The 288,358-nt window shown below is 45.7% G+C and overlaps 1 protein-coding gene across 3 annotated transcripts; it reads right to left on the reverse strand.

Annotated features, from left to right (window-relative positions):
• Positions 1-13,280: 13,280 nt before the first annotated feature.
• On the reverse strand, positions 13,281-229,332 carry CACNA1A (calcium voltage-gated channel subunit alpha1 A). 3 transcript variants are annotated; one of them, XM_037505963.2, is made up of 47 exons: positions 228,976-229,332; positions 191,181-191,286; positions 188,831-188,970; positions 129,193-129,284; positions 126,181-126,333; positions 122,123-122,316; positions 106,694-106,797; positions 105,488-105,603; positions 104,342-104,398; positions 103,040-103,129; positions 95,084-95,293; positions 91,952-92,064; positions 90,792-90,904; positions 90,518-90,649; positions 90,168-90,240; positions 88,328-88,445; positions 88,118-88,185; positions 84,898-85,004; positions 81,262-82,071; positions 72,845-73,308; positions 71,268-71,406; positions 69,584-69,713; positions 65,281-65,340; positions 64,664-64,770; positions 55,959-56,058; positions 54,013-54,173; positions 52,539-52,676; positions 50,894-51,095; positions 48,478-48,642; positions 46,191-46,301; positions 42,305-42,388; positions 34,719-34,835; positions 34,345-34,410; positions 34,062-34,177; positions 32,373-32,523; positions 29,800-29,927; positions 27,562-27,658; positions 25,063-25,168; positions 20,775-20,882; positions 20,520-20,620; positions 19,288-19,397; positions 19,045-19,183; positions 18,773-18,886; positions 17,354-17,389; positions 16,112-16,298; positions 15,630-15,880; positions 13,281-14,865 (listed from the first exon to the last, which is right to left on the reverse strand). In XM_037505963.2, exons 1-47 carry the CDS (start codon positions 229,266-229,268, stop codon positions 14,134-14,136), a joined length of 7,509 nt encoding a protein of 2,502 aa, XP_037361860.1. In that variant the 5' UTR covers positions 229,269-229,332; the 3' UTR covers positions 13,281-14,133. The 3 variants fall into 3 exon arrangements, with proteins under 3 accessions (XP_037361860.1, XP_037361861.1, XP_054549279.1); XM_037505964.2 differs by lacking the exon at positions 27,562-27,658 and adding an exon at positions 28,487-28,583; XM_054693304.1 differs by lacking the exon at positions 17,354-17,389 and having other exon boundaries at positions 14,838-14,860; positions 103,040-103,131; positions 104,341-104,398; positions 228,976-229,331.
• Positions 229,333-288,358: the final 59,026 nt, after the last annotated feature.

Genomic DNA, 288,358 nt, shown 5'->3' on the forward strand with positions numbered 1-288,358 from the left:
TGGCTGCGGATTGCTTCATAGGTTGCGTCTTAACCCCTTGAGCAAACCAGGGAGGCCCCATCTACAATGTCTTTGGAAGCTCTTTCCAGAGAATGGCCAGGCATTTGCATCTCTGATGTCCCAGCTGGTCCTGCTTCTGTCCCTGGAACAGAAAGTAGGGATGCTCTCACGCTCCTGCTTCTGCTACTCCTGGCTGAACCTTGGGTTTCCTGATCAGTTACAGCTAGCAGGCCTGTGGCCATTTACCATCTGGCCTCCAGGGGGTGCTGCCTGCCTGTACCTTGAGTGGTTTCGTTTATGCAATCCAACTCACCCACAACCGCCCTGCGAAGGCCTTTTCAGGAGTCAGGAGCTGGGGCTAGAGCTGGGAAATTAACTCGAACAAAGCCAAGGCCTTGGTTTTGGAGAGATCTGATTTTAATTTGGTTGTCCAATTGAATGATTATTATAACGAATCAACTGAAAAATAATGAGAGTTTATTATGTGATCAGCCAGGCAGACCTAGGTCTCAGGAAATGCTTTTTGGAGACCAAGGTGTCAAGGCATCTCTAAAAATTAGTTCCAAATTACAAAAGGGATTGTGTGTTGTAGAATTAACTCAATGCAGTACTAAAGTCTATATATCAAATCACCCCCATCACGTGCCTTCTGAGACCTCTTCTGGGGTAACCACCCTCCATAGTCTGTTGTGTCTCCTTCTTTTCTCCTGTTTAAGAGCTGAGGCAGGGTGGACAAGGGAGGGAAGCTTGGAGGGGGCTGGCACTTGGCAAGCTCACAGGGTCCTAGGTGCTGGATATGATGCGGGACCACAGAGTAGGTACTAGAGACAATGTAGGCAGGGATGGGAGGCAGATGGAATGTGGGTGTCATGTTTAGAGGAGGGGACTGTCATGGCAGATCCAAGACTAGGGTGGCATGACAACATCCCCACGTTCACCGCTTATGGAGCCTTTACTCTGGCCAGCAGTCCCTTTCTGCTCACCCTCTGCAGCATCCCCACTGGACCTTTAGCAGCCTCCAGCGATGGGCCAAATGGCTGGCCTTAGTACATAGGGGCTGCTAAATAACAGAATACCATAGACTAGGTGGTTTGTGAACAACGTACATTTATTTCTGCAGTTCTGAAGGCTGGGAAATTCAAGATCAAGGCCTACAGATTCTGCTTCTGGTGAGGGCTCTCTTTCTGCTGTCCTCACGTGGTAGAAGGGGTGAGGAAGCTCTCCAAGGTCTCCTTTATGAGGACACTGATCCCATTTATGGGGACTCCATCCTTCTTGACCTAATCACCTCCCAAAAGCTCATGTCCCAATATCATCACATTGGGGGCTAGGTTTCAACATGTAAATTTTGGGAGGGAGATGGAAACATTCAATATATAGTATCAACCAGCACTTCAAGTACATGAGTGACATTTCATCACAGTTATATCCATGAGACACAGCTTCAGGGTGAAGCCGGCTCCTGTAACACATAGTGGGTGACAGAGTCAGGGCAAATTCTTCCTGGTCAGACTGTTTCCCAGGCTTTGGCTGTTCACGGGCACCATCTCAGTTTTTCACACTTTACTGCATGTTTTACTATTGTGGGTTGAATAGTATCCCGTAGAATTCAGGTCCACTTGGAGGAAACTCAGAGTGGGACGAGGATATTTTCTCATGTCAAATATGTGTTGTCAACCAATTCTGATACCAATGGCGTGTCCAACAATTCAGTTCTGTTCTGAGTCCACCTGGAGTCAATGTTACAAATTAAAGGACACAGTCCCACGAGACCACTCCAGTACTGAGTCCAGGGTCACTCATGCTTCTTACCAACCACCTGTACATTGGGGACTCCTGAGACTTCCTCCTCATGTCCCCAGAATTTCTACAGTGGTTCACATAATTCAGGAACACACTTAACTGATGGGTCTGATTTATCACAAAGGATACAAATGAGCTACCAAATGAAGAGCTACACAGGTTGGGGGTCCCAGATGGTCACAAGAGCAAGAACTTATGTCCATGTGGAATTGGGGTGTATTACCCTCCAGGCACATTGATGTGTTTGCCACTGGCAGTTCTCCACGCCTTTGATGGAGGCTTAGAGCAGAAAATTTGGGATGAAGGCTATACAAAAGCAGAAAGAGGAGGTGGGAGTACGAATAATTAACATAGTTTTATTTTTATTATTTTTTTAAAGATTTATTTATTTATTTATACAAGCACTGGGTATAGTCAGAAGTGCGGGAGGGTGAGAGGATTCACCAGAGCCAGAGCAGGGAACAGAACAGGCAAACTGGCAAAATACACTGCTGAGGGGTGCAGCAGGCAGCAGGAGAGGTCTGCGCGCCATGTGGCCAGCGGCTGGGGATCGAACCGGCGCTGCACAGGTTGCAAGCAGCTTTGCAGCCCAGCGCTCAACCGCTGCGCCACCAGGAGAGGCCCTAATTAACATAGTTTTAGACCAATTATAGAAATGAAAACAATTCTTTTAAAAAAAAATATTTTATTGGGCTTCCCCTGGTGGCGCAGAGGTTGAGCGCTGGGCTGCAAAACTGCCCCCTGCCTCTGCAGTGCCGGTTCTATCCCCAGCCACCAGCGAGTGTCCCACATGGTGGGCAGACCTCTCCTGCCACACCCGCTGCTCCCCTCAGCAGTGTATTTCATCAGTCTGTCTGTTCTGCTCCCCGCTCTGGCTCTGGTGAATTCTCTCACCCTCCAGCGCTTCTGACTGTACCCACTGCTTGTATAAATAAATAATTCTTTAAAAATATATATTTTATTTATTTATACATATAAGAACTGGGGTGTAGGCCAGAGGTGCAGGGGTGAGAAGATTCACCAGAGACAGGGTAGGGAGCAGAACAGGTAGATCTATTAAGGGGAGCAGCAGGGGAGCAGCAGGGAAGACAGGAGAGGTCTGCTGCGCCATGTGGGTTAGCTTCCTGAACCTTTGCTACAGAGGCTTCCCATAACTTGATAGCGCTGAGACTTTAACCCCTGTGCCACCAGGGAGGTTTGAAATATAAAAAAAATTCTTAGGCGCAGGAAATCTGAGAAGCTGACTGATATAGAAAAATATCTGTTGGCATGAGGAAAGGAACTTGCCAAACTATTCAAGGATATAATTGAAGAGAACTTCCCAATCATGAAGAATGAAATGAAAAATAGACATATAAGAAGCTAGAAGAACTCCAAATTACCACAGTGAAAGGAAAACTATGGCAAGACACATCATAGTAAAGTTCCAAAAGTACAAGACAATGAAAAAATAATGAAACTGATGAGGGTGAAGAAACAGATAACCTATAAAGGAAAACCAATCAGGCTGACATCAGACTTCTCTGAAGATACACTATGGGCAAGAAGAGAGTAGTGACATATTTAACAAAATCAGAGTCAACAAATTCCAACCTAGAATACTCTACCCCAGAAAGCTCTCCTTCTTCTATGAAGGAAAAATAAAAACCTTCTCAGATAAACAATATCTCCTGAAATTCCTAACTACTAAGCTCCCACTCCAAAAAATATTATGAGAAACCCTAAAGCCAAAACCAACAAAGACATGAAAAGTAAGAACAGAATAAGGAATAAAATCAGGGCCTCCCTGGTAGTGCAAGGGTTAAGATACATCCTATGAAGCTATCCGCAGCCACTGTAGCATGAGTTTGATTCCTGGCCAGCCAGGGAGCTACCCATATGACACAGCAGACCTCTCCTGACTTGCCCTGCTGCTCCCCTCAGCAGTGTACTTCGGCCATCTGTCTGTTCTGTTCCCCACTCTGTCTCTGGTGAATCCCTTCACTACCCCCCCACACCTCTGGCCTGTACCCCAGCTCTTGTATGCATAAATAAATAAATCTTAAAAAAAAATGGAATAAGGCATAAAATCACAAAAAGACAAACACAATGGCTAATATGGATGCCAATGTATCAACATTAACTCATCAATAAAAAGACACAGAGTAGCAGGCTGGATTAAAAAACAGAACCCAATCTTTTTCTGTCTACAGGAAACACATTTAACTACAAAAGAGAAACACAGATTGAAAGTAAAAGGTTGGAAAGTAATTGTACAAGGTAATGGACCAAAAAAGAAGGCAAGAACAGCTACACTTGTATCAGATAAAATAAACTTCAAACTAAAAAAAGTAAAACAAGACATATATGGTCACTTCATTATGATTAAGGGGACAATACATCAGGAAGACATAACACTCATCAACATATACTCACCAAATAAAGGAGCACCAAATTATATCAGACAATTATGATATCTGAAAACAGACATTAGACAAAATACATATGTAGTAGGAGACTTCAACACACCACTCTTGCCAATGGACAGATCAATGAGACAAAAAATAAGGACACTAGAGCTCTAAATAAGGATCTAGACTTCATGGGCTTTTATCTAGATATCTATAGGACACTGCACCATAGACATGTATAGGACACTGTACCCCCCAAAAAATCTGAGTATACATTTTTCTCAAGTGCACATGGATCATTCTCCAGGATCAATCACATACTAGGAAACAAGACAAATATCAACAGATACACTATACTAAAATCATACCAACTATCTTCTCTGACCATAAAGGCATTAAACTAGAAATAAACCAGGAAAAGAAAGCAAAGAACCCTCCTACCTCATGGATATTGAAACCCACACTACTGGAAGACCATTGGGTCAATGAGGAGATCAAATTAGAAATTAAAAAATACATTGAGTTGAACAGCAAGGAGGACACCAATTTCCTAAATGTATGGGACATAGCAAAAGCAGTAATAAGAAAATATACAGCAATTCAGGCTCACATCAAGAAACAAGCGAGAACTCAAAGAAACAACCTCATCTCTAACCTTAAAGAACTGGAAAAAGAAGAACAAAGAAACCCAAAAGCCAGTAGAAGAAACGAAATAATAAAAACCAAAGCAGAAATAAATGAAATAGAAATTAAGAAAACAATCCAATTTTAGTATATGTGCTGCCGAAGCGAGCACTAAGAAAACAATCCAAAAGATCAATGAAACCGGGCCTTCCCTGGTAGCAGAGGTGGTTGAGCTCAGCTGTCCTCAGCCTCGGCAGTGCCAGTTTGATCCCAGCTGGCAAGGGTTCCACCTGGCACGGCAGACCTCTCCTGTCTCGCCTGCTGTTCCCCTCAGCAGTGTATTTCGTCAGTCTACCTGTTCTGTTCCCCCTCTGTCTCTGGTGAATCTTCTCACCCTCCTGTGCATCTGGACTATACCCTGGTTCTTGTATCAATCAATCAATCAATCAAAAAAAAAAGATCAATGAAACCAAAGGTTGGTTCTTTGGAAAAATAAAACAAAATAGACAAACTGGTAGGCAGGCTCATGAGGAAAAAAATGTGAGAAAGCACAAAAAAATAGAATCATAAATGAAAGAGGAGAAATTACAACAGACACAGCAGAAATCAAAAGAATAATCAGAGATTACTATGAAGAGTTATATGCAAATAAGTTCAACAATACAAAAGAGATGGACAAATTCCTAGAACTATATAATCATCTAAAGCTAGATAAAGAAGAAATAGAACATCAAAACAGACCAATTACAAGCAGTGAAATTGAAACAGTTATCAAAATCCTCCCCCAAAATAAAAGGCCGGGACCAGACAGCTTCATAAATGAATTCTACCAAACATTCAGAAACGAACTAATTCCTATTCTACACAAACTCTTGCAAAAACTGAAGGATTTCAAAAAGGAAGGATTACTACCAAATACATTTTATGAAGCCAACATTACGTTAATACCAAAACCAAACAAGGATTGTACACAAAAAGAAAACACAGGCCAGTCTCTTTAATGAACACTGATGCAAAAATCCTCAATAAAATCTTAGCCAACAGAATCCAGCATGCATCAAAAAGATACTTCACCATGACCAAGTAGGACTTATTCCAGGGGCACAAGGATGGTTCAACACCTGAAAATCAATTAATGTGATCCAACACATCAACAAAAAGACAAATAAAAATCATATGATCATATCAATAGATACTGAGAAAGTATTTGACAAAGTTCAACATCCATTTGTGATGAAGGCCCTCGAAATTCTTGGGATAAAAGGAACATACCTAACATAATAGAGACAATATATGTCAACCCCATAACCAATATCATTCTCAATCATGAAAAGCTGAGAGCCTTTCCCTTAAGATCTGGAACAACACAAGGATGTCCACTCTCACCACTGCTTTTCAGTATAATACTGGAAGTCCTAGCCAGAGCAATAAGACAAGAGAATGACATATAAGGAATCCAAATAGGAAAAGAAGAAGTAAAACTACAACTATTTGCAGATGACACAATAATATACATAGAGAACCCTAAAAACTCTGCAAAAAACTAATTAAAATAGTCAACCAGTTTAGTAAATTAGCAGGATACAAAATCAACGCGTAAAAATCAGTAGTCTTCCTATATGTAAACAATCAATATGAAGTAGAAATCAAGAAAACCACCCATTTTATAACTGAAACAAAAAAAAAATCAAATACCTGGGAATATACCTAACAAAAGACCTGAAGGATCTATACAAAGAAACTTATAAAACTTGGTTAAAAGAAATAGAAGAAGACACAAAGAAATGGAAAGACATCCCCTGTTCATGGATTAGTAGAACTAACATTATCAAAACAGCCATCCTATTGAAAGCAATTTACAGATTCAAAGCTCTTCCAATAAACATTTCAATGACATTCTTCAAAGAGATGGAACAAATATTGATGAAATGAATATAGAACCACAAAAACTCTTGAATAGACAAAGCTCTCCTGACCAAAAAGAAGAAGAATGGAGGTATCACACTCCCAGACTTCAAACTATACTACAAAGCCATAATAATTAAAACTGTATGGTACTGGAATAAAATAGACACACAGACCAAATAGAACCAAATAGAAAATCCAGAAATAAACCCACATGTTTATGGACAACCAATCTTTGACAAGGGTGCAAAGAATATGCAATGGAACATGAATAGTTTGATCAATAAATAGTACTGGGAAAACTGAACTGCTACATGCAAAAAATGAAGCTAGACTACTACTTCACACCATGTACAAAAAACAACTTGAAATGGATAAAAGACTTGGGTATAAGACCCAAAACTATAAACTATATAGAAGAAAATATAGGCAAAAAACTACATGACATACATCTCAGTAACATCTTTTTTTTTTTTTTTTTTTTTTTTTTGTGGGACCCTCGCCGGCGGCCAGGGAATGAACTAGCGCTGCAGAGGCTGCGGGCAGCCTTGCAGCCCAGCGCTCAACCGCTACGCCACCAGGGTAGGCCCAACATCTTTTTTTTTTTAAGATTTATTTATTTATGCACATAAGAACTGGGGTACAGGAGAGGTGTGGAGGGTGATAGTATTCACCAGAGACAGACTGGGGAACAGAACAGGCAGACTGATGGAAATACACTGCTGAGGGGAGCAGCAGGCAAGTCAGGAGAGGTCAGCTGTGCCATGTGGGTAGCTCCCTGGCCGGGGATCGAACACATGCTTCAGCGGCTGCGGATAACTTCATAGGTTGCATCTTATCCCCTTGAGCCACCAGGGAGGCCCTCAGTAACGTCTTTAAAGACACATCCCCCAGGGCCTCCCTGGTGGTGCAGGCTGTTGAAAATAGATGACTGGATCAAGAAGATGTGGTGCATATACAAGATGGAATACTATTCAGCAATCAAAAAAGATAAATTCATGCCCTTCGAAGCAACGTGAATGGAGCTGGAAGGGATTATGCTCAGTGAAATAAGCCAGGAAGAAAAAAGAAAAAAAAATCAGATATTTTCACTTATAGGAGCAATGTAGGGGAACCAAAATAATTATAATAAATTAAAAAACAAAATTAACAGGAAACTATTAATCAGAGACACTCTGTATGGGATGGGAAGGGAGAGGGATCAAAACAGGGGAGGGAATGTATTCTTACACAAGGGACTATGGTGATGGTACACAGGTGAATTGGTGATGGGAATTTTTCAGGGACTACACCTGAGAGGAGAAAGCAAGCATTGTACAAAAAAGGAAGAATGATGTAAAATATATATAAAATAAAATAAAATTTAAATAAATAAACCAAGCTAAATAAAACCCCCCGAAAATATCTGTAGGCACAGACCAGAGGTGGGGATATAGAGATTGAGCCCAGTATAGAGAATAATGGGTCTTATTAAATTAATCATTTCTAGGATGTGATCAGGTTAATTTGTAATATTTAACAACTTCAAAAAGGAATGAACCCTGCTCTTAACTGTAGTAGAACAATTCCCACCCTGGCAAAATATGCAGCTCTCCATCCCAAGACTGCCCGCCTGTGTCTATGCAACCATCTTTAAACAAACCTATCCTTTTAAATGCAGCTTTTTCTGCCCACTTGTCTGTGCCAGTGTCTTCTCCTTCTCTTTTCCTAACAAACCTGTCCTTTTAAAATGTAACTTCCACCTGCCTTTGTCTGTGCCAAAGTCTTTGTCTCTGGGTAAACTCACTGTGCCCCACTGAAAGGGGAGATCTGCTGAAACTTCTCAGAGGCAACCCAAGGATCCTGCTCACTGAACCCATCATCTCATCAAAATGACATCACCTTTGTTTTTATGATGAATCTCTAGCCCCACTGCCTTCCCCAGAGTGGGAGGTGGGTCTGAAAGCTCCAACTCTCTAATCACTAGGTCTCTCTGGTGACTGCCCCCATCCTAAAACTACCTAGAGACCCTACCCTAAGTCACCTCATTAGCACAAACTCTGGTGTGTTCAAAAGGGGTTCCTTATGAATGACAAAAGACACTCTTATGGTACAGGAAATTCACAGGGTTTTAGGGTCTTTGTTCCAGGAATCGAGGACAAAAAACAAATACAGTTCATATTAGACCATGGGATCCTTATTTGGAAATAAGGTTTTTGTAGATGTAACTAAGGTGAGGATGGAGACGGGATCACATTGAGTGCTGGAGGAGGGCCAAAACTAGTGGCAGTGGCCTCCTATGAGACAGAAGAGGACACATACAGAGACACAGGGAGCAAGGCCATATGAAGACAGAGGCAGCGACAGAAGTGATGTAACCATAAGCCAAGGAACAGCAAGGATTGTGGGCCTATCAAGCAGCTGCCAGAAGCTGGAAGAAGCAGCGGGCAGATTCTCCTTCAGAGCCCTTAGTGGGAGTCTACTCTGCAGATGCCTCCAATTTCAGACTTCTGGCTTCCTGAATTGGGAGAGAATATATTTCTGTTGTTTTAAATATCTCAGATTGTGTTCATTTGTTTCTATAGTCTTTTTTTTAAAGATTTATTTATGCATACAAGAACTGGGGTACAGGCCAAAGGTGCGGAGGGTGAAAGGATTCACCAGAGACAGAGCGGGGAGCAGAACAGGCCCATTGACTGAAATATACTGCTGAGGGGAGCAACGGGCAAGACAGGAGAGGCCTGCTGCACCATGTGGGTCCCCTCCCTAGCTGGGGATCGAACTTGTGCCTCAGTGCTTGGCAGTAGCTTGATAGCACTGACTTTAACCACTGGTTTTGCTGGGGAGGCACAGTGACATAAACAGTGTCCATTGGCTGAGTTTCCTGTCCCCTTGTCTTCCAATGGTTGCTTCCCTAAAATCAGGTTTTTATCCTAGTGCATCCCCAGGTTCCTGAGGAGCCATCAGCCCTGCAGTTGGGGTGCTCTAGCTGGCACTGCACAAATCTGGTTCTCCCACTTACCCTGGGGTACAGTGTGGTCACCCATCCATCACCACATCCCCAATCCTTTGATGGAGCTGAGGGGTTCAGAATATGCCATTCCCAACACCCCCCCACTTTGTCCTAAGGGTTATTTTGAGTCCAGAATCAACAGATGCAGAAAGAGTTCTTTCTCTGCCGTCACCTTTTCTACTTCAAAGCAGTGGATAAATTTCCCTTTAAGAAGGTGTTATAGTGGCCTCCCAGGTGGTCCAAGGGGTTGAGAGCAGCGCTGTGAAGCTATCCGCAGCCACTGCAGTGCAAGTTCGATCCCTGCCCAGGGAGCTACCCACATGGCACAGCAGACCTCTCCTGACTTGCCTGCTGCTCCCCTCAGCATTGTATTTCAGTCAAGCATCCTGTTCTGTTCCCTACTCTTTCTCTGGTGAATCCTCTCACCCCCCCACACCTCTGACCTTCACCCCAGTTTTGTATGCATAAATAAATAAATCTTAAAAAAAAATAAAATGGAGTCGGGGTCTCTTGGGCCCCTGCTTCCCAAGAATGGAGTTGCCCAGGGATTTGCATCGCATACTTGGCACTTAGCCTATTTCCTTGCCAGCTTCTCCAGGTTTCCAGATGACGCAGCCCAGGCCAGGGGCTGAGGGGCCACGAGATCGGGGGCTAAGTTAAGTCCTCTTCTGTCTCCCTGATTCCCTGTCTCCCCTGATTCCTTCTACCCCACATCAACTGGGCAACTTATCCTTGCTCTGGGGCAAAGGTGTGGGCCATGAAGGCCTGGGGTCCAGCTTCCCAGCACTCAGCCACAGGCTTAGCCTTTGGGTCCAGTGATTGTGGGGGCTTCCAGTGCAGATCTCATTTTCTGGTAGACAGATACTGCAGCTACCCTGCCTCCAGAGGAAATTATATGGGTACACGTGCTCTGGTTTATTGGCTGGCACTGCCTTCTCACCCGCTTTTGATTGTTTCCTGGTGGGTAGTGGTAGTGATGGATGTTTGTCAGCGATCAGACAAACATCTTGGGCAGTCAGCTGGCCTGGAAGTTGTAATTGGTCAGTCTACTTGGTTAGGAAGTTAAAAACCTCTTCAGTTTTGGGCCTCCCCGGTGGCGCAGCGGTTGAGCGCTGGGTTGCGAAGCTGCCCCGGCTGCTCCCCGGCCACCGGAGGAGGGTCCCACATGGTGCGCAGACCTCTCCTGCCGCCCGCTGCTCCCCTCAGCAGTGTACTTCAGTCCTTCTGCCTGCTCTGCTCCCCGCTCTGGCTCTGGTGAATTCTCTCACCCTCCACGCTTCTGACTGTACCCAGTCCTTGTATAAATAAATAAATAAATAAATAAAAAATAATAAAATCTTTAAAAAAAAAAAAAACCTCTTCAGTTTTTTATTGGACAGATTGCTTCTGAGATGCCATTATTATTTTTCTCTATTTTTAAAGGTTTATTTTTATTTATTTATGCATACAAGAACTGAGGTGTAGGCCAGAGGTGCAGGGGATGAGAGGATTCGCCAGAGACAGAGTGGGGAGCAGAATAGGCAGATCCACTGAAATACACTGCTGAGGGGAACAGCGGTTGAGACAGGAGAGGTCTGCCACGCCATGTGTGGGCTAGCTCCCTGGCCAGGATTGAACTCAGGCCATAGTGGTGACAGTGCTGGGACTTAGCCCCTAGGCCACCAGGGAGGCCCCCCACTGCCCATTTTTATAAATAAAGTTTTATTGGAACACAGTTACGTACATCCATGTACATATCATCTGTGGTTACTGTCCAGGTATAAAGGCAGATTTAAAGAAATGTGACAGACACCATCTGGGCCACAAAGCTGAAAATATTTACTCTCTGATCCTTAAAGAAAATGTTTGCTGAATGCTGACATACAATGCATTTAATATCCACAAACAGCCCTATTATTATTTCCATTTTACAGATGGGAGAAGAGGCATGGAGAGGTTAAGCCACTTTTTTTTAAAAAAAGATTTTATTATTTTTTATTTATACAATAGCTGGGGTACAGGCCAATGGTGCGGGAGGGTGCGACGATTCACCAGAGACAGAGCGGGGAGCAGAACAGGCAGACAGACTGAAAGAACTGCTGAGGGTAGCAGTGGGCATGACAGGAGAGGTCTGCCGCACCCTGTGGGAATCTCCCTGGGAATCAAACTTGCTCTGCAGAGGCTGCGGACAGCTCCACAACGCTGTGCTCAACATGCTGTGTCACCGGGGAGGCCCTTAAGCCACTTTTTTAAGGCCACACAGCCAGTGAGCTGAGTTGGGAAGAGGTTAAGGCAAGGTGGTAGTGCCAAGTCTCAAGATGACTGACTCCAAAATTGGGGTGTGGTAGATGTCTATGGTTACCCTCCTTCTCTGGCCTCCAATCTCCCCTCTTCTGTTGACAGCACCCCAATCTCCTTGTCTGCAGATTTGTTGGGATTCTCTGAAGTCTTTTCTAAGGAGAACCAGAAGCTGTTTTTTCAGATCAAAGGGATCAAAAGCTGCCTTTCACTCCAACAAGAAATATAACCGGCTTTTTGTTTGTCTGAATTGATGCAGTCCCCTGACATCTAATCTGCTAGCCTACAGTTTTATGGCTATAGACCGTATTCACTGAAGCAGTCACAGAATAGGCAGGGAGGTAAGGCCCTGGGCTTGGGGGGCCTTCTACTATCTTGGAGGGTGACTTGTAGAAGGTTGGAATGGGGGTGTATGGGCAGGTATGATGTGGTAGGGGACAGCATACTGGGTGAGGATGAAGGTGAAGGGAGGACAGGCTGTGCCTTCATAAGAACCCGGCCCCCACCTGTACCTCAGATATGTTGCTGCCACCTTGAACTGGCCATGATCATTCCTTACCACTCTTGGGTTGCCCTGATCTTTGACTTCTAGAATTCCCCGTAAGTTCCAGAGGGGATGTGTGGGAATTGAGGGGCATCATAGGAAAGTCTACGCAGTGTTTTAGGGAAGAGCCTCTCAGAAGCAGCTTTTGGTAGGGGGATGAGCAGGAGCAGGGCTCACCTTCTACAGGGGAAGGAAGGAAGCTGTCTGGACATGGGGGCCCTGAACCCCAATACCCTGGGGGTGTTGCCAATAGGAATTTTGAAGTTTGGGGCTCCACAGGTGCTTCCTGGGGCTCCCCCAGCTTGGTCATGTAGAACAGACATCAGGATGGTTTCTCATTCAGATGGTTGCTCACAGGTAGACCCTGGACTGCAGAACCTGCAGCAGGTAGACTGTGGGAGACCTGGTAGGAGGCAGGGGGTGGCACAGGGTACACTGCCCAGTACCCTAGCTGGGACAGCTGGCAAGGACCTGTCTAGTATCTTCAGTCTTGCTTTTCCTCAGCTGGCCTAACGGAGAATGGACCAAGAGTTCTCTCCACTGAACTCTGTGAGCGATGGAAGTTATCTGCCTTGGTTCCTGGGGACAAAAACCAGACATTGCAAAGAGCAGATGGGTGTGGATCTACAACTTTCTAATTCTTAGCCACTTTCAAACATGTTCAAAGAGCCTCCTTCCATGGTTCCCCCAAAGAGGCCTGGGGAGTGCTTTGCAGTAGGATAAAGACCACTCCAACCAAAGGCCCTTTGATTCAACTTTTTTATTTTTTTTTTCTTTTTGAATGTCATGCAATAATTCACAGTCCCAAGCCCACAGTTTTCAAACAAGGTAGGAAAAAGGAAAAAAGAAGCAAAGGAAATCGGTGGTGGTGTTTTTTCTTTTGTTATTTCAAGCAGGACCAAATGTCAGAAAAAAATGCTTCTTTTCTCAATCATTAATTTTTTTGTCCTTTTAAAACTGTTAATTTTTTTTAAATTGATTTCTGCAGGCAGTAATAGTAGGGTTTGGTATAACCAGCAAGCACTCCTGTGTGTGTCTGAGAACGAGTGTGTTGGGTGTCTGGTGGGGTGAGTGTGGGACTCTGGGTTCCGCTTCTGCTTTAGGCTTCTTCATCACACAAGAGCCACCAGCTCACCATCACCAGGGAAAGGAAAGATTCAATTGAGATGATAAAACTCATCAATAGAAGCTATTTTTTTCTCCCCATTTTTTCTTTTAAAAATGTTTTTTTTTTTTTTTTTTTTCCATTTTCCCCAAGGTTCTCCAAAAATGGCTGAGTTAATTAGAATCCCTTGGCTGTGTGGTTTGTCTGCCCCCTCCCCCAGGGCCCCCATGGTGGTGGGGGTTTGGGGCTGGGTAGGGGCCGCCATCACTGCCCAGGAGAGGCTTTTCCTGTCGAGGATCTTTGCGGGACACCCTGGTGTGTCCCCACCCTGGTCCCTTCAGAAACCAGGGTCGTCCTGTAGGTCCTTCCCTGGGCCCTTCCGGGCCTCCCTGTGCCGGGCAGGTGGCAGCGAGGTGGCCCCGCGGGCTCCTCCCCGTGGGGCGTGTGCGTGGGGTGCGTGGGGGGGCCGGGCGGGGTGCCACCTCGCCCGGGCTTAGCACCAGTCGTCGTCGTCAGTCTCGCTGTAGGCTTCGTGCAGGCCTTTCCGGGAGCCCGGTCCGCGGGGCCTGGCCAGTCCGTGGGCCGGGTAGTAGCCATTGGGGAGTCGCCGGCCGTGCCGGGAAGGCGAGGCGCACGCCGGCCCCGCGGTCCGGGGAGTCCTGGGCGAGCGCGCGGTGGCGCCCGAGCACGCGTGCCGCGCGGGGGGCGGCGCGTCGTAGGGCCCGGCCCGGGGCTCCTCCCCGCCGCCGCCCGGCCCGTCGGTCTCGTCGTAGTCGGAGCCCCGGTAGTAAGCGTGGTGCCGGGGCCCCGGGGGCCCCTCGGGCACGTGCGGGCCAGAGGTCGGCCACCGCGCCCCGCCGTGGCGACACGCCCTGGGGGACTCGCTCCGAGCTGCGCCCGGGGCCCTCCGCTCCACCCCGGGCGACCGGCTGCTGCCGTGGCCCCCTGCGGCGGGCCGCTCCCCCGCCAGAGGCTCGGGCGCCGGGCCCGGGTACCTCCGCGGCCCGCTGGGGACGGCCCGGCCGGACCGCGCCGCCGGTTGCTGCTGCTGCTGCTGCTGCTGCTGCTGCGCGGGGCCCGAGCCGCCGGCCTTACGGATCACTGGGGAATAGGACACGTGTGGCCGGGGGGTGGAGGGGGTCTGGGGGAGCTGGCGGCGTCCCCGCCGCGGAGTGCTGGTACCAGATGTTGAGGGGGCTGGGCTTCCACTTACGGAACTACTGCCCTACACGAAAATTGAAACAAAGGAAATCAAAAAAAAAGATACAACAAAATCAACCAGGAGACGGAAGGAGACATGGGGGTGGGGGAGGGCGAGGGCGGGCGAAGGAAAATCAAAGGAGAACAGGGGAGGGACCGGGAAGAGGAAAAGAGGGGACACAGGACGTTTGAATGGAAAAAAAGGAGAAAAGCAACAGCCACAGGGAGGAGAGGACGAGGAGGAGGGGGAGACAGGGGGAGTGAGAGAGACAAGGGGTGGGGGGGAAGTCAAAAACCAACACAACAAAGTGAAAAGAGAAATGAGAAATGGAGTTTTGTAAGTTTCGGGGTTAAAATAGCAGAAGTTCCAAAATTTACTCACAAGCGTCCAGTGGACAGAAATCATAATCGAAACAAAAAACGGAAGCTGGGTTAAAGGAAAGCGAAAGGCAGCGGGCAGCAGGAGTCGTAAGGACCGAGCTGGCCAGAAACTCAAATATGATCCACAACCAAAGAGGAAGCAGCTGCGAGGGGTGGGGGGAGTGGGGGGGCAGGAGGGGAGGCAGGGGGGCAGAGGGGCTGGGGGCAGTGGGGGCCAGAGTGGCAGGGGCAGTGTCCACCCCTCCTCCCGGGACCCCCACCCTGGCTTGGCGAGCCTGACGGTGGGCAAGGTGGACTGTTAGAGCAGGGAGTGGGGTCTCTGCCCAGAATGGCTGTATGTTGGGGTGGGGTGGAGTCTCCTCTCCTGGCCTGTGGTTTCCACCCAATGGTGCCTCATGCCACACCCACCTGCCGGTGTGCCATGTGTTCTCGGCCCTCACTGGGAGAGCGGGACCAGCGTTGGTCCCGGGCCCTGGCTCGGCAGTGGTCTGGCCTCTCCGGGGCGTAGCGCTCCTTGTCTGGTGGTGGTGGGTGGTGATGGTGGTGGTGGTGATGGTGCTGCCGGTGCTTCCGGTCCTTGGGTCTGCCCCGCTCCTGGTCACGCTCTTTGGATGGCAGGTCCCCGGACTGGGTGGTCATGCTCAGATCTGTTCCCAAGCCTGAGCCGGGCAGGGTCAGACAGAAGATTGTGAGAGAGGGGTGCGGTGGAGTGTACATAGGATGTGCCACCAAAGAGGGCCTGATGGTTCCCAGGCCCGGAGCAGCAGCAGGCATTGGCTTGGGTTCCCAGTCTTGTCCTTCACAAGGCCTATTCCTCTGCCGGTCCCTCCCTCCTTCTTTTCTCCTATCCCCTCAGTCCCCTCTTACAGCCTCTGGTCACTTGGGCCCACCTGTGTCCACATCCGTATAGCGACCCAGGGAGCGTTCAGAGGCACGGTGGCCACGGTCGCGACGCCGCTGGTGGTGTCGCTGGTTCTCCTCTGGTGGCACCCTCTCCAGTGAATAGTCGTCCAGGCGGCGGGCCTTGGGGCCCAGCACGGAGGCCGAGCGCTTCATGGGGCTGGTGTCTGAGATGGTCTGGGGGGGAGGGGACAGGCCAGCAGGCCAGGGTCAGTGGCTGGTACCAAGTGGTCCTGCTCTGTCCTGTCACATTGGTCATCCATGACCAGAGTATGACCCTCCAGGGCCTGTGTGTGAATGACCAGAACCCCAGGACTCCTCAGTCCCCTCCCAGGCTCATCCTGGTTCTGTCGAGGAGGCCCTGTCTGATCCATCCCTATCCATCCATCCATCCATCTCAGTGTCCATGGTCCCCGAAGTCCAGCTGGGGATAGGCAGGCCACAGAAGGGAATAGCTCCCCCAACCCCCCTTTTAGAGTGCACTGGGCAGCATGGCCCTGCCCTCAGCTCTCCTTGCTCTCCCAGGAGGATGAGAAGCGGCTGCCTTCCATGGCTGTCAGGCTGCCTGGCTTTGGGCCAGGTGTCTAGCACCCAGCCTGCTGTTTTCCTGGGCCTGCTGGTGTTGTGCTTTCCTGACTGCCTGAGCCTGGCTCCTGGAGGGAGCCCTTGAAGGGCCACCCTGGCAATGAGGCCCTGGAGGACCTCTTCTCATCCTTGGTCTGTAGCCTGACAGCTTGCATGTGCTGCACCCCTGGGGTCAAGCCCTGGAGAGAGAAGGTCTGTGGTTCTCCCCCATCAGGAGAGGAGAGGAGGAAAGCAGGGCCGACATCTCTGGGCTGACACTGGCCCAGCTGAGCTTTGGTGGCACTGCCTAAGGCAGGACCAGAGAGTTAGGGGTGGTGCTGGGGCAGTGAGTCCGGAGAAAGAGCGAACCTGGTGGGGCTGCAGGTCAGGCTTTTTGGAATGATGGCCCCACCTGGCTTGGGGGCTTTGAAGAGAAGGGGTGTGGGTAGGGAGAGGGTGGGGCTGGCCCACCCCACCCTTCCACCCCCACCCCCAGGGCATCACACACGGGGACACAGAGGACACAACACAAGAGGGTGGGGCTCCTGGTGGAGGGTGCAACGTAAGGGTGGGGTCTGAGGACAGCGAGAGATGACAGGACTCCCACGAGGGGGGGTGGGCAGGAAGAGGGGGCCGGAGCCGACCTGGGCGGCGGGCGAGGTACATACACTGAGGTTATTCCCACGTGGCCGGCCCCTTCTCCTCTGTCACAGCCCCACGGGATGGTGCACACAGAAAAAACAGAAAGAAGAAAATAAATATAAAAGCCAGGAAGGAGCGTGAGAGGTGGCATATGGAGTTTTCAGGGCCCAAGGAGAGGAACCTGAGGGAGGGAGTGGTTAGAGGGAAAGAGAGGTTAAAGTTCCCTGTGCATGGGTGACCCCAGGCCTAGTGGCCATTCTCCCATGGGCTCAGAGGAGACAGACAAGAGACAAACAGATGGCAGAGGCACGAGACTGACAGATGGGACAATGTGGCTTCAGGCGCCTGGCCTTGGACTCTGCCTCATGCAATGCGCCCCAGCCCTGGCTTCAGCTGACACTAGAAGCTTGGGGGAATTGGCCACTGGTTGGGCTCTCCTGGGGTCCAGCAGTTCCGTTCTGGGATGGGGGTGAAGATGAGGCCCAGGGGGATGGGGCTGGGCAGCTACATGCAGGCTGGGTGCTTCCCTCCCAAGTCCCCAGCAGCGAGGCCAGATCCCTGTGTGACCCTGGACAGGCCAGGCACAGCACAGCCGTCTACCTCGAGCAGACACCACAGCACAGCAGCAGGAAGCCCGTCACAGCCAGCCATGCTGGCCCATCTCTCAGGCTGGGAAGGCAGCCAGCCAGCCATGCTTCGGGTTTCTCTGTCCCCATGGGCCAGAGGCAGTGGAGTCACCCCCCAACACCACTGAGTGGGCCCTGCAGCTAGATAAAGCAGCCACACACAGACACACATCAGGCACACGCCTCTGGCCCTCCCCAGAAGCCCCCACAGAGACCAGACAGGATGAACCCCAGTTGCTCCCAGGCCCACCCTAAGTTCAGCTACCAAGTTCTCTAGAGCAGACCTGTAGGTGCATGTAAGTACACGTGTGATGCAGGTATGTGTGCAGGCATATGTACCTGTGCATGCCACTGAGCACATGTGCCGATGTATTTGTGTGTATGAGTGAGTGCATGTGTATTCTTCATTGCAGCTCTCACCTGGGCCTGACATCACTTTCTCATATTTCCCTCCCCAACCCCTCCCCAGGCAAGTGTCCTTCATGTCCCTTTCAGGCCCCCCAGACAGAGCAGAGAGAAGCACTTGGCAGGGGCCAGCCTACCCTGCCCCAGGGGAATCCCTTCCCCTCTGCTTTCCATCAAGGAGTTGCTAAGAGGACCAGGATCTCCAGGCGTTTCAGATGTGGCCAAGAGGAGCAGAGGAGCCTGCATGCTGCTGTTGGGGGCACAGGCTGCCTCCCACCCCCAGGCTGGGTTCTGGAGGAAGGAGATGCCTTGGACTGTGTGGAAGGGGGGAAGCTGATGGCATCATAGTCACTGGGCCCGGCTCGGACTCCAGGGGCTGAGTCCAGCCCCAGTGGGGTGGGTGAAAGCCCTCACCTGGTTCTCCGCGGGGAGGCGGGGCATGGAGGCGGCCCGGGCCTGGCCTTCCATGGGGAGGTAGTGCTCACTGTCCGAGTAGCCATCTCTGCCCATCTCTTGCATCTCCACAGACTGCGGGGCATATGGCGAGGCCAGTGAGCCCTGGGGCCAGACCCCCGGACCCCATGGTGGCCTGGTGTTTGCAGAGCAGTGGGCATGGGGGCCCGGATCCCTCCCTCCTATACTGCCCAGGGCCCAGGAGCTGTAGGGGTGGTGGGTGATAGAGGCACCTGAGAATTGGGCTGGCTGTTGGGTATGTCGGTGGGGGGTCCCCGCTCTGGGCTCCATGTGCCTGTCTTCTGGAACATCTCTTGGGCTCGCTGGGTCACCCAGGATGGACTTTCCTTGAGGCCACCTTCATGAGCCATCCTGTGTAGGAGACAGAGGCCAGGGTGTTGGTGGGCACTGTGGGGGCTTCCACACCTGGGACTGGCATCCCTCCCACCCTGCCTACTGGCCAGAGGGACACTCACAGGCCTCCTCCTGGTTCCAGCTGGGTGGAGGGGAGGGCATTCTGGCCGGGTCCCCCCTCCTGTGTTGGAGATGGGGGCTCCATGCGCTGGAACATGAGGGGTGTCCGGTTCTGGGGAAGCAGAGAGCAGCATGTGTGCACGAGACAACATGGGGGAGGCCAGGTGAGGCAGGTGCCTGAGGCTCAGCACTGGCCAAGACTGCAGCTAAATGGGAGAGTGGGAAGGCTGCGGAGGGGAACCTCAGTCCATTCCCAGGGCAAATTCCCAGGAGTGCTCTTGGCATATTCCCCTCCCCCCGCAACATACACTCATTCTCAGATCTGATCTATCAGCCAGCTGACTATACTCTTCCTTCCAGTGCATGCAAAATGGGATCATTTCTGACCTCTCCACAGCCCCCACACCGTCCCATGCCCCCATCTCCCACCTGGACCCGTGTATTAGCCTCCTCCCAGGCCTCTGGCCTCCAGACTTTATGCCCACAGTCACTAGAAGGTGCGTGTGAACGCTGGGTGAGGTCACGTCCTTCTCAACAGCGGCATTGCCAGGGCCCTTGCCTCACTCTCAATAAATGTCAAAGTCTTTTCCACCACCCCAAGGCCTTGAATAATCTGCTCCATCACCTACTCACCCCTGTCTCCTCCCACTGCCCCTCTTGCTCAGTCTTTTCCACCATAATGACCTCTTTGCTATTCCCCAAACTCAAACTCTCCCAGCCTCAGGGCCTCTGCACTGGCTGTTTGCTCTGCTGGGAATGCTCTTTCCCTAGGTACCTGCTCCTCTGGCTCCTCTCCTCAGCTTTCTTTGTTTACATGTCACCACAGGGAAGTCGCCTTTGACCACCCATTTCAAATTACATTCCTCCTGCCCTCCTCTCCTTCCACGGCACGTACTATTGTCTGCTACACTACACAATTCAGTCATTTGTCATTGTTGGCAATTTGCCAACTGGAATGTCCTTTCCTTGGGGGTTTTGGTCTGTTTTGCTGCACCCCCAGAACTGAGAACAGTGCCCCGCGCAAAGCAGGCACCCAGTATATGTTGGTAGAACAGGTAAATTAATCCATGCTATGTCTCCTTGACATGGATCTGCTTTCCAGTGATCTGTAGGGGCCTGGCCATAACACCTTCGCTCTAGCAGCTCTCCACAGTGACAAGGAGGCCACTGTCTCCTGGTCTGCCTGCAGTGCCAGGGGCTTAGGGGGGGAGGACTGTTAGGGCCCAGGTCGCACCTGCTCCTCACGCATGGCCTGCAGCTTCTTGGCTTTGCTCTGCCGGTAGTATTCCATGATCATCATGGCTGCATAGATCTTCCCCACTGTCAGGTCCGTGGCTGGGGGCACAGGGTAAGCTCAGCACAGGCAGGGGTCTCCGTCAGGCCCCAGCCTGGGCCCCTATTTACACAAGTACTGTTCTATCCACACCCACCCTCCCCAGCCCTGTCCTTATGGGTCAGAGCCTGGGAAGAGGACAGGCTCTGCTCTTACACTTGTGAGGAGTGACCAGCAGGTCCAATGTCTTCTGGGACAGGTTGGGCCAGATGGCCATCATCTCCTTACGCAGCTCGGCATCCATCTGCTGTTTGTCGGCACCTCCTGCAACAAGGGCACAGAGAGGCCTTGACTGCCTGCTGGGGCGTCAGCCTCAAAGCTGGCAGCTCCTGCTGACTCACTGCTCTGGAGTCCTGGGTCCCATAGGGTCTCCAGTTCCCTGTGTGTCTGGCCCAGAGAGGAATGGCTACTGGGCTCTGATTCTGGGCAGGACTAGGGCTCTGGAACAGCTGTGTGGGGGCACATTCTAGATTCTGAGCCAACTGTAAAGTTGGATGTTAGGCTACTGCTTCATGCCTCAGTTTCCCATCTGTGGAGGGGCATGACTGCAATAAATCTGCCTCACTCAAAGTAGTTAATGTATACATAGGCTTAGGACAGTGTCTGCCACTGGATTATTATAGCAATGAATGGGTTACAGGTAGTGTCTGGGTTGAGCCCCAGGATGTTGACACCCAGAGAAGTCTTGAGAGGAGTCTTCTCCCTCAACCAAGTCTCCCTCCATGAGTATGACCTTTAGTCACAGCTGATCCCTGGTCCCTGGTTACTCTAGCTATGGTGGTTATGAAGGCTCTTTGCAGTGATTCCTGGTCCCTTTGCTTAAAGAGGTGTGAGTGTGGCTCTTCCTGAACCCTGTGGTTGGCTGGGGCAATATGAGGAGTTTTTGCTAATGAGGTGTCAGTAGAGTGAGGTGTCACTTTGGGATCAGGGCATTTAGTACCCAATGTGGAACCAATCTGAGTTCTCTTTCCCTATCATGGTGGCTGGTGAAATTATGGACGGTGGTTGCTCACTCTGGCCTCGTCTCTCAGTGACTGATGAACAGAGCCCCTTGCCAAGCCAGGAAGGACACATCATGGAAGCAGGAGGTGAACCTTTGTCAACTGGATACCTTGGGGATTTCTTACAGTAGCAGCGCTCACCTGTCCTAGCTGATATACCAGCCTTGTCTCCACTTTATTTCTTTTTCAGAGTCCTCAACCTCTGCACTGTTCCAAATATTTTCTAGCAAGCATGGAAGGGACATGGATGACAGAGTGAGTGCAAGGGCGCTAAGGTCCCCTGATAGGTCACTTTTTTTTTTTGAAGATTTATTTATTTATTTGTACAAGCACTGGGTACAGTCAGAAGCGCGGGAGGGTGAAAGAATTCACCGAGCCAGAGCGGGGAGCAGAACAGGCAGAAGGACCGAAGTACACTGCTGAGGGGAGCAGCGGGCAGCAGGAGAGGTCTGTGAGCCATGTGGGACCCTCCTCCAGTGGCCGGGGAGCAGCTGGGGATCGAATTGGCACTGCAGAGGCTGCAGGCAGCTTTGCAACCCAGTGCTCAACCGCTGCGCCACCCGGGAAGCCCTGATAGGTCACATATTACCCTGTAGTTGGATTGTGGGAATAGGTCCAGGAGTCTGTTCCCACATCCACTAGAGCCCGGGTATTGGTCTTATTGCACCTGCTCAGAGCCCTCAGTGGTCTGTCCTCATCTCCTCTGCTCTTCCTTTTGTTTACCCTGTTCAAGTTGCATGGGCCTCACTGTTCCTCAGTTATTCTAGGCATAGTCCTGCCTCAGGGCCTTTGCACTGGTTGTTTCTTCTGGCAGGATTCTTGTTTCTACAAATATCTACATAGTTCCCCTCCCTCATATTCTTCAGGTCCCTGCTGAACCCTTTATTAAAGAGGTCTTCTAGATGGCCCCTTTATCTAAAACAGTACCCCCAGTCCCAACACCTAGCCTTTCTCAGGCTTGGTTTCTCTTCTCTGTACTTATCACCTCCTGTTGTTCCCTCTCTCAACCACTAGAGGACAGCCTGGTCTTTCTTTCACTGCTGGTGACCACTGGGTCTAAGATTCCAGGGCCTGGTTGACAGCTAGGTCTGGACTCAGGTTGGAGGTCAAGACTATTGAGGGAAACCTTTACAGAGACTCCCCACACCCCTTTACATGGCCTCAAGACCGTCTACTCCAACCCAAAACAAGTTTTCTTTCTCATGGGAAGTAGCTGGAATGATTAGCTATCTTTGCCGTCTGCTGTGGCTAAGTGAAGATCTGGGTCTCTGTGGCTCCTTTTTAGAGGCACAAGAAGGGAAAGAAGGGAACTTGACACTTCCTATTAAAAGTCACTTTCTTCTTACAGCTGATGTGTCACCTGTAAACCCCAATGTGATTGCATTTGGAGATAGGGCCTTTAAGAGGTAATTCAAATTATGTAAGGTCATACAGTTGTTAGGACAAACTGAGGACAGAGGCCCCAGAAGAAACCAAACCTGTCTTGACCTTGTACTTCAGTCTCTAGAATTGTGAGAAAACCAACGTCTGGGTTGCTGGTCTGTGGTACTTTATTATGGCAGCTACAGCCAATACCTGCTCTTGGCATCTGAATGGGGTGGGAGTTGGGCAGGGTTTCTCGACCTTGGTCACCAACACCTGGGGTGGGACTGCTCTTAGTTATGGGTGTCCATGCACCACTGCATTGAGCAGGATCCCTGGCTTCCAACCCCCCTTCTCCCCAGTACTGACAACCCAAACTCTCGCGACATTGCCAAGTGTCCCCTGGGGGACAAATGACCCCAGTTGAGAGTACCTCCTCAGACTCTTCCTCCTTCAATTCACTGGGAAGTTCAATTCATTCAAGTTCAGGGACTGCCGTTCACATTTAAAAATGGAAACTCCAGTGAGGATTTCAAGATAGCCATCCACTGGGGTCATGGGGTTTGCTCAAGGTTGAAACCCAGGTTTCTTCCTCTTCCAGGTATAGAATTATTAACACTGGAGCCCCCAGGAAAGATGGTTCCTCTGTGTATGGGCCATAGTCACCCATAAACCAGTTTGTCCCCCAAGGCATTTTAGCCTCTACATGCCAGATGCCACCAATACCAATCCCTTCCCAATTGTGACAACCCAGAATGTCTCCTGACATTGTCCAATGTCCCCTTAGGACAGAACTGCCCCTGGTTGATGATCTCTGACTTTGGGTTTAACCTCTGATGTGGACCCCCAACCTGCAACCCTGCTCTTTCACCTCTCACCTTTGAACACATACATATTCTTACTGAGCTTATTGTCTGTCGCCACGAGGGCCAGAGGTTGATGTTTTTCCCTGCCATGTCCCAAGAACCACAGATGGAGCCCAGGCACAGAATAGGTGCTCGATGAATGCTCTCATTCCATGAATTGCGGCCGTGACCAAAGTTTCAGGTTAATTACACCATCCCAGAAAGTCAACCGCTTCGGCATAGGCAGGTCAAAGAATTTCAGTTGCCTGTGGCCCAGCCCAGAAGTTTCGAGGCCATTAGAGACACTACCTCAGACAGCTTGGTCTTTGGAGGTACTAAATGGCAGCCAATGCCCTTTGGCTGGTCAGCTCCACAGAGTCCTGGATAGGGCGAGCCTGGTTTTTTGACCCTTTCTAAGACAATGACAAAAGGCATTCCTGATTTAGAAAACAGTGACCCGCCAGGGTGAGGCCCGCATGAGCATAGAGAATGCCCACACGAGTGGAGATGTCTGACTAGTTGGTTGTTTGTTTAGGCCTGTGTCATCGCTGCCGTCATACCTGGAGACCTGGAGGAAACAGCCTAGTTCCCTTGGAGGGAGGCTTCAGGGGTCTAGACACAATATCTAAACTAAAAAGAAACATGAAGAAGGGAGCTTTTCCCCAGACAAGAGATCCTACTGGGTGGAGAGAACAGAAGGGTGGGTAGGAGAGCGAGACAGGCAGACATAGGAGAGATGGATAGAGAGAGAAGGGAGATTGAGATCCCCCCAGGGCACTCTCCCCTCTGTGACCAGGAAGCCTGTTCAAATGTGTGATCACACCCCTCTCCTGCTCTGAGTGCCACCGAGGCACCACTCTCACTCAGAGGGCTTGCTCCACACAGCCCCAGGGGGCCACCTAGCCTAGGACTTCTGCATTTGCTGAGAAGTATCTGAGGCACTTTCCCCCCCGGAATTCACGTGGCTCATCACTTCACCCCTTTAGACCTTCCCAGGGAGGCCTCCAGTGCTGGAAGTGTAAAGGGGTGAGTTCCCTAAGCTTAGAGCCATGTCCAGGGCATGGGAAGAGTGTTCTAGATGTCTGCTGATGAGTGAATAGGTGAACGAGTGATGATCCAGATGGGCTGCAATTCCTTCCGTTTTAGGCTAGAAGGATCCCCAGCTGCCCTCTGCTCTCCCCTCCAAAGGCCCGGCTCCACCCTGTCCTACCTCTCTGTTCCCGTCCCTGCCCTCACCCTTGGCGATCTTGATGTCCAGGGCAGTGCGGATCAGAGCCATGAGGGTGGAATTGAAGTGGACGGTGTTGTCATCGGCGACAGGCAGATCCATCCGCAAGAGCCTCTACAGAAAACCAGAGGCGACGACAATCACTCCCAGGCACTCCTCCTGGGTCCCCTGTGAGCCAGATCCACCCCACCCATGGAACCCCAGGAAGAACTCTGAAGGCAGTGGCTAAGATGCTCCCCATGTCACGTTATCCCTCCCAGTGCTCCATTTACTCATCCCCCTTAATGGACTGCAAGGGCAGGGTGGGGCTTCTCTTCTGCTTTGAGTCCCTGCTGTTTCCTCCAGCCTACTGCATTTCCAGGGTTAGCCCAGATCCTCGCCTTGCCCCAGAGTTCTTCTGGATGGCTCCGTTCCATTCTGACCCCAAAGAAGAGTGCAGGCTGGATTGTAGCAGCGCATGCGGCAGCCAGGCAGAGGGATCCGCGGCCACAGTCACCTGGGAGCCACTGGCTCCTGACTCCCACCCCCAGCTTGGCCCCGACCAGACCAGATGGGCAAAGACCACATCATTCCTGAGAAGCGGCAGGCAGGCTGCCCCCTGCTGATGGGGGCAACCTCTTGCAACATGCAGTGAGGCCGTGACACACAGAACGGCAGACAGGGGCACATGCAGACGGAATCTCGAGACTCATTCATAGCTCCGTGGGAAGTGTATCTCAGGGGCATGTCCGGATCTCGGTTTTCTGTGCAATGGCAGGGGGAGGGGTGAGGAGGCGTTCCTGTGGCCCAGGGAAGAAAAAGACTCCCGTGTCCCAGGCAGGGGCTCTGTTACCCATGCTTGGTGGCATGGGAGAGGATACTGGGCTGGTGTGTACCACCCAGGCAGAGGTGGCACAGAGATGGGGGCTAAGGGTGGGTGTGGCTTTCACCAGACACAAAGTCAACAGGAAACAGGTTGGAGAAGGGGAGAGGGATGGAAAACTCAGAATAGAATACAAGGGAGGGGTTGGGGCAGGGTAGGGAGGGAGGAGGTAGAGAAATACACAGACTGGGCCACCATGCAGTTGTACAGGTTGTACACTGCACAAAGGACTACGTGTCTCAGGAATCATAGATTTGTGTATTTAAATGACAGTTTCCCAGCTGATAGTGGAAATATGTCTTATTCTCACCACCTGGGTGGATTACAGCAGTTTTCCAACAAAGTTCTGTGGAAAGTGCACCCTTAAGGGTGGCTTATGGACCCATGGTGGCTCCTATGCAGACAAGAAAAGGATGGGTATTCCCACTTTCTCTTTTGCACGTGCACATGCGGGCACACACATGCACGCACGCACGCGCGCGCGCACACACACACGCTCAGTCAAACAGGTGAAGAGAAGGGACAAGAGAAGAGACAGGACCAGGAAGAGGATCTTTGAGATCCTGGTAGAGTCACCTCATCCAGGAAGGAGGGGTGCAGGGAGGGAGGAGGAGGAGTGACGTTGGGAGGTTACACAAGGTGGGAAAGAATGGCATTGACATAAGGGAAGGGAGGACTCCTGCAGGCACAGGGCAGATCATGGTGGATGAAATGTTGGGACAATTTTTTTCTGGTGGGGGCAACTTTAAAGGTCATCCCTGAACTTCTCATGGATGAGAAGGAAGAAACAGAGCATCTATCCTTGGGTGCCAAGGGAGATTCCGGGACAGGGGTGTGGAGGGGTGGCTGGCCCAGCCGCTTGGCGGCGGGACCCTTGCTCTTTCAGCCAGCATGCACCCCCCACCCCCATCGGCCATGGTGCCTGCCCTCCCCAGGCCCCTGCCAAGGCAGCGTGCATGGCCTGCATCAGGGTGCCGCGGTCCAGGGGTCCAGCTGCGGCCCGCCTGCCCACTCTGGAACAATGGAGAGGCATGTTGGGGTGTCTGGGAGGGATATGGGTGGCATAGGGATGGGACTGAGGTAGCAACTCCAGGGGTGGGGAGGAGAGGCTGTGGGTGCTCCTTGGGAGGTCTTGGGTCCCCCCAGGCCCTAGGTCAGAGATCAGCTTCAGGTGTGCATGGGTGGGGGGGCTGGAAGTGAGGGCTCAAGATTTAAAAGATGGGCCAGGACCTTGCCTCTCTCAGGGCCAAAGCTCCCCTGCCTGCAAGGGAACTGCCCTGGTCAGGGCGTGGGCTGATGGGAGGCACAGTGGCCACTCCCCCAACCCCAAAAGTGCATCCAATTTGGTTCCTGCGGGACCAGGTGCGGGGTTGGGGGGGGCTCCCCTCCCCCTCCCCCCAGCGTGTCGGCCATAATGGAGTCTCAAAACACCAAGACACACTCATTAGAAGGACGGACACAGTGTGCTGCTTAGAGTCAAGGGATGGTCATGATCCAATTACTCGAGGAGGAAAGGAGGAAAAAAAAAAGAGAAAAAGAGGGAAAAAAGAAGAGCAATGTTGGAAAAAGACTCGGCTGGTTGTTCCGGGTCAGCACTGAAAAATGCCCAGTGCCTGGAGGTCGGTGGTCAGCAAGGGTAGACTACCTTGTAAGCCACTCTGGCCGGACACTTCTTCCCCAGACCCAGGGGAGGGGACATGTGTCTCAGCATCTGATACATGTCCGGGTAAGGCATGCGGCCCCTGGCAGCACCGAAAACAAAAACGGAGGTGGGGTGGGAACAAATAACCAAAGGAGGAGGGGTGGACGGAGGGGGAGAAACGGAAGGAAAAAACACACAAAAAAAAAAAAACCAAAAAAAAATTAATAACCACACGAGCCGAAAAAATAGAGAGAGAAAGATGCAGAGAACAATAAAATAGGTGTTTCAAATAAATGGAAAAGAGGAGGAAAAAAATGGAAGAAAAGGTAATAAAAAAGATTATTTCACTGCTTATGAGCAGGGAGAGAAAGAGAAAAGAGAAAAGTCAGATTCAACTTTGAGTTATGGTTCTTGTGGGATGTAGAGGAAGGGAGTTCTCACTTTAGAGGGCCTGGAGTAATGCTTTTGTTCAGAGGTATTTTAAAATTTGGGTCAAGTTCCCTGGTTTGGCTGAGGCTGGTCTCTGAGGGGGTCCAGATGGGGAGGAGGGCGGGCCAGTGGGAGGAGGGCTGGGGACTTCAGAAGGAGAAGGGCAGAGAGAGAGAGTGGAAGTGATGAGGGGGCAAAGCAAAGTTTCAACCCCCTCCGGATGTGTCTGATTTGGGGTGCCGTTGAGACCCCAGGATGGGCAGCTTCAGCTAAGAGCAAGCAGGAATGGCTGAAGGGAACGGAGAGATATGTTCCATGCGTCATTGAGTCTACTTGACCGCATTCTGTTGGCTAAAATTTTTCTAGATTAATGCAATAGAGAGAGATGGCTCTGTTTTTAAGATATATATATATATATATATATATGAAATATATATATTGAAGAACCCCAAGCCACACTCATTCCATGGATGCTAGCAGGTTTTAGTGGAAATCAAACCTTGCAAGCAACCCTATGAGGACATTTCTTGCCTAAGCCGAGAGGGGGAGATATTACTCGCAATAAACTGTACATATCCTTATAATGAATCCGACCGCTGAAAGGAGAAGAGAGGGGGTTAGTGGAGGCGAGGGGTCGAGTTGCATTCACATTGGTCTCGCCACACACATAGTGAGGACATGATGCCAGAAATTCCTGGCTTGAAGGAGCTGGAGAGACCTGGGTTGAGTGAAGGTGCCTCAGTTATTCCCAGACCCCAGGGAGTAGAGGGTTTTGGCTGGGGTGGACTGGAAGCTCTAGGTTGTGGGGACACCTCCCCCAGGGATCTGTGCATTTCCCTCCTTCACAATCTATATGGGCTACACTCAGGGATTGTGGAATAGAGGACGGGGGACAGCATCCAACTGCTGTGACCTAAAATCAAAAGAGGAAGAGTTAGGAATGAGCTGAAAGTGAAGTCCCAGACCCACGGCTCACCCTGGCCTCTCGGTCTCATGGAGCTCTTCTCTTGGACTTGTCTGCAGGAGTGCCAAGGGTCCACTCCTCCCAGCCTTCCTCACGAGGCCTGTCCCCCAGAACTCGGGCTGCTGAGGGTCCTCATTAATGGCCCCAACCCAGTCTGAGCTAGAATCTTTAGTTCATGGGTGGTGGGCTTTGAGAGTCAGGATGGCACCTCTGAGCATGTTACAAGGGCTTGGGGCTGAGTGGATGCTCAATACGCATGCACAGAATGAAGATGCCTCTCTTACACCACCATCCATCACCCAGGAAGGGACACTTGTACCCAGGGAGGTGGGAGCCCTCACAACCTCTGTGACCATGAAGATGAAAGGGCCTCTGAGGCTGTGTCTTCCTGGTTGTGGCCTGCTCCAAGGTCCTGGGATCCTAGTGGGGTGCTAGATTTTGCCACTAAGATCTTGAGCCAATTCCATCTGCCAAGGGAGTTAGACCAGTCCTCTCCTCATGCTCCCAGGAGAATTGGGGTTGAGAGGCCTTTGACTTCTTCCCTGGTGTCCGGCTAACTTGCCTTCACCATGCTGTGGCCTCACAGTGAGGGGTAGGAGAGATTCACAGGAAGTGAATCTTAACTTCCTCCCTCAACTCCCCAAAAACCTGGGGCTCAGGCAGGGGAGGTACCCAAAGCACCTAATGTGGGGCATGCAAAGGGGCTGATTCCCATTTCCTTCCTTTAGATTAACCCCTTCTGTCCCCAGATCCCCTCTAGCTCAACAGGGACACAATACCCCAGGGGCTTGAACTAGTGTCAGGGAAAGGTGGGTATTATAGCTGGAGGATTTAGGGAGACTCCTTACCACGCTGCAGGGTCGTACTCAGCCCAGACACGCACATACTCATCCAGGTGGTGGGGACCCAGGATGGAGGAATCGCGGGTGAGGTACTCAAAGTTGTCCATGATGACAGCAACAAAGAGGTTCAGCATCTGTGGGGCCCCAGTGGCCAAAAGGTTGTGGAGGAGAGCAAGACACACCCAATCCTCCCCCCAACCCCGCCCATGCACACAGACCTAAAGGGGGTAGAGAGAAGATGAGATAAGAGAGAGATAGAAAGGGAGAGAGAGAGAGGGAGAGGGACAAAAAGAGAGAGAATGGCAGGGCAGGGAAAACAGATACTTGCTCACACAAGGAGGCCCACAGACAGGAATGGAGGGAGAGAGAGGCAGAGACACAGAAACAGAGACAGCGTGAAGGAGATACAGGCATAACGAGGCAGAGACAGAGAGCGATGGAAAGAGAGCTGGAAAGAGAGGAGAGGCTATGTGAGATGGGGAGCACCACCATGGGATGACCACGATTCCAAATCCTCCCACACTTGCCCCCAACAAGTCAAAGTGATCTCTCCATGTAAGTAAGACCTTTGCTGTGTTCCTAGGCCCAACACAAAGTAAGCACTCAGCAAATATTTCTCGGATGAAATGAATGAATTTTCCTGTTCTGCATATTGTAGCATCTTTTCATGAGGTCTCCTAGACCTTAGCACATGGAAAGAATGCATTGATCTTGCCTCCGAGACTTTGCAAATTTGCTCCCTTCAAGGACTTCATGATACATTTTCCTTTGGGTAACAGTGCCCCCTCATTTATACTTAGTTGTAGCTGGTATGGCTGACCCCCACCTCATGGCTCCAGACATGGTGGTCATAAAATCTAGGCTTGTGATTGGTTAGGGAAGGGCACATGACCCAAGGTAGCTAATGAGGCTTTCCCCACATTATTGTTGGCACTCTGGTGGCCATCTTGCCTCTAGAAGAAGAAAGTCTGAGAATGAAATCAGAGTGGAGGAAAACAGTAAAGATGAGGAAGTCTACTTGCCTGGATCCAGCCTCACCTGGATTTTTTCAGTCACACAAGCTGCATGTTTTGTTTAAGTCAGTTAACAAGCTACATGTTTTGTTTAAGTCAGTTTTGGTTGCGTTTCTGTCAGTTGCAACCAGTTTAATTAATACATGGTCTAATTCCTGCTCACCATTCTTGGGGGCTGCTCTGAAATCTTCCTTTCTTCAGTCTGAGCCTTCCCCATTAGAGCACATCTCATATTGTATTGCTGTGCTAACTTGTCTGCTTATCACCTCTGCAAACTGAGAGAAACATGTTCTTTCCTTATACCCCCAGGGCCTTGCATAAGGATTGACCCACAATAGGAGTTAAACAAATGTTTATATATAAACAAAGATGGTGCTTAATGGATGACTGGTAATTCTGGGTGTTCTTAATGCTAGTGGCACTATTTTTAATTCATCATCTTATGATATTGACTGAGAAGTGAATAAAGCAGAAATCCTTGCTCTGGGGGAACTAATAGTCAAGTCTTGCAGATGTCTTCCAGGGTGCTACCCTTCCCATACGGCCTGTATTGTAAAGTCTTGCTTCCACAGTTGCTTGGTCAATGGTGGTCATTTGACCAGGTCTGGTCCATTCAGATTCCCTCTTCTGAGAATTTGAAACTAAGCAATGGACTCTGGGCCAACGGCTGTAGTTGCTGGATTGGGGGTGGTATACATCTGAAAAGGGTGAGTATGTAGGCTTTTGCTGACAGATGCTGTTACCTGGGTCACATCTCCCACCCTCTCTTGTCAACTGGCTTCTTACATCCTGCCAGAGGGAACCATGGTCAGGAGGCTGGATTGGGAAGGACAGGAGAAGGGACTCATCTGTGTTGTAGGTTGAATTGTATCTCTCCAAAGGGCATATTCAAATCCTAAACCCTAGTACCTGTGAATGTGACCTTACTTGGAAAAAGGGTCTTTGTGTATATTGTCAAGTTCAGATCAGGTCATATTAGATTAGGGTAAGTGCTATGTCTAACATGATTGTTATGCTCATAAGAGGGAAATTTGGACACATATACACATGTGAAGATAGAAGCAGAGAGTAGAGTGATGTGGTCACAAGCCAAGGGATGTCTGAGGCTACCAGAAGTTGGAAGAGGCAGGATCCTTTTTTCAGTTTTTGGAGTGCATATGGCCTGCTGACACCTTGATATTCGACTAGCTCTGCTAGTCTTGTTTTCAGAACAAACCAGTGGGTCTCAATGTGGGAGGGGGGGGTTTCTCTTCCTTCTTTCCACCCCAGAGGACATTTGATGATATCTGGAGGCATTTTTGGTTGTCACAGCTAGGAAGCTGAGGGGCATGTGCTACTGACATGTAGTGGGTGGAGGTCAGGGTGCTACTAAACACCCTACAGTGCATGGGATGGACCTACCACAGTGCTGCGGTTGAGGGAGCCTGGTTAATCTAATCCCCAGGGGGCTCAGAGAGGCCTGGGATAGGCAGAAACAACACTTACATTCTAGAGGAACCCACACCCCAGAGAGCTAGGGAGAGTGTGAGAGCTAGGGATCCCTTCCCCACATGTTCACAGACTCACCAGAAATGAACAGAGGAAGATGAAGGAAACGAAGTAAAAATAAGCAAATTCATTGCCACACTCTGGAGTCAGGATGCCAGAGTTCTTGTCACACGGTTTCCCACTGAGGCAGGAGAGCATGATGTTGTGCCAGGCCTCCCCAGTGGCACTCCTGAAGGCAAAAAGGGGGCATCAGGGACCTGAGTACCCAGCTTGGGATGACAATGCTCCTCAGGGAGATGGAGCACATGGATTTTGGAGCTGAGCTGGCATGGGTCCCAGGTAAGCCATCTCTTTTCTCCGAGAGCTTAGAGAGGGCATTTTCATCTTTGGCTGTGCACTAAAGTCAGAGGGGAACTTTAAAAAAAAAAATGCTGATTCCAATGCTCCACTTTTACTGACTTGGATTCAGTTGATCTGGCAACATAAGTGAATTTTTTTTAAAGATTTATTATTTATGCATACAAGAACTGGGTATAGGCTAGAGGTGTGGGGGGTGAGTATTCACCACAGACAGAGTGGGGAACAGAACAGGCACACTGACTGAAATACACTGCTGAGGGGAGCAGCGGGCGAGTCAGGAGAGATCTGCTGCGCCATGTGGGTAGCTCCCTGCCTGGGCATCGAACTCTTGCTGCAGTGGCTGCGGATAGCTTCATAGGTTGCCTCTCAACCCCTTGCACCACTAGGGAGGCCCAACATAAGTGAATTTTAAAAGTTGTCCTTCCTCCAGGTGATTGTCATCTCTTACTACTTTCTCCTTACCTCACTCAGTCTGGGCACATGGGGTTCCTAGTTCCTCGAATGCCAGCAATGCTGCTGCTTTAAAGGCTTTGCACTTGCTGTTCCCTCTGCCTGCACTGTTCTTTCCCAGATAATTCACTTGGCTCCCTCCTAGTTCTATCAAAAGTCATCCCTTTTCAGGGATGCATGACCTACCAGCCCTTTGTTCCTTGACTTGTTGCTAAATTAAAAATATTTTTTTCTTGTGCCAAATTATGTGTCCATGGATTGCACAAGTACATTTTCAAAGCTGTGCACCCACTACCACTACCTCAGAACCTTTTTATCACTCCAAACTGAAAAGTTGTATCCATTAAAGAATAATCCCTGTTGCTCACTCCCTCAACTTCTGCAAACCTTTCCCCTCTTTTTTTCTCTATACATTTTCCCATTCTAGGTACTTCATGTAAGTGGAATCAGACATATGAACCATGCATTCCCCTCTTTGAGTTTTATCTCCCTCTACTATCCTCTATGATTAGTTCACTGATCACCTGTCTCCCCCACGGAAATATAAACTCTCAGGGAGCTAATGTTGTCTTCTTCCCTCTCTTCCTGAATGAATTACCAATAAATAAATGAACTCTAAAGTAAAACTCCAAGGTGGGAATCACACCTGGAGTCTATACACCTCAATTTCCTCATCTATCAGATGGGGTAGCCAAAAATCCCCACTTCACAGGGCAGTCAAGAGAAATCGGGGAAGTAATGCCTGGAAATGCTCGCCACAGTTATGTCTGAAGGCTTCAATTCCTGCCCTGGCCACAGCCTCTAGGCACATCATGCTCACCCAAACCACGCTGGAACGAAAGGAACAGGACACTTCTCCACTGGGAGAGAAATGTGAGGGCATTTGCCCCTCCCCCACAACAGAAAAGAGAGCACTGGTACGCTGGAAGAAGAGGATGAAAGCACATCCCTTCTCACCGGAAGAGCAGCATGAGGGCCTGGAAGAAGGTCCGGAAGTTGTTGTGCTCAGTGATTTGGAACTCATCCTCATCACTGTCCTCGTCTTCCATGTCGATGCCAATGTTGCCAAACACCTGGGAAATTGGAGGATGTTGACCAGGAGCAGCTGTGTCAATCAGTGGATCCATGGAAGCCCAGCTTAACCCCCATGGCAACCTCTCTGAATTGGTGTCCCCTGCCCACCCCTACCTCAGGGCCTTCCTTGGGAGGCCCCGGGAATGCTAGGGCTGCTATCACTCACCTGCATTCCAATGATGGCATAGATGAAGAAAAGCATGGCGATCAGCAAACAGACATACGGCAGTGCCTGGTGGGAGGGAAGGCAATGAAGGGTGCTGGGGGCCCCTGACACTGTTTCCCTTCCTTATCCCAGGGCTCTGCCCCATTGAGTTGGGTAGCACATGCTGTGCCAAGGTGGTGCTAGGGCTGGTGGGCATCTTTGATGGCTCTGGGAGGAGAACTGTAGCACAAGGCACCAAAAGGATTCCCCCTGGAGCTTCAAAAGGCCTGTACATAAGTTTCTCCCTGAAGCATTTTTAGCTTGATTTCTAGATTCAGTCACAGCAAGGGGGGTCTTCTGCTAGCCTCGATCTGGCAGCAGGGGCGCAAGCTCACCTTGAAAGACTGCACAAATGTCCAGAGAAGAATGCGGATGGTGTAACCCTGACGGAGGAGTTTGATGAGCCGGGCAGCTCGGAAGAGGCGGAGGAAGCTCAAGTTGATGAAGTTATTCTGGGGAGATGGAGAAAGAGGGGTAACTATCCACCCACCCCCAGGGGCTCTGAGCCATCACCACTCACAGAGGCCCCTACATGAAGCCAACCAACAGGAAAAAGCAAGCCAGACCCCAAATAAGGAGGGAGAGGAGAGAAAGCACTATTAATGCAATGATGCAGAGGAAAAAACTCGAAAAGGAACAAGTTGGGATGGGTGGGGAAAAGGGAGGGAGGGAGGAAAAGGCATCAACTCAAATGCATAAGCCCTCCCTGCCAGCCCCACCCAAAATGGGGAAGAGGAAAGAAAAAGAAAGAGAAAGGAAGGGTAGGGAAGAAATAACAAAAGAACAAGGAAAAGAAAATATATCCGAATCATCCAATCAGGAAAAAAATCGAGATGGTTTTTGTTTCTCCCAACAACCAAATGCACTGAGACGATAGGACACAAGCAGGTCAAGTTGCCGAATTCATCACACGTGTACGATGCACAAACACCAGAGTGGGGTGGGATAGCCAGCACGCTCACGCCTGTGGACATGTGCGGGCTCCAAGGGCATGTTACGTTCCGGGCCAGAAATGCATCTATCATGGGACTCACCGGGCACCCTGCCCTGCCCTGCTGAGGTGCCCACCCACTCCTGCCCGCCCTGACCTCACCCCACAGCCAAGAGGAGCAGCGGCTTGAGCCAACCGGAGAAGCAGAAGAGCATCTTTTCTTACCCCCTTGGCGAGCGGGCATGGGGAGGACGGGAGGGAGCTGGGGCTGTTCGGCTGTAGGGCGAGTCCTCGCTGCCCGCTGAGTCGGAGAAGATGCATTTGGGGCCCTTTCCCCCCTCTCAGGGATGGCTTCTCAGCTTCTGGGGCTGGGTGGAGTAGCACGGGACCAGGTCTGCGGGAAGCAGGAAGTACGCAGTGCCCATGGGTGGGTGAGCTTGGATTCAGCCCAGGCCCACCAGGGGGCTGGTGCTGGGGGCGGGGCGAAAGGGCTGTCCCTGCCCCCAGGACCTCCCTAGGTGGCCCCTGTCTCTGCTTGAAGACCCCCCTGTCTAGTCTCTGCTCTGTCTCCTCCCACCTGAACCAGAAGAATGCAGGGGGTGGGGGGCACCAGAGTACTGGGGTGGGGGTAAGGGGGTAGCCAGCTGGAGATGGTGGGTCTCATATGACTGTCCCAGGGCTTGCCTGCTGGGGCCTCAGGGTGTGCTGGTAGGGGACAAGAGGCTAGAAGTCACATGTGGACTGGCCGTGAAACTGTTTTGTTGGTCTTGAGCAGTATTCAAATTTTTGATTTTGCTTTTCTGACCTAAAAGTAATTGCAATTGTTTGAAAATCAGGTTTTGCCTACAGATCTGGCTTTCTGAAAACCCTGGGCTTGTTTCTAGTTTGACATGGGCACATATCCTCCAGTTTACCAAGATGTCCATGTTCTAGAAGTGACACTTACTTTCCTGGCTTATGCAACAGCTTGGCCCCCAGAAGCATTTCAGTCTGAGACCCCAGCCTTGGGCAAATGTGGAAATCTCTGCTGACCAGTCACCCAGCTTGTGCTAGACAGAGAGGCTTTAGCCAGACTCCGCTTTCTGTGATTTGGGGGAGCTCTAGACACAAGGCATGGAAAGGGATTTAAACCTTCCTAGTCCTCAACCCCCAAATGGCACAGGGAGACCACATGGGTCACCCTAATAATCACAGCACCCCTTCTGGTCTTGAAAGTTTAGATGATGAATATGTGGGCATCAGACTTTTGTGGTTTCTGTGAGCTTACAGAATAGACACAGTTCCTGGGTCTATATCTTGTGCTAGTGCCTGCCTGGGACCTCAGAGGAAGGGATGGGGGTTCCAGGAATATCTGGGACTGGTAAGAGGCTTTTGAGTTGATGAAAAAGTCTAGGACACTCTCTGGGACATCAATCAGTGGGCCCTTAGGACTGCAGGATGGGGGAGGGTGTGGGAGCCTACCCTGACCATTTTGGGCCCAAAGCTGTGAGAATACTCCAAATGCCTCAAACAAGCTCCCAAATCCAGCTTGGCTAAGGGGGTGTCCCCCTGACCCTCCCGGCCCTAAGCCCCACTGACCTGACTCTCAGCTCTGCCTGGCTACCCAGCTCCACTTAGGGACAGGGCTGATGGCCCAGGTGTCCCCAGCTTCCTCCCGCCCATCCACCCCAGAGTTTAAGCCATCCCTTCAAGGGCGGTCATAACATGTGGACTCGGCCCGGCATGCAGAGGCAGGCAGGCCCTGGAAGCAGCCTTAGGGACTTGGGAGCAAAGCCGGAGTGCCTGCAACCATGTAGGAGAAGCAAGGGGGTCTCACAGGGAGACACGTGCAGAGAGCATGCTGATCTTCTTGGAGCCAAGGGAGGGAGGAAGGACACACACAGGGGAGGTAAGGGGTAGAGGTGAGAGGGGTTCAGGTGGTGGGAAAAGAGAAGGTCTGCCCTTATCCATCCCTCCACCTCCTAGTCAGCATCTAGTGTTCACAGAACTTCCGGTTTCCATCTTCCTTCTTCCTAGTTTCCATCTTTTTGTCCACAGCCTGGAAGAAGCAACTGTCCTCTCCTCCTGCACCCTGTGCTCCCCATTCTATGGTGGTGGAGGCAGACTCGGGCTCAGGGAGCCCGGTGCTGCTCAGGGCCATGAGAGTTCAGAGGCACATGGGAACCACCTACCTGAGAGCCTGAGAACTCCAGAGAGAGCCTACTACTTGCAGAGCCCAGACCTGGCCTCTAGACGCCATAGCCACCAGCTTACCTGACTTCTTTGGGGTGTTCTTAAAGCTACCTCAAAATCTCTGAGCCCACGCTCACACTCTTTCCTCAACCTGACCTTCTTCCACATTCCCTAACCTCCAGCTCCCTGTCCCTTTAGGCATTACCCTCTCTGCCCAGCTCAGACCCCATGCAGCCCCAGGCCTTTGAGGATCCTGCTCAGATGGCCAGTCCTGCCAGCCTGTCAGCCTCCTCTGCTGTCACCTCTCTTTGGGTTCCTGGTGCTCACCTCTAGCCCAATCCCCTGCCAAGTTACTTTGTGTCCTCTAGCTGTGGATTAAATAGTGTCTAAGTACACTTGTGGTCACACCTCCCTTGCTCCAAACCCTCCCAGGCTTCCACAACAAGGCCCCTTTCTTTCGCTCTCTGCTGTAGTCACAGCTCCTCACTTGCAGACCCCCTGTGCACTCCATATGCTGTTCAGGGCCTGGAATTTGTGTCTTCTCTGCTTTCAAGAGTTTTGAAGGGTGATTTGACCAAAGTCTGTTTGCCCCTCCTGACTGTAGGTGGAGGAGGGCGGTGATGGTATCTGCTTCTGGCCACCTCTCCATCTGTGACACCAAACTGGGGCCCACTAAACATTTGGTGTATGAATGCTAGCAGGAGAGGGATCCTGGTGCAAAGATGTCAGTGCGGGTCCTTCAGAAGGGTTCAGGGATGGGTAGGGAAGGGGGAGAGGCAGCTGGGAGTTGACAGAGTGAGGGGTGTGGAGGGAGTCATATAAGTGAATAGAGAGATGCAGACAGTGTGTTCTGGGGTTGGGGTATGGCCTGCAGGGTGAATGGATGCAAGAGGGGAGGAAGAGTGTGCGTGCATGTGTGTGCACACAAGCATATGTGTGCATGTGTGCATATGTGTGTACACGTGCACTCATGTCTATGTATGTGCTGGTGTGGTAGAGCATGCAAAAGGGGACAGGAGAGGGAATGTGTGTATGTGGGAGACAGAGGGAGGGAGAGGGAATGAGAGTCAGACTGAACAAGAAATAGGGCGTGATTGTGTGGAGCCCGTGTGTGCACAGGTCTCCGCTCAGGAGTGAGCCTCGCCTGGCTGACCTGCCAGGAAGCAGCAGGACCCGCATGCCAGCTGTCCAAGTCCTCTCACCTGAGAGTTTGCTGAGCAGAGACGGCAGCAGTGAGCACCATGTCTGCCTCAAAAGACTCTGAGCCTAGCGATATGTGTAAGTCACGGGGAGGGACACCAAACCAGATGTCTTCCCCTATCAGAGGCGCAGCGTGGGGTAAACCCATCCCTCACTCTGCAAAAGGTGCAAACCAAGCCCAACAGAAAACCTCAATTCAGAACGAGAGAGGGAGAGAGAGAGAGAGAGAGAGAGAGAGAGAGAGAGAGAGAGACAGAGACAGACAGACAGACAGACAGACAGACAGACACAAGGGAAGGACTATGGGGCAGGAATGGGAGAGAGGGACGGACAAAGTAGGGAGGGTGGGGGTGCATCAGGCAATCCAAGTTAGAAAGCCCAGGGCATGACGTGCAATGCTGATGCGAAAGATGCGTTCACAGTTAATGTAAGGCATTTAGACTTCAGAAAGAAGTAAGACCAACCGGATTCTAGATGCAGATGTTGAAGATGGAGGGGGAGCGGGCGGGCGGGGGCAGTTGGGGAGGCGTGTTCAGCGTTTTTTAGGTTGATTTGTAACCAGTGCCAAAAAACCAATGGGTTTCGGTTCCCGGGCGGGGAGTGGGGGTGGTGGTGGTGGGTTGGGAGATAGTCATTGGTGTATGAACACACAGACCATGTCATGGATGAACAAATGAATTTCATAGTGCATTTTGATTGGATGAGTTTTTCAGACGGCGTTGTGCCAATATACAGTTTAAAGAGCAGGCATGAAAAGAGACAAGACAAGAAACACAGTCATTATCCATTGCACGAAGGGCAAACCCACGTCACCCCGGCCACTTGGGGGTGGCAGCTGAGGCCCAGTGGGCCTCACGCTCTCTCCCCCCAAACCTTAGGGACTTGCCCTCCTGAGGATCTGGCTCCCCCTGCCTCAGTCTGGCTGAGATCTGGCCTCAGACCCAGTGGGCTTACCTGAGAGGCAGAAAGGGGTGGCTGTGAACTGCTTGCCTGGCAGGGGCTGGGAGCAAATCACACTGGAAGGGCCCACACACCCATCCTCTCTTTCCCTCAAAATGATTTTAATTCAGGGCCAGGGATCCATCTATTTGCAAACCCAAGTACATTTGCAGCAATAATAACAATAGCAATAATAATAACCACCATTTGTGAAGTATGTATAGTCATGTGTCACTGAACGGAGGAGGATACATTCTGAGAAATGTATCCTTTGGGTGATTTCTTCACCGTGCAAACATTATAGAGTGTAATTATATAAACCTATATAGGACAGACTGTCACACACTCAGCTGGATGGTATAGCTTATTGGGACCACTGTCATATGTGCCGGTCCTTTATTGACTGAAAGGTCAGTGAGTGACGCAAGACTGTTCCTGACAGATTCTGTGCCAAGCACTTCAGGTTGATTGCTCTGACTTGTTGAAAGTGTCATTCTCTCTCCCTAGAACATCAGGCAAGCTTGTCTGTTTTGCTTCATTCATTGCTCTGTCTCTAGCACCTATAATAAACAATGCTCTGCATACAGCAGGAGCTCAATGCATGCCTGTTGAATGAACGAATGAATGTGAGGACTATAAGGACCCAAATGAGGTTAATTACATCAGTTACATTCTGTACATGATGAGAAGAGGTAATGCAAGTTTCCCAAGGTCAAACAGCTCATAGAGATGGTGACTGACTACTGCAATAGTCCTGGTAATCTTGAATCGGACCCTTTGCCACATCCTCCCTCCCCTGTCCTGCCAATCAGGAGAACAGACCATTGAGATCCAGCCCTACAGGATCTCTTACTGGCTCCTGGAGATTTCAACTAATTTTCTCCATTTTTTTCACTGGGGTGCTGGGCCACCCCTTCTAAACTCTTAGCCCAGAGGGACATTGCTTCAAAGCTATCTTATGCTTAGCTGGATGGTAAGAAATTTTAGCTGTCAGTTGGGAGGTACAGACCTCATAGAAACAGAATTAAGATGAGGCCCAATCCTGGTTCTCTGTAAGAAGACAGGGCTCAATTGGGAGCAACCCAACAGGAAAGAGGGTAACACTTTAAAGGAAGGTGTCAAGAGTGGGATGGGCATAAAGGAGAATGTCCAGCTCACTGGAACTGAAGGCAAAGGGTGTGGTCTGAACACCACTTGGGTGGGGTGTTGGGCGACACAACAGGGAATGGCCCCTTTTCTGTGTGGCTTCCCATCCCCAGTAGCCTTCTGGGTGGAAGCAGTGGGCCGATTGTTTCCCTTCTTCAGCTGCGGCAGCCCAGGGGTCACCAATGAGCTCGCAGGCTTGCCTGTGTGATCTTCGGTAGGTTCCTCAGCTCCCAAAGCATTGAATATGTTTCCTCATTTGTGAAATGGGGCAGCACCCTCTCCCTTGGGCTCTGCCCACCCATATCTATTCTTGATTCTTCTCTGCTTATTCTGAACATCACCTGGAAACCCCAACTCTCTTCTGATTGGACTTGGCCAGTGCTTGGGGCTGGCAGAAGAGAGTGGCAGGCGGAGAAAAAGGTGGGGACTTCACTCCTTCCCTGTTTTGGCCCTTGCTTCTGGCAGGGGTTCTCACCCTTCATGTCCAGTTTCTGCCTGGCCCATCCCCACTCTGACTCAGGTTGCCACTCTGTTTCAACACCTGGGCAAGGAACAGCTAGCTCCCTACAGCGAAGGCTGCTGTCTGCTCTGTCTTCCTGACAGTGCTGAGGGCACCACGACACCTCAGATGCTTTATGGATGTGGCCATCCTTGTCGGCCCCTCCTCTCCTCTCCATGAGCAGTCTCTGCTTTCAGATCCCCTCCATTAACCCCCCCCCGAAAGGAATTCATTTATATGCTGAGCCCTTGACCTACACCATGAGTTCATCCACATAAAATACTTGGCACAGGGTACTGCATGTAGCAAGTGCAACATCCTTGCCAGTCATTATTATTATTTTTATTGTTATTATGAAGAGACTAATACCACCCCACCCCCTTGGGCTCCATACTCTTTGTCCTTTTGCTTCCTCTTTGAGTATCTCTTACCCGCCCCCCAGTCTATGAAGGGCCCCCAAGCCTGAGCTCTCTGGCAAATGCTCAAGGAGAGGGTGTGGGGTAGCCGCTCTGGGGCTCTGAGTCTTCAGGTAAACAGGAGGGACCATGTAGCCCAAAGGTCACTTCAGAGAGGTCCAGAGACCCTCACAGCAGGACCTCCTGGTCCTGGGGATGCTGTCCCAGGAGCACTGCTCCCTCCTGTGTGTAAGCCAATGGACAGTCAGTTCAAACAGCATGAACTCGAAGCTGCCTCTCTCTGGGTACCCCAGCGCTGTGCGGTGTTTGTGGGTGGAGTTCAGCTTTGGGACCCTTTAAGTGTCTCAGTTCTCTCAAGGCACTGATCCATGTTTTTATTCACAAGTCAGTATCAAGATGCAGAGAAGTTCACAGCTGTGGCCTTGGGCATCTCTGTCTCTTCACATTGCCTTCCTGAGGGGCCACCCCTGACCCTGGGAGCCCCAGCTCTCCCTCTTTGGTCACAGTCAAGTGCTGGCCCGAGCCAGCTATGGCGGTCGGGACCTGCAGCTTCTGGGTGACCTCCCAGACCCCAGCCCAACCAGGAGATGCCCAGAGAGAAGTCAGCTGGAAACTTACCCCAAATTCTGTCACAAGGATGTCGGTGATGCTGCCCAGAACAGTCACAAAGTCGAAGATGTTCCAGGCATCACGGAAATAATTCTAGAATGGGGATCCATAAGACAGAGATTCCAATAGAGGGCTTCATGCTTGGCCCCCACGGCCGGCTCGGGGACCTTAGGGATACAGCTGCAACCAGTCTGAGTGCCCCAGGGAGTTGCAATCATTTCAGTAGCAAAATACTGCCGTGCAGGCTGCTCAGGGTCATCTATTCTAGGTTCCCCTCCCCAGGACTCCTGGGCCTTGCTGGGCCCACAAGGGGGCCTCAAGGTTCTGTTTTAGCTCTGCTGGGGAGAGAAGGCTGTTGTCTGGACTGTGCTCTGTCTTTCTGATACCATGGGCACCATGATACTTCAGATGCTTTATGGGTGACATTACTGGGATTCTCACCAGGACTCACAGAGGCAAGGATTATCGCCCACTCAAAGAGGTGACTGAAACTCAGAGAGCAGAGTCACTCACCTGTCTGATGTTAGCAGCATGAACATGAAGAGTTTGAATCGGAACCCAGGCCTGGGTGAGTCCACAGGCTGAGTCCAGGACCCCACTACTCAGGACTGTGTTCATAGCACACTTGCTAAGAGCGTGGGTTCACATCCCAGCTCTGCTACCATCTGGGTGTGTGACTGTGGGCCAGTGACTTAACCTCTCTGTGTTTTCATCCCGTAGTATGGACAAGGGGGACAGTAATGGGGTGCAGAGGCCTTACGGCACACACCAGGCTTCACAGCCTGGCTCCCTCATGGATAGATGGGGCTGCGTGTCTAGTCATAGTGAAGGGTTGTGAGAGGCAGCGTGTGAGTCACCTTCTGGCCAGCAGCCAGTGAGTGCCTCTCAGCTCTGGGCCTGCTGACCATTCCAGATGGCAGCTGCTCCATAAGCCTGGGCCTCTGAGTGGAGACCATGCAGAGTCCCCCGCTGAGTGTCAACAAAATTTTTGTTGACTGAAGTGACTGTGATATAGGGGTTGTTCGTTACTGAGCTTAACTTGATCTATCCTGGGCCGGTTGCTGGCTCAACTGGTACACACAGGTACAGCTGTGTTGTTAAAATACTCTGCCCTGAGTGAGGCTTGGAACAGTGTGTGCTCAATAGGTGCATGCTGTTGTTTTATAACTGTCTGAAAGTAATTCTAGCTCCACTGCCTATTTTGGTATTAGCAGGTGCTGCTGAGGCCCTGCCCACATCTCGTCATGTTTATACCGCACATTTTGTTCTGCCCAGGGACTTTCTCTTGACTATGGCTGAGGGGCACTGAGAAATGTGTGCTCTCTGCTGCCTCCCAGAGGACCCCAGTGGAAATGGGTCCCAGTGGCCCACAGTGGGAAGTGACTTCCTAACACACCTTTTTCTGATTGCCTTCTGACCCTGCCTCATCCTTCTCTCCCCTATCATGCTTTCTGAGGTCACCTCTCAGATACATTTTTTGTGCTCAATTCTTGTCTCAGACTCTGCTTCTGGGGGAACACAAGCAACAACAAATTTCTAGGTGTCTGGCCACAGGACCCTGGACCCCGGACGAGAAGATTCCCCTCTGTTGCCAAAATTCCACATGGGAAACTTGGGGTTTCATCTAAAACTAAAGGGGAAGGTTCGGCACATGCTCACGAGGGATGATTAATAGAAGAATCATCAGAAAATCACTGGGAGTGAAAGACTGCCCAATACCACTGCAATGGGCAGGGCCCATGCCAGGCTGACACTCATGCTCCCCTCCGTGTTGACAGGTCCTGTGCACAGTACCCCCATTTTGTAGATGTGGACACCGGTGCAGAGGCCAACTTCTTTGCTTGAGGTTACACAGTTAAGGGGCCGAGGCAGATATCCAGGTGTGGATATCTGAGGTCCAAGTCCTTCACCATATACATTCTGTGGCCCAGATGGGGTACACAGACCACAGGTGACATCCCCAGGAAAGAAACGCTGAGTTGGTGCCATTGACTTGACTGCCATGCTGCCCCCTGCTGGCTGGATCTGACATCCCAGACTATACCTTACATTCCCCTGGATATTCATCAAGACTACAAATACAGGGCCTCCCAGGTGGCGCAGCGGTTGAGCGCTGGGTTGCGAAGCTGCCTGCAGCCTCTGCAGCGCCAATTCGATCCCCGGTCCTCCAGGTGAGGGTCCCACATGGCGCAGCAGACCTCTCCTGCCGCGCCCGCTGCTCCCCTCAGCAGTGTATTTTGTCAGTCTGCCTGTTCTGTTCCCCGCTCTGGCTCTGGTGAATTGTCTCACCCTCCCGCGCTTCTGACTGTACCCAGTGCTTGTATAAATAAATAAATAAATCTTAAAAAAAAAAAGACTACACATACAGGGGTTCCCCACTTGGCCAAGTGAATCAGAACCTCTGTGAGTGGGTCTGGGGCATCACTGAATTTTAAGAAATCTCCCAAGTGCCTCTGATGGAAAGCTGAGTTGAGAACCATGGCTCTGGAGGAGAAAGGTGGGAGATGAGTTTTCCTGGAGCCCTTCTTAGCCTTTATTGAGCACTCACTGAATGCCAGGACTCACTCTCAGTCGCCATTGCACAGCATTTGTGTTCAAGGGTTTGCAAGTCTCTCTGGAAGGAGGGACAGGGCACGGAGAGGTGAGATGATGCAGCCTGGACACAATTTGAAATGAGGTCTCTCTGGTGCCAAGGCAGTTACCCTTTACCACCTCAGGAAGCCAAGGCAACAACCCAGCCGTCACCCACTGAAACCCCACCTGAGACAATGAGCTGTAGGTCATTCTCATCAGAGAGGTAGGCTGTATGGGTGCTCAAGGGTATAGTAGATAAGTTGTTTCAAATCCCAGCCTGGCCTGCACAGGGGGCCTTCTTGAGTCCCCCAGGTCACAACTCATTAGTCTCAGTCTTCCTCAGTTTTTTTTGTGCTATGAAGCCCTTAGCCATCTGGAAAAATCTTTTCCAGAGGAAGGTTTATAAATGCATAAAGTAAAACACCAAGATGATTAGGAGAACTGTTATACTAAAATATAGTAATCAAAATATTTTTTAAATGGTGATCTAATGATGAATGCATTTTTCCGCAAATACATTAAATAAGTCCTAGCAATTTTCTGGTTTAACATCCACCAGCATTTTGAAACAACGATGAACACAGACTAAATTTTGAATTACCTGTAACCTCTATGAAAAATATCTGATGTAGATTGTACTGGGTTTTGCTGCAGGGGGTTGTTGTCTGCCTTCAAGATGGAAGGAATTGCTCAAATTGAGTTAGTGAATGGTGAAAAATAAAGATGTAATTTTTTCCTGTCTAATTTTACAGCCCCCCTCTCCCCATTCACAGATCTCTTTGGAATAATGGGAGATGAAATCAAGTTAGTGGGTCATGAACTGCATTAAAAACAAAAAGGAAATGAAGTTGAGTAGAATGGACAACTTCAGAGTACAGTTCATAAGGGTAGATACCAATTTTATTTCAGTTGTCTACATGCACACCTGCATGCTGGGCTCCACTGACTAGAGTATTTCTTACCATGACTGTGATTAGAATTGTTTGAAATTCATGGACTTAGCCTGTCTAGATCTCAGTGTCTTTAACTCTAAGACAGATGAAGATGACAGTTACTTCCACCCATCAGATCACTTCAAGGAATGACTGAATAAATACATGTCCCACATACAGTAAAAGTCAACGAGTGTTGAGTCTCATTGGTGTTACTTGGCAAAGAGAATGCTTACACATTGTCTGTGGGCATCACTGGGGTGATCAGGCCACTGTTGGCGGCTAGGGCTCTTGGGGTCAGGTGGGGAGACCATCACCCATCACTCAGTTGCCCTCTGGGCTTCCACCGCCCCCGCAATCCACATCTCTAACCCTGAAGCTGTACTTACCAGAATCCCAAAAGCCATGACCTTCAGCAGACATTCCAGGGAGAAGAGGGAGGTGAAGACTATGTTGAATACTCTCAGAGCGTTTTCATAAGCTGCAGATGCCCCGTAGAACTGGAGGAGGAGGGAGGGATCAGCAAGTAGGGCAGGGACTGGTGAGGCCGCTGTATGGCCATCCTTCCCAGGGGCAAGCTGGGCTTGGGCACTTGGCTTCCCCACTGATGTCCGGTGGCGCTGACCCAACCCTCAGGCAAGCGCTTCACAGGCTGGCTAGTATTTTTACATCAAAATAAAAACTCCCTTCTGGAGTTCTGTCTGAGCATCCAGATCCCAGGGCAGCCTGGCCCAGCTCTGAACGAGATGCAGGGGGATGGCCACAGCATCCTTTCTGCCATAGTTTCTTTGTTTGCTCAGATCGCTCTTTTTCCCCCCCAGAAACATAAAGCACTATAGCTATAATTTTTACCTGTATATTGTACAGGTAACTCCCAAATTGAGTTAGAGCATTTACAGCACCTCACAGAGTTTTCTTGCACCCCCTCCCAGTTGATAACCCACCCTAAAGGTAATCACTGTACTGACTCCTTATGAGATATTCTTGCCCAAATTATTTAATTGGATTTGAATCTATAAACTTTAGCCTTAGTTGCTAGATTACAGAAAATGTGGCAGATGAAGGAAGAAGTCACAGTACCCCACAAGGAAAACACGCACCCAGAGATGGGAACATTTTCATTCAACTTGTCTGGTTTCCCTAAAAAGTCAACAGCATGAAAATAAGGTCTGGGGAGGACAGAGATTTAAAAGACAAAAATCGGAGGCCATATGTAACCATTTAGATCTTGGCTCAACAACCCACTTGCTGTAAATGACATTTTGGGGACAATTCAATGTGAATCTTGGAGAATTATCACTACTAATCCTGTCAAGCATGAGATTACATAGGAATTATTATTATTTTTTAAAGAAATGCTTACTGAAGAATTTCAGGACAAAATAGTGTGGTGTCTAGCCTTTAAAATACAGGCAATGTCCAGAATGGGTAACTCCACAGAGACAGAATACAGATTAGTAATTGCCAGGGGAGGGGGATGCTGATGGGTCCAGGGTTTCTTTTGGCGTGATGGAAATATTCTGGAAGTTGATAGAGGTGGTGATTGCACACCCAGGTGAATGCACTAAATGCCACTGAACTGCACACTTCCAAGTGGCTAATGTTATCTGAATTTCACCTCAATAAAGAAAATGAGAAAAAAAATGATGACACGAACATAGCAAAGAGTTCCGTATGGGGAACACTGGACGATGGAGACGGGGTGCTCACGAGAGCCTGGACACTCGGGGCATGCCCTTGGGCTGGGCTAAAGGGCAGGGTCTCAGCGCCACCCGGGACCTATGGAACCAGAAGCTGCATTTTAATAAGATCCTCCATGATCTGTGAGTAAGTTACAGCCTGAGAAATGATGTGCTCCACTGTCCTCTCATCTGCTGGTTGGAGGCTGTTCATAATCACAATGACGAGATAAAAGAACTTCCTTTTGGAGAAGGATTTTCAGGTGAAAATGGATGTGCCTTTTTCACCAAAAATTAACAACTAAATTTATTGTCTCTGAAGTGCCAAGAAATATATTAAAGTCTTTGCATGACTGACTTCCACCCTGAGGAGAGGGGAGGAAGGTGCCATTACGATCATTCCCACTTTATTGATAGGAAAACTGAGACGCCAGGAAGTCACTGGTCCAAGGTGAAATGGTGAGTTAAAAGGAGGACCTGGGTCTTTGAACCCAGGTCTTTGGCCTCCAAACCACATGGTGAAAGGTTCTAACTTCTCACCCTGAGTAGGCTCAGTGGCCCTGAGGGTTGCAAGGTCCTTACCTGCCCCTCCTTCCTCATTTCAGTCATCAGACATTTATTGAGATGCCTTATTCCTGCTGAGCCAAGCTATCATCAAATCCCAGGAACTCAAGGGTGACCAGGATTTGTCTGGCTCCTTAGAGTTGACAGGCTGGTGGGGGAGACTGGCAACCACACAGATAATGTGGCACGTGAGACAACTTATTGCATGCTTGCAAAAATGGGAAACTGGGTCAACCTTGAGAGGTCAGGAAGCCTTCCTGGAGGAAGTGGCTTATGGGTGCAGTGAGGGAGCTGACCAGGCAGAATGATAGGAACAGTGTGTGAGGCAGAGAGAACAGCTGCAGGGAAGGCGTGGTGGCGACTGAATGGTCATTTGGGAGCCTGCAGCAGAAGACAGGAGTGCGATGGGTGCTGAGCGGCGCTGGGGACTCACCTTCATCATGAGCACAATGGTGTTGAGAGCGATCATGGCCATGATGGTGTACTCAAAAGGTGGCGACACCACGAACTGCCACATCCGGTACTGGAAGCTCTGCTTGTTCTGGGGCATGTGTCGGGTCAGTGGTTTGGCGCTGATGGCAAAATCGATGCAGGCTCTCTGCGGGAGAGAGACTGACTGTGAGGGTCCGAGGCAGGCGTGAGATGGCTTGACAGCACCCACAAATAACTCCACATGGCCCTCTGGCACAACTGCTTGAATTTCTACCACTCGTGCCCCCAGTCAGGATTCTTAGACTGCCCATAATCCCCTCACCATGATGACTTTCTTCCCCCAAGGGCTTCTTCTCCCCTCTGCCAAACTTTCTGCTGACATTTCCCCATCTGTTTGTTGAATCCCGTTAGCAGAGAAAGTGGGTACTAGCAATCACTCCACTTTGCAGATGAGGAAAATAGAGGTTCTGAGAGGTTAAGGCATTTGTTTGAGGAGGCACAGCTGCCAGGTGGGCCAAACCTGAATTTCAGCCCAAGTCTTACTTTGAAACCTAACCATTCTTTTTTTAATTTATATCTTTTACATCATTGTGTATTCCCCGTAAAATTCCTACCACCAATTCACCCAAGAACCATCCCCATAGTCCCTTGCACTTTTTTCTCCCATTTTGATCCCTTTTCCTCCCCTTCCCTTGCAGAATGTCTCTGATTTATGGTTGCCTGCTAATTTTGTTTATTATTATTATTATTACTATTGTTATTTTTTTCTTCCTGAGGCCTTATTTGGTTCCCCTATATTCCTCCTATAAGTGAAACCATTCAATGTTTTTCTTTTTCCTTCTGGCTTATTTCACTGAGCATGAGCCTTCTAGCTCCATCCATGTTGCTGTGAATGGCATGAGCTTACTTTTTTTTTTTTTAATATTTATTTATTTATGCATACAAGAACTTGGGCACAAGCCAGAGGTATGGGGGCGGTGAGAGGATTCAGAGTAGGGAACAGAACAGGCAGATTGACTGAAATACACTGCTAAGGGGAGCAGCAGTGGGAGTCAGGAGAGGTCTGCTGCACCATGTGGGTAGTAGCTCCTTGGCCAGGGATCAAACGCATGCTGCAGTGGCTGCGAATAGCTTCGTAGGTTGTGTCTTAACCCCTTGTGCCACCAGGGAGGCCCCGAGTTTATCTTTTTTGATTGCTGAATAGTATTCCACTGTGCATATATACCACATCTTCTTTTTTTTTTTTTTTTTTTTTTTATATAGGCATGTTTATTTATTTGTTTGTTTGTTTGTTTTTGTTTATACATGCACTGGGTACAGTCAGAAGCGCGGGAGGGTGAGAGAATTCACCAGAGCCAGAGCGGGGAGCAGAGCAGGCAGAAGGACCGAAGTACACTGCTGAGGGGAGCAGCGGGCGGCAGGAGAGGTCTGCGCGCCATGCGGGACCCTCCTCCGGTGGCCGGGGAGCAGCCGGGGATCGAACCGGCGCCGCAGAGGCCGCGGGCAGGTTCGCAACCCAGCGCTCAACCGCTGCGCCACCGGGGAGGCCCTATACCACATCTTCTTGATCCAGTCACCTATTTTTGGGCATTTGGGTTGTTTCCATAGTTTGCCTAATGTAAATAATGCTTCAATAAACATAGGGGTGCAGGTATCTTTTTGAACTAATGTTTTTTGTGTCCTTTGGGTAGATTCCTAAGAGTGGAATTGCTGGGTCATATGGTAGCTCCATTTTTAGTAGTTTGAGGATCCTTCACACAGCGAAGCCTAACCATTCTTTCCTACAGAATACTTTGCTTCTCGTTCTCCTCTTTGAAGGAAAGCAAGAGGGAACAATAATGTTACTAAGTCGTAGGGGCCAACAGAGTAGAGTAAGGATGAATCCTAGGCCCTCCATCCAGCATGGATGGTGCTACTAGAAAGGTAAAGGACTATGTGCATACTCTCCACTGGACTGGATTTTCATTCATGGATATTCATTACCCCTCCCTAGGGGAGACTCTACTTCCCTATTCCGTTGACATCAGGCATGGATATGTGACTTGTTCTTACTAAAGAGATATGAATAGAAGTGACATGTCACTTTTGGGCACAGGCTGTGAGATCTGGACCATGGTTTGCCACACTGTCTTTTTGATCTCAAGTAGCTCAGAAGGGAACTAGAATAAAGGTGACATGGAGTGGAGCCACTGACACATGTAGTGTGAGCAAGAAATCAATTGCATTCTGGCATTGAAAAGTTTGGAATGTTTGTTACTGCAGCACAACCTAGTCAAAAATGACTAAACACTTAGATTGAATTTCGCTTGGCGAATGCTGCTTTTCACTCTCCAGATGTCCCGGACTCTGGCCCGTGTGTGTGTGTGTGTGGTGGGAGTGACAGTACTAAAACAGTGGATAAAACTGGCAGGTGGTACCTCATTTTTCTCCAGACTGTACTCCTCCATCATCTTGTCCCCCTGTTCCTGGAAGGTGATGATGATCAAGGCCACAAAGATATTGACGAAGAAGAAGGGGAACACGACGAAATAGACAACATAGAAGATGGACATCTCCATGCGGTACCCAGGGCTGGGACCCTGGTTCTCAAAGGTGGCATCCACGGAGTGCTTGAGGACCCTGTAAGAGTGCGGGCAAGGGAGGAGGGGAAGTGGGCAGGGGAGCAGGAAACAGGGACACATTATGAGGAAAAGAAAAAGAAATAAAGTAGCCACTGCTTTCTGACTCCAAGCATCTTCCTACCTCCTTTGTCTGTGGGAGTACTGACAACAAAATCAGTAACTTTTACCACCATTATCAAGAACCTCATGTGTGCCAAAAATGATGTTTAATGTTTTCTTTATTTTCCCAGATACCCTCTCAGGGAAATTATCAGTGGTACCAATTTGCACACAAAGAATCTGAGCTTCAGGTAAGGCCAAACTGGGATTTGCAATCAAGTCTGTAGTGGTGGGTGGGAGTGAGGAGGCATCATGAAGGCAGGTGCATGTGTTGGGGGTGTTTAAGTGCAGGCCGTGGCAGGAGTTCAGAAGTTTCAGTGGGGATGCACATAGAGCAGGCTCTGGACAGTTGCACAGGTCAGGCACTGCTCAAAGGTTCTGTCTGAAGGGTGGCAACCATAATGCAGACATGATAGATTTGTGTATTCATGATGACAACATTTTTTGGCAGCCAGCCATAAAGTACCTTATTCAAACAAAATCATGACGTCGATTGCAATGATTTTCTGACAGATGGAAAGAAAGTCTGTTGAGGAAGGGGTGTCTTTAAAAATTCACTCAAAGGTGCCTTATGGGCTAGCACTGGCCTCCTGTGTGTGGGTACCACGTGTGTGTGTGGGTACCACGTATGTGTGGGTGAAGAGAGAGGTAAGGCAGGTCAGTGTGTTTGCTGAGAGGGAGGGTGGTGAGAATGATGGAGGGCATGCTAGGAGGTGCCAAGCCAAAACCCTGGCATTTCTGAGATCTCTGGGAGGAGGACTAAGGTGAGGAGAATAAGGCTTCTGTTTTGGACATAAATTAAGGGCGTGCCAAGCACAGTAGTAATTGCAATGATAATAATTTACTGCAATGTTTAAAAAAACAAAAATGAAAGTGAAAAGCTCATGATGCACAAGATGTCAGACATTCAAATAAAGATAGGGCCTGTCTTAAACTCGCATGACATTCTGTCTCACCCCAGCTCTGCTCCTGTGTGGGCACAAATGGTCCAGTTAGTCACATGGCCTTGGAAAATGCCACCGCCACACTCCCAACTTGGAGATTCTCACTCATCAGCAGAGGAAGGGTTAAATTGCTGCAAACTGGAAACATCCCATCCTGGGAGGATACAGCCCATACACTCAGGGTATAGCAAGCCAAGCTATGGCCAGATGCCCCCCACCACCCTCAAGCTCCATGCATGTGGAAGGTGTGACATCTAGCAGGGTTACCATCTTGGGAGACCAGGAGCGAAGCCCTCCCCTCCCAGACCTTTCTCAGCACTGCTTCTGAGACCTTTTCTTTTCCCACTTCTTAGGCCCCCTGCGTGACTCCTTTGGGCTCTTCTGGCCAGGTCACTTACTGTGGCCAGCCTTCTCCTGTGGACACAGTGAAGAGGGTCAGCAGAGCCCACAGAACGTTGTCATAATGGAACTCGTACTTCTTCCACTCTCGATCCCGTGCCTTCACTTCATTCTTCTCATAGAGGAGGTACTTGCCACTGCCACGGGAAATGAGGATTGTTAGCACATGCAGGAAGCGCTTCTGAGCACTCGTCTTTACGACGACTGGAGACAGGAGGAGGAGGAGGAGGGGGTAGCCACCAGCTCACAATGCCTTCCCAAGAAGTGAGTGACGTCTCCTGTTGTTGTGTATCCTGTTTATGAGTATCCTCCTGGAGACAAATCCCCAGATGATGCCATGGCCCTGCACCCAGTGGGAGAGCCAGCTGAATCTAACACTTCTAGTCCTGAGGCTGGGAGCCTCAGGCTTGAGGGATTAAGAACAGGAAGACACAGGGGCATTTCTGGGTTTTTCAGGCTATGGAGGGCACCACTGCTTCATTTTAGGGCAGGAAACAATCCCAGACTCCTAGCTAAATGCTTGGGATCCTTCCAATCTCAGGAAACAGCCACCAAGTTAATAGGGCGCCACTTACCACAAAGTAACACTAGCAGTATTCAGCGAGAGTGCCCCGTTGGTTAAAGTCTCAACACTTCCCCAGGCTGAGCTCAGAGTTTCCCAAGGTACGGCTGCCCCAAATATGGGGAACTTCAGGTCATCATCCCTAATCTACAATTCTAAAACCCAAAAAGTTTTGAAAAACCAACCAACTCTGGGATTGGCAAGTTACTGTCACAAACTAACTTTGTTTCTGTGTGACCCACAAGCTAATGATAGTTTTTTACATTCCTAAATGGTCAAGAACAAGTCAAAAGAATGCTTTCACAACAAGTAACAACGCTATGAAATTCAAATTTTAGTTTCCAGAAATAAAGGTTTATTGGGACACAGTCATGCCCACTTACCTATGGGCTCTGGTTGCTTTCGTGTTAAAATGGCGGCAATGAGTAGCTAAAATGGGAATATATGGTCCATACCACCAAATATAATTACTGTTTGGTCCTTTTTTTTTGTTTGTTTGTTTGTTTGTGGGACCCTCGCCGGTGGCCGGGGATGGAACTGGCGTTGCAGAGGCTGCAGGCAGCCTCTGCCCAGCGCTCAACCGCTGCACCACCAGGGGAGGCCCTACTGTTTGGTCCTTGACCAAAGAAAATGTTTGCCAATCTCTGATCTAACATGTTTGGCAACAGAAACTGACCCCACTTGACAAAGGAGGCAACTGAGGAGGAAAGCAGGCAGCTCATGGGTGTATCCTGAAGTGACTAGCAGTGACTTGAATTTTAAAGTGGTTTTAAAGCCAGATGCAAATCAGATGCAATAGGGTGACATCCCCAAGGCCCAACCCCTCAGTTTCCAAGTCCAAGTGATTGGTGCCTCTGGCCACCTCCTACCCACTAGCCACAATGGGGATGCCAAGGAGAATCAAGACCCACCGACAGTCTTTCTCAAACTCCTTGGACTCATCAGTGCAGTGGAAGAACTTCCCCTTGAAGAGCTGCACGGCCACCACAGCAAAGATGAACATGAACAGCATGTAGACGATGAGGATGTTGAAGACGTTCTTGAGTGAGTTCACCACACAGTCAAACACGGCCTGGTGGGCAGGTTTGAGAGAAAGGTGTGAGGAGTGGACAGCCTCCTCCTCTAGCAGCTCAAAACACAAAGTGATGCCATTGTTCCCACTGCACAGACAAGGACATGAGCTATGTCACCCAGGGGAAGGTCACACAGTCTGGAGAAGTAATTATGGGCCTGGTTTCAATATTTTCCATGCATCTAAAATTCCAGCAATCATTCCCTGGGAAATTTTGTTTTCTATTAACAGTGGGTTCTTGAGAAAATTGGCATAGCATCACCTTTTAAAAACACTCACTTAATTAAAAAATAGGTGACCTGTTTTAACAACTTTTAAATAAGTGATAATCAGGTGGTCCTCAGGGGTAGGATAAGTTATTATTTTTTAAACTCTTTTTTAAAATAACTTATTTATGCATACAAGAACTGGGTGTAGGCCAGAGGTGTGGGGGATGAGAGGATTCACCAGAGACAGAGTGGGGACAGAGTGGACTGACTAAAATACAGTGCTGAGGGGAGCAGTGGGTGAGACAGGAGAGGTCTGCTGTGCTGTGTGGGTAGCTCCCTGGCTGGGGATTGAACCAGTGGCTGGTGATAGCTTGGTAGCACTGAAACTTAAACCCCTGTGCTACCAGGGAGGCCCCAAGAACGAGTATTTGAATGACTAGGCTTTGACTATGGAAAGCTGTCTGGAAGTTCCTCAGTCTACTAAAAATGGAGCTACCATAAGTCCTGGCAATTCCACTCCTAGGGATCCACCCAAAGGACACAAAAACACTGATTCAAAAGACCACCTGTACCCCTATGTTTATTATAGAACTATTTACAACAGGTAAAACCCGGAAACAACCCAAATGCCTAAAAATAGATGACAGTATCAAGAAGATGTGGTATATATACACAATGGAATATTATCCAGCAATCAAAAAAATAAACTCATGCCATTCACAGCAACATGGATGGAGCTAGAAGGAATTATGCTCAGTGAAATAAACCAGAAGGAAAAAGAATAATATCAGATGGTTTCATTTATAGCAGGAACATAGGGGAACCAAATAAAACATCAGTGTAAAAAATAATAACAGTACAAAACACAGCAAAGCAAAAACGGACAATTATAAATCAGAGACATCCTTCAGAGGAGGAGGAGGGAGAGGGATCAGAGGGAGGGAGGAGAACAGGGGACTGAGGTGATGGTGCACGGGTGAATTGGTGAAGGAAACTCTATGGGGACTACACCTGAGTGGGTGGGAGGAAGCAAATGTTGTTTAAAAATGAACGATGTAAAAAAAATAGAAAAAAATAAAAAAAAAATAGGAAAAAAAAGACTAGGCTTTGTTTACTTCCTTTTTTCCCCTTGAACGAGAAGTTATGGAGAGATGTTATTTTGCTATTTTGGAATAGAAGTTACTAGAGCCTAGAAAAGTTAGGCAAAAAAATCAAAGGTTTTGTGGGGCCAGAAACAAAGGTTCTGTGGGTCAGAAACACAGAAGCAGTTTCTGTGTCCTGCTTTCCAGAGTAGGGTTATGTTCTGTTTTAGTCATATTATGCTTTCATGTGATTTAAGAAAAGGGATCCCAATCTTGAGACATTTCATCTATTGGAAAATTGACACAACATAAAGATTTTGTTAGATCAACTCACTTTGCTGCCATCTGCTGGAAAACTGTAATAACATATGCATCCACATAAGAGGGTTGTAATGGTATCAGCATCCCTTTCAATGTAGTATCTTTAATCAGTGTGCAACCTGCTCAACTGTGCACGGCAATCCTGACATGCCTCCCACATATCCCAATCTCACCTTGAGCTTTGGCAACCGCTTGATGGTTTTAAGAGGTCGTAGCACCCGGAGGACGCGGAGGGATTTAATGGTGTTGATGTCTTTTCCTTTGCTATTGCCACTGTGGAGGAACGTCAGGGTGGGGAGAAGAGAAGAGAGGGAGCAGAGATTAGGTTGGGTGGTGGCTGGCTTGAAGCTCTATAGGACCCCACCGTCCCAGGCCTAGGAATCTGGGGTGAACCTGGCTTTGCCCTGCTTTCACTGGGGAAGAACAGTCAGCTTCTTGCTTTGTTTGGGCTTAGGAGTCAGTGATATGATGGGTTTGGTCTCAAGATTTGTTGAGCACCCTTTACCACCTGGTTGGGCTGAGCAGCTGCCCCAGGGAGGTGACCCTCAGATCTGGTGAGGGGAGTTGGCTGCCCCTGGTGCACTCTTTGGAGATGGTCTTGGCAGGTCCTTAGAAAGTGGGATTTTCTTCCCCCTTCTAGCAGGATTCAGGAAATTCTTAAAGTGATCCTTAATCCAAGAGTCTCCCCTCCACCAATCTTCCATGAATTCATAACAGAGAGAACCAGGCCACTGGATGCTGATATTGAACCACTGCTTCATTCTTCCAGAGTGTGTTAGCCCATCTTTTCAGAGAACTGCATAGAGGTTCAGTATGGAGCCTATGGGGCCTGAGCCTTAACCATAAAGACCATGGGGGCGCCAGGATACCATTGGTCAACCATGATTTGGGCCCCAAAGAGGTCATTGCATGTGTCCATCAAAGACTGTGGTTAATGGAACTCACCACCCACTCAGTCTTCCAAGCCAGAAACCTGCAAGTCAAGTTCAACTTCCTGTCTTCCATCCCATCCCTAATAGGTCACCTTCCTAAACATCTGTACTCTCTTCTCCTGGCTACCATCTTAGGTTCCACTCCATTACCCATATCCTAATGGCACCCCCCTTGCCCCCACTCCCCTTATCTCTCTTCTTTCAACTCTCTTGTAACATAGTAGTCAAAGCCAATGACTATGTTACTCTCCAGTTTCTTATCTCTCAGAATTTTAGAAACACAAATGCAAACTTCTAGCACAGTATTCAAGTCTCTTCGAAATCTAGCCCGACTTACCTTTACTTTTTGCATTCACTGATTACTACCCCAGTAGTCATCACTGGGACATACCCCAGTCTCACTCCTTTGTCTGCCTTTGCCCACACTGTTCTTGTTGCTAGATGTATCCTTCCTCCACACCTCCACTTGCACAACTACTCAACCCTCAGAATACAAGGTGAATGCCCCTTCATCCACAGCCTCCCCCATGGTCCCTGGGTTCTACCAGACCATATTGCTGTTCCAGAATCATCTTTGTCCCTGTCTTAGGCTTCTGGCTTTTGATAGAAAACTGAAAGGCTTCAACAGTGACTTTGATGTGTTCATTTCCCCTTTAATCTTGTTTTTTTTTCCCCAATCCCCAGCATGTGCCTGGATGCACGTGAATGGTCCAGCTGGGAGTTCTCTGGGGTCTCCTAGCAAACATCTCCCTATAGTTACCACCTGGGTCATAAGTAGAGCTACTCCAGAGACCCCCATCCTAGTGTGTGTGGGTGAGTGGATGCTAAAACACTCTTCTTGCCATTTGCTTTTTAAGGGTTCTTTTCTCTCATTTTTCAGTGACTAAAGAAATCAGGCACAGCTATGCCACAAGACTCACTAGGCCTGAACATGGCTTTTTTTTCTTTCTTAAATCAAAGTCAGTTATTACTTTCTCAAGGCTGTGGCCCCAGTGAATAAGACACAATTCGGGAGTCACTGTGGTGATTTTAGGCAGAGCAGGGACACGAAACTGGATGCCAGAGGAAGGCAGTTATTTCTTCTTCAAGACCCTTTTGGGACTTTTGCTTTGGTGGGCACTAGTGAGTAGGTTGTTAGCCCCTCCCCTGTGCAAACTAATTTCCTTTTTAACAATAACCCAGCTTGAATGTAACAAGCTGCAATGCAACTGTTTCATTCCTGTTTAATCCACATTTGCAGCTGTGCTCCTATCTCAGGTCAATCATACTGGTTGCAACCGGGTGCTATAAGGTTTCCCTGACAGTTGAAAATGAAGCTTAGACTCTGGGAAGGAAAAAAACAAAACGCCAAGCAAGTGGACATGGAGGTTGTATGTAGAAGCAGCTACAATTTCCAGCTGCTGACGGCTGGTGTGGGAACATGTCTCCCAGGACACGTGTGTCCATCTGACGATGACCTGTCCCTGTGGTGCTCTTTCCGCAGCCTGAGAGCTGAGAAAAAGCCCTGCTCATTGAGGCATTGTGCCACCTGCTGCGTGTAGATGCCCCTTGAGGGGTTACTTTCTCCTTTCAGAGCCTAAGCCCCGGCTGTTGGGGCTGCTCACTCTTTCCATCAGGACGCTGTAAACTCATTCTGATAACCACCCCGCCCAGCTCATATCTCCTATTAAATGAGAGACACCCCTCCCCATGCTCTTTCTGTTCTCTGCCAAGAAATAGGCTAGTGGCAGGTCATGGCGGGAGGCAGTGGTCAAGACCCCTCGGGGCTTCTCCTCCTGGTGGAGCAGAATGAGAGGGCTACAGTCACTGACAGCAACAGGACAGCTCATGGACACGGGCCACGGACACAGGCCCAGAACCGACATGGCTGCACCAGGGCATGGAGGACAAGAACGAGAGACAGAACGAGAGGGGGAGAGAGAGAGAGAGAGAGAGAGAGAGAGAGAGAGAGAGAGAGAGAGAGAGAGAGAGAGAGAGAGAGACACTTTACCGTGTACTGCTCCTGGTTAGGTGGCGTCGGAAGGAGAGACAGATCGTAAGCACCTCAGAAGAAAGAACACAGAAAACACACACACACACACACACACACACACATGCACGTGTGGGTGCACTAAGGGGATAGCCTCAGGTTTATGGCCCTGGCTGGCGTCCATTCCATCCTTCCATCTGGAAGTCCCCCCATTCAGCCCCCTGCCGTTGGCACTGCCCAACACCACGAAAGCCAAATGTCCAAGTAGCAGGACAGCCACAGTCATCCATTACTGCAGGTGACTCAGCACTGAAGCTTACTGCCAAGAGCTTTAGAAACCAGACTTTCTTCCAGAGGTTGTAGGACAGGAAGTTTTTAAAATGTCTTGTGAACTCTGGAGTTGGGGGGACCTGGGTTTGAATCTCAGTTGGCTCCTAATTACTATCCGCATCTATCAAACAGGTCTTAACAATTCTAATGTTCCATAAACCAGAGCCAAGTCCTTGGCTTTGTCCACTTGTTATGAAGGAGAGGGAGGTTGACAAAGGGTTCCAATTTGGGACACAATTAGGGTGGAACTTGAAAGTTCTCGGCATCTGGTGGTGCTTCTTGCACAGCTCATCTCATTACACTCTGATCCTCCAGCAGTAGCTGGTGGTCAAAGTGAAAGAACTTGACTTCCATCAGGATGCTGAAGCCTTGGGCAGACCCTCTACGAACTTTCCCATCTACTGAGCCTTTGGAAGTTAGTGATACTTTGAAAAACACAGAGGGTTTCCCTGGGGTTAAAGTCTCAGCACTATTAAACTGTTGCCAGCCACTGCGGCTTGAGTTCGAGCCCCGGCCAGGGAGATAACCCATGTGGCACAGCAGACCTCTCCTGTCTTACCCGCTACTCCCCTCAGCTGTGCACTTCAGTAGAATCTACCTGTTCTGTTCTCCACTCTGTCTCTGGTGAATCCTCTCATGCCTGCACTGCTGGCCTGTACCCCTATTCTTGTATGTATAAATAAATAAATCTTTTAAAAAAACATAGAATGGTTTAAATGCTTACAAATATTCACACAGGACATTCCTTCCCTGTCCCCTTTCCCGTAGCTCAGTGATTCTTGAAGGTCTGTGTGTCTGGGAATACACTGAGTCGTGTACATTCTCCTTCACAGACATTTAAGTGTCTTTGAATGAGAGTGCTTTTTGTCTCACTTGCTGACTTTATGCGTCTTTTGCTGGCCCGTGGGAAGATGGCACCATTATATCCATTTTCCAGATGAGGAAGCTGAAGCTCAGAGAGGGAGAGCAACTTGTTCAAGGTCACACAGCTGAAGTGGCAGACTGAGATTCAAACCCAGGTGCAAGTGTCCCTCTAATCTTGATTCCTTTTCATCACATACTAGAAAAATAGTATGTTCTGTGGAAGGGGGCTTTAAGGATGGGGGTTTTAAAATGTGGCTTCCCCGAGAGCTCCTTCTTTGGCTTCCGAGCAGCTTGGCATGTGACAGCCTTGGGCAAGGCAACTTGCCAGCTGTGCGGGCCTGCCCTGAGGGAGGAGTGGCAGTACCAGATGGACTCTTGGCAGTGAGGGCAGGATCACCATCCCCCTGCTGCTGAGAAATATCTACTGGCTGCTCTGCTACATGGGCACAGAGCATGAGATGTGTGATGGCTAATGGAACAGTGCATTAATGATGGGTCACAGACACGGCACAGTCAGTCAGTAGGTAGAGGGACACACACAGATATCTTGGTGAGGTGCAGGATGGGTGGAAACACATCCTTTGGAGGATTCACAGAAATTGTTCCCATATCCCAGGTGGGGGCACAGTCACAACAGTGGCACAATCGTTGCCTCCATGCCCAAGGACCAGAACAGCAAGATTCCTTCCTACAAGGAAGAGAACCACCATGGGTTCCATTCCCTTAGATTTTGGGCTCTGACTTGAGGAATTCTGCCAACTGGTGAAAGTCTCCAAGATACGGACTGGGGGATAGGCAGCAACCCCAAGACTTGACCTGCTGAGCCCAATCTTAGTGATCTTGCTAGACTCACTGCCCCGCCCTCCTCAACCCCTCTGGGCCTCAGTTTCTCCATCAACAGAATGGGAACAATAAGACAACTCCCCCCACATGGGGTTGCTGTGAAGCTTAAATAAATGAAAGCTGTTACTATTATTGCCACTAAGTCAGTTTTCTCTATTTTATGGGGAACCAAGGCACAAGCGCGGCTAAGGGAGTGAGCACGTCTAGAGAGAAACCAGATATGTGGGGACCTTTCCTAAAACAATAAAGTTAATTTAACACATGTTGGGGTCCCAGCTTTGTCTACATGGAGACAGGCTTACAGGAGAGATAAAGCAAGTTATAAGACCAGGAAGGAAAGAAGGAAAGGACTCTGGGATTGGACACTTAGGAAGAGACCCTCAGAGCACCCCCTGCTCCTGCCAGGGTGACAGCTAGTTGTTAACAAGGAAAATGACAATATGCAAAGTCCCCTTAGAGGGAGACCTTCTCAGGCAAAAGAGACTCTGACCCTACATCGATGGGGAGATTTTGAAGCTTTTCAGGGGAAAAAGTGGCAGCTTAGAGGCTAATTCTCTGGTTTTCAGCCATTCGGCTTCTGAGCATGCAGGCACAGCGTGGTCAGGGTGCTTGACCAGCTGTGCAGGTCTGTAGCTTCATCCTGGAGAAGGACTGACAGTGCCTGGCGGATGCTTGACAGTAAGGTGGGTAGGGCATGGAAGGGCAGGGCCTCAGTCTCCTCACCTGTCCCCATGCCCACATTACAGGTGCTCCCATAGCCAAAGCCACGGCAGCTCCCACACTCCATGTGAGCACCCGACACTTGCCATGCTCCCTCTGATGCTCACAGGCTAGCCATTTAAAAGTCCCTATCTGGACCTTTTCCTTGCATAGGAACAAAAAAAAAAGTTCAAAATGGGATATTCAAGGGCATGGATGGGCAGGCTGGTTTTATGTTGAAGGCAACTTCACAATCCCATTCTAAAGGCTGACTCTACAAGCACACGGCTGCGTAGGCTGCATTTTGATGAGGTGGAGGCTTATTTTGAACACCCTTGTTTAACTTTGTATTTAAAAAGTAAACTTACACATTAACACAAAACAATCTGGGGCAAATCTTTTTGCAATACCAAGAAGTATTATTTGGTGGAGAACTAATTTTGTTTTTGCAGATTAGATTTACATAAAGTAGAGCCTAACTGTAGCCCTAGGGAGGTAAGACACAGCATATCCCAAATTACAACCTGTCACAACAAAGACTTGTTCCTTGGTCATTTGAATGCTGGGCCTTCCCCAAACCATGAGGAGCAAACTGTGGGTTGGTAGCAGCAGTGCGACCCCCTCCTTTGACAGAAGTCTAGAGGAAAGTCTCTGGGTTGAGTTGATGGACACGGGACACGTCTATCATATACAAAGCATGTGGTCAAGGAGGGAGAAATCCAACACCCACATTGCAGCCAGCCAAGTTGGGGGACTGTGTTTGGACAGATGGATGGAGCCGATAGGGGTGTCTGCACCATCGGGATGTCTTCTAGGCAGAAGTTATTACCCTGGAGGGCCTGAGGGAGTGTGGGAGGGGTGTCTGATGGGCTTGACCTCCCTTGTCATGAAGACACCTCTGGTCAGAACATGTGAGGCCACGTTCCTAGCACCAGAGCCAGGAAGGGCATCTGTCTTTTCCATGCCACGCAGCCTAGGTGAGGTGGCAGATCAGGTCCACATCACCAAAAGATCAGAGCCAGGTGGAAGCGAGACACACAGAAAGAGACACAGGGAGGGAAATCAGAAAAAAGGAAAGACAAAGTAGGAGAGGAAGTCAGAGAGAGGAAAAGGAAGAAAAAAGGGGAAAGTGCAAGGAGAAAAGATACAGGAGTAAGGGAGGGAAGGGAATTTGAGATGGATTCATTCCTGGCTGAGGCAGCAGAATGTTTTGGATCTTCAGGATTTTTCTCTAATCCAGTGTGATGCCTACCTGATACCTTGTAGAAGTTGCTCAAATAGCTGATGGTGGGAGGGAGAGGTGTAGTTCATTACATTCTTATGGACATTATATTATCTTTAAATTAAAAAAAAACTGGTGTAACAAACTGTATCCTGTGTGTATTTTCACATTTTTCCAAATTCCAGTGAAGTCAATTTTTTCCTCATTTTTGTTAGTTATCATCTTTTTGTGAAATGAAATTTCTGTTTACATCCTCTGCCCATTTATCTATTGAGGTTTAGTGTTTCTTATTGATTTGTAATTACTCTTTATATATAAAAGTTTTTGACTCCTTGTCTTATTTGTGGCAATCCTTCTCCCCTAATTTCCTGTGCATTTTACTTTATTTTTTTTAAACCTACAGAACATAATAACATAGCTACATTCTTAATTTCTTTTTTTTCTATTCTTTTTTTTTCTAATAGAGGCATGTTTTTATTTATTTATTTATTTTATTTGTTTGTTTTTGTTTATACATGCACTGGGTACAGTCAGAAGCGCGGGAGGGTGAGAGAATTCACCAGAGCCAGAGCGGGGAGCAGAGCAGGCAGACCAAAGTACACTGCTGAGGGGAGCAGCGGGCGGCAGGAGAGGTCTGCGCACCATGTGGGACCCTCCTCTGGTGGCCGGGCAGCAGCCGGGGATGGAACTGGTGCCGCAGAGGCCGCGGGCAGCTTCGCAACCCAGCGCTCAACCGCTGCGCCACTGGGGAGGCCCCTACATTCTTAATTTCTTTTAAGTAACTTCTTCCCTTGCTTTAATACTCAAATATCCAGTTATTTAAAAAAGCAGGAGAGAGAAAAGGTGGGAGAGAGGGAGTAAAAGAAAGGGAGAGAGAGTGGAATGAGAGAGAGCAGAAACAGAAAGAGAAAGAGAGAGGGAAGATAAAGAGAAAAGGGGGTAGGAAGTCTGGCCAGAGTCAATAATACATGGTACATCTCCACCAACTTAGAGACATTCAGAAACCTGGAACCTTCTTGCTCTTCTGATACAAGTGGACCTTGTTGTATTCCCAGAAATGACTCTGGGAGTGGCCCACTTTATCCCTCAAATTGGAAATGGGTCATACCCTAACCTCCTGACAAACCAGACCCTCACTGTTTGGTTGGTGGGAGGGCGTTCAAGGCCTCCTGCAGGAGGCAGAGGGAGTCCCTGAAGGAGGCAGGGTGCATTGGGTCAGAATTCCTGAGACTTTCCTTGGGCTTGATCCATGGTGATAGACATAGTTAGGGTCCCCAAGAATTGTTTCTGGATTAGGGATTGATTAGATATTTTTATTGCACATCAAATGTCTGCGACTTGAAGAACATTCTCTTAAGTTTACTACCAGGGCCTTAAGTGTTAATGATGGATCAGTGCCTGGATGCCATATTGGAATAGCTACCTAGAAATTTTGAATGGCTACTAAGTCTTTGGGTGCTGTCTTGGAATGGCTGCCCACAATTTAGGTGCCACACTAGAATGATGCTCAGTTCTTTGAACCTGATTTGGAGTGGTCGCACACAGCTTGGGAGTTGTATGATGATGCATGGCCTTTCAGAGGGCAGAGTGTCCTAAGACTGCCAGGAGAAGTGAAAGACACACCAAGGAAGTCACCAGATGGGGGATCTGAATTCTCATGCATATCCATTCCTGATCGTCTTTTTAGGGGCTTCCCAAAGAGAGAGCAGTTTGGGTGGAGCTTGAAGTGCAGGAGGAAGATGAGATGTCCTGGTGGGGCTAATCTACTGAATGCAGCACAGCAAGGGGTTGGTGAGGTGGCTGTATGAGGAGGTGGAAGGCAGGGTCCCTTCTTCCTCCATGGTGGACGTCATGCAAAAGCCAATCGAAGCTCTTCCTGGTGGCATGCTGATACCTCCCATCGCCCCAGAGCCCACCGCCCCATCGCTACACCCTGAGAACATGTCTCTTTATCCAATTGGCAAACCCAGGCTGGGGGAGGAGGGATGAGGGAAGTGTAGGCCTCTAGAGAAGACTTACGTGAAGGCAAAGGCCACCAGAGCCCCACTGACCACTATGAAGTCGAGAATGTTCCAGAGGTCACGGAAGTAGGCACCCTGATGCAGGACGAGCCCCAGGTCAATCATCTACACGGGAAGAAGAGGCAGTGTTCAGTTCCCTCATCCACAGGCTGTGGAGAAGCCTGGGGGAGGAGAAAGGTGAGTTCATGGGATCATAGCAACCTGCAGGGATGGGACAATGGCCGGAGGGCTTCATGAGGGGCACTTCTGACTTGTCAGTTCTTATGTCCAAACCTCGGGGTTTCCTTGACTCTTCTTGATCTCACTCGCCATTAGATCCATCAGCAAACTAAGTTGGTTTTTGCCTTCCGAATCTTCCAAAAATGTGCTCACGTCTCGCCACTTTCTCTGTCACCTTAGTTTGCAGGCTCCCAGTTCTCTTGGCACCTTCTTTTCCATACCCTCCCAAGTCTATCCCTCTATACAGAGGCCAGAGGGCGCCAGTGAGCCCCCAAGACAGTCGTGTACTTCCTCTGCTCACAACTCTCCATGGTTCCCACCTCACTTGGGGTAAAAGTCAAGCCCTCTCCATGGACCCCAAGAATCCCTTGGAGCTCTGACTTTCTCAGGACTCACCTTGATCACCATTTCGAAAGTAAAGACCCCTGTAAAAACGTAGTCAAAATATCGCAGGACCTGGAGGGGATAAAAGCAAAGGGGTAACAGATCACTGACTTGCTTCAGCAAAGTCCCCAAGGAACAGGGTCTCCATCCACAGGGGGAAACACAGCTGCCAGGCACCTTTGGGTGGGATGCAGGTTATGAACAAACCTGTCCAGCAGATGGCAGTAAAGTCTTAAAAAAATCAAGTAGGATTTGCTTACCAACCAACACACAGGTTTCCTTTCTTATTTGCCTGTTAAGTACTAGAGGGGAGGGCCCCAGGGAAGTTCAGGGTTGGTGAGGGGTTTTACATCCAGGACCCTTCACTTGCTGGGTGTCCTGGGCAAGAAGTCGCTGCCAGAGGGTGTTTCCTAAACATGACCAAGGTGCTTCTTATTCGCACTGTGGACCTTGCTGCCCTCGATGGCTGGATCTCATTGCGGGGCTTATTTCTTCCTCTCCCTACCGCCTGATGCGGATCTTTTTTGCCTGGATGAGCAAAGAGCAATGTGGTGCAGCTGGGCTGTTCCAGCACATGCTTCTAGCGACTAGGGTATGCGGACACAAGTGTGCTGCCAAGGTGCCTGGTATGTGGCAGGCACGGGGTGGGGTGGGGGGGCTGACTCCATCAAACTAGCTTTGCAGAGTGAAGGCTGATAATTACAGACTTGACCAGCAGAGGATCGGTCACAGCCTGTCTCTGCTCAAGAACACTCCTTGGCTCCCATTTCACTCCAGGTAAAAGCTGAAGTCCTCCCTGTGGCCCTCCAAGAATATGCACCATCTGCCTGGCCATCTCCTTGCCTTCACATCCTCAGGCTCACCCTCCTGATCACTCTCTCCTGCGCACTAAATGCCCTTACCTCAGAATCTGCATAGGCTGCTCCTTCTGCATGGAGTGCTCTTTCCAGGTCTCACCTGACTCCTGCACTCTCCTCCCTTATGGATTGGTTCAAATGGCACTTCCTTAATGATGCCTTCCTTGATTCCCCAACCACTTGTTTAAAGTTCTACTCCCTTTCCAATCCTACCCTCCATCCCTTGACACAAACTCTCTTAATCATCTCATTGTCCATCTCCCCTCCCCCTCAAATGTCAGCACCAGGAGGGCAGGCATGTTTGTCTGTCTCTGTGCTATCCCATAATACAGGGCCAAGCATATAGTAGGTGCTTAAGAAATGTCTGTGGAATGAATACATGAGTAAGTGGTGTTGTACCGGGTCCCACAGGACCTGGCCTCTGTGGTCTGTGTGGTCATGGCTCACGTGCCTGTTATGTGTGGTGTTTGAAGGGCCATCAGGGATCAGAGTGGCCAGGACACTGGCTTCCTGGGATTGGATGGCAGGTCCAAAGGGGTTAGAAGGGCCTGGGTGGGTAAGGGAGATGGTGAGAGAGCGTTTCAGGTGTGTCTGGAAAGGGGCACAGCCTGGCTGAAGGGCTGGTGCTTTTTTTTTTTTAAGATTTATTTATTTATGCACTCAAGAACTGGGGTACAGGCCAGAGGTGTGGGGGGTGAGAGGATTTACCAGACACAGAGTGGGGAACAGAACAGGCGGATTGACTGAAATACACTGCTGAGGGGAGCAGCGGGTGAGTCAAGAGAGGTCTGCTGTGCCGTGTGGGTAGCTCCCTGGCCAGAGATCGAACTCATGCTGCAGTGGCTGTGGACAGCTTCATAGGTTAAGTCTTAACCCCTTGCACCAACAAAGAGGCCCCAGGGCTGGTACTTTATGAGCACTGGGAAGATGAGCACCATCTCATGCCCTGCCAGCCATCAATGTTTAGCTCCACATGTGACATTTAATAGCTGTTCATTACATAATACTAAATAAAGCAATGAATGGAAGGAATGGAGGAAAGCGGGAAGGAGGCATGGGGGAAGGGCAAGTGAGGTGGTCAGGTACATCAAATTCTGGAGAGCTGAATAAATTGGGCAAGAGGAACTGAAAAACCCAATAGATTAGGTTCAACCACCTCTAATATGCAATTTCCTGCAGCTCAGGGTCCCCAAGGGTCTGGTTGTTGTTTATCACAGGGAAATGCAAATCAAAGTTCTAACAAGATAACACTTGTCATCCACCAGGTCATCTCAGGGAAAGCGCTGACAGCACCAAGCTAAAGGTTAGCACGTCTGTGGAGCAATGGCAGCCCTGGCTACTGCTGACGTGAGCGTCACTGTACGGTCCAGTAATCATACTGATCACATGCAAATTCTGCCATCCAGAAACCCATTTCTGGTTTTATACTCTGGAGACAGTCAGGGACCCATCAGGTGCAAGGGTGGTGGCGACAGTCTTCTAGACTGGAAAGGACCCAAATGTCCATCAACAGGATGACAGACGAATCAGGCCACACAGTGGAATATTAAACAGTAACGCAAAAGAGTGACCGCCACTATGGCAACAATACATGATCATCTCACACCAACAAAACGTTGGCTGAAAAGCGAGGCACAGAGTTATAACATGTACTTAGTGTTAAAAACAGGCAAACATAAATTGTAGTGTTTTAGGATGTAGGTAGGAAAATGACGAAGATTCAGAAATATTCATTCTAGAACTTTGGGTCTCAGTTACCCCTAGGATAGGGTTTCATGCTCAGTGCTGGTATTGTTTGGGACCTAAGCATTCTCTGCAGGGGCTGCCCTGTGCCTGGCAGGATGAGCAGAATTCCCCCCTCACCCCCCAAGTCACAGCATCAACATGTCTCCAGATGACATCCCCAATCATGAACCCTGGCTCCAGAGGGAGGGAAGACGGGGGATCAAGGAAACCACTGTGGTCAGGTGGTGGGGGGCAGTTTTGTTCTGCTTATTGTCCTGGATATGGTTCTGTGGGTAAGTGTGCTTTAAAAGCTATGGCAAATGGATGGTAAGTGTTTAACCCAGATTTTGGAGTCAGGTTCCAATTCAGTGAACATTGGGCATCAGGGCAGGACAGAGCCCAGTGTTGTTGAAAGGAGGATTTTGAGGAGGGAGGTTTTCACTGCAAGATGTAGTGGGGAGGGGGCTGGTCGGAGCCCTGCCAGATTCCCTGCAGCCCGGGAACTGTGGTGGCCCCCTCATGCCCACTCTCTCCCTTCTGGAGACAGAGACTCCTGGGAATCCACTAGAAGGAGAAGGCCAAGGAGGCCGAGGATTTACTGACCCCTTTTAACAGCCCCCTCCCCAGGCCTGGCTCGCTGGGGACACAGGCTACAGGAGGTAGGTACAGTCTCAGCCCTGCCCTGGAACTAGTTCCTCAGAGAACTGTGTTCTAATTATTTCCTCCCCTCTCCCCACCTCCCTGCCTCCTGCATGAGTCCCCAGGGGGCCTGGCAGGCCTGCGAAGGAAGGGAAAGTGCAAGGTAAGCTGTGCAGGCTTGATTTATAGGGCTCACCAGCCTCCTAACCTACTTAGTGAGGGCAGCAGGGCTTGGCTCCCAGCAGAAAATTTGCCTTTGGCTCTGGGCAGGGAGGGAGCGACTGGGAAGGAGGTGCCACCAGTCCAGCCTCTGCCTGGCTCTGGGTCAGACCCCTGTGCACCTGCCCAGGGGTGAGGTATGTCCTCACTTGAGGTGACTCGGTTTCCCTTCTCAGCGGGGAACATACAGTCATTCTTGTATGGTGGCACTCTAGGGGGCCGTGCACACAGCAGGTACTGACTCAGTAAACAGAGATGGTTGAATGATGCCGAGGGAGTTTTAGGGGAGGCAGAGTCAAATTCTGCCGCATGACCCTGGATGGTCTCCCCAAGCCTCAGTTTCCCCCTCTGTCAAATGGGGATACCTGAGAGGCTTGCTTGCTCAGAGCCTGGGGTTGCGTCTGTTTATAGTTAAGTGCTCAACAGGGGATTCTGGTAGCCCCCTAAGGGAGAGCTTGTTAGCTCTCCCAAACATTAATGTTAGGGTTAGATTTCTGAGTCAAAACAATCTCACCTTTCAAAGCTTCATGCCAAAATGGGAATGTCTGCCGGTGAGACCTGTCTGCCCTGGGGACAGCCTCTGAAGCACCCCTGCATGGGTATGCCCACCTCTCACGAACAGCACGCATTTGGTATCCTGCCCGGTATCCTGCCAGCCGCATGCTTCCCACTGCGGATCCTAGCAATTTTCACCCCCTGCTTCTTTGGCCGCATCTTCTCCACTAGGCACACAGCTACCACCTCCTCAAGGAACATTCTGCCCTTGAGAGCACCCCCAAAGAATCAGAGCTTCCCCTTCTAACCAGCAGACTCTGGGGCTGTGCCCCACCATCCTCACCACCCAGACTGAGGATAAAGCTGTTGGGGAGACTCACGTTGTTCCGAGGTGCATTGGGCTGCACAGGGTCCTCAGCGGCCAGGGCGATGCTGCTCATGGCGATGACCATGAGGATGCACATCTCAAAGTAGCGGAGGTTCAGGATGTAATGGCACAGGCGGCGGAGGCTGTAGGGACAGGTGGGCATGCAGGGTCCACTCAGACCACAGGCTCCCAAGTCCTCTCCTCTGTAATCTCTTTATGTCACCTACCACTACTTGAGATCTCTAACTCCCGCGACCCTAAATTATTAAACCCCGACACCTGGGGCCTCTCTCGGAATCCACTCTGATTTAGATGGGGCACTGGGAACTGCATGGCATTTAGTCAAAGGTCCGGGTCCTTTCTAAATTCCTTTCCTAAGAAGGAAAGATTCTCACAAGCCCTGCTTATAAGTTCCTAACACTCCCAAACCATCCTCTTGGAACATCGATTCCCAGCCTGGTTGAAGAAATATTCTCCTCGATTCTGTAGGAGGCCAGAGGGTTTTCTTGCATAAAACGTCCTATGGTCAAACAAAATTGGGAAATTCTGGGTTAAATAGATAATCTTTCTTTTTTAAAAAAATTGAGTTTAGGCAAGTTACTTATTCCCTTTGTACTTCAGTGCTCGCATCTGTGAAATGGCCATGATTAGAGTGCACCAGAGAATCAGAAGGATTAATAAATTCCTGACAAGTAGTAGGGGCTCCAAAAAGTTAGTTACTGAAATTATGACTTGCAGGCCTTATCAGAGCCTTTAATGCACCAACAGGTAGTACTTAAATGGAGTGGACAATAATAAATAAAGTTTGCATGAATGGCAGCAAATCTCAGAGATTAAGAAAGGATGCAGGTGTCTGTCACAGATTCCCCACTTGATTGCTGTGTGACCTTGGGCAGGTGACTTTACCTCCCTGAACCTCAGTTTCTTCATCTGTTCAATGGGGATGAGCATAGTACCAAGCCCATAGGGTTATCATTAGAGTTGTTTTACTTGTAAAGCACTCAGAGCAGTACCTGGCACTAAGTTCTTCATGAGTATTTCTCTAGCAATGTAGATAATGCCAACTAAGTAAGAAAGTAAACACCCAGGATGAATCTCCACGAGGCAGATTGTAGAGAGCAGTTGCCTGGCTTATTTGACATGATTCCTCTTTGACAAGCTTCTACAAATATTCTAAGGGACAAGAGTTTCAAGAAAAATACCCTTTGGAAAAATGGGAATCCTAGAATAACTTCTGAGCCACCACAACATACATAATCTATCTTCCTCAAGGATGTTCAAGATAGAGGGCTGTGGAACTCAGAGGCCACCGGCCCAGAAGGTAGGAGCAGAGTTCAAGGATCAGGGCTGTCATGTATGGTTGTCCAGGTTGTGTACTGCACAAGGTGGCCATGTCTAAGGGGCTACCACTCATACCTAGACATGAAAATTTGCATGTTTATGACAATGATATTCTAGCAGATGGCAGGAAGGGGTCTTTTCCCACAAAAATCAATGCTTTATGACAAATTTCTGTTTTATATAAGACTTAATAAAGGGGCAACATTTTAAAGTTTGCTCAAGGGCTCTATACGGACTAAGGTGGTCTTGGAGACAACTCTCCCTTTTAACCGTGTGTCTGGATCTGTCCTCCGATCTGACTTCCACTGCCCTAGCAGGAGCCCAGGTCCCCTGCCCTCGCCAAGGGCCATACTCACGGGTTGGTTGTAGAGAGGATAAACATGGAGCTGTAGGGGGGCATGGGCTTGGGACCATCTTCCCCAGGGTCGTCTTCCTCCTCCTCTTTCTTCTCTTCCTCCTTTTTTGGCAGTGGGTCTGGGTTGGCGTTTTTGTTCACTGTTGGGACAAGAACCAACACAGGGCTCCCTCTACAGTCTCCCACAAGCCCTGGCTGCCCACCTCCCAAGCAGTCAATACACAGCTGACACAAAGTGCCTACTCTGTGCAAGGTGTCATGTCATGCCATTTCATCCTCGCGTGACCTTATGAGGTTGGTACTTTCCAACCCCCATTTTACAGATGAGGAAACTGCAGCACAGAGAGGTAAAGTGACCTGCCTGAGGTCAAACAGCTGGGATGTGGCAGAACTGGGATCTGAACCCACAGAGCAGCCACAGAGTGCCTGCTCTTAACCGTTTGATAGCCTTAAGTCTGATGAGCCCCTCAGGCGCTCACAGACCTGTGCCCTAGCATCACTTGAAGGTGGCTGCGGTGAGTTCCAATAGTGCCTCCTTAGAGGTGAGAACACTGAACTCTCCCACCATCAAACTGCAGCCACCTCCCCATTAACACCCCTTTTTCTGATAGGGGCGATGGACCACTGTCTTCCAGGGCACTGATTCTGCAGCCTGGCTTCCCCATGCGCCTGTGGGCAGGCTGAGCCTCTCTGCACCTCAATTTACTTTTCATTTGTAAAATGAGTACAATGACTAGATCTACCTGGTAGGACGGTGGTGGACACCCATGGAGCACACTCATGTCAGTCTTTGCACAGAACTGACCCTGGAGGAACCAGGCTACAATGGTCAACTCAAAATAATGACTTAGGCAGCAGTCGCCTACAAGTTTCCAGTGTTTGCCTGACTCCAGTCTGACAGGGTCAGGAGGTGGCCAGTGCGGGGTGAGAACTGCTCTCGAGGGTCTGCAACACTTGAGGGGGGAGGTCAACACTGTGCTTGCTGCCAGGGGACAATGTACGCGTAACTGTGAAAGAATTCAAAGAATGTCCAATAATTCTTAAAATATTGATTACATGTTGGAACGGTAACATTTTGGGTTAAATACAATTTATCAAATTTCACTTATTTTTTTATTTTTAAATTCTTTTTTTTCCTTCCTTTTATCCATCCTTTCCTGTTTTCTCCCTCTCTCTCTCCTTCCTTCCACTCAGTATGGGACTAGAGCATTTTCAGTTATATAGGTGGCCTCTGTCTCATTTCTCTTGGAAGGTGTTGGGTTAGAGAGTGATCTGAGCACCCCCAAATTGCCATTTGAGGAACCCACTGCTTCTCAAATAAGGTTGCTTTCTGGCTGCATTGTGGGCATGTGGGATGCAGGAGACACAGTGACCCCCTATGTACATGTGCCAGGCACTGCACCCATATTATCTCATTTAATCCTCCCAGCAGCCCTGTGGGCAGAGATGACAGCTATGCCCATTCTCCATAGGAAGAAACTGAGGCCAGAGGGGTGGAGGTGCTGCCCGGGGCACTCAGCCGAGGGTTCACCCTCTGGCGAATGATCTAGGCAGCTGGTTCCCCTCCCAGGGTCTCACCTTGCACGACCGTGTGGTTGAGGGGGGCTGGGCAGGCTGGGGGTATGTCCACCGTGGTGTGGTCAGGTTTCCTGGCAGTCTTAGCTGAGTTGGTTTGGGTGTTGCTGGGGTTGGTGACGATAAGGCTGTTCTCGGGAGTCTTGGGGGGGCCGGGGTTGGATGGATTCCCCGGATTGTTGGGTGTCCGGCGGCTGGCGGTGTTCTGGGGGTTGGAGGCCATGGTGGGTGGGGCTGGTATGGGTCCGGGGTCCATGCTGTTCCCCATCTTGGCAGGGCTCTGGGGCAGGCCGGGGTGACCCAGGCTGTTGTGGGGACTGGCCGACTCGGCAGTGGCCAGCTTGTTGTTCTTCATGTTGTCGATGTCCTCAGCCAGCGGCGGGTCTTGGCGGCCCAGGTCCTGCTGGATCGGCCGGGTGGTGGACAGGTTGGGGCCTGACATGGGGACCCCGGAGCCCTGATTCTCTCTGAGGAAGGCAGGCCAATGAAAAAGAACCCACTGAGTTAGAGTTACAGAGCGACACTTCTAGATCTGCCTAAGACCCCTTATTTAAAGGTATAACTTGGACATCGAGAGGTCACATCCAGCACATGGTGCTTGGTCAGAGCTGAAGTCCCTGCATGAGTGCCATGCCTGCCCTCCCAGCTTTTGGCAATGGAGAGGAGAGGCTAAGGCACACACAGGGACGCCATCTCTTTAGAGGAGAATTGGCTCATAGCTTTAAATACCTGTAGTGTGTCTGGTCACTCCCAATATTCCCATAGGGGGAAGCAGGTGATACATACATATAAACAGAAGAAAAAAACAACAGAAACAAAAACAGCAAATACTTCAGTAACTCAAACTCCTTGGCACCACTCTAAGCACCTATCTTGTAATAAAAACTCAATCCTCAGCCTTCGGAAGACCAATTACTAGCATCATTTTATAGATGAAAAAAACAGAAGCTCAGAGAAGTTAAGTTTCTTGCCCAAGGCCACACAGTTGGTAAATGAACGAGAATTTCTTGCAGGAATCCAAATGTGGACAAAGCACTCCAGGCAGGGGGCACAGTCAAGTGTAAAGGCCCTGTGGTGAGAACAGACATGCTGAATTTGAGGATGCCAGTGTGGCTGGAGGTTGGGAGTTGGGGAGATGAAGTGGGATGGAGTTTGGCACCTTAGTTGCTCAAATAATATCACGCAGATGTCATGAGAAGAAATGAGTGTGAGTGCTCAGCGCCTTTGGAGGGAGAGAGAAAAAGGTAAATGTCCTTGCTGAGCTTTTTCTACCCCAATTTCTACCAGGACATCAGTTCCCAGAGGCAAGAGGTTTATTTTTGTCTTTCTTGTCAGTGTCTGTAACTGGGCTGGATACATGGTAAACTTTTGGTCACTCTTGTCAAGTGATAAATAAATGTCCCATTTTCCAGATAAGAACACTGAGGCCCAGAGTCCCATTGGCCCAGACCTCCCATCAACCCCTGTCTCCTCCCATCTGCATGCTCACCCTGCTTGCCAGAGACCCTTAGGAGCTGTGGACTTAGTGAGAGTGGCTGGGGGATGAGATTTGTATGGTGACTCTCGGACCACTGCATATCTATCCTCAGCTGGCCCTGCACACAGATCCGGGTGGAGCTGCCTCCCCTGAGGGCACGGCCCTTGACTTGGCTCTGTTTGCCTCCAGCTACCCCTTCTGGACCCTTGATGCTCAGCGGAGAGCCACTGTCCTTCCTCAATTCTTGGACTCAGGTCCCAACAAAGTCTGTTTGTGGGAAACACCAGGACATCTTTAGTCTACGGCCTCAACAACTCCCCTCTCCATCCAGAGGGCTCTGCAGTCCCAAACTCCCCCCTCTGGCTCTTCTTAAAGCAGCCCCCAATTCTACAAACAGTGCCCCCCACTTCTCATACATCTCAGATGTATTAATACTTGCTGTGTGCTAGACTTGGCATGAGTCAGCTCACCTAATCCTCAGGATAACCATAGGAAGTGGGTGGTGTTATTCCCATTTTACAGGTGAGAGAACAGCCGCCAGAGTTGGTGGCCAAGGCAGCTTGGATCTTGACTCCAGCACCCGGACTGCAAACTCCTGCTTGATACTTGGCCTCTGACTGAGTAGTCTGAGATCTCCTAAAAGCTGAGCCTCCAAGTGCTGTGAATCCTTGGCGCTCAGTGGCTTGGCCAGCAGGGGCAGCCAGCTCTGTTCTATCTGAATTCATTAACTTCTTGAACAATTTTATGAGGCTGGGGCTGCTTCTGCTCAGAGAAGCGGAAGTCATACTAGAGGACAGTTGTGTCAGGCGGTTGCCATCACACACAGAGTGGAGAGACCAGAGCAAGCAGAAGACGGCGCTCAGGTAGTACCTACTCATTGAACAGCAAGGGGATGAGACACAGTCACAGGAATGGAAGCCCCCACACAGCACAGGCCTGTTTCTCCAAACCCAGTTCCGAATCCTAAATCTCACACTTAAAAATAAAACAGACTAGCTGAATCATTGGCATCATCTTTTTGTTTTTTGTTTTTTTTCTGTTGAAGACAGAACAACCTGGTTTGAGTGTCAGCAATGCCACTCAGTAGCTGTGTGACTCTCTGCAGCTTGATTAACCTCTCTCAACTCAGCTCATCTTTAAATTGGGAATAATAGTAGAACATTCCCTATATTTTCGAGACCAAAGTGGAGATCCCTGGAGTGATGTGCTTGATAGTCACTGGTAAGTCAGTCTGTTTTCTCCCCCATAGCCTGGGATGGTAACCTCAGGGGGTCTCTGTAGAATGACTTCAGATCTTAATGGAATTTGCCCTGCTGAATGTAGAACCGGCTTAGAACCAGTGACACTTAATTCCTTCCAATTTCTGCCTTTTAGAGCTACCCTTTGGCTGTCCCACCACGATGTTTCAGAAACAGGTAACTTGTTTCTAGTTTCCAGGTCCATGGATGGAGAGGAATTTTGCCTTTGCATGGGTCACACCCAGCATCTCATCTAAACCCAAGTTAGAAGATGAGATTCGGGGGTTTTGAGCTGATATTGTAATAGTTGAGTTTTTAAGTGCTGTTGGGGTAGGGTGAAGATATCTGGTACATGGGATGGATGTGAATTCTGGGGAGGGATGTCAGAGGGTGGACTGCAGCTGGATGAATAGTGTCATTTCAAAAGCTATGTCCACCTGGAACATGTGACGTGACCTTCTTGGAAAAAGGTTGCAGATGTGATGAAATTAAGGTTGGCTCCTGAGAGATCATCCTGGATTAGAGTGGACCCTGACTCCAATGACAAGTGACCTTAGAAGAGACAGAAGACACACAGGAGAGAAGACAGCACAGAGGCAGGCAGGGACTGGAGAGAAAAGTCTACCAGCTGAGGAAAGGCCAAGGCCAAGGGTCATGGGCCAAGCATGCCTGGATCAGGACAGCTATAAGGGTGCCAGTGGAAAGAAATTCCAAACTAGTATTTCCCTAATGTCTTGCCCAGCACACTCTGGTGTTTTTTAGAATTTGTATATCAGTTGGGAATATTGTCTGGCTGGGAATAGTGTCTCATTTTTGTAAATATTTTCAAAAAGCAAGCTTGGATGAGTTATCATTTCAGAGAACCTACATTCTTTGGCCACTATCTAAATATAATCACATGTTGCAAAATGACATTTCTGTCATCCAGGGGCTGCTGAGACCACTGTGGTCCCAGGAGGCTGTGCCGAGCACCCTGGGTGTGCAGGAGGCTGCCCGCCTAGGGCTGCATGGTCACCCTCTCTGATGGTGCCGCGGTGGTGGTAGCGCCCAGGGGTGCACTTCTCAGCACACAGATACTGGTCAGGGAGCCACACACGACATAACGCATCCTGGAGCCTATGGTGAAAGCTCCGGGGAGTTTGCTGGTGGGGGACCTCAGGCACAGGGAGAAGAGCCCCTTGTCCGGATGGAAAGGGGACCTGTGGCTTTTGTTGTGTCTTCTTACTTCCTCTGTCCTGCAGTTTTAATAAGCTCAGCCTGCAGATGCCAATAATCAATCTCCAGGAGGTTTTATTTCCAAGTGTCTCCCAGGAAAACTCAATGGGGGCAGAAAACTTTGAAATTAGCCCCTTTCTCCCCTTTCCCCTCGGGGACCTGCCATTATCTGCCCTGAACAGAAAGCCAGTTGCATAATTCCCGTTCAGTACCCGTACCTCTGCCAGAGAATCACTTCAGGGTCTCTGCCAAGGGCTGTGGACACCCACCCTGGGCTTGCTCTGGCGCCTAGATGCAGGGGGTGGCCTCAGTTACCTGGGAATGACAACAGCAGCTGCTGCTGTTAATTGTCTCCTCACTTGTGTCCCCACCTGTCCTAAGAACCGACATGTAATTAACCCATTTAATCCCCACAACCACCATATCAGAGGTGTGTTAGCATCAGACCCATTACGCAGATGTGGAAACAGGAGCCCAGAGAGCCAAAGACAAGCACCAGTATTATCCAGCTGCGCAAGGGCTAAGCTGGACTCTGGTCCTAGAGATCTCAATGTAGAGCATCACTCAGTGAAGAAATTGAGGCAATGTACAAATTGGGCTGCATGGAATGAGGAGACTGGTGAGGAGACTGGTGAGGGCCCATTGGGGGTGGTGTGAGAATCAGGGTGTTAAAGGATGAAGTGTTCCCACCCCCTTCCCAATGCAGGATAAACCAGTGAGGCTCAGGCATCCAGTGTCTCTCTTCTTGCTCCTTGGGGGGAGGGGGGTTGTCATGGTGATGGAAGCAGGTGGAATCAGGACACAAGCAGCTGAGCTATTAATTCTGGGGTGCCACAGGTCTTGGCAAGAGCTCCCCTCACTCAGCCAAGCCTAGTGGGAGGCCTGGCTGTAGGAGGTGGTGGACGCCCTGCGAACCACAGCTTTGTACTGGGAGTCGGGGAAAGCCAGCCCATCCTTTCTTTGCTTGCCCTGGGTTGCCATTGGGCTCAGTCACTTGAGTGGTGGATCTCAATGGGGAAGAGAGGAAGAGATGAGGGTAGGAAAGGGGAAAAGACAGAGGAACAGAAAGAAAACAGTTATGTGTATTAGAGTGAGCCAACGTAAAACACAGAGCATGTCTGAGTGAAGGCTAAGGAATGAGGAGCAAGAATATATGAGGCTGACCTCTGAGGCATCAGTGTTGTCATTATACAGAACCCACCATCTTTTATAGCATATTACACTCTCAAAGTTTTATCTTCACCACTCTTATTTTTTTTTTTAAAGCAGATGAATGGCTCATCTTGGATTTTTTTTTTTCCTAAAAGAGCCTGAATCTCCATGGAGTCTTATTTCAACAAATATTAGAATCTTTGTATTAGCCAAATGAACAGCACCTCCCCAACCAGGGTGTTTGCCACGCCAGTTAACATGGGAGTGGCCCAGCTGAGATGCAAGTGAGGTGTCCTCGAGCTTTCTGTCTGATTTTGGAAGCCAAGACTGAATGGGGGATTACAAGCAAAAAACAAGGAGGTTTTGCAATTCAACCTGTTTCAAAATATAACCTGTTTTGCTCCAACAATCTGAAATTTGAGTTAAAAAAATATAGAAATGACCAGCATTTGAGGGTGAAAGTTGGGGAGTACTGTTTTCCTTTGGAGATGAAGGGAGTGGAGGCCAACTGTAGGATTCTGGAAAGCCGTTGATATAGACGGCTGTCCTTGGGGAAACCCCTTCCCCTTGCTGGGCCTCAGTTTTCCATCTATAAAAGGAGGGAGCTGGAGTGGGCAATTTAAAGGCTGTCTGTCTAAAGTTGTTTTATATGTTTACCAATGAGAAACTCTTGATGGTAATAATAGGTACCATGGATCAAGTGCTCATTACTATTACTACAGCTGATTAACACTTCGTTACATTAATACTAGCCTAGTACTAATACTAATAATAGCTAACATATAGTGAACGCTTACTATAAGCCAGGCACTAAAGCGTCTTACATGTGTTAACTCATTTAACCCTTATGCCTAGTCTAGGAAGTAGCTACTACTCTTACCTCCACTTTACAAATGAGGAAACAAAGGCTCAGAGAGGGAAAGGGACAAACTGTAAGTCACAGAGCCAGGAAGCGATGGGGCAGGAGTGTGACTACTGGCTCTAGGGTCCTTGCCCTTCACCACCAGGCTGTGTCATCATCCTAACTCCTTCAATAATAGTAGGTACAGTAATAGGAATGATAATAAGTCACTGGCTCTTAATTATGGAGTTCATTGCTAACCACTTTATTCCCTGTATGATCCTTCAGTGGTCTCCTATTGCTCTGAAAGGGGCCAAGGCCCTGTTGACCCATCTCTGTCCCTTTAATTTCTTTGTCTGCCACTTTCTCCTCACTGTCTAAACTGCAAACTAGCCTCCTTCTGGTCTACCTCAGGGCCTTTGCACAGGTTGCTCATGGCCTAGAGCATTCTATTTCCATCTCAGATTGCTTCTCTGGGAAGCCTGCCCTGGACTGGACACAGTTTCTTTGTCATCTTTCTCAGAACTTCTCCACAGCATCCTGATCATCTTTGGACACAGTCAAGCCACATAATGATGGCTTGGTGGCTGATGGGTCATCTGTATGACTGAGGCCCTGCTGTATGGCCTGGGAGTACAGTGGGTTGGTTTTGCCAAACTCTATGATGTTTGCACAAAGACAAGATAGCTTAATGATGCGTTCCTTGGAAACTTATCCTTGGTAAGTGAAGCATGACTGCACTTGATCAAATCCACAGTGCTTGTTTAGATAGAGTAGCACTTGGTAAACGCTGACAGAATGAACGAATAAACTCGTAAGAGAAGACCCCACAGTAGGAATGACTTGGAACAATGGTTTGCATGGGACTGTTGTGGAGATATGTGGAGACATAATGACATAATAACTGGGGGGCATAGTGGGCATTTAGATAAAGGAGGTATACTGTGTCTTACCAAGTACAAGGCAATCCCACCTGGGAAAGAATTATCCTTTCTCCTTCATGATTTTTGAACATCCCCTCACACAGATGAGAAATCTGCTTGTAATGATCAGTGTTTTAGCTTTAACCTAAGTCTGTTTTACATATGGGTATTAAGTATTTTTAAAATATTTTAAATATATGTTGCATTTTCCAGATTGCAACTATACTCACATGTCACTTAATGATGTTTTGATCAGCACTAGAATGCATGTAGGACGTGGTTCCCACAGGTCATACCCAGAGCCTAAGTTTCTGACATAATACTCGATGATGTTTTTCACAACATTGAAATCGCCTAATCATGCACTTCTCAAAATGCACCCGTCGTTCATCAATGCATGGCCGTATGGACGAAATGAAGGAGGATTAGACTATTTCATATCAAATTTTCTCAGGAGGTGTTCACCATCTTGGAATATCTGGACATTATGGCAACTCCCTCATATCATTTGAGTTGTTTGGACAACCCTGAGGCAGTCGGTCTTTGCACCTGCCATGGCAGGATGATTGTGCACGCAGGTGCCTGCATCAGAATAACTTCACTCTGGCCTCGGAGTCCCATTATACAAAGCGCAGTCCCTGGACCAGCATCTGCCTCTCCTGGGAGCTCCTTAGATATGCAGCATCTCAGGTGGAGACAGATCTACTGAATTAGAGTCTATATTTTAACAAGATCCCTGGGGATTCAATTTTAAGAAATGCTGGCCTAGTGTGTATGTCATCCAACAGAGACATTTAAACACATCATTAAAAAAATCAGTATGATGCCCTAATGGTGATACACAAGACTAAGAGAACATTAATTAATAAAAGAACAATGTCTTTTCAACATGTATGTATGTCAATGGGCGCCTAGATGTGGTCTTTCAAAAAGTATTACAAATTATTATAAAACAGAGGTTCTGCTTCTGGCTAGGTAAGGAGTTGGCCTGGAAAATACCTTTAAAAACTCTGAACCCTGATTCAATTCCGAGGGCCCAGAGTAGCTTTTCAAATCCCCCAGGAGTAGCATTAGGCAAAAAGATAGTAGGCTCAGTAACAGCTAATAATGGTCTAAATTTACCAAGCACTAATGTGTCACTTGTTCTTTTGGGCCCTTTCCATGTATTAGCTTGTCTAATTCCAGCAATGACCCAATTAGATCCTACTGTTCTCATTTTACAGGAGAGAAAACTGAGGCCCAGAGATGAAAGTCACTTTCCCAAGGTCACAAAAAACCAGAGAGGAGGTTTTTCGTACGGTTTCCCTGAGACATGCAGGGTGAAATGGTCTGTCTGCAGCCTGTGATGCATGACAACTTGGGCTCAAGGCCATTTATTAGCTGTGTGACATTGGGCAAGTCATTCCACCTCTTGATTTCCCCATCTGTGAAATGGACATGCTCTGACCACGGCATCTATTTTCAGGGGTTGTCGAGAAGATTTAAGGAGCTGCTCAGGAGTACTCGGAACATAGCAGAAGCCACCTTGGCTGTTATTATCACTACCACCCCCTCTGGAGGTCACCTACACTTACTTCCTTCTCCGATGCCTGCGCTCTTTGTCCTCCCTCCGCGTGTCGGTGTCATATGTGGCCGGAGGGCCATGTCGGTGCCGCCTCCTCCGCTCACCACCATCGGGACCCTCGCCCTCGCCTTCGCCACCCTGGGCTGGGCGGCTGCCCTCACGGTGGCGGGACCTTCGATCGGCTTTGTCCTCTGTGCCCTCCTCACCAGGCCTGCGGTGGGTCCGGTGCCTTCGGGGTTCCCCATCTGCTCCTGTGCGGGGGGAGCCGCTGCGGCTCTCCCTGTTGCCCCCCTGCCGGCGAGCGTGCCTCCGGTGGGGGTCCCCAGGTTTGCCCCGCTCAGCCTCACCCTCCCAGAAGCCTGTCTGCTCCAGGCCGCCTTCCCGTGTGTGGTGGTCCGACTCGCGGCCATAAGGCCCCTCGCGGCTCAGCTCTGCATCCTGGCTGCCAGCCCAGGGCCTCTGGGTGTCTAGACCCATGGAGCCACTGGGGTCCCGGGCCCGGTCGTGGTATCGGGCCTGTTTCCTGAGGAAGTCCTCAGCTCTCTGCTGGCCGAGGCGCTGGTCCACTGTGGGCTCAGCCGCTCTGCTCTTGTTGGTGTTGTTGTTGCGGTTCTCCTGGGGGTCGACTACCAGTGGCCGGTCTAGGTGGGTCTTCATGTCTGGCCGCAGGTGCCGGGCATATGTGGCCTTCCAGCGCTCGTCAGGGTCCATCTCATTGTACAGGGCCTCCCGGCTGGCCAGCAGGTTCTGCTTCCGCATCTCACTCGTTCGCTGCTCCCACACTGACTTGGTTGGCTTTTGGTTCTTCTGTTGCTCCTTTCTGCAAGGAAAGGGCATAGGGATTAGAACACTGCTGGGACTGGAAGCCTGCGTAGACTTCTCAGGTGATGGGAGTTTCAACCCAGGTGGGCATCTCCACCTAGGTGGGCACTGAGCTTAGGTGGGTGTCTCAACCTGTGTGGAATAGCCAACCTGGCTGGATGTCTCAGCCTAACAGTTGTCCTGGACCAAGTGGGTGTCTCTATCCAGCAGTGTATCTTGGCTGGTTGGGTGTTTGCTCTAATGGTGCTCTCAGCCCAGTGGGGTGTCCTTCACCACTGCTTTTCAAATTATAGCGCATGACCCTCTGGGGGCAACCTTCATGTTCAAAATATTTTATATTTTATTTATTTATTTTTAAAAGATTTATTTATTTATTTATTTATTTATTTATTTTTTAAAGGCTTTTTTTTTTTTTTTTTTTTTTAGAGGCATGCTTTATTTATTTGTTTGCTGGTTTCTTTGTTTGTTTTGTTTATACATGCACTGGGTACAGTCAGAAGCGCGGGAGGGCGAGAGAATTCACCAGAGCCAGAGCGGGGAGCAGAGCAGGCAGAAGGACCGAAGTACACTGCTGAGGGGAGCAGCGGGCGGCAGGAGAGGTCTGCGCGCCATGTGGGACCCTCCTCCGGTGGCCGGGGAGCAGCCGGGGATCGAACCGGCGCCGCAGAGGCCGCGCGCAGAATTCGCAACCCAGCGCTCAACCGCTGCGCCACCAGGGAGGCCCTTATTTATTTATTTATACAAGCACTGGGTACAGTCAGAAGCGCAGGAGGGTGAGAGAATTCACCAGAGCCAGAGCGGGGAACAGAACAGGCAGACAGATGAAATACACTGCTGAGGGGAGCAGCGGGTGCGGCAAGAGAGGTCTGCGTGCCATGTGGGAGCCTCGCTGGTGGCCAGGGATCGAACTGGCACTGCAGAGGCTGCGGGCAGCTTTGCAGCCCAGCGCTCAACCGCTGCGCCACCACGGGAGGCCCTGTTCAAAATATTTTAACCTCCGAACTGTTCAATCATAGTGGACACTTGTGTGGGACATGGGAGGTCTGGGGGTCTCAGGGAGAGACAGGGGCACTTGAGAGTCTTGGAGGACAGTGCCTATTTGCCACAGGTGCAAAGCAGCTAGGAGGCCACTGCTGGGAGTACTGGCAGGCTGGAGCCCCAACTGGTTGTATCTGATTTTCCATGTGGTCTGGGTGCGTTGGTAGTCTCATATAGAGGGTCCTATGCTGCCTCATTCCATAGGCTGCTCTCTTAAGACCATCCATCTGAGTATGTGCCTTCCTGGGGACCCCTTCTACAGGGACCTTCTACTATTTTGGGAAAGAGAGTCCCCTCCATGCTGTCCCTTGATGCACTGTTCTGCATATACAAAGTTCTCAGGGCCACCCAAAAAGGCACAATTCAGAATATCAGTGATAACAAACATCCTTTAAATCAAGACACTTTAACTCTTACCACCTTCTATCTACCAGTAATCTGTCTCTCTGCCTTTACGATCTATCCAGAATACCAGCATATCCATCACCCCCTTTGCTATGACCCTGATTCAGTGCCCACTACTTCTTTTTATTTTTTTAAACATGTATTCATTTATGCATACAAGAGCTGGGGCACAGGCCAGAGATGCCGGGGGGGTGGGGTGGGGGAGGTGAGAGGATTCACCAGAGCCAGAGTGGGGAACAGAACAGCCAGACTGACTGAAATGCACTGCTGAGGGGAGCAGCGGGAGAGACAGGAGAGGTCTGCTGCGCCATGTGGGTTTCTCTCTGGCCGGTGGGGGATCAAACTCGTGCTGCAGAGGTTGTGGATTGCTTCATAGTGCAGTGTACCACCAGGGAGGCCCTCCACTATTTCTTTTGCAGCAACCAATGTAGTCTTCTCTAATCTGGTTTCCTGACTCCTGCATTAAGTCCTACAGTCTATTCCCTGAAAACAGCCAGAGACTGCCTGTGAGCACCCGAGTCAGGTCCTGTCCCTCCTCTGCTCAAATCTTCCATGGCTCCCATCTGACTCTGAGCAAAGCCCAAGTCTCCCCACAATCCACAAGAGCCTGCGTGATGCACCCATCACTTCTGTGCCGTCACCTCCTCTCACTCTTTCCCTTTATTCACTCTACTTCAGTTACACCTGCCTCTTTCACTTTCTCTAGGCATTCAGGTACATTCATGCCTCAGGGCCTTTACATATGCTGTTCCTGCTGTCTTCCAGATCCCCATCATGGCTCCTCTCTTACCTCCTTCAGGCTTTATCACTTTCTCAATGAGGTTTCTCTGGTGATTTTATTTAAAATCACAACTCCTCTCCTAGTACTCCCTACGCTCCAGAGCCTCTTGGTTTTTTTTTTTTTTTTTTAAAGATTTATTTACTTATTTATACATACAAGAGCTGGGGTGCAGGCCAGAGGATTTACCAGAGACAGAGCGGGGAACAGAACACGCAGATTGACTAAAATACACTGCTGAGGGGCACAGCAGGCGAGATAGGAGAGGTCTGCTGCACCATGTGGGTAGCTCCCTGGCTGACCGGGGGTCAACTGGTGCTGCAGAGGCTGCGGACAGCTTCATAGTGCTGTGCTTAACCGCTTGCACCACCAGGGAGACCCCCAGAGCCTCTTGTTAATGATGTCTCTCTAGCACCTAGAACTGTGCTTGACACATAGTGGGTGCTTACTATAAATTTATTAAGGAAAAATAGGTAGGAGGGCAGAAGTACCTCTTCCTAAAGCTCAACCCTGTCAGTAACTGCTTTCTACCTCCAAATCCTTGTCTGGGAAAATATAGAGGCTGAGGAGTCTGGATGTCATCCTGGAGTCGGGGGCACTTACACAGCTATGGACATGTTGGCTGCTGACAGAGGACTCACTTCTGCCACCTCCTTGGCTTTCTGTAGGGCGAGTTTCTGGTTGGCTGCTTCTTCTTCTTCTTGTTCATCCTGAAAGGCACAAAATTCCTGTTCACAAAACATAATCGGGCCTCGGGAACTCACCCTTAACCCTACTGTCAGCCAGGGTCATCCTGGCCAAGGCAACAAGGCCTGTGATAGGAATGGATCTCAAGTTCACTAAGTGTACTGCTATCCCCATTCTGGACAAGTTTGATACCCAGCTCATTTTTAATCCTATTTCAACACACAGCTAGAAGAAAACAAAAAGAGAAGATTCCCTTTCCATCCCATAATGGAGAATTTTTTGCATGCTATCTCAATGAGCTAGAAATTAATGTAAAGGTTTCCCTCTTACCCTATTTTCTTGGCTGTTTAAGCTCTCTGAGCCAAGACGTAAGAAAAAAATGCTGACTAGCCCCACAGGCAGAAAAATCTAGCTTCCCATGGCCCACCTAATGCTCTGCCAACAGCCTCTGGAGCGGGAAATCAGTGAGGAACTTGTATCCCTGATACCACCGGAGCGAGATTGGGTGGGGCTGCAGGCACTCGGACTGCTTGCCAGTTAGGTTCAGAGAGGAGGGGTAGATGTTTTAAAAATACATACAGAAAAAGACGTTTGGGGGGACTGTAATCCTTCTGCCTTCATGCAGAGCCTCATTCGTACAACAGAAAAGTCAACAAAGGAAAAAGCAAAGAAAAGCAACAAGAAAGAAATGGCCAGAAACACACCTACCACAAAGAAAAGCCATGCTGTGGCGGGCGCCTCTCTCCTGCATTGCCACCTCTGGGCAGGAAGCACCTTACCACCTCGGAAATGGTCAGATCAAGACTTTTTCTGTTGGTCACAACATGGAGGGGGGCCCTGGCTGGCCACCCTGCTCTCTCAAGCCCCCCGCCCCCCAATCTTTCTGGCACCATACCTAGCATTTCTCAGAGCCGTGTCCCTGGACCACTTGCCACAGAAACACTGAAATGTAGATTCACAGGCCTCCCGAAGAACCTGGAATGGGCCTCAAAATCTGTTTCTCCAACAAAGTCCCAGATGAGCATGAAGCACTCTCCAAGTTTAAGCACCAGGGGATATGGTGAAGAGAACAAGTTCTACACCCTCCTGGGCTTAAATCCCAACTCACCACTTACTACTGTGTGACCTTGGGCAAGTCACTTAACCTCTCTGTGCTTAATAATCTTCATCTAAATTTTTAATTCTTCGCCCAATTACCCCATTTCACTGTTATTTCTTTAGCACTTATCACTATCTGACAATTTTATTTCTTGTCTGTCTCTTCCATTCCAATATCAGCCCCAAGAGGGCAGGGATTTTTGCCTGTTTTGTTCACAACTGTATCTCTGGTTCCTACACCAGGACTCGCACACATTAGGCTCTCAAGAAATGTTTTTGAATGAATGATAAAAATATGTAAAGCAGGGATCAGAGCGAACTTGCCTCCTGGGGTTTCTTGAGGATTAAATGAGATAAAAAAACATGAGGGCCTTAGCGGGATGTCAGCCACATGGTATTAAATACCCAGGAAATGTTTGTTGAATAAAAGAAGGAACGAATATGGATCTAGATGAATGTCTACACTTCCAAAGAGATGCTCTTGCCTTTCTCCTTTCACTCTCCCACCCACATGGCTCTAGCCTCTTGAGGATGGGCCCGGGAAGCTGGATGAGCTCATGGCTGGATCAGCCCCCAGAACAGACACGCCAGCCAGCTCCATGGTGGCTCAACCTATGGCCGTTTGCTTGGAGTGGTGGAGACTTCCGTCCCTCCAGCCCCCAGTTGAAGCTGTGCCCGGGAAACTCTCTCTCCCTCCTGCCAGGGCCAGCAGATGGAGGGTTGGCAACGTCTGCTCAGTTCAGTTCAGTTCCATGAACTGGTGTCCTGAACACCTTGAGGCACTGGGAAGGGGTTATGGAGCTGAAGGAGGCCCCAGGCCTGCCCTGCCACACTGGGAGGAAGACTCTCTGCACACACTATCTTATGGGCCTCCTGGGGTGAAGCTTGGGTTTGACCACCACTAGCTCCGAAGAATCTTTGTTCCCAACACCCTTTTCTTCCAAATAGAAAAGGGTCAACCTGTACAATCATTTGTGCAGTGAACAGCCTGTTCAACCATCTCAGTGGCCCTGCTCATGGCTGTCCCAGGGAGTGAGCTGTGTCACTGAGAGCCCCTCTGCCTATCTGGGCTAGACCTGCCTCCCACTGACTCCCAGGCTGCCCTAAGGTACATCCGGTCATCAATAAGACTGGGTTTCTTCTCTCATGGATGGTCCCGGCCCTAGCCCCCAGACTCTCGTCTGACTTCATTTGCTCTACTCTTTGAGGCGGGTCACATAAGGTTACTTACTCTCTCTGGGCCTCATTTTCCCCATTTGTGAAGTGAGGTTAACAATACCTCTCTATCTCTTATGATTGCTGGTGCCTGGCACACAGGAGGGCAATTATGCTCTCTGGGGTTGTTAGCATTTTTATCATTACCTGCCCAACTGGGGCTGACTGAAAGCCAGCAGGTGTATGGGTAAAGAACTCAGGTTCTGGAACCTGCCAGGTGCGGGTTGAATACCAGTCTCCCTTTGACCAGCTCTGCAAAGTGAGAACTCTGGTCCAGGGCCCAGCTTCTGCCAAATGATTTGCAAAGACCCATTTTATTAAGCGCTGACTGTATACCAAGAATGTGCCGAGTGTCCGAAATGCACAGCATGATTCTATAAGGAGCAGTTGCTATAATGTTATCTCACCTGGGGCCAATGACTGCCTTTCAGAGTCTCAGTTTCCCCTTTTGCAAAGGTTATTCTCTACCTCTCCTGTCCTTTCAGGTTGAGAGCAGTGCCTGACAGCCTGGGGGGCTGCACCATGCCTTGGAGGTCCCTTGACGCTGCCTACTCCCTATAAATGGGCACTCTGGTGGAGTTTGCCATCTGTTTCCTGTGGCAATCCCGCTGCCTTACCCCTCCCACCTCCTCTCCTGCAGAATCTGCTTCATTAAGGACAGTCTGTTTCAGTGGGGAGGAGCTGACTTCTCCCTGGCACGGTGCATCCACAGCAGAAGTTCTGACCGTGGCCCCATCCCCATCTCCACCATGCCTGGTATGGTCCTGATCTGCCACGAGCAGGTGGTAACTTTGCCAGAGAAACATTCTCCCACCAACTCCACCTTAGTGAGCTCCTGGGCGTTGGCTAGATTATCCACGGCGATGGCCAAGAACACATTCAGGAGGGTGTCTGCAGAAGCCAGAGTTAGGGAAAGCATCTTGATTTGGGCCCTGAGTATTTGGGTTCCTTCTCCAATCTCCTCCCTCCTGTCCCCCTCTGCTCTGTTTGACACCCAAGGGAACACCCGCCTCCTGCCCCTCATGGAGGATACAGTTTCCGAAGAGTGTTAGCACAATGAAGTAGATGGAGAATACCATGCCGCCCTGCACGCCCCCCTGAGATTTGATGCCATCGTACATGACTTCATTCCAGTCTTCGCCTGTCAGGATCTGAAAGGGGAGAGAGAAACACACAGCCAACCCCCCTCTCAGCCGTGGGCCCTTCCAAGATGCAGCTGTGGAGTTGGAACCTGCCCATGTTGGCTCTTCCTCAGCCCCTGTTGTTAGGGGTCTTATCTGTTTGCAAGCAGACAGAGCCATCCCTGCACCCAGGGGCTCTCAGCTTGGCTTTCAGGAAAAGGTGACCCTGGGAGAGGTCACCAACCTCTTGTTACTCCATCTTCCCTGACATGATGATGACATTGCTATGGATTGAGTTGAGCTCACACCCCTAGCTCCCCCCCGGCTTCATGTGTTGAAGCCCTAGACCTTCAAGTATTTGGAGACGAGAGGTAATTGGGTTGGATGAGGTGAGAACATGGCCCTGATGACAGGATTAGTGTTTCTGTAAGGAGACATCCGAGAACTTGGTGTCGGTCTGTCCGTGTCTGTCTGTTTCTCGCTGTCACTGTCTTTCTCTGTGTCTGTCTGTCTAATCTCTATCTCTGTCTCTCATGTGAGGAAACAGTGAAAAAGCAATTGTTTGGAAGCTGGAAGAGAGTCCTTACCAGGAACCAGTCCTGTGAACCCCCAGTTCACACATTTCCAGACCACAGAACTGTGAGGAAGACATTTCTGTAGTTGAAGCCACACAGTGCTGGTACTTCTGGATGGCCATGCCTGGGGCGGGGATGGTGTTAGGGGCCAGAGACAGCCTCCGGCAAAGGGACAGGGTGTTGGCAAGTAGAGACTGATGATGCTGATGGAGGGACCAAGGGGATGTGTGTGTGGAACTCATGTACTTGTAAAGCAACATCCTAACTTCCCTCCTTTGTAACAGTTCCATGAGGGTCAAGTAAATGGGAAAGGCCTTGACAAACACTAATCCATTCCTTTAGGGTTTTTCAGTCTCAGCACTGCTGACATTTGGGACCAAGGTTCCGTGGTGGGGGGCTGGTCTGTGCACTGTGGTGTTGACCTTCCACTCACTAGATGTGTCCCTCCCACACACCACAAGTGTCCTTGGGGGACAGAATTGCTCTTGGCCAAAAACTCCTGTGTCAAAGATAGGTAAGTGTCAATTACTACTATTTATGTGGGGACTTTAGCTTCATATATGGTTCCTGTTCCAACTCCCTATCTGGGGATCTTACTTAGAAACTACCTTCCCTAAGACCCTGGAAAAGAGGGGAGTAGAATCACATTTTCCACAGACTCTGTCTCCAATGAGACAGAACCCACTGGGAAGGATCTGGAGGCCCCAGCTAGGCTAGTCCCAGACCTCTGAACATGTGCCTAAATGGGTACAGAGGTGGTCTGGCAAGGAAGACAGGGCCCAAGTGTCTTCCAACCCAGAGGTGAGGGCCTTATTTTATTTTTTGCATTCTGATCTTTGACATCTGTGGCTTTGCTGGCCTTGAGTAAACAACATGTGAAGCACGCTTTCGTACCAAATGCCTCCTCCACTGGACTCTTACACTCAGTCTGCTCACTACTTGCCCCAATCACCCCCAGGGTAGGTATCAGATGACTAGGTATTGTCCCAGAGCCTGCTAAAATAATTCAAACATGCCAATCTTAAACCTGCTTACCCTGCCAGTCTTGTGCTCCTTCCTTCCTGGAGAAATCACAATAAAAGCTCTTGCCTGCACTTCCCCCTCCCTCTGCCTCCAGACCAGACCAGGTACTTCCCTGTGTGGTCCTGTCTGGTGTGGGGCTCGTTGAAGGTCGTACCTGAAACACTGTCATTATTGCTGCTGGAAAAGTGTCGAAGTTGGTAGGAGGAGTCCCTTCATCAAAATTAAACCTGTGGGGAGGACACAGGCATTTCACCTTGCTCCCCACCCCCCAACATGTTGTCCCCTCCAGGGCAACATTTCCAGCACTTCTGTCTCCCAGAAGGGCACCTTGAGGGGTACCCAAGGCCACCCGCTATCAGGGGCAGTGAGGCCGTGAGTGGGGCAGGCCGCATGATGAAGGAGGTAGGGTCTCAGGAGGCACTGAGGGAGGCACAGGGGGCAGAAGGGGTTGGTCTCAAGTCAGACCCCGGGCAAGCAGAATTTGAATAGCCACTGAGCACTTACTGGCCACCAAAGAGTTGCATTCCCAGGAGGGCAAAGACAACGATGAAGAGGAAAAGGAGGAACAACAGGCTGATGATGGATTTCATGGAGTTGAGAAGAGAGACGACCAGGTTCCTGAGAGACGCCCAGTACCTGCCAATAAAGGCCGGGTGGGGACAGGGGTGGGTGGTTGGGTAGGGCCAAGATGGTGGCAGCTGAGCCCCACCTTCCCATCCTGCTGGAGTGGCCCCCATCCCGGCCCTCATCAGAATGCCAGGGTACCCCAAAAACTTACTTTGTGACTTTGAAGATACGCAATAACCTGAGGGCTCGTAACACGCTGATGCCAAAGGACGTACCAGGTTTTATGACGGCCCAGATGACCTCGAAGATGCTCCCGATGATAACCTAGAACCGAGGACCAGGTCTCTCTCTCTCTCTCTTTCTCTCTCTCTCTCTCAAGAACTCACATAGAGCAAAGAATCCCTGCAACTAGCACCTTTGTGTAGGGACAGGGCATGTCAGCTCCTTGGGAGCCCTTCAGGGGCCCCGAGACATAACTGCCATCCTGAATTTTGTAATAACCATCTCCATGCCTTTTATAAAAGTCTGAGGTGAAATTCACCTTAGTTACATAAAATCACTCATTTTAAGTGCACAATTCAGGGGCATTTAGTCTATTCACAATGTTGTACAACCATCACCTCCAAAACATTTTCATCACCCCAAAGGAGACCCCGTGCCTAAGGGCAGTCACTCCTCACTCCCCTGTCCTCCCAGCCCCCACAACCACTAATCTACTGTCTGCAGATTTGCCAGTTCCGGATATTTCATATAAATGGAATTATGCAGCGTGTGACCTTTTGTGTCTTACTTCTTTTACTTAGCATAATGTTTTTGAGGTCTTTGCCTTTTAAATGTATCCAAGCACAATTCCTTATCAACATACTTAAATTTTGTGCGTCTGAACTGTCATGACCGGAAGCAGAGTTGTGCAGACTGGCTTCGCAAGTTCCTGCCTCCTTTCGCCTGGCCCCTGGCCCCTGGCCCCGAGTGTGAGATGCGCCTCTTGTGGGTGTGGCTGCCTTTCCTTGCTGTGCACACACATGCGTCGATTCTACTCAGAGGGGAACTTGGGGTGCTTGGTCTATTAGAAACAAGGCTGCTCAGCACATTCTGAGTTTCTCTAAGTGAACCCAGCAGTGGAACCATCAGGTCGCCCCTGCTTTTTCAGGGAGTCCACACCTCTTTTCTGCACTCTGTTGTCCCTCTCCTGGCAGGGGCTGAGAAATCTGCATCCTCTGTATGCTGTAGCCAATATCTGGGACTGCCCTCTTCCTCTTTTTGCGTTCATCTGAGTCTCTCCCATCCAGGTGTGACCCTACCTGCCTCCCCAGGCATCAGCCATTCTGAGTCAGAGCTGGAGAGATGAATTCCAGAAACCAGAGCACTTACCCCACAGTCAAAGCAGTTGAAGGAAGAGTGGAAGTAAGGCCGCGTCCCAAGCCCGTACATTTTTATAAACATTTCGGACATAAAGAGTCCTAAGAAAATGAATTCTGCATAGTCTAGAAGGCAGAGGGGTGGAAACAGAGAAGAGGTTAGGTATGTGGGGTGCCAGGTGGCTATGGCTTTCCTGTTAATAGCAGCCCTTCTCTAGTCTGGCAGGGCAGGCAGGGAGAGCACGGTGGGCTTTGGCGGCTTCAGCCTAAGCTCACTCACGCTTCCGTTCCATGGCCTCAGTTTTTCCTCCATTAAGGGAAAGAACAACAATTGACCACTGTTCTCCAACCCACTCACTGCTGGCTGGTCATAAAAAGAGTAAGAGAAAGTTCACGGGTTTCTATATTGCAGTTTTTGCCCTCATTTGATAAAAGTTGGATGTAGGTTACTGCCAAGGATCTAGGTTTTGTGCTGTTGGTGGTGGGGGGAGGCTTTCCTGTGTGCTTACCATATATATATATATTTTTTTTGTGGGACCCTTGCCGGTGGCCGGGGAACGAACCAGCGCTGCAGAGGCTGTGGGAAGCCTCACAGCCCAGCACTCAACTGCTGCACCACCAGGGGAGGCCCTGCTTACTTTATTTTAAAAATGAATAAACAAACCATTTAACTAACCAGACAACTAAGCAACAAAATAACAATTCCCTGCAATGCCAGGGTGTCATCATCTAAGAATTATAATTAATCCACTTTTATATGCCTGAGTGCCAAAGGAAAACCAGAAGTCCTAATGGTGTCTCCTTCATAATTCTGATGTTACAAACTTAGTTGTAGCACCACAGACCTAAGGCAAGGCTTCTCCCAATGTGGAAAGCCTATCGGATGGAAAATGTCTGTTGGAAATCTTTTCTTGCAAATTCTAAACATCATGAACAAAAGAAAGCCAATTGTTCTTTGGCAAGAAAGCACAGCAGTTCAGATACGGGGGGACAGGTAACGTGTGGGTGTTTGTTTGCCCCAGCAAAGAAATGGCTATTCTCAGCCCTTTTCGGAGGGCTAGGAAGAGTAGTTGGTAGAGTGGGAAGATTAGGAGCCAGGAGGGGCCTGGGCACTCACCTAATGGATGGAAAGGAGAGTGGAGTGTTTCTAAGAGGAAGGAAGTATTCAGAAAGGAAAGACAGGGGACTCAAAATTCTAAAAATTTCAGTTTTGGTCACAGAGTTCAAAGTGCATGCTACATCATTCTTTTAAGAGGTCAAGGTCCTTCCCACTCATTCCTTAGTTTTAGGATGCCAGGGGCTTCCTGAATCTGAGGGAAACTGCAGGGTCTCCAGGACAAAAATATCAATGAAGAAAATCTGTCCATAACATCTGGCACCTTCCAAGAATCTGTCCATAACATCTCGTGCCTACCAAGAGACCTGGTAGCTGTTGTTGCACCAGATCTGAAAGAATCATCTGGACATAGCAGTGGTGGGCCTGGAAGAATTCCCAGGGTCATGAAATCTACTTCCTACCAAATACAAATGAGGAATTTGAGACCCAGAGAAACCACTACATTCCTATATTCCAAGACACATTTTTGTTCAATTTTGACATCTCTGAAATTAGGGTATATCTTAAAATAAGCATGCCCTAGTTTAGATTGTTTTACTTCTTAGTGGCACCTCAAACAAAAGCATCTTATAATTGAAGATGTTTCCAACTGATGGACCATGGTAATGACTTGTCCAAGGTCACATAGTAAGTTAGGGGCAGACCTAGGTCACCTGGTGATCAAAGTTGGGATTTTTCCCTAAAGCTCTGGGTTCAAATCCTGACTCCATCACTTATTAGCTGCATGATCCCAGGCAAGTTACTCAACCTTGCTGTGTCTCAGTTTTCTTAACTGGAAAATGGGGATAAAGAAACTTTACAGACATAGTGGCCCTGGCTAAGAAATTCCAACCCTCTGTTCCTGAACCAGAACTGACAGAGTGAGGTAATTAGTGAGGAGAATATGGGAGATTAAAAATAGACTATCAGAGGAGGTTAAAACAAGAAGTAAAGAGTCCTCATTTATAAGAGACTCCAGAGGGACCAAAAGCAATTACAAAGGTTGGAACTGGGTCAGGGCTCTTGGAAGGAGAACTGGCCCCTGTAGGGTGTCCTGGGAGGGGTCAGCCAATTTCACTGGGAGCAATGAGGGTTACAAGGAGACTATGACCTGGACCCAGCACCCAGGCCTCTCTAGATTGAAGACTTGATTGTCTCTCTAATGGCTGAACCAGGTCAGAAGGGCAGAGAATCCATAAATCTAAATCATATGAATCAGTATATGTAGGAGTAGGGCAGCCAACAGGCAGAGAGATTTTAAGAAGTCCTCGCTTGGGTGTCACTAGTCAAAGCTAGGGCAGCTACTTACTGTCCTCACTGCTCAGGCACTACTTTTATTGATTTCTCAGAGCTCTTTACTTTTTTTCCTCAGAGCTCTGACCTCCTGGTCAGAGGTCTCCGCACCTTTCTCCACTTCTCACCTTCACAGGGCCATCAATTTTGACATTAACTGATACTAATCCTGGAACATGGGAGTAAGTCAAGAACGGCAAAGTCATGGAGGTCCCAAAACTCACTGAGGGAGCAAGATGCTCTCACTTTTGTTGGGGGGAGCATCTTTGGGAATGAATCTCAGACATAGGAAGTGAAAAGGGGGAGGAGGAGAATGGGGAAAGAAGCAGAAGGTATGGAGGAAAGGAGAAATACAGACCACTCTCTGTCCCTAAGGCACCCTCAGCTCTCAGCCTCAAATTATTTTAACATTCCCAGAGATGTACCTGGAAATTACATGTACGTTTCTGTCTCTACCACTTTCTTCTCTCTCGCAGTATTCCCTTCAGCAGTACCCCTGTCCCCCTCTCAGAAAAGGGATCATAAAAGGGCTTGGCAGCCTGAATTCCAGCTTCTAGCTCTCAGACCATATGAGGGCTCTGACACTGAGGTAGCAGCAATATCAACCTCAATTCCAATTGCAGACATGGCTTAATGAAAAGGCAGATTCAGTGAGGACCAACGAAGGGACACATATTGCCAATGAAGGGGAACTGGAAGACAGGGAGTTGAGGAAGGGATCTGGGAGCTGGCGGGGGCAGGGCCGGGGGTACTCACAGAGGAAGTCGGAGAGCCACTCGGGCTGGTTGTAGTGAACGATAGCGACACACAGCGTGTTGAGGGCTACCAGACTGAGCACAGTCCAGTAGAAGGCCTGAGTTTTGACCATGCGGCGGATATAGAAACGCATCCTCCTCTCCTTTTTGTGAAAAAAAGTTGAGTTCTCCAGCTTGGCACTTTTAATGCTGGCTCGGGCAAAGGGAGACCCTGCCACGGAAAGAAGAGAGAATATCAGGATGTTCCTGTGGAGGAAATTAACTGACCCATGACCAACATTTAGCACATGGATTGTAGCTGGGGGGACCGTCCGCTTCCCCTGACCCAAAGGAACCATCATGACTCATGGGCTTAGTTTTCCTTTTTTTTTTTTTTTTAAAAAAAAGATTTATTTATGCACCCAAGAACTGGAGTGTAAGCTAGAGGTGCAGTGGGTGAGAGGATTCACCAGAGAGAGTGGGGAGCAGAACAGGCAGATCTACTGAAATACACTGCTGAGGGGAGCAGCGGGCGATACAGGAGAGGTCTGCTGCACCATGTGGGTAGCTCCCTGGCCGGCTGGCCGGCCGGGGGATCGGGGATCGAACTCGTTCTCCAGTGGCTGGTGAGAGCTTGACAGCGCTGTTTTTAACCCCTGTGCCATCAGGGAGGCCCCGGGTTTAGTTTTCAAGAGATGGGGTTTATCAGTAGACAGTGTCCTTAAGAATAACAGTACTGAAAATAACCAATGAGAACTTAGGATGTCAAAGGAGAGGTGACTTTCTGCATTGTCAGTCAACTTTCTGTGTCTCCCCCTTATGGCCATGTTGAAGAATTTGGGGGCATGCCACAAGGTGGGATGAGGCAGGAGCCTTAGCACAGGACCCCCAGATGGGGCAGGTAGCAAAGCTGCATGGAGCATGCTTGGAAAGCCTCTAGAAGGAGGTGGAGATAAAATGCTAGTTTTCCTTGGACATTTCACTTTAGAAATGATCACAGGAAGGAGTCAGTTGTGCCTTCTGCTTGAATATATTTTTGCTCTTAAGCATTTATGGAGAAGTCACTGTTAACTAGAGGACACACTAGTGTGTGTGTGTCCCACTTGGGACTCACACTCTAGTATGGAGACAGACAGCAAATAAAATAGAATAAACCACAATGTAATAAATAAGTTAATAGTGTGATGGAAGGTGAAAAATGCTTTGGAAAAAGAGTAAAGTAAAGGGAGTGGGATCCCCAGGAGGGACATAGGGTGGGTTGCAATACTAAGCTGAGTGGTCAAGGTGAAGGTCTTGATATAAGTCACCTTAGTATTTTAAGGAGAGGAACCAGCAAGTGCAAAGTGCAAGGAATGTGCCTGTCTGACACATTTGGGGAACAGCACATAACCGGTGGCTGGGTTAGAGTGGCTGATGGGGGGAGAGGAAGGTAGTGAGGGCAGTGATGGGAACCTTTGGGTCATGGGGAGGACTTTGGTTTTACTCTGCATGTGGTAGGAGTCATGGAGGGTTCTGAGTAGAAGAAAGACGCCACTGACTGAGATGCTCACAGGCACCCATTGGCAGCTGTGGGGGGAAAACATACTATTGAGGGCAAGGTCAGGAACTGGGGGACCAGGAAAGAGGTGGATGCATGGTCAAGATAAACAAGATTGGGACTGGACAACATGGTGACAGGGAAGGGGGAAGAGTGGGAAGATTTGGGATGTATTATTTAAGGTAGATTTCAACATTTGCTGATGGATCAAGTGTGGGTGTGAGATAGTGGAAGGAGTTCAGGTGTTTGGCTTGATCCTCCAGAGGAAATGAGCTGCCATCCACTGAGAGGCGATGGTCTGAGGGGGAGGGTCAGAACTCAGCTATGGACAGAGTGATTTTATCTTTTAACATATCTCTTCTTGAAAACTTTCAATTGCATCCATTCATTTTGTTATTTGTTGGTTCATTCATTTATTCTTCTTTTCATTCATTTGTTCATTTATTAGTGTCTTCACTTGTCCAATCTTTCATTAGTTCATTCATCTTTTGGTTCACTAATCAGTACTTTAATTTGGCCATTCATTCATTAGTGTGCTCATTTGTTCATTCATTCATACATTATTTGTTAATCCATCTATTTATTCATTAGTTCAATTATCCATTCTTTCATTCATCCATTTATATTCACTGATCCTATTCTACCAGACAGGCAGGGACACAGCAAACACCATGTAGGATGTCCCCTCTTATTAGCAAAATACTGAACAGAGGTTGTGAGTTGCACTCATGGGGCCATGCTGATTCATTTTGGCTTGTAAAAGTTGAAATTATTGGCCCACACTTAAAACCTGGGAGATTTTTATAAATATAATGGACTTCAGCTTCTCAAGATGAAAATAACAGTTGACATGTATTGATCAGGCATCAAGCACAGCAGGAGACACATGTTACCCAAGTTATTTGTTCCTCATCAAAACTATAGGAAGTGGAGACTCCCACTCTCCCATTTTATAGCAGAGGAAGTGGAGACAGAGAGGGGACAGGGGTCCAGGGACAGGCTAGGAAACAAGGAGTCAGCTGTGAGTCCGCCACGCTGCATCACTCCTGAAACACGTGAAGGGAAGGGCAAATTCCACAGGCAGTAGTCGGCCAAGCTGAGGGGCTAGACCCTTCCCTCCTGTCCATCACCTGACGGATTCACAGGCATTGGGAGCCCCAGGGTGGTTCTTTATAGCCCTCCCCAGCTTGGGAAAATCTGGTCTTACTGCATGCAGTTCCCAAAGAGGTACCCAGGCCTGTACGCATCCACAGAGTTTGGCAAAGAGGAATGAGACTCTTGAAGGTCTTAGGGGTCAGGAAGGATGTTCCTTGGGAGGGATGGAGAATGAAGGATGGAAAGAAGAGAAGGAGGAGTGGAGGGGGGAGAAAGGAAGGGAGGGGGGGAGGAGGAGGAGGAGGAGGAGGAGAGAGAGAGAGACAGAGAAGGGGGCTCCCTCCATGCTGTTGTCTCTGCTGCACGAGTCCCCAGCACAGTGACAACAGAACTTGTCTGTTCTGTTGGACTATCCGTAGGACTATCCGTAGGACTATCCGTAGCCAGCCGTGGGCTCACCACCTCCCTTCTCTGTCCTGCCCTGCCCTGTCTCAGCACAGACCCTGGCAGGAGCCCTTTCACCCCCCACCCCCCACTGCTCCTGGAGTCACATTGAAAACCTGGCTCCATCACCAATTGGTGAATGACCTTGAGTAGGTGACCTTGCATCACAGGGTTCTAGTGCTTCCAATTGTAAGCTGGGGACAATGATACTTCCCACCTCATAGGGCAGCTGGGAGGAATCAATTAATTAATATACCTTAGCATGATATTGTCCACATTGACTATTAGGTACAAAATCTGCTGCACCCTCAGGAACTGAAATCAAGACCCAGGTCACAGGCCAAGTCTTCACCAGTAGGCATGCCACTCATTGGGAAGTAAGTATTAACTGAACACCTACTTCATGCTAAGCCTTGTGCTAGCTGTGTACTGTCACCTCTATTATTGCTTCTCATGTTCACTCTGATCCCCTTTTCCTATACATTCTTATCTCTACTTTTTCCCTGTGTTCTGGAATTATCATTGCAGACAATCCTCAGGTTTTAAAAATAAGTTAACTAAGACAGTCTATGAAACATAACAGACCCAAAATATCATCATTTCAACATGGAATCAGTACAGAAATATATTAAAGAGATGTAGGTTGAACTGTGTCCCTCGAAGAGACGTGTCGAAGGCCTAATCCCTGGCACTGTGACTGTGACCTCATTTGGAAATAGGGTCTTTGTAGATGTCATCAAGTTATGATGAAGTCAAACTCAATTCAAGTGGGCCCATATCCAATGCCTTAAATCCAATGGCTCATGTCCTTAGAGACACAGATACACAGGAGACGTGTGATGACAAAGCAGAGACTGGACTGATGTCTGCAGATTCAAAGGTGCCAGGATTGCCAGCACCTCAGAAGCTAAGAGAGAAGCATGAGAGTGATTCTTCCTTAGTGCTTTTAGAGGTGGTGGCATCCTGCTGACATCTTGATTTATTGGGCTTTCTGGTCTCTGGAACTGTGAGAGAGCAAATGTTTTTTTTAAAGGTGCCCAATCTGTGGTACTTTGTTTCAGTAAAGAAATATGGCCCATGTGGAACTCCTACCATTACAACAGTCAAGATAGAATTTGAGTTTCCTAAGGAAATGGTGGTAATGGCAACTCACATTCATGGCTCAACTTTTCCTATTAATGACTTAAGTTTCCTATTTCAGCATTAAGTTTGCTAACTTTAAATGAGAAGACTTAATAACGTATTTATCAAAGGATGTGAGGGCCTCCCTGGTGGCACAGCGGTTGAGCCCTGGGTTGCGAAGCTGCCCGCAGCCTCTGCAGCGCCGGTTCGATCCCCGGCTGCTCCCCGGCCACCAGAGGAGGGTCCCACATGGCGCGCAGACCTCTCCTGCCACCCGCTGCTCCCCTCAGCAGTGTACTTCGGTCCTTCTGCCTGCTCTGCTCTCTGCTCTGGCTCTGGTGAATTCTCTCACCCTCCCGCGCTTCTGACTGTACCCAGTGCTTGTATAAATAAATAAAAAAAAAATAAATCTTAAAAAAAAAAAAAAGGATGTGACAGTGAGGTACAATCACCAATTATAAGACGGTATTTCTAAAATTCCTGTCTTACTTTGAGGCAATTGTTCTTATTCATAAGAATAAAGGTAAAGGCATTTAGCTGTTAGAACCCTGAAATTCCAGAGGTCTCTTTCAGGAGGGTTTAGAAACCACAGACTAAAGTTGGGGCCCTTCCTATGCAGTTTTTGAGCTTCCAGGCCAAGGAACTGGGTTTTGGTGGGTTTGTCTGGACCAAGCCTAGTCCTGGGAGACCAAGTCACTGGCCTGGATTTTGGATTCATTTAGAAAGCTGCAGATCACCTGCTTTCTTAGCAGAGGTACTGCAGGACAGCGTCAGCTCTTCTTCAGTCAGACAGCTTTCTTGGCTTCCTTTCCTCAAACGTTTCACAAATGCTGGCCTTGAAACTGGATTCTTCAAGTGGCAAATTTTCTTACGTCATCCACAAATTCAAGAGCAGGGTGCCCCATGACAAACCCTCTGTGAATATCCCTCATGGCTTTCTGGGTCTCCCCCTCATTATGAACTGAACTATGTCCTCACCAAAATTCATATGTTGAAGCCCTAGCCCCAGTAACTCAGAACATGATTGCATTTGGGGATAGGACCTTGAAAGAGGTAATTTAATTAAAATGAAGTTATCTGGGTGTGTCCTAATCCTAGCCCCATAGAACTGAGGTCCTTATAGAACAGCAGTCTGCCCAGAGGGAAGACCACGTGCACACACAAGAAGAAGATAACATCTATAAGCCAAGGAACAAGGTCTCCTCAGGAAGCCAGCCCTGCCGATACCTTGATCTCCTGTGACAAAATAAATGTGTACCGTTTAAAGAACTCAGCCTGTGCGATTTCATTATGATAGCCCTGGTAAACCAATACATTCTCCCCATTCCACATGAAGTTCAATTCCTAAATGACTCTTTCATAAAATTTTCTTTGGTTTTCCACCAAACAAATTCTTCCCTGACCTGTACAGCTATTACAGATTCCATATAATTAATACCTGTTGTTTTTGAGCAACTTTAAAATTAACTAGTTACATCTCTGATTTAAAAAAATGGATATTATTCATTCATACTTTGCAGAAAAATGTCACAAAGTTTAAAAAAAACTCTGCAATCCTCTAATTTTCACAGCTCCAAATACAGCTTACACTTCTTAATATTTTATTTTAAAATAGGATCATATATTATGTATCTTGTTTTTTTTCCCTCTGAAAAGTAAATTTCAAACATCCTTCCATATTGGTAGCAACCCTGTTATTTTTCCTGGCTGCATAATATTCTACTGTATAGTCAAGTGTCAAGTAATAATGTGGATGTATTTTGTGAAATGTATCACTAGGTGATTTAGTCATTGTGGAAATAAAGAAAGTGATTACACAAACCTAGATGGTAGAGCCTACCCCACCTCTAGGCTGGATGATATAGCCTGTTGGGAGCTTCATACATGAAGTTCAACAGAAAAGTTGTTAGGTGATACATTTCATTAATCATCTCCCTCTTGATCGGCATGAATATTGTTTCTGGCTTTTATTTGTTCAAGTGCCAGAAACAATGCTGCTAAGAAGAGGCTGGTACACAGCTCTTGTGCACACATAAAGAAATGCTTTTGGCATGGAAATGTTAGGACTAAGAGTGTGAACATTTGTAATTATAATGCCAGCCATACACCAGAAGTGCTACAAATTACATTCCTATCAACTGCGTATGAGAATACCCATTTCCCCACATACTTGCTAACACTGGGTAGCATCACTTTCTTATCTTTTCCAGGATGATTAATTAAAATAGTATCTTTCTGTATCTAAGAGCAGGTACTCAATCTAATCCATAAAGGAGATACTTACATGGGTACTCCATTTCTTTTTCAGTACCTGGCGTTTAATAAACGTGGTATAAACAAAAAAGTTTGCCCATCAAAATACTACAAAGCAGATTGTAAAGAACGGAAGGAACTGGATTGGGAAGATACATGGGGCAGACAACTGATCAAATGCGCAGAATATTGAGGGTGTGCTTTGATTCTTAAAATTTGCAGGAAGGAGATAAAAGACAGATCTACAAGTGGAACTAGGATTACTTCATCATTATAAGGGAAAGCGTGTTTTGGCTAGAAATTAAAAATGCAAATTAAAAGAAGCTTTGAGGTATCATTATAGACCAACTGAACTGGGAGAGGAAATTAAGTGGGTAATGCGCAATGGCCGGGGTGGGGAATCTGAACAAATGCATATTTGGCAGGTTTATAAATGGGTTCAATGATTTTGAAACTCAAAATGGCTCTGTGAATAATGAGTTGAAAAGCTGTTCATATCTTTGATCCTATAATTATCCCCAAGGAAATACGCCCTAAGGGTGGGGGGGAGTAATTGTACATAAATGTTCACAGCAGTGCTCCTTGTCAGGGCAAAAATTGGAAACAACTCAAACACCATGTACTAGAGCTATCGTTAAATAAACTATAGTGCAGCCCTCCTTATGGTGTATGGGATGCAATGGAAATTCTGCAGTAAGGTTATAAACTGGGGTTGAGTAAAAAAAAAAAAAGCATAAAATTGTTGGTGTCTGTGTAATTAGAAACACATGTATATCCCTCCCTCCCCTCCTCCCACCCTTCACCATCCTTTCTTCTTCTAAGCTCTGGCCGCAGTTCTGCCATCTGCCTAAATGCCTTCTCCCCTCAAATTCGTGTGTTATTTCCTGTGCCTAGATATTCTCTCACTGACTCTTTCATTATTGGAATTTTAAAAAACCCATTTCAAAAGAGAATATATTCTCTTTGGAGAACGCCACAGTCTTCATCACAGGAGTGAGCAGGAAAAGAGTCAACGTCTTCCCCCTCCCACCTCACACTCTATCCTTTGTGAGAACCAGGTGGCAGCCTCCATTGCGCTCTCCACCATGGGGCACCCCCACTGCCACCCACCCTTCAGTCCTCAGCCTCAGTGTCCCTCCCTCTGATTACACCTTGCTTTTTCAGAGCTGACCAAACCTGAGCAACCTCCCCTGAAATGCCACGCATCGCATGTCCATTTGTGCCATTATCTATTTAATATCTATTTCCTGCACTGAACTCCAGGTAGAGATTTGGTTTCTGCTTTGTTCACAGTTCAGCAAGCTATTCTAAGTGCCTGGTGTGGATGATTTAGTTGAACCCAGGCAACAATATTAAAATACAGGCACTATTGTTATCCCCACAATCATGTCACCTGTCCCAGGACACGCAGGTGACAAAAGGCAGAGTCAAGACCCAAGTTCAAGTAGCCTGGCTCCCAAGTCCACGCCCCTGTTTCTTGGATCAATGCTGATAATCCATCACAAGGCTGCAGGAGAGGCGACTCACCCACAGAGGCGATATCGGCCAGTTGATCCTCGGCCTCCTCCGGGTTGAGCAGGTCAGTCTTGCTTTTCTTTATGGTGGCTCTCCGCAGAGCTCCAACAATGGAAACATGGCAAGAGAAACAGACGTTACCCTTTTTGCAATAATGATTACCCCACAGAGTGTGTCTGTGGTGCCAGGTGCTTAACCAGGCACCTTGTATGTGCGGTTGTATCTTTAACCATCACGACAATCTGGTTATTTGGGAGGGCACAGTGTAGTCATCTCACAGGTGTATAGACTGGGGATTAACATGCTTTTGTCCAAGTGGTAAAGACAAGAATCAAGATCTGTTTTTTTTTTTTTTCTGACATTCTGATATTTATTGAAATTAAGTACAGAGATCAGAAAATGTTTCAACACAGATAAACTGGGTCATTTTGGTTTTGTTATAATGAATTTAATTTTCAAGTTCTGTTCTGTCTGACTCAAAGTGTGTGCTCACTATTTCCCCTCTGGAAGCACTGGGACTGGATTTATAGTGACTCCTCGGAAAACAATCCATCCCTTGACCTCCAGCATAAGTCTTAGCAGTCTGGGGCCATGCATGCCCTCTCCTAATACTTAGCTTCTACACACCAAGAGCTTGCTTGGGGACAATGAGTTCAGAAACTTCAAATAAAGTGATTTACATACCCCCATGGCAAATCTCTTCTCTCCAAAATACTAAAATTCACTTTATCCCCTTATGGGATAGAGTCCCAGTTCTTTTTCTTTCTTCTCATTCATGGTATTTTCAATCAAAAGCCTTTGCTCTGTTTAGCCGAATTTCAAACATGTGAGACAACTCTCCCTTACAGACAGCTGAATTCTTGGTGGTGTTAAATAATTTATTTTTTAATTCAGTGAACAGTACTGACCTGTGCTGGACACAGTTCTAGGCATTCTGTGTGCAGTAATTAATATCTTACTCATAAATAATCCAAAGAGATAAGTGTTACTATCATGCCCATTTTGCAGGAGAGAAAAATGTAAGCATAGGCAGAAGAGGGGCACATGGTGAACACAGAAAGGGTAGACCAGAAGACGTAAGTCCTGAAGTTGCAGAGGTCCTGAAATTCCTTGAGGAGGCAGATTCCTGCAACCCTTTATATCTTCCTGGGCCTGACCTGGTCTTTCGTTTGTTCTTAGCCATACCTGGGCCCTGAATATCCGTCCCCTGAGATCCCTTAGAAACTGTGCACCCTGTTCCCCCAGCAATGACTGAACTGATTTCTTTTGGGACACTCCCCTCCCACCTTCTCTAGCCAGGTTTGGAGCAGTTACCATCAAAGGGATGCCTCTGATCCCCATCAGTTTCATCCTCGGCAAGGATCACCTCCTCTGTGGATGAAGAGGACAGAGTTAAGCAATGGCATCTGAAAGATTCTTCTGGATGGGTTCCCTTGAACCAGAAAGGAGAAGCTCTCAGCTACCTCCACTCTCCCTTTGCTGATGGGGACACTCAATCAGTCAGAAGTGCATTGCTCAATGAGTTTCTGACTCCTAGCCCCACTTCAGCAATAGTAGTAATGGCCAACATCATTCCCACCTCCCTCAAAGGAAAAACCAACATCCTTACTGTAGCCTATATGGCCTTGCCTGATCTGAACCCATCACCCCGCTGTCCTCTTTCCCTCCCATGCTCTCCTCACTCACTCTGCTCCAGCCACACTGACTTCCTTGCTATTATTACTCTGCTCCTACAATAAGGCCTTTGCATTTGACTTCCCTGCTGCCTGGAATGCACTCCTAGTAGACAACCACAGACTTCCTTTTTCATTCCATTCAGGTCTCGCTCAGATGTCACCTCCTCAGAGAGACTCCCTCTGATTACCCCATCTCCAATTGTTTTCTGCTCCTAACTCTGCTTTATGTTTCTTAGCATTATATGTTTGTTTATTTCTGTCTCTTCACTAGAATACAGGAATCCATGTGGGCAGGGATTTGACCTGATCTGTTCATTCGCATATCTTCAGTGCCTAGAATGGTGCTTGGCACAAAGCAGGTGTTTCCTGAATAAGTGAACAAATAAACATATGCCTGTCTGTTAGGCACCATTCTTCCTAAATCTGGATTACAGTATAGAATACAGTATAGAAACTATTAGGTGAATACTCAAATGATGAGGTGTGTATGTAGGTATGTAACAGTCAAGGAAACTGAGGCACAGAGGTGAGATGCACTGCTAGGAGGTGGAAGACTGGGGTATAACCTAACATATAGTTTTAGAGCTCTTTACCATTATGTCATGTCTTTTGGCTTTATCCCAATGAATTCATCATACTCTGGATTCCTGCTGCCAAAGATTGGGATGACCAGCCAGATCCTCTTCCTCCTCTCATAATGGCCCTCCCTTTACCTATCTCCAAACTGTATATAGGCTGTGGCCTGGGATTTCTATTACTGGGCCCCATAATAAAAGAGTCTCACCTGCTTTTGAGATCCACTCCATGTACCCATTGAGTTCTCTTTCAATCTGCTGCTGCCTCCTCAGCTTTAGAAAAGCCCGCCGATTCTCCACCCGCTCCCTTTCTTTGGCAAACTCCCTGCAGAAACACAAAAAAGCTGGATCTGGTGGTTTCAGAAATTTTAGGGAGTCTCTGTGTGTATGTATATGTGTGTTTGGGGGCTTCAGAAGGGCAGTGGATTTCAACAAGAGAATTCAGATCTTCTGGGAGAAGACTGAACATTATAGGAGTGATAGGTATCTCTGCCAGCTTCCCACATTTTCCAACAAATATACCCTGGTAGAAAAAAAGTAAAGCCAAAAAACTATGCCATGCCAACCACTGTTGGCTATATACTCCACTTTTACTCTACTCTCATTCTCTGTATTCATGGCTAAAAATTGTTTTCAGTCTTCCTAACCAAAGAGACATAAGTAAAAATTTCTGCAGAAGCCTTCATTTGCTGATTAGGTCCCATCTCTTCCTGTTTCTCTTCTTTCTTTTCCTGTCTGGAACATAGGATGGCCATCTTGTGAGCACATGACAGTCATCTTGAGGCCACGAGGTGTCAATGAGATTGAAAGCATCTGATAAGAGTGCCAGAATGAAAAACTAGAAGCATCTGGGGTTCCTTATGGTACCACGGAACCACCATACCATGTCCAAGACTTCTTATATTGAGAAAAATGAAAACCTGTTTATGATTAAACAACAACAAAAAATCTTGGGAGTAGGGGGCAATGTGTGTCATGAAAATATATGTCAGACTGTATGCAATGATTTTATATTTGGAAAATAGGAGAGTGTGGAAACCTAACTTTTTAAAAAATGTAAATTATAGAAATTAAGGCTCTATAGGTGAGTTGTGAATCTAGAAAATTTGGGAAAACCTTCTGAATGAGAGGTGTGTATCAGAAAGATGTTTCCTTTCCCTTAGGGAATAGATAGCATAATGCCATGGGCACAGGCTGGTGAATTGAGGTTAGACTAGATTTTAGTCCCGATGAGTCCCTTCCCTGGGTGCCCTTAACAGTGGCACCTATGAATCAAAGCCTTCAAATAATGGTGGCTAACTCAAACAAAGGAAGAGGACTGTGCTCTGCCTGGAGAATGAAAATAAAGTTTTATTGCCTTTCCCTGGGAAGAATATGTGACAGGTAGTGTGATAGAGAGAGCAGCAGAGACTTACCCTGACAGTACACCCAGTACAAGGTTCAGCATAAAAAAGGAGCCAATGATGATGAGAGGGATGAAGTACAACCAGTTCCAAGTGTTCCCTGAGGCATCGTTGCTCTGTGGGAAGTGAAGCAGGAAATAAGGTGAGTGTAGAGAGGAACTCATATGGGGAAGGGGAGCTCTGGAAGCCTGGAGAGGAAAATGGAAGACACAGGATTGCCAGTGAGTGAAACTCCAGAGATACCATTAATAGGACAAAGTCTTCTCCTTACCATATAGTTTTTTTTTTTTTTTTTTAAAGATTTATTTATTTACACAAGCACTGGGTATAGTCAGAAGCGCGGCAGGGTGAGAGAATTCACCAGAGCCAGAGCGAAAGCAGAACAGGCAGAGTGACAAAGTATACTGCTGAGGGGAGCAGCGGGCGGCAGGAGAGGTCTGCGTGCCATGTGGGACCCTCACCCGGTGGCCGGGGATCGAACAGGCACTGCAGAGGCTGTGGGCAGCTTCGCAACTCAGCACTCAAAAGCTGCGCCACCGGGGAGGCCCACCATGTAGTTCTTAGACAACCTAGAAATCAGCATGAAACCTGGGGGGACTTCGCAGACCAGATTCCAGGAAGAGAAGGACAAGCAAAAGCCCATCCAAATGTAGCTATGAGCCCCTGGTTCCCTCCTTTTTCCCAGACACAGTCACACACTCCCTTAGAGAAGGCATATGATTGCAAGGTCTGACAAGCAAGTTAAACCATCAAGCCAGATTGCAGGGCAGTGTACCTTTTCTTCAATTGTCTCCTTCCCTTATTCTCAGCAACCCCAATGTCAACCATGAAAAATTCCCAGAAACACACAGCTATATTTTAAAAGGGGATGAAGTCCATAAATACGACATTCTTGTCTGATATAGAAAACAGAACACTGGCAAGAAGGAAGTAAAGGGAGGGGAGACTATCAATGGGAGGATGAGAGAGAGAGAGACCAAAGAACTTACAGGATATTTTCTGTGTGCCAAGGTTTCCTCTAAACACATCACCTATTAGCTTGTTTAGTTCTCATGATAGTCCTATATTATCATCATGTCTAACTTACAGCTGAGGAAATTGAGGATCAGAAAGACAGAAAGACAAAACAGTCAACCTGAAGTCATAGATCTATACAGTGATAGATATGGGATAGGAACCAGAGCCCTTGACCTTAACGTCTGTCGGGAGAAACCTCAACTTTAGAAGCCAGAGCACTGGGTTTGAGGGGAGGAGAGAAATCTTCCAATAGTTCATCAGTTCTGTGGCATCTAGAGAATGCTGGGTCTCCAGGTGTGGCTTTAAAAGCTCACCTTTAAAAATATAAACAATGCTGTTACTGTTATGCAAATGCTAAAATGATAAGGTCTGACACTACTAGGTGTTGGTGAGGCTGCAAGGAAATGGACGGGGGAAATGGTTGCTGTAACAAATAACTACAAACTGGGTGGCTCAAAACAACAGAAATATCTAGCCTCACAGTTCTGAATACCAGAAGTCCAAGATCAGGGTATCAAGCACAGTTGGTGCCTTCTGGGAGCTCTGATGAAGAATCTGTTCCATGCTTCTCCTCCTCCTTTGGAGGGTTTGCTGACAATCTTTGGAGTGTCTAGGCTTCTAGATAATCACCCTGACCTCTGCCTTCACCTTCACACAACTTTATCCCTGTGTGTCTATGTCTGTCTCTGTGGCCCAATTTCCCCTTTTTGTAAGGACACCAATCATACTGGATTAGGGCCCACCCTCATGACCTCATCTTGGTTAATTACTTCTGCAATGTCTTCATTTCCCAAATAAGATCACAGTCTGGGATTCTGGAGGTTAGGATGTTAATATATAAATTTTGGTGGTGGTGGGAACACACAATTCAACCCATAATATTTGGTTGGAAAATGGCTTGAGAATTTCTGCTAAGGTTAATCATGTATTATGATCTAGAAATTCCACTGCTGAGTTGTTACCCAACAGAAATGTGAACCTATGTATGGCAAAGGCATGTGCAAGAATATTCACAGGAGTGATCTTCATGATACACCAAACTAGAAACAACCCAAATCCTACCTGATGGGAAAGAGGATGAATAAATATATACTGTGCAAAGAAGTATTGCCGCCTGTCACATGAAACCTTAAAAAGTTAATGTAGAGCAAAGGAAGGCAAACAGAAAAGAGCACCTATGTAAGAGCTCACTTATGCAAAATACAAAAAGAACCAAAATAGGCAACCATGCTTGGGGTGCTGACAGGGCACCCTTGGTGGGGCAGTGATTAGGGAGAGGGCACTGGTAGCTTCTGGATCTGAGACATTTCTATATCCTCATCTGGGTGTTGGTTACATGGGCATGTTCAATTTGTGAAAATTCATCAAGCTCCTTCTCACTTTGATCTGTGGGATTTTCTGTAAGTCCACTTTACTTTAATTAAGATTTTTTCTTTTAAAGTTGACTTTACCTTAAAAAGGAAGGAAATTCATACACATCTTATAACATGGATGAATTTCAAAGATATTATGTAGTGAAACAAGTTGCCAAAAGACAAATACTGTATATGATTCCACTTTCTTTCCCCAGAGAAGTCAAATTCACAGTGAAAGAAAATAGGATGGTGGGCACCAGGGACTGGGGGAGGATCAGGAATATCAGTGTTAGACAGGGACAGTGTTTTAGCTTTGCAAGACAGAAAGAGTTCCAGAGATGGCCATATGGTGGTGTTAGTTGCACAACAATGTGAATGTACTTAATGCCAATGAACTGTACACCTAAAAATGGTCAAGATGGTATATTTTATGTTCTGTGTATTTTGCCACAATGAAAAATTGAAAATGAAATAAACAGAATAGCCAACTTCCATCATGGATATAATTCTGGGGACAGCAGACATGTGTCGGCAGATAGTCCATGTTCTTGTTCTAGTAAGCCCCAAATGTTCCCCATGTTTTGCTTCTGGAAGGTTCTGGAAGAAAACATGGAGTCAGCAGAACAGGACTGGACAGAAGGCAGGAGCGTCTTTGTACTTCTCGCCTGACATAGCAGTGGCTGAGGCCTCTCGTTCCCATTTCTTAGGGCTAAATATAGCCCAGAGAAAGAAAACCTGCTCTGGCCAACAGAAGGAAAAGTCAGGGCTGTTTCGGGAAGTAGACTTTGGAGAGTAACAGAGCAGTGGGGGGAGAGGGGGGGCTAAAGGAGACAGGACTGATGGGGAGGGAGGAGTTGAGGTCCCTTGAGGATGTGACACAGCAGCCCTCCACTTTAGACTGTCCATGTTCCAGCTCCCTAACAGGCACGGGAGCCCCCGGTCCCATGGCATGCTGCCCAGCATAGCAGACACCCATGGTTCCACATACTTGGCCTTCTTGAGCTCAATTAATTCTCCCATGAATTCCAAAAGGCAGTATGTTATCCTTCCCATTCTCCCAGGTGAGGAGACTGAGGCAGGGCAGGTAAAATTCCATGCCCAAAGTCCTGCTGTGGATTGCATTGTGTCTCCTTGAAGGATAGGCCTCCCCAAGATGTTCCCTGGACTGTCATGCTGACATGTAGATTATTTAAAGCTGAGAGCAGTTGAGGTCCTACAGGGCTTAAGAAAAGTAGCACCACTCCCTTAACTAGCTAAAAGAATAAAGACTGGAACTATTATCCAGATTCGTGGTTATCTCCAGAAACAACATTTCTGTTAGAGAAACCCATCTAAGTGGCAGGGCAAGTAGTGAGTTACAGAGCATCAGGTTTTTATTGGATGAAGCCACCTTCCTCTCTCCTTGTAGTCCCAGGCTCCACCCCATTCTTTAGCTCAGGATAAATACCCTCCTTTGGTCCCATTTACTTCAGAATTTACATCAATGTAGAGTCCCCATATGTATGCAATTAAACTTATTCTTTTCTCCTACCAATATGTCTGATGTTAATTTGATTGTTTGACTAGTCTGAGCAGGTAAGGAGAAATTTCTACTCTAACCCTACATGCCCCAAAAGATTTTGAGGTCCTACTCTTGGTACCTGTGAATGTGGGTCTTTGCAGCAGTCATCAAATTACGATGAAGTCATGAAGGTGGGCCCCAATCCAGTATGACCGGTGGCCCTCTAAGAAAGTGAAAACGCCAGGCAAAGACAGGGATATACCAGGAAAGGATGGCCATGGGACAACAGGGGCAGAGATTGGGAGGACACAGCTGTAAGCCATGGGATGACAGAGTGGACAGCCAGCACCAGAAAGGAAGAGGCAGGAAGGATTCTACCCAGAGTCTAGAGAAAGCACCACCCAGCAGCCAATAACCTTGATTATGGATTTCTGGCCATCACAACTGGGAGATTAGATATTTCTGTTGTTTAAAGTCACCTAGCTACAGTATTTTGTCATGGCAGTCACAGAAAATGAACACAGAACTACTAAAAGTTTAGTAGTTCCTGAACTACTAACATGGCAAAGGTATTCCCTGCCAAATTCATCACCACCTCTCACCTCCACCTCTCATCCACAATCACTCTACTCCAGCTTCATGGTCACCTTATAGAGCCTCAAATACCCCAAACCTTAGGGTCTTTTCATGTGCTGTTCCCCCTGTTTAGAATGCTTCCCTCAGATTCCTAGCTGGCTTTTCCCTCACCTCCATCAGGTCTTTGCTCAAATGTCTTTCCTGATGGCCCTTTACAGCTGCCCCCTTCATTTCTAATCCAATTTACTGCTCTGTTTTTTTCCCCTCGCTCTTCTCTTCTAACTTTTACTTATTTCTCCTGCTTCTGTCCATCTCCGGAGCTGGAATTTCCGTTTCACAGGGGGCAGGGACACTGTGTTTTGGGGTCCCTCCTATATTTCCTAGCATATGCCAGGTATTTATACAGTTCTCAATAAATGTTTTTTGAATGACTAAGTGGGAGGTGGGTCCAAGATCCATATGCCTTTGTCCTTAGCTCCAACTCTTGCTCCCACCTCCTTTTTGCTTTTCCCTTCCTGGGGACTGAGATTCTGCTATCTTATTTTAGAGACATTTGTTCTCTTTCAAATCTAGCTGAGATCATTCAATTACATGCTCTGAATCTAAAGGCTCACAGAGAAGTTGGCAGAGATTTAGGTGGTTTTTTGATTGGGAGTTGGGCTCTCCCCAAATGGTAAGCTCTCCATTTTTCTTGGGAGGAAAATGGGAAATATATTTTCCAAACAGGAAAACTGGTGTTTGTGTGGCTAGTTTATGATAGCAAAAAATGTGGGGGGTCCAAACTTTCTCTCCTAGGTTCTCATCTTCTCTGATAGTTCAGGTTAAGGAGGTTGCACACAAGTCTGGGTTTGAGGAGGTGGATGAGGGAGGGAAATTTGCTTGTTAATAATACAGGGTGGGCTGTGTGCTCAAGAGCACCCTGCCTTTCTTCCAAAGGTTCAAAGAGTTCCACTGCCTGGTATGCTATTTCTCACTAGTGCTGTCACTAAACATTTGTGGTGTAAGATGGGATGACCCTTTCCAACCCTCCTGTGATTGGCTGCAGGCCACGTGTAAGTGTTGGTCAATGAGGAATGAGTGGAAATACCTGTGTCACATTGGGACCAGAGCATTGAGCTGCCATGTGAAGCCTCCAGGGCTCTCTTTTCTTCGGGGACAGCAAGTGGCAATGCCCAGGTGGTGGCTGCTCTATGAGTTAGGTCAAAAGGGACTATGTGAAGCAGAGCCCTTTCTCCCCCATTGCCAACCTGCACTGGACATTTAGCATGAACAAGAAAAGACCTTTTTTGTTAAAATCTTAGAAAGTTTGGGGGATGTTTGTTACTGCTTAACCTAGCTTTCCTGAATACATCCTGGCATCTCCTTAGTTTGTTCCTTCATCTCCTTCAACTTCTTCTCAAATGTCACTTTCTCACTGACCTTTATACAGATCTCAAGAGACAAGTGGGGTGAGAGAAATCTATCCCTGATGGAGAAATTGCTGTCCCTTAAAGGTAAAGTTCAAAATGGCAATGAGCTAGTTAATTCCATTCGCTAAGCCTCTTCCTGGAGTCTAATTTCCCTCTGGTCTTAGCTTGGTTGATTCCTCCTCATTACTCAGCTTTAGCACTACTCTATCCCCTCTTAGAGAAGACTTATAGACCTGTTGATCAAAAGGACCTGTCCCACACTACGGCACAGCCAGACACACTTTCTTCCCAGCAGATTTTGCTCTCTTAATTATCTTGTCAATTTGCACATTTACTTGTTTGCAGATTGTCTTTGTTCCCTAAAATGTCAGTTCTTCAGGGCTCAGAACTTGGCACACGGTAGGAGCTTACTAAGCTCTGGTTACCTGGGTGAATGAACATAATCCCGAGGTCCTGGATAGTTTAAATAATATTACTAGTAATATAAGGAAATATAAATTATTCCAGGTTCAAATGCTCAGGCTGTTTTCCTAAGAATGGAGAAGCAGATGGGACAACTCCTGTGGCTTTAGTAGAGTCCTCTGATTCAATGAAACACCCCTCAATTCCTATAATCTCCACTCCCAGTGGATGGGGAAACAGGTCGAGAGAGATGATGAACTGGCCCAGCTCACACAGGGTGGGCCTTTACAACTGGGACCGCTGGGGCTAGACCTGTCATTCTGCCTTGCAACTGACTGACTTTCCCCCCCTACTTTACCCCTTTGCTGCACTTATGTAGTATTTTATGTTTATAATGATTGGTCTCTAGCAGCCTCAAATGAAGGGAAAATACTGATTCATCCCAGCACTGCCGGTACCTAGTGTGCAGCGTGGCGCCTGCCGCTTAGCAAGTGCTCGATAAATACTCATCAAACAAATTAATGGCTGAGTCCCAGTAAAATCCTTAAGTGCCTTCTGTTTTGTGGTTGATTTTTCTCTAATTTTTTGAGCATGGTTCATTCAAAAAAAGTATAAAGGATGTAAAAAAAAATACTCAGCTCAGGAAAATACCTACTTCCCCAGCACATGGGATAAATATGGGGTGGATTTGACTGTGAAATAGGCAAAACCCCCAGAGTGGCTATGACGGAGGTTTATGTCCTGGTGTACACCTCGCATAGGTCATGCAAAGCCTGTTCATTATTTTTTGTGGCCTCCTTCCCCTATTTGCTTTCAAAATTGTCCTGGTTTGGATGATAAATCATATGGCCTCTCTGCCTAGGAGGTTTCCTGTCACTTCCCTGATCTTATTCCTGTCACCTCCCCTTACTCACTATTCCTCTTCAGCCAAATGGGCTGCCTCAGTGCTCCTCGCAAACACTGGGAACACGCCTGCCTCACGGCCTTTGCAACTGGTTGTTCAGTTCCCCTGGGCTCCCTTCCTTGAAATACCTGTGTAACTTCCTCTCACCTCCCTCAGATCTTATTAGGACTGCCATCTCTCACCTTAATGATCCACAATCACTTACTTTACTACTTCAATTTTCTCCTGAGCTCTCATCAACTTTTTTTTTTTAAAAAAAGATTTATTTATTTGTTTATACAAGCACTGGGTACAGTCAGAAGCGTGGGAGGGTGAGAGAATTCACCAGAGCCAGAGTTGGGAGCAGAGCAGACAGATTGACGAAGTACACTGCTGAGGGGAGCAGCGGGCGAGACAGGAGAGGTCTGCGCACCATGTGGGCCCCTCACCGGCGTCCAGGGATCGAAATGACACTGCAGAGGCTGCAGGCAGCTTCGCAGCCCAGCGCTCAACCGCTGCGCCACCGGGGAAGCCCTCTTATCAACTTTTAAACTAGGGGTCAGCAAACTACACACAATGGGCTAGCCACCTTTTTGTGTGAATTATGGTTTTATTGGCACACAGCCACGCCCATTCATTTATGTGTTTTCTCTGCTGCTGCTTCTGTGTCATGACATCAGATTCAGAAGATGCAACTAAGACTTCATGGTCCACAAACCCTAAAATGTTTAAGATACTATCTGTCCTTCACATATATAAATGTAAACAAATGTCTCTTAATTATCCTGTAGATCACCTGCTTCCCTCTTAAAATGTCAAATTCCCCCCAAACAGGGATTTTTGTTTCTTCCCTTATCCTTGGTGCCTAGAAGAGTACCTGCATACAGCAGGTATTCAATGAATGCTTGTTGGATAAATGTGTGATTTAAAGTTCTCCAAAACCAACTGCTTTGATGTTGATCAACATGAACATTTACAAATGAAAAAGGGCTCAGCCAAAGCACAGTTCCAAACATTAGTGACCATTTGCTCAAGGACATGTACCTACAATCATAAATTAAAAAGTTTTGCCATATTCCTAGTTGACATTAACTAGGGAGAGAGGTGGAGGGGAGGTGAAGTGGGAAGAGAAAGAGGAAGAAAAGAAGGCAGAGGAGAGGGGAAGATTAACAAGAGAGAAAAAGAGGGAAAAAAGAAGAGGAGACTTAGGGAGAGATGGAGGGAGTAGAATGATTAATTCCCAGTGCGGGATTCTAAGCCTGACTTTGCCATCCTTGACTAGGGTACATTTTGGCAGGTGTCTCTATCTCTATGGTCCTTGGTTCACTCATCTGGAAGATGGAGCTAAACTGTACAAGGTTGTTCCATGGATCAATTGATGATGCAAAGAAGATGTATGCCTCACAGTAATCTCTCAGCTAATGAAAGCCAATATTCAAGCTGCCCTTGTTCCACCAGGAACCCTGCTGCTCACAAGTGCTCCGGGCCATGCGCTCCAATTCTCTCCATCTTCCCTTCCTAATAGGAGCCAAAAGAGGGCAGAGTCCATCATCCACATGGCAGCCCTAGGCTGCTTTAGCCCAGCTGGTGAGGATTGTGTTAGGGACGTCCCATGTGTGGGGTGGAGGTAATTTCTTACTCTTCTGAGCCAAGCAGGGCACATATGGTGAGGGGGTCCCTGTGAAATGAGGCCACCTGTTGCTCCAGCAACATGCAGAGCCACCAGCTTTTGTCTCCAACAAATGGCCCCAGTGCACCCCTCTTTGAGCTCCTCCATCCTACCCCCTTGAGTTCAGAGAACTAGTTCTCAGTCCTGTTTGCTGTGGGAGGTGGTAAGTGGCAGGTTCTGAGGGAACCAGCAGTGAGTCAGAGCTGGATTTCAACCCTAACTCCTTGAGCTTAGTTCTGGACCTGCTTCCTCATTTGTAAAATGGGTTACTTAGAGGGCCACTGACATGGAATCATAGGTTGGTACACAGAGAAGTACCCAGAACAGGGAGGCATAAGGGAAAGGAATGATAATACATGATTCCAAAAGGCCTTCCAGCTTGGGCCCAAGGAAGGGGTAGGAAGGAAGAGTCTTGACCAGTGGGCACAAAGTCATGTGGGTGCCTGAGAGGCTCCAGGCCAAGGGCAGAGATGTTTTGTGCCAACTAAGGTTGATCATCTAGCAGTTAGGCATGAGTTAGACCTCAATTTGGGCACAGAATTTCAATATACTGTATACTGATGTTTTCATATTGATGTTTACCAATGATGGACTACATATGTGACGGTGGTCCTGACAGGCAAGCCACCCAGCCTCGGTGAGTAATGGGCTGTACCATCTGCATTATGCAGCGACACTCTATGATCTTTACCCAATGACAAAAAATTGCCTAAGGACACATTTCTTAGAATACATTCTCATCATTATGCAAAGTATGACTGTATCTAAATGAAACTAAATTGCTTTGTTGAAGAGATCTGCAGCCCCATATTCACTGCAGTATTACAACAGCCAAGACATGGAAGCAATCTCATTGTCCATCAATGGATGAATAAAGAAAATGTGGCATACATACACAATAGCACAATATTTGCCTTAAAAAGGAAACCCTGTCAGTTGCAACAAGATGGGTAGACCTTGAGGGCATTATGCTAAGTGAAATAAGTCAGACAGGAAAGACTAATCTGCACAATCTCATTTATATATCAAAATAAACCAAAAACTAAAAACAGACCAGATTTGCAGTTACCAGAGGTGGGGGTGGGGAAATTGGGTGAAGGTGGTCATAAGGTACAAATTTCCAATTTTAATATAAGTACTGGGGATGAAATATAAAACATGATGACTACAGCTGATACTGTTGTATAGAATATCAGAAAGTTGCTAAGAGAGTACGTTCTGAAAATTCTCATCCCCTGAAAACACCCAAAATATTTTTTTTGGCAACTAAGTGAGATGATGGATGTTAACTAAACTTACTGTGGTCATCACTTTGCAATAATGTATGTCAAATCACTGTGCTCTACACCCTAAACATATGTAGTGTTTTATGTCAATTATATTTCAATAAAACCGAAAAAAAAAATGTCAGATTCCTGCTCTCAATCTTTACTCTATTTTGCCCCAGATTTCAGTGAGCATTTTAGGAAATTACTCCTTTAAAAATTAAACTGCTCCTTCCTCCTTCCCTTTCTTCTCTCTTTCCCTCTTTTTCTCATCCTTCTCCCTCTCCCTCTCCTCCTTCCCTCTCTCCTCCCCTCCCCTCCCCTTTCTCTCACAGAGTTTGGTACCACCACTCCTTGGCTGGGCATCCTTGGGAAGTTCTCGCAACTCTGAGACTGATTTGTAAAATGGGGTACAGTAAAAAGCAAACTTTTTAAATGATGCCATCAGTTTTCCTATTAATGTTCTTGCTCTGTTCCAGGACCATACATTGCATTTCATCATCATATCTCAGGCTCATCTTGTCTGCGACAGTTTCTTGCCTCATCATGACCTTGACAGGCTTGAGAAGGACTGGCTAGGTATCCTGCAGAATGCGCTCCAATCTGGGTTTGTCTGAGGTTTTGCTCATGATTAAACTGGGGTTATGTGCCTTGGAGAAGAAAACCAAGAGGTGGGGCTCCTTCCTCACCATATCAAACCAAGGGTCATGTCCTCTGGGGTACATGTCCTCTGGGGATGTCAACCTTCAGTCACTTGGCTAGTGTGCTGTGTGCTAGGTTTCTCCACTGTAAAACATTTCCCCTTTCCTGCTTCATCCTTTGGGAGTAAGCCATTAAATCCAGCCCACCCTCAAAGTGGGGGAGGTTAAGCTCTATCCTGGAGGGAGAGGGAGTATCTAGAATAGTAACTGGAATTCTTCTATAAGCAAATTTGTCTCTTCTTCATTCAATTCGTTCATTTAATAACAAAATAACATTGCTATGTCAATCAACCAATCATTTATTTTGGTGTAGACTCTCTGGATAGATTATGTGAGATAAGAGTACCCCACACAGTGGACACCAGAAAGTAATTATTTTGCTGCCTTTCTGTCCTTTCTCCTGGTTTCCTTTTTTCCCTCCTAAATGTTTAGTAAAACAAGTTTAAATATTTTCCCTGATGATAAAAGTAAATAGTGCTCATTGTAGAAAACTTTGACAATATGGAGAGGTAGCAAGAAAATAAAGATATCTGAATCCTACTACCTAGAGGCAATTTTGGCATGAATCTTCCAATCTATTTTTTTGTACTTATATTTTAAAATTTACATACTTGAGATAAGGTGCTATGGTCTGAACTGTGTACCCCACAAATTTAAATGTTGGAGACCCAGTGCCCCAATGTGATGGTGTTTGGAGATGGGGCCTTTGAGAGGTAATTGGGTCATGTAAGTGGGGCCCTCCTGATGGGATTAGTATCCTTAAAGGGAGAGATGCCAGAGTGGTCCCCTCATCTCTCTACCATGTGAAGATATAGCAAGAAGGTGGCCATTCTGACACCCTGATCTCAGACTTCCATCTTTGGGACTATGAGAAAACACACTTCTGTGATTCTGCAAATCTCAGCCTAACAGATTGGTAATGGCAGCCCAAACTGCCTGAGACATAGGTTTATCTCACCTTGATCCTTTTTTAAAATCAATCTCCCCATTCCCCTCATCATTACATCCCCCACATCCTTAAATACTCTTCCAGCAGATGATTTTGAATGATGACATGATATTCCATCATATGGAGGGACCATACGGCATTTAACCAGTTGCTTATTCTATTTTTATAAATATAATGCTGGGGTGCACATCCTGATATAAACTTTCAACAGCATTGCTGACTAGCTGAAGTTAGGCTTTTTCCAAAAGGTACTTTAAGCATGAAGACAAAGGGAGAAAGAAAGGAAACTAACTGAAAATGAGAAAAGCTTGAAGGGGCATGAGCACACGATATAGGCGAGGCTGCCAAGAATGCGCTTTCCCAAAACACTGTCTTCTCTGTGGATGCCACCTCCTCCGAGGACCCTGCCCTGATTTCCTGACCTACCTTAGACCCTGGCTTCCATCACTTGTCTTCTTGGGCTCCCTAGGGCAAGTCACCCTGTTCCTTATTACACATCTGCTTACACTCTATCTCCTACTTTATAAGTAGCTTATTGTTTACCATGTTTATTGTTTACGTCAGTCTCCACTACCAGGGTGGAGATTTTTGTCTGTCTTCTTCATTTAGGTGTCCCAATCATCCTGATCATTTCCTGGTGCGTAATATGCACTGAATAAATAATTATAGATTAAAGGAATGGATTTCAGTGATGTTGGGCAAGGACTTGGATTTGTGGAACACTGTCTACCCAGGTAGGTGGCATCTGTGCCCACGGAGTCTAAGATGTTTGGAGCAGGTGCATCTGGCTCCCTCCCATGAACCCATGACAGCTTCCAGCGAGGCCACACTCAAAGGCCTAGGCTCTAGCATAGGGATAGAAACCAAAGATTTTAGACACAGTGCCTGCCTGTGACAGAAAGAGAACGAGGGGCATGCTCGAACAGGCCCGGGCAGGGTTGGCAGATGGCAGAACGCAAGGGAGGAAACAAATGAATCCAGAGAAGTTGTCCTCACCATTAACTCAGAGACTCACCTTGGTCCTGCCTTTACTGGTTTTGTTGGTTCAGTGGGGAGAGGAGGGGAGGGATTAATTTGGGAGATTCCCAGACAAGGATTCAGGTGTAGGTAGTTTATCTTGGAGGTGTTATGAAAGACAGATTTAAAAAAGATATGTTGAAGATATATTCTAAACTCCAGGACCTCAGAATGTGACCTTATTGGAAATTGGTTTGTTGCAGATGAGGTGGAGTAGGGTGAACCCTTAATCCAACATGAACAAGGTGGCAGTATGGAGACAGGGTTTGGTGGAGGGCAGAGACTCTACAAACCAAGGATTATCAGTAACCTCCAGAAGCTGGAAGAGGCAGAAAGGATCTGCCCCCAGAGTCTTCTCCATTTGGGGGGCTGGGGGACATCTTGGGCAATGCAGGGTGTTGAGCAGCATCCCCAGGCCCCCACTGTCTCCTCACTAAAAATGTCTCCAGACATTGCCAAGTGGCCCTGGGGCAGCAGGATTTCCCCACATTGAGAACCACATCTCTGGGCTCACATCAGGCCCAAGCACTGCTTGGGTTTCTACCCAAAGGATGACAGTGGGTCAGAAGTACATGGAAAATGCTAGAAGGCTGCTCCAAGTTAGTGGTAGTTACCAGTGGGGTGAGGGTGGGGAGTATCATGGGACAAACCATTTCCTCAGGTGTTGCTGGAGTTTTTATGGAAAAAAAACTCAGAAAAAAAATTCAAAAAAAAATTCTGATGTGTTTCTAAAAGGAGCACCTGTCGGGGTGGAGGATTTGACCTAAACAGGGGACCAGGCACTGTTCTAAACACTGTCAGTTCTCATGCTTTGTGAGGCAGGTCTGTGCTTCTCTTCCTTTTGCATACATAGACATGGAGGCATAGAGGCCAAGTGACTTGCCCAGTGTTGCCCAGCAAGGGAGTGGTGGAATGGAGTGGGAACCTGGATAGCCTGGGTCCTGACTGTGCTCTCAACTACTTTTCTAGGCTTGCTTACCCCAAGACAGCTCAGCTCTAAACTTCCAGCACAAACATACTCTCAGATAATGGTTCTACATGATTCTGCTCATACTTCCTCTCCCACCACCAAGAACAGTCCCAGTATCTTCCTCTGAACCCCCAACATGGTGACATAACCCATTTTCAAATTCACACTTTCCTCAGTTCTTGACCCCCACCCCCTCTCTCTGCCAGAGCTCCCATTCTTCTTGCCTCCCACCTCTGTTTTAGCCCCAGGAGAGTATATTTTCTCCTGAAGCTTCCACTCATCTCCTCACTTTAGCTTTGTAAAGAAACATCCTAGAAATGCTGGGGCATTTTTATGGGGCAGCTTTGGTCCATTGGATGTAACCTTCTGCCTATCCTGTGTGCAGGTGAGGCCCAGAAGAGAGCCTGCATGTCTCCCAGATGTGCTGCTGTTCCTGGAGATTCTAAAGAGTTGAGGTCTTCATGCAAATTAGAACACCATGTTCTTATCCCACATCCTTTATGTTTGTCAATAAATTATCATAGTAACAACAGAATGCTATGTCGTCTACCATGTGAACAGACTCAGAGACTTGGACTTGTGCAGTGCATGTCATGAACAACTGTCCATGGCAGCAAGTTTTGCTGCTCACTTCCAAGCTGCACTCTCAACCTCACTCTAAACGAGCCATTGATCAAAGAGTAGATTCTCCCTCCTCCATTTTTCCAAACGGGAACATTCCTTAAGGAACATTTACCATGACATGGAAGAAAGTTCAGCTCCTCTGCCAGGAAGGAAGAAGCCTAGTATTGCTTCCCTAGTAGGTCAGAACCTTGCTTGGCTAGAACCTTAACTGGCAGTAAGAGTACGGAAGAGCCCCAGGATAGGCAGTGGGAAACAGGGTGGAAGTGGGGCAGGTAGGGAGTGCCTATTTACATATTTTCAGATTTGTTCTTAAGATTTTTTTAAGACCTAGGACAAGAGTACTCTGTGTAAATATTTAAAAGCTACTAAATAAAATATGCTAATATGCTTCTCCTTTACAAACATTCTTTTGTAAGCACTTGGGAGGTCAGGATGGAATCTGAACACTGGACATTTGCATTGGTTCATGGTGTGGGGAGAGCTAGACTCGGCTCTTGACCATGGCCTGCCACCTTCTCCCACTCATGGGTCTGTCAGCCTGGGTGCAGGGGTCTTCATGCACAAACACATGAGACAGCCCAATTGGAGAACACACCAAGGAAGAATCTCAGACAAGTCCCTGTAATTGGGACTTGGGCAGGAGACTCTAGGGTGCTGGATAACCCAGTGCATGGTTGAGAAAGTGGGGGGCAGGTACCATATCTTGGTGGACCTGTGCCCTTCTCACTCCATAATGAGGGCTGTGGTTGGAGGAGGGCCAGTGAGGACCCCAGGTCAGAGCCCCCTTGCATAGGCCCAAGACATTATTCCATCTTATCTATGTTGGTTTATGAGTCATACAATCTTTATATTTTCAAAAACCTACAATTATCTTGAAAAACTTACACAAATGTTATTCAGGAACCCTGTATCCTCTAGATCTCCATGCCCTGAGGGGCCTTCCTCCACCTTAGCACTCTGATCAACTCCCATTCCCACGTCCCGGGGGGCCTCCTGGGGCTGTGCTGTTCCTGAGCTGCCTCTCTGGCTCAGCGTCCTGCTGCTGCAGCCTCAGGAGCTGGCTGCCCCACAGGCCCATCTCCTGCTGAACCCGCATCACTTACATTGTAGAGGAGGTCAGTCCACCCTTCCATGGTGATGCACTGGAAAACCGTCAGCACTGCAAACAGGATGTTGTCGAACTGAGTGATTCCATTGTTGGGCCCTTCCCAGTAGGGCTGACATTTGGTCCCATTTGGGCAGGTGCGGGCGGGTTCCTCTGTCCCACATGGAGCTGGAGACTCCCCCTGAATGTCATCTATGTCAGGGAAGGGAAGACAGAAGCACCAGTGAGGATTCGATGCTGTTGGAACAAAAATGGCTATTTTTTCAAAACTAATTAATTTATCTGTCTTTTTTTTTTTTTTAAACAAACCCAATGTTTGGCTTTGTTGATTCACCATTGCCAACTTCATTCATTTCTTCTCTAAGTTTTGTTACTTTTCCTAAGCTTTAGAGATAATAAACTTTAAGACTACACTGCCCTTTAAATATGGCTTTAGCTGCATCTCATAAATTTTGTCATGCATTTTTTCATCATTGTTCAAGTGAAATACTTGACAATGTCTATTCTTATTTGACCTGTGGATAACTAAGAAATATACCTTTTTAGAAAAACTTGTCAAATAGATACACTTACTAACTCAGGACTAATTTATGCCATCTATATCCCCTCCCCACACTTTGCTTTGCAGCCAGAATAGTTTTAAAACAAACCTCAAATAATTCCATCCATAGATAATTTCTCTTAATTTCCAAACACTTTAAGAGTTATCTTTTTCTGTTACTGATTTCCAGCTTTACTGCACTGTGATCAGAGTATGTGTTTTATATTGTTCTGTCCTTAGAAATCTGTTGTTGAGATACACTTTTTGGTCCCAATACACTTGACTTGGTAAATGTGCTGCTGTGTGCATTGTGAGGTGGTTGGGTACAGGGTTCTCCAGACTTCCATTAGGACATATTTGTTAATCTGTTGTGTTATTTTCCTGTAGTCTGACTGATTTTTTTTTTCTTGAGATGTACCGGGCTCAGGGAGCTGTTCTGGGGGCGAGGGAGACCAGTACACACAGTTCTTACCCTTAGGCATAGGAGCTAAGCTTTCTCCCCAAATAGCAGGAGACAGATTGTGAAAATGCCACCAGGAAAGACACTTGTGCCAATGGACGCTCCATTTGCAGGGAAGTATAAGACAGCTTCCCAATGATGCTGGGCTGGGTGCTAAAGGTCCAGTCTGAATTCAAAGGTGTTGATGGGGAGGGACGAGGAGAGAGACTTCCATCAACACACGCATCCCTGACCTTCCCCACTGAACCAGAGCAGCATGTAGGAGAGGACTTTATTTAGTGAGTGACATTTTTGAAGGTTTTCAAAGAGTGACATTGTCTGCCAAACAAACAGTCAAGTGTGTAAACTCAAGCTCCCCACATTTCAATGTATGTGCTACAAGCTATGCAGTATCCACCCCCTAGCTCCTCTCAGCACACAGAGAGAAATAAACCAAGATGGCATGCGTGGCTTATTGGAAGCTACAGTGAAATGGAAACTCTGGGTCATGATAAGACGTAGACTCCCTCCACTGCTTTCGGAAGTGACACTGCTGCTTGGAAAGTGGTGACCACTGGGGCCACTAGTTTATGTTGCTGGAAACACCTTCTCCACTCACACTGGATATAGTACAGGAATATGCTTTAGAAAACACAGGTTGAAAGGCAAAATCTTTTAAAACAGAAGGCTCAGGATAAGGATAAAAAAGCCCAGAGGCTCCCATGATAAATGAAGACTACTGTTTGTTGGGAAGGTCGCTTCTGTCAGGAACCTTCTCTGTCTCCACCCTGTGTCTGAGCCTGGCTGGCTTCCTACCCGCCATGGAGTGGCCCCTGCGAGCTGAGCCCTCTTTCCCTTAGGGCTCCAATAAATCTGGAATGTTCATATTTGGCGAGGGATAAAACCTTGCATTAGCCGTCACTGCTAAGAACTGTATGCAAATGAGGGGTTTTCTCTCAAACTATTCAGGAAGCTCTTGGAAAGCAGAAAGCCTTCCACTTTATCCCTGCGTGTCTCTGAGAGCTAAACCCTGTGCCGGGCGCACAGGAGTCAAGCTCCTCGTAAGAACGGCACTGCAACCGAGAACCTGTCTATCTTTAGCAGAGTTGCCCAGTTGTGTTCTCGATTGCCATCCTCCCTCAACTCCCCCCCCACCCCCCACCGACATGAAACACTCTGAGGGCTGCTTCTAGAAAAGCAATCGTCCCGAGAGTCTGAGGAATTTGGTTATAAATATATTTTAAAATTAACCTGCTGCCAGGGTGTCTGTATATATCTGTCTCTTACTCACACGCCTTATATTTTTAATTGTGAGCTTTTCAGTCATCCTCCTAAATCAAGGCTTCCTACCCTCCAGTTGCCCCACCCACGTCTGCCCCCTCCCAGCCCCACTCAGACCCAAGCCAGTCTCCTGTCCTCTCGGCTGGAATGAAAAAAATAACACCCAGACCAAACCTAGTATCCAGGAGCCTGGTTTTTCTGCTCTGGGCCCATCTTTCCAAGGGGCCCTCACTGTATCCCTTCCTCTCACATTTCCACTTAGGTGACGAGGCCAAGTGCAGAAATAGTTCTGCCTCAATTAACACCTTCTTCATCAGGGAAAGAAATAATTAGGACATCCCATATTGAGCAAACTTCACAGGCCCAGGAGAGGAGACAGGAGGAGTAAGAGAAAAAGAAGGGAAAAAAAGCATCCCAAATCAATCTTCCTTACTGGGTTTTCCTCCCATCTGGGGAAGTCTGGGAGATGGCTGGGCCATTTGGGGGTCACTGGGTGGAGAAGGTGGGCAGGAAGTTACTCTGAGACAGATCTTCTTCCCAATAAGACAGACCTGAAACTGCCCTCCCCACAGGGAGCCCCCTTTGGCTTCACTGTCCACTTGGTCCACTCCCTAGATTCACGGTGGCCTTCATTCCCTACTGGCAAAGCCATTCAGGAGGTCTGCACCAAATATTGAGACACAGGTTTCCTCCTTATTCAACTCCATTTTGTTATTGGGCTTCAGAGAGTAAGTTTGGACAGCCCGAGTTCGGACAGCAGCGGGTTTAACTGAAAATGTACCTGGAGCTGGGGCCCTGATGTGTGGGGGGCAGGGCCACCATCCTGTCACATTGCGGTTCAGAGCCAAGTCCCTGGGGTTTGCCTCCTGCCCTCTGACCTTCTCCCGCCTGCCCACCCCCACTCTTCTTGACCCAGCCTCATGGGCACTGGGCGCTGCACAGTGTTGAGTGAGTTTCACTAATTTTTCTAGTTTTTTCCCCAAGAGGGGGCGTCTTTTCCTAATCTACACAAAGGCTTCTCGCAGTGATTGGCTGGTGCCAAGACTCCCAGTTGGGGTGTCTTCAGGCAAATTCTGGGGCAGACCAGGAGAAGCCATCCTCTATCCTCCCTCCTGCAGTGTGTGTGGGGGCACCCGCACAGCCATCACACCCCTTCCTTCAGAGTAATGTTGCCCTCACCTTCTTCCCGCGGTGGAACTCAGCAGAGGCTGAGGTCGCACACAGCCCATCGTCATCTGCCCCTTTCTGTCCTCGCTCCCTGAAAACACCTCCACCGCCTGCTCCCGCCAGTGTGCAGCTGTGCCAGGACATTAATACCCATCTGGGGCAGACCTTGCTATTGTTGGACAGAAGTCAGAGGATGAGTGCCCCGGCTTCCTCAACCCTCCTGTGGGATGGCTCCGAGCTGTGTGTCCTCCCCTGTCTCCCAGAGATGCCCAGTGGGTCTGAGTCCTGGGTGCCTACACTGGTGGTCTGCTGGATAAACCCCTTTACTAGATGTCTTCCCTTCCCTGTTTTATTACTGCCCCCACCCACCATGGCACTTTCTGGGGATCAATTCCCAAAGAAATCACTGAGCCTTGGGGCAGCTTCTGGGAGATCCCAGCACTAGGCCCTAGCAACATCCAAGACCTCAGGGGCTATTTGTCCCCCTGCCTACACTGCAGTGCGTTTAAAAGGAGGTTCTTCCAGCTGGCAGCAGAAAGAAGCAAATCGCTACATATCCCCCCAGGAGATTGTCCCTAAGGGAGGAAAACTGGAACAACAATAACCAAGTCATGAGCCTCAGACCTACCTGTCCCCTCTTCAAAGCAGGTGGTATGAAATTTTCCCATATAAAATTCTAACCCTATGATTGCAAAAATAAGGATTGCAAAAAATAGGAGGAGGCCGATCTGCAGCAAGGGGATCATTGCCTTCATGATCGACTTCAGGACGACTTGTAAACCTGGGGAAACACAGAGAGAGGGCCCATGGCCATATGAGCAGGTGCCCCCCAACCCCACACCCCAGGCACCTCCCCAGGGACCCCAGAGCACAGGCATAGGGCCATGGTGAAGGAAGATAAAGGGCCACACAGAGACTGGTCATTACAATGAATAGAACAATCCCTCGTAATATTTCAAAGAACTTTTCAATGTGAAATATTTAGAAATGTATTTTACATATGCTGTCCACTGGATGGGCAAGAATGGGGTGGAAGCTGTAGCTTTCTGAGCCATGTTCCCAGCTGTTGAGTGGCTTTCACTAATTTCTCCAGTTTTTTTTTCCCCAAGAGGGGGTGTCTTTTCCTAACCCACGCAAAGGCTCCACAAAGCCTAGTTGCTCCCCTGCATGGGAAGCAGTCAACACCCATTTCAGCCCTGAGAAACCAGACAATAGTTCATTCGTGCTGCTAAAGCGAGGACCTCACGTGGTGGACGCAAATGTGGAGCTATGCCCATTTTACAGAGGTGGGAAGCGAGGCTCAGAGGTGTCGTGATCACCCACAGGCACGAGGAAGAACAGAGGCAGGGTCTGAATCACAATCTGAGCAATGTCAGAGCCTGTGCTTGGAACCACTGTGCTGGATGTTAAGAAAACCTCCAGTTGTAAGTTTCCAAGCTTTGCTTTTTTCCTAACCTCCTTTCTCTCCTTTCCTTTTACCCTCCTGCCCTTCCCCCTCCTTTCTTTTTTATTGAAGTGACATTGGCTTATGACATTATCTAGGTTTCAGGTGTGTGGGCTTACCTATCAACATTTGTATCTACTACATCATGCTCGTCACCAAAAGGCTAATTTTCATCCCTCACCATACAACTGATCCCTTTTACCCAAATCACCTACCCACCCCCTTCCCTTCTGGGAACTATTACTTTGTCCTCATAGTCTAAAAGTTTGCCTTTGTTTTTTCTTTATCTACCACACAGTGAAATCCTAGATCTATGTTTTTCTCCTTCTGACTTCACTCAGAATAATACCCTCCAGGTCCACCTTGATGAGGACGTCGCATAGCCCACGGCAGTGCCTCCTGACAGCAGTAAGAGAGGGATGCTGTCAAGGTGGCCTGAGGGGCTGCTACCCCCAAGGTACATAAACATAAGGGTGGCACTGAGGAGGCAGCACGGTGCGAGCTTAAGGTTGGGATTGGACACTTCCCGTGCCGGTGCCCAGCCTGAGTCTCCTTCGTGCCAGTCACCTGCCCTTCAGCTGCTGTGGGTAGCAGTGGTTAATGGCTCTCAAGTTACCCTTGGTTACCAGAAGCCGCCTCACCTGGGTGCTGTTGCTTCCCAGCCTCCCACTCCCAGTAACTAACCAGCCAAGCACAAAAGGCCGGCACCTTGCCTCACGCGGGAGGACAGCGCTGGTGCACAACTCAGGGGTGCCCTGTGAGGCCAGGCTGACCATCCTTGCTCGGCTTCCACCCTTGCCCCACCCTGCTGCCCTCATTCTCTCTCTCCTGACAGCATTCCCTGCCTCCCACCTCTGCCCGAGTAAAGCAGGTGGCATCTGAACATTTACCTACATCTGCTTCTAGGGAATTAACTGCCTGTTGTATACGACCAGTCCTCTACCAACGACCCAGTCCTCTACTAACCAGAGATGTGATCTTGAGCAGGTCAGGTGGCCACTCTGAGTCTCGTTTTCTTCATCTGTATAGGGGGATTAGAACAGCACCTTCCTCTCAGGATTAAATGACAGAGTTCATACCTGGCAAAGTACCTGGCACATCACAGGCAGCCATTAAAGAGACTCTTTTTAGTGCTAACTCTGGCTAGCCCTTAATTTAACATGGTCCAGGCACCTGCTGGAAACTTGTAGACACCTGAGTGGACGCACCATCATTCTACAGAAACACCACGTTGCCAGTGATCCTGGAAATCTTAACACGTGGGTGGCAGTGAACCTGAACAATGAAGCCAGTAAAATGTAAACTGGTGATGATTAGAGAACCTATCTCACAGGGGTAGGTGAAGATAAATGAGTGTAAAGAAAGGGTATTACTTACTGGCACACAGTAAGCACTTTAGTCACAGCAATGATGATAATAATAGATAATAATTGTTATCTGAGGCAGGACAGAACAAGATCAGCCCTGATTTTTTTGTTTTGTTTTGGTAGCTGAATCTAATCTTGACCTTAAATATTGCAGCCCTCTACCCACCCCGAGAGTGGAACAAAAGCATCCTTGGAGAATGAGAAAAACAGCATGGAGGAGGTAAGGATTTCGGAGTTCATCACTGTCCAACTATAAGTACTCAGGTGAGTAATTTAACCTTTCTGAGCCTCAGACTTCTGGATCCTTCACTGGATGATGGTGAGGACAAACTAAGATATTGCACGTAGAGCTCTTTTTACACTCCTTGTACACAATAGGCAGTTGATGAATGGTGATGGTCACCAATATCTGGGGTTTGGGTCACACTTGCTAGCTCCTAGATCTGCCACTTCTCAGCACTTGACCCTGCTCAAATTATTCAGAAGCTCTGAGTCTCAGTTTCTCCACCTATAAAATGGAGATGTGGGCACAGTCCATTGTCACAGGCTTGGAAGTAGCAATGAGATAATAAGCGATGCTCAGTGTGGCTCCTGATGGACAACAGGGACTCAATAACTGGGTACTGTGGTAATGGATGAGGCTCCTGACTAGCTTTTAGGGGCTCACTGGACCTACAGCTAGGTTCCTGGTGAGTTTCCCCAAAGAGGAGCCTGCCATGATGCACATGGAAGAGCACTCAGGGGCTCTTCCTAAGGTGTCTGCAGAGGGGAACAGAGTGTTCCTGGGAACCCTGATTAGACCCCTTGCCGGGGTCAGAAACTCACGCACTTGGGATTCCAGACACCAGCTTGAGTGGCCGCAGGACTCGAACTGCCCTCAGCGTCCGTAGGTCAAACTCCGTCCCAACTGTTGCCAAGATGCTGGAAGAAAGAAGCCACAATGGAAATGAGAGGGTGGGACTCAGGGTCCTGTCAGAAGGCGAGGGTGCTTGGGACTCAGTGTCGTCATTTACTGACTGGGTGGCCAAGGACAGGTGACTTTACATCTCTGGCTTCAGTTTCCTCATCTATAACAGTGTTAATAGTACCTGCCTCATGGGATAAAAGCTTCCCTGTGGTACACAGAGTGTCAGTTGAGAGGGGGAAGATGGAAGAAAGGGTAGGTTTAGGGGTAGGTCAGGGTGATATTCAATATATTTCACAACCCATGATCAGAATGGATCTTGGGGATGGGTTGGTGGCTGAGGCAGGGCCAGGGGAGTGCCCTTGGGAGTTCGGGCTCTTTACCAAGTAAAAGGAAAGTCGTTCAGTATTGAAAGCTCAGTCTGTATGGGTTCAAATCCAGATTCTGTCACTTCCCAGCTGGGTGACCTTGGGCAAACCACTTCTCTGAGCCTCAGTTTCCCCTGTTGTATAAGAGGGATAACCGTGGTACTGATGCCTCAAGGGTTGTAGGATTAAATGCACTGACAATGAAGTGGTCAACTCTGTCCCTGGCATACAGGAAATATGCTAAGTTACCTAGAAACAAACAATGGACATGGCCCTGGTGGTGTGGATGGCTGAGCCCCAGAAGCGGGTACAGACCCCAAACCTTGGGTCAAAAGGAACCACTCTTGCAAAGGCAAATGGAGTGAGAATCAAGGCAACACAGGACAGATGAGCCTTCTGCTGAACCTCCCTGGAAGACCTCATCATAAGACCTTACTTGCAGAAGTGTGGCTGGTGAGACAGGGGTCTTGCATCTCCTTCTCAGGCAGCCCTAGAAACCTCCCAAGCCTGTTTCCTCAGTGAGTCCATTTCTGAGGTAAATTATGTAGAATGAGCTGCCATAGAGCAATGACAGAAGAGGTTGTCATCGGAAGTTCAGATGATGGACAGGAAATGCCCCACACCAGAGGGCTCTGCATCAAGAGGAGGGTGAGAGTGCAAATAATTTGGGAGCATCTTCAGTGTTGTCCAGGGGCCTGGACCTTACCACTGTGTCCTGGAAACAACCACATTGGCATTACTTTATCTTTGAAACAACCAGTATCTGCCTCTCGGAAGAGCCAGTAAAAAAATCTTTCTCTCAAGAGTCTTCTCTGAAGCAGAGAAAGGCCTAGGAAATGAATGTCCTTGTGGAAACAGTCTTCATCCAAAGACTGTGTGGAGTAGGTGGCTCCATAGCCCAGCTCCTCACCCCTCACTGCTAGTAACTGAGGTGTGTGTGTTCAACAGAGTCCCAGGAGAATGAGCCCCGCTGGCCACAGAGGCAACCTGCCCAGCCACTCAGCTTTCTCCCCTTCTCTCCTCTCTCTTCCACTGCCACTTCCCAGGGACACCTCCCAGATGATCCACTTGTATCTGAACCCTTATTTCAGGGTCTATTTTGGGGCACGCCAAACTAGGACAGGAAGCGTTCCCAACTCCTTTTCAAGATTACTCCTATAGCAGAGGTGGACATTTTAGGTTGGGTTGATCTATTTTTCTACCATCAACAAATGTGATCTGAGTACATCCTACATCCTGAGCAGAGCAATACACAAGACTATCTTGGCCCCATGAGCTGACACAGAAGAGGAATGATATAAAACATAATGCACACAATGCACACCACGAATGACTGACACAGGTGTGACGTGTCCTCAGAGCTGGGAAGACACCAGAGTGGAGGCACATGGCAGGTGCTGTGAACTAGTCTCAGGCTCAAGAAAGGCCAGCTCAGGCTGAGGTCTCAAACATATATGAGGAGGAAGAATCCAGTCAGTGGGGAAAGAACTTTCCAGCACGAGGAATGATTGAGACAGAGATCATGGGGGTGAGGGATGGGTGGGAGGCATTTGGGAAATACTAGGAACTGGACAGTGCCTGGTGCACATTTGGATAGGGCCTCGAAGCTGGAGGTAGGCGGGGGCCACACCATACAACCCCAAAGAACTCTTCATTCAATTTACTCTACTTTTCTCTTCCTCTGCCAACATTCTCATATTCATTTGGGTTCCTCAAACTCTGTCTTTTTCATCATCATTCTCTTTCTGCATCTAAATTTCCTCTTTCTTGGTAGATAAAAGCTATAGGTTAGGGCACACACAGCAAACCACAGGCATTGGGTGTGTCTCCATTAGTTCACTTCACAATGTTAACTAAGCACTTACAAGGTGCTAGGCCCTGTCCAGGCGCTGAAACATGAGTCACAGAAATTCCTGTCTGTGTGGGGAAGAATGAAAGTAAACCCAATAAAGAGGCCGGATGTCAGGGTGATGGTGATGAGGGAGAAAAACAATGCCTGGGAATTGGGAGGGGATGAACGTGGGGCAGGATGAGAGAAGTAGTGACTTTCATAACCCCTGGTAAAGGTAAATTGTTCTTTACCACCTGGTAGGAAACTCATTCAGGGTTAAGAAGATCAAACCAGTGCTGCCCAGTAGAAATGTAAGAATAGAGTGTGAAATTTAAAGCTTCTTAGTAGCCATATTAAAAAGAGTAAAAAGAAACAAGTGAAATCAATTTCAATAATATAGTTTATGTAATCCAATCTATCCAAAGTGTTATAATTCCATAGGTCATTGATATGAAGGACTATTAATAAGACATATTAGACATACTTTTCTTTGGGTGGAGTCTGATGTATGGTGCTGTTCTACACTTCATGGCAAATCTCAGTTCGGTGTTCAGTGACCATGTCTGGCCCATGGTGAACTACTGGACAGTCAGGTCTAGAGAAAGAGACGGTGGAGGAAGGAAAGCAAGTGAAGAGAGAGAAGAGAGCCAGGGGGTGTGCTGTCCCAAGATGTTAGGGGAAACTCTAGGCAGAGGGACAGCCAGTGCATGTGTTCCGAGGAAGAGCGAGAGGCCAGTGTGGCCGGTGTCTCACTCTAGAGTGAGATGAGGGCAGGAAGGCGATGAGCAGATCATCCCTCTGGTGGGCTTTGGGGAGGACTGTGGCTTTTGCTCTGAATGAAGTGGGAGCCACAGAGGGTTCTGAGGTGAAGAGAGATGCAATCTGACTTATATGAAAATAAGATCCCTCTTGGGGGGCAACCAGGGCCATAAGCTAGGAGATGGGGGTCAAGGGGAGTCAAGTGAGCAATGATGGGACTAGACTAGCTTGTGTTGGACACAATGATCATGCTGAGATGAACTTAACCCTGCCCACTGATGCCCATCCAAGCAAGCGGGTGAGAGATTCAAGTACAAATCCTTCTGACCTCAGGGCTATAGGAGGCAGGAGTGAAATGAATGCAGATGGGAGGGCCGGGGACAGCATCATTGCAGAGTCCAAGTCTGGGGAGGCAGCACTGTGCAAAATCTTAGAACTGGGGTTAAACCCTGGCCTGTGTTTCTTCATTGTACAGCCCTTGCCCTAACTTGACCAAGCAGATAATCTGAGACCTTCCTCCCTTCTTTCCAGTGCAATCTCAGTTGGCACCCATATGTATTCTCTTCTGTACCCCTCCATGAAAGGATGAGAAGGAATTAGGAAGGGTAGCAGGAAGGGAAAGGCTTCCATAGTCAAGAAATCTCTATAGAGGCAAAAGGCTCCAAATGATTGGGGAGAAATTGGGTGAACTGGATGGTGGAGGCTGTGAACTGGAGGTTAAGGGTCTTGTCGTGTGGACAGTGGGAGTCATGTAAGGCTTTGGAGCAGGTGAGGGATATGATTAGGGTTGGCGCTGGGAAGACAAGCCTGACAGCTGAAAGGACAGATTGGTGGTGATGAAGCAGAAGTTAGGAGGGAGCCGCAAGAGCAGGCCGGTGTAATGAGGGCTGGAACTAGGACAAAGGCAGTGGGAGTACAAAGGAGGCCCCGATTTATATATAGCTGCCATTGATTGCTGTGCACCGGGGAGCTTGCCTGGGCTCATCACAGCCTCCCTGCATCCCAGCAGTTGGCAGGATGAGTCCCATTTTACAGAGGAGGAAACTAAAGCCCAGAGAAGTTACTAATGTACAGAGGTCTACAACACCAAGTAAGAACACAAACCCAGGACCACAGGACTCCAGAACATCAGTCTTCTATTCAAACAGCTGATGGGATGGAGGGAGGGAGATGGTGAAGGAGAAAGAGAAAAGAATAGTCTCCTGTTTCTGAATAAACAACCAAGGGATGGTCATTGATTTGTTCAAGAAAGGTTTACTGAGCCAGGCACTCAGGTAGGGGCTGAGGATGCTGCTGTGAACAAGGTAACAGCGGAAAAGTGTACATTAGGTGGAAAACAATAAAGAGTCATTCAGGCTCCTACTGGGAGGACTGAGCACAGGTGGGAGACAGAAGAATCAAGGGTGACTCTAGAGTTTTGGCCTGGGCTACCTGAAAGAGTTGTCATCAGTTGAGCTGGGGAAGACGGAAGAAGGGGTAGGTTTAAATGAGATGAGAACTGGATTGTTAACATGTTGAGTTTGAGATACCAGTTTTCTATAACCCCCTCATTAAAACTTTGCTATCGTTTCCATTGGGCTTAGAGTAAAATGCAAACTCTATCATAATCACAAAACTTTTCATGACTTGACTCCATCCTATCCCACCACACTCTGGCCACTCTGTTCTGCCAGCAGGGAAAGTTCTTCCCACCATGGTAATGTGGTGTGTGTGTGTGTGTGTGTGTGTGTGTGTGTGTTTATTGGCTGAGCCTTTTACTGCCAGCACTCTACCATCCTCTCCCCCTCTTTACCTACATGTCTGTTTTCAAATCTTTTAAGTTACAGTTCACATTCTGCCTTCTCAGAGAGGATCTCCCTGGCTTCTCTAGCTAAAGAGACACTTTATGCTCTGGAATTATGCTGTTTATTACACTGAATTTATTATTCACCTCCTCTTCTAGAACACCAGCTCCATGAGGAGGGCAGAGACCTTTTTTTGTAGTACCTGTAGCACCTTTCATGACCTAGCAGACAATTTGGTGAATGAATAAGGGTTGGTAGAGGACAGGGTTATAGTAGACAAAATATCCCTGGGTATATGGGTAACGTGATAAAAGCCGAGTCCCCAGTGGAATGTGGGGGAAGAACTACATCTTAAGGGACAAAAAGGAAAGAGATTGGTGAAAAAAACAGGTGAAGTCACAGAGGTGGGAGAAGACCTAGCAGAGAGTGTCATTCTTGGGGGTGAAGTTTCAAAGCATTTTGAGAAAGGAAAGGTCTTGGTCTCTAAGGTAGCACAGAGTAGAGTAAGAGGCATTGGGTGAAGACTATCCATTACCCATGCCATTAGGTCACTAAGAAGTCATACCATGGTTGATGGCTGGAGAGAAAAGAGAAGAGGAATTAGAAACATCAGCCTGAGGGTGAAAACAGAGGACTTATAGGGTGGGAGACAACTGAATATGTTTATATACCAAAAGGCAGAAGTCAGTGATGTATCCCATGGCCTTTAGGGCTATGTTACCCAATAAGGTAGCCATAACCAATAAGGTACCACTAGCCACACAGCTTTATTTAAATATAAATTTTACATTACCTTAAATTAGATAATCAGTTCCTCAGTCATATTAGTCAAATTTCAAGTGCTCTATGGCCCACTGAGCAGTGCATACACAGAACATTTCCATCATCACAGAAAGGTCAATTGGATGTTACTGTTTTGGCATGTCTACCCATTAGGGCAGGAATTAATAACTGTTTTGTTCATAGCCATATCCAGTGTACCTAAAACTGTGCCTGGTTATAACAGGTGCTTAAAGATGTCTGTTGAATAAATGAATGAAGAAGTAAAATGTAGGAAAGCAAAGATAACTAGTAGAGTACAGTTGAATTTTGTTTTAATTTTTTAATTTTTTATTTTATTTTATTTTTTTTAAAGATTTATTTATTTATTTATACAAGCACTGGATACAGTCAGAAGCGTGGGAGGGTGAGAGAATTCACCAGAGTCAGAGCAGGGAGCAGAGCAGGCAGAAGAACCGAAGTACACTGCTGAGGGGAGCAGCGGGCGGCAGGAGAGGTCTGCACGCCACGTGGGACTCTCCTCTGGTGGCCGGGGAGCAGCCGGGGATCGAACTGGTGCTGCAGAGGCTGCGGGCAGCTTCACAACCCAGCGCTCAACCGCTGCGCCACCAGGGAGGCCCACAGTTGAATTTTGAATAATGTGGTTTTAGGGGCACTGACCGTCTACCCTTGTGCAATCAAAAATCCACATATTTTGATAATGGATTTAACTACCAATGACCTGCAATTCACCCACAGTCTTATTGAGAACATAACCAGTCTATAAACACCTATTTTGTATGTTATATGTAATTTATACTATATTCTTTTTTTAATTTTTATTTTATATAATTTTTACATCATTTTTCATTTTTGCACAATGTATGCATTTTCATCTTGGTTATAGTCCCCATACAATTCCCACCCCCCTTGTTTTGATCCTACTCCCTTCTCCCAGCCTGTAGTGTGTCTCTGGTTTATAGTTGCTTATTGAGTTTGATTTTTACTTTATTATAATTAGTCTTTTTCCTGGTCCCTTATTTAAGTTTTCTAAATTCCCGCTATGAGTGAGACCATTGGTACTTTTTCTTTCTGGCTTATTTTGCTGAGCATGATCCCTTCCAGCTCTATCCATGTTGCCGCAAATTGCATGAGTTTATCTTTTTTACAGCTGAGTAATATTCCATTATGTATATGTACCACATCTTCTTGATCTAGTCATCTATTTTGGGGCATTTGGGTTGTTTCCATAGCTTAACTATTGCAAAGTACTGCTATAAACATAGGGGTGCAGCTGCCCTTTTGCATTAATGTTTCTGTGTCCTTTGGGTAAATACCTAGGAGTGGAATTGCTGGATCATATGGAAACTCCATCTTTAGCAGATTGAGGATTTTCCACACAGCTTTCTATAGTGGTTGGACCAGTTTGCACTCCCACCAGCAGTGCAGAAGAGTTCCTTTTTCTCCACATCCTCGCCAACATTTGTTGTTGCTAGTTTTTTCAATATGTGCCATTCTCACTGGTGTAAGATGGTATCTCATTGTAGTTTTGATTCACATTTCCTCAATTACAAGTGATGTTGCACATTTTTCATATGCCTGTTTGTCCTTTGCATTTCCTCTTTTTTAAATTTAAATATTTTATTTTATATAATTCTTACATCTTTTTTCATCTTTGCACAATGTATGCATTTTCATTTTGGTTATAGTCCCCATACAATTGCACCCCCCCCCTTATTTTGACTCTAGTCCTTCCTTTCCCCGTTCCTCCCTCCCTCCCCCACCCCCCTAATTTATACTCTATTCTTAAAATAGAGAAAAGAAAATGTTATAAGGAAAGTCATAAGGAAGAGATAATACATTTATATATATATTTGAAACAATCCATGTATAAGTGGATCCACATAGTTCAAACCCATATTGTTCAAGGGTGAACTATATATTCTAGAAGAGATGAAAGGCCAGGGAGAAGACAGAACTTGTCTTAAACTGGGAAAAGAACAGAAGAAGACACTGATAGCTGTTTACCCAATAGCCATTCCTACACCTTCTTTTGTGAGCAGAGTCCATCTTCCATCAGAGGCAGAAAAGACCCAATAGTCTCTTTATTCCTAGGATTTCTTGTGAGTCAAGGTGCTTCTTGACAGAGCACACCAGCCATATAACCCAGTTGTGTGCTTAACAGGACCCAAGTGATAGTCCAATAGGCACTTCTTGGAAAGAGTTTCATCTTCCTGAGATGAGTCTCAAGGCAGGAGACAGCCCCATCTCTTCTTTGGTATGACACTTTTGTGTCTACGTGGGATGCTGAGCAGATATCTGGGAACTAAGGTGGCCAAGGGGTAAAAGTTGCCAAGAAAGTCCTTACACTGATGATGGCGGAGGGAAAAGATGGAAAAGAATCCTTGGAGGTCTTACTGGGCTGTTGAACCAACTCTGGAACCAGCCTTCCAGCTCCCTAGAATTCTTGTAATGTGAATAATGTCCTTTTCCCCAAAAGTTTGGTTTGTCTACTCATTAGCTACATGGCTTTCGGCAAGCTACTCAACATCTCTGTGCCTCAGTTTCCTGAGTTACAAAATGAGGATGATAATAGTACTTTCTTTATAAGCATGGGAATATATGTGATAAATAAATCAGTGCTTAGAACTGTGGAATTTAGTAAATCCTATATAAAAGCTTGTTTTCTCCTCCCTCACCTCCTTCATCATCATCATCATCATCACCATCATCATCTATTTTTACCTTGCCACTTGCCACTAAATTATACCAGAATCAACTGATGAAGAAACCAACACTCAGGGGCCTCCCTGGTGGTGCAAGGGTTTAAGCACCACACTTTGAAGCAATCTGTAGCCTTTGCAGCACAAGTTTGATACCCTGCCAGGGAGCAACTCACATGGCACAGCAGACTCTCTTGTCTTGCCCGTTGCTCCCCTCAGCAGTGCATTTCAGTTGATTTGCCTGTTCTGCTCCCTGCTCTGTCTTTGGTGAATCCTCTCACCCCCTGCATCTCTGGCCTGTATCCCAGCTCTTGTATGCATAAATACATAAATCTTAAAAAAAAAAAAAAGAAACCAACACTCACTGAGTTTTTTTTTCTCTTTGTCAATGTGTTCTTAGTGCTTTATATATTGAGATACCATTTTTTAAAAATAAATTTTATTTTTATATTCCCCATACAATCGCAACCCCCTTATTTTGACCCCAATCCCTCCCCTCCCCGCCCCCCATCCCCCATAGAGTGTCTCTGGTTCATAGTTTTTTGTTGATTTTGATTTTCACTTTCTTAAAGTTATTCATTTTCCTGGTCCCTTATTTAAGTTTTCTAGATTCCTGCTATGAGTGAGACCATCCGGTATTTTTCTTTTTCTTTCTGGCTTATTTCACTGAGCATGATCCCTTCCAGCTCCATCCATGTTGCTGCAAATTGCATGTGTTTATCTTTTTTGAATGCTGGGTAATATTCCATGGTGTATATGGACCATATCTTCTTGATCCAGTCATCTATTTCTGGGCATTTGGGTTGTTTCCAAAGCTTAGCTATTGTAAATAGTGCTGCTATAAACATAGGGGTGCAGGTGCTCTTTGGAATTGATGTTTCTGTGTCCTTTGGGTAAATATCTAGGAGTGGAGTTGCTGGATCATATGGAAGCTCTATGTTTGGTAGGTCAAGAAATCTCCACACAGCTCTCCATAGTGGTTGGACCAGTTTGCACTCCCACCAACAGTGCAGGAGAGTTCCTTTTTCTTCACAGCCTCACCAACATTTGTTGTTGCTAGTTTTTTTAATATGTGCCATTCTCACTGGTGTAAGATTATTGAGATACCATTTTATGGCCCAGTATCTTTACCAAGTAAGTGTTCTACTCTCATTTAATTGACAGAGAAACTGAGACCCAGAAAAGCTAGCTACTTGCCCACAATCACACAGCTAACATATGGTGCCTAGGTTTCCAGTCTGGCTTTGCCACTTCCACTGTGCTCCCCCTGGTTAATTTGATTACCCTACTTTCCCTCTTCCAAGACTTCAGTCAATTTTATGCCTGGACTAACCTGAGTGTATGAAGGAGCTAGATTTTTCTCTGCTGGCTGGCAGTCAGGATGTCAATAAATATTCGCAGGTGAGAAACTATGTGCCAGGTAGATGATGATGATACATGTGCAAAGGTCCTGGGCTTGAAGAGACCTCATGGTCAACAGTAGGCTAGCAGCTGAGAGGGGAGGGGCAGACAGGAGAGGAAGTTTATGTTCGTGTGGTGGGAAAGCAGGCGAGAGGATAGGAAATGCCTAGATCCTCCACCTCAGGTTAGAAGAAGCACCTGCTTCTTCTGGACCCAGGTCAAATCTTCCTGAGATGGGCACTTAGGGGCATAATTGCATAATTGCTTCCCATGCAGTCTGTTTTCTGCACATCCTCTTCAGGTTCATTCTTACATTACCTGATTTTTACCCCCTCTTGGGAAAGCTATTTCCAAAATTTCTTTTTAAAACCTTCAACTTCAGACAGTTGAGTAAATCACTCTCCTCAGTTCATGGCGTAGCTTTACCTTTGACCTGTATAATCTCCTCTTCTGTCTTCCCTTCCTCCCTCCCTCCCCTTTCCCTCCTTCCTTCTTTGCTATCTTTGTTTCCTACTTTCATTCTCCCTCAAGGGGTAACTGATAAAATGTTTAACTCAGTCTCTTTGGAGTGCATCCTTACAAAACCTGTGCTTTATTTTAAGTGAGTGTATTTTTAATTTACATAAACGGCAGGAAGTGGGGCAGGCTGTTGTTTTCTGTTTTCATCCAGAACCGTGTTTCTAAGCCCCATCCAGGACAGTCTGTTGACATGCAGTCTGGGCTTCTGCTGGGCCCATGCTGCACGGTTGCTGCTGCTCCATCCCACCATCCCATTCTCCAGGCATGGACACTAGGTGACCTCCAGCTTCTGTTCCACAGCCAGAGCTGGAATGAACATCCTTGTACCTGCTCCTTAGAAACCCAGGGGAGATCTACTTGAGGTGATGCCTGAGGGCATAACTGCTGTGGGACCAGACTTTTTTTTTTTTAAAGATTTATTTATTTATTTATTTTAAAAAGATTTATTTATTTATTTATACAAGCACTGGGTACAGTCAGAAGCGCGGGAGGGTGAGAGAATTCACCAGAGCCAGAGCGGGGAGCAGAGCAGGCAGAAGGACCGAAGTACACTGCTGAGGGGAGCAGCGGGCGGCAGGAGAGGTCTGCGCGCCATGTGGGACCCTCCTCTGGTGGCCTGGCCGGGAGCAGCAGGGTATCGAACCTGTGCTGCAGAGGCTGGGGCAGCTTCACAACCCAGTGCTCAACCGCTGCACCACTGGGGAGGCCCTGTGGGACTAGACTTAGCCACACTGTACCTCTGATGATGCTCTGACGATTCCTGAAGGCCACTATTTTGGGTGATTCCTGAAGGCTACTCAGGCCACATTCCATGAGCAGGACAAAAATTTTCTCTATCCCCACATCCTCAACCCTTGGCTTGGCCATCTTTCTAATTTTTCCCACTATACGAGGCTTACAGAAATACACACTGCTTTAATTTTCATCCTTCTGATTACAAATGATCTTGAATACTGTATCACATATCAATTAGCTTTTCAAACTTCTTTCCCCTAATTTCCCTGACCACCTTTTTTTTTTGCCTGTTTTCCTACTGAGGCCTTGTGCTATCTGTGTGGACTTGTAGACATTCCCTTGTACAGTCTACACCAGCCAGCACAGGAGCCGCTGACTCCACTTGGGCTTGAGTCCTCATAAGTGGCCAGTGTGAGGAACTGAGTTATAAATTGTATTTACTTTTCATTTGTTTACATTTAAAATAGGCACTTGTGGCAGGGGACTACCATAGTGGACAGCAAGTTGGATTTAATCCCTGGTCAGTTATTTTTGCAGCATTCTATGCAGAGTTCTTATCATGTACCAGGTGCTACTCTAAATGATTCATACATATTAACTGGTTTAAAACTCTTGAGAGCTCCGTAGGTTGACACTGTTCTTTCCATTTTATTAACAAGGGAACCAAAGTCCAGGGAGGTTGAGAAACTTGCTTGAGGATTTACAGGAAATAGTACAACCAAGATCTGGGTTGACTGTTGGGTTCCTAAGCCACCCCCATTATATCTTTATTTGAACATATTGTTTTTCATTGAGTATTTTTGTTTGTTTGTTTTGCCTGAGAGTTTGTGTTCAAAGTTCTGTTGAAAAAGTCCTCCCCCTCACCCTGGGTCACACAGACATTCTCCTGCATTTTCTTTCCTTAATGTAAAGTTCTTATCACTCACATGAGGTCCTCTCAAGTGCCTTAACCTTTGCAAGGAACAGTTCTTCCTCTTATTTATCTTTAAAGTAGAGATTTGCACAAAAGGACAAGCTTCTATTTTGGGTGATTCCTGAAGCTCTTTAAAACACAGTGTTTTCTTAAATAAAAAAGAGCAGGAAAAGATGCAAAGCTCCAGAAGGCACGAGGTAAGTGATTCTAGAAAAGACCAGAGCTAGAGGAGGCAGTTTGTTGGTGACAAGAAAGGAACGCAGCTGAGCAAAGGCCTGCGGATTCTCAGATTAGCAGGTCGCTTGCCTCCTGAAGGGCATAGTTTCATTATCTTGCTGATCACAACATTGAGAGGCCAAAATGAGAAGAAGGGAGAAGAGCATGTGAGATCAGAGGGCATGGGGTATCTTCCAAATAAAGGAGATTTGTCCAAGTTTGCAAGTAAAGAGCATAGTATCCGAGGAAAAGAACAGCCTGGTGGGTCTAAAGGAGACATCTGATACAGTGAAGCTTTCAAGAAAATGGACAACTACATTTTCAGTTGAGTTTCCACACATTTCGGGGATTCCTCCTTTGGAGAAGCACTCCTGGATCAAAATTAAAAAAAAAAAAATGCTAAACTGCCTACAACCAGTGGGAACTTTCACTGGTCCCACTACTCAGGAAAATTGTTAGGCAGTTTCCTCTAAAGTGAAACAGATTCCTCTCTTAGACTGAGAAGTTCCACTCCTAGGACTACCTCCCAGAGAAACATGAGCCACGGCCATGAGATGACAAGTGTGAGAGGGCAGACAAGGTTTCTCTGTTGTAGCTTCAGCATGGAAATTACCCAAATGCCCATCACCAGTGAAGGAAACAGGTGACACTGCATACACAGCCGTGAGCTACAGCCACAAGGTGGATGAATTTCTCATACTCACACACACACACACACACACACACATTCTCTCTCTCACACACACACACGCACACACAAGTGAGGGAAAGAACTCAACGAAAGCATGCCGCAAGCCATGTTGTGTTTACAATTCAAGCGAGATTCATCTATGCTGTTCTAGGTCATGATGGAGTTACTGTGTTTGTAGGGGAAAAAGGGTTTCTAGAGTTTTGAGGGTGTTCTATTTCTTAGTTTGGGGTATTAGCTACATCACTGTGCTCAGTTTTTGAAAACTGCTCAAGATGTGTGGGCACATGTGTGCTTTGTGCATGAATGTTCTACTTCAATATAAAGTTTAAAAAGCAGTTTTAGAAAGAGCTAACATCTGTGCTCGCTATGGGCCAGGGGGTATCAATTTTATTCAATCCCCATGATGACTCTAGGAGGGAAGGCATGTAATTCCCTCTACTTTCCAGACCACAGAGGTTGAGACACTGCTCCAATCTCACACAGCTAGCAAAGCTAAATTGAGTTCTGATGCCATGTCCCACTCACTTCTAACTACTCTGCAGTACTCTGCAGTCTTGGAGAAGTGAAGGGGTCTGGATTTCTCTGAGACCATGGAGTGGGGGTTGGGGCAGGGGGAGGTGGAGTGGAGTTGAAGATCCTGAGGAAATTGAAAGGAAAAGTGTTCATAAAAGTTACTGCCAACATCTTAATAGATAGATCCCAAAGAATTAGGGAGAGGTTCAGAGCAGAGGTGGGTTTGTTTAATCATTGACTAAAGATGAAGAAAATGTTGTTGAGGGACACCATAGGTCTGGCTAAGGGGACACTATGCAGGAAAGAAGGGAACCCTATCTTCTGGTTCTGCTGTGCCATTCTGTAATCAATCATTACCCATCATGGCATCAACTGGCACTTTATAGGGTTTTATTCTTTCAAAGACTCAGGGGCATCATCATCATCACAGAAGGTGGGTATTGACACTTTGCTGATGAGCAAACTGAGAATCTAAGAGGCCACGTGTCTGGTCCAAAAATCATGCACCCTAATTTTTATTTTTATTTTTATTTTTTTTGTATTTTCATTTTTTTTAAAGATTTATTTATTTATTTATACACGCACTGGGTACAGTCAGAAGCGAGGGAGGGTCAGAGAATTCACCAGAGCCAGAGCGGGGAGCAGAGCAGGCAGAAGGACTGAAGTACACTGCTGAGGGGAGCAGCGGGCGGCAGGAGAGGTCTGCGCGTCATGTGGGACCCTCCTCCGGGGCCGGGGGAGCAGCCGGGGATTGAACCAGCGCTGCAGAGGCTGCGGACAGCTTGGCAACCCAGCGCTCCACCGCTGTGCCACCGGGGAGGCCCCCTAATTTTTATTTTTATTATGCTTTATTGGAGTAGCATTACATTGTAACATTACATAAGTTTTAAGTGTGCATCATTAAAAATCAACTGTATTATGCAGCTCTGTAGTTGCATTATAGGGTGGATTATATAATCGAGGGCATATAATTGGTCTGGTGCATGGCTGGTGATTTCCCATTTGCCCTCAAGGTCCATTCTCCAGCTTGTTCTGTGCCTTGCCAAGCCAGCTCCTACAGACTACATCTCCCAGGTTGCTTTGTGGAATTCCTGATGGGGCCTGGCCAATGGGAGGTGCCAACAGAAGATGAGGGAGGGAAGGTGAGTGGGTGGAGTGTTGGTTCCATACTCCCTCCTTGGTTCTGAGTATAGTCCTTCATGCACAGCTCTGCCTCCACTGGATTCCAGGAATGTAAGGACTGCAATGACTTCCCTTTGGGGAACTCAACATCCTTTTCCTATTTCTTTAACCTGTCCCCCTCTTCAAGGAATTTCTTTATAACAGACTCTTCACGTGAATCCATCTAGTGGTGAATTCTCTTTCCTGGCAAAACTATGCCTGATAAAAGGTGGGGTGGTCCAAGAAGGCTTACCACCAGTGGGTGCCTAAATCACCTCTCGTAACCCCCCAAGTTTCTGAGACAAAGATCTCTGCAGAAGCCTGATTTCTCTCTAGGTTTCCTCACTTCAAGATACAGGGGCACTCTGCTGTCTTTTTCAAATAAAACTTCACATTGTGGGGTGGGGGACTTAACCCCTCATGGCCTAGGGGTTAAGTCTCAGCTATGGCCTGAGTTTGATCCCTGGCCAGGGAACTAACCCACATGGTGCAGCAGACCTCTCCTGTCTCGCCTGCTGCTCCCCTCAGCAGTGTATTTCAGTGGATCCACCTGTTCTGCTCCCCACTTTGTCTCTGGTGAATACTCTCACTCTCTGCACTTCTGGCTTATACTCCAGTTCATCTACACAAAAATTAAAATAAAAATAATAAAAAAGAGTTCAAATTGGGAAAAAGACATTCTACCAGGATCTTGGACACCCCCCCACCTCCCCCCCACACACACTGTAAGGCAAGAACAATTCCTTATAGTAGGAAATAGACCAGGTGGAAAGAAGGCAGGACTATCTCTCAATGTTATTCTAAGATAGGACTTGTAAGAGGATTCAGAGCTTGATTCTCAGTGAGAACCCAGGGCACCGAGTATTCCGTCTCGTCTATTGGGCACTCAGTTAGACTATATGTTCCAGCCTTGCTGGTGGGTGTGGCCATGTGATTAAATTTTGGCCAATGGAAGGTGAGCAGAAGTGGTAAGAGCAGCTTTCAGGTAAGAAATTATTTCCAGGCACGGTCCATACTCTTTTACCCTTCTGTGGCTTGATGCCAAGGGGTATGGAGACCTTGGCAGCCACAGGATACAGGCAAGAAGGTGCAATACAGAGGGAGCCGGGGTCTCTGTTTCCCCGGTTAGAGGAGAACCCCCTGTTCAAGAATACCCATTTTGGACTTGAGGTGTGCAAGAACTAATCTTCTTTTGTGCCTGAACCCTTCCACCATATGGAAGTTCTTTGTTACAGCAGCAAGCAATTCTTAATACATTTATAGTAACTTTCTAATTACACAGTGGTTAACACACTTGTGCAGCTAAATGCCAGCTCCATAGGATCACAGTTTTGTCTCTTATTCACTGATGGAGCCTCAGTGCTTGGAAAGGGCCCAGCACATGGTAGGCCACAATAGGTATTTGTTGATGAGCCATCAACTTCACTTTTTTTCCCAGTTCAGTGAAAGGCAGAAAAGAGTAGCAGATGCTTGCAAACTCTGGCTTTCAGGTAGGGACTAGATTTATAGCCTGCCTAATTATTTACTAATTGTCTATCTGAACAAGTTCCCAAGTCTCAGTTGCCTTGCAAGGAAGATGGAGAATTATATAACAGCCTTTTCTTTTTGTGAACAGTGGGAGGATTAAATGTGGCCATTCATGAAAAGTGCTGAGCGTACAGTCTGATGCATAGTAAGCCCTCAGGAAGTAGTGGTCATAATGATCTAGATCTTTCTCATTCTCTGGGCAACCAAAAGCTCCGGAACTGCCCCTGCAATAGACGCTGACAAATCTCAGGTCCTGAGGTATGGGGAAGGGGAGGGGAAGACCGGGCTTGTCCCTGGGATTACAGCCAAAGACCAACTCAGGAAATGATAGTACATTCCCATGATCCTTTTGCGGTCCCAGGAGGGCTCCAGCCTGTTTCTTGTCCTGACCTCAGACTAACTCTGTAGGAATTAGCTTCTTTCCTGCTTCAGGAGGACCAGCTGCCTCTGGATTAGGGAGCCTAATGGGGACTGGGAACTCAGAGGGTCTGGTGGAGTCCTCAGGTCTAATGGAGGAAAGGAGCTATAGTTTAATTCAGCATGTCCCATGTTTGGGGGTACTCTGTCATCATGACCAGCCAGTAGGTATAGGTGATTGGACACATGCTTTAGGGCTGATCAGGTTTTTCTCCTCCATTAATTAAAATGTGAATCACAGCTGAGTCACTAAAGAAAGAAAACGGTCAATGAACAATTCTAATTTCCTCCCTCCTTCCTTGCTTGGAGAGATGAGTCAGCAGAAGTCCAGACCCAAAAATGAGAAGGGAAAAAAAAGCAGAAGAGACACAGGGCTTTGGAGAACAGCAGCAAAGTGAACCTGACTCACTTTATTTTTTGCCTTAGCAGGAAAAAAAAGTTCCCAGATTCCTGTCCAAAGGCCAATCAGTCGAACCCTCTGGGGAGCATGGCTCTATCTCTTGTTTTAACACAGACCCAACAGCGCCCTGAATTCTACACAAGCCCCAGCAATTTCCTTTCTTGCTTCCTTCAGGCAGTGGCAGGCTCCTCACTAGGCCAATCCACCTCAAATCTCTGTTTTTGCACATGGCCCTAAGCTCCTCTTTGAACTCACACATCATGCTTTACACACTAATGGGGAGTACGGAGCCATGTCGCCTCTAGTCAATGGGAAAGGACTGTGGGGAGCAATAAAAGATTTCAAATATGGGAGAATCGCAGGATCAGGGTGGCCATAAGTATACTGGGTGAAAGCATGGCCCTGGAGCTGTGCTGGGTCTGCATCCTGGCTCTGTGTAACCCTGGGAGAGTTAAGTTTTTCTGAGCCTCAGTTTCCCCTCCGGGAAATGGGAATAGCAAAAGAACCCACTTATAGTGTGGTGGAAGATGAAGACATAGCAAGCACTACAAGTTAGCAATGATAATGTTTATTAGAAAAAAAAGATTCAAAATTTCTGCCTTATACCTCCTTAGGAAGGTCACCTCAAAGGAAAAGTGATCAGACTTTTTGGGAACACAGCTTCCCCCGAACACTGAGGACACAGAGCCTGGGAGACGGCAAAGGACCCGCTCTTTGGGGTTAGGGCCTATAACAACTCGTCCACATATTTAAGGGGTGTGTGTGTTTGTGTGTGTGTGTGTACAATTTCCCTCACAAAACCTGATAGCATATAACTCCCTGCATGTCACTCTTGAAGCCTATGCATGATTTTTTTTTTTAAAGATTTATTTATTTATGCATACAGGAACTGGAGTGTAGACCAGAGGTGCGGGGGTATGTGAGAGGATTCACCAGAGAGAGTAAGAAGCAGAACAGGCAGATCCACTAAAATACACTGATGAGGAGAGCAGTGGGCGAGGCAGGAGTGGTCTGCTGCACCATGTGGATTGCTCCCTGGCTGGCTGGGGATCAAACTCATGCTGCAGTGGCTGGCGATAGCTTGATAGTGCTGTGGTCTGGGAGAATGCAAAGGACCCGCTCTTTTGGGTTAGGGCCTATAACAACTCATTATAGGCCCCTGAGCCACCAGGGAGGCCCATGCCATGAATTTTCAAAAGGATTATTTTAATTTTCAAATTTGCAGGGGCTTTTGCCAATTACCCCTGTCTTGATCCTTTGATATCCAAACCATTGTCTTTTGAAGAACATGTTGGTGTCTTCGTCCCAGTCAACTCTTAACTAGATGAACACTGTTCAGGGCCTGTCTGTTAATGTCTTAGGATGGGATTTCAACATTTTCCATGATCAAGCTCATGGACTTTATGAAATTTTGCACTTTTTTTCCAAGGTTGGTAACTTCAAAGTCAGCCCGCTTTGGATATGCATATATTGCAGAATAATTTCACAATCTAGAACAGTGGTTCTCAACCAGAAGAGACAATCTCTGTGAAATTTGGCAACAGGTGAAGACATTTTTGATTGTCACAACTGGGGGGTCGATAGTGGCATCTAGTGGACTGATGGCCAGGGATGCTGTTAATATTTCTGTGCACAGGACAGCCAGTGCCACAAAGAATGATCTGGTTGCAAATGTCAGTAGTGCTGCAATTGGGAAACTCTGACTTAGAACCCGATTAACAAGGATCTGAACCAAGTGGGCCAAGATTTTCCTGAGATATTTGAGTCAGGACTCATTTTTATAAGTGGCCAGTTCCTTATTGACCAAAATGGAACTATGTCAATTTGAGTCCCCTTGGTCTCCTTCTAACTACAAAGTATTTATGCTAAGCTTGGTGCTTTGTGGTCAGACTATCTGGATTCCAAATCCAACTTCCTAGCTGGTGGTGACCTTGGGCAAGTTACTTAACTACTCTGGGCTTCAGTTTTATCACTTGTAAAGTATGGCCAAAATAGTCAGCTGAATAGGGCTGTTGGCATCAGATGGATTGATATGTGTAAAACACTTTTTTTTTTTTTTAGCCAGGTACACAGTGAGTTAGAAGGTAGGAGTTGGTGAGAACTAGACTGAATTCCTGGTACAACATGAAAACCTGTTCTCCCATTGTGCTGCACCTCCCCCTGCAGCTGTGCTGGTCCACGGCACCATTGGGTGGCTAGGAAAAGGCTGTCTTGTCAGAAACTACATTTCCCAGACTCCCTTGCATCTAAGGTGGGGCCACATGACTAAATTCTAGTCAATGGACTGTGGGCAGAAGAGTGGTTCACCACTTCCTGGTCTAGCCCATAATAACCTCCTACTCTGTCTTCCCTTTCCTCCTCTTGCTGGCTGGATTTGGACTCTCAGAGCAACCTTAGAAGCCACATGTTAAAAACAGTAGAATCTTCATCAAATTGAATCCCTGAGTGACTGCGTGAAGGAGAGCCGTACTTGTGCTACCAAACCCTCCACATGCCCCACACTTCACCAATTGTACCTTATACTCTAGAAGTTTATTTCTCACTCATGTATACTCTTAAGCCACTCTTAGTTTTATTTGTTATAGTAGCTGGTGTTAACTAACACAACCTCTTCCTTTATCATATGTTTTTTTAATTCCTGCCAGCAAATACCATCTCCTCACTATCCATGCTTTTGAGTGCTTTGAAGACAACCCCAGAATTCTGTCCTCATAACCTCCTTTGAAGATAAGCTGGGGAGAAAACTCCTTCTCCCAGTGGAGGTGGAAAAGGGAGATGGGTTCTCCAAGTCAGGATCTTAAAAAAGATCTATGAAGGAACCTATGTCTTGGTTCCTCAACCAAGTTTTAGATCTCAGGCCAATTAATGATGGCAAATGAGACTTGCCCCAACTGAAACTCAAACTGCTGCTAATGCCACCATATGGTAGCAATAACACCTCAAAAGTTCTAATGTCACCTTCCCCATGAAGCCTTTGCTGACCACCCCATTGAACACTATGTCCCACACCCCACCCAATACTCCCACTTCCCTTCTCCTTAACATTTTCTCCCACCTTCTAAAACAACGTTGTTATTGTTAATGCGCCTCCTCCCCATCACCTATAACAGTGTCTGGCACACGGTAACTGCTGAATGATGGACTGACTGAATGAGTAGATGTTGATTTTTTTTTTAAAGATTTATTTATACAAGAACTGGGGTACAGATCAGAGGCACGGGAGGGTGAGAGAATTCACAAGAGACAGAGTGGGGAGCAGAACAGGCAGATGGACCAAAGACTCTGCTGAGGGGAGCAGCGGCCGAGGCAGGAGAGGTCTGCCATGCCACGTGGGTTTCTCGCTTGCCAGCCGGGAATCAAACCCACAGAGACTGCGGACAGCTTCACAGTGGGGCCGCTCAACCCACTGCACCATCAGGGAAGCCCAACATATGTTGATTTGAATCAAAATTTGAATGGAGTGTCTGGAATGTTCTAAGAGCTTTATATATATGAACTCGCTTCAGTGCTCACAAGTGATTAACTCCACCTTACAGATGAAAAAAACAGGTTCAGAAAAAGCACTCAGCCAGCAACTAATCCTGGATAAGCAAAGCTGCTTGTTCAAGTTTAGCTTGAAAAACACAGACTGTGGAGCCTCCTTGTTGGCCTAGGAGTTAAGTCTCAGCGCTAATCACCACCATTGCAGCCTAAGTTTGATCCTGGCCAGGGAGCTGACCCACATATAGCGCAGCAGACCTCTCCTATCTGGCCTGCTGCTCCCCTCAGCAGTGTATTTCAGTAGATCCACCTGTGGACAGAGAGAAAACGTGAGGTGGAGGGGGCGGCTACTCTGTCAGTCCTTTGCCTGCTGGGCTGAAGGATCTGGCCTGGCTTAGATCTCATACAAGCCCAGTGAGTTTCCAACCTGCACTCTCTCTGGTGACTCCTCTCACCTTCTACCCCAACCCTCACCCCCAGACCTCTGGCCTATACCCCAGTTCTTCTGCGCAAAAGAGAATAAAAAGAAAAACACAGATTGTATATGATGCATGGACATGGCCAGGCTCACCAAACTGTGACTGGTGACTGTCATAAGGATAGAGGGTTATCTGTAACCAACCTCGGCCCCTCTATTCACCAGTTGTGTGATCTTGGGGCAGCAACTTAACTTTTATATACCCCAGTCTTATCATCTACAAAATGGGTTGATAGGAGGATGAAATATGTTCATACTGATAAACTGCTTGAAACAGGCTCACAGGTAGACACATACGTGCACACACCAATGTGCACACATGCACACATGCAAGGTTCATGGAGAGTGCGAGCCAATGTCCTTGCCCAGAGCTTAATAGAGTAAGCAGCCATCAGAGAGCAGGGCTGATCCCCGCTCTGCGTTCACTCACACGCTGCCTGGGGAAAGTTGTGTTAGAGTTGAAAGAGCTAACAGTGGTTTTTCAGAGCTGACACTTGAGCGATTATTGCCTTTTAAATAATAATCTTCTCTCTTGAGAAAGCTGAAAGCGCCCAGGCTGCCCCAAACAGAACAGAAAATAGCCAGGAGCAAAGCAGAGGTGGACAGAGAGAAAATGTGAGGTAGAGAGGGGTGGCTACTCTGTGAGCTCTTCGCCTGCTGGGCTGAGGGATCTGGCCTGGCTTAGATCTCATATAAGCCCAGTGAGTTTCCAACCTGCAAAGCACATGCAGTTCCAAAGTGCTTTCCAGAAATAAGCTAATGAATCCCTAGGGACAGGTCACTGATGCTAGATGTGACCCCGTGAAGGTAAATGTGTGGGAATCCATTCCAAGAAAACTGGCAAAATAGAGGGCAGGGGTCAAGAGGCCTTTAGTGATGATGATGATGAGGATGATGAAATTATTATTAACAACAGCCTCTAATGCTTAATGAGCATTTATGAAGAGCCAGAACTAAAGACACTGCTTTACATGGATTATTTCTATTAATTCTCCCAATGAATTTGGGACGTAGTAGTAGTAGTATCCCTATTGAACAGATGAAACAAACAAGGCCCAGAGAAGTTCAGGAACCTGCTTTGAGTCACATAGCTGGCATAAGGAAGAGCCCAGTTTACCTGCTAACATGGCATCTTCATCACCCTCAACATTACAGTGACATTATGTACCTTTGACAATGTTTGCAACTCCCCTTACAGGTTGCTTTTACCAGATCCACTTTACAAATGAAGCCACTGAGGCACAGAGGGGCTGGCTGACTTGCCCAGGGTCACAAAGCTGGGAGGTGACAGAGCCAGGGTTCATCCACATGGCCTTCCTGCCTCACCTCCCGATCAGCAGCATGGGATGGACACTTTCCATGAACCAGCTTTATGAAGCAGGGACCCTGACCTCCAGATTCATGGGGCAGTTTCAATTCAGGGTTTGAGAAGGACAACAGGCTGATACACTTGATATCCACTGCCTAGCCTCAGAATGGGGCTGCCCAATTTGGCCACAGGCCTCCCATCCAGTTTGCCCCTTGATACTATGCTGGGAGGAAAGAGTAGGTAGGCATCCTCGCACCCCACAAAAGGGGAACCCTTTGCATACACTTGTATTCCGGGCCACCACACTTCTACCAGAGTGATCCTCTAAATAAAAATCTGATCACATCCACCCCTTGCCCTTTAGGGTGAAGGCCCAACCCCTCAAAACATGGCCTTGTCCCTGATGACCTTCTATGTATTCTTTTCTTGCCTCTTTCCTCCCCGCACACAAGCACATGCACACACATGCATGCACAAGCATACACGGCACACATGATACATACAAAGAGACCGGCATACACAGCGCACAAGCACCTGCACACATGTGGAAGCATACATGCATACAGAGATACACGCATGCACACACATATGTACACAGACATGCACACAACTCCAGTCATGCTTTTGTTCTCATAAACCCTCATTCAGCTCTGCCACCTGAACAAGTCACTTAAATTCTCTGTGCCCCATTTTCCTCATCAGTACAGTATTTAGAATCTAAGAGAACCTGGCACAAATAGGTACTTGATGACAGCTACACACTGATTATTTATGTCCCCCTAAAATGCTTATGTTCAATCCTGACACCCTATGTGATGGTATTTGGAGGTGGGACCTTTGGGAGGTCAGCAGGGGAAAGCCCTCTTGAACAGCATAAGTGCCCTTATTTATTTATCTTTTAGAGATTTAGTTTTATTTATTTACACATACAAGAACTAGGGTATAGGATAGGGGTGCGGGGGGTGAAAGAATTCACCAGAGACAGAGTGGGGAGCAGAACAGGCAGATGTACTGAAATACACTGCTGAGGGGAGCAGTGGGCGCTACAGGAGAGGTCTGCTGCACCATGTGGGTAGCTCCCTGGCCAGGGATGGAACTCATGCTGCAGTGGCTTGCAATAGCTTGACAGCGCTGAGAATTTAACCCCTGCACCACAGGGAGGCCCAGGATCAGTGCCCTCAGAGAGCTACTGTGACACTTCTGCTATGTGATGACACAGCAAAAAGACAGTGACCTCTGAACTAGGAAGTGGGTCTCACTAGACACCAGGTCTGCACTCCTGGTCTCCAGAACTGTGAGAGACAGATGTCTGTTGTTTGTAAGTCACCCTGTCTACTGTGTTGTTAGAAAGGTCCAAACAGGCTAAGACAATGTCCACTTTGTTTTATTCATGAAAAATAAAACACACCCACAGGACGCAATTCAGAAAAATATAAAGCATTACCAGGAAAGTAAACTTTTCTCTGTATATCTACTGTGATGTCTCTTAGGGTCCTTCTACAGAGGCAAAAACAATTATTAGTTTTTACAGAATCTTTCAGAAATAATACCTATAAACAAAAGGTAGCTGTGCTATGTACTATCATAAAACTCCCTCTTTTCACTTTACAATGTATCTTGGTATATAAAGACTCCTGTTACACCTTTTGTCCAATGGGTACACAACAGAATCCACCTTACACATTGGTTATAGGATTAAATGAGTTATTACTCATTTTTAGAATGGTGCCTATAAATAGTAGGTTCTCTCTGTGCTATTTCTAATCGCACCCAGAGATCTGTTCTTCCTTTTTTAATACCTTCCTTTTAATGCCTCCATCCACAGAGGGATGCAACATAATTTATGTAATTGTTCCCCACTGATGGACTTGAGTTATTTTTAGCCCTTTGCTAGGACAATACTTAATAAATGTGGTTGGACAAACAAAAGAACCGATGAATGAAGAAGTGTTCTATGAGTAGGAAAGGAAAAAACAGGCTTCAGAGATTCATAGTTCTACAAAGATATCTTTGCAGGAGCTAAATCCTGGGCTTTTACAAATTGCTTCCATGTGATACTAAGGGTATATGTGCAACATCAATAGCATCATCAGATTATGTCACTGTGCGTGGGGCATGTCAGTTTTTTTTTTTTTTAATAGAGGCATGTTTTATTTATTTATTTATTTGTTTGTTTGTTTGTTCATTTTGTTTATACAAGCACTGGGTACAGTCAGAAGTACGGGAGGGTGAGAGAATTCACCAGAGCCAGAGCAGAGAGCAGAGCAGGCAGACCAAAGTACACTGCTGAGGGGAGCAGCGGGCGGCAGGAGAGGTCTGTGCGCCATGTGGGACCCTCTTCTGGTGGCCGGGGAGCAGCTGGGGATCGAACCAGCGCCGCAGAGGCCGCGGGCAGCTTCGCAACCCAGCGCTCAACCGCTGTGCCACCGGGGAGGCCCTTTTTTTTTTTTAATTTTTTTTTAATAGAGGCATGCTTTATTTATTTATTTATTTATTTGTTTGTGTTTTGTTTATACATGCACCGGGTACAGTCAGAAGCGCGGGAGAGTGAGAGAATTCACCAGAGCCAGAGCAGGGAGCAGAGCAGGCAAAAGGACCAAAGTACACTACTGAGGGGAGCAGCGGGCAGCAGGAGAGGTCTGCGCGCCATGTAGGACCCTCCTCCGGTGGCCGGGGAGCAGCCCGGGATCCAACCGGCACCACAGAGGCTGCGGCAGCATTGCAACCCAGTGCTCAACCGCTGCACCACCATGTCAGTTTCTTGATGGAGAACTGGTCTACCCAATGTGATAACCCTCACAGGAAAGAGCAGAGTTGGTTCAATTTATCAATTGTTCTTTCCCCAAAGAATACAGTTAGTGTTCTTCCCATTAGCTTATGGATTTTGACAGCATTTTTTCCCCAAAGGGAAGATTGTATTTGGTCAAAGGACTACCAACTTGGCCTAGGAAGGAAGGCAAAGAAGTATCTCCCAGTGTCCTTGAGAGATTCAAAGGAGACCTAGTGAGCCTGGGTTGAGTTGTAGGATGAAGGGTGAAAAAGGGGCGGGAGGCAGAGATGAGGAACAAGGTGGATCGTGAGCTTTATTGAAATGTATTTTTGTAACTCTGAGTTGAAAATAGGCACACCGACTTCATGCTGACTGTTCCATCTCGATGACGTATCCCTGCAAGAGGGGGCCTTTCCATTCAGCACGTCTCCATGGCAACGGACCACTTCTCATTCACGCCATTTCCAGGGTTACCTTGCTTGGCTCATTCATGACTGTTGCTATGGAAATGGGCCCATTGATACAATCATGATTCTTTGGAACTTTGCTTTCCTGAATGATGGATTGTGCCTTGGGGTAAGAATGGGATCATGGTAGGGAGTGCAGTAAAGAAGATCCTGGGATGAGTTAGGCTCTAAAGACTTAAAATCCAGCCACAAAATGATGAAGCAGTAGAAGTTGGGGGAGAGGAATGGATGAACATCCTCATTTTGATATCTGAGATGACCTGTCTTTCAATGATCCCATACATGTATATGTGGTGTCTTTTATAGGACTTGACATACAAACAAAATGTGTGTTTAGCTGTGTTTCTGTTGGCAGCTATCTCCCCAACACCCAACAATGCCTGATTCAGAGTAAAACATCCTACCAATGATTATGGATTAAGCTAGAGTTTGTTGCTCATGAATCTGTCCTTGACAAATAGTTAGAAAACAGAAGAACTAGACCAGAACCTGCACAAGCATATGATGCGGTACTGACTCCCCACCATCCAGCAACCAGCCAATGAAGTGCCTTCCCACTGGTCTCCACAGTGGACTCGTGCATGCTCCTATCTAAAGTGAAATCTTCTACTTGCACCCCAAATGTCATCCCCTCCTGTTCACTGAGAGATGGCCCTTCTGCCAACCCTTTCCTTCTCTCTGGTCTCATATTATCTCTTTCAGGTTATTCCCATGAGCATGAAGCCTCTTGTTAGCTCTACTATCTTAAAAAAGAAAACAAACCTCTGAATTCCACTTTCCTAACCAGTTAACACCCCCTCTCCCTCTCCATCCTCCACAGAAAAACTCTTTAAAGGAACTGTTAGTGATTCCTCTAGTAGCCTTTGTCAACACCTTTTCTCCAAGGTAGCTCTGGACAGGATCACCAAAGCCCTCCATGCTGCTAAGTTGAATGGCTGATTTTCATCCCTCATTGAGTTAATCCATTGGCACCATTTGACACTACTGATCATCTCCTCTCCTGCTTTAATACTTTCCTCACATGGCATCCGGGACCTACACTTCCTTCAACCTGCTCCATTTCTGTCTCCTTTGCTATCTCCTCTCACCTCCCAACCTCTTCAATGATGGAGAGCCAGCCCCAGACTCATTCCTTGATGCCCTGTCATGTCCACTCCCTTAACCATTTTCATAGCTATATATAATCTCTAAATGCTGAGGACTCCTGCATTTGTATCTCCAGCCCCATCCTAAACTTCAGACTCTGAATACTCAATGACCAACACAACATCTCTACTCATTTACAGGCCCACAAAACTCAGTGTGTCCTAATTGACTATAAATTTGTCCTTACTCCCACCCCCTTTTCATCTCTGTGGATGGCAAGTTCATCCTTTCAGCAACCTCCCAAATAGCATCCCTGCTTCTACAATCCCTTCACTCTATTCCTGACACTAAAGCAGACAGAGTATCCTTTTACTTCTCAGTCAAGCCTTCCCTGACCACCCTATTTTTTTTTTAAAGATTTATTTATTTATTTATTTATACAAGAACCGGGGGACAGGCCAGATGCGCAGGAGGGTGAGAGGATTCAACAGAGACAGAGCGGGGAGCAGAACAGGCAGACTGATGAAATACACTGCTGAGGGGAGCATCGGGTGAGACAAGAGAGGTCTGCCATGCCATGTGGGACCCTTGCCGGCGGCCGGGGATTGAACCAGCGCTGCAGAGGCTGCGGACAGCTCCACAGTGTGGTGCTCAACCGCCTGCGCCACCAGGGGAGGCCCATGACTACCCTATTTTAAACTGTACCTTCTTCTCCATCCTGGCTTTATTTTCTCCATCTCACTCGTCACTATGTATTTACTATGTATTTTTCTTAGTAAGTTTATCGTTCAAGGTCTTATCTTCCCTCTATTAGATTATCAGATTCATGAATTCAGGAAATTGTGTTCCTGGCACCTACAGAGGGGGCTGTTACAGAAGAGTATGTAGAGAAGGGAGTTAGATACAACTCTTAATGCCCTTGAAAGCCCATTCAGAACCACAACAGCACACCAATCTTTGCCACCCCAACGAGGTGGTGAGAGGTGCCATGTCAGAGCTGAACCAAAAAGATTCTCCTCCTTGTGTGTGGAATTTAGTATAGTCCAAGCCTCAGAATTGACCTCAAAAACAGGTCAAGTGTCCTGATTTTAACAATGAGTGAGAATTTTCAGAGGGACTGAGAGAGGGCTGTTCAAGGTTACCAAGCAAGTGAGCTACAAATTTGGGACTAAAAGATGAATCTCTCACCAGCCTGGCATGAGTCTTTCCATTCTGTTCTAACAATTCTTTTCATCATATTTTATTCTACTGTGGTAGAACAATTAACAAGAGCTATATCCTCTTAACAAATTTTTTGAGAGTATAATACACATATTCATCTTGTTTAACTGAAACATCATGTTCACTGATTCGCAACTCCCATTTTCCTCTCCCTTAGTCCCTGGCCATCCCATTTTCTCTCTGATTCTATGAATTTCACTATTTTAGATACTCCTCTAAGTGGAATCATGCAGCATTTGTCTTTCTATGACTGGCTTATTGCATCCTGACATACTGGACTATAATGTCCTCAAGGTTCATCCGTGTTGTCGAATATGGCAGATTTTCCCTTTATTTCAAGGCTGAATAGTATTCCACTGTATGAAGACACCACATTTTCCTTATCTGTTCATCTGTCAGTGAACATTTAGGGACATCATGACTACTGTGACCAGTTCCACAATGACATTGGGATGCTACTGTCTCTTCAGGATCCTGATTTCAATTCGTGTGGAGGAACAGCCAGAAGGGTCATCCTGGATCATAAGGTAGTTCTATTTTTTATGTCTTGAGGAGACCTCCATACTGCTTCCCATAGTGGCTGGACCACAGAGACATTCCCAGCAAGAGGGCAAAACAGGGTTCCAATTTCCCCATGTCCTTGCTGACAGTTGCTCTTTTGTTTTTGTGATAACAGCCACCCTGCTGGGTGTAAGATGTTATCTTATTGTATTTTGATCTGCATTTTCCTGGTGATGAGTGACATGGAACATTTTCTATATACCTGTAGGCCTTTATATTTTCTTTTGTTGTTGTTGATAAATGTCTATTTGAGTCTTTGGCCCATTTTAAAATCGGACTACCAGTTTTTTTGCTATGAGTTGTGGAAGCCTGGCTCATCTTTTTCTACTGCATTGTGCTACAGGACTGAGAAGCAGGCTGTGTGACAGAGCTTTCTGAGATGATGAAAATGCTCTCTATCTGTGCTGTGTGATGTGGTAGCCACCGGTTGAGTGCAGCCACTGAGCACTTGAAATGCACTAGTCTGAGTGAGAAATGGGATTTTAAATTTTAGTTAATTTCCATGAATTAAAATTTGTGCTGGTTTTCCAAAAAATTAAGCATAGAATTACCATATGATCCAGCAATCCCACATCTGGGTATCCGCCAAAGAATAGAAAGCAGAAACTTGACCAGATTCATGTAGATCTGTGTTCTCGGCATTATTCACAATAGCCAAAAGGTGGGAGTGATCCAGGTGTCCAGGATGACTGAATAAATTAAATGTGGTTCATCCACACAAGGAGGTATTATTCAGTCTTAGAAAGAAATGAAATTCTGACACAGGCTACAGCATGGATGAACATGGATGAACATTATGCAAGTGAAACAAGCCAGTCACAAAAGGACAAATACTTATGATTCCATTGGGTCCTAGGGGAGTCCAAGCCAAAAAGACAAAAAGTTGATGGTGGGGTCAGGGGTTGGGGGAAGGAGGAATGGGAAGTTAGTGTTTAATGGGAACAGTTTCAGTTTTGCAAAATGAAGCGTTCTGGGATGGATGGTGGTGGTTGCATAACAATGTAAATGTACTTAATGTCATTGGACTATGCATCTAGAAGTGATTAAAATATGCAATTTTATGTTGTGTATATTTTATGGCAATTAAAAGCCAAAAAACTGACTATCCCCAGACAGCTAGTACAGGCTGAACTGGACAGTGCAATTTGAAGAACGTTTCCAAGGATGGCTTCTAAGACCACCTCAAAGTTCACATTCTTTCAAGAGACTATCATCCCTCCCCGAGGGGACAGGCCGATGTTCCAGGAGGTGGCAGCCACTAGTCCGGGTCAGACAGGAACTGCCAAGAACTCGCTGGACCTTGGCAGCCAGTCAGCTGCCAATCTGTCAGCTTGCATCCGGAGGGCTGGAGGAGAATCGCTGCATTAGCTGTGCAGCTCTGTGCGACTTGTGCTTGTTGTCTGAGTCCTGGGGGGTTTCCACTCCACTGGGCAGGGACAGGAAGGAAAAGCTGTTATGCCTGGTTTTTGCATGCCCAGTGGCTGTGGTGACAGCAGGAGAGAGTGGCCAAGGGCTGGTGGGGGTGGGGGGAGTGCCTGGTTCATAGCATGGTCCACTCCAGCCGGTTCAGTGCAGGATTCTCTGCTCATATGCATGCTCATGCATCTCACGTTCTGGGGTGAACTGGTTTGGGCTACTGCGGTAAATCCAGCACAAAGAGTTAAATGAGATGCTGGGCATCTTAGACCAAGGTCCCGATTCCCATCCCTACATGTCATGGGATTTCCAGACCCCACATTCTTTTCCTTCTTGGCATTCAGCACAATGAAAGCTCAAAAAGTATCTGGGACAACCTTTGTGAGGCAGTTAGTGCATGCATCTAGAGTTGGATCATATAGGTTCAAATCCTGGTTCTGCTGGTTACTATGCCCTTGGATAAGTTTCTTTACCCTCTGAGCCACAATTTCTTTGTGATGTATGTAAAGTTCTTAGCACAGTGACTGGCATGTCATAAGTGGAATGAAACTTCTGGAAAGTCAACTTTCCAGGTAGCAAAGCAAATACTGGAGCAGGATTCTCCAGGCATTTAAATACAAGGCAGGTCTCCTCAGAGGTCAGAAAATAAATTCCAAAATGTATTCTGGGTGAAGCGGGCTAAAATGGTGATATTCCCTCCCCACCAAAAGATAGGTCCAATTCCTAATTTCTGGAAATTGTTAATGTGACCTTATTTGGAAAAGGGGTCTTTGCAGGTGTGATTAAATTAAGGCTTGAGAGAGGGGAGCTTATTTGTGCATTATCAGGGTGAGCCCTAAGAATAGTCAGCCACATGTATTTTTTACAAAAGGAGGCAGAGGGAGGACTGAGAGAGAAGAGGAGGAGGACCCTGCAACCACAGAGGCAGAGGCTGGAGTGACGCAGCCACAAACCAAGGAATGTTGGGAGGAACGAATTTTTGTCTAGAAACTTCTAAGGGAGTGCAGTCCTGCTGACACCTTGCTTTGGGGCCTCCAGTCTCCAGAACTCTGAACATTTCTCTTGCTATAAGATACTCAGTTTATGGTGCATTGTTACAGAAGGCAGAAGGCCCAGGAAATGAGTGTATAGGGCAATGATAGTTAAATAACAGCTTCTTCTCTGACCTGACTCAGTGTAGACAAATGTGGGACAGTTAGGAAAGCTGTATTGCTTATTTAAAAGTTTCCAAGAGAGTAGATTTTATAAATTCTCACCACATACACAAAATTGTAACTATGTGAAGTAATGGATGTGTTATACGTCAATTGTATTTCAATAAAGCTGAGTTAGGGTGGGAAGAATACTATTGACTCTGGAATTCATGGACAGAGGTCCACAAACCCCAGGAGCTGGCCACATATTTTGATAAATAAACTTGTCTGGAATACAGCAGCAGCTGTTTTAACCTATAGAGTAGTTGAGACAGAGAAAGAAAATTGCCAACCCCTTCTCTCAGGGAATGGTGGCTTTCACATGAAATGTATTTATTACAATATACATTCATATCTGTCAAAAGGTACTTGCTAGACTGTGGAGCTGCTGTATCTTGTGCTGCCCATATGGTCACTGCCAGCTGCATGTGGCAACTGGGCACTTGAAATATGGTTATGGGAACCAGGGAACTGATTTTTCAAATATGAATTTATTTTAATTGATTCAAATTCAATTTTAAATAGCCAAATGTGACTAGTAGCTATGGTAATAGAGCATATCTGGGGTACAGATGTGGTAGAGCAGGCAGATGTGATAATAAATTCTCTTTAAGGTAAGCAGAAGGGGTGCTATTGATTGAATGTCTGTGTCTCCTCAAAATTCACATTGAAACCTAATCTCTAACTCTGATGGTATTAGGAGATGAGACCTTTGGGAGATGCTTAGTTTATTAGGGTGGAGCCCTCATGAGTGGGACTAGTGCCTTTAATAAAGAAAATCCAGAAAGGTCTCTTGCCCCTTCCACCACATGATGACAGGGAGAGAAGCTGATCATCTATGAAATAGAAAGTAGGTTCTCACCAGACACCAAATGCACTAGCACCTAGATCTTAGACTTCCAGTCTCTAAAAATGTGGGAAATGAAAGTTTGTTGTTTCTAAGACATTCAGTTCATGGTATTTTGTTGTAGCAGTCTAAATGGACTAAGATAAGGAACTTAATTTAGCATTCTCTTTTCTTAATTTAGGCCAGTATAGTTGGTTGAATAGTACCCTCCAAAATGATGATCAATTGTATCCTCAAGTATGATCATGTTTAGATATAGGGTCTCTGCAGAAATAATTAGTTAAGATATCAAGAAGAAATCCTGCTGGATTTAGGGTGGGCCCTAAATTTAATGATTAGTGTCCTTATAAAAAGAGAAGCCGATACAGAGACACAGAATAGGCCCCACAGCTACAAGTCAGGGAACATAAAGGACTGCTGGGACTAGGACTCACTAAAAGTTAAAAGAGGCAAGAGAGGATTCCCTTGACTTTTAGGGGAGCCAGGGTCTGGCTGACACCTTCATTTCAGGCTTCTAGACTCTAGAACTGTGAGAAAATAATTTCTGTTGTTTTAAGTCACCAAGTTTTTGGTACTTTGTTACTGCAGCCTTAGTAACATAGGCAGAGAAAGATGAGGTGATCTCTCTTACCTGGGATTCTATCCATTTATTTCAAAGCAAATTCACATCAGATCCTGTTGATAATTCTATTCAAAACATGCAGTATTATCCACTGGATAGCTACCCAAATCTATCCCTTTCCTTGCTGTATTTCACAGCAATGGATTTTTTGTCAAGAAAATTTAGCTGCCCAGCAAAATCCACATTTCCCAGCTTGCCTGGCAGGTAGTTGTGGTCACATGACTTTGCTTCCACCAATAGCATGTGAGCAGAAGTAATTAACACATGTCACTTCCTGGTCTGAGACTTTAAGACTTAGGGATACCCCTCTTACCCTTTCTTCTGCCTTCATAAGGTGTCAGCTGTAATTGTGCAAAGGATGCCAAATGCCCTTGAAGCAGAGCAAGAAGAGGGCAGGAACCTGGGTCCTGGAATGACTGTGGAAGGGAGCTCCCCCACCAACCTACATGGCTCATCTTGGAGCTTGTAAGGGAGGGAGAAATAAAATTCTTGTTTGTTTCAAGCCACTGTTCTTTTGACATTTCTTTTTACAGCAGCACAGATCTACCACATAACATAATAAATGTTCCTAGGCTGTTTTGGCACTGGAGATATGACAGTGGGCTGACAGGTGGGGTCCTGCCCTCACAGAGCTCACAGTCTAGTGGGAGGAAAGCATATTATTAAAATCTCAATTATAATTTAATGGATATGGAATCAGGTGGAAGGGCAGTCTCAGAGCAAAACAAAATTTCTTAATCCAGGCGTGCAATGTAGGGAAGGATTTTTGGAAAAAGTGGGGCTTATTCTAAGACCTAAAGGCAAAGAGAAAGAATGAATTAAGTAAAAGGATGAATACTCTTGAGGCTGAGAGAAAATACAGGATGCCAGAGGATCTTAAAGTTCAATGCACTTAGTGATGACACAGGTGAGGTGGGCAAAAGTCAATTACCAGGGCCTCCCTGGTGGTGCAGAGGGTTGAGGGATGCGCTGTGAAGCTGTCCGCAGCCTCTGCAGTGCAGGTTCAATTCCTGGCCGGCCAGGGTGATACCCACATGGCGTGGCAGACCTCTCCTGTCTTGCCCGCTGCTCCCCTCAGCAGTGTCTTCGGTCCATCTGCCTGTTCTGCTCCCCGCTCTGTCTCTGAATTATCTCACCCTCCCGTGCCTCTGACCCGTACCCCAGTTCTTGTATAAATAAATAAATCTTTTAAAAAAGTCAATTACCCAGCTAAGAGCAATGGATTGCTTGGGGGGACTTCACGCGGAGAATGATTTGGTTAGATATTTTGTGCAGCAAAGGGTTGATTTGGTAAGAATGGGGTATCTGAGCCCTTAATATTTCTAAGAAAGGGCTGACTCTGGACTCCTGGGAGTGAGCCTCTGGGGCCTTGGCATATCCTGTCTGATAGGAGTTTTTGTATATTTGGGGCACTGGGCCACACCAGGAAATTGATGCTAAAGATGTGATTTATGGTGAACATCTATTTATTCACTTGGGCCCTGGGCCATGCTGTGTGTTTGAGGTCTCAGGTGCTGGTGACTAAGTAGATAAAGTCAGCCACATGGGTGCTCCGTGCCTATGTGATTGAGACCCAATAAGAACCTGGAGGTCTCCCATGCATGTTGTCACACATGACTGCTGGAAATTGAGCAGCGTGGCATGACTCTGGGGAGGGAACAACCAGATGCTTATCTGGCGTCTCCTAGATTCTGCCCTGTGCACCTCTTGCTTTGCACATTTTAATCTGTGTGCTTTCACCATCATAAATGGTAACTATGTATCATAGCTTTTCTGGGTCTTCTGAGTCCTTCAAGGAAACTGTCAAATGGAGGTGATCTTGTCAAATGGAGGGGACCTCTGATACATATTCTTACAACCTTAAAGCTGCTTCAGACCAACAAGATTCCTGTTCCAGTAACATCTCAGAGAAAGCAGGTCCATTTGACACATTTTCTGAAGTCCTACCTGATTGCCAGGCAGGGCATTGGTGAATTCAGAAATAGACAAAGCTGGTCTCTGTCTTCAAACAGCTCAGAAGATAGAGGGAAAGTCAGAAAGATCAAATCAGTATGCTTAGTGCTTTTAGGGCAGAATGTGTGATGGAAGCGAGCAGGCTGATTTCTCCTTGAACTCTGGTCAGGAATGTGGACAAGATGTAGCATAGTACCCAGATCACAGATTAAGCTGATAGTACAGGATGTGTGCGGTGTGCATGCGTGTGTGTGTGTGTGTGTGTTTGTGTGTGTGTGTAAGTGTTGTGTCTCTTAGGTAGGGGGAGGAGGTGAAATGAAGCAGTCAATGTTACAAGGGCCAGAGTTGAGCCCCAGAGAGAATTTTCTTTCAGAAACTCCACCTAGAGCAACAGGAAATTTGGGCACCCAGAGCTACTTCAAGAAATAAATGAGGTTCCCAGCTAACACTACCTGAAATCTGAAAGACCCTCCAAGGAAACCTGTCACGCCCTTGGATTGTCTACTCCAAAACTTCTCACTTACCCTCCAGGTAATTCCCCTAACGAAGACTTCACTGCTCTTCTTTCCCCTACACAGCAGCCTCAGTAACAATACAAACAGCCACAAGCACCAAGCGCTGTGAAAGGCACACTGCTGCTGCATATAATCCATGGACAGATCTCCATTTCTGGTAAACAACAGTCAGGTAATCAGACTAACCCTGTTGCTGGAAAAAATCACGAGTCCTGCATCAATCTAAAGACCCTCTGTTGAAAAACTGACAACCTGACCGTTTAGCAGGTAATTATCAACCCCCAATGGAAGTGAAAGCAAGAACCGCTGAGAAGCGGACAGAACATTAAGGCCACTTTTGCTCTGAGGGCGTCTGCCTAACCCAGAAAATTGTTGCTTCAATTTTCATGGTCTCCTGGGAAGCAGGGAAGCAGACAAAGCCCAAGGCCCACCTAAGATGGGACCCCAGAGGGTTACTGCTTTAGGATAAGAAACTTGGAGTAAATTTACTCCTGAGGGATTTTGAAGAAAGTTACTTTGGCACTTAGCAGAGAAGAAGGAAAATAAAGGTCTTGGAGAAACTGGCTCCCCTTTGCAGACATTGATGTCTTGAATTCTCAACACATGAGTGGTCTGAAAATTTATGGTGGCTCTAGGAAGAAGTAAACACAAATCTTCCAAGCAGGATATCCCTCATCTCAGGTCTCAAAGATTCCCTCCAATAGTATTGCAAGGAAAACGAACTTCTAACAACTGAGAATAATAATAATACATGGAAGGCAGGAAAAAGTTCACAAAGAATTCAGATATTTAAGTTATCAGATACTGATTGTGCAAAAGTTCTTTACATAATGTATAAGAAAAGATGTGTTTGAAAATGCCTTAGAGCATTCCTCAACTGATAGTGATTCTGTGCCCTTCCCTGGGATCATTTGGTGATATCTGAAGACATTCTGGGTTGTCACTCCTGGGGAGAGGGGTGCTGCAAGCATTCAGAGGGTGAGGCCAGGGCTCAGCCCCTCACCTCACAGTGCACAGGACCAGCTCTTCACAGCAAGGGATTTTCTAGCCCCAATGTCAGTAGCACCAAGGCTGAGACTTCGGGGAATATAAACTACTATAAAGGTTAAAGTTTTTATAATAAAGTAAATATCAAAATCAATAGGCAACTATAAACCTGAGACACACTACGGGGGCGGGGGGAGAGAAGGAAGTAGGATCAAAACAAGAGTGGTGGAAAGAGCACCTGCACCCCTATGTTTATAGCAGCACTGTTTACAATAGCTAAGCTTTGAAAACAGCCCAAATGCCCAAAAATAGATGACTGGATCAAGAAGATGTGGTACATATATACCATGGAATATTACTCAGCATTCAAAAAAGATAAACACATGCAATTTGCAGCAACATGGATGGCGCTGGAAGGGATCATGCTCAGCGAAATAAGCCAAAAAGAAAAAGAAAAATACCGGATGGTCTCACTCATAGCAGGAATCTAGAAAACTTAAATAAGGGACCAGGAAAATGAATATAAGAAAGTGAAAATCAAAATCAACAAAAAACTATGAACCAGAGACACTTTTTGGGGGGCGGGGGGCGGGAGGGGAAGGATTGGGGTCAGAATGGGGCGTTTGCAATTGTATGGGGGAATATAAAAATAAAATTTATTATTAAAAAAAAAAAAACAAGAGTGGTGGGAATTTTACGGGTCTCTAAACAAGATGAAAATGTATACATTGTACACAAATGAAAAATGATGTAAAATATATAAAATAATATTAAAAAATGTGTCAGGTCAATCAAAGAGAAAAAACGTTGAAGTTGGTTGGAAAAGGATCAGCTAGAACTTGAGAAATAAAAAAATGTAATATTCAGAAATTTAAACTTCATGGCATTGGTCAATGGCAGATTAGACATAGCTAGAGAAGGAATCGGTAAATCAGTGAGAGATGGAGATGGCTATTTTCTTTCTTTTTTTTTTTAAGCAATCACTAGTTTTATTTTTTTTAATAAATTTTATTTTTATATTCCCCATACAATTGCAACCCCCTTATTTCGACCCCCAATCCCTCCCCTCCCCGCCCCCTACCCCCCATAGAGTGTCTCTGGTTTATAGTTTTTTGTTGATTTTGATTTTCACTTTCTTATAGTTATTCATTTTCCTGGTCTCTTATTTAAGTTTTCTAGATTCCTGCTATGAGTGAGACCATCCAGTATTTTTCTTTTGGAGATGGCTATTTTCATATGAAAAGGGTAAACTGTGGCACAGAGAGCTGGCCACTCACTTGCTGAGAGACCAACTGCAAATTGGCATCAGCATAACTCAAGATCTGCGTTCCTAACCATCCTGTCATTCTATTTAAATGGGAGAAAGTTTTCCTTTCTCTACCCATGTCTCTGAATTTCTTTCCCACTTGCTATTTTATCTAGTAAAATATTTTGAGGAAAATAAAATTTGTCTAAAGTGCCTGATAGAGGAAAGACACATTATATCGCATCAGCATGCAGGCAGCATTGCCTAGGGGAAAAAGCACAGCAATTTCCATCTTTAAAGCATTTACCTTCCATTAACTAATTACATCCCACAGTTCATGGGTGAAGGGTTTTGGGATGTTTATATAGAATCAGGGAAAATGGAATAAATGCACCTGTAAAAGCCTCTTCCTATAGGCCACGGGAGGCTGGGATGTGAGGTCCAAGGCTGCCCCAAATTTGAAACCCCAGAGTTCTCGTCTGCAGGATCTTGAGCAAGTCACTTAACTAACCTCTGTATGCTGCCGTTTCTGTCTCTACAAAGTAGGGATCATTAAGAATCAGCCTCAGTGGATTTTTGTGAGGGTCCAATGAGCTGTGTGTGCAGGGGATGGCACCTGGCAACAGTGCATATGACTAATGATTATTTTCATCAGAGGGGCAGGAAAGTACCCTGGGAAAGAACACAGACCATGGGGCCACACTCCTTGGTTCGGGCCACTAGCTGTGTGACCTCAGCTGTATTACTTAACCGGTCTGAGCCCCAGCTTCTTTCTATATAAAATGTGGCTAATAATAGCTCTTATTTTACAGGCTTTGGTGAAGATGAAATGAACTAATGCTTGAAAGGATTCAGAATAGTGTCTGGCTCATAGTAAGTGCTAGATATTGTCATACTCATCACAATTTAAATCAGTTAGGCTGATAAGGGCATTATGGCTAGATTGAGGTTCCACAAGGCAGGACCCAATTCTGTCTTGTTGGCCACTATATCCTCAGGGTTTGGCACAAAGTCAGAATTCAGTAAGCAATTTTTGAAGAATTTCTCCATTATTTGCCAATATCACTCCCTAATACAACAAAAACTATGACTACCACATACTGAGAATCTACCTGGAGCAGGTCCCCTAGGGACACTGCACATCCTTGCAGCAATGTTTGTTTCCAAGAGGAAACAAAGTCAATGACTCCCTACAGCTTGTGAGTGGAAGAGTCAGAATTTTCACACCGTCTAGTCTGATTCTCAAATCCAAGTGCTTGGCTGCTGCCAAGTGGAATCTTCCCTTCACCTGGACCACCCTCCCCAGTTCCAACCAACTTGTACGCCCAAAGGACCTTCTTGCTTATATTTCTTTACTTCTCCTTCAACCTTGTATCTTTTCTGGCTCATCCCACTTTTTAAGGGAGAAGCTTAAAAAGGGACTCAGAGACTCAGTTTCCCTGCTCATAAGAGGGAGAACAACGATGTCTTTCTCATAAAATGGCTGTCAGGATGGCACGGGTGAACTCAGAGCAGACCTCCATAAGTGCATACCTCTTTAGTCTGCTTGCCAGCTGACACCGCCATGCTCGACCCTGGCTGGGGCACTCACCCTCGGACTTGTCCACCATTCCCTGAACTAGGGCTCCAACTCTTACCTGTTAATTTACTTTCCCCAAGCTGACTTAAGCAGCAGCTCTTCCACAAAACCTGTGTCACCGTGCGGGCGTGCGCGCGCACAGACACGGCCAGGTACGCGCGCGCGCGCGCGCGCGCGCGCACACACACACACACACACACACACACCTTCTCTCCCTCTCTTTCCTCGCAGCCTCTTCAGGCACTAAAATTAGCTCCATCTCCCATCCGCGTCCCCAGTGCGCCTGTCCTGGTTTCGCTCTGGGCTCCCAGCCACTTGCGATATTGTGTCTCAGATGCCACACGCTGCCTTCCTGGTGCCACAGCCATTTCCTAAAACAAGGGGTATTTTGAGATACCGGGGCGGGTGGGGTGGGGAGGGAGGGATTTCACACATCTTCCTCTCAGTGTGTTTAAAAAAAGATGACACAAGAGTTGTCTGCCCCTCCCCCCAAATGTACCCCTCATCCTTGTTTCTGGTTTCAAAATGTCTGAGGAAAGCCTCAGTCAATGAGCCCTGAAAGTCTCAGTGAGTAAAATCTTGATTTTTTTAAAAAATGGAAGAACAAATCTCTAGCAGTTCTACTTTTGGGTATGTACCCCGAAGAACTGAAAACAGGCACTCAAGTAAATATTTGCATAGCAATGTTCACAGCAATACGATTCACAATGGCCAAAAAGTGGAAGCAACCCAGGTGTCCACAGAAAGATGAACAGAGAAACAAATTGTGGTCCATTCACACAGTGAAGGAAGGTTTAAAAAGGAAGGCAGGGCCTCCCCGGTGGCGCAGCCGTTGAGCGCTGGGTTGTGAAGCTTCCCGCAGCCTCTGCAGCGCCGGTTCGATCCCCGGCTGCTCCCCGGCCCCGGAGGAAGGTCCCACATGGCGCGCAGACCCCTCCTGCCACCCGCTGCTCCCCTCAGCAGTGTACTTCGGTCCTTCTGCCTGCTCTGCTCTCTGCTCTGGCTCTGGTGAATTGTCTGACCCTCCCACACTTCTGACTGTACCCAGTGCTTGTATAAACAAATTAATAAATCTTAAAAAAAATAAAATAAAAAGGAAAGCAATTCGGACACAGGCTATAACCTGAAGGAACCTTGGGGAGATTATGAGAAGTAAAGTAAGCCTATGCAGGAAGACAAAAACGGCGTGTTTCCACTTGCCCGAGATACCTAAAGAAGTTCAGATTCACAGAGCTAGAAAGCAGAATCTTGGGTGCAGGGTGTGGTGGGTGGGGAGTCAGTGTTTAATGGGGACAGAGTTGTGGTTTAGGAAGGTGAAGAGAATTCTGGAGAGATGGCTGCACAACCATGAGGATGTGCTTCCTGCCCCTAAGCTTTATGCATAAAAAGGATTAAAAGGGTATATTTTATATATTTTGCCACAATTTTTGTTTAATAGAAAGGAAGAACAACAAGGCAAACTGGTCAGAAGGAGAAAGAAGAGGGCAACCAGGTAGAGGAGGGGCAGGACAGTCAGGTTCTGGCACAATTCATTCCACGAATTCTTTACTGAGCACCACTGTGTCAGCCCTGCTCTAGGCTCTGGGACACAGCAGTGGGCAACACACAAAAGCTGTATCCTCATGGGCTGATGTTCTAGCGGGGTAGACAGGCAATAACCAAAATAAAAAAGTAAATATGGTTTGGCGGTTTAATCAGGGGTATGGTGGGAAATAAAGCTAAGAAGGGTGAAGGTGAGCTTGTCTGAAGAGGGGTGGAAATTAAAATGTGAAGGTCCTTGGAGCAAAGACCCAAGAGAAATGAAGGCAGAGTAATGTGAGATTCGGGGGAAGAGAGCTCTAAGCAGAGGGAACAACCTGTGCAAAGGCTCTGAGATTGGACTGTGTCTTGTGTGTTTAGTGGCCCGAGGTGAGTGAGTAAGGGGGAGGACAGGAGGAGCTGAGGGCAGAGGCAGAGTTTGCAGGATCTTTTGCACTACAGAGAGGACTTAAGGTTTGGGTGAGGAGGGAGTCACGCAGGTTCTTGAGCAGAAGCGCCATGGTGTGACGCAGGTGCTCACAGGTGTTGTTGTGAAGGAGACAGACTGTGGTGGGGAGGGGGAGGGGCAGGAAGAAGGAAGTTGAAAGACCAGGATGGGGGCCAGGTTGTGGAGGGGAGAGAAGGTGGTAAGAAATGGGTGGATTTCTTAGTAGAGCCTGAGGGTGGAGTCAGCTAGATTTGCAAATAGACTGGAGGGGATTGGGAAAAGAGTTGTAGAGAAAGACCCTAAGGCTTGGGCGTCCAGCACTGGGAAGGATAAAATTGCCTTTGCTGAGACAGATGAAGAGGGTAGCAGATCTGGGTGACAATCATCAGTCCTACTGGATTCAACACCTTGAAGGGAACTGAAATTTCCACCCCAAGAAATGTGAAAGCAGTTTGCACCCGTAGACTTGGATTAGGGTCCGAGTTGGGCTGAGACCTCCTTGACTAGGGGGGAGGGGTATAGGTTCTTGAGCGTTTATGGGGGGGGGGTGCTAACAGCCCCCATACAGAGGGTTCAATAGCCATCCCCCAACACATACACCGAACACGTGGTAATGGGAACAATTATTATTAACAAAAGAATGAACTCTTGCAGGGAACTACCCCCTGCAGCTAAGTCAATCTGAGATAAACAACTGGCAGGGCATTTACCTCTCCAACCCCCCACTCCCAACCACAGTAGATAACCACAAAACCGGCACCTTGGCTCCATTTATTATGGAGTATGGTGTTTTCTCGCTCTCCGAGCCAGGTCTTCCCCATGAAAGTCCAGGTTCCAGCACTTTCTAGCCATGTGGCTAGAGACAAGTCTTTTAACTTTTCTGAGGCTCACTGTTCTCATCTATAAAATGGAGATGATGACAGTTGATGGGGAGGTGGGGAGTGTGTATAGCACAATCTGGCCACAGCAAGTCTCATGTTGGTGGCCGCTCCATTGCTAATATCCTCATTTGCCCTCCAATATTGGCAGCATGAACCCCCATTTTACAAACAACTGAGATTCAGAAAGACAAAAAGTTTTGATGAGCTGGATGGGTCAAGCCCAGCTGCCTGGCTCCCCAACCGCCCGCCACCTGCCCCTGGCAGGTCCCTCGACCAACCTCGTCATTCTCCCAGGATGCGGACACAACACCTACCAAGAGGGACACAGTGAGTCCTCACAACATGGTCATTGGTTCTTGGAAACTGAAGCTTTAAGCAAAACAGTGTATAATACAGTCAACACAGGCTAATTGATGTAAATAAGAGTTAAGTTTCAGTAAGTTTCTAGTCACAAAAACACCAAACTTGTAAATAAAGACCCTAAACACTTCTAATATTCAATAGTCACTTGTAGTCATTCATTTATTCATTTCCCAGCCTGCTTATTCCAGTCCTGGGCCTCGCGTGGCCAGCATCTCTCTGGGCAGCTCAGGGGGAAAGGCGCGCGCACCTGGATGGGATGTGCTTTCATCGCAGGGAGCACCACCCACACTCACTCCTGCGCTGGCCAGAACAGCTGAGAGCCACCAACGAGCCCGGCATGGCACCTTTGGGGCGGGAGCACCCTGGTCTGTGACAAAAACCCATGTAGACCCAGGAGAATGTGCAAGGCCCACACAGAGGCTCCCGTGACTGGGAATAGATTGGTTTTTTTTTTTTTCTCATAATAAACCATTATAATGAAATGATGTTATTTGAGGACCGGCTGAATTTGGAGAATTAAATGAGATAATTCACTCAAAGTATTGAGAACAGCATGGGGCACAACACTAGGTTCTCAGTGAGTGTCGGTGTTGACTATGGCTTCTGAGGGATGCAGGAAAGCCTACGACTGTCTGACTCTAGGGTCGGGTTCTTGATCACGGGGCTTTGCTGTGAAGCCTGCGATTTAAAAACACAGAAGTCTTTGCATTTCCCTTTGGAAAGGACTCAAGAATGGAGAAGCAGGGACTCTTCCCTCAGTCTCTTCATTTCTCGAAGCCCCCACAGCTCTGGATGTCCAAAGCTTCTCAGAACGTCCCCTGGGCTGGCTTAGTCCCCAACACAAGGACAGAGTGAGTGGGGAACCTTGGCTGCTCCTGCTTCACTTCTGCTTCAGAGCAAAAGGACAGAATTTAAGGCTACCCTGTTTTTCCTGCTGTTCATCATGCAGCAGCCAAAAGGCACGGTTCCCTCTACCACTAGCTATACAGTCATTCAGTCACTCACTTACTCACTCAATATATCTTTACTAAACCCCATTCTCAGGTTCTGCACTAGGTTCTGGGTTGAGTCTGCCTTCCCAAAGGAGGGTGGTAATTAACTCAGTAAACAATAGTGAAAGGGTTCACACAGGTACCACCAGATGCCCAGAAAGAGGGAACCTAAGCTGACCTCATGGGGTGGGAAAGTCAGGAAGGCTCCCTGATAAAGAAAAATTACTGTCAGTAAAGATACTTCCTTGAGGCCCATGAGTGCTCTCCATGCACACTGGTCCCTCTCCTAGATACCTGGACCTCTGCATGATGCAGCAAACACAGGCTCCGTGCTTGCACAAAATGATAGCTCTTTTATATACGGTCAATGCCCATGGGAACTGGACATTAAATACTTTAAATAGCATGTCTGAGTAAGAGGAGATAGCATAGTCCAGACACAGGCAAGAGCATGTGCAAATGTCCTGGGGTGAGTGAGTGTATGCTGCTGATAGAAGAAGCTAGAATTCCCTTCCCCTTACTCCCCCTCAAATGCAACAGAAGGAAGCCTGGCTCTGCAGTGGGGTGGACCTGTGTCCAAATTCTGGCTCCAGGAACTCCTATCTGTGTGACTTTGGACAAGAGTGGCTTTTCCTCTCTGAGTGTAGTTTTCCATCTGTGATAAGATGAAGCTGTGGCAAGGCTTGAAAGCGATAAGGTATGTAGAGAGCTCAGCTCACAGCAGGTGCTCAATTCATGCCAACTTCCTTTCTCTGACGTTAACTGTGCCCACTGGCCTGGGTTCCCTTTAAGCTGGAATTGCAGGAGGGAAGAGAGATGCAGACAACTAGAAAGGAAGGCAGAAGCACAAAGAGTTGGGGTGGGAGAGAGTAGGGATGGAGAAAGCTCAGGTTTCCATGCAGAGGCCTGCCAACCGGGCCTCTGACTCCTTCTGTTGATAGAATCAGAATGAGGCCTCCATATTGTGCTGATCAGAAGCAGGTGACATTAAAAAAAATGAGATCAAAAGCCTCAGTTGACACAGGCAGCCAGGCTGCATGGCTAGGAACTATGCAGCAACAAGGCGGGCAAGAAATCTGCTTCCGTGCTTCAACCATTGCGAAGGCTAAGGACACAGATATCAAGTGGAGATTTGATAAAAGCCGGAAGCATCAGCAAGGCTGTGTAATTTTCCCCACCTCTAATTCCCAGGTGGATATATGATAGGCCCTGGGTTCTCAGCAGAATCTTTGCTGGCACTTTCTCTCCTTTTGATTGTGCGAGTGACGCAATAATAATGACACATCATGCCTGTTTCTCGCTAAGAGTTGGGAATGAATGGGAAGGGGAGTTGTGACATAGTGGCTGGCAGAAGTAAGGGTAGAACAACTCAGGGTATAAGAACTGGGGCCCCACTAGTCCCCAGTGAATAACCTTGGAGAAAGACTTCTGCAAGAAGTGACTGTATCACTTCTCCCATCAAAGGTTTGGGGTTTATTGCTCTACCTCTTGAATCTGGACTATCCATACTGCTTGCTTAAGCTAACAGTGACATACACTTCCTAAGATAAGCTCTCAAAAAAGGCCTTTGCAGCTCCTCTCTCTCCTAGAACCCTGCATCTGCCATGTAAACCAATCCACGTGAACCTGCTAGAAGATGAGAGACCATTTGGAGCCAAGCACAGCTGTCTTAACCAAGGCCATCCCAGACCAGCCTAGAGTCAGCCCATGCCCAAACAGGCACCCCACTGCTGATGGCAGATGCATGAATGACCTCAACCAAGACCAGATGGAGTACCCAGCTGAGCCCCACCTGAACTGCCAACTTGTAGGATAGTGAGCTAAATAAATGCTTATTTTAAGCTAGTAGGTTTGGGGGTTGTTTGTTATGTGGCACTATTATGGCAATACATAACTGATACAAAGGTGCATACAGAAGAGATCATTGGGAGGTGAATTAAATCAGAATTTAACTGATTTAAAATGTGCCCTCTAACCATACACAAAGTCAAAAGTTACAACAAGAAGTAGAAAGTTTAGAAAAGTGACATACTCTCCCAGGCTCTCTTAGAGCTAGATGTGGCCATGGGACATTTTTCTGGCTGTGAGATGTGAGCAGAAACTCAATGGATGGTTTCTGGAAAGATTTTTGCTTTGCCTGATACAAAAGTTGGCAGACCTGGATGGGTCATCTCATATCTGTCTCTTCTTGCCTTAAACAGGACATGATGCTAGGTGCTTCAGAAGCCATTTTGCAACCATAATGTAAGGCAAATCAAATCAAAGAGATGCTAGCCATCTCTGTGCCAGGGTCAACTAGTACCCACCCCAGATTTTTTGTAACATGAGAAAGGTAAGCCCCTATTTATTTTAGTCACCATGAGCTGTATTCTTTGTCACTTGCCACTGAATGCACTTTTAATGATCCTTCAAACATTTCCCCATTTCTGGACCACACGAGGCTCCTTGGTAGGAAAATAGGGTTCTCTTTCCTTTTTCAGGAGTGAAGACATGGGCTGCTCTGCCATCTCAACAGGGAGACTACTCTATGGAAGGAGTTCTCACTTCAAGAGACAAGCGCAGTTTGCTCTTTTCTCCCTTTCTAGAACAAATTCTACTCTTTGTCATCAGCCAAAGGCAATAAAAAGATGTTACTAACTTATCTTTAACCCCAAGGCCTGGATCCTGTTTGGCTCTTCTGCTTCAAATCTCCAGCCTTTAATTCTCTCAGAACTCTTCTCTATGCAGAAATCCTGTGCTCTGCTACGTCAGGAAGGAGAGAGAGTTCTTTGTGTCCAGAACATCAACGGAGTCTAAATTCCCCAAAGGTCTAAGTTCTGGCTTTCTGCTGTCCCTCATTTATCCCACACCTATGGCGCAGCTGTTCTTACTTCCCACTTGGGACCAACAGGGTGAATCTTATTGCCTTGTCATTGTGGACGCCTGGAGATGAACTGATTCTCAAAATGCTTCATCAGGAAAGCCAAGCAGTCAAGTGACAAGGCATCGCAGAACTAGATAAGTACAGTCAGCAAGGCAGATGATGAGTGCTATGCCCGTGTCCGTCCCACTACAAACATCTATGATATTCTGGCTCCAGAAGGATCCCCCAATCCAACTCCCTCTCTTAGGTGAGCTCACTCTGAGGGGCTCCCAAAGCTCTCCAGAGAGCGCTTCTCTTGCCAACTTTACTGGTCATGCAAAAACCAGAACCTGACTGACAGTCTTGGTCATAAGAAGGATTTTTTTTTTAGGAAGCTCAGATTACCAATGAGAGACCAGAGGATGAAGCTTAGAAAATAAATAGGAAGCATGCAGGCAGGCCCACCCATACAGCAGGCTGCCATGAAGGAATTGGGAACCATCTCTTTGGGTTTGAGTCACTCACTCCATTTTCAGATTCCCGGGTGGGGAACCATATGACTTGATGAATTTAAATTATATGCCATGATAACCAAGGGGTGTAGAGAGGAAGATTCTCCTACCCCAAAACCTTCAACTTGAGAGTGAGGGTAGAATTCTGTGAGTGTAGAATGTACTACAGATAAAGGGGGAGACTCCCCAAATTGGAAAAGGAGGTTGGATGTTGCATGCCCAACTAAAAAGAACAAATGATCTCTACAGTTAACTAACTGGTCTATGGAACTGGGCCTGGAGAAGTAGTAGTAATTATTATCATTGTTATAATTATAGTTATTAGTGCTATAATAGCTCACATTGAGTTCTTATTCTGTGTCAGATTCAAAGTGCTTCATAAGTATTAGCTCATTGAATTCTACCTTTTTTAGGTAGGTACAATTATTATCCCCATTTCACAGATAAGGAACTGAGGCCCAAAGAAGAACTACATCCCTTCTTTTATCTTCAAACCATCCACTGTTAAATAACATCCATCAGGCTCTCCTGGTGGCCTAGAGGTTAAGTCGCAGCACTATCACCGCTACTGCCTGAGTTCGATTTCCCTGCCAGGGAGCTGACCCACATATGGTGCAGTAGAACTCTCCTGTCTCGCCCACTGTTGCCTCAGCAGTGATTTTCAGTAGATCTTCCTGTTCTGCTCCTCACTCTGTCTCTGGTGAATCCTCTCACCCCCCGCACCTCTGGCCTACACCCGAGTTCCTCTATGCCAAAATAAATAAAATAAAAAATAAACTAATTCTTTAAAAATAAATAGATACCATCCATAACTCAAACCTACCATGGATCAGACATTAACTCCTTAAATCTTGAAAACATCTCTACAAGATAGCGTTATTATCCCCATTTTCCAGACAAAGAAGCTACAACTTAGTGAGATACAGACAAGGGTCCATGGTCACACAGCTTGGAAACAGCAGAGCTGGGTTTTGAATCTGTTCAAACTCCAAACCACAAAGTCAGTGGTCCTAGCCATCAGGTGTGAAGACTGGCTGTCCCTTTATCTTGAGTTGTCAGCAAGGGAGCAGCTGGGTCATAAAACAATGTTGCAACTTGAAGGCTTTACTACCTTAGTGCCTTTCAGTGTAGGGCTCCCGCCTGAAATCATAATACATCAAGCCATCACTCCCTAGAGTCACCCACCCACATCAATTTCTGTGTCCTGACAGAGCATATCCTACATTTGTGAGAGCCTCTCAAGCAAGTTTCCTGTATGTTACCGAGTAAAATCATCCCACATTCATGTGTAGCCTCTGCATTTGAAGAAAACCTGTCCAGATGTTTTAGTATGATGTAATCGGAACTTAATTTAGGAAGAGATACATAATATGTGATACCCATTTTCTTCATCTTTCAAAACATGCCCACCACCTTGGTCTTCTGGTAAAACTTTTTGTAAAGGAAAAGAAAAAAAAAAAAAAAAAAACAAAGAGGAAACCAAACTATTCCCCAAATGAGACCACCCAACCCATCATATCTCTTCAGAGATGATAGGTGCTAGCAGATGTTTCCCTCTTTCCTTCCTTTGCCAGACTTCCTGAATGAGAGGATCAGGCTTTACTGTTTTGTTTTTGCCCCCTTTCTATCAGACCTCTACCACCAAGATTTCATGCATCCCCTCCTCCCCATGAATGACCCTGTTAAAGTAACTCTTTTTCTCTTAATCACAAAGCCCCAAAGCCTTAGGGCTTTTCTTCTTGCTTCTGCTGCAACTGACAGAGATGAGGACAACTTGCTTCTCTCTTCTAAATACCTGTCCACTGCACCTTCTGTTTTCTTCCCCGATCCCCCTCCTCCTCTGGTCCCTACATGTAGATGCTTCTCTGACCCTGTGCGCCTGACTGTCACACCATCATGCCAGCAGGGCTCAGTCACTGTCCAGTTTTAATCAAATCGACATCTGTCTGCTAAGCAACATTTCTGCTTCAGTGTCTTGCAGCAACCTCAACATGACTGAGGTAAGTCTTCTCACTAGAAGCGTCCATTATACCAGTCAATACTTAGTTGATTATCATGTTCTGTGTTTTTTTTTTTTTTCTGGTGAAACATCCTTTAAATCCATCATTTCTTTCCTATTTACAATGTCATCCCAAATGATCCCAGACTTGGAATCATCTCAATTCTAGAACTTAATCCATCATAGTCAGTCACAGCCAGGGATCCTCCTCACCTTATCCTATTCAGACTCCTTCCCCTCCTTATCTTCCCTCTCTCCCACATCTTGGCTATAGTTTATTGAAGCCTCTGCTACATAGTAAGAATATCCCTATCTTATCTTCATCTCAGCCCAATCAGGTAGGTATTAATATGAGCCTCAGTGAACAGATGAGTAAAATAAGGACTAGGAAGAGTCAATTATTTGTCCAAGGTCACACCTTCTGAAGGGCAGAACCATGATATGAACCCACATCTCCAAGTGACATCTTGTCTTCCAAGAAAGAGTGAAGTCCTGGTTCAAAAGTCAGTGCACAAGGGAAATTGCATATATTCAAAAATACCCTCAAAAAATCCTTAAATCATCCATGGCACAATATACACGAGTTTGTGCATTTAAGCTCGGACAAAAACAGGTTCAGTGTGCCACCTGCACAACCACACACAGACCTCAGAACACACTCCTGCTCACTCTTCTGCACAAACCTGTTCATATATATATATATATATATATATATATATATATATATATATATATCATCTAGTTAGAGGTGTACAGTATAATACAAAGTATGCAGTAATAAATGATGTAAAAGAATGAGAACAGTATGCCTTGTGACAGATGATGTTAATGTCCCCAGAGTCATTGTCCTATGCCATGTTTCCCAAAGGCAGAGCCAGCCTGCCATGAAATGGTAAAAATGCCAGGTCTTTCAGGTCTTCCCTAAAGCTAGAAATGGTCCTGTGACCCCATTATGGACGATAAGATGTAGAGAGAAATCTTTTGGGGACTTCCAGGGAAGACTTTCCTACTAAATAAAAAAGAGAAAAGTCTTCAGTGAGAGTTTTCTCCCCCAGCCATTACTTATTACTTTTGGATGAAGCTGGGCAAGAAGGAGATTTGCCAGCCATTTTGCAACCTTGAGGCAAAAACAAGCATCAAGTCAAAATTCAGCTCACAAAGGATGGTGGAGTGGAAGGTGGAAGGACATTACCAAGTCACTTAACTAACTAATCCTGGTCCATTGATTTGTGGATTTATAAGTCACATGATAAAATCCTCTGCTTACTATTAAAGGCCCTTCAAAATGTTTCTTCTCCTACATGCAGAGAAAAGCACTCATAAGTGACATCCTGGAGTCTATGAAGAACATACCTCATGCCCGTTTATCTGGCAAAAGCTCACTAAGTGGAATAGAAGGTAGGAATGACTGACTGCTCAATAATTACATTTCCCTTTTTTATTTTCTCATGTATGTTATATACCAATGATTTTGTGCCAAGTCAAACTTGCATAGGATGCAATTCTGCTACACACTTCACAGTTTCTGTTTTGAAACATTCAGCTATTTCCCACCAGTCTAACACTCCTCTGTCCAGTTTATGCAGACCTTCCAGTCTTATCCCTCCTGTACAATCAATATTATAATTATTCTACTTAATATTCCTGGAATACCAAGTTGAAGGAAACACCACCAGCCACATTTTAGTGCCCAGGGCAGAACTTCAATCTTATCTTATTTTCCATCCTAGCTCTAACAATGAATTTTTATGTACTGAAATTCCATGAGTGGCCTCCAAATGTACCTATGGACAATGAAAACAAATAACCTATGGGCTTCCCTCTTCATTACCACACAAAAAAATCCTTTGATTCCTAAAATTGAAGCTTCTTAGGATTGAAGGGACTCCTGAGGATAAAGGATTTCCTATTCTTAGGCCTATGAGGTCTCAAAAGAGGTTTACACACAGGTGATTTACACACTTAGAAAAACATATTCCACCTCGCTCAGTGTGCCACCTGCACAACCACACACAGACATCAGAACACACCCCTGCTCAAACACTCCCTCTTCTGCACAAACCTGTTCATGTATACATACCACCTAGTTAGTGCAAAGTAGCTAACAAAGCTGATTCCAAAGGATTTTCAGTGAATTCAGAGTTATGACAGACACGACCTGCCTGAACTCCTGGGGTAGGCCCACAGCCATGAGTAGCCATATTCGAGCCTATGGGTTCTGGTCACCGCATATGCAATGTCAACATACTCAACACTCCCAACTGCCCTTCAAAACTGCAATGTCTCATTTAGACTAGTCAATATGTATGGGCACTTGGGCAGGAGCTTTTCTGCTTCCAAATGCAGTTTATTTTACAGTGAAACTTCTCTCAACATTGACAGGTCAAAAGTATCATAGATTCATTCCATCAGAAACATTTATTGGGCACCTGCTGTGTGCCAGGCCCTTCTCTAAGCAGTGGGGAACAGAATCATGAGCAGATGAAATGAAATCCCTGTGCTCACAGGGCTGATGTAGCAGGGATATATATAGGCAAAAGATAAATTAATAAAATATTTTTCAGAAAGTGATGAGTGCATAGAAAAAAATCTAAATAGAAGATAGAGGACAGGAAGTGCTGAGAGAGTGTCAGAGAGTGAAGTCCAGGTTCAGAAGTTGTAGGTAAGTGGCAATGGAACATTGGAGTAAAGTCTTGAAGATGAGGGAAGAGATTGAGCAGATATTTGTAAGAAGAGCATAACGAGGCAGAGGAAAATACAAATGCAAAGGCCCTGAGGTGGAAATCTGCATGAACTATTCCACTAATGGAGAGGAGGAGTCTGGTACAGCTGAATAAGCAAGAGGGATTGGGGGATGGGGTTGGTGAGATGATAGGGACAAATAGTGTAGGTCTTTGTGGCCATGGGGAGGACTTTTGACTTCTATACCAAAAGAGACAGAAACCACAGAAGAACAGAGAAGTGGTTTGGTCTATTTTGTATTAAAAGGATCCTTCTGGCTGCTTTTGCTGATAGCAGGCTGTGGAGGAGAAGAGTAAAAGCAGAGGGACCTGGGCAGAGGCTGTTTCAACAACCCAAAAGAGAGAAAATGATGGCAGTGGAGTTGCGAGATGTACAGTAAAAATCTGTTTACATGTTAAAGACAGAACACATAGAATCTGCAGAATTCTACTGGGCATGGAGTATGTGTGAGAGAGGGAGGAGGAATAAAGATTTCTGACCAGACACTCTGGAAGGAAGGTGCTGCCATCTACTACATGGGAAGACAGGAAGGAGCAACATTAGAAGGATGCTCAGGAGTTCAGTTTTGGACATCCTGAGTGTGAGATGCTGATCTCCATTCTAAGTGGGGATGTCTCAAAAACTCCAGGTTAAATATGTAACCTTGGGAAGCATCAGAATAGAAGGAGTATTTAAACCCTCAAGGTTGGATGAGATCACCCAAGAGCCAAGTATAGCCACAGAAGTCAAGAAAAGAGAGGCTTCGTTTTCTTAGCTTTCCCCAAGTCTCAGCTTTAACATTCTACTATACAACTCCACTAAAGGTGAGAACCTTTTGTCTGTGGCCAGGCCCAGGTCCTCCATGGAGAGTGGAGCCCCCAGTTTCTACGTTCTGTCACAACACAGCATCTCCAGGTCCTGTAGGTCCCCTTTACATAATGTAAAACAGTGTTTCAAAAGCTTGGCATTCTCTGCCTCAGCCCCAGACACCCACTTGCTTCCTGTTCCGCTGAGATTTCCTCTGCCCGCCAGGCATCCACCTCCCTGCCCTGTTGAGAAGAGGGGAGTCATTAGCTCTGCAAACCACAGAGGCTGTGGCCAGATGCCTCTGTGGAGGCAGGCTGGCCTTTGTCACAGCAACTCAAGAGGACAAGACCTCGACCAGCCCCTACCTGCAGAGACGGATGGCAAGTTCTTCTCCAGGCCCATAGGGAAAATGGTCAAAAAGCTTTATACAGAGCAACGTCACCTGGCCATCTGGCCCTCACTCTGTCCCTCCCGACTCCAGTTGTCCGGAAGAAGGGAAGAGGCTGCCTTTTACACAACTAAGTGTGCTGAGTGCTGTCCAGCGTGCTGAAACCTCCAACTCACTAGGCTTCCAGCTACCGCTCCCTGTGATAGTTTGGGATCCTCTGAAAGCAGACATAAGACAAGGACTTCTGGGAGGTGATCGATGGAATTACAAGGGAGGAGGAGGGTCAGGGTGCACTAATGAATGACTTTTGTTGTGAGCAACTTGGATTTGATCCCAGGGAAACTTTGAGAGGTTGTAGAACTTATTTCTGAGTTTTCTCACTGAGCAATGGGGAAGTCAGGTATTCATACACCAATTCCCTTGTCATTGGTTAAGGGCTGATCTTGGGAGTGTTAAGTGTCTATGGATTGAAAAAAATTCTTCCCATGTAGAGAAGAGCCTGCAACAGAGATGCAGAAAAATAAGAGTGCTGGAGGTATAGAGTGGTTAGCTTGCATGGGAACTGTCCACTGATGCTGCAGGTAAACTCAGAGGTGAGTTGGATGAATGTAGAGTGGGGCATTTCTAGCATCTACCCTTCCTCCCAGAAGAATTCATTTAAATTTTTGCTCTTCAGTTCACTAATTCCCATTTATAAAGCACTCAGAAAAGCCCAGAAGCTCAATTCACAGTATCTACCACACATATCACCTTCTTTGATCCCCACAACAGTTCTAAGAGTTAGATTTTATCATTAATCCCCTTTCCCAGGTGAGAAAATTGAGGTTATGAAAGAGTAACTTGTGTTCTTGAGTATATCATTGAAAGAACTTCTTCTCATTCAAAATCCAGGTCTTAACCACTGGGCTACATCAATCTCCCAATTCAGGCTATTTCTTTTGGCCATTTTTTTTCCCTGCCATAGTGGATCCCAAGACAGGATGGTGGGAGAAAGGAAGAACTTTTCAATTTCCTGGAAAACTTGACTTTAGGGAAATAGTGTGGGACTCAAGAAAATACATCCTGGATCCAGATCTGGGTGAGTTCAAATTCTGAATCTACTGTTAATGAGGTGAGTGACACTGAATAAGTTATTTAACTTCTTAAGGTCCCATCTTCTTCACTTGTAAAATGGTGGTCATAAAGGTTAACTCAGAGGGGGTCTCCCCAGTGGCACAGCGGGTTGAGCACAGCACTGTGGAACTGTCTGCAGCCTCTGCAACACCAGTTCGATTCCCGGCCAGCCAGGGAGATACCCACATGGCGCAGCAGACCTCTCCTGTCTCGCCCACTGCTCCCTTCAGCAATGTTTTCAGTTTGTTTGCCTGTTCTTCTCCCCGCTCTGTCTCTGGTGAATCCTCTTACCCTCCCGCGCCTCTGGCCTATACCCCAGTTCTTGTATAAATAAATAAATCCTTTAAAAAAAGGTTAACTTAGAGGACTGGAAAGATAAACTAAACTAAACATCTGTGCAGCATGCCATATTGTAAGTAACTTCTAGGTTGTCCATATATAACTGTTGTTAATAACAGGTATTACATTCATAAGGAAAGTGGCCAGAATATAGCTTCTGTCTGAAATTTAACTTTGAACAAGGGTTATCCAAGTTTCAGGGAGGTATTCTAGCAGAATGGCTGAGATCCTGATTTGTCTTTACTAGCTGTGGATCCCTTAGAAGTAGCTTAACCTCTCTGAACCTCAGATATATCACTAAAGGTTTGTGAAACTGAGATGCGCTAATGCACATAAAATTGTTAAAATAGTACTGGCACACAGTGAGTGTTCAATAAATGATGAGAATAATCATCATGGCAGCCAACATTATTATTATCACTGTCACTGTTGTTACAAGAAGGAGGAACTAGTTCCTGCTGCTAGGAAGTGAGGCATTTTCTGATGGAACACGGTTCAACAAATATCATGAAAACCAAGTGCTCTGAACAGTAAGAAGACAGATTCTCTCTCAATGATACGACTTTATGAATGATGAAAAGCATTTGTTCCACAGTAGGGAATCCTTTTGGTACCAAGGGTGACTGATCTACTAGGAGAGAAATTAATGCAGAGAGACATTAAAATAAAATTCAGTTGGCATTTGTGGGGGCTGTTAGTTGGTCTCATGAGTGAGAATGCTGGTTGTGTTGTGTTTTGAATGCTGTTTTGTTTTTGCAGGTAACTCAGAACAGTTGCAGAGGAGGTAAAGAATGGAGGAGAAACTGAGGAATCTACATGTGTTTGTTCCATTCACCCGAAAGGAAAGACAGCCTAAAAGAAGTGTCACTCTAGTTATGCCATTGTTACTCTTTTAGGTCTCAGCTTCTTCAACTTTCTATTTAACAAAGGAAAAATGAGCTTCTTTGAGGCTCCCTTTCTATGTCTCTGGAAAGAGGGCATAGCTGGGTACTTGGGGGTGGGTGGGAGAAACAAAGGGAAGGCAAGACTCTGATGACAGAAACCAAAGGGTGCCATTAACCCATTCCCAGTGACCCCTCAAATTGGGGTTCCAGGTTTCTTGACATCAAAATACCTTCTGATCCTGAAAGAGTCCTGATTTATCATACCTCAGTGTGACTTTGGGCAAATTACTTAGCCTCTCTGTGTCTTAGCTCCCTTGTGATAAAACAAAGGGGTTGGGCCAGTCAGTGTCTATTGATTCCTAAAATTCAATGATGCTATGAAACCAAGGCCTATACCTTTCTTGCTGGTCTCCAAATAGTTGGGTCTTTTTCTCATTTCTTGACCTCAACAAAACCAAAGCCTGGGTAGTTCCTAGGACCTTCTAAGAAAAGATCCTTCATTTTTAGTCACAAAGTGCAGAAGTTGGTAAGAACTTAGAGTTTATCTGCCACCTGCCTTTTCTGAAGTTAGGTTATCTGTCACAGACTCCTGTTTGACTATCTGTATCAATACAATGGTCCCTATCTCCTTAAAAAAAGCTTAGCAAATTTCCCCCCAATACCTCAATCATCAGAAATGTTACCACTGTCAACTCAGCAACCATTTCTTTTGTTGAGCACCTACTATATGCCATGTACAGAACCAAGCCAGCCCACAAACACAAAAACTACATTTTCATCTCTATCACAGCAATGTTCACAGTCTCTTTTCTCAACATGCACAATTTTATCATTTAATCCAGTAGAGGTTTATATATATTCGAGCACTATGTTAAAAGTTCTGTCATCTCAAATACATAGTGAAGTTTCTGAAATCTTCCTCTGCACACTTTCAGTTTAATAATCATGCCTTCAAATACAATGGAAGTGTGCCTTAAAGGAGTTTGATAAAATTACAAAGTTAGAATTTATGAGTTCTTGAGTTATTTAGAACAAACAAAAAAATCCATGGGCCAACTTCACATAAGAAGAAGGCAAAGTGCTGCTAATGTATGAAAAACAAATGATGTTTTAATGCTGTGGCTTTCCTAGAAATGTGCAAAAACAGTTAATGAGAAAGCACTCAATGAAGTTAACTTTGTCACAATGTCATATTAATATACTCAAGTCCCCTGCTCCTGGAACATGGAATTAAAGAGTTCACTGCATTTCCCCATTATTGACATTGTTCAGTAGGCTAGGTGTGCAGGGCTTTTAGTCATCTTTCCCAGTTCCTAGCTTATATTCCAAATTTTAAATAATGAATTTTAAGCTGTGTACTTGATTCGAAGGAGTGGAGCTAACAGACAATAAAGGATGGCTGATTATTGGAGAAATGAGTAAGAGAAGCAAAAGAAAAGAATGTAAAAAAAACAAAGAAGGGAGAACAGGATGAGAATGGAATAGAATCTAGAACAATGGGTACTCTTTTAGGATCAGGGCACTCTAGGGATCTGATGGAACTTATCAACAAGAAAGAGGGGGTTGGGAGAAAGGCAGGGCAGGGGCAGGGCAGGGCAAGGTGAGAAGGGAAGAGTAGAGGAGAGGAGACGAGAGGAGACAGAGACAGAGAGAAGAGTTTCTATAAGCAATTTCAGAGTTCATGGATCCCATAAATTCCAACTATGATCTTCCACCGTTAGCATCTGCCCCAGATGAAGAATTTCTCAAGTAAAAGTCCATCAAGTATAAAGAAACTAGAAAAAAGGGCTACCTTGGTCTAATTATGGGGAAGAAACAAACATCCAAGTGACAAACTCATCTACTGTGGCTGCCTTTCAATGAAATGCTCACTTAGTGAGAATTACTACATGCTCAACAGTATATGCACTTCCCTAGGTGTTTCAAGAGCCATGTTATAAAAAAACAAACAACAACAACAGGGGTTTTTAAGGCTCTTTCCTGCCAGCAAGGTCAAACCAACCCCTGCCAGCAAAAGCCAGCCCCTGAGGAGCATAAATTGGCACAAGCACTTTGCAGAGCAATTTGGCAATATCTAGTGAAGCTGAGGATGCGTACAGAACACAACTCAGCAATTCCACTCCTGGGTATATGTCCTAGAGGAATCTGCTTGCAAGAATGAGGGGAAAGCTTGGTTCAAAATAGCCCAAATCTGGAAAGAACCCAAATGGATAGGTACATGGTAGAATATTCATACCACAGAATACTATGCAGCAGTAAAAATGGATGAATGAGAACTATTTGTGTCAACCAACTTAATCTCAAGTGCAAAAGGCAAGGTATAATAAAAGCATTTATAGGGAAACTTAAAGCATGCAAAGCAGTTCCACATAATACTTCTTATATACTTATTTAATCATATTGTAAAAAGAGGTACCATATGTTCCTTATTTACATAGGTAGTAAAAGTGCAAATACATACATGGAAATGATAAACACAAAATTCTGGAAAGTGGTTCTGAATGGAGGAAGAGAAAGGAATTGAGTCATAGAAAGGAACACAGGAATTTATACTGTATTAAAAAAGGTTTCATTTTGATAACAGTTGTTCTATCACCTCCCTGCCCTCTCACTTCCACTCTGCCCCTCACTCTGCTCCAGCCACCCTGTCCTCTACATTGTCATCAAACGTGCCAGACCCAGACAAGTCTCAGGACCTGTGTGCTTGCTGTTCTCTCTGAGTGGCACTCTCCTCCTGCTTCATAGTTTATTCACTCACCTGCTTTATGTATTCATTAAAATATTATCTTCTGGGCCTCCCTGGTGGCTTAGGGGTTAAGTCTCAGTGCTTCCACCATGACAGCCTGCGTTGATTCCTGGCCAGGGAGGTGACCCACGTGGCACAGCAGACCTCTCCTGTCTCGCTGCTGCTCCCTTCAGGTGTGTATTGCAGTAGATTTGCCTGTTCTGCTCCCCACTCTGTGATCCTCTCACCTCCCACACCTCTGACCTACCCCCTAGTTCCTCTATGCATAAGTAAATAAAATCTTCAAAAAAAAAAAAAAACAGAGAATTAAAAAAAAAATCAAATATCTTCTCAGTGAAGTCTCCCCTGGTTTCCAGTCCCCTGTCCATAACACATCCCTCATTCCTTCCTGCTTTAATTTTTCTCTGCAACCCTCCCGCTACTTAGCACACTAGATATTTCATTCGTTCTTTTCCGCCACCACCAGAGCATCAGTTCCAAAAGAGGGGAGAATTTTGTATGTTTTGCCAACTGTTATGTCCCAAACCCTAGCACAATAAACTCACTGAATGAATGAATGGATGGATGCACATATGGATATTTTTAATATTATTCTCTACTTTTTCTCGAATATCTAATTTTTTAAAAAGATTTATTTTTATACAAGAGCTGGGGTATAGGCCAGAGGCACAGGAGGGTGAGAGGAATCATCAGAGACAGAGCAGGGAGCAGAAGAGGGAGACGACCGAAATACACTGCTGAGGGGAGCAGTGGGTGCGACAGGAGAGGTCTGCCACGTCATGTGGGACTCTCCCTGGCTTGCCAGGAATCAAACCCGTGCTGCAGAGGCTGCGGACAGCTTCACAGCACTGTGCTCAACCCACTGCATCACTGGGGAGGCCCTCTAATATTTTTATTATCCAGTTATAGCAACAACAAAGTTAGTCACTAGACTCTGTCATGGATAAGTGTCTCAGTAATGAAGGAGAAAAGGGCCCAGATGCCATGACATGTCCCTGGAACATGTGCCAAAGTCCCAAGTCACCGGACAGTGAGCTCAAACAACAGAGCCTCCTCAGTGAACACCCAGTTCCACGGGAGCTAGTCCAAATTTCTCATAATAGACCACTCATATCTGAATGTCTCTGCTGAAAAAGTCCAATATGGCATGGCTCCTTCTATGAGAAGCAACGTTGATCTGAAACAAATTGTTCAAAAACTGAATTATGGGAGCTCAGCAACATTCGCCAACAGGGACAGAATCTGGAGCAGCATCAGCCTAGAGGAGAACTTTGACCCCACAGAGGATAATTATGATACCATAGAGCAGAACTGTGATGACAAATAACAAAGTTCTGACCCTTTAGTGCACAGCTCTGACCAATAAAGGAGAAATGAAGAAGGCCTTCCAATGAAGAAAGGCCTTGGAATAGAAGATCTTAGCTCAGAGGAGGAGGAATAGGTGGGCAGAGGAGCCAGAAATTAGGACAAAGTGGTAATGTCCACACTGGGATCTGATAAAGGGCGTTGGGTCCATAACAGAGATTGGCTGGTCATTCAACAAATACATCTCCCTTTCCTTCTAAGCACAGTCTGACATTTTCTGGCTTGCCTGGCAGTGACTCGTGGTCATGTAACTGAATTCTAGCCAAAGGAATGAGTGGAAGATGTACATGCTGGGTCCCAGCCAGGCCCATACAACCTCCCAAGAATCACCTTTCACAGTTGGTTCTCTTCTGTAGTTTGATACCGACAAGCACAGAGTTCTTGGAATCTGTGAATCAATAATAAGGAGCCACAATGTAGCAAGGGCCCATGTCCTTCAATCACTGTTTGGAGGGGAGCAGCCTGCCAAAGAGGAGCAATTGTTTTGGGCTTTCAATGAATGAGAAATTAACTTCTGTTGTGTTTAAGTTATCACCTAGTTTTGTATTTTTTGTTATAGTGTCTAGTGTCACCTTAAATAGGATACTTGGTGGAAAGTGTGCACACATTCACCTTACAACAATGGTTCTGAAAAATTTGTTTATGATCTGAAAATTCCCCTAAGGCTGTGATTATAAATTATGTAGATTGGTTTTCTCCATCACCCTCTCACAAATTGTTTCACCCAAAAGTCCTCCATAAACATTTACCAACTTGAAATAAAGCCATCCCCAAGCCAGGCAAGAAGGCTACACGTGCACAGTAGATAAAGATTGAAATGACATACTCTTAAGTCAAATTCTAACTCTACCATTTCCGAGCTGGGTGATCTTAGGCAAGTTCCTCTCTGTGTTTCAGATTCCTCAGTGGTCACATGGGAATATTAATATTTCCTAATTCATTGAGTTGTTGTGAGGATTAAATGAGAGAATGCACATAAAGCTCTTTGGAAGCAGTTGACTCTAACAAGCTATTATTCTAATTGAAACAGAAAGCATCCGCTGTAATACGCAGCCAAGACATGGAGGTAGAAAGGCAGATGCATGTTAAAGAACATTGTGTCTTGGCCTTCCTAGCCCCACCTGGACCACACCAACCATTATGTTTCTAAAGTCCTTATAATTCAAGATAATGATAAGAAATAGCACCTGCTACTCACCCTGTTAGCACCACCACAAAGTCCATCACATTCCAACCATTCCTCAAGTAAGAGCCTTTGTGGAAGGCAAACCCAAGGGCAATGATTTTAATTCCAGCCTCGAAACAAAAAATTCCAATGAAGTAAGGTTCTGTGTCATCCTGGAAGAAAAAGTGGATAAGGTCAGTGACTTTGGCTAGGCAGAAGGTGGCAAGACCAGAAACCAGCTTACCAGAGCTCTATACCCATGTCCCCACTTCAGCACTCAGTGCTACTCTCTCTCCACTGCTTCCTGCCTGGAATTCTCTCCTCCAAAGGTTTTTGCAAGAAAAGCAAAAGAATATCAATCTCAGGTACCACTCAGCCAAGTAGAATTGTTTGTTTGGAAAGGCTCAAAGACAAACCTTAAAACCAGCCCTTGAAAGCTGACCATAGATCTGAGGCATCGAGGTGGGGAGGAGGTGGGGAAGGGGTGAAAATTGAGGTGGGGAGCACAGTGGACTGTGATAGAAAACTACCACTGCTTTGGTGGTGGGAGAGTTACAGTGACCCCACCTGAGGGGAGAAATTCTATATTGTCCAACAATTAGCAAGGATGTAAAATGATGGTACTTCATTAAAAAATTAAAAAGTAAAAAAAAAACTGTTTGTTTGGATCTGTGTTATCCAGTATGGCAGCCATTGGCCACATGTAGCTATTTAAGTTGAAATGAATATAAAAGAAATAAAATGCAAACTTCAGTACTGCAGTCACACTAGCCACATTTCCGGTGGCGAGCACAGTGAACAGAGCAGATATAGAAGCTATCGCTGTAGGAAGTCCTATTGGAAAATGCTGGGTAGCATGTTTACTCGTTACACACATAACTCAAAGCCTCTGAGACTGGCTGTGCACCAACCTCTTCCCTAAAGCTGACATTCGTGATAGGTCTCAGCTGGGATGCACTAGCACAGCTGTTCAGGTGGTTAATATTTTGGAAAAATACTTCATTGGTTGACAAATGGCCAGTGCTCTAACCCTCGCTCCATAAACTCTGCCATAAACTCTGCTCCATCAGAGCCCCTACATGGACATTATGACATTTCTTAAGCTTCTATCATTTGCATTCTGCTGTCATGATTCCCCCCCACCCCCACCCCATCAGCTTGCCACTGGCACTATAATTTGCTGACTATTCTTTTGATTGACTCTTTTTATTTAGCTTCATCTTAAGCAAAAACCAAAAAGTCTTAAAATCATAGGTTTGCTAAGCTACTTGTATTTTTAAAGAATACACAGGATGAGACCATTAATATTTTGTGGATGAGAAGCAAGGGAATTCTTACATTGCCCTCTCTCTACCAACTGACCCTGAAAGGTGAAAGAAGTCTCCTTTATTGAAATGTCAGAATGTCAAAGAGGCACCGAGATGCTGGGTGATGGCTGGGGGTCAGGAAGGCTCACAGTGCCGGTTTAGAGTTCTGCTGAGTTTCCCTGAATGAGCAACTCTGAATGTCTTCCCTCCAGAGTTGACATCCACATATAGGAAACATGGGGAATGGAGGAACAAGTTAAAGGACATCATAAAAAAGCAACCAGGCAAAAATTAGAATATGGGACATTTTTTAGGGCAATTGGACTGAATTCTGCAATAAGTCAATGACAGGAGGGAAAATATTGCTTTAGATTAAAGTCTTAAGTGACATAAAATCTAGACGCTATTTGCATCTTGGTTTAAACAATCCAACTGTAAAATGACATTTCTGAGACAATCATGGGAATGTGATTACTGGGGTCTTAGATGATTTCAAGGAACTGCTGTTAATTGGGTCAAGTGTGAAAATGTCGCTGTGGTCATGAACACCCATGTTTTTAGCAATGCACACTTAAGTATATGGCAGCAAACTGACATGCTGTCTGGGTTTTTTCTTAAAATACTTTGGCCAAGAAAGACAAACCAAAGAAGTAGCAAAAGGACAGAGGCAGTGAAAGAGGCAAACGTTTGACAATTGTTGAATCTGGGTGATGGGTAGTTGTGGGGCGGTCATTGTACTATTCTTTCTAGTTCTGGGAATGGACACATTTTTTTCACAAGAATGTTGTTTTGAACATGATGTTTTCATGGACAATGCGACACCTATCACCATCCATACCCCTTCCCAGTTGATACCAGGTCTGCTGGAGGGGGTAGGGTCACACAAGAAGGCAGGTTTTGTACAGTGAGGACATCTTTCTGCCCAGATTATTGGTGTTCATGAAATTTAGGCTTCCCAGCCAGGGGACCTATGATCTGGCTCTTGGTTCCAAGTTGAGAACCCACACTGGCCTCCTCCATCACATCAACTTGCCACTAAAGCAAAGGAAAATCCCCCAAAGAGAGACATCACTCACCAGTCGTTCAGACATAGGAGTCTTGTCATCATCAGGTAGGTGTTGTTCCAGGGCGAGGACGATGCAGTTTGCTATGATGGTGGCTAAAATCATATATTCAAAGGGAGTATAGGAGAATTAAGGAAAATCTTTCCAGCTTGTATAAGGGAAAAGAGGAGAGGGTTGAAATTATCTCATATCTCTGAACATCCCCTAAAACTCTCCCACATCAGATTCTTGCAACCCCATCAGTTAAGCTGTCTGGAGTGAATCCCTTCACGCCCCAAACATGGGGTAGATGACTTGTTTTTTTTTCTGACTCCTTCAACTGAAAGAGTTAACAATTATTAAAACATAAGATTTTCTTCCCTTTTTGTATTTCCAGATTTTTAGAGCAGTTTTAGGTTCACAGCAAACCTGACCAAGGTACAAAGAGTTTCTATACACTCCCTGCCCCCCCTCCACTACCAACATCCCCACCAGGGCAGTGAATTTATTATAATTGATGAGTCTACACTGACATGTCATCATCATCCAAAGTTCTTAGCTCACATTATGGTTCATTCTTGGCGTTGTGTATGGTAGGAGTTGGCGCAAATGTATAATGGACATTATCTACCACTATGGTCTCACAGAGAGTAGTTTCACTGCCTTCAAAATCCAGAACATGACTATTTAACAAAATGTGGATATTCTTCCTTCATCTCACCTCCAATATTCATTAGACAAATATTAATTTGGCCCTTACTGTGTGTCAGCCCCTATTCTGGCACTGTGGACACAGCTGTCCAGAGATTAAAAAAAAAATTTTCTGCCCTTGTAGAGGAGAAGTGAGTAAGTGAAATAATCACAATGTGTGGTACATTATAAAATGGTGCATCTTATGGGTCGAAAAAACTCAGTGGTCAGAGTTGACACCAAAAATATGAGCAAAAGAAAAAAACAGATAAATTAGAATTTCAAACATGTACATCAAAGGGTGTTACCAAGAAAGTGAAGACAACCCACATAATGGAGAAAACATCTGCAAATCATATATCTGATAAAGATGTGGTATTCCAAATATAATAAAAAACAATAAAAAAAGACAAACTCACTTAAAAAATGGACTAAGGGCTTGAATAGACATTTCTCCAAAGATATTCAAATATACAACAATCACATGAAAAGGTGCTCAATGTCATTAATCACAGGGAAATGCAAATCTAAGTCACAATGAAATATTATCCAAACTAACTAGGATGTCTAGAATAAATAAAAAAAAAAGAAGTAATAAATGTTGGTGAGGGTGCCACCACTATGGAAAACTGTTTGGCAGTTCTTCAAAAAAATTAAATGTAGAATTACAAGATAACCCAACAATTCTACTCCTACATGTGCATCCCAAAGAAATAAAAAACAGGTACACAAATAGATACTTACACATGCATAGTCATAGAAAAACTATTCACAGTAGCCAAAAGGTGGAAACAACCCAAATGTTCATCAATGAATGAATGGTTAATGGTCTATCCTTAGAATGAAATATTATTCAGCTATAAAAAATGAATCCCTGGGCCTCCCTGGTGGCACAAGTGATTAAGCACTGCACTATGAAGCAATCTGCAGCCTCTGCAGTATGAGTTTGATCCCCGGCCGGCCAGGGAGAGAACCACATGGCGAGGCGGACCTCTTCTGTCTCTCCTGCTGCTCCCCTCAACAGTGTATTTCAGTCAATCTGCCTGTTCTGTTTCCCTCTCTGTCTCTGGTGGATCCTCTCACCCCCCCACATCTTTGGCCTGTACCCCAGCTCTTGTAGGCATAAATAAATAAATCTTTTTAAAAAATGAAGTCCTCATACATGTTATAATGTGGATGAACCTCAAAAATATTATGTTGAATTCAAGCAGCCAGACAAAAAAGAGCACATAATATTTCACTTATATGATCAGGGCCTCTCTGGTGGCACAGGGGTTGCAGCCTCAGCACTATCAAGCTATCACCAGCCACTGAGGCCTGAGTTTGATCCCTGGCAGAGAGATGACCTATATGGTGCAGCAGATCTCTCCAGTCTGGCCCGCTACTCCCCTTAGCAGTGTATTTCAGTAGATTCACCTGTCCTGCTCCCCACTCTGTCTTGGTGAATCCTCTCACCCCCTGTACCTCTGGCCTAGACCCCAGTTCTTGTATGCATAAATAAATAAAATAAATATTTAAAATAAAAGATTTCACTTATATTAAATGTCTGGAACAGACAAATGCATAGAGACAGAAGGCAGATTGGTGGCTGCCAGGGCTTGTGTGGGGGAGAGGGCTGGGGAGTGTGGAGTGGCTGTCTAATATTTTGTAATAACTAGACATGATGGTTGCACAACATTAAGAATATACTAAATGACACTGAATTGCTTGCTTCCAAATGGTTAATATGCTACAAAATTTTACCTCAATTTAAAAATATGTGGTGGCCAGGGCAAGCCTCTGAGAAGTTGACTATTCAAGAGCTATGGGAGGTAGAGGTTATCCATGCATCTTGGTGAACTTGGTCCTGTCAAGTTCCTGCCCTTCTCCCTGCTTTCTCCTTTGGAGACTTAGTTGGTCTCAGGCTCTTCTCTGGCTCTAGAACTAGGCTTGGCATTTTGGAAGCTCTGTAAAACCAAAGGCTCTTGCTGGAGGAGGACTGGGAGCAGACCCACTCTCAGGTGGGCAAGCCACGTCTGAAGTAGACTGGGAGGCAAAAGTCTAAGTAAAACAGAAAAACCGAAGCATCTTCGCCACCAGCTCTGGCCTTCGCTTCCAGCTGAAAACAGCTGAGTCGCACTCCACACACTCTGAAAAGCAAATCTGAGACTCAGGGCAATTTGGGGAGCCAACAAAAGCCAGCCCTGCGACTATCATCTCTGATTGGCTTCCTGCCTCCCAGCTAACAGTCATTAGGAGCACAGAGAACAAAGCTGGGCCGTGTTGCACAAATACTCCATTCTGCCTCACCCTGTAGCCCGGAAAATAAGAGACAATATTTGTACACAGAAAAGCAATGCCAAACCCTTCCCTGGTCTTCCCTCCCCGAGCCTTCTGAAGCCATGATTTGAATCCGATCATTTCTGATTTCACTTTCCCTCCCTGCCAACTAGCTCCTTGCTGGCTTCCGCATGAAGCTGCCGGCTGGCTCACTCCTCCGGCCTCCTGGCCTCCTGCCCCTAAGTGGCTTGAATGTGACTTCCTTTGCATCAGATTTGAACTGAGATTCCAGGAAGAGTCCCAGAAGGCTGGCAGCAAGCAGCACTTTTGTGGGCTGCATTATCAGGGTTTCAGTTGCCCAGTATGGCCCGCATTTCAGACCCAGCATTCACCCAGGATGGTGACAAAGGCTTAGTGTGTGGACAAATGGAAAGAGGCTGCCCACTCCCACATTCATTATTTTTCTTATTTCTGGTCAGACCTAGTCACCCTGGATAGTAAATATCATCTCTCTTTCCCTCCACACACCTGCAGACCCTGCCAGTGTCCTCTGGCAGGCCCCCATGGGAATCTGCAACATTGACTTTACACCCTCGCTACACCCAAGGACCAGCAGCATCGGCAGCACTGGCTAGAGGTGCAGTGTCTTAGGTCCCAGGCTGACCTGCTGAGTCAGAATCTGCATTTTAGTGAGAGCTTCAGGGAATTACAGCACACTTAAGTTTAGGAAAGCTGCCTTAATCTATTTCAGGGGTAGGATGAGCCCAGGTAATTATGGCTTTAGTCATGCACAAAGAAATAGGGGCTTCTCTTTTGCCTCCCAATTTTCTCCTTTACATCTGACCCCAGAAAGAGACTTCAGGAAGCCTGGACCAGTCTTCTGCTCCCACTAAGACAATGGGGCTAATAAGAAGGCCAAGATCTTGAGCAATGTTGGAATGAGCCAAGCAGATAAGCAAGTTCTGGTTTAAAGGATACAGAAGTATCCACAGCCTTCCCATGGCTCCCAATTCTTAGAGGAAAAGTGAAAATCCTTCTGGCAGTCAGCAAGGCCATGAATGACCTGCCCTCATCACCTTCATTCTCCCCCTTGCTCACTCACTTGCAGCCACAGTGACCTCCCCAAACATACCAGGCATATTCTACCCCAGGGCCTTTGCACCTGCTGTGCTCTCTGGAAATGCTCTTTCCCCAGAGACCCACATGCTTCCCACCCTCACTTCCTTTAGGCCTTTACTCAGCAATCACATCCTCAAGGAGGTCTTCAGCCCCTTTTCCTGCTTATTTTTCCCCTTTGGTCCATGTCTCCAATCCAGTATCTACTGTTATTTTCCTTTATTGTGCTCACTGTGTTCTCCTGCTAGACGGTAAACTCCATGCAAGCAGGGACTGTTGTCTACTTGATTTACTGCTCTGTTCTCAGCACCTAAGACAGCATCTGTTATATAGCAGGTGCTTACTAAACAAGGAAAGAGGGGTGATTAGTTCTTCTGCACCTCTCCCCCCAATTCATTTTATGCCAAGTCCCCATGGATATGCTAAGGACACATTTCAACTCCTTGAAATATGCAGCCATGTACTTGGCACACAGACACAAAGATGGGGTACTCAGTTCTTGGCATGGGAGGAGCTGCCTCACCCCAGGCAGAAGTCAAAGGTAGTCCAGGCAGGGGGAGCAGAGGCTTACTCAGCCCAACCCTGAGTCGTGCCTGATCCTCCCAATTTAGAAAGCCTGGGTTCTAACTCACAGCTGCGGTGAGCAATGCCGCTGCTAGCTGAGCTGAGCCTTCCTGCTCCCGGATTGGCTCAGGAAGAAAGCACCTGTGTCAGCGGGATCCAGAATAATCAGCCAGCCGAAGAGGCCAAGGGGAGGGAGAGGGTGGGGGAGGAGGAGATGAAAGAAGAGAAGCATCCCTGATGGGAGGAAAAGCTGGCTTCTGAAATGGCTCGTGGAAGTCAGGATAGCAAACAGCCCTGCAGGCAAGTGCAGATACACAAAGCTCTCCCACAATTAGATTGATCAGGACCTGCAGAGGCCCCAGAGAGTGGCCGTGTGTGACACTGGCACCAACCAAGCGATTCTTCTTGGGGAGGAAGGGCTGCATCTGCTAACAGGAGATGCTCTTGGGATCCAGGATACCAAGGAAAATCACTTTGCAAAGTGGGCATGGCTGACAGTTTCAGCCCTTTAGCAAGACCTTACAGAATGTCCAAATAATTCATTCCTCTGTGTGGTGCCCCTCCTTTGGTTGGTGTGACAATCAAATCAGGTTTGTTAACTCATCAAGACATTGTCTCTACTATGGGGTCTGCTTGATGGGTGTGTTCTGAGGAAACAGATATTTCAATGAGTGAACCAAGCAATTGAGATTGTGGAGAGAAGCCAAACAGACCTTATTTTCATGTTACTGTCATGCTCATCTCCAGGGGAAGAGCCGTGGGTACCAGGGCCCTAGATGTACAGATTTAGAACACATTCCTTGCTCCACTAAACAAACGCTACAGTCTAACTCAGCAATATGAGCAACTATTAGAGGGCCATTAACAGGCACAATAGCCATAATTATAACAGCCATTTACTGAGCGCTTTGCTGGGCAGACACTGAGCTAAGCACCTCACACTCAATGTTTCAGTTAATTCCTTGCAGAAATTCTACCATGTAGATTTGGTGTAAGGTGCATTTTCCAGATGAGGAAATTAAGTCTCAGAGAGGTTAATTAAATAGTTCAAGGTCACAAGAAGGTACAGGAAGGCTCACTCCAAGACCCACCCTTTTAAGTTGGTGGTCCCCACAGCCAACTCAGCAGCTTATCCTTTTTAGAAGGTGGATGGTTTTGTTTTTATTTAAAAATTGAAGTTAAGGTACATGTGGGACCTTAACCATATGGGTTAGACCAAATGGAGAGACCTCACTTGAGTCCCAACCAACTGCCACAATTTAATTTAGTAAGTCCAATTTAACATGTAAGTCCACGCCCTCATAAGCCCTTCCCAAGTGGTTCATATTAATGAATATTTCAACTTCCAATAATATAAAGAGCTTTAAGTTCTCAGACATGAGTTTCAAAGTCTCCAATCAAGCTTAGAAACGGTATCAAGCTTGATACCGTTCCACCAGTGGTATCAGGGTGCTAACAAGGGCAACTCTGATGCTGCCCGGGATGTTTCCAGCACCACAGCCAGCGCCAAGAGACAGAAGTTTAATTTCACATCCACCCATACATGGCAAGCCTGGGTCAGGGCAAACCAACCCAGGGTCAGTATTAACACCCTCTGAGACATCTGTAAAGACCTACACTTCACACACAGAGTAGAGACTAAAACAAGAAGAGATTCATTATATCAGGAGAATCAAATAAAGAGAATGTTAAAAACCCAATACCAAATCATTTTGCTGTCATTGGTTTTCAACATTATCCAAGGATTTTCAACACTTTGGTTCTGAAAAGAGAAGTCTACCCTGATCATGCTTCTGTTCAGAAAACTGGAAATATTTCTATGAGAAATCACAAAGCAGAGCATGTGAAAGGGTCTGGATATGGCTTTGATCTTGGCCAAAAGTGTTTCCTTCTCCCCACCTCAGTTCCTTCCCAAATAAAGTAAGAAGAGGAGCGCACACCCCACAAAGCTGTGTAAGAATGGAACGAATGGATGGAAGGATGGAACCATACAGCACACTTAGAACAGGACGTGTATATCATACTCAGCAAAAGTGGGCATTTTGGTAAATATATTTGAGGAACTCTGGTTCCTGTGATGATCAGGGAACTTAATGTGCTCATGAAATCGTAAGATGAGGTGCATCTCTTTGTAGTCACACCGTTTTTATTTGACTATTTTTATTACAGTTGCTACTAGTATTCCTAATTTTTCCCATTTCTTTTTTACCCACATAATTCTCAGTTCCTTCCCTTCACTAGCAGGCGTCATAGCTCTGAAATGTGTCAGAGAACAGAATGCAGTGAACGTGTGTGGTCTTGAACATACTGCTTGATGTTCCTTGAACATCAGGCTCAAACCGTTGCAAAAACCCCATCAGCTATTTCAAATAAATGGAATCCTACCATGGGTGACAGCTTGGGTCCGGCTTCTTTCACTCAGGGTGATCCACACTTATAGATCAGGACCTCATTCCTTTTTATGGTACAGACTGCAACTTGTTCATTGTTCATCCACTGATGGGTTTTGGGGACTGTTTCAAACTTTTGACTATCTAAAATAGGTAGATCCATGGAGACAAAAATGCAGAGTAAACGGGGAGTAAAGGGGGAAACTGTTTAATGGAGACAGAATTTCCTTTCGGGGTGATAAAATGTTTTGGAACTAGACGGAGGTGGTGGTTTAGGTACATCGTGAATGCACTATATGCCAATGTACCAGTCACTCTAAAATGGTTAATGATGTTGTATGATCCCATCTTGATTTTTTTTTAAACCCCTGTTAGTTTTGCTTCTGTTCCCACCAATTCCCACCCTATGACTTTTCCGGATGTCTTTTTCCTGTGGGTCCTGAACCCAGAGAGAAACACCAGCCAGGCAACCCTCAAAATCCCTCCTTTTAAATATAACAAATGGTTTTAGTTATAAAAGGATATGTGCACTTTTTAGTTTTTAAATTTGAAAATGTATCATCTGAAAATTGAAAAGTCCTCACCCACACTACTCCCCAGACAGAGATGACCCACTACCAGTGCAGTGTCTGTATTTCAGCTCTGTTCCTCACAGTCTTTGTGCCAACAGCTGTTTCCCCAACTCTCCCCCCAGATATGATAGGACACACTGCCTAACCTCCCTCAGGTGGTACAAAACATCGCCTTGCCAGCGAGACCTTCCCTGGTTACCAGATCTAAAGTCTCGATCTTCTCGTTTTTAGCAACTTTTCACATTAAGCCAACTATGTATTTTATTTATCTTACTCATGCTAATCTCCTTCACTAGAAATGTCATCCCCATTAGGGCAAAGTTTGTGGAATTTGTTCTTGGTTATGTGCCCAGCAACTAACACATAGTAGGTACTCAATAAATAGTATTGAAAGAGTGCATATGAGTATACAAAACTGCATTTCCCTTTACAAAAATGGGATCTTGGAACATAATGTTCTGCAATTTGTGCCCCTCACCACACTGGATACATTTTTCCATATCAGTACATTGGACCTTCCTCTTTTAAAAGGCTGTGCAGTATTCTTGTAAGTGGATGCATCATCATTTATTTAATATTCCCCTAAATGCTTCCAGTTTGTCTCTATTACAAGCAAAGCTGCAATGAATAATCTGACCATACATCCTTGTGCACTTGTGAGGATTTTTCTGTAGGATAAATTCCAAATGTTGTGAAACTGTTGAAGGGGGGTGCACCTTTGATATTCTCTTATATACCGCCAAGTCAACCCTGGAGATTTACCACATTTTATTTTACAGACGTGTGTTCCTTATGAAATTAAATCTGTAATTTAAATATACAAATTGCTCTTTATCAAAAAGTTTAAACATGCAAGAATTAACACGACTCATGGAAAACACAAATACACACAAAGCAAAAAGAAGTTCCCTTGATAAAAAGAGAAAAAAAAGAATAATACAATTGAAAAAAGTAGGTGGTATTGGTCATTTCTAGACTCTTGGGGTCTGGGATTCCAAATAAGAACTGAAGACTTCTCTTAGTCTCTTATCTTCTTTTGTCAGGACAATAACTTCCCTGGGGCCTTCTAAGTGGTCCCCATCTCCTGATACAATTTACATCTGTGTTCCCTACCCTCTACTGAGTGAAGGTTCTTCTCCTCTCTTGTACCTTCACCCCTGTTCAACAGTTAGTGAAACCCTCCATTTCCCCAGCATCTTCTCTATATGTGCTATTTACCTCGTGGCTTAAATTCAAACCTGGAAATATCCCCAAAGACTATCAATTCCAAGGTCGAGGAGGCCAACTGGCATCTTCAAATTAGTTCCTGAAGAATAAATGGAGAACCCAGTCCAGGGTGACTTCTACCACAAAGACCCCAAGGAAAACCAGTGAGGTCAAAGAGAAGGACCTCAAGACAGCAAGCAAAACAAGGAATGGCCTTCCCAACTCAGGTGAGGTGATAACAGTGCCCAATAAATCAGGTAAGGTGAAGAAAGTTTTTTCTAATTCAGGTGCAGTCAAGAAAGACAGCAAGACCAAGAAGTTGCCTCCCCTAAAACTGGCAAGCCCACATTGTCCCTTCTAATGCCTTGGGTTCAGTCGGAAGTTCAAGGTCAAAAGAGGAAGGAAGTCCCAGTAGTCAAGATGCTGAGGCCCCAGGAAAATAAAAATTATGGTGGAGACTATTGTGTTACCTTCTATGACCTTCAATTTCCTTGTAGAGAGACCACCATCCATGCTGATCCCTTCCTTATTGATCATTGAAGGACATCTCTATCTCACCATCAGTAACTAACGCCAACTCTAAGTTACTCCAATCATGCACCCTAGAAACTGTGCCAGCGACCTCCAAAATATCTTTTCTCCAAATTTCCTTCTCTTTAAATACCAGTCTCCTCTTCCCATATCACGAGCAATCCAACATTCATCCCATCAATTCCTGTGACCCGCTGACCACACCATTTCTTAGCACCTCCTCCTGGATTCAGCTCCTTCCTTGTCAGTCTTACCTAGCTTACTCCCTTATTTGTCTCTCTCTCCTGGAAAAAGCCAATCCTTGGATGAATCCAACCAGTTGTCTTCTCATGCCTATAGAGGAGAACATTCCTGAATAAGATAAGCAATCTGTGCTGATGACGTTAAATTCATGACCTCATATTTGCATTCACAAATTGTAGCATCCTAGATGAAGGAAGGCCCAAACATAATTTAGAAAAATAAATATTTTCTCATCTTTAGAACCCCCACTCTTGACCCAAAATCTTCCACCAGTCGCAAACTTAAATTTCTCTACTTCCTTTCATTAAAACAAAAATTGAGGGCATTATGCTAAATGAAGTAAGTCATAGATAGGCAAAAACTATATCATCTTATGCATGTGTAGAACATAAACAAAAACAAAGGAACAAACAAAACTATTAGATTATAAGAACAAAATAGTGGTTACTAGAGGGGAAAGGGAGAGAGAAATTAGGGAAACTGGGTAAATGGGATCAACTAAATGGCAGTGGATGGAAACTAGATTTTCAGTGGTGATCATAATGTAGTATATACAGATATTGCATTATAAAGCTTTGTACTGTGTAATATTTTATTTTTAAAGATTTATTTTTATTCATGCATACAAGAACTGGGGTACAGGACAGATGTGCGGGAGGGTGAGAGGATTCACCAGAGACAGAGCGGGGAATAGAACAGGCAGACTGACGAAATACACTGCTGAGGGGAGCAGCAGGGGAGATAGGAGAGTTCTGCTGTGCTATGTGGGTAGCTCCCGGGCTGGCCAGGATTGAACTCGCACTGCAGAGGCTGCAGACAGCTTCACAGCGCTGTGCTCAACTGCCTGCACCACCAGGGAGGCTCCTATGTAATATTTTAAACTAATACTCTCCTAGTGAATATTGCCAAAGGCCTCTAGGCTGCTAAATCCCAGGGTCACCTTTCACAGCTTGGATTACTTGGCCATACCCTTCTTTTATGTCTTCCTAGTTTCCTTCCTATTCTGCTTGTCACAAATTCTGTCTCTCCTCTTTACTCCTCCTTTTCAATTCAATCTCTAAAAGTTGGTCTTTCCTTTGGCTCAAGTCCAGGTAATCTTCCCTTCTATATCCATATCCACTTCCTAGGGGATCTCATGCATTTGATCTCATGCTTTGTCATACTCCTGCTGCTCCTTTCCCCCAAATATTCACTCACTGCTCTGCTGAGTGTTCTGGGAGAGGCAGAGCTGACTCTTGGGAAGTGTATCACCCAACCTCCATCATCTCCCACCAGCAGGAAATTGTAAGAGAGGAGGAGTTTGGGGTATTTCTTCATCCCATTTCCTCCCTGCTACAGAGTGAGATTCTGGAAACCACTGTGTCTATCTGTGCCATGACAAACTTTATAGGAGTGTCTGTATCAGTTTCCTAGGGCTGACATAATGGTGACTTAAAACAGAAATTTATTCTCTTAAGTGATACAGGCCAGAAGCCCACAATTAAGATATCGGCAAGACCGAGCTCCTTCCAAGGTTCTAGTGGAGGATTCTTCTTGCCTCTTTCAGTTTCTGGTGGCTCAAGGAATACCTTGGCTTATGACAGCCTTACTCCAACCTGTGCCTCTGTCTTCACACGACCTCCTCCTGTGTCTTCTCCCCTTTTCATCTTTTCTAAGAACACTTTGTCGTAAGAATTTGTTCATCATTATTTTCAGTGTCCGTCCATACGAGGCACGTAACAGGACTCCAATAAATGTTTGTTGAATGAGTGAATGAATCTACATCTACTTCATTTCTCTTTACATCTTGGTGTTACTCCTTTCTGCATATTTTACCTTCTCTCTCAACTCTCCCAGCTGTAGGTCTGGCAACTTGAATTAAACAGATTTTTTTGAAAGCTCCATGCCCCTGATGAAACCTCCTTCACTTGCTCCCCATGCACTTTCCCAAATATTTGGGTCTGCCTGGCCTTTTCCTCTGCTGGCCCTGCCATCCGTGAAGATTCTCCTTGAAGCTTTATCATTAAAAAATAAACCAACATATTCTGTGCCTCCAAAAGCAGCTTTTACTTTTTGCAAACTCTATTGATTTAATCCTAGAGGCTACTGGCAGCCATCCCAGGAGCTTAATCAATATGACAACACCCCAGCACAGCCGGAACATCAAGGAGCCTTGGCCAAGATCTGCTTGGGTCTTCACTGACCCTGACTGAGTCGCTCTCACAACACAGAGGAAGATATACAGTAGGGGCCAGGATATCTGCAACTGCTCCCGAATTCTGCTTAGGTGAGCAAAAGGAAATGTCTTCAAGCTTGAGGAACTTCAGAGGAATTTGTTAATTTGCTACTATAACTGACTGGGGGGCGGGGGGAGGGCAGGTAAACAATAAACTGAAAATAACAGAGAAGCACTGCAAGTTCTAGACCACTAGTTTAAACTCCCTCATGGGATAAGCAGTAGAACGGGAAAACAGGACATGGGAAAGAGAAAATGAAGATGGCAAGAGTTAAAACTGAATGAGTTAAAATAGGATTTTTTATCAACAAGCAACTAAAGACCAGAGACACACTACAGTGGGGGGAGGGGTAGGAGAAGAGGGATTAGGGTCAGAAAAAGGGGGTGGGAATTATATGGGGAATATAATCAAATGAAAATGCATACATTATGCAAAAATGAAAAATGATGTAAGAATTATATAAAATAAAATAATTTATTAAAAAAAATGATTTTGGGCCTCCCTGGTGGTGCAGCTGGGTTGGGAAGCTGCCCGCAGCCTCTGCAGCGCCAGTTCGATCCCTGGCTGCTCCCCGGCCACCGGAGGAGGGTCCCACATGGCGCGCAGACCTCTCCTGCCGCCCGCTGCTCCCCTCAGCAGTGTACTTCGGTCCTTCTGCCTGCTCTGCCCTCCGCTCTGGCTCTGGTGAATTCTCTCACCCTCCCGCGCTTCTGACTGTACCCAGTGCTTGTATAAATAAATTAATTAATTAAAAAATACGATTTTTTAATCACTCAGGTACCAAGTGATATGGGAAGGAGAGAAAAAAGGTCATAGGAAGGAGGCGAAGAGGGACTGAATCACTGCTCAGAGCTTTAGACACCATTCATCTCCTGGGAGGAAAAGTCAGACAATTATTTCCCACACTTTTTTTCCTCAAGATTTCAAAAACATGGAGAAGAAGTAGAGACCCTAGAGGGAGACAGCAGTTAGGAAATCATATTTGTTAGCAAAAATTTTATATGCATGTGAGCATATATGTATGCTCACAGTGTTTAGATAATATTCCCAGTGTGCAGATCAAGAAATATTAATAGCTAATAGATATTAGATAATAGATAATACCATGGAGAGTCTATGTTTTGCCAAAGTCATTACAGGTCCACTTTCAGGTGGAGCGGGAACTCTGTTCTGTGCCATCCTAGTCTCAGGGAGGCTCCATCTCTGTGCATTAGTGATGGTGGATACAGGCAAAAGGAAATGCAGTGAATCATACACTGGCTCTTAGAGCTTCTGCCCAGAAGTGACACATGTCACTTCCATTCACAATCCATTGACTGAAGCAAGTCATAGCCATGCCCAACTTCAAGGAGGTAGGAAAGAGAATATGCTGTTGAGAGAAGAACCCCTAATATTGACTGACCAATACAAAGGATTTCTATCCAGGAAGATTAAATAACTTGGCCAAAGTCAGTTTCAAAGGTGGCAGATGTGGGGTCAGAATCCAAGACCATGTGATCCGTGTTCTTTAAGTGCTACCCACTGCATGTGAAAGGAATTGAGGATAAGATTTAGATAACAATGAGAAGAAACATCAATGGAGGCAGGGGGAGAAGGAACAAGGGGAAAAATTACATTCAGTGAAGGAGAGACAGAAGCAGACATACACACAGAAGAGTTTCATCTATAGAAACCAAAACATATCACAGACATTGGGAAAGGGGTGGGGGAGATTCATACTCCTTTCAGAGAGAGGTCAACAGTAAAAGAGAACAGAGCAGGAGTTTATTTGAAGCTGCAAAAGAAAGTGGAAGCACAGCCAGGAAAAGAAACTATATGCCTCTTGCTCTTCCCCTGAAAGCTGCCATTTTGGCTCAAGTTGAAGGTCCAGCTAATGCTAGTTGGAGCAACAGCAGCCAAAGCCAGGTTTGCTACAACTCATGTTGGTTGCGCAGTCTTGCATGATTCTGGGAAATCTGGTTTGACCCCTGATGACTCTTTCCTAACCCCTACTCAGGATGTGTACAAAGATGCTGGGTCTGCCACACTTCCAGCCAGCAGGCGGAAACTCCAAGGAGGTGGGTAAGCCAGTTTATCATGGGAGCAAGGTTTCTGGAAAGCATTTGCTGTCACTGCCAATATATCAGTTTTCAGCACCTGCTAAATGTCACCAAACTGCTTTCTTCACATTAATTCACTGATCTCTTACCACTATCTGTCCAGAAATCCTACTGGTCAACTTTCAAATTATAGCCAGAATTAGTGATTACCAGGAGTTGGGAGGAGGGAGAGTGGGAAATGACTAATAACTGGTACAGGGTCTCCTTTTGTGCTGATCAAACATTGATGATGAAATTGATGAAATTAAACAAAGGTAACGGTTGCACAACATTGTGATGCTCTAAAGGCCATTAAATGACAAGTTTTACATTTTACGTACTTTACCACAATAAATAAATTAGAAATTATTGCCAGAACACAACCACTCATTATCTCCACAGCTAACCCTCTGATCCTGCCCCTCCCACTTGACTAGGTTAGTACTGTCACTTCCTCCCTAATATCCAGCTCATTGGCCCATAGTGCTCTGTCCTGGCTTTTATGACAACCTGTCATTGCAGGACATCATGTGACACCATGTAACAATGCCTTATCAACCGTATAGAGTACACCATGAACAGTAAGCTCCAGAAGACCTGTGACATCCTTCCACATGGATGAATGGGGCGCCAACTACCACTGCCTCCGAGAGCAGAGCTGTTTTTACAAATGCTTGTGCTTTGTTTCTTAGCTTCAGTTTTCACTCTGGAAGTAAACAGCTCTGGTCAGAGCATGCCTCACAGCACAGACCTGTGACTGCACCATGATGAGTGCTATGAGGACTGAAGGGGGAGACCAAACTCAGGCCAGGGGTGGGGGGCTGGGTGTTAAAGGCTCTCTGAGAAGGTACCATTTAATGGGAAACCTAAAGGATTTATGAAGATTTATCGAGTGTCCATCTACAGATAAATGGACAAGCAAACTGGTATGGTCATACAAGGGACTACTACTCAGCAATTAAAATGAACAAAGGTGTAGTTCTCACCCATTCAAAACAATTTTTGACCACCTACTATGTGCCAGGTGCTGTTCTAGGCTACACTGGTGGACAAAATCAATAAAACTGCCTGCTGCTATACAGGTTATGGAAAAGGGGTACCAAAGAGGTTGCCAAAAGGGGAAATAAAGCCAGGAGGCAGTGAGAAGGGCAGGGTGTACAATTTAAAACAGTTTGGCTGTGGAGAAAGCCTTTGAGTAAAGACTTGGAGGTAAGAGGCAGGAAGTGACTGACCTAGGACAGTGAAGATCCAGGCCAAGGGAGCAGCTGGTACCCAGACTCTGAGGAAGGAGGGTGTTCAGTGTCTTTGAAGAAGAGTGGAGAGGAGAGCATGGCAAAAGCCAAGTGAGTGGGGACAGGAGCACCAAGATGCTCCAGGGTTTGAGGAAATCAGCAGTGCAAGAATGGTGACCTGGGAAGTCAGGAATAAAGGAGGGAGGGCAGAGGGATGTAAGCCTGCACCACCCTCACTCCCCACCAGACAAATAAGCCTGGGGCTGGAAGGACCACACAGTCTAGTGGCCTCGATGTGCTTTTCTGAAAGATGGGAGCAAAGGAGAGAAAGAAGAGCAGGCCTGTAAGAATGGAAGGGGAAAGAAGTGTATAAACAGAAGAACATGTTTTTAAAAAATACTGCTACATTAATGACACACATTATCTCAGACCCTGGCAGACTACAGCCTGTGGCGTGTTTTTGTAAATAAAGTTTTCTTGGAAAATAGCCATGCCCATTCATTGACATACTGTCTCTGGGTGCCTTTTACAACAGCAGAGCGGGGCCTGAGAGAGAACTTATGGCCCACAGAGCTTCAGATCTTTACTATCTGAAAGGTAGCAAAGTCCTTTGTTTATTATTTATTAAAGTCCAGATATTTACTTGCCCTTTAAAGGAAAGTTTGCTGACTCCTCTGCTGTGCCAATAATAAATAACTGTATGTTAATATATTAAGCGCTTAGAGCACACATTTATAAACACATGTAGAACTATGTAATATAACATGCTATAATAATTACTATTCAAACTAGCATCTATATCAAGCATTTATGATGTGGTGAGCCCTGGACTAAGGAAGCTTTCTTGCCTACATTCTTGCATTAAACCTGTTCAACAGCTTATTGAATTTGGATATTATCGTCAGGGTACCGAGAGGACGGACTTAACGGATTCAAGTGAGAGGTGCTTGGCCAATTGCTCAGTTCTAGTCATCATGACTGTTCTTATTGACAGGTGTGGAAACTGAGGTAAAAGGTAAAGGTGAAGTCATTTATTCACTGGGTGAAGTTCATGTGATCAAGTTGGGATTTGAACCCAAGCAATCATCACTGCTGAAGCAGGGGCCCGGCAAAGTTGAGAAGAGGGTATGAAAACTAGGAATCACAGAATCCATGGGTGGTGGAACCAGCACCACCATGGGCAACTTGGGTTTGCCTACCTCTTTCCTCATTGTTGTCCTGGACCCGGGAGTGGCTGGAAGGTGGGGACCTGGTGAGTCAGCTGCCAGAGGCAATGAGGGGCTGTTCTTCCGTTCTCCATGGAGGGGAGGAGATACCGCAAACTGTGAATGGAGGACGCCGAGACAGTGATGGCAAGGGTTCAAAGAAGTGGGCAAGGCGAGGAGGGGACAGGTCATTGTTATCGTGGCTAGGCTGACCCTGGCAGCGGCTGGAGAAAAAGATGCACAAGCTAACACAGCTGCACCGGATTGGGGTGGGGTGGATGTGAGCCATTGTCAGCACGCCAGGGCTACAATTTCATTTGTGCATCCACTTTTGGCTGCCAAGGCTGTTCCAAAGAGTGGTGGGGGCAGGGGTCGCTTCCTGCCAGAGTCCACCTTCCTAGAGTTAGACACAGGGCCTCTCCTAGGTTTCACCTTCAGCAAAACAGAGCTCACAAGAAGGGTCGTTCCCTGAGCCCATACAAGCAGCTTCCCCCACTCCAGCTTTGGGCTAAACCAAGGGCCTTGTGAGGGGCACAGATTGCGTGCTGATAACCCCCACTACCAGCTTTCTAACAGAGGGCCCCACACTGAAGCCTGGCATAGAAGTGAACTCTTTTCAAGGACATCAAAGCATTTCTACTTAGATTGAGAGAAAGAAAAGAAAACATGGGGGAAGACACTAGTGTGTAAAGGAAACCGATAACCACCACCATCACCACCACCAATAACAACAGCAGCAAAGTAGTTGTTTGTTTTGTCTCCTTGTGGGAAAAGACAGTGTGATGTATCCACTAAGCCTCCTCCTCCCAATGGCGCACATGAACTCAATGGCTCTGTCTTTCCCATACTAGAAGGGTATTGGCTGTTTCCTGTTCCCCAGAATCCTCTTTCCTTCCTTTCCTACTCTGCTATGCCTGGGCAGGGTGACCTGTATAGACCATCTCATTGAGCTCCCCACTCTCTGGCTTCCAATTTGGTTTGTACAAAAAAGGATCTTGCAGGAAATGGGGGTGGTGGTGGTGGTGGGAGGGGTATAGAAAGTTAAGGCATTTATTCTACCAGTTTCCTCAGGTTACAGCTCCTGCCAGGCAGATGTTTTTCTCTCTATTTTCTCTCTCTCCCTTCTTTCTTCCCTGTTGTGCTAACTGCCCATATCATTCATTTCTTGAAGAGTGTCTTCTGTTTCCTACTGAGACTTTCACTGATGTCCCATGACATGAAATGATGGTCAAAAGAATGTTGGTGGAAGCAAGGTGTACTACTTCTAGATGTGCCCTCCCCACCTCATGGTTATACCATTATACTCTGTCTACAGGGTGGAAGTAAGAGCCTTTCAAGCTCTCAAGGGATGGTGGAGTCACAAGATAGAAAGAGCCTGGGTCCTTACATCACCAGATGGAAGGCCACCTATTGATTATCTGAAAGGGATTTATGAGTTAGAAATGCATTCTTATTGTGCTAAGCCACTGCAGAAGATGGAGTTGCTTGTTGCATAGCTTGCATACCCTAATGCACCTTTAAAGGCATCACCTGTCCCTATTCCACAAAGTTGGCTTCACCCAGACACTGTCATGTGGCTCAAGCTCAAGCTAAGCAGAGCACCTCTTCCTGCATCTTGCAGTTCCCCACAGTGACTGGCTCAGGCATAATCACATGACCTCTGCAGAGCCAACAAAAAGCAATAAATCATTTGGGAGAATGCTGGAAGGATGAATGTGGAAGAGAATCCCTTTGGCTATACTCTGGAAAGGACCAAATGGGGACCAAACGTCTGGTGCTGTAGCTGGATTACATGCACATGGAGAATGGCACCAACCTCAAAAATCAGATTCCAGAGAAAGAAACTAAAAATGTCTATTGATGGCTGGATAAAGAAAATGTGGTATATAAGCATGATGGAATATTATTCAGTTATAAGGAAAGATGAAATTTTACAATTTTCAGGAAAATGGAAGGAATGTGAAGTGATTATGTGAAGTGAAATTGAGTCAAAAAGATAAAGACAAACATTGGATGATTTCACTCATATGTGCAACATAAGGAAACTAAGTGGATAAACCAGACAACACAAAATTAAAATAAATTAGTAGACACTGAAAACCGAAATAAAGTTATGAGAGGTGAATAGTGTTGGGTGTTTTGTTTAAAAAAGAAAAAAACAGGATCAGAGGGAGGGAGGAACACAGGGGATGTGCACAGGTGCATTGGTGAAGGAAATTTTGTGGGGACTACACCTGAGGGGGGAAGCAAACATTGTTCAAAAATGAATAATGATGTAAAAAATACATAAATAAAAAGAAAATTAAAACCAAAATGAAACAGAGCTCAGAAACTAAGACCCAATGATGCTATCTGATCCCCAATCCAGACAAACCTGAACTCTTCCTTCTCAAGAGCCAGGAAACACCTCTCTTTTGGCTTAAGTCCCTTGAGTTTTCTGCCTCTTTGCAACAGAAAAGAAAATTACTCAAGAACACCTCAGTAGAGGTTGGCGAAAGAGTGTGCTTGAGAGAGTGGGTGTGTGACAGACTTCTTGGGACAGAAATCTGAGGAACTGGATTCCAATCCCCAAGCCAATGTCTTTTGTGTGATCTCAAGTTTGTTGATTAACTTTCCCCTATTCTATAAAAAAACAAACAACAAAAACAGAGAGAAAAGCCCTCAGCTCTCTCCCCCATCATTCTCTTAGAGCCATTTGGGATGATAAATGAGGCAATAGCCAAACAGTGTTTCTAAGGAAAGGCTATCAACTCACTGTTGTTATTAATAAATGGCCATTTTTTAAATGCTTCCAGAAAACCCTGGGGGCCGGGGGGCTGTCCAGTTACTCTCTTGGCTAGAACTCCAAAGACCATCTGTGACAAATATGCCCTCCAGAGTACATACCCTTAGCAGGAACACAACTGCTTTCTTCACCCAGAAATATCAACCAGAACAGGAAGAGAGAGAGAGAGAAGGGAGAGGAGAATCATGCCAGTTCAAAATGTTGCAAATTGATGAATAATTTCATCTCCACAGCCACTATCCCAAGTCCACAGCACATTGTCTGTGTCACTAAAGAACTATAAATGTTGCCTCCCTGGTTTTGGAGTTTAATTCTTGCCCCTACCCAATTCATTCTCTACATGCCAGCCAGTGAGGCCATCTATAGACATAATATATCACAGATTGCTGGTTCTGTGCTCAGACAGTGTCTTTTGGGTTTGTTTTTAGGAATACAAAGTCCTAAGCTTCTGCCATGGGACCTTTGCACATGTTGTTCTCTCTGACCAGAATCTTTCCCATCACTCCTTTCCCACTATAGCAAAGTAGGAAAATGTGTTCCACTAAAGACTTGGTTTAATGCCACTAAAGACTCAGTTTAATGCCACTTCCCTGGGGGGAAGTTGGGTATATGCCTCATTCAGATTAAGTTGGGTTCATCTTTCCTTGAAGGGCTTATAGCATTTGTAGTTATAAATTAAGTGGCTATAACTATGTATCTGTAAGTTCCACAGAAGCACTGGCTGCATCTGTTGTGTTCATTGCTGTAACCCAGTGCCTAGTACATAGCTGGCATTCAATAAGTATTTGTGGCTTGCCTGGATGGGCACAAAAACAGACCAGTCCAAAGGAGGTAAAAGTTAAACAGAGTTTGTCTTCTAGATCATTGAGGCAAGGATGAACTTTTTAATAAATGGTGCTAAGACAACTCAGGTGGAATAAAGAAGAATTGGAACCCTACCTCACATCTTACAGAAAAATCAATTTCAAGCTGATTAAAGACAGATGGTGAGTGAAAATGTAAAACTTTACAAATACTGTAGAACATCTTTATAATCTTAGGGTAGAAATGGGTTCCTTAAATAAGAGACAAAGCCCACAAGCTGTAAAAGTAAAGATTTCAACCACATTGAAGTGACTAGAGCATGAAGAGGTGTTTCACAAAAGGAGAAACTTGAATAGCCAATACTATTCTATACTTGAATAGCCAATACGATTCAATAGTCAATATATTAAAGTATATTTATAATTGGGAAGCATTTATAATTGGGAAGCACAAATTAAAATTACAAGAAACTGCCATGCACCAACTAGAACAGTTGCCATTAAAAAGTCTGACAATGTCAAGTGTTGGCAAGGCTGTGAGGTAAATTGAATGCTCACCTACTGCTAGTAGGAGTATAAATCAGCACAAACATTTTGCAGAAAACAGCTGAAAATACATAACCAAAGCGAAGATGCACTAGTGTTAATATCCAGCTCCTCTGCACTGAGGCATGTACCCTGCAGAACAAAATCCACCAACAACCAGCAATGTCGCTCATGATGACACCAAAAAGTGAACACTTGACAGTTCATCATCAGGGAACAAATATCACCACGAAGGAGCCACAACAACCACGGCAAGGATGGATCTTACAGACATAATTGTGAGCTGATGAAGCAAAATACAAAGCCATTCATAAAACATAAATTTGTTTACACAAAGTTCAAAACCACATAACATTTAACTGTAGTGCTTAGGGATGTGTACCTAGGTGGCAAAGCCACAAGGAACAGCAAGTTAATGAGCTCCATAAAATCCTCGACAGTGATTTGCCCTGGAGAGCAGGAGGAGCTGTGACGGGAGACATTAGGGGACACCGAGGAGACAGTGGCCTTCGGCTCCTGGTCTGGGCATCTGCTCTATGAGTGGTCTTGGAAATGCTGATTGACCCATGTTCTTATACTCCTCCCTCCCTCTCGGTCTCTGCCTGTCTGTCTGTCTGCCTCTCTCTCTCTCTCTCTCTCTCACACACACAGCCAGCCAACAGAGTCAGCTAAAAAGTGACTAGAAAAAAGACACACAGACCAAAGGATGGTTTATGAGGAACCAGAGAAAAGGGGCAAACACACAGACAAAAAATTAAAAGATAACAGAGACACAGGAAATGAAAAGAGACGGGAAGCTGGCAAGAAGGCGAGAGTAAGGAAATGAAAAATAAGGAGACCAAAAAGGGGGGAAAGATGAGCAAGACCAATGGGGGAGGGGAAAAGATACAAGAAGCAATATTCTCTCATCTCTGCTTTTTTCTCTTTCTATCATCTCTTTGTCTCCCTCTCCCTCTGTCTCTGTCTCTCTAGGTCCCTCAACCTCCTCCATCTTTTTCCCTCTCCCATCACTGTTTTCCACGTCCTCCCTCCAGCTCTGTCCTTCTCTTCCATCTGCTTCTTATCCCCCTCCCCTCCCTTGTTTCACTCCCCCACTTCTGTCTCCACACTTTTTCCTCCTTTAGCTCCCCCCCCCCCAACTTCCATTCTACTTCCCCTACATGCACACAAAATCTCTCAACCTACATTTGCTAAGTGGTTCCTCTGTAGCAGACACAGTGCTAAAAACCAGGGAGGCCACAGTCAGGGGACATAGAACAGCATAGCTCACTGAGGTCCTGCCACCAGATGCCAGATGAGCCTGTGTCACCTGGGTGCCCATGGCCAGGCTCAAGCATGAACCCGTAGGCTGCCTGCAACTCTCCCCCTCATTAATTTCACTATCAAACACTCCCAGCATCACAAGTTGTAGGTCTTATTTATTAAATATTTAACTAGGAGAAACCCAGCTGAGATGAAACCTCTCATTTGTGGTGGCCCTGGGAGAGCAGAGCAGGGGCCTGCTGCTGGGATTAACCACTGCTGACTGGCGAGGTCCAGGTCACCAGAGCAGGATGTGAGTGGGGGCAGCCCCCTACACCCGATGCAGGAAGACCTGGGAATGAAGGAAGCTGGGCCTTCTCACAGTCTCACTTAAGGAGGTCTGCAGGGGAGGGCACTGTACCGCCCGCCCCCTCCAAAGCAGAATAGGTGAAATCCATGGAGACAGAACAGAGGTTAGCAGTTGCCAGGGGCCTCGTGGGAAGTCAGGGGGAGGGAGAGACTGTCTGATGGGTTTCCTTTTGGGGTGATGAAAATGTTGTTTTACTACAAAGAGGTTAACACAACACTGGGGATGTACTAAATGCCACTGAACCTTAAAACATTATAGGTTAATTTTGTTATGTGAATTTTACCTCCTTTTTTTTTAATGAACAAAAAACCCAAAACTCATTTTTAAAAATTTGGTTTTCTCCACTCCAGCCATTAGCTTGAAACCTGCTGACCTCATTTTAAAAATGACACTTATTTATGTAGGAAGCATTTGCTATCCGTGTCTCAGGCCCCTTGCTCAGCATTTCAAACCACCACATCATTTATTCCTCGCAGCTCTGGAAGGGAGGTGCTCGCAGGTCCTGGCTTTATAAAGAGGGAACTTTAGAATCAGAGAGGTGAGCAGCCTGCCCTAGGTCACCCAGATCCAGCTCCAGTCTACCTGCCTTCCAAGTGTTCTCTGCTTCTCTGAGTTGAACTTTTAATTTCATCTGAATCAATGTCACCAACCTCTGTGAGTGTGGGGCTTGAGGTATCAGCATTTTAAAGCTTCCAGGTGATTCCAACTGTCCCCAAATTCATCTGAGGAACCCAGCTAGGATGCAGATTGGGACTGAGCAGGTTGGGGGTTGGGTATGAGATCTGCGGTTACAACCAGCTGTCAGGAGATGCTGCTATTGCTGACGGCTCTATGGGGGCCACAGCTCGTCCTATAAAACTTCTGGTGGCGCAGAAGTTACAAGTCTCAGCACTGTCAAGCTATCGCCATCCATTGAGGTATGACTTGGAGCCCTGGTCAGGGAGCTAACCCACATGGTGCAGCAGACCTCTCCTGTCTCACCCGCTGCTCCCCTCAGCAGTGTATTTCAGTCAGTCTGCCTGTTCTGCTTCCCACTCTGTCTCTGGTGAATCCTCTCAGCCCCTGCATGTCTGGCCGGCACCCCAGTTCTTGGACGCTTAAATAAATAAAAAATAGATCTTTAAACAAAACCAAAAACTTCTCTCCATGATGCAATGTCTAGAACTTCTCCATCTACCTGTGGCACAAGCCAGAAGTGGCAATTGAACACCTGAAATATGGCTGGTGCAACTGAGGGACTTTTTCATTTTCTTAATTTTAATTACCTTTTAAGTTAAAATAGCCACGTGTGGCTTGTGGCTACCTTAAAAAAAGATTTATTTATTATTTATGAATACAAGAAATGGGGTATAGGCAGAGGTGTGGGGGGTAAGAGGATTCACCAGAGACCGAGTGGGGAACAGAACAGGCAGATTGAAATACACTGCTGAGGGGAGCAGCGGGCGAGGCAGGAGCTGTCTGCTGTGCTATGTGGGTAGCTCCCTGGCTGGGGATCAAACTCATGCTGCAGTGGCTGTGGACAGCTTCATAGGTTGCGTCTTAGCCCCTTGCGCCATCAGGGAGGCCCAAGTGGCTACCTTTTTGAGCAGCACTGTTCTAGAAAACCTCCAAGGAAGGAAAGAAATGAGGCATTAAATTCATCTAATGAATTATTTTCTTTAGGGAAAAAAAAAGATATCCCAGAATTGTTTAACAACAGAGAGCCTTAAAAATAACCCAGAACTCAGTACCATTATGTCTTTAAATAACCCCATGACCTGGGACAAAGAATGATAAGACAATTTGGGAGAATTTGGGAGACAATTCAGAAGAAATTAGAAACTCCCTTGATTCTTCTCCATCCTTCCTTTCCCAGTACCGCCCACCTGCTCAAGGGCCCTCACCTGTTCCCTTTACCAGCCCTACTTTTGGCTTCTCCAAGCAATCCCTTTCATCCCCTAGACAGAGCTGAACATAAAACAGACCTCAGGCCTCACCACACCTGCTCCCCCAGAGCAACAGGGATCAGATTGCTGGGAAAGGCAATCAAAAGAACATGACCACAGTCAAACTGACCCTCAAGCTGGACTGAGCAATCTGAAGCTTCTTGTTCCCACTTCTTTCCCTGAGAATATGCATTCCCAGAAGCAGCTCCAAGGACACAGCCTTGAGAGTCCAAGTTAAGATGTGTGGTGTGTTGTTCTGGCTATCTGAACTGTAACCTGACTCAATAAAATTAAAGCCCCTATGAAACTTTGAGATCTGGTGTAGGTGGTGTGGAAAACCACTCATCTTGCATCTGCCCAAGACAATGCCTCATTAAGGCTGTCACCCAACAAATCTGGAGCAGCCTGCCTCTTTCTGTTGTCTCTCCCTGCCCTCTACCTATGGGAGGGCTCTCAGATTTCACCTGGGAAACACCTGCGTCATTTTCCAACACAAGCTCACACCTCCCTTTGGTTTCCTCCTAACTCAGGTTCATCACACTAACACCCTATATGCCCACTAGACCCCAAGATCTCCAACCTGTCTGGAGAGTGAATTTTGCCCCTCTGGGTCTTTGTGTTGTCTCCTGTTCCAAAAGACTTCCCTACTTTTTAGATGCCTTTGGCAAGCGACTTTAGCTCTCTGAGACTCTGTGTGCACATCTGTAAAGCAGGTGAAAATAGAACCATTTTGGAAGCTCTTGGGGCTGATACGAAGATTAAGCTGGTCAAAGTCAATCTCATACAGCCTGGGGACTCATAAGCCCCCGCCTCCCCATAAAGAGAATGTTCTCCAAAAATAACTGTTTTTCAAATGCAGACATTTTCCCTGTCCTCCCAGGATATGGCACTTTCTCTTTACTGGAGCTCCATTGAAATAATAGACATGAACAAGCACAGGAGCCAAGGAAAGGGCCCACCCACCATGACCATGGAAAACAGTCCAGTTGTTTTTTTACTGGGCTTAGGGTTGGGGTGAGAGGGCCTATTTTGGTCATTTAAAGGAGCCATGGCTTACACTAAGCTTGGAGAGCTCACTCTAAATTACAAGATGGCTATTGCCCCTGAAAGAAAAGGATTTTCAGCACCAACAAAGGTGCACAGAAACTGACACATACTATTGCACCACGGAGGGAGGAAGCTAATGCCTAGGCTATAGGAATAATGCAGGCAAACTCTTATTTAACACCCTCCCTGTATCACCCACTGTTTTAAGTGCTGCTTGAGTTTTGTAACAACCCTCCCCCCAAGGCAGGTGCTAACATTACACTTTTTACTGATGAAGAAACTGAGGCTCAGGAGGTTAAGTGACTTGCCCAGGTTGGAAAGAGCAGAGATGAGATTCAAACCCAGGCAGCCTGAATTCTATAGTCCCTCCTTTTAACCACTATACTGGACTGCCTCAAACCCAACACAGCAATGGAACCTCTTAGCACCTATAAAAGCTGGTGCAAACCTCCCCCACCCAGAAAAAGACATCTGGAGAAAATGAACCAAAGGGTGGAACCAGGGAGATCACAGGGACCTGAAAAATGCTCTGTGTGTTCAAGAACTAAAGAATGCATATTGAACCACAACAGGATCCCACCTTTCACTTACCTGATTGGCAAAGATGTAAAATGCAGGGCAATGCAGTTGGACAGGGAAAGGGAACTTCAGAGTTTGAAAGAGCACGAACCTACTGTTCCCTGAAACCTGACCCCAAAGTCTGACATTTCACCCAACTATGCCAGTTTCAGGAATCTGCCCTGAGGAAATAGTCACAAACAAGTGCAAAGACACCATGGGGCTTGGGGTGAGGGAGGACATTGCAGCATGGCTATCATTGGTAGAACAGTAGCTCTCAAAACAGATACACAGTTTTTATTACAGAAAACAAAAAGTATAGGTGTGCCAAAGGAAAAACTGGGAATGATGTCATATCCTTTACAGTAAAGTCCTCACCAAAGCCCACAAAGCCCTGCACAATTTGTCTCCTTCCTGTACTCACCTCCCTCCACTCACCTGTCACACAGGTACTCAATAAACATTTGTGAATGAATGCACCCTTCTCCCACCTCACATCTCTAAATTAATCTGCCCCATCAGTGTCTCCTGTATGTGCCCAAGACCAGCGTGGGTGTGGGCACCAAAGGAATAAAGAACTATAGTCTATACCAGCAGCACTTACCACGTCAGGAGCCCAGAGAAAGTGAGACACGATTTTAAAACTGGGCAACATAAGGAGAAGGAGGGAGAAAGGGAGGCCACAGCAGCTTTCGTTCCATCATTTTCCAACTCCGGCTGAGATTTCCTTCTATATACTCATCTATATTTACATCAACGAATCTGTCTGTAGCAAGCCTGTTGCTGATCGTGTGGGATCTAAAGTTCACAGAAAGCTGGCTTAGACACCCAGCTAGGAAGAGAAACTGTAAATTAAATTTAAGTCACCCAAAAACCCTAAATCCGCCCACTCCCCTCCAAGAAATCCGTGACATCTTTTATAGCAGGATTTCTCAGTCTCAGCGCGATTGACATCTTGGGCTGGCTAGTTCTTTACTGGGGCAGGGGCTGTCCTGTGGATTTTAGGATACTCAGTAGCCTTGTTTCTATCCATTACATGCCAGTAGCACCCCACCCTCTGCATTCGTGACAACGAAAAATGTCTCCAGACATTGCCAAAAGTCCCTTGGGGGGCAAAATCTCCCCCCAATTCAAACACACTGCTTTATATGTAGCCTGGGAAAAATTCCAAATCAATCAACTGTTCTTTCCCTGCCCCTCTTCATCATCTTCCTGAATTCTGAGTCACCTGATCTCCAAATCTCTTTTACAGATTCTAGGAAAGTGATGACAACAGTTCCATGACTTCAGTACCAGAATTTCATTCTGAAAATAATCAGAACCTTGGACAGAGGTTTTTGCACAAAGATGTTCATTGTGCTGTTAGTTATATGCAAAACAAACAACTGGAGATTGTTATATGTAGTATGATACATCCAGAAAGTGGAATATCATCAGATATTAACAGTCATTTCTGGGGCTGCTGCCAACCCATACAGCACCACTGTGTGAATTTAAATAAGATGCCCCTTTTTCAAATTGTTAGGTCCATCTGTCAAAAACTGTCATAATATCTTCATTTTGCTTGAAAAAGAACTTAAGCTTCCATCATCTGGGAAATTAAAATAATAAATGTATGGCTTTAAGTTGCCTGTGATATGAGCTATGATACCCTTGTGTAGTGTACTGCCTGCACAACCATACCTGGTAGTCTTAATGCTGTCCAAGGATATCTAGTGGCATGAAAATGTGTTCACAAAAGTGTATATCCATTAAAATATAGGGAATGAAATATATTAAATTATCTCCATGGAGTCCCTCTGAATTTACATTCTTTGTACCTTAGCTATTCAATAAATGAAAAGGATAGGCCACTCGGAGGATACAACTTTTGGGCTAAGACCAAAATGAAGAGAAGGAGCCATAAGGAGACCTGGTAGTATAATTAAGCAGGTGAAAGGAACAGATAGCACAAATGCTTTGAAATGCAAATGATCCTGGTGTGGGCAAAAAGGGTCACAGGGTTGATACAGAGAGGAGGGGGTAGAAAATGGAAGAGATGAGATCAAAGACAGAACAGGGACCAGATCCCAGATCAGGGCCTTCTAGAACCCTGGTTCATCTGTAGCCTGTACTTTAGGCAGAGGGTAAGAATCCAGGGCATTTACCCAACAAACTCAGAAGAGAAATAGTACATTATCCCACCACTATTCAGTGATGGAGCAAAATAGAAGGAATTCTACTTCCAGTCCAGTGCTGAAATAAACAAAGCCAGGTGTTTCCAGAATTTTAACAATCTTTATCAATAACACTGTTTGTTTTCCTTATTATTACTCAATTAACAAATACTTGTGCATGATATAGTGATGCAACTAATAGCAGATGTAAGGAAGGCAAATCTCTGTCCCTTACCCTCAAGGAGCTTTCTAATTAGAGGTAAAACATAAACACACAATCTTACTGATTTCCACTGATTTCCATGCCAGACTCACTTGATGTTGAAAAGATATAGCTAGGTTGGTAAGTGGAGGAATTTTGTCATTCCAAAGCCAACAAGAACAACAAAAACCAGAGAGAACCAGACATGGGCACCCACCTTTTCATACACATCTTCATATCCAAAATCCATTCATGGAAGGGAGGGAAGGAGGGAGGGAAGGAGGGAAGGAGGGAGGAAGATGTTGGATGATGATTGAATAGACGGGTAGATGGGGTATAGGTGGGTGGATAAGTAGATGGAGGGGGGATGGATAGATGGGTGAATATGTGGGTGAATGAGGAGATGAGTAAATAACTGGACTGAACTGAAGGGTGAAAATATGGGTCAGCGAATGGATGTTGGAATCATATAATTCTAGTATTGACAATCAGTGTGAATCTGTGATTGTTCTCCTCTGGACTTATATATTGGAGAAGTGGTGACTGAATTGATCATCCAACAGAGTGAGTTTAGAGGATAGATGGCAAAGAGTAAGAGACATCAAGGGACTTGAGAATATTAGCAAGAAGAGGCAGAAAAATAATAATTAGCACTATGGTGCACATACCATGTGCCACACACCATACCACCAAAATAAAGTAAGTCATTCATCTTTCCTTTTTGCCACTCATCCATCCATCCATCCATTACCCATATGTAAACATACAGTGCATACTAAGTTCCAGTATAATTCTAAGCATGGCATGTATTAACTCCTTCAATCTTCCAAGATATGTGCTATTAGAACCCCCATTGTACAGACTGGGAAACTGAGGCACAGAGCACTTATGTGGCTTTCCCAAAGTCACACAGCAAGTGACTAGCAGAGTTGGGATTTGTACCCCAGCCACCTGGCTCCAGAGTCCATGCTCTCAAGTTGGCCGTGCTGCTGTATGACCATATCAGTTGCCACTTTCTAAACCATAAGCTGACTCTCAAAAGACAAAGAAGGAACAGGGGCTGTCTGGCTGACCCAGTCCTTAGAGAGAATAAGTAGACTGTGAAATGGCTTAGCCAGGGCCTGTCAGATGGCTGGTGTTCCATAAATGCTGATGAATCTCAGCTGATTCTAGCTGAAGCGAGATTTCCAAGTACACAGACTAAAATTAACACCTTGAATTCATTCATTCAAAAATTATTTATTCATCACAGTAGCACTGCTCAAAAATCTGGAAACATCCCAAATGTCCATCACCAAGGAAAATGGATAAATTGTTGTATCATCACAGAATGCAATATTATAGAGAGAAAAATAAATGACCTACAGCAATACTCAATAAGAGACATGAATCTTAGAAACACAATTAAGTGAACAAAAGCAAGTGCAAGTTCCAGAAGGCAAAACATTTCAGAAATCAGGGATGTTAAATTTATATTAAGGCATATATAAATATGTGACAAAAAACATTTTTTGAAAAAAAGCAAGGTAATAAGAAATACACAATTTAAGAGAGTTTTTTGGGAAGTCGATGGGGGAAGGTTAGAAAAAAAGGCAGGGTGGGGTGGTGGAGACTGTGGTAGCAGTAAACTGCTGATCATCTTCTAATTCATGGTTTCCCAAAGTATGCCCCCAGACCTCTACACCATCAGGGAACTTGGTAGAAATGCAGATTCTCAGGGTCTTCCCCAAATCTCCTGAATCAGAAGCCCTGGGGTGAGGCCCAGTCACTTGTATTTAAAAGAGCCTCCAGATGACGCTGATGCACATCCCTATGTGGGAACCTCTGCTCTAGAGCAGGTTCTGATCTCAGGGACTGGGGACTGCATTTTGGGGACTGTCAATCTAGTTCTTGAGAGACAATACTGAGATTGTGTTATGAGCTTGGAACAGGGTTAAAGCAATAGGCTGCTTGCCTGAAGTGCAAGAAAATATCCCACAATTATGTATTCAGCTTCTGCTGTTGCTAAACACAGTGGTAACCACAGTCCAGCCCTTGCTGTCATGGAGGAAAGGCCATCTGTCCTGCTGGTCTGCAGCGCACGAGCGCCCAAGCTTCCTGTGCATGACACAGCGACCTCCATAACTCCCTGGACATAGGGCGGCTACGCCCATTTCACAGATGAAGAGACTAAGGCTTCACTATTGCGAGCTGGGACTGAGAACGGCAGTCAGGGTCCACTGTTGCCCAGGTCTGTAGGCGACACCTAGTGTCATTCTCCTCTCTGTCTCTTCTCCACTCCTGCTATTGCTTATCAAGCACACTGCTAGTGGACTTCAAAAATATTTCACAGCAGCAAGTGAAGGTCAGCACAGCCCCCTCCCATGCTCATTATTCTTAATAAGGAATATAATAAAGGTCAACAAGATAAAAGAACACGGCATATTCAGGAAGGTCAGAAACCTTCCCCCTGCCCCCAGAGCAAGTTCTAGGTCAGTACCAATAAACTGACAAATCCATCAATTTATTCTTGACATCGGACTATCCCTCCTGCAAATTCCGCTTGTATGAAAATACTTTAAGTTTGGTTTAAACTTATATATACTTTTTACACACCAGTCTAAAGTGAGAACAGAACTAAGTGTGAATCTCACTGGCAGGTAGGTGACAAAGTTGAGTTTTCCCTCATTGTTCCAGAGAGGGGGTCCTGCCTCGTGTGTTATTCTGGGCGGGGGGCACTAAATTCTGAATTCCAGGTTCAGCTGAACACTGAGCACCTTCAAGGAAGAACCAAGAATGTTCCCAGTCTGAGCAGAAGATAAAGCCATCTCTGACCCAAGAGAGATAATAAAACTTGATCCAGACTTAACTGAGGAATTTTGCTTCAGAGTCAGGATCTCTCTCTTGCATTAACTACCTTAAATAGGCGGCTTCCAGAGCACAATTCATTCCAATAAAAAAATGTCTCGGCTTTTCAGAGGGAAAAGCATCTTCATTCCTGGGCACTGGCACCATCCCTTCTTCTCTGTCTCTCTTGGGTGTAAAAAGCTCAGCACCAGGTCAACCAGCATCCTGGTTTGCCCAGAATCGTCAGCTTTCTCAAGATGCTAAACCGGGACAGTAAACTGGGGCATCTGGTCACCACACCCAGACAAGAACTAATGCCTGGTGATTTTTGAAACCTAAGATGCTGAACCTACCCACCTGGTTCCTGTCTTGGAATGTTCCTTCTCTATCCTCCCAGGAAGTGAGAGAGGGGGGAGAAAGAAGAAAGACCAGAGTTAAGGTGGGGGGGGGGATCACATGCTAACCCCAAAGCTATACTCTCAGTGGTCGTCTGGGGCAGCCACAGCAGCCATCCTAGGCTGTGGTCTCCATGGTGGGTTGGACTCTTGACCAGCTCAGAAGGAAGAAATGGGATGGGAGGGGGGATCAGGGCAGTTAATTATATACTCCAAAACTCCCTCACCTTGGGGAGAGATCAAGGGGAGAGATCAAGGGGGGGAAGACAATTAATTTTACCTTAGACCAAAGGGAATAGAAAATGGGTCAAGTGGACATGATTTTTTTCCCCTTAATGCTTCTGAGGCAATGGAGAATGCAGATATCTAAAGGTTGCTTTAAAGAGAGCCACACTCAAATTAAGAAATCCAAGTCGGTCATCACAGAGGGGCCCTTTGCTCCCATTCCTAGCCAGAGAGCCTTATTTCTAGGCAAAGTTCCCCAAAACAAGAATGTTAGGGGGAAGTGTACCCTTTGATATTGTGGCTCATGTACTTAGGGACTTTCTCAGTGCCGGACACTGTGCTGAGTATTTCCCATGTGTGACCCCATTTTGCCTCACTGAGAGCCCTCTGGGGGGGATGTTACCAGAAGCCATATTGTCACCATGCGCCTGAGGAAACTGAGGCTCTAGGGCCTAAGGCCGCTTGGCTGGGTGGGCAATTCCAACCTGCGCCTGGATGACCCCGCGCCCAGAACACGTTCCCTCTCCTCTCTGCAGTCTGTTTCTCGTGGCACAAGCAGCTCCTTCTCTAAGGAGCTGAGTTAGCATTCTCTGAAATGGATTAACTGTGGGGCTCTGGGCCCTGTCTCTGGATGGAGTCCATCTCCCCAGTGGTGCCTAACAATGTTGACAGGGTGCCTGCGCGTGCTCACTCCAGGGGCTACCGAGCGGGGGGGGGGAAACAAGCCTCCAGCACCCAACAGACATCCCCCAAGCACTGGAAGGAATATTTCACTCTCAAGGCACGCCCCAACTTCTCAAGCACTAACATTTCAGAGGACTCTGACCTGATAAACCTCATCACACCTGCCCCTCCCAGTCCCCACCCAGGCCTATGCTGCACCTAAAATCCACTGAAAACCCGAACACAGGGAAAATCAGAACTCTGATTTGGCAAACAGGTGGAGAGAGGGACTTTTTTACTCATGGACAAATGTTTAAAGGGTGCTACTTTGTGACAGGACAGTGGGTTGCAGTGGTGCCCAGGGCAATGGGGATGGCTTTTGTGGCCAGGGAACCTGACTTTTCACTGGCAAGTGGTGGAACCCATGAACGCCACACCAAAGATCTCCTTCTCCCTCAATATTTCAAACCAGTGCAGGCAAACAGCGAAAACAACATCCTGTCCTTCCTCATTTCCATGACTGGCACTGAATGCTACCACTTCCACCACTTTCTACATGCCCACAATCCTCCATCCTAAACCCAGACAAACTCTGGAGTTTAGAACTTGGTGCTTTTAGAGGGATAACAAGGATGGGAATATAAAACAGCACAACCATCTTGCCAGAAAAACAGTTCAGAGGTCTCCTTATAAAGTTTAAACATATACTTAGCTAAACAACCAGCAATCCTACCCAAGAGAAATGGAACGTATTCTCCCAGGGCTCCCACTAAATCCCTCCTGCCAGGGTTTATAGCAGCTCTATTCATTATCACTGAACCTCAAAATATACCAGATGTGGGCCTCCCCGGTGGCGCAGCGGTTGATCGCTGGGTTGCGAAGCTGCCCTCAGCCTCTGCAGCGCCGGTTCGATCCCCGGCTGCTCCCCGGCCACCAGAGGAGGGTCCCACATGGCGCGCAGACCTCTTTCTGCCACCTGCTGCTCCCCTCAGCAGTGTGCTTCGGTCCTTCTGCCTGCTCTGCTCCCCGCTCTGGCTCTGGTGAATTCTCTCACCCTCCCACGCTTCTGACTGTACCCAGTGCTTGTATAAATAAATAAATAAATCTTTAAAAAAAAAATATACCAGATGCCCTTCAAATGGAAAATGAATGTACAGCTCTGTTCCACCCATGGAATACTATTCAGCACTAAAAAGGAATGCACAACAGCATGAATGGATCTCAAAAGTGGAGCAAACAAAACCACACTCCAAAAGCTACATACCATGTGAGCCTATTTATAAATGACTTATGAAAAAGGCAAACGTACAGGGATAGTTCAGTGGCTGCCAGGGGTTCAGGTGGTGGGATGCTGACGCAAAGGGACATTAGGGGGTGTCTTGGGGTGCTGGAACTGTTCTGTATCTTGATTTTAGTGGTGGTTACACAACTGTATGCATTTTGCCAAAACTCAGAACTGTGGGCTGAAAAGGGTGAATTTTTCCCTGAATAAAGTATAGCTCAATAAGCCTGATTTTTGAGGAAAAGAAGAGAAAGATACTGAGATGCATCTATGATCTAACCTGGAAATGTCAAGCGTAGCCCATGGGCTAGCAGCGTGGGCAAGCAATAGATGCTGATGAAAAAAGCAGAATCCCAGGCCGTGCCACCCCTCCCCACCCCAAACCTGCTGGACCATGTCATCATTTTAATCAGGCAATTCTCATGCTCATGAAAGTCTGAAAAGCACTACAATCTATACATAGCATCCCCAGTGGGGAGTGGAACAGCACCCATAAACAATCATATCTAACTTTTTTGCAGCAAGACATACCAAAAGGCACACCCAGATGGATAAATGAAAATTTAAAATAAGATTATAAACTCAGATCTGTTCGAGGTAGGTTTTTAATCCCTAAATGAGCTGACATTTTGCCTTTCAGAGCTTTTTACATTTGGGGACTGAGAAGAGGGACTGCACCTTTATAGAAAAATTCCCAGTGGAAAAAATCATGCTCATTCTTACTTCCCAGAATTTTGCTCTTCTGGAAATAGCAGCCACATTAATCTAGAAGAAGGACTTTACAGGTCATACTGTCCTGCCCTCAACAGTAGTGCCTTCTAGGACATTCTACTTTTCAAGATGGGCTAAGACTGATAACATGCTTCAATTTCTCCCAGAGTTACCTCTTCTCTCCATGCAGAACATACATCTTCAAAGTGCTTCATTAAAAACAAGCAAACAAACAGCACAATTAAGTGTCAGTCAGCCAATGTCCACAGATTACCTGATGTGATGGTACTCTAAGCTTCTTGTTAAGATTTCTGAAAACACAGATGAAAATCTGGAATCCTGTGTGCAATCCAGGAGGTCAAGTGTCATTAACACACAGACTCCAGTCTGTGGCTCTTGCAAGGACCCCAAATTCCTACAACTTGCTCAGTGGGAGATCTGCTGGCATCAGCAGGGCTGGGGGAAGATGACATTCACATTGGCACTTGGTAGCACATCAGAAGGAGCAAGTGGCATTAAGTGGGGGCTCTAGGAAGGCTGACAGATGCACCTTATTGAGCTGACAGATTTGAGCTCTTTAGAAGCCATCATCAGAGCCCATCACGGCCATATTTAAAACAGACTTCCAATCAACGAAATCATGAAACCAAGGTGTGTGGTCAAGACGGCTTGCTGCCTGGAATACTCCAAGAGAAAAAGGCAGCAGCAATGTTAGTCTGACCATCAGGTTTCCATTTGGGTTTTCTTACTTAAGAAGAGAAAAGCAAAATTAATGAGAACCCACAAATGGCTTAAGCAACTGGGGGTGGAGGATGCAGAAGGGTAAGCAATCACTGTGCAATGAGGTAAATGCAAGGTTGTAACTTCCCCCAGCATGCCTGTTGGAATTTTCATTTGAAGTAATGTCTTTAGGCCCAATGAACAGACAGCCAAGTTCCTGGGACATTTACTCCACCACAGAAAGTGAGGAATCTGCTTCCTCTATTCCCCTGCACCCCACTGCCAAGTACATGGCCCACTGCACATGCATCCAAGAATGGCAGGGGCACTTCTATTCCTAGGTATAGACCCAAGGGAATGTTTTTTTAAAGTTCAACAAAAGATCTGTATAAGTATGTTCCTAACAGCACCATCTGTAAACTACCCAAATGCATGCTCAATGGTGGAACAGGCAAGTCCAGTGGGTCGTGTCCGACAAGGAAACACTACACACCTATGAGAAAGGACAACTGATAAGCAGTTGCAGCAATGTGGATGGGTCTCAGACGTGCTGTTCAGCAAAAGCAGCCAGACACAAAGGCGCACAGCCCATGACTCCATCTATAGGAGGCTCAAAAGGAGGCAAAATTAATCTGTGGGGTTGGAAGCCAAAGTTCCCTTGTGTGGGGAGTGAGTGGGAGGGGGCATTTTGTCATGACTTCTCAAACTGGACTCCACTTTCCTGTCATAATTAGACTTTATTCTAAAAGTTTAGAAAAAGTTCTTAAATACTTTTTTTTTAAATGGCAAAAGTATTTGGACACAGAATTCAATGTTCCGCATGGGCACCCTAACACCTGCGTTCCCATAAAGCCCCTCTCCTGCGCCAGCTCCAATCCCTCCTTAGCTAGTCCCCCAGTTCTCGGCCCCTCTCCTGTCATTCCCCCAGAGAAAGCTCAGTCCTGAATGTCCACGCTTGGCAACAGACTGAGAGATGAAGAGCCCTGCCTTCCAGAGTGGGACTGTACAGTATGTTTATTGCCTTGGGCCAACGAGAGAACAAAAACTGTCTGCAGAGAGCAAAATGCACAAACTCATCACTAAGCTACCAAAAGCAAGAAAGCCAGAGAAAACCTAAAGTCCCAATCTACCTGCATTTCCCCCGAAATTCCTCCTTCCAAGGGGCCCTCTGCAAACCCCTCCCCCACCCCAACAGTCCTATCATCTGCAGGATTCAGGCTGGACCAGGGTGAGCTAAGGACACATTAGGACTCCCACCTCCTTCCCAATCCAGGCTCCAGAAGGCGATCTAAAGCCATTTTCAACACGAAATTTGCCAGCCCGGTGAATCCCTCCTGGACACCCACTGGAGTTATCTGAGCGTGCACACGCTGACACCCTGTCTTCCTCCACGGAGGCAGTTTGATCACAAGACCCTTGAACACTGCAAATGGGCCTTCATATGATTGGAACTTAGGAAGCAAAGACCTGGCTCCTGTCTCAGGTAACAATTGAGACCGCATCATGCTGAGGGGTATATGCCTTCAAATAGACCCCAGTTAACCCTCTAAATTTTCACCATCATGAAAGCAGACTATTCACACACTCCAAAACCTCAGAGCCCTCTGTTAGAATTTCAGCACCCAGAAGCCAAAAGCCTGACTCAATTATGAGCCCCCCTAGAAGTGAATTCACCCACCACCTTGCTCCTCAAATAAGCAAGCCCAGAACCACTCAAGCCCCAGCCTGTTGAGTGATATAGCAGTCAAACTCACACACAAAAGGGATGGGGGCTCACTTCTGAACCCCAGGGGCCTATCCTGACTGTTCATTTGTACATGGAGAGCAGCCGGTTGGAAAGGTGCCGAGAAGTGGCACTTTGGGGCAGGGCACAGTGGCCAGTCAGCCTAGGGAGCAGGATTCGTCCCCCCACTTGGAATCTGGGTCATGCTTAGATAACTGCTAGAAAGCCCGACTAATTACCCATCCTTGCCTGCCTACATCTCAACAGATGTTAAGCCCTCCTCAAGGTTTATTTCAAGCAGGCACTGATTTAAAGAAACACAAGGGGATCTGCATTTTGATAGCATCTCCATAGAGGAAAATGTGGTCTTTACCTTCTTCCTCTGGATCTTTGATTTTATGGTTTTATAAAAGGGCATTTACCTGCCAGAGATGTCCACATGGATGCTGGTTCTCCTGGTGTCCCTTCCTGGGTCTCTAGAGTAGGAGAAGCAGATTCCAACCCAAGCGTTGCCACTGTGCCCTAGGAAGGACCCACCACCTAATTTGCTCTTGTCCTTTCTTTTTGAAATAGCCCAAGCTGGGTCTTCAGGTCAGGGCTCCAGATGGGGCAAGGGGAATGTTTTCTACACCCCAAAAGATGATGAAGTCCCCCATTAGTGGCTGAGGGAAACAGGAGCGGCAGAACACGGGAAAGAACCCTCAACTCATCACTGCTTCCCCAGGGCTGGGCCATCGGCCACTCAGAGGTGTTAATTCTGGCCGGTGCCGACCCCTAAGGAGGAAGGCCACATGTTCTCCCACTTGCTCTTGGTCCTGAGAAGCCCCTCCGCGCCTTGCCCTGCAGGTGCTCCCCCCAGCTCAGGGCAAGCAGCGGTGGGGAGGCTCACAAGCTGGGACTGGGCTCCGGCTCAGGAGGCAACGGAGGGCTCCGGTGAGGGGCAGCTGAGGAAGCCCAGCCAAGGCCCCCACGGTCGCCCGGCTCTGGCCAGAACGCACAGGCCCCAGCCAGGTCCAAGCTCGTCCGCGGGAACTCTGACTCCTTTGGGACTGGCGCTACAGACCCCCCCCCCCCCGCCCAAGGCCTCTGCACGACCCTGGGGCCCAACCCTCCTTCTGGAACCGGTCCTCAGGCGGAATCCACTCCCCGGCCCCCCACCCCAAGCCTCCACGGCGGCTCAGCCCAGCCCGGGGTGGAGAGCGCCTGCACACTCCTCCCGGGGCCCCGTCCCAGCCCTGGGAAGACCCCCCCGGCTCCCATCAACCCCCGGGTCTCTCTCCCAGGCTGGAAGGGGAAGCGGAGGGGGGTGGGGGGAGGCGCAGCTGCCGGGGTTCGGGCAAAGGATATGGCCATTCGGTGATCTTTTTGGCGTATTTTCTCACCACGTTGTCCTCGCTGAAGAGGAAGAGCGAGCGGTTGACCGTGAGGCAGTTCTGTCGGACGGGGATGGGGTTGTAGAGGGCCATGGTCCGCGCTCTCTGCGCCATGGACTGCTTGTACATCCTTTGCGCCCCGGGCTGCCCGCCCTGCCGGCTGCCCCCGGCTCCTCGCCCGCCTGCGGCGCCCACGACCACCCCGGCGGCGGCCCCGGAGCCTCCTCCCCCGTAGCGGGCCGGCACGTCGTCTCCGAAGCGGGCCATTCTGCAAGAGCAAAGGGCTCCGGGTTACGCTGCGGCGAACGATGCGGAAGACGCCGCCGCCGATGCCGATGCCGCGGCCGCTGCTGCCGGAGCTGCGAAGACGGCGGCTCGAGCTGCTGCTGCGGAGACGCGCCGCGGCCCAGCCCATCGGGCGGCGGCGGGCGGCGCCGCGGGTCGGGGGCTCAGCGGGCGGCGGGCCGGCCCCGGCCGGGGACAGCGGCGCGGGACATCCTCCCGGCTGACCCGAGGGAGGGGCGGGGGAGCGCGCGGAGGCGGGGCGCGGGGGCCGGGGGGAGGGGCGGGAAGCGAGCGAAAAATAACCGAGGAAGGAATCCAGGCAATCCCCAGTCCACCCACTCCGGGAAAAAAAAATAATAAGGCAGTTAAAAAAAAAAAAAAAAAAAAAGCAACGCACACCCCCTGAAGACGCGAGCAATTTGCAGAGGACGCCCCCCCGGGACGCAATGGAAGCTTCAAATTCCTCCGAGGTCCGGGTCAGGCTGGCATCTTGCAAAAGGAGTGCGCTCGGCCCATTAGAAAAAAAATGTTTTAATTAAAAAAAATAAAATCCAGGTTTTTGCTGAGGGGAGGGCAGCCATAAAAATTGTCCAGATCCCTCTTTCTGCTTTTGCTGTAGTTCCTAGACCTTAGAAATGCTGAAAGATGTGTAGCCAAAATAAATTTTTTTTAATCAAATAAAATGAAGGAATATTCACGGGAAAGGAAAGGAGAGGAGGGAGGGAAACACTCCGGGGGGCTCTTAAGGAGTCTTGAAGCCGCAGGGTCCCAGGGATTTTTTTTTCGTCCCGAATCACCAGCGGGTGCCTCTTCTGCTCACGAAGGAGTGTGAGTGAGTGCGTGTGCGTGCGCGCAGGCTGTCGCTTAACCGTGCCTCATCTCGGGGTTAAATTGCAGCAATGAAATCCTGAAAATTCCCAACGGGAAAAAAAGAGAGAGGTATGCGCCGTTCGCTTAGCCACTCAATAGCTGCTCCCCGGATGCTGCAATGCCTTGTGTTGCCCCCACCCCCTTCTCTAGGTTTTCCTAAAGTAAGACTGGTGCGGAGGGCTAAGGTAAGAGGCAGGAAGGGGCGAAATGGGCGCAAAGGTCTGAGCCACTGGCCAGCAACGCTCCAAAGAGGAGCGATTGCTGAGTTTCACGGGAGAAAGACCCACCCAGGGTGTGGACACATGACGGCCTGCGTCCAATCGCGGAGGTGCGAGGGGACAGGACTCAGCGGAGTTTGGAGGGATAGAGGGGGGAGCCCTGTGGTTGGGGGGCAAGGGGAAGCTGGGACGACAGACGCCTCCTCTCTGGGGAGGAGACCTTGGGTTTTCCAATGGGTGTCTTTAGGGTTGCAAACAACCTGACGCTCCCGGTGTCTTGCTAAGAGAAAAAGGGAGGAAGGAAGAAACTTAAGGATGGAAAAAGAAGGGGATTCATATCAAGAGGGGCAATCAAATTCGGTCTATTTAGCAAAGAACGTTTATTTAACGAGAAGGGTTTGGGATACTTCTGTGGAAGTTGTCAAATCACAGAGGCCTTGCAAGCTGTAATAAAAGATTCAGCCCATCTTTGAACAGACCCGAGTAGGGGCATACTGTCCCAAACAGAACTAACCAGGTCCTAGTTGTGTGGGTCCATTGCTGAGAGGGGGTCCATTTTGCATGGTCTTCACTTCTGTCCAAAACTGTATGTAACAGGATAATCCCCAGGGAAAGGGGAGGATCCAGGTTCCCTGCCCCATCCTGAGGAAGGAGACAGCTGAGCAAGAAGGGAGAGCTGGAGAAGACTGGGAGAAGAGATCAAGAAAAAGACCTGGAGGGGCACATGGAACAGAGACAGGTGAAGAAGCTGTTTTTGCTTCTTGGCCTTGGATGTGCCAAGGACTTCGGGGCATGGAAGGAGACACTTGAAAAGAGACAGAGACGTGGAGCGAGACCCATGGAGAGGTTGGTGATGGCAGCCTTTACCTACGTGGGCTTTGCTTTTGCTCCTTTTTTCCCAAGCTTGCTTTCCTCTGTTCCCCACCAGAAGGCGCCTGGTAACTTTGGGTGCTTCATTTGGAAACTATTTTTTTACTATATCCTTCCTATTCCCTGTCCTTATTGCACACTAATTGTATTAAAGTTACTTTCTATTGATGATCTTGCATACTAGAGTATGTTTTGTCTTGATGTGGTGGATGGCAGAGCCCATTTAGAACATGCAGGTTTGGGGGTTCTGGAGTGCCCCTCATCCTGCCCTGTAACAAAACCACTACGATTTATATTGTGGACTCAAATAAGCACAGAAAAATTCCTAAAGCATCAATGTACAATTTAGGAAATTCTCGTGACACTAATACCCATGAAATAAAACTCAAGTCCAAGACTAGAAATGTAACATTGCAAGCTCTCCAGAAACAAGCACAAACATATATGCATGCTTCTGCCTCTTCCCTACCCCAGCAATAATCACTATCTTGATTTTATGGTATTGCAGTCATGCATTGCATGATGGGGATACATTCTGAGAAATGTTTTGTTAGGCCACTTCATCATTGCCTGAATATCAGCGTGTGATTACACAAACCTGGTGGTACGCCTCCTATGTATTCTAGGTGGTGTATAGAGACTGTATATGGTATGTGCAGTCCATTGTTGACCAAAAAGTCATTATATTGTACATGATTGTAATATCCTTGCTCTTTTTTACACTTTTACTACTTTATCGTGCATTCTTAAACAATGCAGGTCTACTTTGCATATTTTCGGACTTTATATAAATGGAATCATATAGTATGTGTCCTTTGAAATCTGGTTTCTTTGTTCAATAATATGTCTTTAAGAATCATCTGCTGTCACATGTGATTGAAACTGATTCTTTTTCATTGCTGTATAGTATTCCATCAAAAATTTTGCTTATCCATTGTTCTCTGATGGAGATTTGAGTTGTTTCCAGTTGGGGCTCTTAAACATTCCTGCCTCAAACACTTTTGGTGCCTGTAAGTGTGTATTTCTGTAGGAATAGACCTAGGTGTGGAATTTCTGGGTTAAAGACATCTTCAGAGTTGTAAGATATCCTCAAAGTGTCTTCCAAAGTGGATATACCAAGGAACCACTCAATTTTCACAAAGCAATGTATAGACTTGAAGGCAGGGGTGGGGAGGAGGGAAAAGGAAGAGGTTGAAGAAGGCAAAATTTTTTTTAAGCTTTATCTAGTTGAATCTTAATTAATGCCTTCCCCTGCCATGCCTGCATTTGTATCTATTTGGAGCAGTCAAGAAAAGAGGATATCGTCATATAAATTTCCCATTCTGTGCTTATAGGTCAGCCTTTACAGGTTTCCAACAGTGCCTTTGAGACTTTCTAACTTGTCAAGATATGGACAAAATTATTATTTTTTAAAGATTTATTTTTATTTTATTAATTTATTTATACAAGCACTGGGTACAGTCAGAAGTGTGGGAGGGTGAGAGAATTCACCAGAGCCAGAGTGGGGAGCAGAACAGGCAGAAGGACCGAAGTACACTGCTGAGGGGAGCAGTGGGCGCAGCAGGAGAGGTCTGCACGCCATGTGGGACCCTCGCCGGTGGCCCGGGATGGAACCGGCGCTGCAGAGGCTGCAGGCAGCTTGGCAGCCCAGCGCTCAACCGCTGCGCCACCAGGGAGGTCCTGGACAAAGTTATTAAACCAAGAGTAATTGGAGATGCAAGGAGATGGGATGTATAGGATTCTCAACAAATAATGATTTTTGTACTTGATAATGGTTCCTATCTCAAAAGTGAATGATAGCCAGCGTGAAACAACTCGATTATCCCAGTGAATGCAAAAACACCAATTCAAAGAGATATGTACACCCCGTGTTCATTGCAGCAATACTTATAATAGCCAAGACTTGGAAACAACCTAAGTGTCATTGACACATAACTGGATAAATACGATGTGGAATATGTATGCAATGGAGCACTACCCAGCTACTTTAAAAAATGATGAAATCCTGCCATTTGCAGCAATATGGATGGACCTCGAGGGTATTATGGTTAGTGAAACGAGTCAGACTGAGAAAGACAAACACCTTATGGTTTCACTCATACATAAAGAAACAAAACAAAAAATGAACAAAATAAAGCAAAAATAAACTTTCAACTATAAGTCCAATTTAATGGTTAGCAAAAGTGAAGGGGAAAGGGTGTGGGCAAGTTGGATAAAAATGATGAGCTGTATGGTAAAGGATAAATTTAAGCTTTAGTGGTGAACTTATGTAGTATATACACATGTTCATTTGTAATGATGCATACCTGAAATTTACATAATGTTATAAAACAATGTTACTTAAATTAAAAAGAAGTAGTCCCATGTGCATGAATACAGCCAGTCATACAAGAAGACAGCATAGGGCAAGGTGGTCCTACATGTAACTTGTTGAGTTTCATCATACATGTTACCTAAAAAGATTTCTAAAGACCCCAAGATTTTTTGGAAAAGAGCAAGCTCTCACTGATAAAGTCCTTACAGGGTAAACCTTCTTCTGAGTCCTTATAGAAGTCCCCCTTCACAGAGGAAAACACACAGGCTAAGAGAAGTTTAAAAATTTGCCCAGGACACTGACATGGGTCTGAAACCACTTTTGAAGTTCCTACTCTATTGAGTGGAGTGTGATTTAATACAACTGCTTTGGAAAACCATATGGCCATTTCTACCAATATTGATCATTTGAATACTAGTGATTCTGCAATGGAACTCCTGAGTATGTAACCAGGAGGAATAAGGACATATGTTCACTGAAAGACACACCCTAGAATGTGAATAACAGCATGGACATACTGGCTAAAAACTGGAAACTCCCCAACTGTCTATCAATAGCAGAATAGGTGAAGATGTTGTGGAACATTTGTACAGGGAGCCCTCTGTAGCAATACGAATGGAGGGCCCACACCTACACACAAGTGCATGGGGCAATCTCACAACCATGATGCCGAACCGAAGAACCAGACATACTATAGAATGCTGCAAATAATTCCTGCTACATAAAATTTGAAATGGGCAAACAAATCTGTGCTGTTAGAAGTCAAAGTAGACATCACTCTTGAGGGTAGAGGAGTAACTGGTCCAAAGGGAAACCTTCTGGATGCTTCTGCCTGATAGTTGTGCGCATGCATTCACTTTGGAAATGTTTTGCATTTTATAACTTTTCCTTGAGCTGTGCATCACTGAGCTGTGCAGTGCTCTGTATGTTATTTATTTCAATAGAAATGTTTGTGGGGCTTTTGAATATTTTGACTATGAAGTCCCTACAACAAATTCAGAAGACAAAGAATGGTCCTCCAGGTTGCCCTAACCCCTGCCTAGACAGCAAACTGACTGTATAACAGTCTTCAAAGTGTTGTAAAAATTCTGATTCCCGGCCCTCTCTTTCTACCCTGAGTTTCATTCATCAAGTCCATTGGAGTAAAGGCAGGATTGTTAATCACTGTTCTGGAATACGGCAAACTTACCATTCTTATCTCAGAATTCTCTAGAGTTACGAATGATGGTGGTGGCAGCATTTTCAGTGGAATAATTCTTGCTGTTTGGGGCTCTCCTGTGCCTTGTGGGCAGTTTAGCAGCCCTCACACATACCCGCTAAGTGTCAGTAGTACCCCCAGTCTTGTGACAAGCAAAGATACACACATTCTCAGTCACCTTCAAGGTGACAGACGTCTATACCATCTTCTCACCAAATGACATTTTCAAGGTTTGCCTCACTATGAAGTTAGACACATCGGGGTTCCCCTTTTCTTCCTCAGAGTCTTCCCAAGTTTTCCAACCCCCCCAATTGCTCAATCCTCCCTTTATCTAAATTGTGACAGGGCTCCAGGATTTATGGAACAAAAGGCTAAAAAGAACAACAACAAAAAATAGTTTAGCCAAAGGAATGAGTCTCTAATATTGAAATCTTATTCTCACCTAGGAAATGGGATGAATAGGCAAGAAATCTTCATAGGTTTCCTAAATGACTGCCAGTAGTTCCTTGCTCCCTATTGACCAAAATTACTACAGATGACCAGGTAGAAAGATCTAGAATCTCATTAACATCACAGACAGAGGCAGTTTAACTGCAGGCTCCCAGAAATCAGTCCCAGTCATTGGTTCCAATCTTTTAACACATCTGCCAGCTGGAGGTTTAATTTTTCAGTCAGCAGCAGAATTACCATACTGGTTTTGAGAATGTTATTCAGTTGAATGGGGCTAGCTTCTCTGAAATAAATGTCCTAAATAAATAACTGCAAATCACATCCATTTGACTGCTAAAACAATTGCCAGCTAATCCAGTCATGTTGAGTTGCATAAATGGATTGGCCAAAAGATATTTGGTTATAGCCTTCTGGTCTGAAAACTTGATGGGAATGAGTACCACGATCTTTCAGGATGAAGGGCATAAATGACAAAACAAAATCTGATAATCCAGACATTTACACTCAAGATGTAGACCCTCAAGAGTGAATTTGGAGATGGAATGTGGCTGTGACTCCAGCATGACACTGCATAGTGTATGTGCCTTGTTACTTTCCAAAAACAAATGATGCAGAGCCAAATTTGGGATGGGGACCTGGGTCTAAATCTTAGCTCTAAGATTCTTAGCAGTGTGCTTTTGGAAAAGTGCCTCTCTGAATTTCAGTTCCCTTGTACTAAGACATGACTCCATGACCCACAGGATTAAGATCAAGCAGGCAAATGATTGACACATATACAATGATTGACACATCATAAGCAGTCGAGAAATGGTAGTAAATATATGTTTTTAAAATCACAATAATATGGAGAGACATTCCATGTTCATGGATAGGAAGATTCAGTATTGCCAAAATGCCAGTTCTTCCCAAATTGATCGATAGATTTAATACAACCCCAATCAAAATTCCAGTAAGTTACTTTGTGCTTATTACCAAATTGATTCTAAAGTTCATACAGAGAGTCAAAAGAATGAGAAGATATAGAGATGGCAAATAAGTACATGAAAAGATATCATATGTCATCAGGAAAATGTAAATTAAGGCAGTAATGAGATATCATCATATACCCATTAGATTGGCCAAAATCCAAAACACTCACAATGCCAAATGCTGGAGGGAATGTGAAGTAACAGGAACTCTTATTCATTGCTGGTGGGAATAGAAATTGATATAGCCACTTTGAAAGATAGTTTAGCAGTTTCTTACAAAACTAAACTTCCTCTTACCATATGATCCAGAAAATGGTGCTCTTTGGTATTTATCCAAAGGAGTTGAACACTTATGTCCACAAAAACCTGCACACATATATTCACAGCAGCTTTACTCATAACTGCAAAAACTTGGAAGTAATCAGGATGTCCTTGTGTAGGTGAATGTGTAAATAAATTGTGTAATAAATAATTTTCAGACAATGGAATATTATTCAGCACTAAAAAAGAAACAAGCTATCAAGCTGTGAAAAGACATGCATATTAGAAACAAATGCATGTTAGTAATTGAGAGAAGCCAACCTGGAAAAGCTACATACTGTATGATTCAAACTAAATGACATTGTGGAAAACTATAGAGATAGTTTATTTTTATAAAGAATATAAATTTAATATATTTTTATTAATACTTTCCAGGGGGTAGGGGTGAGGTTGGGATGATTAAGTGAATCACAGAGGACTTTTAGCACAATGAAACTGAAACAGAGCTATAAGCGCACTACAGCAGGTCAAAGGACAGTGCCCAGTAGAGGACAGGTCACTCTCTGTGAGTTTTCACCTGCATGTACAACTGCAAGACACTCAGGTTTAGGGAATAACAACAATGGGGTTTATTTAACAAACAGGGGATACAAAGAGTTTCTAAGGTCACAAGTGGCTGGCTATCTAACCCCAGATAGTGTCCACAAATACCAAACAAAAGGTTGCTCATTCAAGATGGCACTGTCCCATCAATAAGAACCTGGAGCTCATGGCACACCAGAAGGCAGTGGGCCAAAATCCAACCCACAGTGGCAGCGGGAGGTGCTCACAGGCAGGGCTACTGAGATGACTCTACGGCAACCCACAGCAACTGGCGGCAGGTCAGGATAAACAGTACCAGATGCAGGACCAGATAGCAATGGAGGCAGCAGCACTGGCAGGCAGAACCAGATGATCAGATACACCATGTTAATAGTTCTCAAAAGTGATGCGTACACAGAGTGCTGGACACCCATCAGCAGTGATGGGCAGTAGTGCCAGTCACGTGTCAAAATAGCAGTGTTACAGTTCTTTGTGAGTTGTTAGCCTACCACCAGCAAACAGTTCTTTGAGACACCAGGCCTGGGGCCTTTGGTGCTCCTTTTAGGCTATGTCAGAGGCAGGACTGCAGGCAGATGCAACCAACTTGTCACTGTGAAGCTCTTTGACCTCTCTGTTCAGAGGGCAACTGCTGGATGCTTCTTCTTTCTCCTTTCTTTCTGTTTTGGAGCCCAGGAAACAGGAGCCCCAAGCCAGCTCCTGCTTTTCCCTGCCTTATATCCTCTTTCAGAGTCCCCTACTGTAATATCTGATACCTGCCTGATGGTACCATTTTCAATTTTAAGTGACCAATTGGACCATTTTAAGACCAATAAGTCCATTTGGTGCTGAATAATTAACTAATGAACTAATTAAAAGGATGGTTATATTCAACTTGCACCTCACTGGTCCATTCTGCAATCCAGGTGCCAAATATAAAAGACTACAAGGCCACCATCAAGCCCTGCCAATGCAGGACCTCCATGTAGCCCTCTTAGAGGCAGCAGATGGCCTGGGTGCAGTGGTATGGTGGTGGGTGCGGGGGGATGGGGGTGGGGAGAGTCCTGCTGCAGCTTCACACTGAAACCTAGCAGGCACCTGGGGAGGGGCTGCCCACAGGCAGCAATTTCGTGTGTGAGCAGGGAAACCACCACAGCTTTTCCTAAATGGCTTAGCTAGTGGTGGGAAAGAGAGTCAGTTTTGCTAGGGGCCCTGGTTTCAAAACTACTCTGTATGAGGCTGTAATGGTGGATACACATCATTATATTTGCTCAAATCCATGGAATGCACCACACCAAGAGTGACCCATAATGTGAACTCTGAGTGATAATGATATGTCATTGTATGTTCAATAATGATAACAAATGGCGGGGATGCTGATTACTCATACTCTGCATGAGAGAGAGAAGGGGTTACATGGGAAATCTCTGTACTGCTGCTTAATTTTTTTGTGAATGTAAAACTGTTTTTAAAAATAAAGGCTATTTTTAAAAATTACCATAGTTGACTTTCTAGACCTGGATTCTAGTCTGGGAATGTCTTTGACCAAGACTGATTTAATATTGCTTTATTTTTAATTTTTTAAATAAACTTTTTGCTTTGGAATAATTTTAGATTTACCAAAAGATGTTATCATATGCCCTTCACCAGTGTCCCCTAGTATTAGCGTCTTACATAACGCGGGTATATGTGTTAAAACAAGAAAACCAACATTGGCACAAACCTGTTAATTAAACCCTACCTTTGTTCAGATTTCACTTGTTTTTCCATTAATGTTCTTTTCTGATACAAGATCCCATCCAGGGGACCACTGAGTCATCCTGTCTGCCTAGTCTCCTTGGTCTGTGACAGTGTCTTTCCTTGTTTCTCACAACCTTGACAAGTTTTCGGAGTGCTGGTCAGGTATTTTGAACTTCAGTTTGGTGCAATGCCCACCTCATTATGTGAGATCATGTCAGGACTCCTCAACATCCAGATGGCTTGTCATTGGGGTGTTGTTCTTGGGCGTGGTCTCTCCACGGTCAAGTTACTATTTTTGCCTTTGTCTATTTTTCTCTTTTGAGTCTACCTATATTTTTATCTATACATATTCTTTAGATTTCCTTTGTAAGAAAGATTTGTCTCCTGTTTTATTCATTCATTTGCCCTTTCATTTATATCAGTAGAGATTCTTATGAGTTTTATTCTGTGGATTATCATTCAATACTATATAGTATATTTTCTTGCTTGAAATGTTTTGGCTTTGGTTACTGAGAACTCTTTCAGATTGACTTCTGCATCCCTTTGAAATGCCCCCAGTTTTTGTATTTTTTTAAAGGTCTCTTTTTTTTTCTGGCATTACCAGAGGCTCCAGGAACATCTTTTACTGCCTTGCCCTAGAATTCACCACTTCTCCAAGGAGCCCTGGTTCCTTTCATTGGAGGATGGTATTTAAACACCATGATCTCAGGGCTTTTTTTTTTGGTTGGAGGTTTATATATATACAATGAAATTATATGTGCAGGCAATTTGGCATTCACCAAAGAAAAACATGCAAGAGCTATCAGGGGATGCTGAAAGTCATGGATGAAAATAACACATTTATATAGTATGGAAGCAGCTTCTCATAGACAATTGTTAATCATGGTGGTAAAAAAAATATTAACCTTATGGTTTTATGCTGTACTCTTCATATAGTGCCCTGGCAGACAAAAAAGTAACTGATCAAACTTAACCTTATCAGTAACAGGGAAATTTATACCATGTGCTTCCTGTTATGATGTTCCAAAAAGGATGCAACATTTCTAGGGACTTCCTGCCAAAAAAGTATAATTCAAATAAATTGAATACAGTCATGTTTAAATCGAGGGCATTCTGCAAAGTAACTGGCCTACATTCTTTGAAAGTGTTAATGTCAGGAAGCTCAAAAAAGATTGAGCAACTTCTCCACACTAAAGGAGATGTGCTGGCCAAATCCAACAAGTGAACAAAGATCTTCTTTTGCTCTGAAGGATGTCATTGGGACAATGGATGACAACTGAATAATGTTTGTTGATTAGATAATAATAGTATGTCAATGCTAATTTCCTGGTTCTGATCATTGCGCTGTGTTATGTGAGAGAATGCCCTTCAGAACACATTGAGGTATGAAGACTTAAAGGACCATCATATCTGAGAGAGGTGGGGAGGAGGAAAGGGAGAAGAAAGAAAGAATAAAGTGGAAGTAATAAAATGTTAACAATTAGGCTTCTTGGATGAAGTGTATATAGGAATTCTTTGTTCTTACAACTCTTGAATGAGACTGAAATTCTGTCAAAATAAAAAGTTAAAATAAACAAATTTCCATATAAATATAAAAGTATATATACATAAATTTCATTCACATCTTCATTTTATTGAGCACCTGCTATGTGCCAGGTGGTTTTCCAAGCATAGAACAAGACAAACAAACAAACAAAAATCCCTATGGCATGGTAGAGCTGACTGAAGATGGAATAAATGGAAGTGAGAAGGAAAATACATAGTATGTCGGCTAGTAGTAAGGGCTGCGAAGAGCAGAGCAGGAGCAAAGTGTATCCAGGTATGTGGAAGATGGCATTGCTGGCCCCCTGGTGTTTGCTGAGGTCACATGATGGGTTCTAGCCCAGGGGTTCTCGGTGGGAGTAAAGTGTGCAGCTTCCAGATTGGAGCTCAGTTGCTGGTGCCCGAGCCAGCAGCCACTAGCCACATGTGGCTGTGAACACTAAACAAAAATTGAATTCTGTTCTCTGGTCCTACAAACCACATTTCTCATTCTCAAAAGCCACATGTGTCAAGTGGCCACCTAGAGAATACTCTATCATCGGGAAAATTCTATGGGATGCTACTGCTTGAAGCACTCTTTGCAAGGAGCCAGTCCAGCTCCAGATAGTGAGAGCTCTTTAAGACTGAGTCCCAGCACTTGGTTGGTGGTAGATGGTGGATGGACATTTGGTGGTGGGAGTGGTGTTCTTGGAATCTATACAGCACTGTAAACTAATGTTACCTCAATAATAAAAAAAAAAGATACCCAAAAATCCCATAGTTAGTGCATGTCCTTTTATAATAAAAAGAGAAAAGACTGGGTCCCAGAGGGATGGTAGGATGGAACAGAGCCCCAGTTTCACCTAGGAGGACAGACTGGATGAGTGAGAAGCCAGCGTTTGGCATTTTAAAGCCACAGAGATTTGGGGGTTATATGTTATGACAGTGTGACCTGTAGCATGCCATTCACTCATTTCAGCAAATCTTGCTATTGGTATCGGCCTTAAAGTGTCTGTAGCTGTGATTCTAATGCCAATTTCCTGACCCAATTACCCAATCAGCAAGTGAATAACTGAGAAACAAATAGGTGCCCCATTTGAGGGGCTTTATGGGGTGAGGAGAAATGTCAATGCATTCCTCCCACCCTAATAGGTTTACTAGTACCGTACTCAGATTACATGTTAAGTGCTTAACTGTGGTCCTTATCACAGATAGGCTGTTAAAAGGAAACAGTAACATTTTTTCATATGCCTGTTGGCCATTTGCATTTCCTCTTCAGAGAAGTTTATTTTTAGCTCTTCTGCCCATTTTTTGACTGGGTTATTGTCTTTGTTTCTGTTGAGTCTCATCAGCTCTTTGCAGATTTTTGTGATCAGCCTTTTGTCATTAGTGTTGTGAGCAAAAATTTTCTCCCAGTTGGTGGGGTTTCTTTTTGTTTTGGTTATTGTCTCTTTTGCTGTGCAGAAACTCTTTAATTTGATGTAGTCCCAGCTGTTTATCTTTGCCTTCTCTATCACTGCTTTGGGTGATAAGCTATGGAAACAACCCAAATGCCCAAAAATATATGACTGAATCAAGAAGATGTGGTACATATACATGATGGAATATTACTCAGCAATCAAAAAAGATAAACTCATGCAATTTGCAGCAACATGGATGGAGCTGGAAGGGACATGCTCAGCGAAATAAGCCAGAAAGAAAAAGAAAAATACCGGATGATCTCACTCATAGCAGGAATTTAGAAAACCTAAATAAGGGACCAGGAAAAAGCTTAATTATAATAAAGAAAAAATCAAAATCAACAAGCAACTATAAACCAGAGGCACACTAATAGGGGGTAGGGGTAGGAAGAAGAGGAGGGATCAGGGCCAAAATAAGGGGGGTGGGAAATGTACGGGGAATATAACCAAAATGAAAATGCATACACTGTGCAAAAATGAAAAAATGATGTAAGAATTATATAAAATAAAATATTTTTTTTAAAAAAGGAAACGATAAGTGAGATCAGCATAGTCAGGGAAGACTTCCTGGGGCAGGTGTCATGTGCCTCTTGACTAGCTAGAATTTGGAAAGGAAAAGCAGGGAACAGCATGGCAGCTTCTCAAGATATTGAGAACTTAATTAGAATTTCATTATAAGATCATATTATTATGAATAATGCTATTTTTAGTCAACTTCTAAAGGCCCTAACAGATTTTAACTTATTTAGCCCTCATAAGACAGTTCAATGAGATAGTTGTCATTATTACATCTTACATAAATAATACCTGCATTATTATAAAAAAAAATGCAGGTATTAAAAAAACCCTGCATCTTACAAATGAGGCATAAGAGCTTCAGTAACTTGTCTGTGTCCACTTAATCATAGTGAGCAGGGCTGGAATTCAAGACCAGGCAGTCTGACTATACTTTGTTTTGGGGAAAAAGGGAACAGAGATTGAATAGCTAGGGAAGAATTTGCTTATGGGAAGGAGTGGAAGCTGGGAACACAGGTTTGCCTGTTGTCTGTATGGCTCCAGGCTTAGGAGAGAAATTACAAGACATTTTGGCAGTCTCCAATAGATTTGTGAGGACCCTAAGTCCCAGGTCATTTGAGTATGACCTTATTTGGGAAAAGTACCTTTGTAGATGCAGTCAGCTCAAGGATTTTGAGACGGATTGCCTGGGTTGGCCCTAAATTCCATGCCGGGTAACTATAAGAGACAGAAGACACAGATGTAGTGGAGCAGGCCATTTAAAGAGGAAGAGCTAGGGAGTAGAGATTGTCGAGAGTAATGTTTCTAGAAGCTAATGAATACCAAGGATTGTGGGTGACACCAGAAGCTGAGAGGCAAGGAATGGATTCTCCAAGGAGCATCAGGAGGGCATGTGGGTGGCCGTGCTGACAGCTGATTGTAGACTTCTGACCTCCAGAACAGTGAAATAGATTTCTGTTGCTTTAAGCTACCTAGTTGGTAGTTTGTTTGTTTTTTAAAAGCAGCCACGGGAAACTAATACAAGGGCTATGGGAATACACTGACTGATAAGCATTGTGGTGGATGAAATAAACCTGGACCAGCTGAGAGGGACTGAGGTCTTAAGAAAAATCCGAGAAATGTCAACAAAAGACAGAGCTGAAAATGAGAAGTCCCTGGCTGTAAAGGCACCAACAAGGAGGTAGGAGAAAAATCTGGTGGGTGAGGCCTCAATCCATGGAGTTTGGGGTGGAGAGCCCAATGTCCAATGTGCCAACCACAAAGTAGGATCAGAACCAGCTCCTGGTTATGCTATGGATGTGATGAAGACATCATGGTCATGGTTTTAAAAGCGAGTTCTGGGCCTCCCTGGTGGCGCAAGGGGTTAAGCACTTCACTGTGAGGCAATCCACAGCCTCTGCAGCATGAGTTCGATCCCCGGCTGGCCAGGGAGAAACCCACATGGTGCAGCAGACCTCTCCTGTCCCGCCTGCTGCGTCCCTCAGCAGTGTATTTCGTCAGTCTGCCTATTCTGTTCCCCATTCTGTCTCTGGTGGATCCTCTCACCCCCCACATCTCTGGCCTGTGCCCCAGCTCTAGGATCCATAAATAAATAAATCTTTTTAAAAAAAACTTTTAAAAGTGATTCGTTGCAGTTCTATATGTGGTGAAATATACACTACTTAAAATTTACCATTTTTATGGTTCTGTGGCATTAAGAATGTTCATACTGTTGTGTAACCATCACCTCCCAACCAGCTCCAGAACCTCCTTGTCTTCCCAAACTGAAATTCTATACCCAGTAAACACCAAGTCTTCCTTCTCTGCCCTACCCCCCAAGTGCCTGGCACCCACCATTCTACTTTCAGTCTCTATGGATTTGACACCTCTAAGAACCACATATAAATGGAATCACACAGTATTTGTCTTTTTATTACTGGTTCCTTTCACTTAACATAACTTCCCGAAGGTTCATATTGTAGCATGTGTCAGAATTTTCTTCATTTTTAAGGTTGAATATTCCATTTTATGGTCATACCACATGTGCTTATCTGTTCTTCCGTCAATGGACACTTGAGTTGCTTCCACACCTTGACTATTGTGAATAATGCGTCTATGAAAATGGGTGTATAAATATTTCTTTGAGTTTCTGCTTGCAATTTTTGGGGGTTTATACCCAGAAATGGAATGGCAGAATCTCATGGTAATTTTTAGAGGAATCTGCATGTCATTTTCCATAGCAGCTACAGAGTCCTTAGCTTTTAGAAGTACATATTAAAATATTTACAGATGAAATCATATGATGTCTGAGATTTGCTTTAACACAACCCAGGGTTAAGCTAAAATAAATTAAAGGTTTGCTTTAATTTTCAAAGCAAGGTTATGTTAAAGGTCTGGAGGGAGTAACAGCAGCTGGGTCATGAGTTTCTAGGTACGAAGGTGGAAATGTGGTGGGCTATCATTCTATTCTTTTTTTTCGTACACATTTGAATTTTTCTGAAAGGAAATAATTCTTTTTCTATAAAATACTTGAAGTATTTTTTATTCACATTGTGAGAAGACCCTCATACTTAATTATGGAAACAAAAGTACTCAAGCTTACTATATTCTCAAGCAATTACAAATTATATTCAGCATCTAACCCCTCTGTTAAGTCAGGAGCTTGATTAAATGCTTACTTATATATTCATGTGTATCCTGAGAAGTTAGCAAGGAAAATTTAATCAGTTGAACTACATTTGCTTTTGGAAACCTCCATCTCAGCTTTTCTTGAGCAAGAACTAAACAAGGTCCCGTCAACTTGCAAAATAACAAATTTTGCCACAACTGTAATAGACAACAGACCCAAGGATGCTGTTTCACCTGAACACTTGAGAAGAATGACAGGCTTCATTTGCTTTTTATTCATTCATATAACACATATTAGTTGTGCATCTTTTATGTAACTGGCCCTATCCCATCCACTAGGGATAGAAGCATCCATGGAAAGAGCAAATAAGAAAATCATGTTTTGGTGGTAGGGGAACTAGGGTAACCACACCTGAGGGGAGGAATCCTATATTGTGAAAAAACCAACAAAGATCTAAAATAATGATACGTCATTAATTAAAAAAAATAAAAATTAAAAAAAAGAAAAGAAAATCATGTTTTGGGGCAGAGACTTGGAAAAGATGAATGAAATTGAGTAGATCTAGCATGTATCAGGAGGAGATTATTTTTATAAGAAAAATGAGCAGGGAAGGGATCAAATCGAAGAGGAGGGAGCATTATCTCAGATCTCTCTGAGAAGGTGAAAGTTAAGGAAAGGTCTGAGGAAGAGGAATGGACACACAGATGCTGGAGTGGGGACAGTGAGGGCAGAGGAGGAAAGGAAGCAATGGTGGGAGTTAGAGGTTGTCATCCCTTATTGGGCCTTGATTGTTTGAAAATGTAGGTTTTATTATTGTCCAGGTGTGAAGAGGCCAACAGGCCAGAAGGTGACTGTCATTGCCAAGAGAGCTTGCTCTACTTCCAGAGGGAGAGGAGAGAGCACGCCCAGGCCACAGGGGCAAGCGCCAGGGTGGGAGCCAGAGAGAACAAAGGGAAGAGGTGAGCAGGAGTGTTGATTGCCATTTCCTGAGGAAAGAAATGGTGAATCTTGGCAAGAAGGCTGGAGTACGGCAAGGTTGGGTAATTTCAGCAGGCTCTAAGGCATCAGGACTATCCCTGGTTGTCTGACACCTGTCCCTGAAGTGATTGGGGTGGAGGGGTCATGGCCATGAATCTGAGAACCCCACAGGGGTGTTGATGAGGTGGGGGTTCTAATTGGTTGGTTTGTATCTGAAATGTGTGCTCACCAGTGAGTCATTTAATGTCTCATGGGATTTGCTAAGCCTGGGGTGTGGGTGGGAGGCAGCTCCTCCAGGGTCAGACAGATCTCAAACCATCCGAAACACATGGCCAGTCATTTATCCTAATGAAACTTGCCCTCTTGGCTGGGGTTCTGGTGGGGGTGGGGGGGAGGGTCCTAGGAGGAGGGCAAGAGGGCCTGGCTGGGGTCATGGGGACCCTTAAAAGCCTTCAAGTTCCCAGACCTCAAGGTCCTGTCTATCCTACTTACTGTTTCAGCCTCAACAACCTAAAGAGATCAAAATAGAAAAGGGCAAGAAATGTGGATGGTGAATTTTGTTTATGAAAGAGACAGACTGCTTGAAAATATAAGAATGCTTACTCATATTTTAAAAAAGAAACAAAGCATAAAGCAGAGACCAGTGCAAAAGATTTTCCACAAGGGAGAGAGAGGGAGGGGTCTAGGGACAGAGATGGGGCAAAATCTGATCCCATCACCAGGTTAGAGGCCTAGCAGCATTATTTCCCCGGGAACATGAACTTACTCCTTTTATGTGCTTCCATCTCACCGAATGAGGAAAAAAGAGAGCAGGAAACACATACAGTAACAGCGAATGCAGTGAGAGTTAAGCTGACATGCTGACAACATGAATGGGAACATACACACGTGTTCTCGGGGTTACATGGAAATGTACACATACATCTGTGACATCCTTCCATAACTGTTCTGCCTTTTCTGTCACTGAGATGACAACAGCTAAATAATCTCATGTCCCATATAGATTCCCAACTGTCGCAAAGTTAACGCACTTGAAGTTAATGAGGGCTTGTGATGAAAAAGAAAACTTTTGGATTATGAGAAGGGCGGTGTGTCAAGGGTGTGATGGACGCTGTCCAGATTTGACCTGGCCACCTAGGAGCACCGTGGTCTGACTTTCCACTGCAAGCACCAGGGGCTTTCTCTGGCTTCCAGAGTGTCCACTGGGCAGGTCTGGATGCTGGGAAATGAATACTCCTGGGAGCATCCTTCCACCTGAGATAGATGGAAGCTGGTGGATAAAAATACCTCTGCTCCCTGGATCCACCTTCCTCCCGCACCCCCCCACCCCCACCCCCCAAGCCAGGGCTCTAAGAAATGTGCTCTCTGCGGCCTCCCAAAGGCCCCAGCGCGTACTGAGTCACACTGCGCACGGATAACCCCTTTGCCCCAATCACTTCAGGGCCTATGGTTCCTTGGTCTTCCTTTCCCTGCTCCTCTCTCTGCCAGTGTGTCTTGGGATCTCTCCCCAAAGCATTTGAATCCTTGCTTCCAAATATGCTTCTGGGGGAACTAAACTGAGACAATGAAGTAGGATAGATTATGGTAATTATTTCACAATCTTTAGGCAGAAAGAAGGTCCTTCCCTTACTATTCTCCTCCCCTCCTCTCCCCCTCCCTCTCCCTGTCCCTCTCCTTCTTGTCCCTCATTCCTCTTCATAAAAAGAGTTTGAAGGGGCTTGTAGGATAAAACCTGAATATATATCACCTACCTTCAATACATGTACTACCGAGACTCACTGTGTCATAGAAAAATCCCAGAACTACTTGTCAAAACATTTGGACTCACACTCTCAAAAATATAGCCCCGACTCTCGTGTGGCCACTGAATGCCTAGAATGTGACTGGTCAGAGTCAAGATGTAAGCATAAAAATGTCACCAGATTTTGGAGACTTAGTATGGAAAAAGAAAACAGTATGAAATAGCTCTCTAATAATTTTTATTTTCCTTACAGGTAGAAGTAATAACATTTCAACATGTTAGGTTAGAATATGTTATTAAAACTAACCTTGCCAGTTTTTTTTTTTTTTTAAACCGCTGTGAGCCTGTAGAATGACATATGTGATCCTTGGTGTATTTCTACCAATACACCCATATCGGTATCTCCAATAACAGTGGTGAGTATTTCAAAAGAGAATAAACTGATGAGCAAGTGAAATGGGGGTGAGGGCACTATGTACCCCTTTGGATTTATAGCAAGTAGGTACAATTGCATCGTGTGTCCAGAGGAAGTATTCCCCAGGGAAGCAAGCAATGGTTCAGAAATGAGGCAGACAAAATCAGTAAAGGACCCACCAGAGACCCAAATACAGGTAACAGCAGTGACCCTAACCACATCACCTGAAGGAAAGAAAAGTTCCATCTAAGAAACACTTGCAGATAGAAATGGGAATGTGTTATTGTTCAGGCTGCTCTGACACATGTTCTCCCACACAGAGAGCATTATGGGTTGCCTTGACAGAGTATTAAGCCTCTCTTCTATGTCTTTTTTATTCCCACAGCACTATCCATGTCTTTTATTGTGGAAAATCCATTCATCCCATGCCAACAGAAATTACTTCACTCTCATAGCTAAGATGTTCATTTAAGGACATGTGTCAAAGTGTCATGAGTTCCCAATGTGTGGGTTGAGCTGTGCAGCCTTGGGCAAGGTGCTCAACCTCTCTGTGTCAGTGTGCTCACTTGTAAAAGAGAGGGACTGCAGAGCTCACCACTTTGGGGGGTTGTGAGGATTGAATGAGACCATCCACATAGAAAGACTGAGAATCCAGGTGATGCTCACTTTCCCTACCTCCAGCATGAAGTCATTTTGATTTAAACTTCTTATGATTTGCATTAAAATATGTTCAAAAGTAAAGTAATTTTCTTGTTAAAAAAATTTAAGCCACTATCTCTTGACTACCCTAACACAAACACTCTGGATATTTTATTGTATTTCTATCTAGTTTTTTTCTTTGCCCTTGTGATTTTATTTTACATACTAAGGAAGGTGATTATAGTATAAAGATATTTTACATACAGTAGTGTCTCAATAACTGAGGGTTCATTATAAGGTCAGTTATCCACGCAGTTATGGATTTAAGGAACCAAAAGCCATCTTAACATAAACATCTTCACTAATGTGATACAGATAATGTCACAATGCAAGGTCTGGACTAACACTAACATTGCTTCTAAGCCCATGAAGTCAATGTGTTTGCCAATGTTTATTTCTGATTGTGGATGGTTGATTGAATTCAACAACATAATTTGAAATGAAGTGCATCTATTATAATATGAAAATTGGAAATCTTTGCAAAAAACAGCAGGATTTCATGATGTCAATGAAAGTGATGTGGGAGAATCACTTGCAACGTAAAAGACACCGTTGACAAGTGAGGAACCTGGAAAGTTAGACTGATTAACAAAAAAACAAAAACAAAAACAAACCAGAAAAAAAGCAGATAGCAGAGATGAGTATTTTTAAGAGGATGAACCAATGAGCAAGTGATTTTTAAAAATTTATTTTTTAGCAATTTTTGTGGCTGAAGTAATATTGCATTGTAATAGTACCTAAGTTTCAAGAGTGAATCATTAAAAATTAACATGTGTATACTATATTAAGTTCACCACTAAAAATTCAATCCTGTCCTTCACTATAAAATTAACCCCTTTTACCCAACTGAATAAATAATTTTAAAGACCCTCTGGGAAAACTGGTGAAAATCATAAATGTGCAAAAATGATGCCCACTGTAATTATTGTCACAAAAATCGAAGATGAAATTTGAAATATTCCATTGTTCTGGTATAAAATTTGCTGGGAAATGATGCACTGAAATATCAACTTTTGACTCTTTCTTTGTTAATTCAAATAATTAAGAGTATATTTGCAATTATTGCTTCAATTCTGTTAAACAAGATTTTAAAAATAAACAAGCATACCAAATTGCATTCATTTTACAGGAGAAAGTCCCAAACGAATTTCCCCCACTCAGTGCTCCCTGTGAAGTTTGGATTCCTATTTTCAGTGGATTCACTCTGAAAAGCTTTTTCTAGTACTAACTATTCAAAATGAAAAGGTGTCTTCTATCCCTTTCTTACTTTATGACATATTATAACCATCATTTTAGTGACTACATTTATTTATTTACTTTTGTGAACTTTTTTTAAAGATTTATTTATTTATGCATACAAGAACTGGGACACAGGCCAGAGGTGTGGGGGATGAGAGGATTCACCAGAGAAAGAGTGAGGAACAGAACAGATGGATTGACTGAAATGCACTGCTGAGGGGAGCAGCAGTGGGAGTCAGGAGAGGTCTGCTGCGCCATGTGGGTAGCTCCCTGGCCGGGGATCAAACTCATGCTGCAGTGGTTGTGAATAGCTTCATAGGTTGCATCTTAACCCCTTGAGCCATCAGGGAGGCCCCTTGTGAACTTTTAATAATATTTCTAATGAGATGCTCTTAATAGTAAGAGGGTAATGAGTCCTGGTATATCTTTGGTTTTGAATACAGAGAAGTCCCAGGTGTAGAATTAGTGGGTCAGATGTGGAATTGCTGCATCAAGATCCTTGATATATATTTCCACATCTTCCTAAATTGACTGTACCTATCTGCCATTAGAAACACTTGATATATTTCTGCTCCTTGGACATTGCCAATATTTGTAGAGCACATTCTAGGTACCTGGGACACAGCCCAGAATAACCTCAAGCCCCTGCCCCATAGGACTGGCATACTATAACTGGGAAAAGTGGACAATAATTACTTAATATGGCAGACATGGCATAGAACATGAACCTAGGCATGGGGGTAAAGGAGGGCATGGTACAGAGATAGTCATTGGGGAAGTCTCTTTGGCAAGTAACATTCAAGCAAAAGCTTGAAAGAAGTGAGGAAAGGAAAAATTGAAAAATTTGGGTAGGAAGGAAGTGAGGAAAGGAAAAATTGGAAAAATTGTAGGAAGAACATTCCAGGCTATGTGAATAGCAAGGCAAAAGCCCTGAGGTGAGCACATGCTTGATGTGAACAAATAAGTAGGTGGGGGCAGATCATGCATGGCCTTGTGGGCCTCAGTGAAGACTTTGGCTTTTATCCCAAGTGAGATGGGAGCCATGAGGGGTTCTGTGACTAGGAGGCTGCCATGGAGAGTTGTTTCTCCATATATATTTTGAAGGCCAAGCAGACAGGTGTTACTTATGGGTTGGATGTGGGGCATGAGCAAAGGAGAGAAGTCAAGGTGAGACAGCCTAGCAGGTGGACTGAATCATGGACTCGCCAACCCTACCCAAACAATGTGGCCACCACACTGCCCAGGAGGGCCACGCTAGACAAAAGGGTAAGATTCTGACTAATGACTATCTCAAAATTTCCTGGAGGGAGAAGCCCCAAAATCAGCAGGTACATTTGGAATGTAACCAATTTGTGCGTGCCCAGGGTAGCGCAGCCCAGAACAAGCTGCCATATTCCTCTCCTGCACCCTGCCTCATCCCGACTGCCCTGAAGAACCAGGCTACATGCTGCTTTCCAGCACTGGGCCTTGCTTGGTTCAACTATTTCCAGTGCTCTGATGAATTATTTCCCTAGAGGGAAAAGGATCCACTCTTTGCAGAGAGTGGTGGGGGGGAAGAGGGCAGCTGTAACAAAGGATGCCTCAGAGGTTTTAATGTGAGGAGCCCAAGGACAGAGCTGCTATCAGCTGTGATGGAGAAGACCGAGGGAGGGGTAGTCTTGGGAGGAATAACAATCCACATTACCATGTCCCACTTGAATTATAGAATCACCACACAACAGCATTCATAAAGAATGAAAATGCAAACATCTATTAATAATTATTTGCAAATGCTGCATATTAGGTAGTTTAGATAAACCCTGCTCTCTGGGAATTTTGCCAGAAAAATCCCAAACTAAGCTTCTACAGCTATCAAAACCAATAAAATGCCATCAGGGAGAATATGGAGAATGAGAAATTCTCTTCCTCATGTGAGAATCTATTTAATGCAACATTATCATTGTTTCATCTACCCATCTGTAAGACCATGTTCCACCTGAACATAAACATAGTGGAGCTGAGGAAGGATTGCAGGTGAGAAAACAAAATAGCTGTGGGGAAAGGATACTTGGCAATTTAAGGACAGAGTGTATGAGGACTCTTCAATTTAGATGGAAACTAACCTCCCCACTCCCAGCAGCCCCACGACTTTCCCTCTTTGCTCCCTACCCTCTTCTAATCCCTGAGGATTAGAATCCTCATGCCCTGTTCCTTTGTTGTTTGTAACAACCTTTATCTTAGTAACAATCCTACTGTATTGCTATTTGTTTAGTAATTGATTTAACAAATACTAAGTGTCTATGTTCCAGAGACTGTTCTAGACACCTGAGATAAAGAGTTTCAGAGACAACCAGTTGCCAACCCATTATTCACTCATTCTTTCTTCTCAAGCTTTCAGAAGCCAGGAAATTACATTTCCTAGGCCCTTTTGCAAAAAGGTATGGCCAGGTGAAAATGCAGGGCAATGAAACACAGGGCACCAGTGTCCCTTAACTGTCCTCCTGACTGAAATGCAGACATGATGTTTGAGGTTGCAGTGGCCACTTTGAGCCTTAGGTCACTGTATATAGTCAAGCAAAATTCTTGACTGACAAATATATATGGTCTACCAGCCTGCCTTTTTACCTGACTGTTTCTGCTCAGGAGACTCCTTGAGTACAGAAACCAGCTTTATTTAGCTTTGCATGCTGTATAGCCCTTAGGAAATGTCAGATGAATTAACAAATGAATAAAGCAGTTGACTTTTTTTCCCCTAAGATTTATTTATTTATTTATACAAGCACTGGGTACAGTCAGAAGCGCAGGAGGGTGAGTGAATTCACCAGAGCCAGAGCAGGGAACAGAACAGGCAGACTGACGGAGTACATTGCTGAGGGGAGAAGCAAGCATGGCAAGAGAGGTCTGCGTGCCATGTGGGACCCTCGCTGGTGGCCAAGGATCGAATAGGCGCTGCAGAGGCTGTAGGCAGCTTCACAGCCCAGCGCTCAACCGCTGCGCCACCAGGGGAGGCCCTAAAGCAGTTGACTTCCACAATTAAAAAATAGTAGATTGGGGTCAAAATAAGGGGGTTGTAATTGTATGGGGAATATAAAAATAAAATTTAAATTAAAAAAAAAAAGTAGACCAGGGCCTCCCTGGTGGCGCAAGAGATAAGCACAGCACTACGAAGCTATCTGCAGCCTTTGCAGCACGAGTTCAATCCCTGGCCAGGGAGCTACCCACATGGCTCAGCAACCTCTCCTGTCTCATCCGCTGCTCCCCTCAGCAATCCGCTGAGGGGAGTATATTTCAGTCAATCCATCTGTTCTGTTCCCCACTCTGTCTCTGGTGAATCTTCTTACCCCCGCACCTCTGGCCTGCACCCCAGTTCTTGTATGCATAAATAAATTTAAAAAAAATAGTAGACCAGATTTTGAATGACCAAATGCCCATGGGGGCCATCTAAGATCCCCTGCACCCAGGTTTCCAAAGTGAATTCTAAAATCTTATGCACTTGGAAAGCCCTCGGAATTTTATAGTAAAGTTGGTATTTAAATTAGGGTTAAGATTTGAGAATAAAAGTAAACTCTGGCAGTTCAGAATGGACTATTCCAAAACAGATGGAGTCATGTTTAAAATCTTCCACATACCTCCCTCCCTGATCTACTCTATCCATCTGTTCCTCCCTGCCCTAGGTTCTAGGGGCTGAATAGTATGAGCCCCATTGCGATGGTTAATTTTAAGCATTAGTTTGGCTAAGCCACAGTACAAGATATTTGGTCATGCACCAGTCTAGCTGTTTCTGTGAAGATATTATTTAGATCAGATTAACAATTAAATCAGTTGAGTAAAGCAGATTACCCCCATAATGTGATGGACTTCATCCAGCTGAAGGTCTTAAGAAAAAGGCCGAGGTATCTGAGGAAGAGGAAATTCTACCTCCAGACTGCCTTTGGATTCAAATGACAATGTTAGCACTTCCTTTAGTCTCCAGCCTGCCAGCATGCCCTGCAGATTTTGGACTTGCCATTCTCCACAAGTACATGAGCCAATTCCCTAAAATCAATTCCTCTCTATGTATATATACATATATATGTATATATACATATATTGGTATATATATATATAGGTTGTATATATGTATACATGTATCTATGTGTGTGTGTGTGTGTGTGTGTATATATATGTTGTATTTCTCTGGAGAATCCCAGCTAATAGGACCTATTGGTGGTTCTCATGTACTCTCACTTGTAGTTATGGCCAGACAATGGGGAGCTCCTGCATTATGTAGTGTGGTTAGGGTATTTATTTCTCTGTTCCTCTGCTGTCAGGTTGCCTCAACTTACTGCATTCCCTGGCAGCCAGATTCACTACCTCTAGACTCTGATAGCTGCCTCTTCTCCTTGTCCCCTCAGACCCAGTGGTGAAAACAGCCCCTGTAAGAACAACCTTGGGTGATTGTACCATCTTTGTGGCCCCCTAGAACCTTCCCTTAGAAATTGTCCATTTGACTATGGTGACAGTTCGTAGGTGCTGTGGTGGTGGGAGAATTATGAGAACTACACCTGAGGGAAGAAAGCCAAATATTATACAAGAATGAACAACAATGTAAGAAAATTTTTAAAAAAAGAAATTGTCGGGCCTCCCTGGTGGTGCAGTGGTTGAGCGCTGGGTTGCGAAGCTGCCCGCAGTCTCTGCGGCCCCAGTTCGATCCCCAGCTGCTCCTCGGCCACCAGGGGAGGGTCCCACATGGCGCGCAGACCTCTCCTGCCGCCCGCTGCTCCCCTCAGCAGTGTACTTCGATCCTTCTGCCTGCTCTGTTCCCCGCTCTGGCTCTGGTGAGTTCTCTCGCCCTCCCACGCTTCCGACTGTACCCAGTGCTTGTATAAATAAGTAAAAAAATAAATCTTTAAAAAAAAAAAGAAAAGAAATTGTCCCTTTGTGCATAGACCTTCTGATTATGCAGTTTTATTGTAGTGTGCATTTGATGTCAGATCCTAATTATATCTGTTTTTTTTAACATCTCCATATTTGTTTATTTATTTACTTATTTTGAATTTTTTTAAAAGGTCTCCCTTATTTATTTTTAAGATTTATTTATGCATGCAAGAACTGAGGTATAGGCCAGATATGGGGGTGGGGGTTGGCGGCAGGGGGTGAGAGGATTCACCAGAGACAGAGTAGGGAACAGAACAGGCAGATTGACTGAAATACACTGCTGAGGGAAGCAGCAGGTGAATCAGGAGAGGTCTGCTGCGCCATGTGGGTAGCTCCCTGGCTGGGGAGCAAACTTGTGCTGCAGTGGCTGCGGAGACCTTCATAGGTTGCATCTTAGCCCCTTGCGCCACCAGGGAGGCCCTACTTATTTATTTTTTAAGATATTTTAAAAATTTATTTATGCATACAAGAACTTGGGTATAGGCCAGAGGTGAGGGGAGGTGAGAGGATTCACCAGAGATAGAGTGGGGAGCAGAACAGGTGGATCTACTGAAATACACTGCTGAGGGAAGCAGCAGACAAGATAGGAGAGGTCTGCTGCAATATGTGGGTTGGTTCCCTGGCTAGGGATCGAACTCATGCCACAGTGACTGGTGATAGCTGGATAGCACTGAGACTTTAACCCCTGTGCCACCAGGGAGGCCCCAACATCTCCATATTTAAATATGAATAGAGATCCAAGAGTCAAGAGACATCTTGGGAAAGCCAGTCATGTGAACGAATCAGAACAAATCAATAAGCATAGAAAGAGACTAGCAACTCAGAGGAGACAATACTATGGGAAATATATTATATCCATGAAACAAGAACAGGATGTTTTGAAAAAGAAACAGAAGACCAAAATGAACACTCAGAAATTGAAACGTGATGGCAGAAATGAAAAAAATCTCAGCAGACTTCTGTTACTTAGCTGAGTTACTTAGCATGAGTTAAGGGATGATTATAATAGGAGTGGTTAAACTTAACTGTTTCTAAATCCACCAAGTCCAACCCTTCTCTCAGAAGCTCTCCCATGTTTAATGAGAGTTGATGGATAATACCCCAGCTACTTTATCCTTGGGCTGGACAACTCAGATGTGTGTTCTACTATATATCCACAAGTTCCACAGTGTAGTTGGCCTTCAGTTGTGTGTGTGTGTGTGGGGGGGGGGGAGTTATTTGATTCTTTCATGATTATCTTCCTTTCCTAGATTTACCTCCATATCCCCTTATTTGTATTTCTTTGGATCATCCCTGCAATAAATAGCTTGTCCTCAAATGCCTGTCTCAAGGTCAGCTTCTGAAAGACCCCAAATTAAGACATACAAAAATTTGATAGACTGATACAATAATTATCTAAATATGAACCATGGTGATTCCACAATTGCTAGCATTTCATGTATTTTTTTCTTTGCTTCTTAACTATTTGAAACTAAGTTAAAGATATTTTTTCACATTTTACACCTAAATACATCAGCAGATGTCTTCTAAAAATAAGGATGTTCTCCTATTCAAACCTGCACCATCATCACACCCCCCCAAAAAGAAAAACATTTCTCTGAAATCATCTGATAATAGCCCATATTTGGATTTCCCCAACTGACACAAAAGTGTCTTTCACAACTTTTTTTTTTTTTAAAAAATCAAGATCCACATTGTATAGAAACTAAGGTGTCTTAAACAACAGAAATTTTTTGTCTCGCAGATATGTGGGGTGGAAATTTGAAGTCACAGCATATGCAAGATTGTTTCCTCCTGTGGCTGAAGTAAGGATCTGCCCCAGGCCTCTCTTGTTCTTATGGATGCCTATTTTCATCTTCACATGACATTGCCTATATGCACTCCTGTGTCTGAATTTCCCTCTTTTATGAGGACATAAGTCCAATTGGATCAGGGTCATCCTAATCATCATTTTAACTGGATTACCTCTGTAAAGATTCTTCAAATAAGAAATAGAACACCTAAACAGACCAATTACAAGCAGCAAAATTTAAAAGGTAATCAAAAACTTCCCCAAAAACAAAAGCCCAGGACCTGATGGATTTATAAATGAATTCAACCATTCAGAAACGAATTAGTGCCTATTCGTCACAAACTCTTCCAAAAAACTTGAGAAGGAAGGGATAATACCAAACACGTTCTATGAAGCCAACATTACACTAATACCAAAACCAAACAAGGACAACACACAAAAAGAAAACTACAGGCCAATCTCCCAAATGAACACTGATACAAAAATCCTCAATAAAATTTTAGCTATCAGAATCCAACAATGTATCCATAAGAAAATTCACCATGACCAAGTAGGATTCATTCCAGGAACACAAGGATGGTTCAACATCCAAAAATCAATCAACGTTATCCAACACATCAACAAAAAGAAATATAAAAACGATATGATAATATCAATAGATGCCAAGAAAGCTTTTAACAAAGTGCAACACCCATTCATGATAAAAGTCCTTGAAATTCTTGGGATACAAGGAATATACCTCAACATCATAAAGGCCATATATGACAAGCCAACAGCCAGTATCATTCTCAATGGCAAAAAGCTGAAAGCATTCCCATTAAGATCTGGAACAAGACAAGGATGCCCACTCTCACCACTGCTTTTCAATGTAATACTGGAAGTCCTAGGCAGAGCAATAAGAAAAGAGAAAGACATACAAGGAATCCAAATAGGAAAAGAAGAAGTCAAACTATCATTATTTGCAGATGATATGATAATATACATAGAGAACCCCAAAAACTCCACAGAAAAACTAATTCAACTAATCAATCAGTTCAGTAAAGTGGCAGGATACAAAATCAACACGCAAAAATGAGTAGCCTTCCTATACACAAACAATAAGTCTGAAGAAGAAGAAATCAAAAAACCATCCCTTTTATTATCAAAACAAAAAAAATCAAATACTTGGGAATAAATCTAACAAAAGAGGTAAAGGACCTATACAAAGAAAACTATAAAACACTGCTAAAAGAAATAGAAGAAGACACAAAGAAATGGAAAGACATCCCCTGCTCATGGATTGGAAGAATAAACATTATTAAAATGGCCATCCTACCAAAAGCAATATACAGATTCAATGCTATTCCAATAAAAATTTCAATGTCATTCTTCAAAGAAATAGAACAATTATTGATGAAATTCATATGGAATCACCAAAAACCCCGAATAGCCAAAGCTCTACTGAAAAAAAAAAGAAGGAAATGGAGGCATCACACTCCCAGACTTCAAACTATACTACAAAGCCATAATCATCAAAACTGCATGGTATTGGAACAAGAACAGACACACAGACCAATGGAATCAAATAGAAAATCCAGAAATAAACCCACAGATTTATGGTCAACTAATCTTTGACAAAGGAGCAAAGAATATGCATTGGAGCAAAGAAAGTTTGTTCAATAAATGGTGCTGGGAAAACTGGGTCGCTACATGCAAAAGAATGAAGCTTGACTACTACTTAACACCATGCACAAAAACCAACTCAAAATGGATTAAAGAACTAGACATAAGACCTGAAACCATAAAATACATAGAAGGAAATATAGGCGAAACACTACGTGATATTCACATCAAAGATATCTTTACAGACACATCACCCAAAGCAGTGATAGTGAAGGCAAAGATAAACAGCTGGGACTACATCAAATTAAAGAGCTTCTGCACAGCAAAAGAGATAACAACAAAAACAAAGAGAAACCCCACCAACTGGGAGAACATTTTTGCACACAACACTAATGATAAAGGACTGGGCACAAAAATCTGCAAAGAGCTGATGAGACTCAACAACAACAAAGAAAATAATCCAGTCAAAAAATGGGCAGAAGAGCTAAAAAGAAACTTCTCTGAAGAGGAAATGCAAATGGCCACACAACGATTAAAGAATTTCTCATGGAAAAAAAACCAAAGATTCTTCAAATAATGTTATATTCTTATGGATTGGGAGTTGGGATACCAACATATGAGTTGGGGGGAACACAATCTAGCCCATACCATATATTGTATTTTCCTGTTATAACAGAGATATCATTGAAAAATATACAGTTGACCTCTTAACAATGAGGGAATTAAGGGTGCTAATCCCCATGCATTTGAAAAAAATCCAAATATAACTTACAGACAGCCTTTTGTATCTGCTGATTCTACATTCATGAATTCAACCAACCACAGATATTGGTTGGTTAAACCTACAGATGTGGAACCAGTGGATAGAAAAACATTTATGTATAAGTTGACCCTCGTAGATCAAATTGTTGTTCAAAGGTCAATGGTACGTTCAATAATAACACCATCACCTTTCTCCCCCTTGAAATCTTTCAGTGACTCCATACAGCTTGTGGCTCTGCATAGTCTGACAAAGTCAGACAAAGTCAGACTATGCATAGTCTCTGCATAGAGAATGTCAACATCTCCAACATTCTCTCACCAAATACTCGATCTCTCTAAATCACAGCCAAACCAGCCTCCTTTTAGTATCTGGAACACACCAAGCCATCGCCCCTCTCAGGGTAAAGAGCCAAGACTGAACAAGACCTGGGTTCAAATCTTGACTCAGTCCCCTTTTTTATTGTGTGTCCTTGGGAAAGTTAACCCGTCTGTGCCACAATTTCTTCATCTGTGAAATGGAAATAGAAATATCTATGGATGGAAATAGCTATAGCTATGATTTCTGAGAATCAGATTAGTCACTACAGCCAAAATAGGGTATCTGGAATACTGCAAATGTTACTTTAATGTTTCCATTGCAATGATTTCCCCACTGTTTAAAGCAGATCTCACCTCCCACATACCTGCCCCACCATTGCTCTATATTAATGCAAATATTGGTTTCTTTCATAGTGTACTTCATAGTTATTTGTTGATTTATTTTATGAGGATCTCCTCTGAGATGGTTGTTCTCCATTTGCCCACATAAGCCCTGCCAGACTGATTCTCTGCCTGTCTCTGCTCTGAGTTCAAGAAACAAGGTGGGCAGTGTTATTGAAAATAGCAACAAATTTGGGACAGTAACCATGATGGGAAATGCTAAGCGATCATTGGCAACAGTCAGTTGATCAAGCTACCCTAGAGCTGAAAAAAATGGACCATCTAGGAAATGTTAATTAATCATTAAGAAAAAAATCTAGATCTGACAAATAAAGATCTACCATAGAGTGCAGTGACTGCTGAACAATACCAGGGTTAGGGACACCAAAACCACACAGTCAAAAATCTGCATCTAACTTTGACTCTCTAGAAACTTTACTAATAGCCTACTGTTGACCAGAAACCTTACTGATTGCATAGAGAAAAGAACACGTTAAGAAAATCACAAGGGCCTCCCCTGGTGGCACAGCGGTTAAGTGCTGGGCTGCAAAGCTGCCCGCAGCCTCTGCAGCGCAGGTTCTATCCCCGGCCACTGGTGAGGGTCCCACATGGCACGTAGACCTCTCCTGCTGCGCCCGCTGCTCCCCTCAGCAGTGTGTTTCGTCAGTCTGCCTGTTCTGTTCCCTGCTCTGGCTCTGGTGAATTCTCTCACCCTCTCGCGCTTCTGACTGTATCCAGTGCTTGTATAAATAATTAAATAAATCTTTAGGAAAAAAAAAAGAAAATCACAAGATAGAGAAAATACAGTAACAGTACTGTGCTATATTTATCAATACCATTTACTTCATCTGTTTACAAGAAAATTTGTGTTTAAGTGGACTCGCACAGTTCAAACTTGTATTGTTCAAGGATCAACAATAGAGAGTCATGGCCTCTTGTTCAATTCCCAAACCTGAGCCAGTCCAAGGACTGGAACTCTAAATAGGAAGGAGAATGGATTCCCCTGTGGAAGGATGCTAAGAAGCATTCATTACAAATGCTCACCTTGCTCCCCAAGATGTTTAAGCAATTGTCTGGTTATCTTTCACTACATTAAAAAAATACCATAACATCATTTAAAAAGGGGGGATTTCACCCTACCAACTGGGAGAAAATTTTTGCACCCAACACTAATGATAAAGGACTGATCACAAAAATCTACAAAGAACTGATGAGACTCAACAAAAACAAAAAAAAATAACCCAGTCAAAAAATGGGCAGAAGAGCTAAAAATAAACTTCTCCAAAGAGGAAATACAAATGGCCACCAGGCATATGAAAAAATGTTCAACATCACTTGTAATCAGGGAAATGCAAATCAAAACTACAATGAGATATCATCTCACACTAGTGAGAATGGCACATATTAAAAAAACTAGCAACAGGGCCTCCCCGGTGGCGCAGCGGTTGAGCGCTGGGTTGCGAGGCTGCCCGCGGCCTCTGCGGCGCCGGTTCGATCCCCGGCTGCTCCCTGGCCACAGGAGGAGGGTCCCACATGGCGCGCAGACCTCTCCTGCCGCCCGCTGCTCCCCTCAGCAGTGTACTTCGGTCCTTCTGCCTGTTCTGCTCCCCACTCTGGCTCTGGTGAATTCTCTCACCCTCCCGCGCTCCTGACTGTACCCAGTGCTTGTATAAATAAATAAATAAATAAAATAAATCTTAAAAAAAAAAAAACTAGCAACAACAAATGTTGGTGAGGATGTGGAGAGAAAGGAACTCTCCTGCACTGTTGGTGGGAGTGCAAACTGGTCCAACCACTATGGAAAGCTGTGTGGAGATTCCTTGACCTACTAAAAATAGAGCTTCCATATGATCCAGCAATTCCACTTCTAGGTATTTACCCAAAGGACACAGAAACACCAATTCCAAAGAGCACCTGCACCTCTATGTTTATAGCAGTACTATTTACAATAGCTAAGCTTTGGAAACAACCCAAATGCCCAAAAATAGATGACTAGATCAAGAAGATGTGGTACATATACACAATGGAATATTACTCAACCTTCAAAAAAGATAAACATATGCAATTTGCAGCAACATGGATGGAGCTGGAAGGAATCATGCTCAGCAAAATAAGCCAGAAAGAACAAGAAAAATACGGGGTAGTCTCACTCATAGAAGGAATTTAGAAAACCTAAATAAGGGACCAGGAAAAAGAATAACTATAAGAAAGAAAAAAATCAAAATCAACAAACAACTATGAACCAGAGACACACTTGGGGGGGCGGAGAAAGGAGGGATTGGGGTCAAAATCAGGGGGTTGCAATTGTATGGAGAATATAAAAATAAAAAATAAATTAAAAAAGGGGGGGTTTCAAACTATATTATAAAGTGATAGTAAATAAAACAGCATGGTATTAGGATAAAATCATACACACCAATCAATGGAACAAGACTGAGAGCCTAGAAATAAAACCACACCCATACAGACAAATTGTTGATGACAAAGGAGTCAAGAGCATACAATGAAGCAAGGAAAGTTTCTTCAATAAGTGATATTGGAAAACTGGATGTCACAAACAAAAGAATGAAACTGGCTGTTATTTAACACCTTACACAAAAATTAATTCAAAATGATTAATAAATGAAACCATAAAATAGGGGAAAACACAGGTAATATGCTCCTTGACATTGGCCTGAGGTGTGTTTGGGCACTCGGCTCCAATAATGGGGAAAACAAAATTAAAAAGTAAGCAAATGGGACATCAAACTAAAATGCTTCTGCACAAAAACAAATAAATAAATTAATAAATGAATGGATAAATAAATAAATAAATAAACTTGCATCAAAATGGAAAGACAGCCTATTAAATAGGAGACTGCACATCATACATCCAACAAGGGATCAGTATCCAAAACTTGCAAAGAACTCTTAGCACTCAACAACAAAAGAAACCAAACAACCCAGTTAACAAATGGGCAGAAGATCTAAATAGACACCTCTTCAAAGGAGACATACAGAGGGCCAATAGGCACGTGAAAAGATGTTTATTATCAATTATTATTGCAGAAACATAAATCAAGACAACAATGAGATAGGGACTCACTGGTGGCCTAGGCACTAAGTCTCAGTACAATCACTCTAGGGCCTGAGTTCAATCCCCGGCCTGGGAGGTGACCCACATATGGTACAGCAGACCTCTCCTGTCTTGCCCACTGCTCCCCTCAGCACTGTATTTCGTAAATCTGTCTGTTCTGCTCCCCACTCTGTCTCTGGTGAATTGTCTTACCCCCACATCCCTGGCCAACACCAGAGTTCTTCTACACAAAAATAAATCTTCTTAACAATGAGCTATTACCTTGTGCATGTGAAAATGTCTATTATTTTTTAAAAAAGGAAACAATAGGTGTTAGGGAGGATGTGGAGAGAAGGAAACCCTTGTACACTATTTGGAATGTAAATTGATGCAGCCATATGGAAAGCATTTAGAGATACATCAAAAAATTAAAAATAAAAATTTCATTTGGTCCAGTTATTCCACTTCTGGGTGTTTACCCCTCCAAAAAAATACAAAAATACTAATTTGGAGAGTTATATACTCCCTATGTGTATTGCAGTATGGTTTACAATAGCCAAAAGCTGGAAAAAATCCAAGCATCCATAACAGATGAATGGATAAAGATGTGAAATATATACACAATGGAACACTATTTAGCTATGAATTTTTAAAAAAGTGTGATTCTGCCATTTGCAACAATGTGGACTGAACGTATTAGTCTTAGTATAAGAAGTCACATGGAGAAAGAGAAACACTTTATGATTTCACTCACATGTGGCATACAGAGAAAACAATGGGAGAACTAAATCAAACAAAAGTAAACATTCAAACTATAAGACCTATTCGTGGTTACCAGAAGGGAGGGCGGGGAAAGAGGACGGGTAAATCGAGTGAAAGGGTACAATCGCACTGTGAAGGATAAAATTGAACTTCTGGTGGTGAACTTTTTTTTGTGACTTTTAAAAAAATTTTTTACATCATTGTTCATTTTTAAACAATATTCCTTCCCTCCCCCTCCCCGCCCCATGTAGTCCCCATAGAATTCCCTTCGCAGATGCACCCGTGCACATTTTAATGTAATGTATACACATGTTGATTTATGACCACACCTGAAACTTATATAATGTTATAATGCAAACATCTTTTCACGTGCCTAATTAATTCAATTTTTTAAAAGGTGGGAGAGGCTAAAATAGTAAGCCAAAAGCAAGAGAAGACAGACCACTTGGTCTCACATACCAGTGACTTTGTAGTTGTCCTGCAAAGGGAGGAATCAACTCCACACCTAAAATTGGCTCAGACATCAAAAAAACTGATGACGCTACAAGAGCGATAAGAGGTGATGGACAAGTACGCGGCTTCCAACGCCTTATAACCACATAAGGCTGGGCTGAAGATTCTGCTCCATGTCCCCTTATGAGCATTATAAGAACACCCCTGTGACGTGTAACCAGGAAAGAGGCAACTGACATCAGAGATGAGGAAATTGAACCCCAGAGAGGTCGAGCTGTCCGACGTCACATCACTAGTAACAAGCAGGGAAAATTCCTGTCAGTACTCTTGTTATGCCCCGTGATTCTTTGAAAGTGTCAAACCTTATGAAAAAAATTAATCTGTGGGCGGGGGGGGGGGGGGGGGAAGCCCAGGTCTCCTGAGTTCCTGTGCTTTCAACCATCGACAGGCAATAACAAGAACTCAGAGCCGGAAGAGGAAAAACGGATACTTCCCCATTCCCTCTCCGCTTTGGTGCCACACACACCCCCACCCCCACCCCTCCACGGCAGGGGCCCTTCCAGGAAGCCCCTCCTTCACAGCCCCGGCTCTCTGGCTCCAGCACCGCCCTTTCTTTAATTCAAGAGAGGTAGAGGCTCCCCCTATTGCTAGCTCCTGGGTACCACCTCCGTCTCTGGGGGGTTCCTTTATCCACACTTCTTTAAGGAAGCCCTTCTTAAAAAACCTCTTCGTTTAAAACTTGAAGGGGGGGTGTTAATTAATTAAATCCTCTTTTGCCCCAGGCGGTAAGTCCCGCAAGGACACAGAACACACATCTGCTTCGCTTACCAGCCTTGTGGCCCCAGCATACAGCCTGGCATGGGGAGGTTGCTTAGTAACTATTTGAAGAAATGGGCCTCCCTTTCGGCGCAAGGGGTTGAGAGCAGCGCTGTGAAGCTGTCCGCAGCCTCTGCAGCACGAGTTCGATCTCCCGGCTGGCCAGGGAGTAACCCACATGGCACAGCAGACCTCTCCTGCCTCGCCTGCTGCTCCCCTCAGCAGTGTATTTCAGTCAGTCTGCCTGTTCTGTTCCCCACTCTGTCTCTGGTGAATCCTCTTACCCCTCGCACCTCTGAACTGTACCCCAGCTCTCCTATGCATAAATAAGTATATCTTTAAAAAAAAAAACTATTTGAAGAATAATCTCACTTCTTATCAAACAAATCAGATCAAAATAATAAGGCGATGCCATTTTTGTCTATTAAATTAACAAAAGATATTTTTAAACAATAATACTTGATGCTGGTCAGTCTGCATTCAAATGCTAAAACTCAGGCATTGCTGGTAACAACTCAGGCATTGCTGTAAATTGGTATAATTGAAAAAGTTTTTTTTTTTTTTTTTTTTTGGCCATATGTATCAGAAACCATTCAAATGGATCCTTTTTGTTTTCACCCAATAAAATTACTCTGGGAAATCTATACAAAGGAAATAATCCAAATGAAAGGGAAAGGTATGTAAAGATTTTATGGTAGCATTCTTTATAATATCAAAATATGCCCACAAGTAATTAGTACACAACTGTTCAATCTCTCTCTCTCTCTCTCTCTCTCTCTCTCTCTCTCTCTCTCTCTCTCTCTCTCTCTCTCTCTCTTTTGCCTGGGGCTGGCAAAGAAAATAACCAATTGTACTAGAGAAAGGACCAAGGACTTAAGGAAACATTTGAAAGAAAAATCAGTCTAGGAACCATGTGTTGGAGAAAAATAGTCTGAAGTTTCTGGCAACGTACAGACCCTGGGGTCAGAAGGGATCAGAAGGCAGGCATATTTTTAAAAAGGGGGGAAAGATATTTCTAAAATAGGTTCTGATGTTAAAGGGGATCTTGGCTGAATGAAATAGGAAGGTTTTTGGTTTAAAGCACTATCTGTCTTCACAGATAATGTTCCTGACCCTTCACCATTAAAGACATACCCTTTGTGTATGTGCATTTTCCTCTAATTTTGGTAAATTATGGAGATGGAGTTTTGTTTATCCAACTACCCTCTCTTATTTGGCCCCACTTAGGCAGTGACAGTGCTGTAGGACTGCCAAATCCTATTTCCTTTTCCTCCTGGACATACAGCAAGGATATACATGCCCCTTTCCCAGCAGTGAGTTGGGGCCCTGGAACTGCCTGCTGACCAGTGACATTTAGGCAGAATTGATGGGATCTGCTTCTAAGCCTGGCCCATAAGAAATGTCCAGCGCAAGACCTTCCATTCTCTCTTCCTCATCTGCTAGCCAAATTTGGAAGCACCACTGGGGAACTCAGAAGCCCTACCTAGGAGAAGCAAAGTACAAGGTTAACAGACCCTAGATCCCTGAGTCACCACCTGGAGAAAAGCCTCTTAGCAGAACCACCCATCTGGGACAGTTGAGTGAGCAATGACTATGTTTAGCATTTCCTATCTTGTCTAATGCACCCCCACTTCTCTTCATTGCTGTTGCTTCCATCAAATTCTACCATCATCTCTTAAGATTAATTCCAATTCCATTAATGTGGCCCAGAGACCCTACATGATCTGGTCCCTACCCCAGTTACAGCTTCCTCTCTCCCAACTCTACTTTCTAGCTTTCCTGGACTCCTTTCAATTCTTAAGTGCACCATCTTATTTTCCATCTCCCGACCTTTACCACACTATGTCCATAGCTTCCCTCCTCTCCTTCCCCAGTTATTTCCTACTCACTCTCCATGTTCCATGTTCATGTTCTTTTATCCAAGAAGCCTTCTTTGATATTGTTAGACTACATTCAACACTGAAATCTGAAATTATAAACCTTGCTCTTTTGTAAGAGCACTTCAATTGCCCTGCTAACCTGGGATGCTGGCAGGCAGGACTATATCTGTATTACTCACTATTGTACTTGCAGGGTCTAGTATGAGACATGACACATAACAGGTTCTTGAGATATTGTTGAATAAGTAAACAGATGGATGAGTGGATGAGTAATTGGTGGATGGATGGATGGATAGGCAGGTAGGTGGATGGATGGACAGAGGACAGACAGGCAGGTGGGTGGGTGGATGGATGAGTTTCCCTCAAAATGCTGAGTGTGACTCTGCAATTCCAAAGGAAACCAGAGATGGTTATCATTTTGACAACCCTAAAACCAGAAGGCCATGAGGCCATATTCTCCCTTATCTTTGCACTCATAGAGTTGGCACGGTTTTTGGGGATGAGCTCATGATGGTGAGGGAGCAAAGATAATAGGAAACACACAAGTGAACCAGACAGTACCACAAGACAAAATACATGTGTTTGGAGAAGGTGACACTTGAGTCAAGACCTCAGACACATAAAATTAAGCAGATGAGAATGCCACATCCATACCAAAAATCAAGCTAAATGATAATCAGATGTGTTGACTGGCAGCAGCAGCTGAGATTTAAAAATAGGCCAGTCAACCTATTATGCATGTCCTGCCTTTTGCTTTAGTAATCACTTTCCACAGGTGCCCGAGGAAATACAAATGGCCCTTAAACAGATGACAAGGGGGCCATTTTCACTCATAATAGGAAAAAAGCAATTAAAATTATCCTGAGATGCCATATTCTACCTCTCTCGTGGGCAAAAGCTAAAGAACAACACACTCTGTTGGCAGAACTGAAGGGGTGACAGGCTGTCTTATCCATTGCTGGTGGGAGGGGCACAAGCCTGGTGGAAGGTCATTTGGCAATATCAACCAAAATGCCTTTGCTCCTTGAGTAAGCCATCATCTCCAAATTTATCCCATTGTCCATGTTACATTAACATGTTTTTTAAACGACAGATGTGCAGTTATAATATAATATAATATAATCTTGCATGTAATGGCTGACTATAGGAAACAACCCAGGTATCTATCAGTAGGGGCTGGTTTCATAAATTATGGACCACCAAGAAAATAATCACAGCTTAGACATAAGTTACTTACCCTGTGCACTGCACTATTCTAAATGTGTTATATGTATTAACTCATCACAACCACAAGAGCGGCACTATAACCACTATCCAATTTAGGTAAAGAAACTGAGGGCTTGAGAGGGTCAGTAACTTGCACAAGACCGCACAGCTAGACAGAGGCAAGGCAGGTCATGGAGAAGGATAGTGATTTGAGGGTCTGGGAGCAGGCAATTATGTGAGCATGAAAAGAAGCCCAAGTGAGCTGCTGGCAGCTCAGGGAAATGATAGAGGGTAGTGGAATGGGATGCTGTGAAGTCACCTTCCTAGCACACCCAAGTCTGTGGGAAGATACCCCTAGGGTAGGGGGAGGGGTGAAATAGGAAGCCTCAGTTTCTCCTTCTTCCTCAGCTCTTCCTGTGCTCTCAACAATGCTACTGTAATATTGTCTCTCTGAGAAGGAAGCTCCCACCAAAGGAATCTGGAAAGATCTTCAAGAACAGTGTTAATTGAAAAAAATGCTAGATGGCAAACTGCATATCGAGTATGTGCCTTTTTATGTAAGGAAGGAGGGAAAATGAAAATAAATATTTATGTTCACACATACTTCATGAGTTTGCATGAAATGACACTGAGGGAAAAAAAGAAAAGAAACCTATGAATATTGTAGGAATGAGGGATGGAAGTGGGGAGGGGAATGGGACAGGTTGGGGAGGAGTAGAAGATGCAGATGTTTATTAATTATTCATTAATTACTAAAACATAACAATCTGTTGAATCCCAGTTTAGACCCTGCTGGGAACCCTAGTCCAGATGATGAGTCTTTACAAGCATCAATAACAGATCTACAGAGATTCAAAGAACTCTTCACCACCACTAGTCCATTGGTCAGCCAGTCACTTATTCCTTTCTCTCCAAACCTTTCTCTCCATTCCCATGACCACCTAGTTCAGGCCTCCAGCAACACTTGCTGGGATTACTGCAGTATCCTCCCTAGTTCCCCTTCCTTTAATGTTATTTCCCTGCAACCATCCCTCAAACTGCCCCCAGAGGTCTTTTTCTAACTCATACCTCTGATAAAGAAATTCCCTGACTCAAAATTTTAGTGACGATCTGTTTCTTTTTTTTTTTTTAAGTTGTGGTATAACACACATAACATAAAATGTATTATCTTAATGATTTTTAAGTGCAGAACTCAGTAGTATTAAGTACATTAACCTTGTCATGCAACCATCATCACCAACCATCTCCAGAACTCCTTTCATCTTACAAAACTGGAACTCTGAACACCCTAAAACTAACCCCCACTCCATCTCCCGTTGCCCTGTTAAGCACCATTCTGATTTCTGTCTATGAATTTGACTGGGGACCTCATGTAAGTAGAGTCATATAGTGTTTGTCTTTTTGTGACTGGCTTGTTTCACTCAGTGTAATGTCCTTAAGTTTCACCCACATTGTAACATGTCAGAATTTCTTCCCCTTTTAAAACTAAATATTATTCTATTGCATGTATAAGTCACATTTTGTTTATCTACTCACCTACCCAGCAATGGACATTTAGTTTACTTCCACCTTTTGGCTACTGTGAATAATGCTGGTGTGAACATGGGTGTGCAGGTATCTCATCAAGACCCTGATTTTAGTTTTTTTGGCATATACTCAGAAAAGGATTTCTAGGCCACATGGTAATTATTTCAATAACTCTCTTTTGCTCCTAGGCTAAACGCTTTTGCTCTAGGATTCTAGGCTTCCAACCAAGCATCCACATTGTTGCAGAGAGAGTCTCCTGCCCACTGGGTAAAGTCCAGAGCTTGTTTCTACCTCTGTCTACCAAACCCTTATCTCATTATCTACCAAGTCTTTATTTTCTTGAAGCATAAATTCTAGCCCAGAGAGTCTCTATGCTGATTGCACATTATAATTCCCAGAGGCAAGGAGGGTTTTTCAAATACCCACCATTGATTTGTCTGAATGATATGAAAATATTAATTCTAAAATTTATATGTATCCTATGTTTATTGCAGCACTATTCACAGTAGCCAATATTTGGACACAATCAAGTGTCCATTGAAGGATGAATGGACAAAGAAGATGTGCTATTTATACACAATTAAATACTACTTGGCTATTGTAAAAGGATGGAATTTTGCCATTTGCAACAACATGGAGGGACGTAGAGAGCATTATGATAACTGAAATAAATCAGAGAAAGACAAATACAATTTTACTCATCTGTAGAAGGTAAGGAAACTAAACAAACAAAACAAACTCTTGAATTATAAGAACAAAATGGAGGTTACCAGAGGAGAGGGGGAGGGGGTACATGCGTTGGATAAAATGGATAATTGCATGGAAATTATTGCATTGAAAACTAGACTTTTGCTGGTGAACATAATGCCATGTGGATGTTACTTTATAATGTTACATACTTAAAACCTATATAATGTTTTAAACCAAAGCTAAAATTAAAATTAAAATTAAAAATTTAAATATCCACCATCAGAGAGTAAGTTTTGGCTGGTCTAGAGCAGGGCTTTGGCATTGCCATTTTATTTTTTTAAGTTCCTCCAGAGCACCAGGAGGGCAGGCCGTTTGGAGAAGCACAGGTATCTGCACTCAATTATTTTCCTTTCCTCCAATATCTAAGACAATCCACACCCTTAAGCCAGCTCCAAACCTTTCCTCTTTCCCTGAGTGTTTGACAGACAACAACCTACATCAGGAAACACACGCTTCATAAATCCTTTTCTAATATTTTTCAGTAGAATCAGCCAATCCCTCCTAGAGTCAGTGTGTATCCTGATCTTCCAGGGCTGCCTCTTCGCTCTAGAATATAAACTCTTTGAGAGGAGGTTATTACCTCTTTGATCCCCCTCCATCTAGAATAGTTGCTGGAAACAGGAGCTCCCGGGCCAAGCGTCATCTCATTAGAACACACACACACACAAACTCTGTGTCAGGAAACTGGGCATAAAAACCAATTTTTTTTATTAGACCACAGGCTGATGACTTTATTCCAGGCCCTGGATGCAGCCATTTGTGAAATATGATCTTAATAAAGCCTCTGTATGCAGCCTTTACTGAGTCCTGTATTTTAGATTCAGCCACAGATCCCTCCCCCTAACCCCCCTTTCCTATCCCATGTCAGGTTGCCTGTGTTTATGTCTCTTACAACTAAAAGGACGCTGACTGATACCCCTGAGCCATCCCATCCAGCTGGAATACCCTCTTCCAGACCATGACCGTATTTACCAGCGTGACAAGCTTCAACTCATCACGTACACCTTGGCTCGATGCTGCCTCCACTCTGAAGATTTCCCTAATTCCACAGAGCAAACCCAGGGCTCCCAGCACACTCAGAACCTTCTTCCCACAGTGTTTGCCTGGCACCAAGGAGTCTGTTGGTCTGTGTAATCAGGACCATGGGTTCCTAAGGAGTAAGCTCTGTGGCCTTGTCATGTTTGTGTTCCCCGCACTGACCTCAGTGCACCCAGTAAGTAGCTGTTGTGTTGAATGAACAAGTGCGTGAGTGATCAAATAGTAAAGTGTCGCCTTCTTCTGACAATGGATTTATTTTTAAAAGGGTAAGAAAAGCAAAAGGCTGTACTGCTGGTGGTGGCTGCAGGGCTCGGGCGTGCATCCTCTCTTCTGATTAAATAGCAAGCAAGGTGTGTGGGAAGGGAACAGAGGGACCTCGGAGACAGGCAGATAAAGGAGTGGGTGGCTCTCGCCAGCAGCAGGCCTTTCTTTCATCTTCTGCTGTGTGACCAGCCCCAGCTCCAGGGCCCACCTGCCAAGCTAAACTCCTCTAGATCCCTGGAAACAATGAGAAATAATTTATCAGAGGAGGGAGCAGGGGGGAAATGGGATGGGGACAGGGTGGAAGATGTGTCCCTTTCATTCCAGCTGGCTCAGCTCTGCTCCCTGAGATAGTCAATTGCATCTTCTAATTTAGTTCATTCTTCTCTTCCCAGCCGCTGGTAATGGACCCACACAGAACACTGTCAGAATTCAAGCACCCTTCCCTCCTATAAAAAATGAAAAGTAAGAAGGCATGTGAGAAAGAAGTGTATGGCAGAAAAAAAGAAGGGGAATTATCATGGAGAGATGCTGATAGTAATAGCTAATAAATCTAACTTTTACTGCATGCTAGGTACTTAGCTAAAAATGTATGTACAATAACTCAACTCATTCTCTCCAAAACTATATGAGGTATATTCTGGTATTATTCCCATTTTACAGATGAGAAAGAACAAAAATAAGGTAGAAGACAAAGGAAGGGTTTTTAAAAGGCTTTCAAATGAAGGCACTGATGGGTCCCAAATCCTGGATCACAAATTAGCACATAGGAGCTGGTCACTAAGCAACGGGAAAGTAAGGTTGGGAAGAAATCCTAGTCCATATAATAAAGACATCATCATTATCCCATTTTAAGTGGAAAAGGATATGATGCAAATCTATAGACACATGTAAAGCTAATTCTGCTTATCCTAATATAAAATGGGAAGGATCATCACCACCATTAATGGGGATTATCTCACGGAAAAATAAGGGGAAAGAGTCAGACATTTTGAAATATTGATTTTGTTTTAAATAAGAATTCATTGATGTCATGGTAAAGCATACACGGAATGGGAAAGACAGCATGTGCAAGATTCCTGCAACCCTTAGCACAAAACCATCAATGCCAGATTTTTAACAAGTTTGGACCAAGAAATTAATCTTGGGAGTAGGGGAAGGCTTTTGTATTAAATTTAGATTTAAAGCTAATGCAGTGCTGGAATTTTTACATTGAAAATGCTTAGGAGCATGGATTAGATCAGCATCTGGGGCCAGGGGTGTTGTTCAAAATCACATTTACAATACAAGCTTTTTATTTGGCTTATTATTATCAAATGCATGACAAATTATCCCAGAGCTTAGCAGCCTATGACAACAAACACTTATGATTCTATAGTTTCTGGCATGGCTTATCTGGGTTCCTCTGCCTTAAATTCTCTCGTGTGGCTGCCCTCAAGATGTCATCTAGGACTGTGGTTTCATCTGAAAGCTCAACTAAGGAAGGGTTTATTTCCATGCTCACTCACATGGCTGTCGGCGAGATCCTATTCCTCACAGTCTTTTGGTTACAGGTCCTGCTTAGTTCCTTCTCGCGTGGGCCACTCCATAGGACATTTCCCAGCATGGCTACTGGCTTCACCAAAGCCAGAAAGCAAAAGAGCATGAAAGTAGAGCAAGACAGAAGACACAGGCTTTTCATAACCTAACAAGGTATCACATCCTCTCACTTTGCTGTAGTCTAGCTATTAGTAGGGAATCATTAGTTCCACACACTCAAGGGACAGGAATTAGTTATACAAGGACATGAAGATCAGGAGATGGGATCATTGGGACCATTTCAGAGGCCACCACACCTGAACTGAAAGTATGTAATGCTTGATGGCTAATCCCAGAGATAGTCTGCTTGTGTTTGGATCTCAGCTTTGCCAGCTCCAGCTGGATGGCCTTAAGCTAGCCCCTTAAACTCTCTGTGCCTCATCACCAGTTTCCTCATCTGGAAAGTAATAGCAGTACCAACCTCACAAGGTTGTATGGGAAGTAAAAGTTGATATATGCAAAGCACTTAGATCAGTGTCTGGCATACTGTAAGCACCATGTAAATATTTGCTATTGTTATAAAGCAGCAATAAAGACAGTAAGGTTTCCTAAAGATTATTTTATTCACATTTACAATGAGAATAATGTTGATCATATGTGACAAAGAATAAGAACAGTGAGGGTTTCCATTTATTGGAAGTTCTAAACAGGTAAACCTAATCAATAACGATAGTCATCAGAATAAGGGGTATACTAGGAATGGGCACCCAAGGAACTCTTGGAGGTAGGGTTGGTTCACACCCAATGTGAATGATGTTCACATAGTTGTTTACTCTCATAAAAATCCACCAAACAACGAATTGACAGTACATGTGTTTTACACATCTTCCCCAGCACATCTTATACCTCAATTTTCAAAAACTTTTAAAATGAAAAAATATATATTAAATAATAAGACTATGATGAGCTAGCTAATAGAGGATTGCTGTTTGAAATTCTAAAGGGCTAAAGTCCCAGTTGAACCATGGTCCCAGGTTGCTCAGAGGCCCTGAGGAGGAAGGAGTTAGTAGGCCTTTGCCAGCTCCCTTTGCTATGACAACAGGAAGGCAGAGCGCTTAGAGACACTGACCTCAGCACTTTTTAATCCCAGAGCGTTGGGGAAAGGCCCCAAGTTGGGGGAGGAAGAGGAAAGCACAGAAAAACTGGCTGGCAAGATGCTGGAGTGGTGGGGGAAAAAAATGCCTCCAAGGCAAAAGGATTAAGAACCAGCTTTTCTGGGCTCTGGATGCTGGAGAGGTTTCCATCCACACCTGCTTCCTCTAGGGAAAAAAGAAACCATGAGGCTTAAGCTTGCTTGACAACCTCCCCACCCCCAAAAAAATGAAAATAAAAAATAGAAAAAATAAAATTAAAAAAAAATCCTCTGAAGAATATTTAACCAGAAATTGTTCCCAAGAAAACTGGCTACAAATACTAGGTCAACCTAACTAAATAACTGTATGAATATTTGGGGTCTCTGTCTGTCTAGTTGGCAGGCTTGGGTGGGGGCAGCTATTTCAGGGTCCAGACACATAATCCCTACATGTGTCATCTAAAACAAAAACAAACAAAAAAATAGGCAGATTTCTCTGTGCTTCAGTGTTCGAGTGCTTTAGCACCGAGACTGCAGGGCTGAGAACTGATTTTGTTCTTGAGCCAAAAAGGAAGTTTTAGGTTAATCTAGGGAAAGAGACATCATTGTGAACATGGCATTATCTGCAGTGAATGATGTACTTTATGAATAAAGGTGGTCGAGTTTTCATTCTCAGTCAGCCACCTTTGTGGAAAAGATTATTCATACCCACCAGCATCCTGACATGAGGATGGACTACACTTCCCAGCTACCCTTGTGATTCCATGTGGTCATGTGTCCAGGAAAATACGAGCAGAAGCTTTAGGTGCCTCTTCTGGATCTGTACCTTACGGGGGAAAAATATTTCTTCATATTTAGTTATAATCCTTGAGACAAGGATTCAGATGTAAGTATTTATTTATGAACTGACCCTAGAAAATACCAGTAAGCTAATGGGAAGTTAGACAAAATAGGGAAGGCAGTCATGAGGATTCTGCTTTAGAGTCAGTTACCACCAAAGATGCCTGGGATTCAAACCTGCTGGTGAGCTCAGGAAGACAACGTAGGACACACACCTCAGAGCTCCCGCCCAGAGGGAAGTAGGCGGAATATTTATCTAGCAAACCTCAACAGTCACTGGCTGGGGCTGCTTCCTATCAATTCAACAATTCAGGTTTATCTTGCACTCATAGTAAACTCTGGCTGACTAGAAATGCTATCAGACCTGCAGCGAGATGTAGGTCCTGTCTGTTGAGAAGTGCTAAGTGCCAGGGGCATGTGGGTGGAGCATCCACAGTGTATGCAACTATGGTGGAGCCACATGATAAAAGCTACCTGCACACCTCGGACTGTAACAAATGGAGAAACAAACTCTTATCCTCTTTAAGGTTAGTATCGGGCTCTTTGTTCCAGTAGCCTAGTCTTACCCTAACATCAGCCTTCTTTCCACAGCACTTGGGAGCAACAACTTCAGAGATAATAGCACTCAACGTTGAGGACCTGTGGTTTTCACACATTATCTCAGGGACTAGTCACGAGACCCTTATGCCAGATGCTGTTGGTGTACTGAGTTTTGGGGGATGGAGGACAGCCAGAGTATTGGGGGGTTAATACCATAAGCAATTAATAACCTCATCCAATGACCCACAAAAACTGGTTGCTAAATGCTCAGCCCCCTCCCTACATAAATGGAATGAGTCCCGGAGTACACTTTCCACTGCCCCCCAGCTCCTCGTTGCAACTGAGCCCCAGCTGCCCACGGGTAACTCCTTGGTAACAGTCCATTCCCCTTTCCCACTGCACTTCCCCTTACCTCTGCTGGGATCACTTTCCAAAAAACTATTTCTACTTAAATTCTTGTCCCAAATTAAGAGTGGAGAGGAAATATTATCCCTTCCAACCTACAGGCCAGAAACCACTGAGGTCCTGGGTGACACAGTGAGGAGGTGACATAGGTGAAACCCAAATGTGGACTCTGGGATTTGACCTCTTCTTAATCATGTTTCTGTCTGAAAGCTGCACCCCTCCACAGTGAAGTCTTCTCAACCAAGTCCTTTAAGGGGAACACCAGCTTCACCGACTTTCCCCAAAACCTTATTATTCTCCAAGCTTTAAAGATCTATTCAACAAATAGATTCTGGCCACCCATGTTCCACCACATTCAGGTACTACATAGTGGGCCAACGCATAGATCCAGCTCTTGAACAGCTCAAGGTCTCCATACCAACCAGAAGGTTATAATCGCAGCTGCTGCTTACCCTCTGGGCTGTTACAATTGCAAAATATTTCTATATCAGTTGATAAGTAGCCCCCATCCCTAATTTCCCTGTGTGCCCCCCATCTGCAATCTTACAGCCCCCTCAATGCCACCCTGGCCTTCCCCTTGAGCCAACAGTGAAAGAGATCATGTGGGCACCTAGAGGAGCCCAGGACCATTCTTCAGGGCCGAGGCCCACACACACCCTGCCTGCCTGACACTGGTGCCGGGTCCCATGGCTTCTTGTGAGTCCCCAGTGGGGAGACCAAAGCAGTTGTTCTCTGCAGGTTGAGTAAGTTCTGGGTTAAGTTGTTTTATTGTTTTGTTTTGCTTTTAACCTAGAAAACAACAGCCAACAATGGGCACAGGATTCTCTATGGGAGAATTCGTTTGCATTATCTCTAGTTTGCATTATCTTTATGAAAATGTACAGTGGAGACAATTTGATAACTTTATGCATATTTTAAAAAACATTGAATTGTATAGTTTAAAGGGATCGGTTTTACGGTATGTGAATCATATCCCAAAAAAACTGTTATTTAAGAGAAAGAAAAAGGAAGAGAGGAAAGGAAAAAGGGAAGGGAGGGTAGAAGAAAGACAGAAAGTCCACAGTCCCGTGTCCTCACATGTCCATCATGTGGGGCTGGACTAAAGGTGAGAATAAGGCACTCATTTTGAGAATAAAATTGAACCACTACACCCCCTGGCTGTATTTGTCAGGTAGGGCTACTGTCACACAGCACACAAGCTGAGTGGCTTAAACAACAGGAGTTTATTGTCTCACCACTGCAGAGGGCAGAGTCCGAAATCAAGGCATCAACAGCCCAAGTTGGGGTCTGTTCAGGTTTCTCTCCTGATTTCCGGCAGTTCCTTGGCCTGTGGCCCCATAACTCAATCTTTACACAGCTTTTTCCCCCAAGCACACATCTCTATGTTCAAATTTCCCTTTTTCTATGGACACCTCCTACTTCATTAGTAACTAGTAATATTTATTTTATGTTTATTTAGTCAATAATTAGTCATTATCGATTAATCTTAACTAATTACATCTGCAATGATCCTGTTTTCAAATAAGCCTCATTCTGACGTTCTGGGACTTAAGACTTCAGTGTAGGACCTGACCCATAAAGCCCATACACTTACCACCCATGGCTCACGCCAAGCCGTGCCACAACCCCAGCCAAAGGGAAGAGCTTGCCTTGAAAATTTTTATATGTGGAATATAGAGACACAAAAGGTCAGGAGAAAGACAAAGCTGGCAAGCTGACCATAGATCTGGGGCACACAGCAGGTGGGAGAAGAAGGCGTCAAAACAGGGAAGGAAGAGCACAGGACACTGGGGTGACAGGTCACTGGTGCTGTGGTGGTGGGAAATTTATTGGGGCTACACCTGAGGGGAGAAATCAAATATTGTCCAAAAATGAACAACAATGTAAGAAAATAAATAAATTTAATAAAAGAAAAAGAATTTAATAAAATTCTGATATTTTGGTCATCATGGATTTTTGCATTTTTTTTAAATTTTGCATCAAAATATTTATCTTAATGTCTAGGTTTTTGGGGATCCCTTGAATTTTGCACCTAAAACAACTGTCTCATCCTCCTCACCCTGGCCTAGGTCTTGTCTAGCCTTCACGGTGACTTAAAGTTTACCCCAGCGGCTACCCAGCCACATCTGCAGATCACGTCTGCCCTCAGATGAGCCTTGTTCAGGGAGAGGAGGCTCAGGCTCTCTTATTTGCCTGCGCCCCATCATGAGCATCACCCCGACTTAATGGAGGCTGTTTTTCCTGCCCCCTCCCCCCACCCCTGCTTGAAGAGGTTCTTCGTGGAGAAACGACGGAAGTAGACAGTGGTGAACTTGGGTTTCTCTGACGGCGGTCAGGTCGAGGCCCTCAGAGGATCTATGCCTTGATCGTCTACTTGATGTGTCACTCCGGCTTGTGAAAATGCCATTTACCCTCCAACCACTCTGTCTTGAGATGAGACACCTGGGCGATATTTACTCTGACCATTTCCAAACACACAAAAGTCCCCAGCACACCTGTGTGATGTGAGCCTATCAACAGTGTCATCATTCTAATATTTTATTGGAATAGGCCAGCCCGGACTGGATCTCTCCCTGGGCCCTCTTGCTAAGTACGGAGGGAGGGGATGAAAAGGGGAGGGGATGAGGGCGCACCGGAGAGGAAAAGAGAGGAGGGAAGTCATTTGGGGTTGGAGACACAGTCCTACAGGGTTATTTTGGAAAAAGCCACTTTAATAGACTAACACACAAAGAACTATCTTAATGCACAAAGAACTATCTCAAATTATGGGGAAGATTCAATTTGATAGATGTCAAAGTAGCAACAAGAATAAAAAAAAAATAGGACTAAATATTACTCAGCATTCAAAAAAGATAAACACATGCAATTTGCAGCAACATGGATGGCGCTGGAAGGGATCATGCTCAGCGAAATAAGCCAGAAAGAAAAAGAAAAATACCGGATGGTCTCACTCATAGCAGGAATCTAGAAAACTTAAATAAGGGACCAGGAAAATGAATAACTATAAGAAAGTGAAAATCAAAATCAACAAAAATCTATGAACCAGAGACACTTTTTGGGGGGTGGGAGGGGAGGGATTGGGGTCAGAATGGGGGGGTTGCAATTGTATGGGGAATATAAAAATAAAATTTATTACTTAAAAAAAATAGGAATAATTACTCCATAACACCCATTGCATGCCAGGCACTGTATGTGTATTAACTCACCTTGAGATCACTATCCCATTATACAAATGAGGGAATCAAGGAGCAGGGAAGCAAAGTGATGCAGCTAAAGTCACACAGTGGCACACTCAGAATTTGAATCCAGATATGTGGGCCAATTTTTCATTCTTCAAATTGCTATGCTACAGCTGCCCCTATTATTGCTCTGGGAATATCATTGATTATTCTAAAAATAACCATATTAATCAATCATAACAGATATTTATTACTAATTATTATTAGTTTGCATGTAATAACAATCTAATACTTCATTGTTTGGAGAGAGTTTATTTACTGCTCATCAGATAATGACCAAGAGTCTTAAGATTCTTCTACTATGTCTGAAAGGGAAACTCCCTGTCCCCGTTTTCCAGATGCAGAAATGGTTACAGAGGTCCGGGATCATGCCCAAGGTGCACAATTAATTGTTAACTCTGCAACTGGGCTTGGAGCCACGAACCCCTTGGTCCACATTGTACTAGCCCATAAAACAAAAAAGAGTGGGCATTATTGTCAGTTCCCTGCCTCATCAAGACAGGCAACAGCCTCCTCCCCAGACAGTGACACTTCCCCTCAGATGCAGCATTCCTTGCTGGGACTGGAGCTATAAAACATTATGTGGGCCAGCCTGGCCCCTTCAACCTTATCTTCAGGTTTTCTCTCACTTGACAAGCCAGTCTTCTGGATCCCTTCAGGGCAGAGGTCAACCATGTTAAGTACAGTCCTAGGCGGCTTAACAATGGAATGCTTAGTTAGGTGCCTCATCATCATGCAAACAACAGAGTGTAATTGCACAAGCTTAGGTGGTGCAGCCTACTACACATGAGACAATATGGTACCGCCTGTTAGGACCCCTGTCATATACATGATCATTCGATGACTGACATGTCATTCTGTGGCACACAAGTGTATTTGGACCACTTAAAGTGCAGTCACAGCACAACACCAGAGCACCCGCTGTGTGCCAGAGGCCTCACGACACAACTGTGAACTAGACAAATATCCCTGCCCTCAAGAGGCTGACAGCCTCATGGACTGAGGACAATAAATCCAGCCACAAATGAATTCATAAAGATAATTTCAGATATCACAAAATAGTAGGTGATAAAATGGGAACGTGTGGTAGAGAATGACAAGAACTGGGGAAAGTCTCTCTGATCAGGTGGCATTGGAGTTGATACTTAAAAGAGACCACCGTGTGGATATGGTGGTAGAGCATTCAAAGTAGTAAAGGCAGGTGCAAAGACCCTGGGGCAGAATAGGTCTGTGGATTTTAAGGGCAAGAAGAAGGCTAATGGTGGTGAAGAGTAGGAAACAAGGAGGGTCTTTGGAAAGATGGAATCAGAGAAGCAGGAAGGGGCCAAGATCCATGGACAGCTCTGCTCAAGGACGGAATAGCTGGGTGGTGAGAGAACTAATGTGCTTAGTGAGAATAGCTGCCATTATTTTCAAAGATCTTTTCTACCCCCAAATCATGGCACACCTTTAAGGAGTAGCTCCTCCAGCTTCCCCCACATCTTCTCCATCAATTAGTCTTCCAGAACCCCAGTACAACTCAACTACATGTTCCTATGTCCATTGCCACACCCCTTAGCCAGGCTACCACTATTGCCTGCCCAGACTATCACAGTAGCTTCCTCCCTGGCCTCTCAGCAATTCCCTGACACCCAACAAGCTTTTCTTCACACAGAAGACACAGAATACAGTAGTAGTAAAAATGCTGAATCTACTCCTAGGTGTATTATAACCAAAAGAATTAAAAATGAAAATTCAGGGCCTCCCTGGTGGCACAAGGGGTTAAGACCCAGCACTGTTGAGACTGTCCAAAGTTTCTGCAGCATGGGTTCGATCCCCGGCCAGGGAGCTACTACATGGCGCAGCAGACCTCTCCTGTTGCGCCTGCTGCTCCCCTCAGCAGTGTATTTCAGTACATTCACCTGTTCTTTTCCCCGCTCTGTCTCTGGTGACTCCTCTTGTATGCATAAATAAATTAATCTTTAAAAAAAAAAGAGAATTCAAACACATTCATATGCATGCAAATGTCCATTGGATGAGCAAAAAATTAAAATGTGCTCTAGTCATCAATGAAATATTCTTCAGTCATTAAAAAAAGGAGCAAATGGGGCCTCCCTAGTGGCGCAAGGGGTTAAGATGCAGCACTATGAAGCTACCTGCAGCCACTGCAGCACAGTTTGATCCTGGGCCAGGGAGGTGCAGATCTCTCCTGTCTCGGCTGCTGCTCCCATCAGCAGTATATTTCAGTCAGTCCGCCTGTTCTGCTCCCCATTCTGTCTCTGGCGAATCCTCTCACCTCCCACATCTCTGGCTTGCACCCCAGGTCTTGTATGCATAAATAAATAAATCTTTTTAAAAAGGGAGCAAAGCCCTGATACATACTACAACATGAATAGACCTTGAAAGTATGATATTCATTGAAATAAGCGAGACACATAAAGGATACACTTTATGTGATTCCATCTGTAGGAAACATCCAGAATAGGTCAATTCAGAGACAGGAAGAGCAGACTGGTGGTTGCCAGGGGCTGAGAAAATGGAGATTGACTGCTTAATGGTTGTAGGGCTAACTTTTTTGGGTAAAAATAGAGGTATTGTTTACACAACATCATAAATGTACCAAGTGTGACTGAATTGTTCACTTTACAATGGTCAATTTTATATTATTTCAACTTTGTCTTCAAAAGAAAATTCTAAAACAAATCATCATACTCTCTTGCTCCAAACCTTCAGTGGCTCCCTGTGACACCTAGGAAAACTAGCCCAGCCTCTCCAGGCTAGACTGCAAGGATTTGCATGATCTGATTCTTGCCAACCTCATCTTCCACTGCTCACCTCCTCCCAGCCCATCCTACCCCATTCTCACCAGCTCCCACCCACTCCTGAAACAAGCCAGACTCACCACTACCTCAGGGTCTTTGCACTTGCTGTCTTCTGCCTGGCATACTTATCCCCAGATCTTCAACATCTTCTTCCTTCTCTTGCTCAGGTCTTGGGCCATGTCCTCTGATGGGCCTTCCCTGCCCGCCTGCTGCTGAGTATTGTCAGTTACCTCCCTGGCTCCTCCCATAATCACCCCTGATAGCTCCAATGGAAATAACCTGTTTATGCTTGCGCTCCATTTTTTATTATTTGTCTTTCCTATTAACATAAATTGCATAAAGGACAAGGCATGTCATGGCAACTCAATAAATGAATCAACTTCACACCATTGGCACTTTCAGTTTTCTCTTTGCTCAACATCACATCTCCCAGGCTGAAAGGCACAGATTCTAAAACAGAAATGTAAACCCTGTAATATTAGTGAAAGGAGGCTGCTGGCACATCTTTACCAGGTAGAGTCACCCATCCTAGACTGCTCCAAGTCGGGCTGCCAACAGCTGCCAGCCTGGTCCCAAGCCCTGGGTGGGATGACATCTGTGGTGCTTTTCATGGTCGGGAACTCCCATGACCTTGAACTGAACCCACCTCCTTTTTCTACTTCTTCCCCTGATCTATCAGTCTCCTCATTTTCTTTTTTTTTTTCAACCAGTTCTATTTTTTTTAAGATTTATTTATTTATGCATACAAGAACTGGGGTACGGGCCAGAGGTATGGGGGCGGGGGAGGGTAGTATGAGGACTCACCAGAGACAGAGTAGGGAGCAGAACGGGTAGATCCACTGAAACACAGTGCTAAGGGGAGCAGCGGGCGAGACAGGAGAGGTCTGCTGCGCCATGCAGGCAGCTCCCTGGCCTGGGATTGAACTTATGCTACATAGGCTGCAGATAGCTTCATAGTGCTGTGCCCACTCCCTGTACCACCAGGAAGGTCCCATACCCCTCATTTTCTAGAGATCACTGGTTCTCAAGCTGGAAACACCCTTTATCCCCCCTCCCCACCCACCCAGATGCTGATTTAATTGGTATGGAACAAGGTCCAGCCATCAGGACTTTTAAAAACCTACCAGGTAATTACAATGTGCGGCCAAATTGGAGAAACTGCCTTAGAGGTCTCTCCCAAGAATGCCCCTGCCATATATCCTTTTGCCCAAGAATCTGCACCCCAGACTCTGCTTTCTGGGAGCCTGATCTAAGATGTGGCTTTCCATGGAATGTGCCCCGCCAGCAGCTGAGACCTATCATTGGGGCTTAGGAAGGTTTCTCTTCCATGCCTGGGGCCCTAAACAGGTGGCACTCTGACCATGCCAATAGAGCAAATGTGTGCATGTATGAGAGAGGAGGGAGAAAGAGAAGACAGAAAGAGAAATGGGAGAAAGAGGAAGAGGAAGAGGTACCAACACAGAGATAGACACAGACACACAGAGACAGAGATAGAGAGAACTAGGGACAAAAGAGAGGAATTTGGATAGCACAGGCAGAGAGAGCAAAGGAAAACCTTCTAGTGAATCTGCCTCTTAGGTCAGCAACAACAACCAGGATGCCTCTAATTCCCACCTCACTTGGAACACCCAAGACCTGGGAACTCTCACCAGTGGGGCACAGAGGGTTGTACAGGAAGACCCCAGGAGGAGCGCCTGGCTACCTTATCTGACACTGCCAAGGTGACTCCTCCTCAAGCTTCTGCCATTGCTCACCAGCTTTGGTTTGTTAAATTTAGGTTGGGTTCCTCACTCTCTGAGTAAATTGCCTCTTTGCAAAGGAGCGGATGAGGACTAAACCTGTTTACAGTGTTTCAAACCCACTCACTAAAATATTTTGTAACCATCACAATAATGACTAGGATTTCCATCTCAGCCATCTCTCTGCAGCTCAGGTTGGTGCAGGGACCTCCCTGCTGCCTGGCATCAGGGTGAGGAGGCTGCATGCTGGGGTTAAGCAGAGGTGGATTCAATCCCTTGTAACTGACCTGCCAGGGAACTTTGGCACCTGGTTCCAATGCATCTGCACATGGTATCAAAGATTTCTGCCTATTGCATTTCTGTAAAAAATGAAGTGAAATACTGGGGCTTCAGTATCCTGGTTGGCAAATACTAGAGACCACCTATAGTGATAATAAGAAAACACAGTGTGGAGTCAGACTGCCACTTGTGCCTTCTGTGACCTGAGGCAAGTGACTTAACCTCACTGTGCCTCGGTGTCCCCCCATTCAAACTCACTGGGGTGTTGTAAGGTTATTTATGTCAATCCTGAGAAAGGATCCCACAAATCTGCCACACTGAACAATCCCCAGGCAATTACAAATATAGCCTGAGTAAAGGTGACCCAAACGTGTGCAGAGCAGCAGCCAACAGCTGCTACAATTAATGCCTTTATCAGCCGGGTCTTTAGTTGTAGAATGGATTGTCAGGGGGCTGTGCAGGGTGTTTACAACCAGTGCTCACTTTATCCTCCTTAGAATACTATCACATGTATCATTATGATTCCCATTTCACAGATGTGGAAACTGAGGTTCAGAAAGGTTGCAACATTGGCTCATGATCATACAACAGGGAGGTGACAGTGAGGGATACAAACTCAGCTTCATCTCAGGCAGTGGGCCAGAGCCAAGCCTGCCTGCTAGTTAATCTTGTGGGTTATGCTCCACTCTGACCATTGTTAGCTATTGGTTCATGAATGAATAGCAGGGTCAGCTGGGGCAATACCACCCAAGAAGAGTTCTGCCAAGGGCTTCTGGAAAGGAAGTGTCTTGCTTTAAAGAGAGCATCTAGAAGTCAGTCTTTCCCTTGTCCTACATGTGAATAAGGACATTGATAAACTGGGGTAACAACTTCATGCATGCCTGAGAGAAGCCAGCCAACACTAACTTGAAAAGATATACAAACTCTTATGTTCATTGCAGCACTATTTACAATAGCCAAGGTATGGAAACAATCTATGAATAAAGGAAATGTGTGACATATACACATATATGTGTGAGGAGTATATATAGGGATATATGCACATATATCTGAATATTATTCAGTCATATGAAAGAAAATCCTGTCATTTGCAACAACATGGATGGAAACCTCAAGGACATTATGCTAAGTGAAATAAATAAGACAGATAAAGTAAATACTGTATGATATCACTTATATGTGAAATGTATACAAAACAAAAGCCTCAGGTTATAGATACAGAAAACAGACTGCTGGTTGCCAAAGGCAGCAATGGGGCAGGCAAAAAGAATGAAGGTGGGATATACATATATTTGTGTGTGTATATATATATATATATAATATATATATGAAAAGATATACAGTCTTATGTTCATTGCAGCATTATTTACAATAGCCACGGTATGGAAACAATCTAGGTGTCCATCAACAGATGAATGAATAAAGGAAATGTGTTATATATACACATATGTGTGAGGGGTATATATAGATATATATGTGTGTATTATATATATAATATATATAGAAATATTTGCTTTCTACTGGCATCACTCTGGGTGTTGAGATACAACACAGAGACAAGAGTCCAATGTCAGTCACAGAGGACTGACATTCTAGAAGTAGGTGGAAAGAGACAGACAATAATAAGCAGGACAAATTTAGGAAATATATATTATTTGATTGAGCTAAGTGCTAGTGGAAATATACACTAGGAAGGGGGACTAGGACATGTGCAAGGGCTCTAATTATAAACAAGGTAGACAGGAAGTCAACATTAAGAAGCTAACATTTGAGTAAAACCCTGAAGAAGGTGAAGGATGATCTTGGAGGACATCGGGGGCAAGTGCATTTCAGAAAGAGAGAGCAGGAAACACAAAGGCCCCGTGTGTTCAGGGAGTTCGTGGCCTACACAATGAATGAGCTCATTTGCCGAGCCACCATCACAGAGTAGCACAGACTGGGCGGCGGCAACAGCAGAGATTTATTTCCTTCCTGAAGCTGGAAGTGGCTATCAAATGCCTGAACCTTTCACTCCTGTCTTACAGATGCCGTCTCCTCTCCTGTGTCTTCACATCACCTTCCTACCACAGTAAATGATTAGGAGTTAAGTAGTGGTATGGAGACAGCAAATGTTGTGAAAATTTAAAGGAGGCTTCATGGAAGGTATTTTTAAAGAATCAAAAAAATTGGGGGAGGAACTAGAAGTGAAAGGAAGTATGTGATCATTATAATAAAGGAGAAACCAATAAGAATTATCAGGGGAAGCCACAAGTGCTAGAATCATGCTTAGGGTGAAACATTTTTGTTGCTCTAACAAGCAACCCCACGTCCCAGTGACCTAATAGGAAAAGTCTGTTTTTTTGCCCTGGGACATGTCCAACACAGGCAGCAGGAGGCTGTGATCTTGACCCAGGATGACAGAAGTTCCATCTTGTCACAGCAGAGAAGGGAACATGACACGTCACACAGTGATTTTTAAAACTACCACCTAGAAATCACTTGACACATCCAAACACAGGTTTGTATTGACCATAGCAAGTTGTGTGCCCACAACTAGCCCCATGGTAGAGGGGGCAGAACCAGAAACAAACCCCACGATAAATAACTCCACTGACTATCTGAGTCACTGGCTTCCTCATTTGTCTTTCCCAGTAGACTATAAACTCCTCAAAGGTAAGAACTTCATCCACACTGACTTTGTACAACAGGTGCTTGACAAAGGGTAATAACTGTTATCTTAGCCCTAGCCTAATACCTGGAACAACACAGGAGCAGAGTAAAAGTCTGATGAAGAATCAAGTGGGAAAGTTCAGCAGCACAAAATATGGTAGCATATTCAAGAATGGGGTTGATAAGTGGAAGCAGGATGCAACAGTTTGAGAAAATAGCTATGAGATCGGTGCAGTCACTGGTAGGTAGACTGATGAAGACCAGAAGCAGTCAGAAGTGGGGTTCTTACATATCCACCAAGGGAGAATGAACAAGACTTACAAAGCAAGAACAGAAAGTGCTCAGTGACACACTAATTCCAAGTATTGAAAGAGGTGACTCAAACATGACTCCCATTCCCAACAGTCAGGGATTAGAACAGATGTGCTGCTCACTCACCCCCCCTTGCTCCATATGACACAATGACTTTCCAGCCATTGCTCACCTGGAACCGCCATTTAGATACCACCTGCTTTCTTTCTGGATCTCTGCCTACTTGATCTCTTTGTTGGCTTTGACACCGTAGACCCCGTTCTCCTTCTCAAAACACGACCTTCCCTTGCTTTCCATGATCTGACTGTAAGTTTCTTAGCTGGTTCTTCTAGGTGGCTTCTACGATCACACCTCTTTCTTGTTCTGTTCTTGAGTCATTCTCTGCTTGTCACTTGGTCTCAGCTCATGTGTCCTCTAGAAAGCTGTGGCTAACCCCTCACTCAGACCTCTTGTACAGCAATGCCTTATGATATTTGAACTCCTTGAGGTCATTGACTAGGACACATTCATCATTACATCCCTGGCATATAACATGGGATTTGACCCCTCCATCCCCAAGTCTCCAACTTCATTTCCCACCACGCTCTCCCTCACTCATCTTGTTCCAGGCTCACTTGCTGCCTTGCTGGTCCTTGGACATGCTGCACACTACTGCCTCTGGGCCTTTGAGCCAGCTGCTCTCTCTACCTAGAATTGCCTTCTTTTTCTCTGGCCACCAGTTTTAAGATCCTCCTATCTAGTCTAACTTTACTCCATCACCCTGTTATATTGTCATTTATCACTACCCTGTCTATTATCTATTTATTTGTTTCCCCTTAGAGACTTTAAAGTCCATGAGAGGAGAGTCCTTGTCTGATTTGTTTTCGGCCTCATAACTGTTTGATGAATATTTGTTGAATGAATAATTAATGAATGAACTTCATCCACCACCATCCTTTCAATAACAGTAGCTAGGTCTGTATTGTTTTTACTGTGTGTGCCCAGTGCTGTTCTGAGTAGTTGGCATGTATTAGCTTTGCCTGTATTTACTCATTTGATCTTGACAGTAACTTTGGAGGTAAGTGATGCAATTGTCATCCTTGTTTTACAGCTGGATAAACTGAAGCACAAGAGTTTTGCCCAGTAACTGATATACAAGCCAATGAGGTGTTTCTTTGGTGCCAGAAATGGGGTGCTATTGTACACACTAAGATTACAAAGCTGTTAAGAAGAAATTGGGCCGGTATTTGAACCCAGGAACTCTGGCTCCAAAGCTCAATTTTGACTCTCTTATTAATCACAATTCTCCCAAACTCTATTTTAAACTCCTTTCTCTCCCCTTTACTTTATCCTCTGATTTCTTACAGCCTCCTGAGTCAATCCATCTTGACTCTCCCCAGGTTCAGAGAGAACTCTGAACCTCTTCTTTCACTCCCTCAATAAAATGACACTCAACTTGTTTATAACTCAGGGAGTCTGTGGGACTCTCAGGGAG

This window comes from Talpa occidentalis, unplaced genomic scaffold (genome assembly GCF_014898055.3).
Source record: "Talpa occidentalis isolate TD23 unplaced genomic scaffold, MPIMG_talOcc4v2.1 talOcc4.12, whole genome shotgun sequence".
NCBI classification, from domain to species: domain Eukaryota; kingdom Metazoa; phylum Chordata; class Mammalia; order Eulipotyphla; family Talpidae; genus Talpa; species Talpa occidentalis.

Bases quoted from the DNA above. Each gene is read 5' to 3' on its own strand.
- CACNA1A (XM_037505963.2), bottom strand. From the start codon at position 229,268: ATGGCCCGCTTCGGAGACGACGTGCCGGCCCGCTACGGGGGAGGAGGC. The intron at 188,971-191,180 runs GTGAGTGATGTC...TTTTTCTTCCAG, and splicing joins CTCCTATGTCTGAACGACTG to GATGACACAGAACCTTACTT. The intron at 85,005-88,117 runs GTGGAGTTGGTG...TGTGCCTTTCAG, and splicing joins ACGCCCAGGAGCTCACTAAG to GATGAACAAGAAGAAGAAGA.